This window comes from Castor canadensis, chromosome 3, assembly GCF_047511655.1.
Source record: "Castor canadensis chromosome 3, mCasCan1.hap1v2, whole genome shotgun sequence".
Lineage (NCBI taxonomy): Eukaryota > Metazoa > Chordata > Mammalia > Rodentia > Castoridae > Castor > Castor canadensis.
In genome coordinates, this window is record NC_133388.1 from 155,857,612 (window position 1) to 156,145,969 (window position 288,358).

The 288,358-nt window shown below is 37.8% G+C and overlaps 3 protein-coding genes, 1 non-coding gene and 3 pseudogenes across 8 annotated transcripts; 4 read left to right on the plus strand and 3 right to left on the minus strand.

Annotated features, from left to right (window-relative positions):
• Positions 1-29,227: 29,227 nt before the first annotated feature.
• Rad54b (RAD54 homolog B) lies at positions 29,228-119,488 on the minus strand. Of its 4 annotated transcripts, XM_074068853.1 has the most exons (16): positions 119,392-119,488; positions 115,151-115,301; positions 107,416-107,581; positions 66,142-66,336; positions 61,740-62,021; positions 56,701-56,863; positions 55,613-55,680; positions 53,181-53,419; positions 51,525-51,732; positions 47,682-47,821; positions 44,960-45,250; positions 40,408-40,583; positions 38,219-38,480; positions 36,573-36,639; positions 36,188-36,388; positions 29,232-31,082 (listed from the first exon to the last, which is right to left on the minus strand). In XM_074068853.1, the coding sequence occupies exons 2-16, from the start codon at positions 115,283-115,285 to the stop codon at positions 30,868-30,870; spliced, it is 2,808 nt and encodes a 935-aa protein (XP_073924954.1). In that variant the 5' UTR covers positions 115,286-115,301; positions 119,392-119,488; the 3' UTR covers positions 29,232-30,867. The 4 variants fall into 4 exon arrangements, with proteins under 4 accessions (XP_073924955.1, XP_073924956.1, XP_073924954.1 ...); XM_020151731.2 differs by lacking the exon at positions 55,613-55,680 and having other exon boundaries at positions 29,233-31,082; positions 53,181-53,406; XM_074068854.1 differs by lacking the exons at positions 107,416-107,581; positions 115,151-115,301; positions 119,392-119,488 and adding an exon at positions 83,459-83,595 and having other exon boundaries at positions 29,228-31,082.
• Positions 73,484-84,355, minus strand: Fsbp (fibrinogen silencer binding protein). Its single transcript, XM_020151730.2, has 2 exons — positions 83,459-84,355; positions 73,484-78,888 (listed from the first exon to the last, which is right to left on the minus strand). The coding sequence occupies exons 1-2, from the start codon at positions 83,830-83,832 to the stop codon at positions 78,363-78,365; spliced, it is 900 nt and encodes a 299-aa protein (XP_020007319.1). The 5' UTR covers positions 83,833-84,355; the 3' UTR covers positions 73,484-78,362.
• Positions 80,187-80,318, plus strand: LOC141422265 (small nucleolar RNA SNORA51). Its single transcript, XR_012446859.1, has one exon. It is a non-coding gene; the product is annotated as a small nucleolar RNA SNORA51 (small nucleolar RNA).
• LOC109674860 (small ribosomal subunit protein eS24-like) lies at positions 86,654-87,608 on the plus strand (annotated as a pseudogene).
• A 24,109-nt stretch (positions 119,489-143,597) lies between the features above and the next one.
• Positions 143,598-196,223, minus strand: Virma (vir like m6A methyltransferase associated). 2 transcript variants are annotated; one of them, XM_020156978.2, is made up of 24 exons: positions 196,066-196,223; positions 186,504-186,619; positions 183,734-183,820; positions 182,720-182,768; positions 181,110-181,278; positions 179,423-179,545; positions 177,955-178,227; positions 174,960-176,100; positions 168,750-169,241; positions 167,272-167,426; positions 166,671-166,753; positions 164,570-164,663; positions 163,883-164,427; positions 163,145-163,380; positions 162,465-162,717; positions 160,897-161,114; positions 157,646-157,778; positions 149,918-150,070; positions 149,311-149,471; positions 148,585-148,681; positions 146,968-147,134; positions 145,832-146,163; positions 144,590-144,733; positions 143,598-143,941 (listed from the first exon to the last, which is right to left on the minus strand). In XM_020156978.2, exons 1-24 carry the CDS (start codon positions 196,126-196,128, stop codon positions 143,787-143,789), a joined length of 5,439 nt encoding a protein of 1,812 aa, XP_020012567.2. In that variant the 5' UTR covers positions 196,129-196,223; the 3' UTR covers positions 143,598-143,786. The 2 variants fall into 2 exon arrangements, with proteins under 2 accessions (XP_020012567.2, XP_020012568.2); XM_020156979.2 differs by lacking the exon at positions 149,918-150,070.
• An 18,791-nt stretch (positions 196,224-215,014) lies between these two features.
• LOC141421957 (small nucleolar RNA U3) lies at positions 215,015-215,216 on the plus strand (annotated as a pseudogene).
• Positions 215,217-230,415: 15,199 nt separating this feature from the next.
• LOC109682004 (large ribosomal subunit protein eL21-like) lies at positions 230,416-230,894 on the plus strand (annotated as a pseudogene).
• The last annotated feature ends 57,464 nt before the right edge of the window (positions 230,895-288,358 follow it).

The window sequence follows — 288,358 nt, forward strand, 5'->3', positions numbered from 1 at the left end:
AAGCTATGAAGAAGACTAGAAAGTGAATGCACATGACCAGGGAAAGGTGCAGGCTCAGAAAAGATTTGAGACATTAAGTTTACAACTCAGGATGAGCTTTGGCACAGAGGTGACTTAAAACAATTTAAAAAAAAATAAATAACAAAATCCAGCACACCCTGGGAAAAGGGTTAAAATTTGATATCCAGAGTTACCACATTATTACATTCAGATGTCCAGTTTTCAATAAGAGCGCCAGCAGCAACAAAATCACAAGATACACAAGAAACAGGAAATTATTGTACAGAGGGGAAAAATCAACAGAAACTACCAAGAAATTACCTGATGGCAGAGCTACTAAGCAAAGACTTTAAAACAACTATGTCAAAGATGCTCAAAGAACAAAAGAAAGGCATGGAGAAAGTTGTGAAAATGATGTATGAACAAAATGGAGTATCAGTAAAAAGATAGAAAACCTTTTTTAAAAGATAGCAAAAAAGAAATGTTAGAGCAGGAAAGTATAACTGAAATTTTAGATTTTACTAGCTGTGGGTGTAGCTCAATGGTATAGTGTATGCTTAGCATGTATAAGGCCCTAGGTTCAATTCTCAATACCAAGAAAAAAAAAATCCACCAGAAAGATTTAAAGGCAGATTTGAGAAGGCAAAAATAGGAAGTCCTGAAAAATAGGACCATGGAAATGATCTAAGAAATAGAAAGAGAAAAGACTGAAGAAAAAGGAACAGAGCCTAAGGAACATGTTAGATATCATCAAGCAAGCTAACATGTGCATTATGGAATTTCAAGAAGGAGAAGAAAAACAGAAAGAGGGAGAGAGAATATTTGAAGGAACCATGGATGAAAACTTCCCAAATGAAAAAATAGAAATATCCAACAAGCCCCCAAATTCCAAGTAAGATGAACTCAAACAGACTTACACTGAGACATGTCATAGTCAGACTTTGAAAAAACAAAGAATCTTGAAAGCAAGAGAGAAGTGACTCACACATGCGAGAGCCACAAAAAGAATATCAATAGATACTTCTCATTGGAAATGAGCCAAAAGACCACAAATTTGTAAAAAAAAAAAAAAAAATTAAACAATGCAGCATAAGCAACTAGTGGGACAAAGAAGAAATTTCAAGAGAAATTTGAAAATATTTAAAGATGAATGAAATGTGAACACAACATACCATAATTTATGGCATGCAGTGTAAGCAGTGAAAGGGAGAAGTCTACAGCTATAAATCCTTGTATTGAAAAATAAGACCTCAAATCACCAACCTAACTTTACAACCTAAGAAACTAGAAGAAAAGAAAGAAACTAGAAGAAAGGAAAGAAATAGTAAATATTAGAGGTAAATGAAATACAGCAGAGAAAACTAAGAAAGGCAGTGGAATCAGAAGTTGGTTTTACAAAAAGATCAACAAAATAACAAATGGACTAAGGAGTGCAGGGGGAACTTAACTTACTAAAATAAGAATGAAATTGAGATGTTACTACTAATTCTACAGAAATGAAAAGACTATAAAGGAGCACTGTAAATTTTACTCTGATAAATTGAATTACCTAGAGGCAATGGACAAATTCCTAAAAATCAACACTTAACCAGACTAAGTCATAAAGAAATCGAAAACCTGAATAGACCTATAAAAAATAAGGCAAACAAAATCAGTAATATAAAATCTCTCAAAAGAACACTGCAATGGGCTTCAACATTCTAAGCAAGGGCATCTCTTCATTAAAAAGGAGTAAGGAAAGGCATAAGGCAAAAGGGCAAGGAGAGAAGGCAAGGAACAGCTTCACAGGTGAATTCTACTAAACATTTAAAGAAGAGCTAAGCCAATCCTTCTCAAACCTTAACCAAATACTGAAAAAGAAGGAACCCTTTCTAACTCAGACTGTGGGCCTGTATTACCCTGATGCTAAAACCAGATGAAGAACACAAGAAAACTGTATGATATAGGAGTTAGAGTGGGAGTTAGGAAACCTGACAGCTGACAACCATGGCTTGCATATTGATAAGAAATCACATCTTAGACTGCTTATGTTAACAAAATAGCTTGTGACATACAGCAGGGTCTTTCTGACCCACAACTCACAAAAATAACAGCCCCAGTCTGACCATCCCCTGCCCAACATATGGGAGGAATTAATGACACATAACCCAGTCTCCAGAAGTTGATGACACATAACCCAGTTTTCCAGGACTGACCACCACATCTACAGACCCCAATAAAAGCTTGAGGTCTTGGGACTTCCAGTGCAGTGCTCCTTCTGGATCCTGTCCACCCTCCTGTCTGGAGGGGGCTCTTCTGCTTTGCTTTCACTTTGCTTTACATTAATAAACCTGCTCCCACCCTAGTCTCCTCTGTGTACTCAAGGAGAGCCCAACTCAGGAGCAGGTGCTATTATTCTCCTCATATTCTGGTAGGCCTAGTTTATTCCTTATTGATATGGGGACCACCTTTTTAGTTTTGCTTCTCGTTCTGACTATTATCTTGTAAAAGTTGGACAACAGTGGAGATTTTCTCCTCCTCTCTCCTGTGTCTAGAAAGACCAGATAATTACTCATCAATTTGCCTTCTGTATACTAAACTATAATTACAGCGTTAACATGGACAGATTTGGGGCTCTTTGTGTGTTTTTTCTCCCTTCTGCCTTCTTCTTGCCTGGGCCAAGAATTCTTGCCTTGCTGCTCAAGGTCATTTGGGAGTTTTGATATCCTAACCAGCCCATGCTAGAATGTAACATTCTGTAACTCAGGCGTGTGGAAGACCAAGGGAAAAAAATAATGTAAAGGGAAATTTTAAAGGAAATCTAAGCAGCAGCAAATTCTACATAACTATGTCTGTGTGTGGACAGGTGATCTTTATTTGTCTTATTTTGTCAGAAATACCATTTAGCTTAAAAAATAAGGTAAAAAAAAAAGAATCAGCAAGCAGGAGATGAAGAAGTGCAAAAAATGTTATAAAGAAGGAGAATATTTCTTTTTTTTTATTTTATAATTCATATGTGCATACAAGGCTTGGGTCATTTCTCCCCCCTGCCCCCACCCCCTCCCTTACCACCCACTCTGCCCCCTCCCTCTCCCTCCCACCCCCTCAATACCCAGCAGAAACTATTTTGCCCTTATTCCTAATTTTGTTGTAGAGAGAGTATAAGCAATAATAGGAAGGAACAAGGGTTTTTGCTGCTTGAGATAAGGACAGCTATGCAGGCAGTTGACTCACATTAATTTCCTGTGCATGTGTGTTACCTTCTTTTTGATCTCACCTTTTCTCTAGTTCCTGGTCCCCTTTTCCTATTGGCCTCAGTTGCTTTTAAGGTATCTGCTTTAGTTTCTCTGCATTAAGGGCAACAAATGCTAGCTAATTTTTTAGGTGTCTTACCTATCCTCACCTCTCCCTTGTGTGCTCTCGCTTTTATCATGTGCTCAAAGTCCAATCCCATGGTTGTGTTTGCCCTTGATCTAATGTCCACATATGAGGGAGAACATACGATTTTTGGTCTTTTGGGCCAGGCTAACCTCACTCAGAATGATGTTCTCCAATTCCATCCATTTACCAGCGAATGATAACACTTTGTTCTTCTTCATGGCGGCATAAAATTCCATTGTGTATAGATACCACATTTTCTTAATCCATTCGTCGGTGCTGGGGCATCTTGGCTGTTTCCATAACTTGGCTATTGTGAATAGTGCTGCAATAAACATGGGTGTGCAGGTGCCTCTGGAGTAACCTGTGTCACAGTCTTTTGGGTATATCCCGAAAGACTGGATCAAATGGTAGATCAATGTCTAGTTTTTTAAGTAGTCTCCAAATTTTTTTCCAGAGTGGTTGTACTACTTTACATTCCCACCAACAGTGTATGAGGGTTCCTTTTTCCCCGCATCCTTGCCAACACCTGTTGTTGGTGGTGTTGCTGATGATGGCTATTCTAACAGGGGTGAGGTAGAATCTTAGCGTGGTTTTAATTTGCATTTCCTTTATTGCTAGAGATGGTGAGCATTTTTTTCATGTGTTTTTTGGCCATTTGAATTTCTTCTTTCTCTTCTGTTTAGTTCACTTGCCCATTTCTTTATTGGTTCATTAGTTTTGGGAGAATTTAGTTTTTTAAGTTCCCTATATATTCTGGTTATCAGTCCTTTGTCTGATGTATAGTTGGCAAATATTTTCTCCCACTCTGTGGGTGTTCTCTTCAGTTTAGAGACCATTTCTTTTGATGAACAGAGGCTTTTTAGCTTTATGAGGTCCCATTTATCTATGCTATCTCTTAGTTGCTGTGCTGCTGGGGTTTCGTTGAGAAAGTTCTTACCTATACCTACTAAGTCCAGAGTATTTCCTACTCTTTCCTGTATCAACTTTAGAGTTTGTGGTCTGATATTAAGATCGTTGATCCATTTTGAGTTAATCTTGGTATATGGTGATATACATGGATCTAGTTTCAGTTTTTTGCAGACTGCTAACCAGTTTTCCCAGCAGTTTTTGTTAAAGGATGCTTTTTCTCCATCGTATATTTTTAGCGCCTTTGTCAAAGACAAGTTGGTTATAGTTGTGTGGCTTCATATCTGGGTCCTCTGTTCTGTTCCACTGGGCTTCATGTCTGTTTTTGTGCCAGTACCATGCTGTTTTTATTGTTATTGCTTTGTAATATAGTTTGAAGTCAGGTATTGTGATACCTCCAGCATTGTTCTTTTGACTGAGTATTGCCTTGGCTATTTGTGGCCTCTTGTGTTTCCATATAAACTTAACGGTAGATTTTTCAATCTCTTTAATGAATGTCATTGGAATTTTGATAGGAATTGCATTAAACATGTAGATTACTTTTGGGAGTATAGACATTTTTACTATGTTGATTCTACCAATCCATGAGCATGGGAGATCTCTCCACTTTCTATAGTCTTCCTCAGTCTCTAAGAAGGAGAATATTTCTGTGAGAAAGGGTTATATATGTAAGTAAGGCTTTGTCCTAAAAGCAAAGGCTTGTTTCAACATGGAAACAGGCAGCTAAGAACAAAACCAGAAGGCTAAAAGCATGTCGGAAGGATTGTGAGGGTTCACAATGAGACATCCCGGGCCAAGAAAAAGTTAGTGAGAACCCATCTCAAAGAACAAGCCTGATATGGTGGTATACTTCTGTAATTCCAGCTACATGGGAGACAGAGGTAGGAGAGTCATGATCTGAGGCCAGCCTGGGCAAAAGCATGAAATCCTAGCTAAAAAATTACTAAAACAAAAAGGTCTGGGAGGCGTGACTCAAGTGGTAGGGCACTTGCCCTCAAGCACAAGGCCCTCAATTCAAACCTTAGTACTGCCAAAAGAAAGAAAGAAAACTATAGCACATTGCTGAAATTAAAGAGGATCTAAATAAACAGAAATGAATCCCATGTTCATGAATTAGAAGACTTAATATTGTTAAGATGAAAATACTACCCAAAGTGATCTACAGATGCAAAGCGATCACCATTAAAATCCAAATAATGCCAGGCACAGTAACTCAGGCCATTAATCCCAGCTACTCAGAGGAGGCAGAGATGAAGAGGATCATGGTTCGAGGTTAGCCCAGGCCTCAATCGACATGCCAAGAACGTAATGTGTGTCTGTGATCCCAGCTACATGGGAGGCCATAGAGAGGAGGATCGAGGCTCAAGGCCCCCACTGAGTCAAGCCCAGGACTATCCAAATCCCAATGACACTTTTGCAGAAACATAATAACCCATCCTAAATCTCAGAAGTCCCCAATGGCCAAAACAACCTCAAAAAGAGAACAAAGCTGGAAGACTCACAACTTCAGATTTCAAAGTTACTATAAAACCCACTAGTGGATGCAGTGGCTCATGTCATTTTATTTTTGGACTCTTTAATCTAGTCCACTGATCTCTCTATACTTTTGCCATTATCGCCCTATTTTGATTATCACAGCCTTGTGATAAAATTATTTTGGTGGTACTGGGGTTTGAACTCAGGGCCTTGCACTTAGTGCCCACCCACTTGAGCATGCCCCAGCCCTTTTTGCTTTAGTTATTTTTTCAAAAAGGGACTCACACTTTTGTTCAAGGCTGGCCTCAGGCTGCAATCTTCCTACCTTTGCCTCCAATGCAGTTGGAATTACAGATGTGTACCACCACACCTGGCTAATTTGCTGAGATGTGGGGGGGTCTCCTTAACTTTTTGCCTATGCTGGCTTCAAACCACAATCCTTCTGGTCTCCATCTCCTTAGTAGCTTGTAATACAGAAAGAAAGAGAGAGGAAGGAATCCAGGGATGATTAGCAATGTTTTCCTCTATATGAAGGAGACAACACATTTTCTAGAAACATAAAAGAAGACATGAATATATTCTCAGACTAATACCATGAATATACCACTTCTCTCAAAATCAATTGACAAAATAATTCTACAACTCGCCTATTAAAGTAATTGATAAAGAATAACCAATAAAGGGCTAGAAAAGAAGGGTCTACTGAAGAATTTGATCTAGTAAATAATAAATTTCACAAATCTATAGTAATTAAAATACTATTCAAGAACAGACAAATTAAGAGACATAATAAAAAGATCAGAAATAAGCCTATAGGATAGGTGACATTTCACATCCATGGGGAAAGAATGCAATATTTAAATGTTGTCAATTCAGTTGGGCAATCATTTTCCATAATTTGGATTCCTCACTCATTCCTCACACCAAAATCACTGAAGACAGAACCTGAACACATGAAAATAAGCATCTCTGAATGTCTATGTTTAACATGAAAAATCTATAATATCATGTCCTCAAACACTATATTGCAAATCATGAATGAATGAATGAGACATAGAATGTCTTACAAAAGAAAACAAAAGGCATCCTCTTGCATTTTACTATTTGTTTGATTCATTCATTATCAATTTAATCCACCTGTATTGAGCACTTGCCTGCAGCCGGCATCATCCAAGGCAGAGCAATGTGTTGGACAAGTCCTGGATGTCAGTCACAGTTCTGCTGAGAAATGGTTCCATCCAGGTCCAGCTTGCGGGCAGGTTGCTTTCACCTACAAGGCATTCAGCACCCTCTAAGCCTCAGTATTTGTTCCTTCCATTATCAGAGCCTAGCAGTGGTCCTCCGGCACTGTGCTAATAGAAGAGACTGATCTTCTATCTCACCTTCCTCAGCAACACAAGCCCTGCCCCACCCTGGAATCAGAACCCAGGCTCCAGGGTAGAGAAGCCTGTGGGCCTGAGGCACCCAGAGAGAAGGCAACAACCTCGTCAAAGTATCACTGCCAGGCCAGGGAACCTTCCACAGCCAGGCCTCCAAGGCACTGCTGGGAGTCAGGCAGCTGCAGCTGGTGACCAGAAACTGACACTGCCACAGTGGGAAATTTCTCTCTATGGGCACTTGCTCGGGCATAAACATAGCAACCAAATCGTATTTCCATGTTCTATTACTTATGGAATTAACATCATTTTTGTGTCTTCCAAGCCATTTGACAGTCAGAAAATCCTTTAATAATGTATATGGAGGACATCTGAAAAAATATTACTGGATGTCTCCCAAAATATTCGCAACAAAATCACAAATGGTTCATTCTTGGTTTGTTAAACTTATATTCATCTTATGAGAAAATCAGAAGTTAGTAACTAAGGTATTACTGATCTAAAAGATTTTTCCTCAAATTTTAAAAGGTTTTCTCACTGTTCATTTAATTAACAATTTAATACCTACCTACATCTAGCCATACAACCCATGGGGAGAAAAATAAGTGTAACACTCTGGCAACCTCAAATGGTGCATCAGTCGTATTGATAGTATAAATGATTTACCTATTTTTATAGCTATCATAATGGCAGCCTGTGGTTTGAAATCTTTTAAAAACAGGAGTCTGTGTGCCCTGAGACCTGTCTGGAATTCCTGATGAGATGCAGGACAACTGTGATCTGTTGCTGCCACCAGCAGGTCATTCTCAACAATATGGTATTTTCCCTTTTGCTTCTTTTTTTTTTTTTTTGCTTCCAACACCATCTACAGCTATACCTTGACCACCAAACTCTTTAACCAAGACAATTAATTAGATAAAGTAACAAATATCTTCCATGGATATTCTCAGTAGCTATTTTTTTTCTTTTCAAGATGAGCCTTTTTATCTTCTGTTCCTACATTTTTCTTCATAAGCCCCTAAATATTGCTTTCTTTTGAGATCATCTTCCTAGTAAATATATCCCAATATGAGAATAAATGATCCTGACATAAAAGGCACAGGTTCACAGCCCATTACACTGATGACTGGTACAAAACATTCCTTCAATTTTCTTTTACTTTGTGAATCTAAGCATGTTATACAAGCAAGTTCTAAAGCTACATTGACTTGTAATTAGATCCAGCTTCTATCATGAACTAGCATGGGAAGTATTTAGACTTTCTATACCTCAGTTTCCTTCCCTATAAAATAGGAGTAATAACAGTATCTAAGTTTAGGATTTTCAAGAGGAATAATGAAATAATGCATATTAAGATTTCAGCAAAATGTCTGGAAAATAGTTAACAATCAATGAATGATTCATTATTCTTATTACATGAAACTGCAAAATTTAAGTGACTTCCATACAATCAGAAGCCAGATCACAGGAGAGTTCTGACCAGAACCTCCAAAGGAGCTGATTCCAAGCCAAAGGCTTGGACCATCACATCACAAGAATGCTGACTTTCTATTTGTCTAATTAACATAAAGGCTCTGCCACAGCAATAAAAACAGCATGGTACTGGCACAAAAACAGATATGAAGACCAATGAGACAGAATAGAGGACCCAGATAAGAATCCACACAGCTACGCCCACTTAACTTTTTACAAAGGCGCCAAAAACATATGATGAGGAAAAGACAGCCTCTTCAACAAATGTTGCTGAGAAAACTGGATATATGCCTGAAGAAAACTGAAACTAGATCCATGTCTGTCACCCTGTACAAGAATCAACTCAAAGTTGATAAGGACCTTAATATCAGACCTGAAACCCTGAAGCTAGTATAGGAAAAAGCAGGGAATACACTGTAAACAGTAGATATAGACAAGGTATTCCTCAGTAGAACTCAAATGGCTCAGCAACTAAGAGAAAGGATGAACAAATGGGACTACATGAAATTAAAGAGCTTCTGTACAACAAAAGAAATGTTCTCTAAATTGAAGAGACCATCCACAGAATGGGAGAAAATCTTTGCTAGCTATACATCAGACAAGGACTGATAATCTGAATACACATGGAGCTCAAAAAAAACTAAACTCCCCCAAAATCAATGGCCCAATAAAGAAATGGGCAATTGAACTAAACAGAACTTTTTCAAAGGAAGAAGTCCAAATGGCTAAACAAACACATAAAAAAATGCTCAACCATTGCTGGCCATAAAGGAAATGCAAATCAAAACCACACTAAGGTTCCACCACACTCCTGTTAGAATAGTTACCGTCAAGAACACCACCACCAACAAATGTTGGAAAGGATGTGAGCATGCAAGCTAGTATAACCACTATGGAAAACAGTATGGAGTCTTCTTAAAAAACTAGAAATAGGTCTGCCATATGATCCAGCAATACCACTTGTAGGGTGTACCCAAAGGAATGTGAGTCTGCTTACAACAAAGACAACTGCACATCCATGTTTATTGCAGCATTATTCACAATAGCTAAGCTATGGAAATAGCCAAGGTGCCCCACTACCGATTAAGAAAATGTGATACATAATACACAATCGAATTTTAACCAGCCATAAGGAAGAATGAAATTTTGTCATTCGCAAGTAAATGGATGGAACTGGAGAACATCATCTTAAGTGAAGTTAGTCAGGCTCAGAAGGCCAAAAGCCATGTTCTCCCTCATAAGTGGAATATAGACCTAAAACAAGTGTAATAATATTATGGGATATGGGTTACACTAAGGGGAGGTAGCATATGGGAGAGATAGCGCAAGGGAAGGAAACTAAAAGCTTGAATGCGGTTGATGTCCTGACTGTACAGCAATGAAAATAGAAATCTTAAACTGGCTGGGGCCACCATGGGAAGGAGAATAGGGAGGACTAAAGAGGATTAGAGTAGATAAAGCAAATGGTGTTGTAATACAAATATACATGGAACTATCACAAGAAAATTCTCTGTGCAGCTGTCTTTATTTCAAACCAGCAAAAACATCAATTTTTTTTATCTTTTATGTTTTTTCTTCTACAGAAATAGAGAACAGGAGGGCAGAACAGGTTCTGCCAGGGTGGGAGGGAGCGGGGATTGGTACTAGTGGGAGGGGGAAGGTGGCAAGGAAAGGAGTAGGAGGGTGAATATTGTGCAAATAATGTATATACATGTACGTAAATGCAAAAATGATACCTGTGGAAATTTCCAGGAATCAGAGAAGGGGGGATGAAGGAGAGCAGTGGAGGGGATGAATTCAAATATGATTTATTTGATACATTTTAAGAACCTTTGCAAATGTAAATGTAAATGCCACAATGTACCACCAACCAGCACAACAATAAAGGAAAAAAATAATATAAAACAAAGGCTCTGGTTTCCTTGGGATGGGCACAAAATTGCTGTGAATATCATTTTTTAAAAGCAAGGTCCTTTTAAGCCCAGAATTATATAAATCATTACAGCCTGTATATCTCTCAACACCTAACAACTTTTTCCAGGTTGGCTGACAAAAGTGGTATTTTTATGGTGATTATTTCTCATAAGAAGCAAGTACATGAGATGTCTCTCTCAGCTCTGAAATTCCTTCTCTTTAAGAGCTTCAGAGAAGTAAAGCAGTTACCCATTACTTGTTTGTGTCAAGTGACAGCATTAAATATATTCACAGTCCAGCATAACCATGAGTGTCCTTCCCTAGTGCAGTGAGGAGAAATGATTTCTAGTCTAGGCTAAAGCACTAACCAAAACCACAGAACCTTCTGGCTTGAGATTGGTCGGGTCTAATTTCTCTGACATTTCACTGAGAAAGCTTCTGTGCAAAACAAGATAGGACACCATGAATTCCCATCCAGCCTTCTTGCTAAAGATTTCTGGATTCAAGAGCTGGGGAAGACCAGAAATGCCCAAGAAGGTCTACCTTGCTTACAGAGGGAGTGGAGTGTGTGTGCCTCAGTATCCACTCCACATAGGTACCTGCAAAATATTACCCTATTACAAGCTCAATGTGTCTCCCTTTCTATGTGAACAAGCAATCATCCTAGGCTTGTTGTCTCCTCCAGTGTTAAATCATATGTTAATAAGTTCATTGCCCACGACTGCCACCACCACCACATAAGGTAAATGAAGATAAGGAGTTGTAAAAAATCATAAGTTCATTGCTCAAATGTCTACAATGCTTTCTAAACAAAGGCTTTTTTACATTTCAGAGGTTATTAATTTCCTGAATGGAAATTAAATACTGGAGGTAAGTGAGTTCCAAAACTAGAGAGGGAATTTACAGGGTGTGCAATCCAAACTAACTTTATTATAGGGACACAAGGGTTTGACAAAGGTTCATTAGCAAATGGTAACAACTTTAATGATTTACCTCAATCCCATCTTAGTACACAGGAACCAAAGCCTTCTTAGTGTCCCTTATGCTTTTTAAGGCTCTAGTTCTACACAGTTAATGGTGGGACAAAATGAAAAGAAAACAAATGGCAGCAAAGCCTTCGGCACAGCACTGGTCCACTGCTGGATCCTGTAGTTATTTCCTAATTACCTTTAAAGGATATAACCACCCACCTACGAATTTCATCTCCAGTGACAGCTCCAGTTACATACAACAACATATATAACTGATCTCAAATGCCATTTTTAGAGTCTTTGCTACAAAAAGTACTCATGCAATGGCTTAGTCCTGTCCCTCAGTCCTCCTTGTTGACGTGGAACGGTGAGACACCATTGACACTCTTTTCTTCAATTCCCCAACAAGATGCTGAGCATCACTCTGGACCAGACCCCAGAACCCCATGGCAGAGACTGAGGCAAAAGCAAGCTTGGCATTTAAGAAACAGCAAGGGAGAGAATGGGAATGGAGCACAACTCATGAGAGGGAGAGGATAAGGGGGCCAAACCACATTGGGCCTGTACACATTGTAAGGATTTTGATTCAATCTCTGAGTTGGGGCAAAAAGGTAATAAATATTTTTCCCTTTGGTTAAAAGTTGGATACCTCAGCATTAGGTACCATGCATTCATCACCCTGGGCATTTGTCACTACTATAGACACCTGCAGGCACTTCAGGATTGAGCCAAAGGTTAGAGTGTTCCCTAGTGTGGTCTTATAAATAGGCCATGGCCTGGGATCTGAACAAAGACTTTGGCTCTCACATAATACAACACCTTCTTGCTTTCTTATTCTTGCCTACTCCCAATACCCAGCAACTTCTCATAAACCTTGGGACTGAACAGGACAGTGACCACTCTATAAGTCCCAGTTGGATTCCCTTGACTTTGTCAGAGCTGTGAGGGCTAAACTTAGCTTTGCCACTGAATGGAAGAGTATCCCAAGGGAGGAAAAGAAGACAAGATCATAATTCCCAGCAGCCTTGATGTCACCTTTTTGCTAACCCCTGAATTAGAAATTGATTTCCAAGGCTGACCCTGGGGGAAAATGTGGCTATTTTCCATCCTGACCCATGATGAGGCCTCATGATGAAACACCAGGCCTCTCCTCAATGGTTTCCTCCACTGGTAGAGGGACTGCATGAATGGAGATTAGAGCAGCCAGCAGAATATAATAAAGCTGACAGTGCCTGCTTTGCCAGTGATTGAATTTTAAAATATGAAAGTATTCTGAGGAGAAAGGTTAATGTGATTCCCTATTAGGATGGTTTTGCTTACAATAGAAATCAGTCATCACCGTGTTAATATTTCCAAAGTGCTGATATAAGCCACAGGCTATTAGCATTAGTGCTACTCTTATTATGACAGATTAAATAACAGTCATACAAATAATCATGCTCAGTCTAAAACTTGAAAACAAATTCAATGATGCCAAAAAAAACCAACAACAAACACCTTAGCCTACATACATACCAGCCTTCTTTGCAAAGAGGGCTCTTATACAAATTATTTACAGATTACTTTTTCAAAGTTTTTTGTGTGCCTCACTCCCTGCCATCCCCACCGAAGGATTCCCCACCGAAGGATTCTATACCCACTGATGCTCAACTATTGTGTTGACTCTTTCATGAAGAGGGTGCTCGGTGCTCTGCTTCCCAACCATTCCAATTTGTGTAATTCTTGGCCTCCCTTGGCTCCTTTATTCGCCTCCACCCTTGGTAGGAGGAGTGACTGATCTCAGTGGTAAATTTATCAAAAATAATGGGAATTGAGTGAAAGTGTGGTATGTAATTTTGAGAATGAGTTCTTAAAGTAAAGATTTATCATTCTGTTTTCTATTGACTAAAATGCAGATTTGATTGCTACATCCACCTGGGCAGAAGGTTGAAGTTGCAAAGTAAGGACTGAGACACAGCACAAAGTAGGAGCCTGAGATCCTGATGACTGTAAAATCACTACTTCAGCCTGGACTGCTCGCTCAGACTTTGGCCCGGTGCATGCCTGTAATCCCAGCACTTGGGAGGCTGAGGTAGAAGGATCATGAGTTCAAGGCCAGCCTGTGCTCCATAGTGAGACCCTGAAGAAAGGAAGGAAGGAAGGAAGGAAGGAAGGAAGGAAGGAAGGAAGGAAGGAAGGAAGGAACGAACGAACGAACGAACGAACGAAGGAACGAAGGAACGAACGAAGGAACGAAGGAAGCAGAAGAGCAGAGTGGCTCAAGGGGTAGAGCGCCTGCATAGCAATGAGGTTCTGAGCTCAAACACCAGAACCACCAAAAACATAAAATAAAACTCATTTTTAAGCTTCTGTATTTTTCGGTTCTCTGATCAAGGGGAAATCCAGAAACTTTGGGGAGACCAGCCCAGGAAAACTCTGAGGACATGCAGAGGAGTAAGTCCAAATAAAAGAGTGAAGTGATTGAGATTTAGAATGAACAAAAGGTAAATAAGAAGAAGAAAAGTTTGTACATCCAACCTAACAAGTCGATTTACATTTATACACTAAAATTTGTATTTAAATACATACAGTAGATCCACATTGATAAGTATAAATCATTAAGTGAGTTAATATTTACAAAGCACTTTAAGAAGTCCCCGGCACATAGTGAACACTGCATAGGTGCTATTAACGAATTAAAATGAATGGTGTGATGGTTAGGTTTGTGCAGGCTTGGCTAGCTTATGTGCCCACTTATTCGGCCAAACACAAGTCTAGTCGTTGCCGCAAACCTATTGCTTAAATGTGAGTAAACTTTACGATCAGTTGACTTTAAGTAAAGCAGACTACTTAAGGCCTCATACAATTAGTTGAAGGCCTTAAGAGTTCCCCCAAAGTTAAGTTAAGAGTTAAGAAGTTCCCCCAAAGAAGGAGTTCTGCCTCAAAATTGCAGGGTAGAAATTCTGCCTGAGTTTACAGCTTACAGGCTAGTCCTTCAGATGTTGAACTTACCAGACCCCACATTTGCTTAAATCAATCCATTAAAATAAATGAGAGAGAGAGAATCCTAATGCAAATGGAAAATTTTTAAAAGACTGTACTAGAAGCCACTGGAATTTCTCCTGACTGAAAGCCAGAATATGGGATGAGGGGAGAGGCTGGAAACCTTGCCTGCGTACTGTCCACATTCTTACCCTCCTCTCTGCACTGAGGAATGGCCTCTGCAGGACCCCCCATGTTAAGCCATCCTCCTTTCCTTGCTGCTGATTTACAGCAGAAAATGAGAAGACCATGATGGAAATGACTTACCCCAGCTCTGGGAGCAAAATGCTTATGGATACAGGAGTTCTTTTGAGGGTGATGAAAATGTTCTGGAATAAGACTGTGGTGGTAGCTGTACAACACAGTGAATGTACAATACCACTAAATTCTCCACTTTAAAATGGTTAATTTTATGATATATACATTTCACCTATTTTAATGGCAAATTTTATGTTATGTGAATTTTATTTCAACTGAAAAAATTGCAAACAAAAAAAAAGGAAAACTCTCCATCTCTGTCCTCCTGGGAATGAGCCTGCTTAAAGAAGATATGAGCTCCCCTGTATACTTTCATACTTAAAGCTTATCTGGGGAGGGCTGGGCATAAGAAGGTTTAGATTTGAGTGTAACTCATACATCTTGTGAGTTGACTGGCAATCTAAGCAGAACAGGTGATGCAATCAAATCAACTGCACCAATATTAGACTGTCATTTCTGTTGTTCTTTGCAAGACAAATAGCTATGTGTACCAACTATTTCCAAGATGAAAATCAACCACAAAGATGAGGGAAAAGGTGTTGGGCGCTGGTGGCTTACTCCTGTAATTGTAGCTACCTGGGAGGCTGAGATTGGAAGAATTGAGGTTCAAGGCCAGCCTGGGCAAATGGTTCACAAGACCACCATCTCCAAAATAACCAGAGCAAAATGAACAGTAGGTGCAGCTCAAGTGGTAAAGCACCTACTTTGCAAGCATGAAACCTAGTCCCACTAAAAAAAGAAAAAAGATGAGGGAAAAGATGTTGAGTTGGCTTCCAATACCACCCAGGCTATGTCCATAGTCTCTACCCCATCATATAAAATGGTTCACTCTTAAGATGAAGCTGGATGTTCACTTCCTCAGAGAAACCCTCCCAGAACCACACAGCCATTGTTAGGTGCTATTGCTCTTGGGATGTCAGAGTTGCCTGTGTATGTCCACTACAATGTAAATTTTGATGGAAAAGGCTTCTTGGCACCTAGTACAGCATCTATGACATAGAAAACGGTCAACAAATATTGTTGAATAAATGAGTGCAAAGTCTCAAGAAAATAGGATATATGGGGCTGGTAGAAGGGCCCAAGTGGTTGAGCACCTGCCTAGCAAGTATGAGACCCTGAGTTTAAACCAAAGTACCACAAAAATAGTATATACATATCACAATATCAACACTTCAGAAGACTTCCAAAGTTCACTGTCCTCTTATTCAGAAGGCTGGTAATTAACATCTGCTTTCATCTGTCTGGTGAAAGTTTATTTCTTGAACATAATATTCATATCTTAGGAAATTCACAATCGAGTCCAAAACCCAATTATTTAATGAATTTCCTTCAAAAGAGAACGTAATACCAACTGCATTGATCCTCTTTCCTTCTTATATTTAAATCTATCTTGAGAAGCTAGCATGGTGAAATCACATGGAGAAGACAGGATAGTGAACAGGAAAGAACTTTACATGTCAAGTTGAAAGGGAGTTGGGGGTGTTCAAGTTTCAGTTCTGTCACAGAATGATACTAAATACTTATTTCATGTCTCTAAACCTTCAATCTATGAAACAGAGATAACAGAGCATTTGCTCCTTCTAACTTCCAGCATTGTTGTGAGGAGCAAATCAGATAAAAACTTAAAAGAGCTAAGTGAATAAAAGTTATCAGTTATGTTTAAAGCACCCTATTTTTACATGTTCATTTTAGTCTGCTTCAGATAATTTTGATCTCGTCTTGAAGTATAACACTCATTTATTTCTACTATTATTTTATTATTGTATCTATATTATTTATGGCTATACTGCATATATAATAAAAACAGAGGTTTATAAGTACTAAATCTTTATTTTGTACCATTATATTATCTGGGGGACAGAAGCATTGAATTCATATTCCTATATGTTTTTAAAGAAATGCAGCAGTTATAAATTTGCTCTACTCAGATGCTGACCAATGGTATATATCTGTATTAGTCAGAGTTATTCAGAGAAATAGGACCAATATAAGATAGAGATATGGAGATAAATAGAGATAAAGAGAGAGATTTATATGGGAATTGCCCTACATGATTATGAAAGTTTAGAAATTCAACAATGTGTCATCTGTAAGCTAGAGAATCAGGAAGGCCAGTAATGTAATTCAGTCTGAGTCCAAAGACTTAAGAGCCAAGGGAGCTGATGCTATTAGTTCCAATCTGATTCTGAAAGCCTCAGGAGGCAGCAGGGTGAGGTGATTATATAAGGAGGGCAGAGCCCTCAGAAAGGTGAAATTAGTGTCCTTCTAAGAGTCTGGAGAGGAGGGTTAAGAAAAAGTAATGTAGATGGGTGAATTTGATAAAGATACATTATGTACATGTATATAAATATCACAGTGAAACACCTTTGTACAATTAATTTATACTAATAAAATATTTTATATAGATAAAATAAAAGAGGCTAGAGAGAAACTTCTTGCCTCTTCCACCAAACAGAGCTAGAAGGCACTACCTATGAACCAGAGAAGAGACCACTAAACAGTGAACTTGTCAGCATTTTAATGTTGAACTCCCAGTCTCCAGAACTGTAAGAAATAACTTTTGTTGTTTATTTATTTTAAAGCCACCCAGTGTATGGAATTTTGCTACAGCAGCCTGAACAGACTAAAATAAGGATGGTGGTTTAAGTCCCAGTCTGACTCTAAAGGCCCAAGAACCAAGGGTGCCAATGTCCAACATCAGGAGAAGATGGATATCCCAGCTCAAGCAGATGGCAAATCCATTCTTCTTGCCTTTGTTCTATTCAGGCCCTTAACAGATTGGATGATACTCACCCACATTGGAAAAGGTAGTCTTTACTCAGCTTACCAATTCAAATGCTGATCTCTGCCAGAAACATTTTCATAAACATATCCAAAAATTAATGTCTTACCAGTTATATGGGCATCCCTTAGCCCAGCCAAGTTGACATGGAAAATTAACCAGTATAACATCTTTCTTTTTCAAATAGATATGACTCAGATTTCCCCATTAAAGTTAGAGGGAAATTGAAATCCCAGTTACTTCAGAATATTCCTTTCCCTGCCTAGATTTATCAAAGAATCCTGCAGGCTCACATAATAACCATGCAAGAAGGTAGAGAACCCAGTGATTGCCTTCAAACCACAGGTTCAGACATGGAGGCCCTTGTATCCAGCTTCCACAGGAATCCTGTAGTCAGCCAATCTCAATATATGAACTCAAGAATTCATATCTCCAAACTTCTATAACCAGACCATCTTTCTGGGAAGCTGCTCTTGGAACCAACATTATTTTTGGCATTCAGCTTCTATTTCTACCCCCTCCTATATTTTACCCTATATTGTAAGGCATAAGTAGGCTAAAAACTTTTTTTTTTCAATTTCTCTTAACACTTGGAATCTAGATATGATTTAGCTTCTGCTTTCATGGAATTTATAAGATGAAAGAAAGGGAGAGATCATCCTTCTTTGTGTGACAGCAAGATTGATGGGTGAACTCCAGCCAATCAGATTCTCACATGGCCAGACTCTATGATCAACTAAGCAGTCACCAGTTTTGTGGATGTGCAGGCAGCTGTGGTATCAGCAACAGTTTTTTGAATTTTCCTGATGTGGTAGGCAGAATGATCCCCAAATGTGAATACCTGTGAAAAATGTTATGTTTCAGGCAAAAGGAACTTTGCAAACCTAACTAAGATTATGGTTTTTAATACAGGGATATTATCTAGGATTATTTGGGTGGGCCAAATCTAACCATGCAAGTGAGAACTTTCTTTGGCTGGAGGCAGGAACACGTGGCAGAGGGGAATAATCTAAGAGATGCAAGTTAGGAAGTTTCAAAGTGAAAGGGGCAATATAAGAAGGTATGCAGGTAGCCTTAAGCAGGGAGAAAGAGTCCCCAACTGACAGCAAGCAAGGAAACAGGCAACAGGCAAGGAAACAGTTATAAGCAACCCAATTCTGTGAATGGCCTGAATGCCCAAGAAAACAGATTCTAAGAGCCAGCACCTTGGTTTTTGCCTCATGAGACTTTAAGAAAAACCACCTGAGTTACACTATGCCCAAACTTTGGATTTACAAAAATTTGAGTCAAAATAAGTGGGGGTTGCATTAAGCTACTAAGTTTGTGGCAATTTGTTGTAGAAGCAACAAAAAGCTAACACGTCTGACATCCAGACAGTAGGAGCACTTTTCTGATTTGGGTGGGGGGTTGGGAGTGTAACTGATGCTCGGGATTGAGCCCAGGACCTTGAACATGGTAAGCATGTGCTCTGTCACTGAGCTACTCCCCAGCCCCCATTTTCTGATATCTAAGTCAGCATTGGAGACACCATGAAACCTAGCAGTAGCCCTTTGAGATCTACTTCAACCCTTCCAATGAAGGTCCTGTATTAAATCCCATTCTGGTTTCCATTTTATTCACTGAATTCTAACTGCTACAATGTAGTTCCAGCTCCTCTACATGTCCTTGAATACAAGTGATGTAGCAGGGAGGAGGACCAGAACAGAAACAGACAGGCTGTGTTCTGATAATAAAGCAGGGGAAAGGGATGGCATAGCAGAGAGATAAAACTTAAAAAATTAAAACATAAAGGTCACATAGCACTGGGGGAATGAAATAACCAAGGCCGAGAGGACTGAGGAAATGGTTCTTATACATGTGTGGCTGTCTGGCATTAAAGCCCTTCCAGACACAAAGTCATATATTTTTTAGACAGGGTCTTCTACTTAAATAGAGACAAAGTGACTATTTTTACTGGCTCTAAACATGTCCTTTGATACTTAAAGATGGTGGTTTTAACTTTTTTAAAATACTCATTTTCTTGGACATATATACTATAATATTGCTGCCATGGTAGTTCTACTCAGTTAAAAAAAAAAAGAAAGAAACCAAAATACACTGTCTGGGCAAAGAAATGGAATGTCCAACCACTAAAGCCTCATTGGAGAGGCCCTTTTATTGTTTTTTGTCTACTCCTACCACAGTCAAAGTAGCAGAGATTACTCCTTGGATCCATCACAGCCGAGTCAAGCCAGCTTCTGTCTAGTGGGAGTGCATCCCTGATCCGGCTTTACTGTGTAAGATCACTCTCCAGAACATCAGCATACTTTCTCAACAGAACGCCGCTCCTTGGGAGACAACAGGAGACCACAAACGACAGGATGACAGCCCTGCTCTAGTCACTCCGGAAGCTAACTAGTCTATGCACAGCAAAAGCTTAACACCAACAGACTGTTTTCCAGACCAGTTATTTTACTGTAATGCATTGTCACTCCTTGTCTGTACCTGTTGCTGTAGTACTCACCCTAGTCTTCACCATAGGTTTGGCAGAAACTGCCCACTCACTGGACTTACAGCAAAAACTTTTTATTAGCTCTCTTCTACCTCTTTTGGGCAGGATGCATAATTACTGTTTATTGTTACTGATGTGGTTTCCCTTCATGGCCCCAGAGCCCTAATTCTGTGACCTATGTATGCATACTACTTAGGCAGGAAATGTCACTAGGACTTTGCTTTTCCATATTTACTATTCTTGTGCAGGCTCTGTCATTGAGTCATGCACTTACAACCATATGGTAATCAGCATATCTGCTTCAACTCCATTTACTGCCCCCAAGAGCAATAGTTAGAGATCCAGAGCATCTGCAACCCTGGGAACCTCGTCAGGTGCACCCAGTTGTTTAACCCTGATGAACCAGTGTCAATGCTCTTTGATGCATATGCAGCCATATACCAAAGTGGATGGGGAGGTATAGGCTGTGGCTGTGGGGGCCTAGCTTGAGAAAGAGCCTATACATCAAACATTAAGTATATGTGCCAGGGAGACAACTCTTAGCCATGTGATGGTGTGTGTTCTTATTATTGTCCTTACTGGGGTTGTGTTTCATGGGCCACAGGGCAAAGGGCAAAATACACAGCCCTCCTTCACAAGGGGATAACTGCCCCTAACTGCAACCCTAGCACCTGTAACCCTGTAAATTTCACTATACTTAAGCCATCCAATTAGATACGGGGACATGTAATTAGTATAAGGATAAATGCAAAGGGCCTTGACCCTGGGACTCTGATGCACCTCAAATTACCCATAAGAGTTCCTCATACCAAGATTTTCACTCCTTTTTATGAGGAGATGAGGAGTGAATTTTCCATCTCTACCAAGGCTAAAAACTTGTTCCTCTCACTGGCTGAGTTTATAGCCCAGACACTGAATGTCACTTTGTGCTATGTATGTGGGGAAACCAACAGGGGAGATCATTGGCCTTGGGAAGCAAGGGAGCTGGACCCATGAGAGCCTTTTAATGAGACTGCTTTCCTAAAACACAAGAAAGGCATCTGGCTCCTAAAGACTTCCATCATTGGAAATTACTGTATCTCCCACCCAGAAGGCCAATTCTCCACCTTGGTGGGGGATTTAACTTGTTTAGGCTTACCATTTTGGGTGCTTCTCAGCCTCTGAGATGCTATGTCACATGTGCTGCCTTTGTCCCACATCACATGGTCTCATGAAACTCAGCCTCTTCTGAAATTACTACAAAAATCACTCACATCCTGTATACATGAAATTGTATCCCTTACAGGAAGATTTCAGATTGAGACAGAGATGGAGAGAAGGTTGCTTCCCACCTGTGCAACTCCATGGAGAACAGACGTCTGTCATTAAAATACCCTCCCATTCCAACATTGGGAGTTTCTTATCTGACCTAGTCCCAGCCTCCCTCTCCATTCTCATTTCTCTTTCTCCTCATCTTTACCTCTCAAATTATCTTCAGAAACACAAAAATTTTTCTCTCTGTTGCATTTTGACAGCAACAAATACCCAAGGACTTGAAAAATTCAAACAACTACTTTTCTTTGTGTTTTGAGACAGGATCTCACTACGTAGTCTTGACTATCCTAGAACTCAGGATCCTCCTACCTCAGCCTCTTGAGTGCTGGGACTACAGATGTACAACACCACACCTGATTTCACTCAAGTTTTAATAGGGTGTTCTACCAAATAGAAATTCTGATGCAATAAGATATTTTTCCATGTCACTGACCCATACCTTGCTACTCCATGTCCTTGTATGTTTCATAACTACTCTTGGACATATCATTAAACAGGTAAGAGAAACAAGTTTGTCTAGGATAAAACTAAAACTAACAATCTTACAGAGTTGCTAATGTATGCAAAGCACTTACCACTTGGAAAATAATTAGCACTTAACGTTATCAAATATTATCACTGTAATATCTAGTTATTTCCTCTCTTTTTCACCTGGTTAATGTCTCGGTCTCATGACTTTAAATAGCATCTAGACACTGAAAACTCCAAAACTCATCTCTGGCCTAAACCAATGCTTCTGAACTCAACTCACATATCAAAATGCTTCTTGGACATCTCCACTGGATATTTAATAGGCATAACAAACTTGACACAGTAAAAAAGGAACTTCTGATTTCCCTCTACTAGTCTCTGTGCCACAGCTCTCATCTCAGTAACTGGCAACTCCACTCTTCCATTAGCTCATGGCCTAGAACCTTGGAGTCATTCTTCATTTTTCTTTTTCTTATACCCTACATTCAGTCCACTCAGGAATCTTGTTGGCTCTGCCTTCCAAAATATCCAGAATCCAACCACTTCTTACTACTTCCATGGATATTGCCTAGCCTACACGACCATAGCACCCTGCCTAGATTATTACCAGTCTAAACTCACCCCCTTGTTTCTAACTCTATTCTAATCAGTCTGCTCTCACCATGGAGCAATCCATATCACGCTAATCCTTACCTCAGATCTCAGTGGCTTTCCATCTCCTTGGAGCAAAGCCCACATGATGGCCTCCAATGCCCTGTAACATTTCATTTCCCATTACCCTCACCTCTCTGACCTCATCCTACCACTCACAATGGCTTCCTGGCTGTTGCTCAAACATGACAAATCTCCTTGTCCTATCTTGAGGCCTTTGCATTGAGGTTTCCTGTCTATAATATTTTTCCTGATGAGTGCCATGGCTTTCAACCCCTTACTCTTTTCAGATTTCTGCACAAATCTACCCTAAATAAGTAGCAGCCTCAATCTCTACTTTAATATGTTATTCTGCTTATTTTTCTCCAGAGCATCCACCATCATCTACCATATGTGGATTGTTCTCTCTGCATGCTAGAATGAAAGTCCCACGAGGGCAGAAAAGTTGCTTATTTTATTACTACAATATACACAGCAGCACTTAGAACAGTATGTTATGTGTACTAGGTGCTCAAAAAATATCTGTGGTGTCATGAATAACTTTAATCATTCAATTGAAATTAAATTAAGCAAGAATTTCAAGATGGGGTGACCAAGATAAGAATTAAAAACAGTTTCTTGCATTTGTAAACTAGCAATGGTGGTCTTGAGTGGTAAGGCATGGAGACCAATGGCTTTGGGCTGACAGTGATGGGAAGTCTGAAAGGAGGCATTAAGAACTCCCTTCTGGCCAGGCTTGGTGTCACAGGCCTATAATCCTATCACTTGGGAGGCCAAGACAGGAAGACCATGAGTTTGAAGCCATCCTTTGCTGCTTAGTGAGTTCCAGGACAGCATGGGCTATACTTCAAAACAGTGTCTCAATGTCCCCCGCACCCCAGTCCCAAAAAATTGCTCCCTTCTGGAAATGGATAATGATGATTACATCATGAATTATGTTAGTCAGTTTTCCATTACTATAACAAATACCTGAGATAAATCAACTTATAAAGAAAAAACCATTTTGGCTCTCAATTTTAGAAGTTCCAGTCTATGATCAATTGCTCTCCTCTTGCTTTTGGAACTGTGGTGAGGCAGCACTCCATGACAGGTAGCATGTATATGGAACAAAGATGCTCACCCCATGGCCAGGCAATGAGAAAGATAAGTAAATAAAAGAAAGAAGATACTCAGAAGGTCCTAAACACCATCAAAAGCTACAGCAAGGTAGCAGGATATAAAATCAACAGAGAAAAATCATTAGCATTTCTATACACTAATAATGAACAAACTGAAAAAAAATATATGAAAACAATTCCATTTACAATAGCCTCAAAAAAAATCAACTACCTAGGTGTAAACCTAACAAAAGATGTGAACAACCTCTACAAGGAAAACTATAAACTTCTGAAGAAAGAGATTGAGGAAGACTATAAAAAGTGGAGAGATCTCCCATGCTCATGGATTGGTAGAATCAACATAGTAAAAATGTCTATACTCCCAATCTACATGTTTAATGCAATTCCTATCAAAATTCCAATGACATTCATTAAAGAGATTGAAAAAATCTACTGTTAAATTTATATGGAAACACAAGAGGCCACGAATAGCCAAGGCAATACTCAGTCAAAAGAACAATGCTGGAGGTATCACAATACCTGACTTCAAACTATATTACAAAGCAATAACAATAAAAACAGCATGGTACTGGCACAAAAACAGACATGAAGACCAGTGGAACAGAATAGAGGACACAGATATGAAGCCACACAACTATAACCAACTTGTCTTTGACAAAGGCGCTAAAAATATACGATGGAGAAAAAGCAGCCTTTTTTTTTTATTTATTTTTTTTCATTTTTCTTTTATTATTCATATGTGCATACAAGGCTTGGTTCATTTCTCCCCCCTGCCCCCACCCCCTCCCTTACCACCCACTCCGCCCCCTCCCGCTTCCCCCCCTCAATACCCAGCAGAAACTATTTTGCCCTTATCTCTAATTTTGTTGTAGAGAGAGTATAAGCAATAATAGGAAGGAACAAGGGGTTTTGCTGGTTGAGATAAGGATAGCTATACAGGGCATTGACTCACATTGATTTCCTGTGCGTGGGTGTTACCTTCTAGGTTAATTCTTTTTGATCTAACCTTTTCTCTAGTACCTGTTCCCCTTTTCCTATTGGCCTCAGTTGCTTTAAGGTATCTGCTTTAGTTTCTCTGCGTTAAGGGCAACAAATGCTAGCTAGTTTTTTAGGTGTCTTATCTATCCTCACCCCTCCCTTGTGTGCTCTTGCTTTTATCATGTGCTCATAGTCCAATCCCCTTGTTGTGTTTGCCCTTGATCTAATGTCCACATATGAGGGAGAACATACAATTTTTGGTTTTTTGGGCCAGGCTAACCTCACTCAGAATGATGTTATTCCATCCATTTACCAGCGAATAATAACATTTCATTCTTCTTCATGGCTGCATAAAATTCCATTGTGTATAGATACCACATTTTCTTAATCCATTCGTCAGTGCTGGGGCATCTTGGCTGTTTCCATAACTTGGCTATTGTGAATAGTGCCGCAATAAACATGGATGTGCAGGTGCCTCTGGAGTAACAGTCTTTTGGGTATATCCCCAAGAGTGGTATTGCTGGATCAAATGGTAGATCGATGTCTAGCTTTTTAAGTAGCCTCCAAATTTTTTTCCAGAGTGGTTGTACTAGTCTACATTCCCACCAACAGTGTAAGAGGGTTCCTTTTTCCCCGCATCCTCGCCAACACCTGTTGTTGGTGGTGTTGCTGATGATGGCTATTCTAACAGGGGTGAGGTGGAATCTTAGTGTGGTTTTAATTTGCATTTCCTTTATTGCTAGAGATGGTGAGCATTTTTTCATGTGTTTTCTGGCCATTTGAATTTTTCTTCTTTTGAGAAAGTTCTGTTTAGTTCACATGCCCATTTCTTTATTGGTTCATTAGTTTTGGGAGAATTTAGTTTTTTAAGTTCCCTGTATATTCTGGTTATCAGTCCTTTGTCTGATGTATAATTGGCAAATATTTTCTCCCACTCTGTGGGTGTTCTCTTCAGTTTAGAGACCATTTCTTTTGATGAACAGAAGCTGAAAAAGCAGCCTTTAACAAAAACTGCTGGGAAAACTGGTTAGCAGTCTGCAAAAAACTGAAACTAGATCCATGTATATCACCATATACCAAGATTAACTCAAAATGGATCAAGGATCTTAATATCAGACCACAAACTCTAAAGTTGATACAGGAAAGAGTAGGAAATACTCTGGAGTTAGTAGGTATAAGTAAGAACTTTCTCAATGAAACCCCAGCAGCACAGCAACTAAGAGATAGCATAGATAAATGGGACTTCATAAAACTAAAAAGCTTGTGTTCATCAAAAGAAATGGTCTCTAAACTGAAGAGAACACCCACAGAGTGGGAGAAAATATTTGCCAGCTACACATCAGACAAAGGACTGATAACCAGAATATACAGGGAACTTAAAAAACTAAATTCTCCCAAAACTAATGAACCAATAAAGAAATGGGCAAGTGAACTAAACAGAACTTTCTCAAAAGAAGAAATTCAAATGGCCAAAAAACACATGAAAAAATGCTCACCATCTCTAGCAATAAAGGAAATGCAAATTAAAACCACACTAAGATTCCACCTCACCCCTGTTAGAATAGCCATCATCAGCAACACCACCAACAACAGGTGTTGGCAAGGATGCGGGGAAAAAGGAACCCTCTTACACTGTTGGTGGGAATGTTAACTAGTACAACCACTCTGAAAATAAATTTGGAGGCTACTTAAAAAGCTAGACATTGCTCTACCATTTGATCCAACAATACCACTCTTGGGGATATACCCAAAAGACTGTGACACAGGTTACTCCAGAGGCACCTGCACACCCATGTTTATTGAGGCACTATTCACAATAGCCAAGTTATGGAAACAGCCAAGATGCCCCACCACTGACGAATGGATTAAGAAAATGTGGTATCTATACACAATGGAATTTTATGCAGCCATGAAGGAGAACGGAATGTTATCATTCGTTGGTAAATGGATGGAATTGGAGAACATCATTCTGAGTGAGGTTAGCCTGGCCCAAAAGACCAAAAATCGTATGTTCTCCCTCATATGTGGACATTAGATCAAGGGCAAACACAACCATGGGATTGGACTTTGAGCACATGATAAAAGTGAGAGCACACAAGGGTGGGGTGAGGATAGGTAAAACACCTAAAAAATTAGCTAGCATTTGTTGCCCTTAACGCAGAGAAACTAAAGCAGATACCTTAAAGCAACTGAGGCCAATAGGAAAAGGGGACCAGGAACTAGAGAAAAGGTGAGATCAAAAAGAATTAACCTAGAAGGTAACACCCACGCACAGGAAATCAATGTGAGTCAATGCCCTATACAGCTATCCTTATCTCAACCAGCAAAAACCCTTGTTCCTTCCTATTATTGCTTATACTCTCTCTACAACAAAACTAGAAATAAGGGCAAAATAGTTTCTGCTGGGTATTGAGGGGGTGGGGGGAGAGGGAGGGGGCGGAGTGGGTAGTAAGGGAGGGGGTGGGGGCAGAGGGGAGAAATGACCCAAGCCTTGTATGCACATATGAATAATAAAAGAAAAAAAAAATATATATATATATATATATTGAGTCTCTAGGAATTTGGTTATCATGCATACGTTGTAAAAACATGCCAAAGCAAATTAAAATAGAGATTAACCCAAAAAAAAAAAAAAAGAAATTAGCACTGTGCATTGAGCAATAGGACGTTTATTATTTCTGTAGGAATTGGTGGACCCTCATCCATCACAGGATCAAAGATGTATAGGTTTTAATGCCTTTGAAAGACTCCTTTGAGAAGAGAGCTCTAGGGCATCCTGCATACAACATGGCCACCTGGGGAAATGGGTGCCCAGGTTCAGATATCCAGACATTAAGCAGGTGCAGCCATGGTCCAAGGAGTCTGGCTACTGCTCCAGTTAGCGACAGACCTTGCTGTTGTCCATATGATGCTGGTTTTGCAGGTGTGCAGAATGCAAGAGTTGCAGAATTATGGAAGCTTCTACCCAGATTTCAAAGGAAGGTCTGGGAGTCAGGCAATGTATGACAAGGTCAGAGTCCCTGCAAGCAGCCCCTGTGAGGGTGATATGTCAGCTGTGAGGGTAAAGCCTCAGTGGAGATCCAGGATGTTGGAGATGCCAGGAATGCAAAGGAAAACCTTAGGCAACAAGTGGAGCCACCCCAAAAGAGAGGCATGGCCATAGGGGTGGGGCTGCCCAAGCCCACCCCCTGGATCACATCACACCTCCCTGACTCTGAATTCCAGTCATGAAACTACAGGATTTAATATTTTCCCTGCTGCGTTTAAGTCTTGCTTTGATCCCATTCCTCCTTTCCATGTCCTCATTCTGCCCTTTTAGAATAGGAACATTTGTGACATTGTATGTTGCAAGTATATAACCTTCATTGGATTTTATAGGGCTCACAGCTAAGAGATTGACTTGAGTCTCAATAAAGACTTTGAATTTAGACTTTTGAACAATGTTGAAACTATTAAGACTTTCTGAACTCTTGGAGATAGACTAAACGCATTTTTCACTATGAGATGGCCATGAGACTTTGGGGGTCAGAGGTAGAATGTTATGGTATAAGGAGATGTGGATTTAGGTGGCAAGAGGTGAACTTTTCATGGTTAATCTTGTCAACTTCATTGGATTGAGAAATACCCATGAGATCAGTAAAGTACATGGCTGGGGCTATCTGCGATGTTATTTCCAGAGAAGATTGGATAATGAGGGCTCTGACCCAATGAACAGATTAATCCCCTGATGAACTCATATGAAGGCATTATTGGGAGGTGGTGAAAAGCAGGAAGTGGGGCCTAGGTGGAGGAAGTAGGTCACTGGGGCCCATTCTTGGGGGCTTTACCTTGCCCTGGCCTCTTCTGTCTTTGCTCTCTCTGCTTCCAAGCTACCAGGATGTAAACAGCTTTCTCCATGATGACATCCCTGACACTTTGGTCTGAAATCTTGGAACCATGACCTAAAATAAATTCTTCATTCCTTGAAAATAATAATAATTAGAACAAGTGACAATTCTTTTGGGCATGATCTATCTTTTAAATGTGGTTGTCTTAACTATAACAGAATACCATATATTTAATGTTTAAATGACAGCAATGTATTTCTCACAGCTGTGGAAGCTGAGAGTCAAATAAAGGTATCATCAGAGCTGGTGTCTGGTGAGGGCATTCTTCCAGGTCTATAAATGGCTATGTTGTTGAATCCTCACAGGGGGTCACAATGGTTATATAAAGCAGACTTTAAAAAAGTTTTTCACAGCTGGGCGCCAGTGGCTCACACCTGTAATCTTAGCTACTCAGGAGGCAAAGAGCAGGAGGATCGTGGTTCGAAGCCAGCCCAGGAAAATAGCTCCCAAGACCCTGTCTTGAAAAAACCCTTCAGAAAAAAGGGCTGGAGGAGCAACTTAAGGTATAAACCCTGAGTTCAAACCCCAGTACTGCCAAAAAAAAAAAAAAAAAAAAGTTCTCATTATCAGGCTGGGGGCACAGCTCAAGTGGCAGAGCACCTGCCTAGCAAGTACAAGGCCTTGAGTTCGAACCCCAGTACTACCAAAATATTTTTTTTACATTTATCAGCTCAATGCATTAAATGGTTATTTGTCAAGTATTTACAACTTGATGCCATCCATTATAATTATTAAAAATGTTTTTCTTCAGTGATAATGAATAATGTCTTAGGTCAGTTTCCCCCATAAAACAGACTGAGGCAGATTTGCATGAAGGGAATTTACTGCAAAGCACTCTTAGAACGATATTTCTAGAGTGAAGGAAGCAGAAGCAGACTGAAGGAGCAGCTCAACTGGAATGAAGTCACAACTAAGGCCTTCTCTTGAGCATCTATGAGGCTGGAATAGTTCTTTAGAGTTGTCCCAAATTGAGTGAAGGGTGCTGGGCCTTCACCCTGGAATGACAAGTCACTAGATGCCAGCAAACCTGAAGAGGGAGTATAATTTGGGAGAGGCAGCCGTTTCAGCTGAGGGCTGTTCTTGGGGAAGTATTTGGCTGTGAGCAGGCAGCAGGCAACACTTCTGGCTGCTGGATAAACAAACAACATGGTCCTGAAGGAGTATTATGGGTAGCATACCTTAACATCCACTATAGTTAACACAGAGAACAAAACTACTTGTGCTTTCATTGCTGGCTTTAAAAAGTAAAAAAAGATGTTATGTCTAACAATAATAGAATATAAGATAGATACTAAGAGAAATTTTATACAGAGACTCAAACACAGAACCTTTACAAGGGGCCAAGAAACACCGTTTTAACTACTTCCCCACTGATGAATTTGATCCCAAACTTCCTGTTCATGAATCCTAGATGTGCAACCCACAGGCATAGCATTACATACCCAAAGAATTCATATTTGATGACATAATAAAGAACTTACATTTCATAACTGCATCTTCATTCAACACCTCAAGACAATATTCAATCTAAAAGAAAATTTCCTAAATGGAAGCGAAAGCTGACTACAGTAGGCCCCATTGGAAACTAAATGAGAATTCCTTTCTCTTCACATACTCCAGTCCTCCAAAGCTTTTTCTGTGCATTAAAACTTTTTTAACATAAAAATTACTCCAGACAATCCTCAAATAATGATGGCTGACCTTTATTTGGTATACAGTATTTGGTGGACATGGCTTTTTGCCCACATGTCAGCCTTCATGTGTCTGAGGTCCCAGACAAGGCACTAGAACTCTGAGTGTTCTAAAGCCCTCCATCTCCTGCCCCAGTTGATTAACTTCTCTCACTCAACCTGCCCTGCAGCAACTATGACACTTAAAATCTTCAGCATTTGCAGTCCTGGCCTCAGATTATTGTTCCCTTGAGCTAGAGTTTGAACTTCTCAAGCTTTCCAGTTGTCTGTGTTTAATATTCCTTATCAAGATTGGACTTCCCAAAGACAGAACCTAAGTATTTTACCTTTTTACATTCTTTATTAAAAATCCTCAATTGATACTTAATAAAAGTGTATTTATCAGAGAATTATTAACAAACAGCAATATGATAATAGAAGCACATCTTTAATGTTTCATTTTCAACATTTAAGAATACATACAAAGATGGGGAGGTGTGGCTCAGTGGTAGACCACTTGCCTAGCATTTGGAAGACCCTGGGTTCAATCTCCAGCATCATTAAAGAAAAGAATATATACAAAAAATTAAGGAACTCAAACCACTTTGATTATTGCATTAATATTGATATATTTTATAAGAAAATATACTATAGAAATTTAAATAATTCTATTAATTTTCAAAACTTAATTTAATTACTGTATTTTAAAGGGAGCAAGAAAATTTTTTGAAGTAATCTTCTTTCATTATATCAAGCAGTAGATGGATTGGTTATATTCTGAAAAAAGAATGACACATTATCTCTTATTCTTTTAAGAAAAGGATCTGTAAGATTTAAATTATCTCCAGAAAAATGTTTCCATTGTTTCAGCTGTGACATGGAAAGAGGTTTCAGGGAATCAGACTTCTGGTGATGTGGACCAAGTTGACAATGTCTAGAGATGGCAGACTTTTCCAAAGAATCATCTGAAATAAGTAAAACAATGAGAAAACCCTTAAGCCAACAAATATCCTACTATATAAAACACTTTTGGTTTTATGACAATGAATTCAGGTGATTTATTACATTTGATCACCTTTGCTCAAGTTAAAACACTTAGTTCATTCATTCTTTCCACAAATATTGGTAAATGGTTAGTTTACTACGTGTACTGAGGCCAAAGATGGTAAACAAGCACACACATGGTCGCTGAGCTCGACCACTTTATGGCCTAGTGAGAGATATACATTAAAAATAATAATCATACAAACAAATGTATTACAAGCTGGGCATGTATTCATGAAGAAAAACAAACATTCTAGTTGTTTGAGCTTTCTAGACTTCAAAACTGAAGACACTGGGGAACTACGTTACCAACTGTGGTAAGAGTATGAAGGAACAACATGGGATCATGAGCACATGTGAGAAGAGAAGCTGATCTGCAAGGTAAGTGGAAGGCTCTCTGAGGAAATGTTCTGCTAAGATCTTAAAGATTAGGAAGCAAGAGCTAGATAGGAACAGAGGTAAAGCATTCCAGGAAAAGTACCTAGAAGGCCATGAAAGGACCACAATATTGGCACCGCTGAAGAACTTACAGGTCCCTAACACAATTAGAGCTTAGACAGCAAAGGCAAAGAATAATACAAAAAGGAGACATTGAGGCCAGGAACAGGGATGCATGCCTGTAATCCCAGCCACACTGGAGGCATAGATCGAATGAGCTCAGGTCTGACACCAGCCGTGGACAAAAACATAAGACTCTATGTGAAAAATAGCTAAAGCAAAAAAAGAGCTGAAGGTATGGCTCAAGTAATAGAGCACCTGCTTGCTTACTAAGCATGAGGCCCTGAGTTCTAACTCCAGTACTGAGAAAAAAAGAAAAAAGAAGACGACACATTGAGTAATAATACAAGGTGAAGCAAGTATTCACGGATTATGAAACACAGGAATAGCAGGGACCAAATCCATTTTCCTTTCCTCCAGGGCACTCAGCCACATTTCCTAGTTTCCCTTAGAGCTATATGTTGCCACTCATTCTGGCCTGTGGAATGTGACTATGTCACTTCCAGGTCTGACATATAAAAAAATCCCCCATATGCACAATTTCCTATACTTTCTCTTCTCTCACTGCTGGCTGGCAAGGGATAGAAGAGCCCAAAGTGGAAGAAGGCTGGATTGCTAAATCACCCTATGGAAGCCTGTCCACTAAATGCCACAGTGACCTGTTACATGAGTGAGAAATATGTTTTTACTGTGGTAAGTGACTGTGATTTTTTTAGTTTCTTGTTAAAGCACTTAGCCTACCCTGAATAACCACTTTCAAGATTTTAGTATTTATCGTAAGAGCAACAGAAAGCTATTGAAGGTTTATTTTTTTAACCTTTTAATTATGGAAAATTTCAAATAAATACAAAAGTTGGCAGGATAGAAATAAAGAACCTGCATATACCTCTACCTTCAGTAACTATCAACTAATAGCCAGATTTTTAAATTTAGAACCCTCACCACTAGATATTTTCTACTTCCATATTCTGATATAAATATATAGTTTTTATCATTTCACCCATAAACATTTCACTCTGCATTTCTAAAAGATACTTTTTAAATTTTTGTCAAACCTAAAAAAAAAAAAAAATCCTCAAGTCATTTGTTAATATCATCAAAATGCTGCCAGTGTTCAAAATCATGAAGTGCCAAGAGATGGCAAGATTGCTTTAAAAATCTATAAGAGAACAGGGCAAAGCAGAGCACTCAAGTGGCTGAGACAGGAGGATCATGAGTTCACGGCCAGCTGGGCTACAAATCAAAACAAAATACTAAAAGATTGTAGACTAATACCTTCAAAATGCTGCACAAAAAAAAATTTTTTCTTAAAAGCTATACCCAAAGGAATGTGACTCAAGTTACTCCAGAGGCACTTGCACACCCATGTTTATTGCAGCGCTATTCACAATAACCAAGTTATGGAAACAGCCAAGATGCCCCACTACTGAAGAAGGGACTAAGAAAATGTGGTATTTATACACATGGAATTCTGCTCAGCCATGAAGAAAAATGAAATCTTATCATTCGCAAGTAAATGGATGGAACTGGAGAACATCATCCTGAGAGAGGTTAGCCAGCTCAGAAGACCAAAAATATTATGTTCTCCCTCATATGCGGACTTTAGATCTAGGGCAAAGGCAGCAATGTGGTTGGACTTGGGTCACATGATAAGGGGAGAGCACATACGGGAGGTATGGGGATAGGTAAGAAACCCAAAAAACATGATACTATTTGATGTCCTCAATGGAAAGGAACTAATGCAGAAACTTTAAAGCGACAGAGACCAATAGGAGAGGGGATCAGGAACTAGAGAAAAGGTCAGTTCGAGAAGAATCAACTTAGAATGTAATACATATGTACATGGAAGCAATGCTAGGAACCTCCCTGTATAGCTATCCTTATCTCAACTAGCAAAAATGCTTTGTCCTTCTTATTATTGTATATACTTTCTCTTCAACAAAATTAGAGATAAGGGCAAAATAGTTTCTGCCTGGAAGTGAGGGGGTGGGGGGGGGAGAGGGAGAGGGCAAGGGGGAAAAGGAAGCGGCGGGGGAAGGGGGGAGAAATGACCCAAACATTGTATGCACATATGAATTAACGGAAAAAAAAAAAAGCTATTATCCAAATTGAGCATTTAAGATAGACAGCATTAGAGAGAGTGTAAAAAAAATACACTTTAGGAATCAAAGATTAAGAAAGTTAGCAACTATCAGCCCTTGTTGAGAAAAAGAAAAGATGGAAATGAATCAAAATATATCAAAAAATGATTATAATAAACATTTTAGCTAAAAGGGGACATCAGATTATAAAAAGAGAAAATCTGGCTTTGCACTGTTGACAAGAAAAATACCTAAACATTAAGGACACAGAGACTTAATGTAAAAGAACAGAAAGTCACACCAAATACTAACAAGAAGAAAGCTAATGCAATATATTAAGACAAACTGAAAGCAATGGCATCAGGGATAAGCAATCATGAAATAAATAAACACAAAGAAGGAACAACATGGATAAAGCAAAATTTGACAGTATCAAGAAATTTTCAGTAACTCAGTCTTATCCTGTCAGATTTTAACAATCTTCAACAGCAAATATATTTTAATGAGATCATTAGTTTTCAAAATGAGCAAACAATATAAACACATGGTTCCCAGAAAGGAAATATGGTTCTTAAACACAGGAAATATACTAAAATTCACTCACAAATGAAAAACAAATTAAAACTATACCAATATACTATTTTCTTACTATAAGGTTGAGAAAACCCCCAATTTTATTTAACAACCCACTAAACTGGCAAGGTTTGGGGGAAATAAACATTCTAGTATATTTTGAGTGAAGTGTAAAGTGAAATAACTTCCAATAGAGGGCATTTTGGCACTATCTATCAAATTACAAATGTACTTATTTTATGACTCAGCAACACTAATAATTTACCTTATAGATATACTTGAACATATGGAAAAAGATGCATGAATAAAAGTATACACTGAATGAAAAGTACCTAATTATACATTTGTGGAAAATATAAAATATTTGGAACTGAATAATGACAAAACTGCATATAAAAATGGTGGGATTTTACCAGATGCCAGTGGCTTACACCTGTAACCCTAGCTACTTGGGAGGCTGAATTGGAAGGATTTCAGTTCAAAGCCAGCCCAGACAGAGTACATGAGATGCCATCTCCAAAATAAACAGAACAAAATGGACTGGAAGTGTGGCTTAAGCAGTAGAGCACCTGCTTTGTGAGCACAAAGCCCTGAGTTCAAACCCCAGTCCCACACCCTCCCCCCAAAAATTATCGGATTTAGCTTAGAAAAAAAACCTTAGTTTTAAATACCCATTCTACAATAGAAAACTGAAAATCATTAGGCTAAGTATTCAACTTAAAAAGTAGGAAAACATTATGTCATAAAAAAGGAGGGGAAGAAATAAAAGAATTATTAAAACAGAAAAAACATATAATAGGATCAAATGTTGCCTAATTTTACTAGCAAAATGACCATGGAGAGAAAACCTGAATACATTTATCTGAAGTTTAAAATCTAGCCCCTAAATATTTATGTATTTTATATGTTATATTTTATAATTAAAATATAATTCTATGATTATACATAATTGTAAGTTATTTCTAACACTTATAAATTTTAGAATATATACAATTTTCCAAAAAATATTTTATAGGCTTATATGAAACACAAATTCTTCCATATCAGTCGTTTTTGTTTTTTGGGTTTTTTTGGCAGTACTGAGGTTTGAATTCAAGGCCTCACTTTTCTAGGCAGGCACTCCTCTACAACTAAAGCCATGCCTACAGCCCTCCCTGTCAGTCTTATATAGTCTACTCCTTAAACATACCTCAATACAATTTACCAAGTGACTTTAAACCACTGGACACTTCTTGCTCACATCCCATTCCTCATCTCGTTCCTTTTTGAATAGTTAAGTACCTCAGAAAGTCTGACCCCATTATGAGTAAGTTCTATACAATACAAACAAATGGTAGGATTATTTTATCAAGTGTATGATTTTATTAAGTAGAAATAAAAGTTAGGGCTAGGAATGTTAGACCAGTTAGTTGATCACTTGCCAAGCACACACAAGGTCGTAGGTTGGATCCCCAGGTCAATATATGTGCGTGTTAGGGTATGGGTGCGTGTGTATGTTCAGACATATGTATAAAAAACATTTTTCTAGAGCTGGAGGTTCAAGCAGTAGAGCATTTGCCTAGCAAGTGTGAAGCTCTGATTCCAAACCCAAATACTGAAAAATAAAAATTCTAACTGTGAAACCATTATACCAGCTTTGAAAATTTTTCCTATATAATTTTTCACAACAGACTCAGAAAAAGAAACTAGATTGACAGACCAGGGTTCTACTGAATATTTTCTCACATATATATCTAACAGTTACCCTGTGAGCTAAAGAATAAACTAACATATGCCAATGGAAAATATTTTGAAGTTATTCTTTAAATATTTTCAACTGCTACAGAGAGATAAATTAATTTTTACTATAGTAACAAAATCAAAATACAACTAACCTGCGTGATCTATTTCTCCCGTACACTCACAGTCAAGCAGGTCATGAGTAACACAATGTGAACTTTCATGAAATGTGAATAAATTTTTAAGTTCCTCTACTGAAAACTGAATATGTTCAGATGCCTTGGTTAGGTCTACAACTGTCCCAGAAAGACCTTGCTTACTGATCTGCCTTTGATAGATCTTTTCTTCTATTGTACCTAAAGAGAAAACATTTATTAGATTTCCTTCATATCTTTATGTCTTATTTTTGTAGGATAAAACATGTTTATTAACATATTAGTTAACAAAATAATATATTCCTGACAATGAAGAACAGACTAACAAAAATATTTTTTAATTATTCAAAGGGTATACATTTTTGTCACATTGAAGGGTTATTACCTGTGGTGAGGAGTCTGTAAATATGGACAGGATATTTCTGACCATCTCTCCATACTCTAGACATAGCCTATAAAAAATAAGTGAAAATTTTGAGTACAATAGAAACTAAATGGCCCTTGCCATTTAAATAATTTATAGGAATGTATTTTAAGACAGAGAATTGTTAATTTCACTAACAGCTTCAAAAAACAAAGACCTAGTCATGCTCAAGCATGCCCCCACTTTATCTTTGTTCTGAGATAAAGAAAGGGAGGGTTGAGCACTCACAGAAGTACTGTAAGATAATGGCAAGGGGTGCCACACAGCACCTGCCTGGTAAGACTGCTAAATAGTTTATGCTAACAGATGATACAGATGAGGGCCTTGGGCCATGTGGTATAAACTTGATCTCTGGAGGGGTTAGAGACTAAGGTCAGTCTTGCTGGTGTTCTAGGCCTACAGGACTGACCCCCAACAAAATACTCTGGACACCAAAGCTTGAGTGAACTTCCCTGGTTGATAATACTCCATTGGTGTCATCACTCACTGATGCTAAGAATGAAGTATCATCCATACAATTCTGCTGGGAAGTAGAAATGGAAGCTTGGGCCTAGTCCCTCCTGAACTATGTCCTATGCACCTTTTTCCTTTGCTGATTTTAGTAACATAATAGTTATAATAATATAACACAATTGTGAGCAAAGCTGTTCTCCTTCTAGTGAATCATTAAACCTGAGGATTGTCTTGGGATCCCCTAGTGCAGACACCAACTGAGATACAAATCTAAACGTAGAAATCTCAAAATACATGAAAGTAGACTGTACACTGAAGTCAAAAAAAGGCTTTTCAAATAGTTCCCTAAATAATTTTATACCCTTATTATATCCTGCAAAAATTGATGACAGCATCCATGACACTTTGACTTTCTCTTCTGGTCATGTCTTTCCCAAAGGCTCAACTATACAGTCACTTCATCTCTGGAGACTTAATAGTTGATTTGTTTGTTTTTGGCAGTACTGGTGTTTGATCTTGGGGCCTCATGATTACAAGGCAGGCACTCTACCACTTGAACCACTCCACCAACCCAAGATTTGGATTTGAATCCTGGTTCTGGTTCTATAAGCTATAGGACCAAGAACAAGCTTCCATTTCTTCATTTGTAAAAGTAGGACTATTGGGCAAAAAGTTCACAAGACCCCATCCTGTGATGCCACTGCAGGTACATAGGAGTCTGAGATCAAGAGGATTCCAGGCCAGCCCAGGCAAAAAAGTTTGGGAGACTCCATCTCAATGGAAAAAAACTGAGTGTAGTGGTATGTACCTGTCATCCTAGTTACTGCAGGAAGTGTAAAATAGGAGGACCACAGGCTGAGCTGGCCTAGGTGTAAAGGGAGATCTTATCTCCAAAATAACTAGAGAAAAAAGGGTTGGAAGTGTGGCGCAAGTGATAGAGCACTTACCACAAAAATAATAATAATTATATATATGGCTACTAATATCCATATTTGAGAGATTGTAAAGATTAAATAGATGGTGGGTAGAAAGCACTTAGGAGAGTACCTGATACAAAATAGGAGCTCCATATACAACAGTTTTTATCCATAACTGTTACCATCTTTGTATTCCCAGCATTTGATAACATCTATTTAATGCATAAGTATTCCTACCTGGATATCAGTGGCTGGATTCCAGTCAATGTCATAGAGAATTAAGTGAGATCCTCCAATGAGGTTTAGTCCTATACCACCAGCTTTTGAACTTAACAAAAAAACAAAATCAGAAGAATATTTGCTATTGAAGCCATCCACAATGTGCTGCCTTTGAGAGATTGGTGTTTGCCCATCAAGTCTTACATAAGCATATCCATGGCGCTGGCATACTTCTTGTAAAATATTCAAGGTTTGTGTGTAGTTGGATACCAAAACCACCCTATCAATCAAAAAGAAAGATTTGTTACATAAAATTTAAGGCAATATTGGATTTTCTTAGTTAAAGGAAACTACCACAATACTATCACTGATATTTACAGAATATGTAACAATAACCTTATACAATTAACACATAAGTACTCCTTCACATTCAATTTTAAAGTCATTGTCTAAAGTTCCAGTTTTAAGATAGTAGAATAAAGACCTTGCCTTCATCTCTCTGAAGTCACCCTAAATAGAGCAAGAGAATGAGCAAAATATAAAAATGAACAAAAATATAAGCTCTACCTTTGATAAAACAAGGAGACATTTATATGTAAAAACATGAAGAAAAATAAAGCAGTAAGTGACCTACTTTAGGAGTACAAAGAAGGTAAAACCTAAGTGCCCAAAGAGGGAGACTCCAGTAAGAAACCAATGCAAGTTCATTCACATCTTACAATCTTGCTAAGGTACCTAAGGAGGAATATAGACTGGAGCAATTCATGAGTATTGGTAAATAGAGCCCAGGCCTGCCCCCATGAGACCAGCTGACTTTTCTTTTTCAAACAGAGTATTTATTCTCTGGAGAAAGAAACGTAGACCAAGAAGACAAGATACAGCGACAAATCAAAATGAAAGTCTAGATCCTGGGTAAGTCCCCCCTTTCCTGCCAATTCCCAGAACACCAGCAGCCAGGCAACCCTCTCACATCCAAGCCCAAGAAGAATCCTTCTATGAAAGACTTGAATGACCCAGAGAAAAGATTCAAGAATAACAAGTCCCCAAGTAAAAAAGAGCAGTTTGCTGACTGGTTATCCAATGAAAACCAGTAGTCAACAAATCCTGCATTTGCATACAGAGTGCTCAATTAATGTTTTACTGCCTTACCCTAAAGTAAGGACTCCAAGGACAACCACCTATTTGAGGTGAGCCTCAACATGAAAAGGAGAAACCACAACAAACAGGAAGGAAGAAACCTGAATGTCTTAAGTTATTTTCTTATCACTGTGACAAAATACTTGATCTAAACAACTTAAGGGAGGAAGGATTTATTTTGACTCACAGTTTCAGAGGCTTCAGTCCATGATCACTAGGATCTGTGTTTCTGGGCCTATCGTAGGCAGAACATCATGGCAGCAGGAGCATGTGGCAGAGACTAATTACCTCAGAGTGACCAAGAAACAGAGAGACCAGAAGATCCCAGTGACCAGATACCCCCCAAAGACCCACCCCCTGTGAGCTCTACTTCCTCCGGGTAGGCTCCGTCTCCTAAAGTTTCCAGCACCTCACACAATAGCACCACTAAGCTGGGGATGAAGCCTTCAATATTATTAGCCTTTGGGAAGGACACTTCATATCCAGACTATAACACTGAATAAAGCAGAGCCATGGAAGAAACAAAAGACAACTTTAAGCCAATAATCATGGGAAAAGTTCAGGATTGCAATGGCAAAATGATGAAGCTGGTTTTGGACATCTGAAGCTTGAAGTACAATAGGACATCAAAATAGATTTACATGCCCATTTCACAGAAATAAGTATGTAGAAATTAGAAGAAAAGGACTGAGCTGGGGATACAAACTTGGAATCAAATATATTATATGGATTATAGTAGAAAGTATAAGGAGCAGAGACCACCCAGGAAAGTAGTTAAGACTAGAAAAATGTGAACGAGAAAACCCTAAGGTGCAGCAACACTTAAGGGACAGTAAAAGAAGTAACAAGTTGAATGTTATATATCAAAAAACATCACTAGGTTTTTTAATTTTTACATATATTTAGTTTTTCTTAAATAAAAACTTACAAATTGTTACAAGCTAACAAAATACTGTGAGCTGACCAGGCCCCCCAAAAATGCTCTTTTTAATGTTTTCTTATTAAAGGAGGGAAGGGAGAGGTAAAATTCTATGAGCGCTTACAGGCAGTTTATTAAATTGATCTCTTACTTTTCAGTGGGACGAAGTTCGTGGATAACTGCTAAGAGCTTTGACAGCACCTGTAGTTTTCCTGACTCATTCTCAGTAAACAGGAGAGGGTTGTAATCAGCAGGGAACACATTTAGCAAGCCTTGGTACAGATTCCTTTCTCCATTTTCATCACCAGTTGAGCTACATTCTTTATCCTATTCAGAATGATGATTGTTAATACTGGTGTATTTTTTTTAATAAGGAGAAAAGATTGTGGGTAGGGAAGAGGAGAGTAGAGATTAATAGCTACCTGAAAAGTCCAAGTTAACTGTTAAGTAAATTTTTGTAGGTCACAATTTTATCATTTTTGCAAAAGGTAACATACAACCTACTGAGCAGTTCTAGTACAGTCTCCTAATGGCTGCTACCTTCACCCTCATTTCCCACAAAACTACGGGGGGGGTGGGAGAGGTCAGAGAAAGAAAAGAGAGGAAAATAAAGGGCAAACAGCAATGCAAAATCTGTCCTTCCAAAACCCTGGCATTTCCCATCATCAATATGTCTTTTCCTATTTTTATTCTCTCCCTCCCCCATCACTTTTTGCTTCTGATTCATGGGCTACATACATCTCCTAGGAGATTCCAAAACCAAGCCCAATAGTTTACTTCTGGGAGAAGTAACAATTTAACTGAGGAATGTATCTTTACAATACTATTTATTTATTTTACCAAATTTTTTTGGAGTGCTGGGGATTGAACACAGGGCCTCAAACTCCAAGCCCCTAGTTTGCTAATAGTTTTTTGGATAATTTTATTCCAAAGTGATTATCAGCACCTCTGAAATTCCTCCTCCCAAACTGCTAGTTAACATATGAAATACATAAATTGAAATTAGAGTTATTAATAGCCTTTTCTTTTTTTTAACTTTTTTGGCAGCACTAGGGTTTGAACTCAGGGCCGTACCCCAAGCCCTTTTTGTTTTAGTTTTATTTCTGATATAGTATCAAACTTCTTGCTGGGGGCTGGAAGCAATCCTCCTACTTCTGCCTCCTGTGTAGCTGGGATTGTAAGAGTGAAACACCATATCCGGGTTATTCTTTGAGATAAGGTCTCACTAACTGTTTTTTGCCTCAGAGGCCTCAAACTGTGATCCTCTTATCTCTGCCTCCCAAGTATCAGGGATTGCAGTCCTGTACCACCTCACCTGGCATCTTTTATTTTATTTATTTATTCTTTTGCACTGTACATTTCAGCTGTCACCCTGTTTAACTGAACACTAACTATGTATTTTTTGTACTTCCCTAACGTTTTCTTGCATGTTATATTCCCTCTTTAACAGTACAGGCAGTGAATCCTGTAGCCTAAGATGCAGGCACAAAGTACTAACTGCAATTTGGCTTATCAACAAAATATAGCAATACTTAAGTAAAATCACTTAATTTCACATTTGAAATTTGAAGATATTATATCACTGGGATATTTGGAGAAGTGATGGCTGCTAGCTGCTTTGGGTTAGGACTCTAAAATGCCCACTGACTTGGAAAGGTCAACAAAGAACCACCATTAAAGAACCAGAGGGTTTAGTCCACAGCTTTCACATTTTAAAATGTGAATATGAGGGGCTGAAAGTATAGCTCAAGTGGGAGAGCATTCATCTAGCATGTGCAAGACCCTAAGTTCAATACCCAGTACTACAAAAGAAAAAACTTGAATATGCTTAAGCCCTAAGGAATTAATAATTCAAACTAACCAAATTAAGAGACTAAATAAGTCAGAATTCAATGGGTTCTAGAAAATGTATCAACCTACAAATGAGTTGTACCTATTTAAATGAATTGGTCTGTGGATTCTGCCTGAAAAAAGATCCAGAGGGGAAGCAAAATCACTAGCAGGTTGTCTGGTGAATATTAAATCAGAGTACAAGGAAGATGGGTGATCTCAACATACAATTTCTTAAATAGGAATACATAATCAAAAGCTCAATATAAATCCTCATACCTGGGTCCTACCAGTGATTCTGGTCAGTTCATATGTGTTGAACATGATAATAATTAATAATAATAGTTAATTAATAATCGACTAATGTCAATACCTTTATTCTGTGGCAGTCTGATACATTACTTCCAATGAAACCCAATGCCCTTTGATTTTGAGTTATAATATAATTATTGGTTATATTCCATTCACATTTCCTGAGGAGAGACCCATTATTGATTAAACTTGGAAAACAACCTTATTTCAACAAGAATACATTTATTTTTTATAAATTGTTACCTAAAGTTTACTTATATATGTGGAATACCCTTTCCTAGAGACCCTCACTGCTTTTCTGGTAAGTCTCAGACTCTAAATGATGCCCCTCAGGTAAAGCTTGTAGAATCCTCTGCCTATTGCTAAGGGTCATATGGCAACAGTGGACAAACTCCGGAGCCCCAGCTGCTTTCTTCAAAAATGTGTGAGGATATTCTAAATTAACTAACACATTCTAAGCATCATAAAGTCTTCCTTTTATGGAAGAATTTTTGGCTTCTATTTTTGCTGGGCTTCATGCCCAAAAGGATTTAATTTTTACCATTGTATATAGAACCTGTTTCTTAAAAAGTTACTTAATAAACTGTTACAATCCTGCCTTCTGCAGTGACACAAAGCTGACTTCTCCTATGATAAGCTAAGTAAACAGAATCCATTTTAGGATAAACTTGGAGAATTCCATTTTTCAAAACATATAATTAATGACCTCAAGCTTAAAGTAGCAGCCACAGTTTTTTATTTTACTGCTTAATAAAAAAAGAATAAAAACTGTTCAGAGTGAGTTGGAAATGACAGGGTATTTAATGATTATAGTGCAGCTTCTGTGACAGGCATTCTGCTAGATTCTTTCTATAACTTCTCACCAAACTGCCACAATAACATTATTCTGAAGTTATTACTGTCTCTGCCTTCCAGATAAGAAAACTAATGCTAGACCAGATGCTGGTGGCTCACACCTGTAATCCTAGCTACTTAAGAGACAGACATCAGGAGGATGGATGGTTCGAAGCCAGCCTGGACAAACAGTTCACGAGACCTTATCTCGAAAATACCAAACACAAAACAGGGCTGGCAAAGTGCCTCAAGTGGTAGAGTGCCTGCCTAGCAAGCATGATGCTCTGAGTTCAAACCCTAGTACCGCCAAGAAAAGGAAGGAGAGAGGGGAGAAAGAAAACTAATGTTCAGAGATGTAACTTAAGAATGATTAATTTTGTCAATAATTAAATAAATAACAAGTAACACAGTGGGAATTGATAGCCAGTTCTAATTTCAAAATGGAAAATTCTCACCATACTCCAAACTGTCTTATGTTCATTCAACATCCAACAAGTCAGTCAGACTATGCAGTCATTAAAATCAAACTTACAGAAGGGATCTAATTTGGGAAAATGCTTACAATATACTTAGTGAAAAAAATAATAGGCTTTAAAATAGTGAGCCCAACAACATTAAAATTAAATTTTTCTAAATAAGATAATACATGCTTATTTCTGAGCCCCTATTTCTTCATCAAAAGATAGGGATGATTCCTCACACCTGTAATCCCAGCTACTTGGGAGACAAAGATAGAAGGAACGTGGTTTAAGGCTAGCCAGGACCAAAAAATTTAGTAAGGCCTTGTCTCAAAAGTGGTACACACTTGTAATCCCAGCTATGTGGGAGCCATAGGTAAGAGGATCACATTCTTAGGCTGGTCTGGGCAAAAGCATGAGACCCTATCTAAAAAGCAACCAAAGCAAAAAGGGCTGGGAGGCAAGGCTCAAGTGGTAGAGGCTTGTGTAGCCAGAGCAAAGCCTTGAGTCCAGAACACCAGTACCACAAAATCAATCAATCAATCAATAAAGAAAGAAAAATAGAGACGGAAGCTGAGCACAGTGGTACATGTCACTAATCCCAGCTACTCACCAGGCTGAGGCAGGATGTTAATTTATCCCAGGAGTTTTAGACCACCCTGGGTACAATAGTAAGACTCCCGTCCCTTAAAAATTAGGGATAATAGTATTAGCACTATTTCAGAGTTGTAGAAAGTAAATAAAACAAAACTAGAAAACAACTTAGTGTCTTTTACTACATGCCTATGGTGAATGCTTAGTAACAACTAATTTTTTCTGGCTGGAATGCTTACAATGACTTCTTTTCCTTTTTGTGATTTTCTAAATTTTCTAAATTGAGAAAAAATCATGTATTATTTTTATAATAAGGAAACAAATTATTTTAATGGTAAATTTGATATTTGTTAGCATCAAACAAAATGAACTCACTACATAACATAAACTAGGAAGGAAGACCATGGCAAAGTATTGGAGGAGGTCTCCACGGGCACGTGGCACAAACTCTCCACGGGGAAGCCTCAAGCTCCCAGCCCTAGTGCAGCAGCGGGACTCAGACACGCGCTGGAGAACAGGCAGAAGGCGAGAAGCTCTACGGTAGAGCCGTGTGGAGGGCTGCACAGCTTTAAAAACCCACAGATGCAACCCCATAGCCTAGCACATCTGCCTTCTTCAACTCGTCAGCCAGAGAACCCACATCTCATAGCCTAGCACTGCTTCATAACTACTTACCTTCACTGAGCTGAACAAAAGGCAGGGGTGATTGCACAGTTTTTTAAGAGCTCCTATACAGAGTAGATGAGCACTATTTTCCAACAGCCCCTGAAGGCAGAACCTGACAGCCTGAGAATTCAACAGCTTTTGATAAAGTTCAATCTGTAGAGCTCCTGGTCGGCAAAAGACTACAGTCTCTATTTTAGGTGGAAGGTATTTATTTATGACTTCCTGGGTTCGTCTAAGAATAAAAAGTCCAGTGAGGCAAGTAAGTTCAGCTGCTCTTCTCTCTCCTAACTTTTTTTCTTCCTATGGAAAAATACCAGACTTAGTGTTAAACACAAAAATACCTACAGGAAAAATGAATGTTAAGGGTTTTATAATAATAAACCATTTACTAATTGCTCTGTCAGGTTATTTTTGAACCAAAGAAACGAGAGCTTGTTTGGAGGTTACAGCAGGGGAGCGTAGCTACTTGTATACCCTTGACCAAAGAAAGGTCCTCCTCTATTGGGGATGGTCGTCCTCTTCCACCGAGCGCGCAGCTTCGGGAGGGACGCACATGGAGCGGTCAGGAAGGAAGGGGACACCCGCCTAGCCAGCCAGATCAGCCCAATCAACCCTGGCGATCAATGGGGTGACAGATGTCGCAGGAAGATCGGCCTCACATCCGAACCGAAGAAATGAAATACAAGTATGGGGACAGGAAAACCAAGCATGGGGCTGGGGAGATAGCTTAGCAGTAGAGTGCCTGCCTGGTTTAATTCCAGGCATTAGGGGAAAAAAATAGAAAAGAAAATCCAGACCCAACTGTAAACTTTTTAAGTGTCCAGTATAATTATTTAATTAAGTGAAGTCACTATCTCCTGATCATAGCTTCTTTGGTTATTGGCACCATGGAGAACCATTAGAAATCAAGTCTACAAATTAAATTATTCTGAAAATCAGCTTTTGTGTGAAGACTGTAATTCATCAGCAACGAACTGATAAAGCAAATTCTTGGACGCAAATATTTTAACATGTATTGAGCAAAAAAAACCTAAGCCTACAAGAAATTACTGGCACAGCTGGCAGAGTGGCTCAAGCAGTAGCAAGCACGAGGCCCTGAGTTCAAATCCCAGTATTGCAAAAGAAAAAAAAGAAATTACTGGGAAAAAACTGTATTGACTCTTTCAAAACCATTACATATTGTTCATTAAATAATATAACATTTTAAGTCAAAATACAGTATGAAGTGGAAATATTCTCTATGTAGAATCTCTGGAGAATACAAAACTTTACAGTGAAGCTTAAAACAAATCCCATTTTGTGTGTGTGCATGCAAGTATGTGTGTATGTGTGTGTATCAGAAATTTTCCTTCATGTTTTAAAAGAATGTTTATCTTTTTATTATGAAAGTAATAGATCAAATAATGCATATGCATATATGTAAACGCAGAAATGATACTTCTTGAAGCTATTCTAGGAATCAGGGGAAGGGATCAAAGACAGCAAGTGGAGGGAGTAAATTCAAGTATGATATATTTGATGCATTGTAACAACCTTTGTAAATGCTACAATGTACCCCACACAGCACAACAACAATAAAAAAATTTTATAGAAAAGAAAGTAATAGATCAAAAAAATGACAGAAACTACAAATCTGCAAAAATTAGAAATCTAAAATCAAATTTACCCAACTAGAAACAACCAACTTGTCAAGACTTTTGTATGTTTTCTAAGTCTTATTTCTCTCCATGAATATGCAAATATATTTAATGATTTACATTTATTTTTAACAAAAAGAGGATCTCAAACTATACAGCTTCCCGCAAACAAAGAACCAATCATTTTGGTTCACCAATGTGTTCCCCCAGTGTCTACTACTTAGCCTGTGGCCTGCTTACAATGTTTAATGTATGTGTTGGATCAATAAATGAATGGGATGTTATTTTTACATTTTCCATGCCGTTAAATATTACACAAACTATCATTGCAAATAATTCCTGAAAATGCTTAATGAGTTGATAAATTATCATTTTTTATTAATCCTGAGATAGAACATTTTTTCTTACTTTACCTTCTCTAAAATAGGCTGCTTTTTAAAAATCAATGTTTTCTTAGGATTGTAATTGATACTATATTTTCTTTAGTGATAGAGTGGCAAAATCGCCTATAATTAATAGATAGTATCTTAGATTCAATAAAATATAGTGTCTATACATAGACCATTTTCATATCTTCAGAAATGTTTTTTGTTAGCTTGCTTACAATCTTTTATCAGTACAACAAAATCTTTAAACAAACTGTATTACTTCTTTATAATAAATTCCTACAAACAGCATCATCATAAGACTGACACAATTTTAAGATTTTTGATACACATTGCCAAACTTTACTCAGGTTGTGTCAATTTACATTCCAACCAGCAGAGGACTCTCATCTACACTTGCTATTACTATGTAAATCCAACATCTAAAACAACAACAGAAAAGTACAAAAGTTATTTCCTGGTTATTTCAATTTATTTGTTTCAAAACCAGTAAGGTGTAACATTTTGATGTGCTTACTGGATTTTTATAATCTTTTTGAAGTGATTTTTTGTGAATTTTAGTAAGTCATGAGAAATGAAAAAACTGGGGGAAAAAGTCTACCTATTAATTAACTTCGTTCTAAACTAAAATAATACCCAAGTTATGGATAATTCTTATAGGCTTACTGTTTTTTTAAATAAAATCTTATTTATTAAAGTAAATTATACCTCAGAAGAAGAAGGTTCTCTTGACATAATGATCGGTTCTTCATATATTTTCCTATAAGATGACAAAGAGCCTAATATTCCTGGATTAACAAAATCAATTAATGCAAAAAACTCTTGTAGATCATTCTGAATTGGAGTACCTAAGAAGACATAAAAGTGACAAGAAGGACAAGGGGTTTTTTGTTCGTTTGTGGATTTTGTTTTGGTTTTTTGGTGGTACTAGTGTTTAAACTTAGGATTTTATTGAGCCACACCTCCAATCTGTTTTGGTCTGGTTATTTTGGAGATGGGGTCTGGTAAATTTTTGCCAGGGCTGGCCTCAAACCTCAATTCTCCTGATCTCAGCCTCCCAAATAGCTAGGATTACAGGTGTAAGCCATCGGCACCTGGCTGACAAGTTTACTTTAGAATCACAGGTCTTTATAAAAATTTGTACTCTCTTCCTTAAGAGGAATAAATATAAGCAAATTCCCTAAAACTGAGAAAGAGCAGCCAAATCAAGTTTAAAAATGTTTATAATCACATGAATTTTTATCTATTGTTTTAACAGTACAGCAAGTGAATGTAGGCTGTGGAGTCTGACTGCTTAGGTTCAAATCTTACCTGCATCACTTCCTCCCAGTTCTAAGCAAGTTACTTACACCAGTTTATTTTCTGCAAAATGGGGATTAAAAATAGTAGTTCCTTGGCCAGGCGCTATGGCTCACACCTATAATCCTAGCTACTCAGGAGGCAGAGATCAGGAGGACTGCAGTTGGAAGCCAGCCTGGGCAAATAGTTACGCTAGACCCTAGACCCTATCTCGAAAAAAATCTTTCACAAAAATGGGCTGGTGGAGTGGCTCAAGGTGTAGGCTCTGAGTTCAAGCTCCAGTACTGAAAAAAAAAAAAAAAAAAAAAGAGCAGTTTCTTGGGTTGTAAGAACCAAAATAGTCAATCTGTATAATACACTTAAAACAGTACCTATATCTTAGACTTCTAGCCTCAAGAACTGTGAGAAAATAAACTTCTTTTATTTAAGCTACCCAGAATGTGGTATTTTGTTATGACAGTCACAGCAGACTAACACGCCTCCCTCTGTCAGTTAATCTGAGTCCTAACCATTCTCTAGTCAATATTAATTGAATGTTTCCCACAGCACTGAGCTAGAATGCCAGGAAACAAAATCAAATTTCCTTTCATTTTATTCCTAGTTATCGATCATCTATCATGTATGCAGCACTATGCATACTCATATACAAACATGTACTTTCATAGTAAGGAAATAAATCACCTTGAGACAAAATGTTCTGCCATTATAAAAACAAAGAACTGGTTTGAGGACCTAGTTCAGTGGTGGAGAATTTAGTATGTGCAAGGCCCTGGGAACAATCCCTAGCACCCCAAAAAATAAATAAATAAGAGCAAAGAATTTATTCAGGCAATTCTAAGGACATAAAAACCAACTATGAGTACTTCTAAATTTAAAAGGCTAGTTAGTGCTAATTTTTATCTATATTCATAGCTCAGGAAGCAAAAGTGATGAGGACAAGAACACAGAAACGATCTAAGACTGACTAAGTAGGGATATAGGACAATGCTAAACCCTCAAATGAAACTATCTCATTAGGCAACATGAGGACCTTCCTTATGAATTAAGTATCAGAATCAATATTCCAGTGCGGAAATTAAGGGTTTTGTTTTGTTTTTGTTTTGCAGTGTTAAGGATTGAACCAGGATCTTATGCATCCTAGGCAAGCTCTCTACCACTGAACTATATCCCAGCCCCTGAAAAGATTAAATTTAATTTGGAATGGTAAATGAGTAGCTGCTTGTAATTAAGAATATTAATATAACTATCCATTCTTGTAAAGAAAGTTATCTGTCTTAAGCGAGGAAAGATTTTACTTTATAGCCGTGACTACTCTTTAAATAAGCAGTATGGACTCCTCCTTAAGGAGTAAGGACAAACAACCTCTGCTTTTCTCTTACAACACAATGCAATCAAACTCACCTAGGTCATTTTTTCCATTACTTTTCCAGTCCCAAGGATCTCACCATCAAAGGCTAATCAAAAAGTATGACTATATAGCTGGGCGTTGGTAGCTTACACATGTAATCCCAGCTACTTGGGAGACTGAGATAAGGAGAATCGTGGCTAAAGGCCAGCCCAGGCAAATAGTTCATGAGACACCCCCATCTCCAAAATAACCACAGCAAAATGTGCTGGATGTGTGGCTCAAGCGCAGGTGAGTGCCTGCTTTGCAAGTGAGAAGCCCTGAGTTCAAACCCAAGTCCTACAAAAAAAGAAAGTCTGACTGTACCTTTGGGAATTAAAATAAAGAATCCACTCAGATTGTCAAATAGTCAAAGGCATGAAAATCACCTAGATTAAGTTTTTGATTTCCCCAATTCCTTTTTTCATTTAGAAAGCATTTTATAAATACAAAATACTAGCTTTTCTATTCTCTGCTTTCCACATCACTAGTACAACATTTGTTGAGCATCTACTAAATCTTGGGGATAAAAGTAACTATGATGTTTGATCCTATCCTTTTTATCTTTTTAATCTTTAAGTGACACAGTTTCACTGTATTGCCCAGGCTGGCACATGTGATCCTTCTGCCTCATCCTCCAGAGTACTGGGATTACAGACATGAAATACCACATGCAGCTCAAAACTATTTTTTAAAGTACAGTTTTAAAAATCACTCTGGCAATGTTTAATATAGCCCTCCTACACAAATTGGACGTCAAATGACTGAATTACTTAAAGATGAATTCCCTCCTTACCCCATCTCAGTAAGAACAGAAAAAGGGGAGTCTTCTCTGTTGCTCTGGGGTATAATTCTACCCTAAAGATTTAAAAAAAGAAGGAACAAGTTTTGTTTACTTTCCTTCTCTCTTCTCATTTTAACTTCAGAGGACTTCTTTTATGTGTGCATAAAGGACACATGAAGGACAAAATTACACAAGAAATCATGATATAATTAAGAATAATCACACCCTGCCCATTCCTTCTATAAGGGTTGAAGATGGTAGAGAAATGGAGCCTTGGGTAGAAAATGAAGGGCTGTAAATATTAGTAATGAATATAGTTCCCCTCCTTCTTCTGCCAGAATGGCAAACCTGAAGAATGATCTAGGTGAGGTATGAGAGAAAAGCTATACTGTGCTACTCGACCTGACTCTAGGCTAGGCCTTAAGCTATAAAGGAGTGGATAGAAAAGGACTGTTGAATCTACACATGGTCCATCCCACCTTTCCAGACACACTGGGCCAGAAGCCTTGGCCAAAAGTAAGCCATACACATATAGCACTGATATATAAAAGTAACTGCCAAGGATGGAGGTGTGACTCAAGTGGTAGAGCACCTGCTTTGCAATGGGGAAGCCCTGGGTTTAAACTCCAGTCCCACTAAAACAAAAAACCTAATATTTATATTAAATATTTACAATGTGTCAGGTAATCCCAAACTTTACACAGATTAAACCTTTTACCACTCTATGAAGTAGACATATTATATCCCTATTTCACTGATAAGGAAATTGAAGAATTTCAATTTCAAACTTGCCCAAAGTTGCACAGCTCTAAATGTCAAACTCAGAAACCAAGCACAGGCAGTCTGGTCCAATCATCTATATTCACAATGATATACTATGATAACATTGTATTTATTCCTCAAAAACCCCAAAATCAGGGGTACAGAAAATCAACACAGGGATTGAAGATTCAGAATCTCCCAAGATTTATTTGCATGAATCCCATCCAATACCCCTAGTTCTTTGGACATCAAGCATCAGACTACAGGTCATATTTGTTCACTAGGCAAAAATTCCATATCTTCCCAAAAAATGAATACTAACCAGTTAGAATTACTCTTTTCTCACAAGAGAGGCTGATGAGGGCTGTAGTTGTCTTAATGGTACTGTTCTTCAAACGATGCCCCTCATCACAGATTAGAAGATCAAATTTTATATTCTTAATTTGATCCAGGGAACGAAGAAACATTTCATAACTGATGATAAGAACAGGATAAAATGTAGATTTGATGAATTCTTCAACTTTGTGGTCCTGAGAAAAAAGATAGCATCTTACAAACTATGAGCAGAAACTATGTAAAATCAACTTTAGGCAGTCTATTTCTGCAGTCACTTATCAAGCATTAGAACATGTTAACTTTTCCTGTCTTGGTCAGCTCAGGCTGTGATAACAAAATACCATATTAGGTAGCTTAAATAAAGAGACATTTATTTCTCACAGTCTGGAGGATGGGAATCCTAAGATCATAGTGCCAATGAGGGAGGGCCCAGTCACTAACCTGGTTTACTGCATTTTGCTTGACTCCATCTTGTTTCTTCTCCTTTCCTAGAATCTCTTGAATCCTTCTCCCTTAAAGTTACCTCAAATCCCAGGAACAACAGGCTTGATAGATGAGCCCTAAACTACCTTTTAAGCAATAGAGTCCTTCTTGGCACCAACAAAGCCCTGCATGGCTGATCCTGAGATAAAAGCTCAAGGAAAAGATCAACCAGACCAAGGAGACCTGGACAAATAATTTTTACTTTTGTTTCTCTTTCCTATATTACAGAGACTACTGTAAGCAATCTGAAGACAGATTTTACGTCATTATACTCTATCATCAGTGTGATGACACTGTAAGTAAAACTTCTTTCCTACCTTCATCTTGCCTAGTCTCTTTCATGGGCTTTCTGGGACAAGTGGCCAAGTCTAATCCACTGGGACTCCTTGGAGCTGGGGCTTTTACCCTAACTCCAGTAACATCAACACAATAGATTAGGGCCCTCTTTCTGGCTTGCAGAAGGAAGCCTTCTTAGAACTACGTCCTCACATTGGTGAAAAGAGGCAGCTCTGGTAATCTCTTCCTTTTCTTACAAGGGCACTACTCCCACTACAGGGCTCCACCTTTGTGACTTCATCTAGCCTAAACACCTCCCAAAGGCCCTGCCTCTGAAAACCATTATACGTGATTTCTGACTTATGATGGCTAACTTACAATTTTTTGACTTTAAAGTGGTACAAAAGGATACCCATCCAACCATTGTTGTCTCCTTTCAGTGTTTGATAAATCATGAGATACTCAACATTTTATTATAAAATAGGCTTTCTATTAGATGATTTTGCCAAACTTTAGGCTAATGTAAGTGTTCAGATCATGTTTAAGGCTGGCCTGAAATGTACTATAAATGCAGTAGATAGCCCAGGCTGACCTTGAACTCTGGATCCATCTGTATTGGACTCCCAAGTGCTGGCATTACAGGCATGCATCATCATGTCTGGCTGAACTTTCAAGTCATTATGTTTCATAACCCCTTCGCAAGTCAGTGAGCATTTGCATACTGAGAGATAGGGCTTCAACACATGGACCAAATATTCATTTCCACAATACAAAACCAAAATGTATGCCAAGACTTCATTTTTGTGCAAAGAGATTGGGGAATTACATATACTGCATCATAAAAAGTTAAAAACTGAAGGTTCAACTTTTAGAAGTCTCTTACCTGATCAACAGTAAATATCTTGATCCTTTCATTTCCTAGCCATTTTTTAAATTCTTTCCTCCAATTATTCACCAAGCTTCCAGGTGTGACAATAAGTGTCTTCTTTATTACTGGCTTGCCTCCATAGGGTCCCTGACACTGGAGGGTCCAGATGAGTGAAATACACTGCAATGTTTTCCCTAAACCCATTTCATCAGCAAGAATAGCTCCATATCTGCCGTTCATCCTGTGAGAAATAACTGTACTTTCTTTAATCATATTAGGAAAACATTTTATGCCCCTAACATCATCAAGAACCAGAAACTGATATTTTGTAATGACAGAGAAGACTTCATTCTAATTTATAACATATTCCATCTTTAATAACTAATTCTATTATATATTGCTAGCTAAATTACCAAAACATAAATCTGAAAGCAGAAAGCTAAATATAAATCATCTCTTACTGTTATATGTACATATTTGGTGACTAGAAATGAATGCCAATTTTTATATCTACATTTGGATAATTTAACTATAATTGGATTTCTCATCACAGTTGAGCAATTTTTACTAGTTTCAATATTAGATATCAACACAGCTTAAAGTATATGGTAACTTTACTCAGTAAGTTCTATTGAGCTGAATTTATTTAGAATTAATGAAATTGTTATGGAATATGAAGAATTTATCACTTCAACCAAAGTAATAATTCCTCAACCAAAATAGTTCCATATACTATAATTTAAAAAAAACAAACAAACAACAACAAAAAAACTATGTACTTGTAGTTGTTTCTTTTGTTTTGTTTTGTTTTCTGTTTTTTGCAGTAATGAAGTTTAAACTCAGGGCCTACATCTTAAGATACTCCACCAGCCATTTTTGTGAAAGGTTTTTTTAAGATAGGGTCTCAAGAACTATTTTGCCCAGGCTGGCTTCGAACCGTGATCCTTCGGATCTCTGCCTCCTGAGTAGCTAGGATTACATGAGTGAGCCACTGGTACCCAGCTTATGTACTTGTTCTAATTCACATAATTTAGTAAAAGTCTGTTATCCTAGAGACCTACTAAATTAATGCAATTTAAAATTAAATGTTATTAGGAATATTAGTAAGACCATGCATTTTTATACCATTTTATGTTTTTAAAGCCTTCATTTATCTACATTATATACATTAAAAAGCTACAAAGCCCAGGAGAATTAAGGATATTGGCAAAAATATAAGTATAGTTAGTTAATTGAATTCCTTATTAGTAGAAATAAGAACCAATAAGCAATTTTATATGTTTCCACTTTGAGGTATAGAGAAAAAAATTACAAACATAAAATATAGCCATTATATTGTCTTAGATAAACAATTGGTCAAAGCAGGCCAAATGTCAGTCAAATGAAGTATGCATAATAAATAGCAAAGGAAAAAAAAAATGCATCCTTCCATGGTAGGAAAGGCAGCAGGAAAGCCATAGAGAAGAGGCACCGTGTGTACAACTTTAAAGGGTAAACACTAGTTAGTCAGTTTAACATAGTCGAAGCTTGAACTGAGTTCCAAGAAGAGAAATATAAATATACAAAACTGGCAAGATAGGTAAAAGACAAAAAACAGGGTTACTTACCCTGAGAGTTCGGGCTGTACTTTATGTATCAGCACTTCCCAAATATCAGCCCTTCGTGATCACAATTTTTGCCATGTGCATAATACAATGTGACTAATTAAATCAATTCATATTTCTTTAAATCAATTTTTTTTGCAGTACTGGGCCTCCCATTTGGGCCACCCCACAGCCCTAAATCAATTCATTTTCAACTTAAATTTAACTGAAAATAAAATTCATAGAATTTCTAAGTATAATTTCACTATGAAAACAAATTTAACATGCTATTTTTTCTAACAGTTAATTTTCATTAACTAAATATACTACTATTAAAATTAAAAAACCAGTCTTGGCCAAGTGTTTGTGCTATAGTACAGATAAAATAATTTTTAAAGTTGCTAGGGTCACTGTAGGGTAATGATAGAAAAGATTAGGAATCAAACAATATTTAGCAGGCTAAAATAATTCTAGTCAAGCCTCTGGCTTGATTAGATTTGGAAGAGAAGAGAAGAAATCAGTCAGGCACCAGCAGCTCACGCCTGTAATCCTAGCTTCTTGGGAGGCTAAAAGCAGGAGGATCAAGGTTCAAAGCCAGAATGGACAAAAGTTTGTGAGACTCCCATCTCCAAAATAACCAGACCAAAACAGACTGGCTCGAGTTCCAAGAGGTGTGGCTCGAATGATAGAGCGCCTACTGTGTGAGTCCCTGCTCTGCAAGTGCAAATCCCTGAGTTCAAACCCCAGGCCCATCAAAAAACAAAAGAGAGAGAGAACATAAGATCTCCAAAAGGAAGAGGAGATTTGGGAACAGAACATGAGTCTATTCTAAAAGTTTCCAGGAGCTGGGCATGGTATGCATACCTGCAATCCCAACACTTGAGAGGCTGAGGCAATAGGATTGTGAGTTCAGGAGACAGTATTCCCTTAACCTGTTATCAATCAAGGGGTTCTTTAGAGTTAAGGAAATTTACAATTCCACCTGCCTTTAAATGACAAATTTAAAAACTAAGTGCCCATACATTTTTTTAAAAATCAAAAAAAAAAAGGAGGGAAGACTAGAAGCAAATATTCTAAGACATTAAAAGGAACATTTGTTTTTTTATCTTCTTTCTGCTTTGTGTGTGTGCATGTGTCTGTGTATCTGTGTGTGACTTATAAAATATCTTTTATAGATAATATTCCTATCTTAGAAAACTGAACTTAAAAGATGGAAGAGATTCTTTTTCTCCTGTTTTAGAAGTGGGGGTGAGATAGGACATTCCCAAAATTCTCATAAGCAAAATTAAAAGCTTCTTCTGTTTGCTACCATAACCCTTTATCAGACTAGCAGCAAGTTTTTATTACACAACATTAAGGTTTACAGTATTACATTTAGTCAAGCATTTTACAAGCTACTTAAGACCAGGAAGGACCATGACACTAGCACTGTCTGCCCACCTCCTAGCAGGCTATCTGGCACATAGCATCTATCTAGAACCACTGTTTTTTTCTTATTTTTTAACTCAAGGTCTTGCACTTGCTGAACAAGTGTTCTACTATTTGAGCCACACCTCCAGACCTTTTTGCTATTACTTGTTTTTCGGATAGAGTCACTCCCTTTTTGCCTGTGACGGGTCTCAGACCGTGATCCTACCTAACCCTCCCACATAGCTGGGATCAGAAACATGTGCCATTCATCCCTAGCTTGTTCTTTGAAATAGGGTCTCACTAACTTTTTGCCCCATCTGGCAAAAAGTATCAATCCTCCCATCTCCACCTCCCAAGCCACTGCACCCAGCTAGAACGACTTCTGGAAGAAATGCATACATTAAGCACCAGTCACTTTTCCTACCAACTAAATCTCATAGTGTACCCTTGAGACTCTTTCAGGATCTTCTTAGAAAACCATTGTTATGTTACAGGTTAAATCAAAGCTCAGATTAGACTAAGCAAATTATCTATTTTCCTACCTCATTCCCATTACACACTCATAAAGGAATATGATTCCTTCTTTCTGATGTGGTCGAAGGTGATGCACAAGATGAGGGTCTATCACTACATCCACAAGAGAGAAACAGTTCTTATTGAACATCCACTGATGATTCTTGTCTGGTCGTGGCATAACCAGTGAATCTTAAAAGCAAAACAAAAAAAAAAAAAGTAAAAGTATAACTATACATATAATTTCAGCTTGTCAGCAACTACATTATCTTGCTTTCACTACTCCTGAGACAGAACTGTTTGCCATGAGTTTTAGAAAAAAAAATATATATACATATACATATATATGAAACTTAGGCCAGGCATGGTAGTGCACACCTGCAAGTTCAGCACTCAGGAGGCAGAAGCAGGATGATAGCAAGTTCCAGGATGGTGTGAACTACATAGTGAAATCCTGTCTCCCAAAAAACCAGAGAAATTTGGTAACATTAATGCTAAACAATGATACAAAATTTAAAAAGAAACTCTCATTCCTCATTGTAAATTCCATGAAAAGAACTATAAAGAATCTTCCAAACTTCATATGCCCTAAAGTGCTTCAAAACCACTGAAACTCACTTTTATCTAAAAAAGGAATTCATTGAGTCATAACATTCAATAGAGTTCAGTATTCAGAGCAAAGAGAACTATTTCCACTTGAAAGCACAGGTGGGAAATTTGCCAGTATGCATTTGCCAATGTTCACATCTTCTCATTTTGAAAAGACTCCCCAAACTTAATATAAAGGCTGTCTTTATTTTCAGTCCTATACAGTCTAACAATAACCATTACTCTTATTAATCAGAACTGAGACAAAAATGACAAACTTTCCGTTGATTTAGCCATTACTATTTGCTTAAAATTAATTACTACACTCATGAATGTCAAATTCATGAACCTCTGCAAAGCAGCATGAAGTAACTATCAAATAATAATGTAATTCTTTAGAAATATGATAACATAATTTAAAAGATTTACTAAAGTATCACCAAAAAGACAAAATCAAATATAACTAGAAGGCAAGTTTTAATTGATAAATCTGAAGATAATAAACCTATGAAGAATATTTTGGGGGTATATTTGCATATTTACATGGTCAAAAACTGAACTCAATTCAAAAAGTAAACAAGAAGGAAAAAAGAGAAGGACAAGATGAGAAGCAGAGATTAAAAAAAAAAATAGGTTCCAGTAGCTTAAATAAATATCCATCAAGTAGAAATATGTAGTCATTTAAATAAGAGTTTGTTGTTTACCATTAGCAATTACACAAAGGCCAAGTTTCTGGAAATCTTCCTAAGTTTTTGAGTAACTGAAAAAAACAAAAAGTTTTATATTTGAAATCAATTTCTGTGAGGTAGGTATGAGGAAGTGAAAAAGAAAAATTTAGCCATTGGCCTTCCTATCCTGTAGCAAACCAAGAGTATACTCTTTGTGAATTTCTTACCAAAAGTTATTCCACTTAGTTTTTTCTTCCCTTTTAAAAAGGACAAGGAGACCTGTAATCCCAGCCTTACATGAGGTGGAGATGGGAGGATCCTGGTTCAAGGCCAACCAGGGAAGAAAATTAGAGAAACCCTATCTCAAAAAAATGAGCCAGGTTTGGAGATCTACATCTTGTAATTCCAGCAACTCAGGAGGCAGAGGTAGGAGGACCAAAGACCAAGGCCAACTCTCGGCAAAACAAATGGAACCCTACCTAAAAAATAAACTGAAGCAAAAAGGGCTGGGGAAATGGCTCAAATGGTACAGCAGCTGCCTAGCAAGTACAAGGCCCTGTGTTCAAGCCCCAAAATCACAAAAAAAAAAAAAAAAAAAGAGGGAAGAGGGGCTAGTATATGAAAATCATATACTGCTCAAGCAAGAAGAACCACAGTATATCAACAACAACAAAAACTATCATCTAACAAAAGATCCATTTTTTTTTTTTTAAGACAGGGGCTCTACATTGCCCAGGCTATCCTGGAAATCACTATGTAGACCAGTTTGGCCTCAAACTAACAATCCTCCTGCCTCAGCCTCCAGAGTATAGGGATTACAGGTATGAACCACAATGCCCAGCAGACTCATCTTAAGGATAAGGAAAAAAAAAAAAAAAGTCTAGAGAGAGGCATGACTCAAGTGATAGAATGCTTGCCTAGCAAGTAGTGAGATCAGTCCTCAGTATCACCAAAAATAAAAACAAAAACCTAAACAGCCACAATAATGGACCACTACTTTCAAATGTTACCTTCACAATGATGACGCACCATTTAATGTTAACAAAATCTCTCAGGCATTGATTTTATATGTAAAATCTAATTCTATCCTTGGTATGGTAAAGTAAATAAAAGAAAATAATCAACCATTTACATAAGCTACTTTCATATGTGCATATACAAATATACTCAGAAATACACACATAATACTTTTATACACATAAATATTTCTCACTCATTCGACAGATACTTACTGGACAGCAGACCGTGAGTGCTCAGGATGATAGAGTTCAGTGCTATACCTCGAATGCTTGATTCATTTTTTCCTCTAATGCCACCCAACTTCCACCAAAGAAATGCCTCCTTACAACAAATCTAAATTTTTCACTTCTCCACTTAAATTAAGTACATTATCTGCCTTTTTTGGCTTGGGAAAATTACTGCAACTTTACCTTGGTTTTTAGGCACTGTTTGCTTTTAGGGAGGTTTTTTTTGTTTTGTTTGTTTTGTTTTGTTTTGTTTTTCCACCAAATTATGGGCAGGGAAACACTCAGATCACAAAATAATATAAAACAATTGACAATAACTCAGGACTGACTGAGCTTTTCCACATCAACAGAGCTGCATAATAAGCAGGTGGGGATTTAAATTTTTTGTTTTTGAAATTTTTCATTTTTTTACTCTGCTTGGTCAAAACCATACTTAATAAATTAGGAGATAAGGTGAGTTTACCACACACACACACACACACACACACACACACACAGCACTCTAAATCTCACATTTTACACAAAACAGTAGTAAGATTAAAATGACTACCCGAAGAGGTCAAAGAACCAGTTAGTTCAGTGGCAAAACTATACTCCAACTCAGGTTTTTAAAGCACAGTGTTCTTTTCAGTTCCCCCAAAGGCCTCTAACTGTGTAAGAGGAAGACAAAGGGAAAGGAGAATAAATGGAAGGAGGGTTGTTAAAAGAGCTGGCAGGATAGACAAAGGTTTGAATGAAAGGAAGAATGTATGAGCATAAGCTTACTCGCCATATTTCAACTGAGTCTTCCGATGTAGAAGTAGAAATTTTTAATTGTGGGGTTTTCTCCCAATTATGATGTTGATTACTGAGTTTAGAAAAGTCAGCTCTCCTTTCTGGGCCTCACTTTTCTCACATGAGAAGGGAAAGGACTGATCTAAATGTCAAAGGTCCCTTTATCTCAAAACTTATGTTTCCATGGTAATTGGAACAGGGAAAAAATTGTAACTCCATATACTTTTTTTTTTTTTTTTTTTGAGACAGGGTCTCACTATATAGCCCAGGCAGGCCTCAAGCTGGTGATATTTCTGCTTCAGTCTCTGAGATTATATATGGGTATAAATGAGTTCTGTGACAATAGTTTTACCTCTAGGCCCAATGCATAAAAGGCAGTCAAGAAATTCACAAGTCTGCCAGGAATAGTGGCTCATACCTGTATTCTTAGTTACTTAGGAAGCAGAGATGGGGAGGATTGCAATTCAAAGCCAACCTGGGTAAAAAATTCATGAGACTCCATCTCAGCTAATAAAAAGTTGGGTTTAATGATGCATGCCTGTCATCCCAGCTATGCCAGAAACATGTGAGACCCTATTCAAAAAATAATAAAGCAAAAAGGATTGGGAGTGTGGTTTGATTGGTAGACTGCCTATCTACAAGGCCCTGAGAAGGCCTTCCTGAGAAGGAAGAAAGAGAGGAAGAAGGGGGGAAGAGGGGAAGTGGGGGAGGGAAGGAGGAAGGAAGGAAGTTAATTCAAATTCCAGGTATGGTGGTACATGTCTGTAATACCAGAACTCAGAAGGCTGAGGCAGGAGAATCTCAAGCTCAAGACCAGCCTGGGCTACACAGCAAGTCCTATTCTGGAAAAAAGAGAGGGAGAAAGAAGAAGCGGGGAGGGAGGGAGGGAGGAGGGGAGCGACAGGGAGGGAAGGGGGAAAAGGGAAGGAGAGGGAGGGAAGGAAGGAAGGAGGAGGGGAGAGGGAGGGAGGGAGGAGGAGAAGAAAGAAAAAGAACGGCTGAGCAAATAATCAAATAAAAGAATAATCAGAAACAGGATAGGCTTCATTTTGTAATGTGATCTTTTTAAATAAAATTCACCAATGTAAAAATTGATTAAATTGAACTTTCACAGGTTAAACTTTTCTTTTTTGTTTTTTTTTTTGTTTTGTTTTTTTTGATGGGACAGGGCTTCATGCCTGTAAAACAGGCACTCTATCACTTGAGTTACACCTCCAGTCCATTTTGCTCTGGTTATTTTGGAGATAGATAGGGTCTTGCAAACTATCTGTCTGGCCTGGCTTTGAACCTCAATCTTCCCCATCTCAGCCTCCCAAGCAGCTAGGACTACAGACATAAGCCCATTGCTCAGTTGGTAAAATTTTAATTCTTTGCATGACTTCTCACTGTTCAATATTTTAATACACTAATACATCTAATCAAAGCATATAATCTTCAAAAGTACAGTTATAATACTGATTCATAAATTTACTTATTTTTCTCTTGACTACAGAAGTCAGAATGCCAACAAAATTATGCTTATGCATATGAATGCCTCTATAATTTCTATAGTTTTCCTTCAGCACACATAGTATTTTGATTACTGTATTCTTAGGATTTTATATTGACATGTTAAATGATTCCCAAACTGTTGTTATTTTACTTTAACGTTATCTCTTATGTCAGATTGTTGTATCTGAAGAATATAACCTGCACTTGCAAATTTTAAAACAAAATTTAAACTTCAAATTCGCATACCAACAATCTTTTGACAGTAAAAACAGAATATTCAAATTATTTCTAAAATCTTACTTGGTGTATATGGGTCATGGCGTGGTTTACAACTTTGGAAATCATTCTGTCTATTTTCCTTGGAATTCAGTTTACAAACACTTTTGAAAGGTTTAGAAAAACACTTCCTGGCAGCCTGAGAAAAACTTGGGGTAGCAGGACTTCCTCTTCCAAGCTGAAAACACCTTCCACTGTTGAAGTCATCTGAAGAGATTACGCCCATGATTTCTATTTCTTTTCCACCAATCATCAGTGTCTGGCCCTCTTCTATCTTTTCAAACTCTCTGAATTTATATCCAATGCCTTTGAGAAAAAAAACAAATTAATTGAACTGACATTCTAAGATTATGTAATGATATCATAGTCACTTTCCCATGACTCTACAAAATGAAAACTATACTTTGCATGCAATTACCCTTGTATAACTCATTAGCCTGAAAGGAAACATAATTTATCATTTAGATAACTAAAAAAACAGAAGAAATAACAATACTGCTATAAAAATTAGCCACATTTTAGAGAAAGCAAGACTTTTTATTGAAAATATAGCCTATTGTACTCTATGATTTTGCCTTGTTTGGACTGAAAATATTAAGAAAATAGTTTGAAAAGCTATATGGACTCCCTGTTTTCTGTGAAGAAACTAGAGAAACACTACTAGTGTTTCTACTTAGAAACAGCTAGGAATGGGAAGGACAATTACAATAAAAGTGACTGCTACCACTAGTATGTACTGTTCCACATGAGATATCCAAGTTAAAATACAGTTGTGAGAAGAGGCAACTGCTATTCCAAGTTCCTTAATCTAAAAGTGAAAAGTTTTATGATACTAAGTTTGTTTGAATTACTATTAATCCAATGGGCATTTATTAAGTGTTGCCATGTGTAAGGTTGATGAAATATAAATATGAGTAAATCCACATGGTCTACTTAAAAATGAGCTCATTAACCAGATAGGTATAACTGTAGAGACTCCTATGCTTGCTATTAAATGCATCAAACTATCAAATGCATAGTTATTGTACCATTATAAATAATAATAAAACTCACATTTTAGAAAATATGACCCTTTTCAAGTAATTGAAAATTGCTACAGTTTTCCCTATCAGAACTGGCCAGAAATTTGTAATATGTGCCAATTTATTTTTTCTATATATATTTGGTAGGGGCAGAAATGAGGTTTGAATTCAGGGACTCACACTTACAAGGCAGGGGCTCTACTACTTGAGCCATGCCTCCAGTCCTTTTTGTTTTAGTTATTTTTCAAATAGGGCCTCATGTTTTTGCCTGGGTAAAACTGGATCCCACACTCCTATTTATGCCTCCAGTGTAGCTGGGATGACAGGCACATGACACCATGACTAAAGATTATTGACTGAGATGGGGTCTCGTAACTTTTGCCCTGGTCTGGCCTCAAACCTCAATCGTCCCTCAATGCACCTCGATGGTGCATCCATAATCCAAAAATCTGAAATCTGAAAAACTCCCAAACTCAAAACCTTTTGAGTGCCCACATGATGTTCAAAAAGTTTCAGATTGTGGAGCATTTTGGATTTTGGATTTTCAGATTGGGATATACAACCAATAAAGTCTTATACAAGTATTACACCAGTATTCCAAAATACAAAAAAACTCCAAAATCTGAAACACTTGTGGGTTCTCAAGCATTTCTAGTAAGGGATACTCAATCTGTGATTAGCTGATGTTCTTAAACACCAAAGACCCATCACTCCATTCTGACTCAGTACTAGTCTTGACCTTATAGAATCCAGTTACTGTTCAATCTCACTTTCACAAGGAAATGGAAAACAAGAATAATCTTTCAATTTTGGGATATTTTAAAAACTCAAATTCCTGAATCTCTCATTTCATTTTGATCCACAGTGATGACACAAATAGCTCTAAATCGCCAGAAAACTTTCATTACTTTTGTACTTTGTTTCCCACACTTGTTTTTTTCTGGCTGTCACGCCATGATGGTCACTGAGCCTGAATGACTTATCACAATTAGTAATTTTAGCACTCTAGCTATTGGTTTTCTTAAAAGTCTCTATACCTACAACAAATTTAGATCTTATATCCAATTATTTCAAAGAAAATCTACTTGGTTTTAGTCAGTCACAGAATTAATTCCAAAATGATACATTTCTTATGTTACAATCTGGACCCAAGTCTTATGTTTAGATGTTTTCTTTTTTTTCTTTTTTTTTTTTTTTGGTGGGACTGGGGTTTGAACTCAGAACTTCACGCTTACAAAGTAGGCACTCTATGGCTTAAGCCACACCTCCAGTACATTTTATTCTGGTTATTTTGCAAATGGAGTCTGGTTATTTTGCCTGGGCTGGCCCCCAATTGCAATCCTCCTGATTTCAGCTCTCAACAGGATTACAGGTATGCACCACCAGAACCCAGCTGTTTTCATTTGAAAACAAATATAATCCCCTTTATTGTTTTGTTTTGTTTTTCCCTTTATTGTTTAAACTGGTAGTTTTTGGTGCCTGGTGGGATCTTAGAATCATTTAGAAACTTAAATATACCTTTGCCCCTGTTCCTTTCCCTACTGGTCAAATAAATCAAAGTCTCAGAGGCCAGGACCCGGGCATCATCAGTTTTTAAAAGCACCTCAGGTGATTCTACTTGCATAGTAAGGGTAAAAACCCATCAGTTCAAGCATAATTTTCAAATTTTGTTTTGATATTTGCAACTGAAAGACCATTTTATTATAAACTACAAATACACAAGGCCATGTACACCATAGTTTATGCATAAGCTATTCCAGAGTCATTGAGAGAACTTTTACATCTCCAGCTGACTTGAAAATATAATTTCACTAAAGAAGAAATACCACTGCATGAACAAATTCCCTAAAAATGGAGCCCCAATCTATCTTAATCAACAACAAGAAGTGTGTTCTGCTTTTCTTTTTATATCCTCTAGTTGCTGAGCATAACATTGTATATATAGTAGTTGTTTCATATTTTAAAATAAATAAAACATTCTGCTGAAGATTGTTCAATTCAGTTTCGAAACTTACCACTCTGTCACTGCCCTTCACTCACATTTCTGGAACACTGAACTAGTCTGAATTCTCTCATACCTTTGCACCTTCACATATACTCTGTCCTCTTGCACACATCCCTTCCCCACCTTCACACATTACTTTAAACAGTAACTCCTATGAAGCTAACCCTAGCCTGTTAGGCTGACTTAAATGGTCCTTTGATGCTCCCATTGCACTCAGTAAAAATTTCATTGCCTTGTCCCCACTACACTATAAATTATGCTCATCTCTGAATGTTCTCCTAGTATAGTTGTTGGCATATAACAGTTCCTAAAATCTATAAACTATTTTAAGTGAATTAATGAACATATAGAACAGATTTTATAAATCAAAATTGAATAGAAGGGCCAGGTGTGGTGGCTCATACATGTAATCTTAGCTACTTCAGAGGCAGAGATCAGGAGGATCACAGTTTGAGGCCAGCCTGGGGAAAAAATTACTGAGACCCTATCTCAAAGAACAAGCTAGGCATGGTGGCATACACCTGTGATCCCAGCTACACAGGAGACAGGTAGGTCCAGGATCCCAACTGAAAGCTGGCATTGGGCAAAAATGAGAGACTCTCTCAGAAACTAAAGCCAAAAAAGGTTGGGGGTGGGTGGACATGGCTTAAGTGGTAAAGCACCTGCTTAGCAAGCGTGAGGCCCTGAATTCAAATCCAAGAACCACCAAAAAAATTTTAAATGAACAACAGAATACAATGCAAAAAAGTTATAATGTTATGAGAGCTAGAATACTAGGCCAGACTGGACTACATAAAAGGGTCCTGTCTCAAAAAAGGAAAAGAGAAAAACCCTATAGTGTTAAGCATTCTGAATTTATAGGCTAACTCATATTAGTACAATTTCTGCTGGCAACATTTTGTAATAAAAATAACGGTAACCTCCAATTTAGATGTGTTAATCTAGCTTGGGTCTAATCATTATCTCCTTTCTCTGTTTTTCACAATTTTACTGAGTAGCATTAAAATTTACTATCATTCAACTTCTGATAGCAACATCTTTTTAAATTTTAATCACTTTGTATTCTGAAAAAACAAACCAAACACAAACCAAGGCAATTGCTTAATCTCAGAAGAGTGCCAAAATAAATAAATGTATATACCTGGCTAACCATTTTTGGATAAAATGAAACTATAGCACAGAATTTGCCTCAATGAGCTAACACAGGTCATAAGATTCTCAGACTTACTGTTATGAAACACCTTTACGTCATTTATATCATACATAGTTGAGGCATGAAAATCAATTAAAGAATATCTTACTCTGTCCCTTTATAAAGCACAATTATATTTCAATTGTGTAACCAATGATAAATACAAATTTTTGATGAAATCAAAAATATTAGGTAATATTACAATACCTCTTCCAATGTCTTTGCCTTCCAAATCCTTTAATGTAAATGACATTCCTTTAACAACAAGAATAGCATCACCTTCCCACTTTTTGTGCTTTTTCTTTGAAGCCTTACACCAAACAACACTGAAGTATTTTACTAGGCTATCAGGTTTCTCTTCTTGTTCCTTGGACTCTGTTACTTCTTTAGAGGCAGAATGAACTAGAATAAAAAAACAAATAAAAATAAAAACCACAATATTAAACATGATTTTAATGTCTAAGTATCAAGGTCATTCAAACAAAAGTAAACAGGCACAAGAAAGTCAGACTGTATTAAGTAGTACAAGGCTGGGCACCAGTGATTCATGTCTGTAATCCTATCTACTCAGGAGGCAGAGATCAGGAGGATTGTGGTTTGAAGCCAGCTCTGGGCAAATAGTTCATGAGACCAATCTCAAAAATACCCAATACAAAAAGGGCTGACAGAGTGGCTCAAATGGTAGAGTGCTTGCCTAGCAAGCATGAAGCCCTGAGTTCAAACCCCAGTACTGCCAAAAAGAAAAAAGCAAAAAGATCAGAAAGAAATAAAAAATAAAATATAAAAAAAATATAAAATAAAAAATAAACAAAACTATTTGCATGACATGATTGTTTCCATAGAAATCCTTAGGAATACTAAAATTCTAATGATTAGCTCTAATAGAACAAATTTATCAGGGTCACAGGCTATAAGGTTCATAGGTAAAAATAAACTGTATTCTTAAATTCTTATAGATTAGAAAGAAATACTCAGAAAATGAAAGTTTTTAAATTCCATTCACAGAAGTTTCAAAAAAAAAAATCATGCATGTGGCTAGCTATTATGGTAGTACACACCTGTAATTCCAGCACTGGGGAGATGGAAGCAGGAGGATCACAAGTTCAAGGCCAGCCTGGATTACACAGCAAGACCCTGTCTCAACACACACACACACACACACACACACACACACACACACACAAAACATGAGGGGGCGTGGCTCAAATGGTAGCATGCCTGCCTAGCAACTATCAGGTCCTGAGTTCAAACTCCAGTACTACCAAAAAAAAAAAAGTTTTGTGCTTTGCAGGGTGCGAGTGATTCAAAGCCAGCGAGGTCAGACAGTTCATGAGACCCTATCTCAAAAATATCCAACACAAAATAGGGTTGGTGGAGTAGCTCAAGTGGTAGCATGCCTGCCTAGCAATCTGAGGTCCTGAGTTCAAACCCCAGTACTTTCAAAAAAAAAAAAAACAAACAAACAAAGCAAAAAACAACAGATCTTTCATACCTGCATATCTGGAACTTAAGTATTTACAAAGTGAGTCCTGACTATCTATAACCAATAAATTGTGCTGTGCCCCAAGGGTTTTTTTCCTGAGGAAACAGATGAGTCATTTCCAGTATGACTACATACTGTCTAAAATGCATATCCAAATGGACATTTACCAATCCCTGAAAAGATTCACTGCTGTGACCCTGAGCAGTAACCAAGATGCAAGACTTAAGTACAGATCCCCAGTTTCCTGACCTTCCTTTCATACTAAGTGTGCAGATAAAAGATAATTTTCAGTTACTTCTTTGTATATAGCAGTTTATAAAAAATGGTACAGAATGTTTACTCTCCTCTTTTTATGTATTAGATTACATTTCTGCATAAAATTCTATGGGAAGGAAGTTTCATAATTTAATTAGTCCCTACTATTGGACATTTTTCAGTTGTCATTATTATTCCCAATCCCGTGCACAGTTAGTTCTATTTCCTCAAAATAAAGCCCTAGAAATGAAACTACTGCTCCAATGGATTTAAAGATTTTCACACTCCTGATTTAAACTGCCAAATGTGTCTCAAAAAAAACACTGTACTTACAAAATTCCCACAAACCAAGAATGCTCAGTTCACTGTACCTACATCAGCACAGTATATCATCTATATCCGTTTTTGATTTTTAGTTAATATTTTCATACAGCAAAACCAGCTTTTCCTCTTAATGCACAGTTCTATGAATCTTAGCACATGTTCCGATTGATGTAACCACCACCACAATCAGGATATAGAATTCTTTCACCCCCAAATACTCCCTCAACTACATACTCACCCACCCAGAGCCCCCAGAAACTACTGACCTGTTTTCCACAGATACAGTTTTGTCTGAGAATGTCAAATGAATGGGATCATATAGCATACAAGCTTTTAAGACTGGTTTCTCCCACTCAGAATAATGTCATCAAGATCCATCCCAATTTGTCACCTATAGCAACAGTTTCTTTATCATTGTATGGAATTGAAAAGACAGTTGAGCTGATTCCAGCTTTTGCCTGTCATAAATAAGCTTTTATGAACTTTTTTGTGAGTATTCATGTTTACCAGTTTAATTGGTAAAAATGGTATCTCTTTAACATAATTAGAAATTTATTATTGGTAATGAGACATTTTTAAATATCTCATTTTCTCTTTACTTGACTCCTCTAATTTCATATTATTCTTAAAGAATATACCTGAAGTTAAACGAGAGAGAGAGAAAAGATTTTCATTTCTTTGAACTATTTTATTTTTTGCAGTACTAGGGTTTGAACTCAGGACCTTGTATGTGTAGGAAGGCACTCTACCACTTCACCCATGCCACTAGCCCTTTTTGCTGTAGCTATTTCTCAGGTAAGGTCTGGAGTTTTTGCATGGGACCAACCACAGAACACCATCCTCTTAACTATGCCTCCCAGTAACTGGGATCACAGGCACATACCATGCTCAGCTTATTCGTTGACATGTGGTCTCGATAACTTTTTTTGCCCTGACTAGTCTTGAACTTTGACCCTCCTGATCTGCACCCCAAGGAGCTGAAATTAGAAGTGAGCCATCACACCCAGCCTTCTTTAAACTGAATTTTTAATCTGATCAGAAAATCCTCAACATTCATTCTGCCAACATATTGTCCAAACAGTATAGCTCTCAATCACTACTTATTTCAAATTTTCACTTAAATGTTTTAAGTAGAAAATAGGCATAAAAGAGAAATTAGTAAGAAATTGTCAAAGTTAATGAAAAATTTAAAACTTAAATTTTAATTCATAAAATGCTACTAAAATATTTCTAAGTAGTATACAAGTCCATTTAATATCTTCCTTATAGGAGTTACTAAGATATTCAAGTAAGGAATGGTAATTTTAAGTTAAGTGCAGGTAATTTAAACACTCCTCCCTATTTTCTCACTGCCTCCTTCCTCCACAAAAAAAGAAAAATACATTTTGCCAACATGAAACATTTGTCAGGTTGAAATAAACCTACTCACTATCTAGAAATCCAAACACTGTACTATATATCAATTAATCAGCATGTTTTAATGAAAGAGTGAAACAAAACTTAAAAAAACAAAAATAAGAGAAAATGGGAAGTGAACAGGGGTAATTAGTGCATTGTTTTAGGCCAATATGAAGCTCTTAACTCTTTGATTTCCCACTTGAAAAACTCCATGTAAATCATGGAAAAGGATATTGCCCTTAAAGGATGGAAAGAAAAAAACAAACCAGAATAAGGACAATATGAAAATCAGTGCACAACCAGTCAGAACTTTACAGGCACAGCCTGTGCTTTCTGCACACCTAACTGGCATAGATTGTGCAAGCCCTGGAGAAAATGGATAAAAACCTCAACCACTTCACTTCTTTGCAGCGCACTCCAGATCCCTCCCTCCCTTCCTGTGGGAGCTTTCATTCTTTCCCTTAATAAACTTTCCTACCTCTAACAAGCACCCTTAACACCTACCTTCCCTCTTGTTAACCACCTAAGCCAGCAGGGTTGAGTGGAGGCTTTCTTTCATTCCTACACAAATCTCCCATAACATTTCAGGAAGAAACAAAATCACATGTATAGAGAAGCTTGGTTTATTTGGGTTTTCTTTGGGGAAGGGGTTTTTGTTTTTTGGAGAGGTGGGTTTGTTTATGGGGTTTGGGGTAGTACTGGTGTTTGAAATCAGGGTCTCTCACTTGCTAAGCTGGCACTTTACCACTTGAGCCACACCTCCAGCCCAAAAGAGTTTTAATACCAGAAAAAGTTGTATAGCCCCACTGTGTCTACTTCAAATAGTTAAACATCCATTACTGCCTCCATTTCTTCAAATTCCCATTCTTCAACTACTCTAATCTGACTTTCAGTATAGTCTTCCCCTAAAACTCCTTTGTTAAAGGCAGTTTTGTTACCTATCAATAAACCCACATTCTATTTTCTAGTTCTGAACAAAGTTCTCAAAAACACGAAACAGTGTTGATCATTTCCTCCTTGAAATACTGAACTGTTTTTGTAGCTTTTTAACACCCTTCAAATTTCCCTCCTCTTTGGCTGCTTCTTGGACATCTTTGCAGTTCAAACTTCTTTTTCCTACCTTTATTTATGGGAGCTCTTAAGAGCACTCTTCTATTCTCACTGTGTACATTAAATTAGTTAATTCATTCTTATGGCCTCGATACCATTCATATAGATTTTTTTTCCTCAAGACCACAGCTTCAGATCTTGCTACCTGTATATATAATTGTCTCCATAAATGTCCAGCAAACATCTCAAACTGGTCATGCTCACTTATCTTCTCTCCAAAAACTGCATCTCCTTAAAGATTTCCTGTGCCGTATCCTTGTTCAAGTTAGAAAATTGGAAATCATGCTTAACACTCTCCACTTTCTCAATCCCACAACCAATCAACCACATAATCCAGACACTTCTATCCCACACATGATTCTCAAAGCTATCACTGGTTGGAGTGGCTCAATCAAGTGGTAGAGCGCCTGCTTAGCAAGCTCAAGGCCCCTGACTTCGAGCCCCAGTACTAAAAAAAAAAAAAAAGTTATCTACTGTTTGCCTTCTCCATTGTCTCCCCTTACTTCCAACTACCTGACAAGGATTTCTAGCAGAATCTTCCCAACAGGTCTACTAAGCTACCTCTATTCTCTAAAAGTGCATGTCGCATTAAGTACAGCTACCTATTTTTCAATGTAAAACTGATCATGTATCCCTCTTGCTTACAATCCATTAATCTTGAAGAAAGCATGTTACTTACTGCCATAGAGCCTTTTACTTCTCCTCCTCCAACATTCTTAACTTTTACTCACCCCTGTATTGGTTAAATTTCCCTGATTGCCAAATTAGATCAAGTTTCTCTATTATCTCTTTTTTATCTCAACAATTAATTATCTGATAAATTATTTAATGTCAGCCTTCCTCACTGAACTACAGTTTGTTTGTAGAGGAACAGTCTGTTTTGATTTTGCTCAACATATTCCCAGACAATAAGTATTTTTCAAAACTGCCATTTTTGACTCTGGGTACATTTTGATAATACTTAATGAAGATAAAATTATCTTAACATTAGCTTTCAGCTGGGCACCAGCTGTAATCCCAGCTACTTGGAACGAGGCTGAGATCAGGAGGATTGCAGTTCAAGGTCAGCCCAGGCAAATAGTTCCTGAGACACCCCTCCTCCAAAATAGCCAGAGCAAAATGGACTGAAAGTGTGGCTCAAGTCGTAGAGTACCTGCTTTCCAGGTGTGAAGCCCTGAGTTCAAACCCCAGTCCCACCAAAAAAGAAAAACCCTACTAGAATTTTAAATATGCATTAACATGGACAGGAAATATAAATTTAAGATTGAAAGTTTTTATTACACTAAAAAATACAAATCTCACTGGGCGCTGGTGACTCACACCTGTAATCCTAACTACTCAAGAGGCAGAGATCAGAAGGATCAATTCAAAGCCAGCCTAGGCAAATAATCTGTGAGACCCTATCTCAAAAACATCCATCACAAAAAGAGCTGGTGGAGTGGCTCAAGGTGTAAGCCCTCAGTTCAAACCCCACTACTGAAAAAAAAAAATACAAATCTCTTCAAACTGATAATCATCTAGTTTTCTTTACCTAATAAAAAATTGTATGTAAAATAAGTACAAATATTATATTATGTAAAATAAACCCAGAAGATATTTCTTTGTATTAAAGATGATTCTCAGGGGCTGGCGGAGTGGCTCAAGTGATAGTGTCTGCCTAGCAAGCACAAGGCCCTGAGTTCAAACTCCAGTACCACCAAAAAAAATTTAAAAAGAATTTAAACGTATAAATTAAAATTATGAAATAACCATTGTATATGTCAATTTCATAAAGCGAGTATATTATTAAAAAAAAGATAAGTCAGATTGATATTTTAAGAACATGGTAGAGACTATACATTTCATCTTTTTATTTTTGTATGTGCAATACTGGGGGGGTTTGAACTCAGGGCCTTACACTACCAAGTGTAAGAGCAGGAGCTCTCATATTTCTTCAATATAACATGCCACAGTGTATATGCAATAAGTGCTAAAATGGAAAAAAATCAAAAAACTACAATATTCCCAGATATCTGTTATATGCTCAAGATTTTTAATTCATCTAAATATTAGAAGTTATTCATCAATTTCAATTCTGAAATTCCAATAATTGAACATGCAAAGCTTTATTTAAAAAAAAATTCACATGCTGTTGCTGATAAAGGGTAAAACTGTACAACCACTTTGCAAAAAGATCTGTAGTTTCTTAAAGGTTAAGTGTACGTGTTCCCTAACCTAGCATTCCATTCACAAAAAAACCTTGTATGAGAATATTAATAGAATCTTTGTACATAACAAAATCACTCAGAAATCTATCAAGAGAAAAAAACAGATAAACTGGTATATCTATAAACAGAATACTATTTAGCAATAAATAATATTTTGATAGTCAAAAATAAGTGAATATTAAAACATTAAGATAAGTAGAAACATATATTATGATTCCAATTACATGAAATTCCAGAAGAGACAAAACTTATCTAGGATTTTTCTTTTACTTTTTTTGGAGACAGAGTTCTCCCTATGTAGCCCAGGCTGGACTCATTATTTGTAATCCTCCAGCATCACTCTCCAAAGTGCTGGGATTTACAGGTTTGCACCCCCACACCCACAATCCCAGCACTCAGGAATCTGAGGCAGAAAGAGCACAAACTCAAGACTAGCCTGGGCTACCTAGAGAGACCATGTCTCATAAAAAAATCCAAAACAACAAAATAAACAAACAGCATTTACTTTTGTATTTGTTAAGTATGTACCCGTGTTTCATTTAATTATCATGTAAGTACTAACAATCAAATGTACCATCAAATATTTAATTTTGAGAATTTGTGGATCCTAGCATTTGAAAAAGGTAAATTATGATATTTAGGTATGGTATATTTGGTATCAATTATAATACAATCATGTAAATAAATTTCAATTACACCTCATCAAAAAATTTCGTCTCTATTTTACTGAGTTCTTTGTCTTATGGCAACAAAGAGTACACAAATCAGTATGTTATTTTATACTAAAAGGATATGTTTTAACAAGGCATTTATTTAACCACCATCATTAACAATACATTAAATACAATTTATTGCACTGAGATATTTAAACATGACTATTTAAAATGTGACATTACTCTACAAGAAGGCACATGGAAAAATAACTCATATTTTAAACATTTTTACATAAGTAAAGAAGGAACAGGATAGAGAAATTCAAAAAGGAAATAACACCAAGATGCTCCTTATACAAAAAGATAGGGATTTAATTTTAACATTTTAAGAAATCTTTTCTCAGGATGCCATTATACATCATATCTAATTTAGAAAACCATATTATAATAATAATGCCATGGCCATTTAAGCTTATATGGATAAGAGAAAGATAGGAAGCTAGCAAAAATAACCCATCTGCTATCTAAACTACTAATAATGAATGAAATAATCTTATGACTTAGCATATCTTTCAAATTTAAAATGCTTCTACAGAACCAAGTCTAAAAATAAAATCACTCTTCGCTGTTTCCCCCGACATTGTATTTTGTAGATAAAGCTATGGCCTCAAACAATTCTCTGTGGTATGCAGGATGATTGGAAGCGTCAGTGTATATTCCACTGGTGGCAGCAGAATTTCCTCCTCTATGTTCCCTGCAGTGAAACCTCTCCTCAGCCAAAACTGCTAATGAAGTTGGCAAGCAATCCCTAAACTCAAAAAGTCTCAGTATCAAAAAGAAAAACAAAGTTTTAGCTCAGAATTTCCACACGACATTCGGCAAAATAACAAACAGCTTTCAAAAGGATCAAAGAAGTAATTTGTTTTATTCAGGAATTTTCATAACAGTAAGTCCACCTTATTCGTGGATTACACATGGTTTTGACCAAGCATAGTCAAAACTGTCAACTGCAGTTCAGTTGACGCAGAGCTCAGTCAATCCTGTGTTACCATGGTTCTATTTCCCCTCCCTTAATTTTGTGAAAATCTGCCTCCAAAAAGCAAGGTAAAAGTTATGGTAATCCTCCAAAGTCAAAAAGGGCATATAATGTGCTTAATTTAAGTGATAAAGTAAAAACTTCAGCAGAAGTTGGGTGGTGGCATGGAAAAAATGAATCAAATATCCACAGTATTCGCAGTAAAGAACATGAAATAAGATCTCATTTTTAGTGAGCAGTTAATGTGTAAAACAGTAATTTTTTGTGATAGTAATGCAGCCTGCTCTGTGTAATTTCAAGTTAAGGATGCTCATACCTATTGTTTCTATGGTACAGGGAAATTTGAATAATTTTAGAGCACTGAACTCTGCACTGAGCATTTCCTCAATGTCAGTTTCTTAGAACCACAGACCCTCCAATACCAAAACGTACTATGATAATCATAGTTGCACAGAGGAGGCGATTAGAGAATGGAGCAGAATTAAACTTTTACAAATGAAAATTAAACAAGGCTGACTCAGAAAAACTGCTTCAGTAAATTCACTGAAATGAAAGTAAAAATACATAAAAATAAGGTTTCTTATTCTACACAGCCCCTAACTCCTAACAAACTGTGTCACAACACAACCAAAGAAATAGTAACCCTGAACAATGCCAGAGAAGAATATGATTGATTATAACAGGTAATACTTATGTTATTTTATGAACACCACGAAAAAAATTTTTTTTTCTTTTTCGGTGATACTAGGTTTGAACACAGGGCTTCACACTTGTTAGACAGGTGCTATACTCCAGCCCAAGGGAATTTTCAAAAACAATTTTGTACATAATTTTTATTTTCCACACTGATATTAGAACCAAACTATCAAAAAAGACTATGCTTACTTTTTTGAATGCAGAACTATTTTCTAGATACATTTCACAGAATTAATATCCCACAAACACACTTTGGAAAACTGATTTTGCTACAAAGTCACCACTCAAATTGAATATTCATTATTGACTTTGAGTTTAGCATGCTGAAATTATAATATGAATCACATTTCATACAGTAATTCACTTTTAATAATTTCAGAAAGTTAAAGCTTTCTTTTGTAAAGATGTATTTACTAGAACCAAATTATTAAAATATTACATGAAATAAGTTTCATTACACTCAAAGTTATAGCACAGATTAAAAGAGAAATTTGTCAAAAGGATATATCATATACTCTAAGACTTTTTATAATAAAAAATTTAACACTAATAGCAAGTACAATATGCATTTTAAATTCAATCAATGAAATTAAGTAATCAATAGACCAACATAATACCCATAAGAGTTCACTTTGTTAACTTTTTCTATTTCAATAGCCATAACCTAAATTTAATTTTCTCACTACAATGACTACTCCAAATGCTGTAACTTCCTAAATAAATCACAGCTCTAATCGTATCATCTCCACAATAAAGGAAAAAGCCTTCAATGGCATCCCATTGTACATTCAGGTTAAGTCTGACTCCTTAAAAATAGCATTTACTATAACTCATAATCTGACACCAACCAACATCCAAACTGATATCCTTCAGTTCACTTTCATCCTACTTCACTCTTCAACAACAATTTTTTAAGAATCTAGCATGATTTAAGCACCAAGCTCAGTTCTAAAATATTCTATTTCATTGGCTCTCAGAATTTAGCTAGCATCAGAATCTCTGTAGGACATATAATAAGAGACTGCCAGACCCTCCCCCAGAATTTCTGATTCAACTGGAACAGATTTACATTTCCAACAAGTTCTCAAGTGATGCTGCTGTGCAGGACTCACACTCAGAGAACCATTGCTCTAGTCCACCATCCACAAACTGGAAGCTCAGTGGCAGAATGAGACCTACTTCCATGTCGGTACCGGATTTTAAAGACATTTTTAACAATTTGCAAACATTTCGGAATTGGAAATTTTCACATAATCTGGCTTATTCCTGCACGTAAAATTTCTGCTCAAGCCAAACCAAAGCTACCCCAGTTAGTCTATGAAGATCTCTGTCCAGGTTACCACAGCCAAAACTGCTCTCCACCCTCTCACTTTAAGTCACCTAGCTGCACACCCTGATCCACTTCATCCCATCCTCTATGTCCTCAAAGGGCTTCAAACACCCCTTTCTCCCTAGTATTTCTGAAACTCCACCCACCCCATTCTAAAATCTTTCCTTAACAAAATTCCAGTAAAAATGGAAATTCTCCAAAACAGAAAAAAAATGAAAAATCCTTACACATATTAAAGATTTAACATACATTAAATATGTATGCTTTAAAAATAAAGGTCTTATTTCCAGATGCTAAAATAGCAGTATTTGCAGAAATCATGACTACAGATTATATTGTAAACTATAAACACATAAGCATGATTTTTTTGCTTTTATTCTCAGTAAAATTTTCAGTTTTTATTCTCATTTCCACTGTGAAAGAAACCTTTCCCAGAATAAAATACTTTAAATGAATTAAATATAAATTTTAAATCACACAGTCAAAATATATTACAGCTTCAGTAAGATATCTCATTTTGCTGGACAAAAAAGAGAAGAGGATAGGGTAATGGTACAATTCCCCTGATTACATAACCTAACAATCTTTAAAAGCAAGTTTACTTATACTATGCTAGGGATGGAACCCAGGCCCTGGCATGTCTAGGCAGGTACTCTACACTGAGCTATATCTCCAGCCCTAAGAGAAATTTTTTATGAAATAAATTTTAATTTTAAATCTGGAAATATTTTGGTGGATTTTTACTTCCATAGAATAGAGAATTAAAACTCACACACACAAAAAAAAAAACACTGAATAATGGTCCTTGCTCTGTCATAAATAGCTATGTTACCTCGAGTAAATCATTGAGTTCTCCCTAGACCTCAACTTTATCACCTCTAAACTGAAATATTTCCCAAATATCTTCCATTTCTAAAACAGAGGACTCAATTCCTTCAAAAGACAAAAACATAAAAAACCATATCAGATAGATAAGCTTGTTATTAGAATAGTTTCTAAATCAAACTGACTTTAAAACTTTTGACCCAGGCCTGGTGGCACAAGCCTGTAATCCTAGCACTCAAGAGGCTGAATCATGAGCACTGCCAAATTTGAGGCCCTTTATCAAAAAAACAAACAAAAAAAGAAACCATTGAAAAAAAAACCTTTATCACTTTTTCCAAAGTTCTAACAAAAAATGTCGAAAACTAAAAACCTTGAAAGAACACGTTTGTATACATATTTGTGTATATTTTAATAATCAAAATAAAAGGTCTTTATGAGGCCAAAAATTAAACATCTTAGAAAAAAATTGGGAGATGACAATTACTATGCCAACCAATCAGTAAGCTTTAATAACTAAAAAGAAAGTTTAATATTTAGAAAATTCTATCAAAGAAGAGAAAGTCAGACATGGTGATGCACACCTACAATCCCAGCACTTGGGAGGGTAAAACAGGAGGATCAAGAGTTGGAGGCCAGCCAGAGACACACAGAGAAATTCTGTCTCAAAAAAAAAAACTGGAAAAAAAAAAGCCACTCCTGGTAATCCCAGCTACTCAGAAAATAGGAGGCTAGAGGTTCAAGGCCAGCCTAAATAAAAAGTTAGCAAGACCCCCACATCTTTAACACACAAGACTAGCATGGTAGTACAATTTATAATCTCTATAATCCAGGAGGTGTAGGTAGGAAGATCTCAGTCCAAGGCCAGAACCCAGGCAAAATCAAGGCCCTATCTGAAAAATAACTAAAGCAAAACAAAGGGCCAGGAGTGTGGCTCAAGTGGGAGAGTGCTTGCCAAGCATGAGGCCCTGAGTTCAAATTCCAGTACCACCAAAAAAAGATATGGAGATAAAAAGAGAAAGAAAAAGAAAATCATGTCTAAAGATTTTTCCATAATAGAGATTAACATTTTTCAAAAACTGTGTTCTGCTCAGAATATTCCCAAATTAGTCATTTAATGACTATTATATTCAGGTAAATCATGCCGTAAGCGAATTGCTTTCAGCTTCTCCACTTCAATTTTTGCTCTTAGTAGCTCTTCCTCTAGCTGCTGCCTTCTTTTCAATCCATCCCTCTTCTCCTGAACATATAATCCAAAATTTTTTTGATTTTCTAAAATTATCTGATGCTCTTCTTTTAACATTTGCAGAATCTGGGGATCATACCCTAATAGTGACCTAATGTGTTCTTCACTCTCATGCCGAAAAAAATCATCTCTCCTTGGAACAGAAGATGGAGACGATGTCATTCTCATATCAACAGAGGAAAGTGATGGTGACAAAGATCTTTCCATTACATGTACTAATTCATGTTCTTCTCTTTGTTCTAAAGTATCACTGTGTGGAGGATTTGAAACCAGTGGAGGAGGTGGTTTAATGTCTTCTTCTTGCTTCACCTCCACTGTAATAGCAACAGGACGGTGATCCAACATCACCGGTAGTGAACTGGTGCCAGCTTGTGCAGCCTCATCCAAGTTTGCACTATAGCACATAAAAAAAGCATTATACAATGTAAACCAAATGAAAATAAGAGTATATTTATAGCATAATTTCATATTCTATATCCATTAAATTAAAAAGCTTTGAGCAGGTGTAGTAGTGCACAGCTGTAATCCCAGCACTCAGGTAGCTAAAGCAGGAAGATCTCAAGTTCCAGGATAGCCTAGGCAACACATTAAAATGTTGTGTCAAAAGAAAAAAACAGACAAATATATATGGAAAGCTTCAAAACTATACAGAAAATTATGAAACAAAAAAAGCTTAACCCTGGGAATAACAAATTAAAGTGACTAAAATGAGGATTTCAATAATATCCTATTTCATTTTCTTTTGTTTTGTGGTCCTGGAGATTGAACCCAGGGTCTAGAGCATGCTAGGCAAGATTTCTACTACTGAGCACATCCCTAGCCCTCTACCTTTAACTTTAAAATTAAGTTCTTCATAAGATAGAAAATTACAAGATTAATAAGGTAGATAAAAAAGAAAATCCACTCTTTATGCTCTCAAAGAGGCACCAATTGATCCTACAACTTTGAGGTTCTTAAATGGCTGTAATGGGTCATTTCATGTATTCTGGGCTTTGCTATTTCCATACCTTAGTCCTACACCTCCTGCCTCTGTTCTCTTGAATTGACCTAAAACCAATGAAGGCCTATGACTTTCAGGAAAACAGTGGAAAGCTATCTATAGGAGGTACTGATTTCTGCATTTGCCCAAACAAATAACAATAAAAATTTGGTGTGGTTTCAAGTATGACTAACTATCAGGGACTTATCCTACTTATACTGTTTCAGATCAGTAGCACTCCGCCTTTACCTGTCCTAAACCTGTAAGTCTTTGAACCATGGTCAAATGCCGTTCCTAAGAGCAAGAGTTTTTAATCCATCAGTGTATAACTAGCACCTAACATAAGACAGCACTGTACTTAGAACCTAGTGGATGTTCATTATATGTCAAATGATCAACTAAAATAATTTTAATGAAATGCTTTTAAAGAGCTAATACAGACATGCTGAAGGTTTATTAAACATAGTTAACTCCCATAAAACATGCATTCCTCATAGACACAACTATCATTTTAGCTTAATTCAAACTTTGGTATAATATTTACTTTGACAATGCACCTTGAAATTCTGGGTTTGTTTGTTTGTTTTTGGTTTGGGGTTATTTTGGCAGTACTGGAGTTTGAACTCAGGGCTTTGCATTTGCAAGGCAGGTGCCCTACCACTTAAGCCACAGTTCCAGTCCTGAATTGCTACTTTTTCAAAGTAATTTCATATGGCCTCCTGATGTTTACCACAGGCTGTGTTCTTACACTGACTGTACAGAAAGAGGAGACAAAGTAAACCTGTCCCATATACATCTCAGTCCTGGTCCTGTGCCTGGTCTTTATTGTGAATGGGAAGACATGGGGAAAAGACAGATAGATAGATTGACTGATTTTAAAAAACAGATAGTGCTTTATACTTAAGAGAAAATTTGACAATCAACGCTCTTCAAAATGGTCCTAGAGCCAGGCCCTAGTGGCTCACGCTTGTAATCCTAGCTACTCAGGAGGCAGAGATCAGGAAGATTGCAGTTCAAAACCAGCCCAGGGCAAACAGTTTGTGAGACCCTATCTCAAAAAAACCTATCACAAAAAAGGGCTGGTAGAGTGGTTCATGGTATAGTGCCTAAGTTCAAACTCCAGTACCACAATAAATAAATAAATAATTTCATGTATAACATGAAGTTATTAATTTATCATCTTGCTTCTTAAGATTTTTCTTAATTATGCTTCTGCCTAACTTAAAAATAAAAGTTATAGATGGGAACGAGAATATTAAAACACATGGAAATATGCTAACATTATTTAGAGGACATTTTATAAATGATAAGTATGGTCATTACTTACCATTTATTAACATATTTACTAGTAAATTATAAATAAGTATACTATTAATCATCTACGTGAGTGATTAAAATGCTGGAATGGTCCAAGCAGAATGTAATGAAAATTTTCACTCCCCACATGTTACTTACAAATGGCAAGACATGCTAGAAATATGAGATATTTGCCTAAGACACAAAAGAAACAACTCAATACATATAATATATAGTAAAAAAATCTATTTGTAGATTATATAAATTCTTTCAGTTTTGTTCTTTTAATTTTCATTTTATGGTTTCCAAAAGCAAAATAATGAACTGTATTGTAATTCAAATTAACAAGATTTGCTTCTATTAACATCACTACTGAAAACTGGAATGGAAAAGATCAAAATTACAGATGAAAATTAATTTTAAAAAACTTACATAATTACTTTTTCAAATTAGTATGCATAGCAGAGTATAAACAAAGACATTATACTCCTATGTAAGTTAAAAGTATGCTTGTATCTGGAATATTCCATTCCATTTTAATTAAAATGTTACAAGTAAAGCCTAAAGTAAAAAAACAAGTTTAGGGAAGGTCACAACAATGATAAACAGAGGACTTCTAAAATTTATGAATCTGATTTTAGAGGATCAAAGAGGTTACAAAAACCACAAAATATAATCTGATTAATAGAGAGAGGCAAAAATAATGACATAAATCAATGTGAATTTTAAAAATAAACTTACAAAACAGGTATATATTTTTAAATATGTTAAATAATACAAGCTATAATATTTCCTTATAAAGAGGGGAGAGTTTGGTGAGATTAAATTATATTTATGAAGAAACACAATTAAAATTATAGAATTATAAACAGAGATAATAAAGATGGAAGGTGATGTCACTGAATAAGCACATTAAATATAAAAATATATTAAAATAAGCTAGTGTAGCTAAAATGTCAGTATAGATACTAACAGGTAAAAACTTTATGTATTCTTCCCTTTAAAATCTAAAAAGTTGGTATTATTTAAAAGGTATAGAAAAATATAAATCAGTTAACTGATTTTGATAAAAGAAATGTTGGCGTCTCAAAAAGTTTTGTGTGTATATGAAGCATTTATATATACATACATGGTCAAAAAGTAAACAGATACGTAGTTATAGATGATTTCTCTTCTACACTCACTATACTTATAAAATATACAGCTAACTAAAACTACAGTTTCTTTGTGTTGTTTTGACATTATAAAAATCTAAATTTAATACTCAAAAGGCATACTGTTACACCTGTAATGCAAAAGCCATTTTTCTCTATGGTTAGAGGGTGGTAGAAATTGTAGATAAGTAGCACAGCATACAACAATTTTCTGTAGCAATTAATGGTCAGTCAACATATTAGAATCTCATCATTTGTCATCACAGTGAAAATTTTAACCAATAGTCCCAAGAATTAATCCACACTGTGTAACAATGACCTGCAATTCCCACTAGAGATACTTTTTTACTGTGCTATAAAGTAAAATGAAGCAATATATGACAAGAAGCTAGGCTCAAAAAAATTTTTCTAATAAATTGCCAAAATAACAGATCTGCTCAGCTAAAAAAGTTTTTCCTTCTATTTCTTTCCTAACTTCAAAGAGATTTCACAGGTAATCAGTAATTTTGCTTATGTAATGCCTCTCCTACCAGTAAGAAAGCACATTGTATAAAGCTTTGTTTGAAAGGCCCTTCAACTAACAAGGAGTCTACAGTTTGTTTAAATTACCCTAAGTGGTTCAGAAGAAGAATGTAGCTGCCATTTTATCTTTTGCAAAGGGTTAAAATGTGAGTTAGTAGCAAGGTAACAGTTTTGAAGTTTCCTAGGCAAATAGTTCCATACAGCACAAATTTAACCCTCAAGTTATTTTTTAACCCTGAAAGAACCCAGTTGCTCTATGGGTATATTAAAACTCATAGTTTGGTATCCTTGCAAAGTAGTATGAGAAAGTTTGCCCTTTTTTGTCTAACTCTAGATCAAAGTGAAACTAGACCATTAATAAATAAAAACAAAAACTTTTCATTTTATTAACTAATCTGAATCTCTTAATTAGGTATTAACTCCCTTTAGTTGTGTCTATTTTACCTATTTTAAATATTAGAAAAATAAATAAACCTGTGTTCATATATACAAAATCATGTCACTAACAAGTTGACTTAATTATTGACTTTAGTTCCACTTGTTAGTGTAATGCATATTGAATAAATGTATACAGTGACATTTCATAAAAAAGCAGTTTCCTTTTTCCTGGAACTGCTAACTTTATATAAATTTTATATGAAATTGAAAAATCCAATGAAATAATCTTAAATAAGAAAAAGGTATCTCTCAGAAGCAAATTAAATAATTGAATTTTGCAGTTTGAAAAGTTTATGAACTGAAGTCACAAATTTCATCTCATTTATTCTTCCCCAACCTTTACTTTTAGAAACTGTAAGAGGAGAGGACAAGACAGCAAAAAGTGGCTTAAATCAAATGCTGCAGAAAAATTCCTTATAGCCTCACTTTTCTTTTTTTAAGAAAGCAAAACAAAGACACTATTCAGTGCTCCCGTGGTGGGGATGCTTACTATGCATATCTCTACCACAACTAAGCCAAAGCCCAATAGATAGGAGGCGCCATAATTTTCCACAACAAAATAAAATAAAGCTTACCTTTGTATGTGGTTCCTGTCTCTTACCAGGCAAAAACTGGAAATCTGGGGAATCATCTCCATAACTTTCTTGGTTGGCTCAGAAATATTGCTTTTAAAATCTGATTGGGCCTCTTTTTGCTGCAATAGCTCCTGTTTGGCATATTCTTTGAGCCTTTTGTAAAGGGTGCGTAGGCCCTGCGCTGTTCGAGGAGGGCGGTCTACTCCAATTGCATTATAGTTAACTGCTATGATATCCCAACATCTATTCTTTTCCACTATTACTGAATGTTTATTAGTGTGTTCTTCGAGAATTTTCACATATGGCTTCACAAGCTTTAGCAAATCAAGCTTTTCAGATAAGGTAAAATTGGAAGATCTAGCCTTTCCTACCATTGTTCTTTTGAAATTCAGTAGGCAGCTTCTGAAACCACCATGCAGCCTTCAGCTCTGCTCAGCTCTTTTCACAAACAGAAAAAGATCAGGCTTAACTAGGCTAGCCTCATTTAGGCCCACGCCTACAGGGGAGGGTTTATTAAAATTCCTCCAGCTTAAGCTGACGCAGGTTCAGGAAATCTGCTTAAGCCAAGCCTGACCTACATAAAGCTTCTCACTGAAGAAGGCAGGAAGGCAAAAGCAAAACACACTTGTGTATAAAGAGAACAGCTCCAGATAGGATTTAATGCACAAAGGTCTAGAGATAAGCATGGAACACAGCTAAAAATTAGCTAATTTAGTGAGACTATCGAATTTCCTCACAGGCATGCCTGGCTGATAGACTGAAACTGCATTGCAGTATCACTTTAATAAAAACAAAAGAGGAACTGTTTTGTGCTATTTGTTTACAAATTCAGTAGACCGAAAACTAGAAGACATGAGTAGTGAGTGTAGTGATTTCTAACAGAGCTCTAATCACTGTTTCTGAGCTGGGTGTTCTCCCTTATAAAATTTGCATAATGCTGGTCCTGCTGTCAATCAGGAATTGCATATCCTCTAGCTAGTTAGGTTACACCCAGCTCAGACTCCACAGTAAAGTTAAGCTTCTCCTTCATTTTACAGTCTACAGGAGCACTTATTTTTTTTTTTATTTAAGAAGAAATTGTTGAACACTAAATCTTAAAACTGAATAAAAATTGTTTTTAAGGCAATGGCTTATTCTATCTATAATGTACGCAAATATACTAGCCTGCTTTATCATGTGTAAAAATCACTATTCACGATGAGAAATAGCATAATCATGTCTTAGCTAAGAGTGCACAAAACAAAATCACATTTGCTATTATAATGGAGTAGGGTTTTCTACTTAGCTATAATCACACGACCTGGACTATGAAAGGAAAGCCTAATTTTGCCATTTGTAAATCCTTCAGGTCCCGTATTTAATCTCAGTCTGAAAACATATTATAAATAATAATGTGAGCAAAGTAAACCTATATTCTCATGATATACATGTTTCTCCAAAGGTATCAAAACATACTTGAAGCTGGGTTTGGTAATACAAGTCTGTAATCCCAGCACTCAGAAGTCTGAGGCAAGAGGATGGCAAGTTCAAGGCCAGCCTGGGCTACTTAGAAAGACCCTATTTCAAAAAACCAATGACTAGGAATGAAACTCAGTGGTAGAGTCCCCAGGTACCCTACAACTGATGACTGGATCAAAATATTGTGGTATATATACACAATGGAGTATTACTCAGTCATAGGAATAATGACGTGGTTTGGAGGTAAATGGATGCTTAATGCTTACAAAGCAAGTACTCTGCCACTTCAGCCACAACTCCAGTTCATTTTGCTCTAGTTATTTTTGCAGATGGAGTCTGGAGAACTATTTGCCAGAAGTGGCTTCCAACAGTGATCCTCCTGATCTCAGTCCCCCAAAGTAGCTAGGATTACAGGTGTGAGTCGGGATTTTTTCTTAATGTGGCTAAAGAAAATGAGGGACTGAACTTTTAATTACATTGAATTTTGATTAATTCAAAAAAATTTTAAGCTAAAGCAACACATATTTCCACCTTAAACACGACTTTATTGTTTTGGTAGGATTACATTTTGCCTTAACGTTTTCATCGCATGATACTATAGCTTCTAATATTACTGACAAAGACTCCCTCCTTGATGGGCTCTGGTGGCTTATGTATGTAATCCTAGCTACTCAGAAGGGAGAGAGCAGAAGGATCACGGGTTTGAAGCCAACCTGGGCAAATAGTTTGCAAGACCCTATGTCAAAGAAACCCAACACAAAAAAGGGCTGGAGGAGTGATTCAAGGTGTAGGCCCTGAGCTCAAACCCCAGCACTGAAAAAAAAAAAAAAAAAAACCTCCCTCCTTGACCAAGCTTTAGTTAGGCTCTTCTGAGAATTCTTCTCAAGTAGAACTAGTCCTTGTCCTGTTTGGACTGTTGTAACTAGCAAGAATCCTGCTAAGCCAGTTTATTGAGAATTCCCCCACTCTTGCTTTCTAATCAAGCTTCTCATCCCTACCCTCCAACCTGATCAACCTAATCAAGTTCTTCACCCTCCTCCCATGAAATCTAATGAAGTTCTTCCTCCTACCCACCCTTGATATCTTACCAAGTACAACTGCTACATTTCCACGCACTAACCTACTGACCCTGCAACTTGGCTATAAGTCCAATTGTATTGGGATTTGAGTTCAATCACTTTCCCTTATTCCCATAGTCTTTGAATAAAGTCTTCCTTACCTGAAGCTAGGAGATGTAGCTCAGTGGTTGAGCCCATCAAGCACAAAACTCTGAGTTCGATTCCCCAACAACAGTAACAAAAAGTCTTTGCTACCAACTTAAACTTCCAGGTACAATTTGTCCTATGGTATCTCCAATGTAGTGGATCTTTAAAAAATTGACTCAGTTTGAAAGACTTTTTGTTCTATGCACACTGATGTAACATTGTAGAAGATTGATTTCAATATTTCATGTAGGCAGCACAAATTCATGATATCCTATATAAACTATAATTACTAATCTGAAACACTGTTTTAATTACATTACAATAAAATTATCTTTCTAGTTTAAAAAAATGGAATGGATAACTTTTTATTTTTTAAAGAAGATTGTGGGGCTCAGTGGTAGCTCGGTGGTAGTGTGCATGCTTACCAATTGCAAGACCCTGGATTCAATTCCCAGCACCAAAAAAATTAATAAATTTTTAAAAAAGAAGGCAGTTTTTGTCCTCCCTGGTTGACTGAGAATTAGCCACCATCATGAATCAAACAGTAACTATCCAGAGTACGAAGGTGATGACCAACCAACTACTTCAGAGGAAACAAATGGTCATCAGTGCCCATCACCCTGGGAAGGCAACAGTATCTAAGCAGAAACTCGGGAAAAACTAGCCAAAATGCACATAACCACACCAGATGTCATCAGAACACATTTTGATAATAGCAAGTCAACTAGCTTTGGCATCATTTATAATTCTTTGGGTCATGCAAAGAGAAGTTAACAAGACCCCACCTTCAGCCCCACTCCCACAGAAATGGAATGAGGGTGCAACAGTGGGGATTTAAAGGGAGGGTCCAGTCACTGACCTAGCTAACTCCATTTTGTTTTATTTCCTTCCTCTGAGTTATTCTGAGTCTTTCTCCTCTACAGCTACTTTGGATCCTAGGTAGGCTGACTGATGAACATCTTTTCAAAAGGACCACAACTCCCCCTAAGCAATAGAGACCTTCTTGGCACCAACATATCTCTGCATAGCTGATGCTGAGCTAATGGCCAGAGCCAGCCAGACCAAGACAACCTGAACTACTACTATGAAAACCCCCAATCCTTGTCTGTCTTTCTTTTCTTATATAACAGAAACTGCCATATGCACTTTGAAGACAGATTTTAGGTCATTAGACCTCTGTTCTTCATCATGTGATCACTACTAACAAAGCTCCTTGCCTGCTTTCACCACCACTCATCTCTATTTGGCTTTCTAGGAAGGTGGCAGAGCCCAATCCCATGGGACTCCCTGGAGCTGGACTTTTGCTCTAGCTCCAGTATCAAAATAAACACAAGTATAAACTTGCAAAACATGGTATATTTGAGAAGAAAAAGAACTCAAGAAAACAGCAAATGGAACACAAAAACAGGATGAAGAAAATCAGGGGAACTGCAAAGATGGTACTGGCAAAAAGCACAGGAATAAAGAATCTGTTAGCCACTAAGTAAGGCAGGCACCTTTAGAGGCAAACTCCTATATACCTTCAAAGTATCCTTTCCTTTTTTGTCATCTAAAACTTTTTGGAGAAAACTGCACTTGCCCAGAGGTATTCCTGTCTGCCATCTTTATGACACAAGCTGAGCATGTCCAAAAGTGTTCCTCTTGGCCAATATATCCTAACATGTGCTCCATGACCTTGAGCTAAGCATGACCAAAAATGTGTCTGTCATCCTTCCTTCTTGAACTATGGCTTTAAACTGAATGTATGCTCTGAAATGTACTCTTTAACTGAGCATGCTCAGAAATGAGCCTGCTCCTAATGTACTTTCTTATATGAATCCCCAGTCTTCCAATGTTAGGGAAGGGTATTGTTTTAGAAGTGACTCCTGTGTTATCCTTACCTACTGCAGGTAGTAAATATTTCTCCACTCATTTCTTGACTATGTTTGGTTTGGGCTTTGCACTTACCAAGATGTAGACACAATAACTTTATCTCTAGTGATTGCGTAAATTATTCACCAGAGATTAATAAACTGCAAAAACCTTTCTAAAAAAGAAGAAAAAGTAGGTATACTACTGATACAAAATTGCACATAGATGCGGAAGCTAGTCCTTCTACTGGAACAGTTTTAAAAAGAGAGGGAGACAGAAAGAAAATGGAATAAGGGACACCTCAAGTTTCATGATGATACCAAATGTAATTTGTTACAACATAATAACAAAAATAAGCTGCTTATTGTATAGAAAGTTTTAAAGCTAATAAACTGGGTGATATTGAGACATTATCAACAAATGTACTGTAAGTTTGATAAGACGTTTCCTCTCAAGATTCAACCAAGAATAGATGTGAATTTAATCATTTCAAATAAGAATTAAATATCCAGGAATATTTTTTAAATGATTTATATAAAACAAGATCTGAGCTTAGGGCTGGTAGAGTGGCTCAAGTGGTAGAATACCAGCCTAGTGTAAGGCCCTGAGTTTAAGCCTCAGGACTGCAAAAAAAAAAAAAAAAAATCCAAGGTTATACTTTTGGCCAGCTAGAAAACAGCTTGGTTTCCTGTATAAAAAAAGAAACTATTTTTAAGGGAGAGATGGGAAAAACACTACATTGATTATAAAATTTTTCTTTGAAGTTTGTCCATTCATCATTGATGGAAGAATTTATGTTTAAAGTGAACATTTTTATAATACAAATCAATAAGTAATATTACACATTTATCTAGCATGAGTCAACATACAGAAATTTTAAATTATAAGTATTATGCAAATTGTCTATTAAAAAAAAAGAAAGAAAGAAAAAGCCAGGCACAGTGGCTTATGCCTGTAATCCCAGCTACTTGGGAGTCAGCAATAGGTGGGGGATAAAGGCTTGAGGCCGGGCCAAAAAGTTAGGGAGATCCCATCTCAATAAATGAGCATAGTGGTTCATGCCTTTGATCCAGGTACATAGGAGGCCATATATATATATAGGAGGACTGAGGTCTGAGGCTAGCCCCAGGTAAAAACATAAGACCTTACTTAAAAATAACTAAAGCAAAAAAGGGTTGGGGGTAGGCTCAAGTGGCAGAGCACCTGCATAACAAGCTCGAGGCCATGAGTTCATTGGTACATTTACAGGCATTTTAAATTTACATCATACTCTTTGAATTCAATGTCATTAATAATAAGGTGACACAGAGTTAAAAATTCACTTAACTGATACAGACACACTTTTGAAGCTTCTGTGCTTTTGCTTCCAAGTCAAATCAACTCTAAAAAAAAGATGAACTAGGATGTAGCTCAATGATAAACCATGGGTAAAGCATGCACAAGGCTCTGGGATCATTCCCCAACAGACAGAGAGAGAGAGAGAGAGGGAAAGAAAAAGAGAGAGAGAGAGAGAGAGAGAGAGAGAGAAAGAGAGAGAGAGAGAGAGAGAATACAGAACCTCTGACTCTCAGTCTCTTTGGGAGGACAATCCTAACTGATAACTTCCATACTAGTGGACACAGGCTGGCAGAGTAGCTCAAGCAATAAGAGCACCTACCTTGAAAGTGTGAAGCCCTGAGTTCAAATCCCAGTGTCACCAAAAAAAATAATTGGTGAACTAGCAGACATGGCTGGCCTATTTGCATTTACATACCAACTATCTGAGTATGTTGGAGATGCTCTGTAACACTATAAACTGAATGGCTTATCTTATGAAGAACAGAGGTTAATTTCTCACAGTTCTAGAGGCTGGGAAGTCTAAGGATCAAGGTTCTGGTGTCCTCACAATGTAAAAGGAGCAAATGAGTTCTCTTGCACCTGTTTTACAAGGGGACTAATTCCATTCATTAGGCTTCTGCTCTCATGAACTAATCACTCCCAAAGGCCCTATATTGGGGATTAGAGTTTCAGCATATTAATTTGGTGAATGGGGGAACACAGTCAAATAACAGCAATCTTTCACTACTTTTCACATATCTGATACTTGAACTCCCACTGGCTCCCTTTCTCTACTCTCATTTGTGCAGAGGCCCAGTCACCTCTGCACAAATTGAAATGGAACTTAGCCCTACTGTCAGGGGATAAAATTTGTTTCACCACTAGTTATTTGAAGTTAACCAGTGAAAATAATCTGTTGTTACTAAATAAAATCTGTTTTCACCATTTAAACTAATGTCCAGTTCTATCTTTGATACTAATGAATAACAAACAATCTCTAGGTGGATATATAATGTATGATATCTTCATTTAAAGCACAGCAGTAAGAGCTTAGTTTTATTTGTAGTATACAGAGTTTTGCTGTGTAGCTCAAGCTGGCCTCAAACTCTTGATCCTTCTCTCTCAGCCTGCTGAGTGCTAGAATTACAGGCACATACTACAACACCCAGCAGATACATTAATCTTAATGAATTACATGAATCATTTTGAGGAAAATGTACTAATAGCTCTAACTTTAGAATCCATTTTAAACAAGTAAGACAGAATCATAAATAGACATGTAATAAAGCAAACACTGTAAAAATTTAATTGTAGACTTGAGGCAATGAGTATATGGGGTTCAACATAAAATTCTGTCAACTTGCAGATACTTTTAAAAATTATCATAATAATTTTACCACAAAGAAATGATAAATACTTGAGAAAATAGAGATAGATGTTCTAAATCTGATTTGTGCATCTCACAATGTACACCTTTTAAAACAACACTTGGTATCCCATAAATATAATTTTTATGTCAATTAAAAGCAAATTTTTTTGAGACAGGGTCACTATGAAGCCCAAACTCGCCTGTAACTCACGATTCTCCTGCCTCAGCCTGAGTGCTGGGATTATAGGCATGGCAACACCATACATGGCAAAATTTTTAAATTACCATAATAAAATGTTCAAAAATTACCCTTAAAAAGAAAATAAATGTAGCAGTTAATGTATTTTAAACTCTTTAACCACTAAAAATACATGAAGTTTGAACAAAGCTAAATTTTAAAATGAAACTTAATTAGATCTACTAAAATTAATAATAAAGATTTTTCCCATGAACTGGGGGGATGTGCTGGGGATCAAACCCAAAGAGGGGACTAGGGATCAAACCCAGGACCTCACACATGATAGGCAAGCACTCTACCACTAAGCTACATACCCAGCCCGCCATGAACTTTTTTTAGACAAAAAGATCACTGACTACTGCAACTATTTCTACATTTTAGAAAATACTAAAAAAAATGACACACACACAAGATAAGGATTATAAACCTTATTTATCTTCCTCTTTGCCCAGCTCTCTGGCAAGTAGATATGATTGAAATTCTGGTACTTTTCTTAGGAGGTACACAGGGCATCAAGGGTGAAAAAGGTAAACTGAGGCAAGGAAATATGTAAAGCAATACAAAGTACTGGCTACCACTTTAGGTCAAGCTACAAAAAGACACAGTTGACAAAACCCTTTGTCTTGGAATATCTGATTGACTACAAAAAAACAATACCTCAGAGTAGTCCACAGAGGAAAAAGAGAATTTTATCTGGAAAGTTCCCTGCTGTCTCCTGTTCCCAAGATCAAAGTTCACCGTACTAGGACAGAACAACACTGTACTTCCAGATTGTGTATATCTGGACTCCATTGCTGTTCAGGGTTCTACCACCAAGCATGTTGTACCAAGTTTCATTTAAGTTTGGAAGCAGTAGGAAGAGCCAGATACTCCCAGACTATGGTTCATCAGCCTGGCTGGGTGGTGGCCACCAATGAGTCTTGTCCATGGAATGAAAATATTTTGAGCTACAAGAGTCTGTCTCAAAAACTGGCTGACAGAAACCTAGCTTTTAACTAAATTTTAAATACTGAAAACACAGGTAAGCTACTCTTTTTGTTTCTTGGTTTTTGTTTTGTTTAGTTTTATTTTTCCTTGGGATACTGAGAATTAGATCCAGAGTCTCAGGATTTGGTGGGACTGGGGTTTAATCTCAAGGCTTCATGTTTACAAAGCAGGCACTATACCACTTGCAACACACCTCCAAGCTATATTTTTTTTTATGGCTACTCTTTTACTTAACCATTTTATCTGTATAGATAATGTAATTGTTGCTGAATATGTTTGGAAGCCAGGAAGCTTCCAAAGAAGACAGAAGATTGTATGTCATTGGCATACTTAGGAGTCTCAGAAACCAAAAGAGGATTCATGTTCACGGTGATAACCTAGGTCTGAGGATAGGAAACTTCATGGTTACAGAAGCGTGGCCCACTGTTAGCACAAACTTGAGAAATCTCATTTAGCGATTCAGAGTAAGAATCATCTAGCTGTCATCACAGGTTCAATCCCCAGCACAACAAGAACAAAAGGAAATTCTGTCATTTGCCACAACATAGATTAACGTGGAAGACATCATACCAACAGAAATAAGTCAGACATAGAAAAATACATAACCTCACCTTGAAAATGAAATCTTAAAAAAAAAGGGAGAGGGCCAAATATTTGAAGATAGAGAATAAGAAATAAAGTAGTTATGGAGGGAAAATGGAGAGATACATACATTCAAAGAATATAAAGTAGGATGAATGAATCTAGAGATCTAATGTACAACTTAAGCAATATGAGGACAATAGTTAATAAAACTATTGTATTGGGGATTTTTACTAAATAGACTTTAGCTTCTCTCATCATACACAAAAATATTAGCTATATGAGATGAATACTTTATTTTATTTGTTTTATTGTTTTATTATTCATATGTGCATACAAGGCTTGGGTCATTTCTCCCCCCTGCCCCCACCCCCGAGATGACTATTTTAATTTGCCTCATTATAGTAACCACTTTACTATCTACATATATTTCATATCATCCTGTGGCAAACCTCAAAAAAATTTTTTTTAATTTTTAACTGAGCCTTGAGCTGGGGGTATATTTAGCTCAGTGGAAGAACACTTGACTATTATGTGGGCTCAATCTCCAGCACCACAAAAAGAAAAAAAAAAAAATCAAGCCTTAATTTTGGATCTTATACCACCCACTCCCTACACATAAGCACAGAGAAACACAAAGGGAGAGATCTCTAAAACCCATGTTAAAAATTATTGCTCATTATGCATATCATCTATTGTTGCCTCTTTCCATGAGAGCCCCACCTCAAAAAAAAAAAAAGTGCTCTATATCTCTATACTAAAAAGAAAGTATTGACAATCCATTCTCTTGAAAATGGTCCTAGATAATATCTAAGTAGTTTCAAACATGGTGGGAAGGATGCATTAGAGTCAAAATTCAAATAACCAGTACTTTTTTTTTAACCAGACTGAATCCACAATAAAGATAAACTGATTCACTTCCATCCAAGACAAGAATTTAAGGAACAGACCAAGTATCTATATTTCCTCAAATCCCTTCTTTATCCTGAGAACTAAAGAAAGGAAATTCAATAATGTTTTTACAAGAGGCAGGGAGATACCTATCATGTTTCCATCTTTAGTCAACAGGCTACTAACATTAACCAGTAATCTGGATTGAAAACAACTCTATACATCCCCAAAATCATGAAATCTACTTATTCTCATAAAAAGAGCCTTAAAAGACAAAGGATAGGAACAAGGATAGGGGCGTGGCTCGTGTAGCAGAGCTCCTGACTAGCAAGCAAGAGGCCCTCAGTTCAAACATGTAAAAAAACAAAATGAATAAATAAAAGAAAGGGGCAAAAAAGACAAAGAATGGTCTCCTCAGTTCTTAATTTTTTATGGCAAACATTCTGTAGGGAAAAAGATGGCTAGAATTGGGTCAGAATATTCAATATCTGATTCCTTACAATTGTGTTTGAGCTTGTTATATAAGGAAATGAGTCATTATAAGAGAAAAAAAATATTCACCATCAACTGGTTGTGAATTTTTTTTTTGAAGGACGTATCACTTATTCCTATCTTTTTTTTTTTCATTTTTCTTTTATTATTCATATGTGCATACAAGGCTTGGTTCATTTCTCCCTCCTGCCCCCACCCCCTCCCTTACCACCCCTCCGCCCCCTCCATCTCCCCCCTCCTCAATACCCAGCAGAAACTATTTTGCCCTTTTTTTTTTTTCTTTTTTTTTTTTTTTCTTTTTTCTTTTATTATTCATATGTGCATACAAGGCTTGGTTTATTTCTCCCCCCTGCCCCCACCCCCTCCCTTACCACCCACTCCACCCCCTCCCGCTCCCCCCTCAATACCCAGCAGAAACTATTTTGCCCTTATCTCTAATTTTGTTGTAGAGAGAGTATAAGCAATAATGGGAAGGAACAAGGGTTTTTGCTGGTTGAGATAAGGATAGCTATACAGGGCATTGACTCACATTGATTTCCTGTGCGTGGGTGTTACCTTCTAGGTTAATTCTTTTTGATCTCACCTTTTCTCTAGTTCCTGTTCCCCTTTTCCTATTGGCCTCAGTTGCTTTAAGGTATCTGCTTTAGTTTCTCTGCGTTAAGGGCAACAAATGCTAGCTAGTTTTTTAGGTGTCTTACCTATCCTCACCCCTCCCTTGTGTGCTCTCGCTTTTATCATGTGCTCATAGTCCAATCCCCTTGTTGTGTTTGCCCTTGATCTAATGTCCACATATGAGGGAGAACATACGATTTTTGGTCTTTTGAGCCAGGCTAACCTCACTCAGAATGATGTTCTCCAATTCCATCCATTTACCAGCGAATGATAACATTTCGTTCTTCTTCATGGCTGCATAAAATTCCATTGTGTATAGATACCACATTTTCTTAATCCATTCGTCAGTGCTGGGGCATCTTGGCTGTTTCCATAACTTGGCTATTGTGAATAGTGCCGCAATAAACATGGATGTGCAGGTGCCTCTGGAGTAACAGTCTTTGGGTATATCCCCAAGAGTGGTATTGCTGGATCAAATGGTAGATTGATGTCCAGCTTTTAAAGTAGCCTCCAAATTTTTTTCCAGAGTGGCTGGACTAGTCTACATTCCCACCAACAGTGTAAGAGGGTTCCTTTTTCCCCGCATCCTCGCCAACACCTGTTGTTGGTGGTGTTGCTGATGATGGCTATTCTAACAGGGGTGAGGTGGAATCTTAGTGTGGTTTTAATTTGCATTTCCTTTATTGCTAGAGATGGTGAGCATTTTTTCATGTGTTTTCTGGCCATTTGAATTTCTTCTTTTGAGAAAGTTCTGTTTAGTTCACATGCCCATTTCTTTATTGGTTCATTAGTTTTGGGAGAATTTAGTTTTTTAAGCTCCCTATATATTCTGGTTATCAGTCCTTTGTCTGATGTATAGTTGGCAAATATTTTCTCCCACTCTGTGGGTGTTCTCTTCAGTTTAGAGACCATTTCTTTTGATGAACAGAAGCTTTTTAGTTTTATGAGGTCCCATTTATCTATGCTATCTCTTAGTTGCTGTGCTGCTGGGGTTTCATTGAGAAAGTCCTTACCTATACCTACTAACTCCAGAGTATTTCCTACTCTTTCTTGTATCAACTTAAGAGTTTGGGGTCTGATATTAAGATCCTTGATCCATTTTGAGTTAATCTTGGTATAGGGTGATATACATGGATCTAGTTTCAGTTTTTTGCAGACTGCTAACCAGTTTTCCCAGCAGTTTTTCTTGAAGAGGCTGCTATTTCTCCATCGTATATTTTTAGCTCCTTTGTCAAAGATAAGTTGCTTATAGTTGTGTGGCTTCATATCTGGGTCCTCTATTCTGTTCCACTGGTCTTCATGTCTGTTTTTGTGCCAGTACCATGCTGTTTTTATTGTTATTGCTTTGTAATATAGTTTGAAGTCAGGTATTGTGATACCTCCTGCATTGTTCTTTTGACTGAGTATTGCCTTGGCTATTCGTGGCCTCTTGTGTTTCCATATAAATTTCACAGATTTTTCAATCTCTTTAATGAATGTCATTGGAATTTTGATGGGAATTGCATTAAACATGTAGATTACTTTGGGGAGTATCGACATTTTTACTATGTTGATTCTACCAATCCATGAGCATGGGAGATCTCTCCACTTTCTATAGTCTTCCTCAATCTCTTTCTTCAGAAGTGTATAGTTTTCCTTGTAGAGGTCTTTCAGGTCTTTTGTTAGGTTTACACCTAGGTATTTGATTTTTTTTGAGGCTATTGTAAATGGAATTGTTTTCATACATTCTTTTTCCGTTTGCTCATTGTCAGTGTATAGAAATGCTAATGATTTTTCTATGTTGATTTTATATCCTGCTACCTTGCTATAGCTATTGATGATGTCTAGAAGCTTCTGAGTAGAGTTTTTTGGGTCTTTAAGGTATAGGATCATATCGTCTGCAAATAGGGATATTTTGACAGTTTCTTTACCTATTTGTATTCCTTTTATTCCTTCTTCTTGCCTAATTGCTCTGGCTAGGAATTCCAGTACTATGTTGAATAGGAGTGGAGATAGTGGGCATCCTTGTCTGGTTCCTGATTTTAGAGGGAACGGTTTCAGTTTTTCTCCGTTAAGTATAATGCTGGCTGTAGGTTTGTCATATATAGCTTTTATAATGTTGAGGAACTTTCCTTCTATTCCTAGTTTTCTTAGAGGTTTTATCATGAAATGATGTTGGATCTTATCAAAGGCTTTTTCTGCATCTATTGAGATGATCAAGTGGTTTTTGTCTTTGCTTCTGTTAATGTGGTTTATTACGTTTATTGATTTTCGTATGTTGAACCACCCCTGCATCCCTGGGATGAAGCCTACTTGGTCGTGGTGAATAATCTTTTTGATGTGTTGTTGAATTCGGTTTGCCATTATTTTGTTGAGGATTTTTGCGTCAATGTTCATTAAGGAGATTGGCCTATAGTTCTCCTTTTTGGAGGTGTCTTTGCCTGGTTTTGGGATAAGTGTAATACTGGCTTCATAAAATGTGTTTGGCAGTTTTCCTTCCCTTTCTATTTCGTGGAACAGTTTAAGGAGGGTTGGTATCAGTTCTTCTTTAAAGGTCTGATAGAATTCAGCAGAGAATCCATCAGGTCCTGGACTTTTCTTTTTGGGGAGACTCTTGATTGCTGCTTCAATTTCATTTTGTGTTATAGGTCTATTCAGGTGATTAATTTCCTCTTGGTTCAGTTTTGGATGATCATATGTATCTAGAAATCTGTCCATTTCTTTTAGATTTTCAAATTTATTTGAATATAGGTTCTCAAAGTAGTCTCTGATGATTTCCTGGACTTCCATGGTGTTTGTTGTTATCTCCCCTTTTGCATTCCTAATTCTACTAATTTGGGTTTTTTCTCTCCTCATTTTAGTCAGGTTTGCCAGGGGTCTATCGATCTTGTTTATTTTTTCAAAGAACCAACTTTTTGTTTCATTAATTCTTTGTATGGTTTTTTTGGTTTCTATTTCGTTGATTTCAGCTCTTATTTTTATTATTTCTCTCCTTCTATTTGTTTTGGGATTTGCTTGTTCTTGTTTTTCTAGGAGTTTGAGATATATCATTAGGTCATTGATTTGGGATCTTTCAATCTTTTTAATATATGCACTCATGGCTATAAACTTTCCTCTCAAGACTGCCTTAGCTGTGTCCCATAGGTTCCGGTAGGTTGTGTTTTCATTTTCATTGACTTCCAGGAACTTTTTAATTTCCTCTTTTATTGCATCGATGATCCATTCTTCATTAAGTAATGAGTTATTTAGTTTCCAGCTGTTTGCATGTTTTTTGTCTTTTGTTGTTGAGTTCTACTTTTACTGCATTGTGGTCAGATAGTATGCACGGTATTATTTCTATTTTCTTATATTTGCTGAGGCTTGCTTTGTGCCCTAGGATATGATCTATTTTGGAGAAGGTTCCATGGGCTGCTGAGAAGAATGTATATTGTGTAGAGGTTGGATGAAATGTTCTGTAGACATCTACTAGGTCCACTTGATCTATTGCATATTTTAGATCTTGGATTTATTTATTGAGTTTTTGTTTGGATGACCTACCTATTGATGATAATGGAGTGTTAAAGTCTCCCACACTGGTTGTGAATTTTTAAAAATGAGTTCTCATTCAAATGTCCCTTGAGGCTAAACTATAATATCGGTCTCTTTGAAGATGAATGACAACAACTATCAACTACCTAGTGAAACTGCAAATTTTGAAAAAGGCTAACATGAAAGGTCCTTTAAAAGACTTTATTTGAGTATCAAAAGATTTTAGGCCCTTGGGAAAACTTAAGAAATTCAAATATTTTGCAAAAATTAACCTTTTTATGATGGTGCTAAGAACTACATAAGCCTGGCATGGGTGGCTTATGGCATGGGTGCTATAATTCTAGCACTTCAGAGGTTGAGACAAGAGGATCACGAGTTCAAAGCCAGCCTGGGCTACATAAGGAGACCCTATCTCAAAAAAAAAGTTAGAAACTCATACATAAACAAAAGAACATTTATCATTACGCTATAATTTTTATGAAAAAAAAAGCATAATCTAAATTTTGTTCAAGTAACTCCTCTTGTATACTTGCAGTTCTGGGGACCAAACACAGAGCCTTACACATGCAAGACAAGTGATCTAACACTAAGCTACATACCCAGCCCTTCAAGTAACCAGTTCTTCAAGTAGCCAGTTTTTTTGTTTTTGTTTTTGCTTTGAGGTTTGAACTTGGGGCCTCATGATTGCTAGGCAGGCATTCTACCACTTGAACTACTCTACCAGCCCATTTTTGTGTTGGGTATTTTCAAGACAGGGTCTCACAAGCTATTTGCCCTAGCTGGCTTTGAACCATGAGCCTCCTGATCTCTGCCTCCTGAGTAGCCAGGATTACAGGTATGAACCACTGGCACCCAGCAAAGTAACCAGTTTTAATACAGATATAAAATCTCAATCAAACTACTTTTCTCATAAAAATACTTACTATTACTGGTTTGTGGATTTTTGTGGGGTTTGTTTGTTTTCTTGTTTCTTTTTTTTTTTTCTTTTTTTGAGATATGGTCTCACTATGGTAGCTCAGGCAAAAGTTGAAGTTGCAATCCTATCTCCATCTCCCAAGTACTGGGTCTACAGGCAGGCACCACCACCATGCTTTGCTTTATTAGAGTGGTTACATAAAAGAAAGTAGAATGTTTCTACTTTGTAGAATAAGTAAATATATTTAGGATAATATAATGGTAAATAAGTTTTCACTATCAAAAATGGGTCTACAGAGCTGGAGGAGTGGCTCAAGTGGTAGAGTTCTTGTCTGGTAAGCATGAGGTCCTGAGTTCAAATCCCATATTGTTAAAAAAAAAGGGGGGGCGATGAGGGGGTAGGGGTAAAGACTAGAAGGAATCTTGTGGTACTGAATTGGAGCTGAAGATATTAATATTAACTTATGGCTGGTTGGAGTATAGGAGTATTGGTTTTTGTTTGGTGGTGATGGAGAAAGAACCCAGGGCTTTGCACATGCTAATCACACACTCTACCACTGGGCTACACACCTAGCCTCAAACTCATGGTTTTTTAATATACATAAAGAAAAATAGATATCTATAAATATATTTATTTCTTAGCTTTGATTGCTGGAAAGCTAAAAGCAGTGATAGTACAATATCAGTGAGCACACCTAGTACCCCAATCTTAATTTTTAAATATCATTCACCACTCAAATGGAACTAGAGCCTTTGGCTGATTTCAAGAGCTAGAGCAAAGAAGACCTTGAGCCAGATAGTACATACAAAGTACTCAAAAATTTATGGGGATTGTCAAAAAAAAAGGAGTCTTTGTAATGATCCAAATTTGGCCAAATTCAAGGCACTCTAAACATCACAAAAATGATAATAACAGATTATATCTCAGTAAATAAAACAAACTTATGAATCCATAAAAATTACTAACTAAATGAGGTACAGAAATGTCTTCCCTACAACCAAATGCCTGCTGAGAAACATAGATGGAATTTTTAAAACTCAGGTTTTGACAATAATCACAGTAATAAATTTTAGGAAGCAATCAATACTTTCAGGAGTAGGGATGTAGCTCTGTGGCAAAGTGTTTGCCTAGCAAGCACAAGGCCCTGGTAAAAATAATTTTAAAGAGGAAAAAAAAAACCTGAAGCTAGGTGCCAGTAGCTCAGGCCTGTAATCCTTGCTACTCAGGAGGCAGAGATCAGGAGGATCAAGGTTTGAAGCCAGCTGAGGCAAATAGTTCTCAAGGCTCTATCTTGAAAAAAAAAACCCATCACAAAAAGGGCTGGTGCAGCGGCTCAAGGTATAGGCCCTCAGTTCAAACACTAATACCACAAAAAAAAAAAAAAAAAAAATGCAGGGGGTTGGGAGAGATGGGGGGTGGAGGGGAGGTGGCACAAACAATGTATACACAATGTAAGTAAATGTGAAAAACAATAAAATAAAAAAAGAAAAACAACCTGCAGACACCAATTTATTCAAATTAACCTCATATCAATAATAGGAAAAACTGGTATCACGTGCTTCTCAATTCAAAATTATTTCTAATTATCTTACCCAAAATGTATAAACTAAATCAAACCATGAAGAAATATCAAACAAATTCAAATTGAGGAACATTCTACAAATGCTTAACCTGTACTCTAAAAATGTTAAAGTCACAAAAGATATGTGTTGCAGTTTGGACATGAAGTGTCTCCCAAAAGGTTCATGTATTAAAGGCTTGGTCCCCAATTCAAGTAGTGTTCAGAGATGAGGTTTTGGGAAATGATTGGATCATGAGGGCTCTGACCTCATCAATGGATTAAGCCACTGAATAATTCACAATTTAGTAGACAAGTGGGAAGTGGCAGAAACTATGGAAGTGGGGCCTGATTAGAGGGAAGTGGGAAGTGGGGAGGGCATGTCTTTGAAGGGTATATCTCCTTCCCTCTCTCCCCCTCCCTCTTTCCTTTTCTCTCTCTCTCTCTCTCTCTCTCTCTCTCTCTCTCTCTCTCTCTGAAACCTCTGAAATTACGTACCTAAAGAAATCTTTCCTCCTGTCAGTTGTTTATTTCATGTATTTTGTCACAATAACAAAATGCAAACAATATGCAAAGATCAAGACATTACTCCAGACTGAAGAAGCCTACAGGCATGACAACTAAATACAAAATATAATCATTCATTTTTAAATATATTTTTGCCATAAGAACTTCTTAGTCCACTCAGGCTGCTGTAACAAAATACCACAAACTGGATAGCTTATAAATAATAGAAATTCATTTCCCATAGTTCTGGAGGCTGGAAGTTCAAGGCAATGATAGGTTCATTATCTGGTGAGGGCATGCTTTCTGGTTCATAGGAGCCATCATTTCCTGTGTCCTCACATGGTGGAAGAAGTAAGGCAGATCTCTGGGGCCTATTTTACAAGGGCTCTGCCTTCGGAACCTAATCATGTCCCAAAGGCCCTATCTCCTAAAATTTTCATATCAGATTAGTTTTCAACATCAGAACTCTGGCCAGACACCAGTGACTTATGCCTGTAATCCTACCTACTTGGGAGACTGAGGTCATGAGGACTGAGGTTTGAGGCCAGCAAATAATTCACAAGACCCCTCCCCCCATCTCCAAAATAACCAGAGCAAAATGAACTGCAGGTATGACTCAAAGTGATAGAGTGCCTGCTCTGCAAGTGCCAAGCCCTGAGTTCAAATCCCAATCCCATCAAAAACAAACAAGCAAAAAAAAAAAAAAAAAAGAATTCTAGGAGACACAAACATTCAGACCATGGCAGACCTAGGAGACACAAACATTCAGACCATGGCAGACAGACACCACTGGGACAAGTGGGGAAATATGAATGAGTTCTATAGATCAACTGATGGTAGTATTGTACCAATGTTAGTTTCCTGATTTTTGACAGCTATAATTTTTGTACTTTATCATGAAAGAGGTTGGCCTTGTTTAGGAAACACATACTGAAGAATTTAGGGTGATGAAGCATCATGTTAACAACTTACTCTTGACCGGCCAGGTGCCAGTGGCTCACATCTGTAATCCTAGCTACTTAGAAACAAAGATCAGGAGGATCTCAGTTCAAAGCCAGCTCAGACTGGTTGGCGAGACCCTTTCTCAAAAGAGAGTTAGCAGAGTGGCTCAGGTGGTAGATCACCTGCCTAGCAAACACAAACCCGAGTTCAAAACATGAGTGCCACAAAAAAGTCTAAACTAAAAATACAACAAAAATAACATTTTTAACTATTAGATTGTGAAATATCAAAAGTGTAAGTATATACTTATATACAGGTTGTCATAATAAGTAATACATGCATTGCTCAAGCATTCCTGGTAGAATATGAACCTGTACTAAACATCTGCAGAGGACAATTTATCATTACCAGAATGATAGCACACATAAGTCATCACCAGCATCCTACTCCAAGATATTACACATTAATATATTCATGTATATAATATATACATACTCATCTTAACTTTGTAATAAAAAAAGATTCCAAAGAACCTAAATATCCATTAATAAGGTATTGAGTACATTTAACAATTTCATACAATGGAATTAGCTTTTAAAAAGAATGAGTTAGCAGGGACTGGTGGTACATGTCCATAATCCCAGCAATGGAGAGGCTGAGGCAGGAGGATAGAGTTTGAAGACAGCCTATACTACATAGGGAGTTCAAGGTCATCCTGAGTACAGAGCAAGACCCTGTCTCAAAAAAAAAACAAGAGCTGGTGATATAGCGCAGCAGTAGAGTGCTTATCTAGCATGTTCAAGGCTCTGGATTCAATCACTAGCAATGAGGAGTGGGGGAGCAGTTAGTTCTAAATGTTCTGACAAAAAGAATTCAAAGATATATTATTATAGTAAAAATGCAATGTAGAAAACAATGCAACCAGTGTACCCTATGGGGAAAATATATGCACACAAATATGTTTCCAAATATGTAAAATACCCAAAGAAGAGACACAAAAAATTGGTAAGTGGTTGTCTCTGGGGAAAGACACCAGATGTTTAACGATTGGGAAAGGAGATTTTTTTTTTTACTGTACTTTTCATGACTTCTCAATTTTTTACCATATGCATACATAACCTATTGAAAGAAAAAAATCCGCAAGTGACTACATATTTAAATTACATATCCAGAATAGGCAAATCCATAGAGACAGAAAGCAGATTAGTGGTTGCCAGGGGCCTGAAAGACAGGAGGCAATGGACAGTACTTAATTGGTCTGAGTTTCCTTAGGGAGATAAAAATGTCCCAAAACTAGACAGAGGTAAAGGTTTCACAACATTGTAAATTTGCTAAATGCCAATGAATTGTACTCTTTAAAATAGTGGATTTTATACTATGTATATTTTATCACAATAAAAAAAAATCAGACACCTAATCTCTCCACCAGAGAAATTTTATCACTTTTTTTTTTTTTTTAAGCAGTACTGGGGTTTGAACTAGGGCCTCATGCTTGCTAGCCAAGTGCTCTTCAGGCACTTGAAACACTCCTTTTTTGTGTTGGATATTTTCAAGGTAGGATCTCGTGAACTATCTGCCTGGGCTGGTCTCAAACCAAGATCCTCCTGATCTCTGCCTCCTAAGTAGCTAGGATTATGGGCATGAGTCACCAGTGCCCAGCTCACTTTCTTTTTATATCTTTAAACTCTACTTCTGGGGGGGAAAAAGGGGACAGGTAGAGGAAGGTTGGACAATAGTACCAAAACACATAGAGAAGTAGTAAGTTCTAGTGTTCTATAGCACAGTAGGATAACTATAGATCACAATACCCTATCATATATTTTATGAATAACTACAAGGAGCTTGAAGGCTCCAAACACAAGGTAATGATGAGATAAAAACATAAATTACTCCTATTTGATCAGTACACACTGCATACATTTATTGAAATATCACACTGTACCCCATAAATATGTGTAATTGTTATGTTTTAATATAAACATTTTAATGCTTAAAGAAATGAAAATGTTAACTACCATGATTTTATCATTAGATACTGGCTACATATATTGAATTATCCATAGTACTCCATAGATTCATACAATTAAAGTGGTAAGTATTTTTTTAAAAAGAAACACATAAGCTGGGCACTGCAACTCATACCTATATTCCTATCTATCCAGGAGGTGGACAAAAAGATGATAGCAATCCAGGCTACCTTGGCAAAAACACAAGACCCTACCCAAAAAATAACTAAGGCAAAAGGGCTGGGGACATGGCTCAAGTAGTAGAGCTCCTACCTAGCAAGTGTGAGTCCCTGAATTAAGCCCCCAATACCAAGGAAAACAAAAAACAAAAACTAGAAAGTACAGCACTGAATATCCAAGAGATCTAAGGCCTCCTGTATTAATTTCCAAAAATGCTGTGGCAAAGTACCATAAACTGGGTGGCTTAATACAACAGAATTTGTTCTCTCACAGTATGGAAATCAGATATCCAAAATCAAGGTGTCAGCAAGGCCAGGATCTCCTTAAAGGTTCTAGGGGATAATCCTCTTTGCCTCTTTCTAGCTTCTGGTGGTTATCAGAAATCCATGATGTTCTTTCTCTAGTTTGCAGCATATTACTCCAATCTAAGCCTCTACTGTCACATAACCTTTTCCTCTGTGTGTGTATCTCTCTCACTCTCTCTCTACTCATAAAGACACAGTCATTGCATTTAGGATCCACCATAAACCAGTATGACTTTGCCTTAACATAATTACCTCTGCACAGACCTGATTTCCAAATAAGGTCATAGTCACAGGTATCAGGGTTTAGGACTTCATACCTTTTTGGGAAACACAATTCAACTCACTATGCTTTCCCTCTCCCAGGACTTGGTTTGCACAAGCCAAGGCTCAAAATATTGAGTTAGGTTGTTTGGAAAGAGAAGAAAAGGGCAGAAGTGGGCCTTTCTACTACAACCCCCAAAGAAAGCACATTCCCTATGGAAATGACTTTATTCTCACAAGGATATTATCTGCAAATGTATAGTTTTACAAAGAGACTTTAAGTACCCAGTTGAAAGGAGTGAAAATGTACTTATTGGAGTTCTTTCAGTTGAGAAAGAAACTGAACCTAAAATAGCTTATATAAAACTAGTATTACTAATAAATTAGATATTAAATATTATTAATATAATCTTGTTTGGCATAATAATGTACAATTTAAGAAATTAATGTGCATTTAAAAACTACATGTTGGAAGTAGATAGAAGTGAAGAGCATGCAACTTATTTTCAGACGATTCGGGGAGGGGGTTGGGGGAGGGAAAGGGACACGCAGAGAGAAGAAGATAAACAAGGCCTGAGGATGCAGTTCAGTGGTAGAGCACTAGTGTAGCATGCATGATGCCCTGGGTTAGATCCCCACCACCACAAAATACAGAGACAGAGCACAAATGAGGCAAAATGAGTAACTGCTAAATTCAGATTATTCTCTCAATCTTTCAAAATAAAAAGGTGATGTGGAGAAATAGGAACATATTATAACTGGGATATACAAGCTTGCACCTATCTTCAGAATGGATTAGATCTAGAATTAAAAGGATATCAAAAGGTGAATACCTATATATACTAAATGTCTCTCATCTCCATGCCTAAATGCTTTTCTACATACTACATCCCTCTCCAGCAATTCACCGTAGGGAACAAAACATTTCTCACAAAGCTCTTTTCCCCAATTTAACCTCTCCCTGAATAAGAGAGTATCAGGAGGTTGGCATACATTCCCTAGTCCAATGAATGGACTAAATCAGAGGAAGGATTAAGAGATTAAGGGCTCAGTAAATTAATTCTCTCTTCAATTTATCTTAACTCTTAACTCCCTTCTCATATTTAACAGGGATGAGAATGAAAAACTACTGTGGAACACAAATAAAACTCTAATCAATAACACAAGCTATCTTATATCCCAGAGTCTAAATATCATTCTTTAATAAAGAGATTAGCTACTATGATAGAAAAGAAGCAGGCATATATGGATCACTACCTGCCTCAGGCTTGACAGTGAAGAAGAAAGCCTGGGAAAACAGGATATTCGCTTAACAAGGATGGAAGGAAGAAGAAAAAGCCAATCAGTGAGACAGAGTAGCAGCTCCTGAGACAAACCCAGAGCTGTCCCTAAGGATCTTCCTAATTGATACCAGCTCCAAAGTCTCTCTGAATCTTATCCTGACACCAGTTACTCTTTCGAAATTTACAAGAAGCACATAAATGGCACTAGGATAATGGACAATTGGGAAATACAGAATTCCTTTCTGTTCCAATAAGAAAGGAACCCATTCATATGTAAATTTCATCATTAAATCACAAGTTGAAGAACCTCCTTCAAAAGAATGGGGCTGGTGGAGTGGCTCAAGTGGTAGAACAACTGCCTAGCAAGCATGAGGCCCTGAGTTCAAGTCCCAGTGCTGCCAAAAAAAAAAAAAAAAGAGGGTTAAGTGATTAAGGCATTTATTGACTTGCACTGGCATCATGAGGATGGTAGTTATTATTCTGCAGCCCAAGAAAGGGGACCACCTCTTGGAATCTATTCAATCAACCAAATTTGGAAAAACATAGTCTTTTTTTTTTTGTGCAGTACTAGGGTTTGAACTTGGGGCCTACATCTTGAGCCATTCCACCAGTCCTTTACTATGATGGGTTTTTTCAAGATAAGGTCTCTCAAACTATCTGCCCGGGCAGGCTTTGAACCGCAGTCCTCCTAATCTCTGCCTCCTAAGTAGCTAGGATTACAGGCATGAGCCACCAGTGCCTGGCTTGGAAAAATATAGTCTTAAGGATGCCTTTCAGAAGACCAAATAAACATCTATGAACCACCTTAAATATATTTTTTAATTACCTGTTTCTGGAACAGATACAAAAAGAACCATAATCATTATTTTAATGTAATTCAACAATGCAGGAATGGGACATATGTTAAAAGCTTGGTTTTCCTGTCATTATATACCTTAATAATTCAAATCTAATTAATTTGAAGTTACTTAACACTATAATAAATTAACAATTTACCCATTTCAAGTTTATCTCTTCAATTTTAGTAGTATTAGCATGTTTATCATAAAAAAATTAATTAAAAATTTAAATAATTAATTTTGGCACTTGAAGATCACATATGACCAGTAAGTTTCCTGTAAACAATCTTAAACATGTACCTATTGTAAAATACAAGATTTTAATTACATGGATCTGTAATTACATGGATCTGTAATTGAAAACCCAAAGGTTTTTGTTGTTTCTTTTTGGGTAGTGCTGGGCATCAAACCCAGGGCCTTGTGCTTGCCAGCCAAGTGCTATACCACTGAGCCATATCCCCAGTCTTTCAGTTACATGATAATTAATCCAGTCACTAAAGATAAATTATGATAACAAATGATATGAATTGCCAGCAAGCTAGTGGTATTATATCAACAATTATCAAATATTGATTCTTGAATAATCATTTGAAAAATAATGTAGTGTGGCTGGTTAAGTATAACCCTCAACAATAAAAAGCACAGTCTTACCTGCAAGAAGTGGGTCTAATGTCACTGCAGATGCTTCTAAACAATATTTACTGCTGTATTTATCCCCATGATTAATTTCACGAGTACTTCCTTCAGTAGGCAAAAGATTTGAACTGCATATTCCAGGATCATTTTGTGACTGGAGAAAGGCATTATTTGCAATACCCTAAAAGAAACAAATATATATGTTAAGCACAAATTATCTAACTTCCCATATTGTTATATAACAGACTCCTAATTTAAAATAAATTACTAGTTTCTATATATCTAAATCAAGAGTAACTATTTTAAAATAAATTAAAACTAATTTCTAGGGCTGGCAGAGTAGCTCAAGTGGTAAAGCACCTGCCTAGCAAGCATGAGGCCCTGAGTTCAAACCCCAGTATTGCTCCCAAAAACAAAAAATCTAATTTCTATTGCTTGTTTTTAAAACCAATTTAAATGATCCTATACCTTAAAGACCCAAAAAACTCTACTCAGAAGCTTCTAGACATCATCAATAGCTATAGCAAAGTAGCAGGATATAAAATCAACATAGAAAAATCATTAGCATTTCTATACACTAACAATGAGCAAACGGAAAAAGAATGTATGAAAACAATTCCATTTACAATAGCCTCAAAAAAAATCAAATACCTAGGTGTAAACCTAACAAAAGATGTGAAAGACCTCTACAAGGAAAACTATACACTTCTGAAGAAAGAGATTGAGGAAGACTATAGAAAGTGGAGAGATCTCCCATGCTCATGGATTGGTAGAATCAACATAGTAAAAATGTCGATACTCCCCAAAGTAATCTACATGTTTAATGCAATTCCCATCAAAATTCCAATGACATTCATTAAAGAGATTGAAAAATCTACTGTGAAATTTATATGGAAACACAAGAGGCCACGAATAGCCAAGGCAATACTCAGTCAAAAGAACAATGCAGGAGGTATCACAATACCTGACTTCAAACTATATTACAAAGCAATAACAATAAAAACAGCATGGTACTGGCACAAAAACAGACATGAAGACCAGTGGAACAGAATAGAGGATCCAGATATGAAGCCACACAACTATGAGCAACTTATCTTTGACAAAGGAGCTAAAAATATACGATGGAGAAATAGCAGCCTCTTCAACAAAAACTGCTGGGAAAACTGGTTAGCAGTCTGCAAAAAACTGAAACTAGATCCATGTATATCACCCTATACCAAGATTAACTCAAAATGGATCAAGGATCTTAATATCAGACCCCAAACTCTTAAGTTGATACAAGAAAGAGTAGGAAATACTCTGGAGTTAGTAGGTATAGGTAAAAACTTTCTCAATGAAACCCCAGCAGCACAGCAACTAAGAGATAGCATAGATAAATGGGACCTCATAAAACTAAAAAGCTTCTGTTCATCAAAAGAAATGGTCTCTAAACTGAAGAGAACACCCACAGAGTGGGAGAAAATATTTGCCAATTATACATCAGACAAAGGACTGATAACCAGAATATACAGGGAACTTAAAAAACTAAATTCTCCCAAAACTAATGAACCAATAAAGAAATGGGCATGTGAACTAAACAGAACTTTCTCAAAAGAAGAAATTCAAATGGCCAGAAAACACATGAAAAAATGCTCACCATCTCTAGCAATAAAGGAAATGCAAATTAAAACCACACTAAGATTCCACCTCACCCCTGTTAGAATAGCCATCATCAGCAACACCACCAACAACAGGTGTTGGCGAGGATGTGGGGAAAAAGGAACCCTTTTACACTGTTGGTGGGAATGTAGACTAGTACAACCACTCTGGAAAAAAATTTGGAGGCTACTTAAAAAGATGGACATCGATCTACCATTTGATCCAGCAATACCACTCTTGGGGATATACCCAAAAGACTGTTACTCCAGAGGCACCTGCACATCCATGTTTATTGCGGCACTATTCACAATAGCCAAGTTATGGAAACAGCCAAGATGTCCCAGCACTGACGAATGGATTAAGAAAATGTGGTATCTATACACAATGGAATTTTATGCAGCCATGAAGAAGAACGAAATGTTACCATTCGCTGGTAAATGGATGGAATTGGAGAACATCATTCTGAGTGAGGTTAGCCTGGCTCAAAAGACCAAAAATCGTATGTTCTCCCTCATATGTGGACATTAGATCAAGGGCAAACACAACAAGGGGATTGGACTATGAGCACATGATAAAAGCGAGAGCACACAAGGGAGGGGTGAGGATAGGTAAGGCACCTAAAAAACTAGCTAGCATTTGTTGCCCTTAACGCAGAGAAACTAAAGCAGATACCTTAAAGCAACTGAGGCCAATAGGAAAAGGGGACCAGGAACTAGAGAAAAGGTTAGATCAAAAAGAATTAACCTAGAAGGTAACACCCACACACAGGAAATCAATGTGAGTCAATGCCCTGTATAGCTATCCTTATCTCAACCAGCAAAACCCCTTGTTCCTTCCTATTATTGCTTATACTGTCTCTACAACAAAATTAGAGATAAGGGCAAAATAGTTTCTGCTGGGTATTGAGGGGGGGAGCGGGAGGGGGTGGAGTGGGTGGTAAGGGAGGGGGTGGGGGCAGGGGGGAGAAATGAACCAAGCCTTATATGCACATATGAATAATAAAAGAAAAATGAAAAAAAAAAAAAAAAAAAAAAAAATAAAACCAATTTAAATTATGTTATCAAAGCTGAAATATATGACAGAATAAAAAGTATGTTCATAATTACAGGGTATTTTAAACAACGTATCAATAGAGTTTTTAAACAAATCAAAAAATGCCATTCTCATGGAAAATGGTCTTTTTCTTGCTAAATTTCCCTACTAAAATCAACACATAAATACTAATTCTTTAGAAGCAATAATGATAATGTCACTCTGTTGGTTTTGCTTAACCAGCCCTATAGATGTACCAGAAGCAGAAGCAAGGATACAAGAATCTAGTGATATGCTCCCCAAGGAGCCCCAAGGTCCCCGTGCTAAGATTCACAGCAGGTATCAACATCAAGAGCTGGACAAACACTTCTACATGGACAGGAACCCCAACTATGAGGCTCAGGTGGCCTTGGTTGCCGGGCTCAACCAGAAAGAGCAAAATATGCTGCTGGGATTCATAAGGCTCCAGCTGGAACTCCAGCCAAGAGAGCAGAGGTTACTGGAGCAGCAAGGCCTGACAGAGACCACATGTCTAACAAGCACCTGGAAACATCCCTCAGGTCACAGGCTCACAGATGAGCCCCCTCCACCCAGCCCATGGGAGTTCTTGTCCACAAGGGAGTACAGCTTCTCACTCCCCTTCCAGGCCTGGGGGGTGGGCCAGGTGCTACACCTAGGAGGGCATCCTGGTTTCTGCTGTCAACCCTGGTCCAAGGCCCCTGTGCCTCCAAATCTTGACAGACACTGTGTCATCCCTGGGCTTCCAGAGACTCTTGGTCTCCCACCACAGCATCTGGGTGCCAAGATGGAGGTGGCACTGAAGATGAGAATGAATCAGGCCCAGGATGTTTCTGAGTCTATAAGGGGTTTATGCCTGAAGCACCCTAAAGGTCCTGTGGGAAAAGATCCAGGTGAGTCCACATGTGGGGTACTTTTTGCACTGTCTCCCCAACCTGATGGACTTGAGCATTTGCTGTCTTCCCTGAGCCAACACTGCTAAATGTCCCAGGTCCTGATTATGTAACAGGAGCATTTCTATAGGTCTCCAGACTAGGAGTAGAACTGCTGCTCATAAGTGTGTTTCCTTCAGCAGATGCTGCCAAAGAGCTTTCTGTGGGGCCCTACCTGTCCTCCCTGACACCAGGATTGTGAGGCTTTTTAACAATGGCTTGTCTGTTTTGTGCCTCTTTGTGGTTTTAATATTTATTTCCTTGATGACTGGCAGATTGGCCATTCTCTTGTGTTAGTTGAACATTAGAAATCTTCATGGCTTCTTTTCTTTTAATCCATTTTCTTCATCTGAATTTATTCTTCCATCCTCTTGAGAAAGTGCCTCAAACATTAAAAAATAAAGAGCCCTTTTATATTAATCATCTACTAAAAATTTACTGAAAAAAAATTTCTGGGATTTTCTTCAAAATAAGTGGGGAAGAACTACGAAGTAAGATTGGTCATAAATTATCAAGAGTTGAGGGCTGCACGCATGGCTCATGTGTTAGAGTGCCGTCCAGTTGCAGAGAATCAGAAATGGCAACATGAAGACTGAGATTCCATCTGCGGGCCTGTGGCTCACTACTGCAATCCTAGCTACCCAGGAGGCAAAGATTAGGAGGATTGCAGTTCGAAACCAGCCAGGGCAAATAGTTCACAGGACCTTATCTCAAAAAAACCCACCACAAAAAAAGGGCTGGTGGAATGGCTCAAGTGGTAAGAGGACCTGCCCAGCAACCATGAGGCTCTGAGTTCAAACCCCAGCACCACCAAAAAAATAAAAATAAAAGACTTGGATTCCATTGCTGGCCAGCTTCATGAGCCAAGGAGTGCAGGTGAAACTGGAAAAGGAAAGAAACAGATTCTTCCCTAAAACCTGAATGTTGTCCCGCTAAATCCTTGATCTTAGCCCAGTGAGATGTATTGTTCTTTTGACCTAAAGAGGTGTAAGATAATACACTTCTGTTGTCTTAAGCCACTAAATTTGTGGTAATTTGTTACAAGAGCAAGAGAAAACTGGTATTTCAGTAATAAGAATCAATTACTGGCACATGCTACAACATGGATGAGCTTTGAAAACATTATACTAAGGGAAAAAAAGGAGTTATAAAATGACACATGCTGTGTGATTCCATTTATAATGGTCACAACAGGAATCTAGAGACAAAAAGTACACTAGCAGTACCAATGCTGGAGGGTTTAGAGAAAAATGAAAAGTGAATGATAATGTGTATAAGGTTTCTTTTAGGAATCATGAAAGTTGGTTGCTCTAAAATTGATTGTGGTGATAGATGCACAACTCTGTAAATATATTAAAAAAGAAAAACTGACTTTTAGTAAGTAGATTTTATGTTACATAAATTAAATCTAAATATTTTTTTAAATTAAAAACCCTTATCTAAAAATGAAAACCTAGCCCAGCACCAGTGGCTCACGCCTGTAATCCTAGCTACTCAGGAGGCAAAGATCAGGAGGATCATGGTTTGAAGCTAGCCTAGGCAAATAGTTCCATGAGACCCTATCTCAAAAACCCTTCACAAAAAAAATAGGGCTGGTGGAGTGGCTCAAGGTGAAGGCCCTGAGTTCAAGTCCCAGTACAAAAAATAAATAAATAAATAAATAAAAATGAAAACATATGTTTTCTCCTTACAGTGTGCCAGAATTCTTACTTTGGTAAGTGTTAACAATACACTTGAAAGACTACAGCAATTTTTAGTTGATTTACTATTTGATCCAGCAATACCATTCTTCGGTATATACCCAAAAGACTGTGACACAGGTCACTCCAGAGGCACCTGCACACCCATGTTTATTGCAGCACTATTCATAATAGCCAAGTTATGGAAACAGCCAAGATGCCCCACTACTGATGAATGGATCAAGAAAATGTGGTATCTATACACAATGGAATTTTATGCAGCCATGAAGAAGAATGAAATGTTATCATTCGCTGGTAAATGGATGGAATTGGAGAACATCATTCTGAGTGAGGTTAGCCTGGCTCAAAAGACCAAAAATCGTATGTTCTCCCTCATATGCCAACATTAGATCAAGGGCAAACACAACAAAGGGATTGGACTTTGAGTACATGATAAAAGCGAGAGCACACAAGGGAGGGGTGAGGATAGGTAAGACACCTAAAAAGTTAGCTAGCATTTGTTGCCCTCAACGCAGAGAAACTAAAGCAGATACCTTAAAAGCAACTGAGGCCAACAGGAGAAGGGGACCAGGAACTAGAGAAAAGGTTAGATCAAGAAGAATTAACCTAGAAGGTAACTCACATGCACAGGAAATTAATGTGAGTCAACGCCCTGTATAGCTATCCTTATCTCAACTAGCAAAAACCCTTGTTCCTTCCTATTATGGCTTATGCTCTCTCTTCAACAAAATTAGAGATAAGGGCAAAATAATTTCTGCTGGGAATCGAGGGGATGGTGGGGAGAGGGAGGGGGCAGAGTGGGTGGTAAGGGAGTGGTTGGGGGCAGGGGGGGAGAAATGACCCAAGCATTGCATGCACATATGAATAATAAAACAATAAAAATTAAAAAAAAAAGGCTATAGCAATTTTCAAAATGTGGGGTAAAAGAAATTCACACAGACCAAAAATTAGTAGGTTTCTGTCGGGTACACATAGCTCATGCCTATAATCTAGTCACCTGGGTGGGTGAAATTGGGAGGATCAAGGTTCAAGGCTAGACAGGGCAAAAAGTTCTGAAGACCCCATCTCAACCAATAGCTGGGTGGGGTGACTCACGCCTAACATCCAAAGTTATGTGGGAGGCTGAGATCAGGAGATCACAGTTCCAGGCCAGCCAGGGTAAAAAAGTTTGTGAGACCTCATCTCATGGGAAAAAAAAAGCTGGGCATGGTAGTTCATACCTGTAATCCCAGTTACAGTGGAAAGAGTAAAACAGGAGATCAATGGTTCAGGATGCCCTCAACCAAAAGGGAGACCCTATCTCCAAAATAACCAGAGTAAAAAGGGCTGGAGGCTTGGCTCAAGTGATAGAGTACCTGCCTATCAAGTGTGAAGCCCTGAACTCAACCCCCAGTACCACCAGCAAGTAAATAAATAAAATAAATAAATAAATAAATAAAGATTACTGGACTAGTGATATAAATCATTATGTATTTTTCTCTTCAAATCACTTTACTGGGGATTACACACCTGTAATACAAGCACTGGGGAGGCTGAGGCAAGAGGATCATAAATTCAACACCAGCCAATAAATCTTAAAAACTAAGTAAATAAATCACCTTATCTAAAGTTTTCACTTAGTAATGTAGTAATTAAAAAGAATGCTAGCCAGGTACCAATGGCTCACACCTGCCATCCTTGCTACTCATGAGTCAGAGATAAGTAGGATGGCAGCTCAAAGTCAGCCCAAGCAAATAGTTAGCGAGACCCTATCTCAAAAATATCCATCACAAAAAAAAAGCTGGTAGAGTGGCTAAAGTGGTACAGCACCTGCCTAGCAAGAGTGAGGCCCTGACTTCAAACCCCAGTGCCAACAAAATAATAATAATAAACAAATAAATAATAAATAAAAAGAATACTGATTAGAATAATTTTATAAGAATCTCCACCCTCTCCCTCAAAGATATTTTTATTTACTGTTACCAAAAGTGTATTTTGTAGATTAAACTGCATGTCATTTCTTTTTTAAAAAATTATGTAATCATTACAAGTTTATGTAATTATAAACAAGTTCAACAGCTAGTAAGATTTTTGGTTTTCATAAAAAGAGGTGCTGTAAGGCTAATGGAGTAACAAGAGACTGCCTGCCTGAGTTCAGACCCCAGTACGACACACACACACACACACACACACACACACAAAAGAGCTATTGAAAAGAATTTAAGGTTTAATTGAATGGTATAAACTTAAGCATGTATTATATCAATAAACAGATAATAGATAATCACATTATGCTAAACCGATTTAGATAAAAATGCCAAATCTTAAAAGATTTTTTTAAGACTTTGTCAAAGATACTAAAAATTTCTATAGGCAGAAGGAATTGATATCTCTTTAAATGGCATTTTTTAAAAATTCGTGTTTCTCATATTATGATTCCCTTTTTTTCACCTGAAATAATTTTATATCTGGATTCCGTTTTGTAGTCTCTTCATTCAGACTTAAAGCACTTCTCCCTGGAGGCACGAATTTTGGTTTTTTGAAGGAATTCCCCTGGAACTGGCTTGGTGCTGCAGATCGTCTCATCTTCAGCAGCAATAATCTGAAAAAAACAGAAATCACCCAGGAGTATGATTAAAATCTACAAAATAAAATCAACTCAAACTGGGCACCATGGCACATGTCTGTAATCCCAGCCTTTGGGAGGTTGAGGCAGGAAGATCCAGAGTTCAAGGACAGACTGGGCTATTGTAGTAGGACCTTATCTCAAAATACAAAAAAAAAAAAAAGTTCATCATCACAACCATGATATATTTTAAAAAGAAAATAAGCCTTAAAAAACAAGTTGAACAGCTAGTAAGATTTTGTTTTTCATAATAAAGAGCTATTGAAAAGAATTTAGAATCTAAGTTGAATGGTATAAATTTGAACATGTTATTAAACAATAGATAATTATATCATCTTTAACCAATCTAAATAAAAATGTCAAAATCTAAGGGAACACAATTATTCACATACATATATCAAACATGTTGCTTTTTTCTATTTCACTAACCTGTAAGTAGCAATAATGTTTGTTTTCTGCACCATTCTAAAGCCAATACTAATCATGACAGACACATTATATTATATTCCCTAACAAAATTTTTAAATGAAAGTAATCTCGGAAGTTTAAAAGATATTTATAATTCAATTTGTTTTTACTACCCTTTTTCCTTTTAAAATAGTGGATTTTTTAAAATATTAATGAAGAAACTAGAATCAAGTTTTCTTTTCTTTTTTTTTTTTTTTGAGACAGGATATATGTAACCCAGGCTGGCCTCGAATTCTTGATTCTCCTGCCTCGGACTCCCAGATGCTAGGATTATAGGCTTGTATTACTATGCCTAGCTAACTTTTCTAACTTTTGCTCAACATTATTTCCATTAGAAGTGCATAGCAGATGGAATACAAGAACATTACATACAAATATCACTCCAATTAACTGCAATTTCCCAAACACTAGACAACCTATCACTACCAAAATTGTTTAACCCAGAAATGCCACTTTTGGCAATCTACCTTAAGAAATTCTCAAGAAAACCCTTAAAGAATTATGTATAAGAATAATCATGCTAGTGTTACTTATAGCAGAAATAAAAAAGGAAATCCATGTCCATAATGCAGTACTGGATAAATTATAGTACACCCTCCCATATAACAGAATATATTCTCTTCCTATGCCACTAAAATTCTGTAACTACAGCAGCTCCTCAAGGAGGCCATGTTCTCTTTTCCTCTAGGCCTTTGAACAATCGTTGTTCCCCTATATGGTATTGGGAATGCCACTTTACCCTTTATGACTCATAACTATGACGCTTTTTTTTTTTTTTAGTACTACAGTTTGAACTCAGAGCCTTCGGCTTGAGAAGTGGTTTTTGTGGTTCTCTACCACATACCCAGCCCTCTATGAGCACTCTTTATCCCCCAACTGCCTGAGTATAGACCCCTCTAAGGTGTGCACTAGCCAAGCATTTTTCATGCTGCAATTAAATTGCCACATTCTCTCCCCTAAACTGTAAACTCCAGAATGAAGTTTTATACAGGTTGAGCATGCCTAATCTGAAAATGCTCCAAATGAAATCAAAATACTCCAAAATCTGAAACTCTGAGCACAAACACAGCATTGTAAGTAGAAAATTTCACACAAGATCTACTGAAGCAGGTCATGGTCAAAATAGTTATACTAAAAATATTGTATAAAATTACCTTGAGGCTGTGTGTATATGTATATACACATACATATATATGGTGTATGTGAAATAAATTAATTTTGTGTTAAGACTTAGGATATAAGCTACGTGGCAGAGCATTTGTCTAGAATGGGTGAGGCCCTGAATTTGAGCCCCAGTATTTCAGAAAAAGAGAAAAAAAAAAAAAAAACTTGGGTCTCATCCCCAAGCTATTTTATTACATATATGAAAATATTCCAAAATTTGAAAAAAAAAAAAAAGCCAAAATTCAAAACACTTCTGGTCTCAGGCATTTTAGATAAGGAATATTCAACCTGTGTTCCATTTAACACCATATAACTAGTACTAAATATATAAAAGCAATTTGATATTGTTATATGAATGATACAGTGGAGGAAAAAAATGTACTTTAGAAGAATGTTTAATGACATGTTTTTTAAAGAACAAATGAAACAAGGCCGCCATAAAACATACTCAGTTTCATTTCAATTTTTCAAAAACAGGAAAAAAAATAGTATCTATGTGCTTTTAAAAGGTTAGAAAACAAAGCAGCATGAGGAAACTTTCTGCAATGATAAAAATAATCTATATCAGATTTCAGTATGGTTACAGGGGGATGTATATATCTGTGTATCAAAACTCATTAAAGTAGCTGGGCATATAGCTCAAGTGGTAGAGCACTTGCCTACAAAGCCCTGGATTCAATACCAACACTGCAAAAAAGTTTTTGTTCTTTAATTCAAAACAAAACCGAACTGTACAATGTAAATTATACTACTATAAAGTATATAAAACATATCTAATATAAAATTTTTTATAGACAGAAAAACACATGTTACAATGCTAACACTGATTATCTCTGGGTGTTAGAATGGCAATTTTTATTTTCTTCTGAGTTTTTTTTCACATTTCTGTTTTTTTTCTTGGTAGTACCGGGATTTGAACTCAGGGCAAGTGTTCTACCACTTGAGCCATGACCTTACACCATGTATTTTGAATTTACTATAATAAAAATGTCACCTTTGTAATAAAGTACCATTAAGTACTTTAACATATTTTGTTAAATCTAAAATGCCATCAATTATAAGGTGTACTTTTAAACTGCAGTTGATCACTGATAATTAGACATTTTCCAGTTTCTACATTAAAATAGTGAAATATCTCAAGTATGTAAGACTTTCATAGTTTAAGGGATTAAAATGGAGGTCACTCTACAGTTTCAGATCATGAAATGTAGTATGTCCTCTATATTAAGTCAGACTCAAAAGCCAATTTTGCACTGGCACCTTTTTAAAGAAACAACAGAGAAAATATAGTACCTAGAAACAGAAATTAAAGAAACACAGTGTAGTGCAGACTATGCTCTTTAGGAATGCTTAACTTTGGGCAAGGTGTTTTGTTGTTTAGTGTTTCTTTGTTTCATTTTAAAAAAGGTCTTGCTATGTAGTCCATACTAGCCTGGACTCTGTAAGTAGCCTAGGCTAGCATCAAACTCAAGATCTTCTGCCTCAACCTCCCAAGGGCTGTAATTACAGGTATGTACCATGTCACCCGACTGATGCTACAAGTTCAGATGTATATAACATCCACCTGCTTCAGTCTTCCCAAGTAAGATGACCAGGCTGACCACTAGAGCACAACAGACAGCCTTCCTCACCTACAGTGTAGTAATTAATCGCCCAGCTTTGAAGGTAAATGCCAGAATATAAACCTAGATTGGCATTCCTAGCATGGGATCTTGCACTGTTTGCTTAATCACTGTGTTTCCTCATCTATAAATGGGATCGCTTTAATTGCACTGACAGAACTGTTGGATTAAATGAAAAACTTAAAGAATGTAGAATAAAGGTTGACACACACAGTAAATACTCAATATCTGTAACCTACAATTATTTTGGGGTGCTTAATACATAGGTCCTATGAGCAGAGATCATAAAAGCCCGATGGGGAAGGAGAACAGTTGTATAGACAGGACAATGCCCACAATCTATGCCTTCCTTCGGGCAACCGTCTAACTTCTAGGAAGCAACAATATGTATTTTCTTAATTGCACCAATACCCAGCCACAGACTTCCCCTGCTGTCTCTACCTTTTGCCTTCCAGCTACATTAGGTAGTAATTATTTCACTTCATGTCTTAAGTTCTCCTTTGATATCGATATCTCGCTATCAAAATACCTGCCTACAAAATCTTCCACAAGGTAACGAAAAGTTGTTTAAAGGTCCTGTATTCCATTCCCAGCACCGCCAAAACAAGAAAAAAAATTTTTTATAAGAAAAAAAATTTAACCGCCCCTCGGGAGCCTCTCCACACGAACCACCGTCCGCCCTCACGGCCCTCCGGATCCTCCCGCCGCCTTCCTTCCCCTCAGAGCCCTGCTCCAGCGCCATTCCCCCACTTTGTCCAGTACGAGCCACCTGGCTGTCGCTACCTCCCTACCCTTCCCCTCCAGGGACGCACCCGCGAGAACCTGACAGAAATTGCGAGGCCAGGGAAGCAGCGGCCCAGGTGGACCAGAAACGCTTATCGCCAGAGATGATCAAAGCTCCCGCCTCCGCGCAGCCAATGGCAGGCCGGACACTGCGCATGCGCACCACCTCTCGTGTGCGGCACCTCCTCCAGCCAACTCTGATTGGACGACCTTTGCGCGTCACTGCGCATGTGCCTTGCTCTCCTCTGGAAATGCTTCCAAGTTTGATTCCGGTTTACAGTTCAATGTTTAAAATAATACTGGCTTGGACTGGTGGAGTGGCTCAAGTGGCAAAGCGTCTGCCTAACAAGTGCGAGGCTGTAAGTTCAAACCCCAGTACTGTCAAAAAAGGCTTGTTTCTTATAATCAGACAGCTGAGGCTAGACCTCACAGCCTATATGAGTAATAATTGTGGGAATCAACTAAAGTCAGGTCTTTTCTGTCAAAGGAATTAATGTATAACTGTCATTATGTAGATGCCAGCCAACCTCCCCGAATTGCTACGTACATGCTTTGTGAAACGTTGCTTGACGTCCTAATCTCAAACTGCTTGCTTACCTTTTTAAGGTTTCATTCCTTTGACTATGTCAACTCCTCTATGTTAGGGCAAATGTCAGCCGCCCACCCACCCACACCCACCCCAATCTACAGGGGACCTTGAGAAATCGCTCTCACTGAGCTGTATACCATGAGTAATCACTCTCATTGAGTTGTAAAATGTCACTGTGTCAGAAAACCTTGCCCTTATCCCAAACAATAGCTAATCACAAAGATTGTGAACCCAAACCCAGTTCAGGATGAGACAGACTTAACATGAGGGATAAAAACTGAGCAGATTCCCCCCACCCTCCACCCCAGTGTGCTCTGCATATCAGACTATGGTCTGTGGCTGCACCCTTCTGAAGAAGTAGAACTTTTCTTTTTGCCTTGCTGAGCAACTCTTGAGTGTTTCTTTGATTTCTGTTTGGGAACATAAGTAAGGATTCAGTGTGGAAGTGCGATAATAAAATTACGTGCATTACAGAGGTTATTAACAAGGCATTAATTTGGTGCTGCCCACAAGATTTTTCCAAGGTCTCGTTTAGTTCTGGGAATATAAAGATGAATAAGTGATTATTGGACTCTCAGAATAGGGGACCTCCTCTGGACTTGGAAAAGCATGAAAGGATTTTAATGAGGGAAGTGACATCATTCAATAAGCATTTACTGAGTAACTTTCACATGCTAGGAAGTGACACAGTCTGCCAACCCTGAGAAATGAGGAATTAGAAAGTATGTCTGAAAGGAGAGAGAGCAGTTAAAGGTCATTTGCTGAATTTTATCCAACAGTTCGACAAAAATTAAAAAGCTGAAAAAAGAGGTTTAATGAAGAAGTAAAATAATGAGAACTGTTACACTGCTGAGTTTAAGTGAGATGAGGTCATTTAAAAGAGTAATTTAATGGCATCTACTAAAAGGAAAAAATGTGCTTACTCTGGGAACTTTTTCCAGTCCTGAAGAGACACATCATAGGTTGAATTGTACTTCTGGGGCCAGGTGTACAAGAGTTGAAGTCTGGGTCCTGCCAAGGTAGAGCATCCTCATAAACCACACCACTCCCTTTTATGATCTGGGACACAAAAGAAGGGTGACTAGAAAAGAAGCCAGCCCTCACAGTGTCTGCAGCCTACCTAATGTCACCTAGGAAGTCCAGAAAACCTAAAACAGATTTGACTGGAGGTGGATTGGACATTCTTCTTCTGGATTTGCACATACTGTGCCCCCTCACTTCATCCAGAGCATTAGTCTATATTACCCTTGTCAAAGAAGCCTTACTTCATTGACCATTACTCTCTTCTCTCATACTCTCCTCCCTTACCCTGTTTTTTTCCACTTCCCAAAATACTTAGGTGTTTATTGTCTTTCTATTCCTCTCAGAAGAGAAACCATGTAAGCAGGATCTTTGCTTTGTTCCCTGTTGTACCCTTGTGCCTAGAAAAGCACCAGTCTTTAATAGAAGACATTCAGTACATACTTGTTGAATAAAGAGTTGTGTAACAGCTGGGTATGATGGCACACACTTGTAATCCAAGCACTTAGGAGTCAGAAGCAGAAGGATCTCCAGTTTGAGGCTAGCCTGAGTTCAAGAAAACAACAACAAAAGTTCTGTGAAAACCAACAGGGCTGAGCGACTTCTTTCTAGTAGAGGAAGGAGACTGACACCTGATTTTCACACACCAGGACCGGCATCAGAATCTTCTGAGGAATTTCCAACACAGATCACTGGATTTCACCAGAAGAGTTTTGGGTTCTGTAGGTCTGGCCCATACTGATAATTGCACTTTTAATGAGTTTCCACCGATACTAATGCTGCAGGCTCACAGACCACACTTAGAAACCACTATATTAGACTCAGGGTGGATGGTCTGGAAGGGGGTCTAGGGGTTGGTTGGGGAGGATAGGAGGTGATTATAACAGTTGTTGTCACTTGGGAGCCTGGCTGAGCTGCAGAAGAGTGGCAACAGTGGCCACTCAGGGAAGGAGTGAAAAGAAGAAACACTGGGGGTAGCCCTAAAGCCAGCTGTAACCTGGCATGACAGATGGGACTTGCTGGGCAAGAGGTGTCACCCATGCACAAAAGGGCCCTGCAGGTAGGACAGGCAGAAAGACTCCTCTTTCTCATGCATGCTGACCCACCAGACTTCCCTGTTCTTTGACCTCCATTTCTCTTGCATTTTGGCCATGTTTTTTTAGTTTTTATTTCTTTTGGTTTCCATATTTTTGGATCCATTAATGTTTTGTTTTTGTTTGTTCATTTTTGATCTGATGTCTTGTGGGTAAATGAGGATTTAATGAAACAATGGGATTGCGCCTATTTAAAAATTTCTTTTATTTTTATTAATAAGTACAGTCTTATGGAGCTAAGATAGTAGTAGAGTTCTTGCCTATCATGCATAGGTCCTGAGTTCCATCCTGCACAAGAAAAAAGAATTCCACTCTTAAGAGATCTCCAAGATGCATTGTGATATCTTGATACGGTGGCAAGTCCAAGCTCTTTGGAATGAGCCAAATTCTGAATCCAGTATGCTATGAGGATAAGAGATAACTTATATAAGCTCCATGTTGCAGAGCACCAGGCACACGAAGTGTGCTTAATAAATAACTACTGAGTTATTTAAGAAACCTGAGGTTTCCTTCCAGCCACAACTGAATTAGTTACTCTGTGTTTATCTTCAAAAAAACATTGGTGCTACAAGAAAAAAAGCTAGCTCTGTTCTGTGTTAAAATGTAGGTATTTGCACAAGACTTCCAGTTTTACTTATAAAAGTGGGGTGTTCCATTGGGTGAGCTTACATCATCTGCTTGAAGAGGACTTCTTCCTCTGGAACAGCTGGCCTTTTAACAAGAGGATACAGGAAAAAAGCAAGGGAGATGTAGACCTATTTCCACTTCATAAGTACTCTCTGCAGCTATAACTGAACACTTTTTTAATTTGTTTTTTTGGGGGGATGCTGTTTGGGGGAGTTGTTTTTTTGTATTTTTGGGGGGGTTAGTTTTGGTTTTTTGTGTGTGCTACTGGGGATTGAACCAAGGGCCTCCAGCTTGAGCCATACTCCCCAACCCTTTTGGGGTTGTTTTTGTTTTCTGAGATAGGGTCTGAGCTCACCTTGAATTCAAGCTCCTCCTGCCTCTGCCTCTCAAGTAGCTCAGATTACAGGTATGCCTCACTACACCTGGCTTAACTGTGGACACTTCAATAGATGCCTATCAAAATTTCTGTAAGTTTTGATGGTATTCTGAGATGTCTTTGAACTAAAATACAAGTTTCTTAAAATGGCACTAAAGAAATCCATAATCTGATCCCTCTCTAATCTTTCTAACCTCACCTTCTTTTTACCTCATGTTGGATGCCAGACCATCTTCAGATTCATTGATTTGCTAAAAGAACTCAGAATTCAGAAAAGCTGTTATACACTAGTCGTATCTACTACAGTAAGAGGACACACACTAAAATCAGCAAAGGAAAAATGTGCATAAGCAGAGACTAGGTGAGAGAAGGAGCAAGCTTCCAGGTGTCCTCTCCCAGTGGAGCTGTACATACAGTGCCCAGGAGCAATCTGTGACAATAATCCAAAGTAATGTCACCCAGCAAAGCTAACCTGAACCCTCCTGTGTTTCTCTTGGAGGTTGGAATCAAAGCACCCTCATGGCTGCTTTTAGCTTCCCAGTCTTCTCCAGCAAGATAAAGCAATGAAAGACACCTTAAGGCCTGCACCATAAATAACATTGTTACCTTATGCTAGCAAGGCCCAAGGCCCCAGATGTACAGAAACACTCTTGACAGGATGGATATTCCAAGGGCCTGGTGCCTCATGAATTGTCATGATAACTCTACCCTACCCTGCCTCTTTCATCTATGGCTCAGGATGCCATGGAGTGCATCAGCCACAGCATTCAACTGGGTGAAACAGAGAGCACCCAAGGCTCACTCCCTCTCACTGCCTGCCAAGGAAACTGCATTCAGGGAGTCTCGGTTTTCTCATCAGGCAACCACCACCACCTGAGCTTACCTTACAAAGTTGTCATTCAGATTTAAGAGGGAAAAAAGGAAATCCAAGGTGATGGCAAGACACTCAATAAAGTCACTACAGAGTTGGCCTTGTGTGAACTATGTTAGCCTTTCCCAGCGGAGATCTCACTTTCTAAGGATGGAGTTAAAGCAGCCACTCATCTAGCAAACGTAGGAGCAGATATCTTTCGGCTTACTTCCCTTTCGAATATGCATTCTTATACAAGTGCAAATGTCACGAAAGCTCTGTAAAATGAACCAACAGCATGGATAGGTATTCAGTTAGTCATTAGTTCTTTTTCCACACCCTCAATTCATTCTCTTTTCTGCCTTGCAAAAGCTATAAATCTGTATCCTGTGCAAAAGTTTACATTATAAAGGGGCATACTATTCAGCTTTTTTTAAAAAAATAAATTTAAAAAATAAAATTTAAAAAAATAAAAAGAAATTTATTTTTAATTGATACCTAAAAACACAAAAATTGTACATAGGAATGGGTAACTATCGGATGTTTTCACTCTTGAATACATTCTGTAATCAGGTTAAACGCATCTACCTGCTCAAACATGTGCCATTACGTTAAGGTGAGAACATTCAAATTTCTTCTACCTCAAACCCTACACCTTGAGCCACTCCACAGCCCTTTTTTGTGAAGGGTTTTTTCAAGATAGGATCTCATGAACTATTTGCCCGAGCTGGCTTTGAACTGCAATTTTCCTGATCTCTGCATCCTAAGTAGCTAGGATTACAGTGTGAGCACCAGCACCTGGCTTTTTCTGGCTTTTTGAGATGCAAGCACAGAAGTGCTATCTACAGTCCCTCTACCATACAATAGCACATTTAGAACTTCTTCTAGCTTTTAAATTCATGATGAAAGTTGCTGCAGGTGATAAAGTGTCAACAACATTTCTATCTACTGACCAGAGCTGTGAAAAGTTGTTAAGTACTAATAGCTGCATTTGTTTAGAAGGCAAACCTTAGGAATCAAGACACAAATTTCTGTCTTGTAAATGTTTTAACCAGTGCATTTGTTCAATCTATAATCTTCCTGATATTTGGTAGCCATCAACATGAGACAAGACCCTCTCCCTCAGCAAAAAGACAGGTCCAGACTCAAATGATTATGAGCAATGTTTAGCAATTAAATTTTTGGGTTTTGTTTTTTGTTCAGGTAGTTAGTTTTGGGGAAGAGGCTGTTTGTGTTTTTTGAGACAGGTCTTGCTATATTGCTCAAGCTGGCTTTGAATCCTGGGTGCAAGCAGTCCTCCTGTCTCAGCCTCTTTAGTAGCCGAGACTACAGGCTCATGCTATTACACCAACTTTAAGGGCTTTTTCTATATGTTTCCTTTTTCTTTTTCTTTTGTGGGACAGGGATTTGAACTCAAGGATTTGCACTTGCAAAGCAGGTGCTGTGCTTCAGCCATACCTCCAGTCCATTTTGCTCTGGTTATTTTGGAAATGGGATCTCAAAAACTGTTTGCCTGGGCTGGCCTCAAAATGTGATCCTTCCTATCCCAGCCTTCCAAGTAACTAGGATTACAAGTGTGAGCCACTGGCACCACTGGCACCTGGGGACTTTAAACACTTTTTAATTAGGGTATTTACATTGGTTCGCTAAAGAGATCATGCTATTTCACATTTCACAGACTATAGTGTAGTGTAAATATAACTTTTATTTGCACTGGGAAACTAAAACCTTTATAGGGGATTTATATCCTTTATAAAGTGCAACCCACATTATTGAGCTATTTGCTTTTTGGCAGTGGGCTGGAGCCAAACCCTCAGTAGCTTCCAAGGTATAATTTCTTCCTAGTGGTGACCGGTTAGCATTCAGTTTTTCAGGGTCCACTTCATCAGACACTGAATCTCCTGGTGCAAGGATATTTAAATACAGAGCGTTTTCTGAATTATTTGAGCCGGTCTGCATTTTCAAGAATAAGGCACACAATGTAAGAAAATTCTCTACCCTCTTGATTTTACTCTTAGTTAAGTCTTTTCCTTATTTTTAATAAAAAATAACCCAATCAGATACCCATTTCCAACAACCTATTGTCCCTGTTCTGTCACTTTCTTGGTGGGTGGGGGTTGAACTAAGGGCCTGCACCTTGAACCACTCCACGAACCCTTTTTGTGATGGGTATTTTCAAGATAGGGCCTCACAACCTATTTGCCTCAGCTGGCTTTGAACTTCAATCCCCCGATCTCTGTCTCCTGAGTAGCTAGGATTACAGGCATGAGCCAGTGCCCAGCCTTGTTCTGTCATCTTAAAATGCTTCATAAAAATTGATTATAAGCCTACAAATACATGTTGGCTTTTTTGAGACAGGGTGTCACAATGTAGCCCAGGCTGGCTGCATTAACTCTCTATCCTCCTGCCTCAGTCTCCTGAATGCTAGGATTATAGACATATAACACCACTCCTAGCTATATGCCAAATTTAGCTCAACAAATAATCCTGAACACCTGCCACCAGCTTCAGAGAGTTTTGAGAATTGATTCACTCTAACAAAATTAGCTGCCCACAATGACTGGAATGCCTTAGAATTCAAAATCTGCACTTCTTACAAATGCCCAAAAAACACATGAAAAAATGCTAACCATCCCTCACTATAAAGGAAACACAAATCAAAACCACACTAAGGGGAAGATTCCAACATGGTGACTAGAGGGAGGAAGCAGAAAGCGTGCTTCCTAAAGTAAAATCTTGGAGAGACACTGGAGATACACCTTACAGGAAAAACCACCAAGAAGAGGCAAAACTTTGACTCCTCCACACCCCCAGCCCGTGCATAGCATCCCCATTCCACATTAAACGGAGAAACCAGGAGGGCTCTTGCACCACCAGACAACAGCTCCAAGACTGGTTGGAAAGATGCAGACCACAAGGTGAGCTAAGCGGCACTCAGTACTTCCACAGACAACCCTGGGCCAGATCAGCATAGCCCCCTGGATAGACTGACTCCCACCCAGGGAAAAAAGAAAAAAAACTGAATAATAAGCAACAAAAACAAAAAAGACACGTAGCAAAGAGGGCAGGGCACCCTGAGTGCTAAAGAGGCGGGGAGGGGAAATCCCTCACAGAACTGTAAACAAACCAGCCGGAAAAGGCAGGAGCGGCGGCACCCGCCCAGCAACCAGGAGTGGGAAAGCTTGTAAAAGTGGCGGTGGGAAGAAAACTCCAAAGGAAAGAGTGGAAGGCCCACTTCCCATGTGAACTGTAAATAAACACAACGGCCTGAGAAAGCAGGTGCACTGTCACCTTCCCCAGTGTGCTTGGAAAAGGGAAAGCCTGCAACAGTGGCAGTCATGCCCAGGAGAACTCTAAGTAAACATAGCCTGCAGGACTAGGTGAGTATTAATCTCACTCCTGAGATCTGCAGAAATAAAGCCTCCAGCAACAGAAGGCTGACAGCAGCAGGCAGGTGAGCCACAGCCTCAGATAGCCATTCACAGAACTGTCTCCAGACTTTTTTTTTTCTCCCTTCCTTTGATGAGACAATAACAACCAAACTACACCTGCATGCTGAAAAACTTACTGAAACTGTATTGCATTTGAACTTGGGACATGTTGTGGTGTTTTTGTTTGTTTGTTTTGGTTTTGGTTTTTGGTTTTTTTCCCCTTTGATGAGTCAGACAATGACAAAACTTCTTCTGAGACACCATCTCCAGGATTGGAGGCTGAGGGACTAACACCAAAATTATTAACACTGAAACTTTATTGCATTTGAACTTGGAGATTTTTTTTTCAATCCTTTCTCTGTCTCTCTAATGCCTGTTTAGCTTACTGTTGATTAGTACACTATCTCTCCCTGTTTATATCTTTGAAAATTTTTGCTTGTTTGTTTTCCTTTTTTTACTTATTTGATTTTTGCCTTTTTCTTTACCTTCTTTGCTTTCCCTCTCCTCTCACCTTTCCATTCTAAATATCACCATTGTTATTATTACAACCTAGAAAATACTTAATTGCACACAGTACAAGGACAAAAACAACACCAAGAGCGATGACAGGAAGACAGAAAAAACAGGGAAACCAGTTTTCCACAGCAAAAAATTAGTACAGGAACCAGAGGGAAATGAAGAAAACAGATACTCAGATCCAGACTCCAACAAAATGAAGATAAACTATGCCAAAGAGCCCAATGAAGCCCACAAGAATAATCTGAAAGAAGAAATACTACAGGTACTCAATGAGAACTTTATAGAGATGATACTGGATATGGTCAACAAAAATGTACAGGAGGGACTCAAGAAATTCCAAGACAACAAAAATAGAGAATTTGAGAAAGCACAAGAAGAAATAAAAGAAACCATAGAGGCACTGTATAAATACCAGTGAAACAAAAAACATGATTAATAAAGAGATAAATGAACTCAGGACAAAAATAGACAACATTAAAGGGGAAAAGACTCAGGATATGGAAAACCTCAGAAAAAAGAACAAAACAATGCAAAACAAAATGGAAGGCCAACCCAGCAGAATAGAAATAACAGAAGACAGAATCTCAGAACTTGAAGATAAAATGGTAATTAAAGGAAAAACCAAAGAACTATTAGTTAGCAACTCAACCTGTGAAAAGAAAATGCAAGAACTCACTGACTACATCAAAAGACCAAACCTGAGAATCATGGGCATTGAAGGAGGAGAAGAGGTGCAAACAAAGGGAATGCATAATATATTCAACAAAATAATAACAGAAAATTTCCCAAATCTAGAGAAATCTATTCCCATACAGATGCAAGGCCTCCAGAACACCAACAGACCAGACCAAAATAGAACTACCCCATGGCATATTATCATTAAAACAACAAGTTCAGAGAACTGAGAAAGAATATTGAAGGCTGTAAGACAGAAAAAACAAATAACATACAAATGTAAACCCATCAAAATCACAGCAGACTTCTCAACAGAAACATTAAAAGCAAGAAGAGTGTGGGGTGAGATCTTCTGGGCAATGAATGAAAATAACTTCAACCCCAGGATACTCTACCCAGCAAAACTATCATTCAAAATAGATGGAGCAATAAAAGTCTTCCATGATAAACAGAAACTAAAACAATATGTGACCACAAAGCCACCACTACAAAAGATTCTTCAAGAGATTCTGCACACAGAAAGTGAAACCCAACTTAACCATGAAAGGGCAGGCAGCACCAAACTACAGGAAAAGAAAAAGCAAGAAAATAGAGAGTAACCTCAATTTAGGTACACACAATCAAATCTTCAAACAACTAAGACAACTAAATGACAGGAATTACCACATACCTATCAGTACTAACATTAACATTAATGTTAATGGACTTAATTCCCCCACCAAAAGGCACCATTTGACAAACTGGATTAAGAAGGAAGATCAAACAATTTGTTGCTTACAGGAGACCCATCTCACCGACAGCAATAAGCATGGGCTTAGGATGAAAGGCTGGAAGAAGATTTACCAAGCCAATGGCCCCCCAAAACAGGCAGGAGTAGCAATACTTATCTCTGACAAAGTAGACTTCAAACCTACATTGATCAAATAAGATAAAGAAGGACATTCCATACTAATAAAAGGAGAAATAGACCAAAAGGAAATAACAGTTATCAACCTATATGCACCCAATGTCATTGCACCCAATTTCATCAAACATACCATGAAGGACCTAAAAGCATATATTAACTCCAACACAGTGGTTATGGGAGACTTTAACACCCCATTATCATCAATAGATAGGTCATGCAAACAAAAAATCAATAATGAAATCCTAGATCTAAAATATACCATAGATCAAATGGACCTAGTTGATGTCTACAGAATATTTCATCCAACTTCTACACAATATACATTCTTCTCAGCAGCCCACAGAACCTTCTCCAAAATAGATCATATCCTAGGGCACAAAGCAAGCCTCAGCAAATATAAGAAAATAGAAATTATACCATGCATTCTATCTGATCACAATGCACTAAAACTTGAACTCAACAACAAAAATAAAGACAAAAAACATGCAAACAGCTGGAAACTGAATAACTCATTGCTTAATGAACAATGAGTCATTGATGAAATAAAAGAGGAAATTAAAAAGTTCCTGGAAGTCAATGAAAATGAAAACACAATGGGATTTCATAAAACTAAAAAGCTTCTGCTCAACAAAAGAAATGGTCTCTAAACTGAAGAGAACACCCACAGAGTGGGAGAAAATATTTATTTGGCAGTTACACATCAGAAAAAGGACTGATAACCAGAATATATAGGGAACTTAAAAAACTAAATTCTCCCAAAACTAATGAGCCAATAAAGAAATGGGCAAGTGAGCAGAACCTTCTCAAAAGAAGAAATTCAAATGGCCAAAACACACATGAAAAAATGCTTGCCATCTCTAACAATAAAGGAAATGCAAATTAAAACCACACTAAGATTCCACCTCACCCCTGTTAGAATAGCCATCATTAGCAGCACCACCACCAACAGGTGTTGGCGAAGATGCAGGGAAAAAGGAACCCTCTTACACTGCTGGTGGGAATGTAAACTAGCACAACCACTCTGGAAAAAAATTTGGAGGCTACTTAAAAAGCTAAACATTGATCTACCATATGATCCAGCAATACCACTCTTGGGGATATACCCAAAAGACTGTGACACAGGTTACTCCAGAGGCACCTGCACACCCATGTTTATTGCAGCACTATTCACAATAGCCAAGTTATGGAAACAGCCATGACACCCCACTACTGACGAATGGATCAAGAAAATGTGGTATCTATACACATTGGAATTTTATGCAGCCATGAAGAAGAACGAAATGTTATCAGTCGCTAGTAAACGGATGGAATTAGAGAACATCATTCTGCGTGAGGTTAGCCTGGCCCAAAAGACCAAAAACTGTATGTTCTCCCTCATATGCAGACATTAGATCAGGGGCAAACACAACAAGGGGATTGGACTTTGATCACAAGATAAAAGCGAGAGCACACAAGGGAGATAGGAGGATAGGTATGACACCTAAAAAACCAGATAGCATTTGTTGCCCTCAACGCAGAGAAACTAAAGCAGATACTTTAAAGCAACAAAGGCCAATAGGAGAAGGGGAGCAGGAACTGGAGAAAAGGTTAGATCAAAAAGAATTAACCTAGAAGGTAACACACATGCACAGGAAATCAATGCGAGTCAACTCCTTGGATAGCTATCCTTATCTCAACTAGCAAAAACCCTTGTTCCTTCCTATTATTGCTTACACTCTCTCTTCAACAAAATTAGAGATAAGGGCAAAATAGTTTCTGCCGGGTATCGAGGGGGTGGGGGGGAGAGCGAGGGGGCGGGGTGGGTGGTAAGGGAGTGGTTGGGGGCAGAGGGTATAAATGACCCAAACATTGTATGCACATATGAATAAAAAAAAGTGAAAAAAAAACTAAACATAAATCTGCCATATTATCCAGCAATACCACTCCTAGGGCTAGTCCCAAAGGAATGTGACTCGGGTTATTACAAAGGCACCTGCACACCCATGTCTATTGCGGCACTTTTTACAATAGTCAAGCTACGGAAACAGCCAAGATGTCCCACTACCAACAAACGTATTAAGAAAATGTGGTATTTATACACATGGAATTTTATTCAGCCACAAAGAAGAATGAAATTTTGTCATTTACAAGTAAATGGATCGAACTGGAGAACATCATCTTAAGCGGTGTTAGCCAGGCTCAGAAGTCCAAAAATCATATGTTCTCCCTCATGTGCAGATTATAGACCCAAAGCAAATGCAGTAATATTATTGGACATGGGCCACACACTAAAGGATCGATGTGCACAGAGGAATAGGGAAAGGGAAGGAAACCTAAAACTCCAATGTGGTTGATGTGCTCATTATAAAGGAGCAAATATAGTAATCTTAAACTGACAGAGGCCACTAGGGAAGGGGACCAGGAAGTAGTGAAGAGGTCTGGTAGAGATGAACCAATGTGGTTTGCAAAACACATGTGCATGGAAGCAGTGCTAGAAATCTCTCTGTATAGCTATCTTTATCTCAAACTAGCAAAAATACTATGTCTTTCTTATTATCTCTTATGTTTTCTCTTCAGCAAAATGGGAGAACAAAAGGGAAGAACAAGTTCTGCCTGGAGTGGGGGAGGTGGCCCAAACAATGTATACATGTGATGTGAATAAATGTAAAAATGATAAAATTAAAAAAAAATTTAAATCTGCACTTCTATTTACCATCTAGTTAGCCATAATTCTGACTATAAGAATGTGTCTTGGCCATTTTATGAAGCCAGTATTATACTTATCCCAAACCAGGCAAAGCACCTCCAAAAAGGAGAGCTATAGGCCAATCTCCTTAATGAACATTGACGCAAAAATCCTCAACAAAATAATGGCAAACCGAATTCAACAACACATCAAAAAGATTATTCACCACGACCAAGTAGGCTTCATCCCAGGGATGCAGGGGTGGTTCAACATACAAAAATCAATAAATGTAATAAACCACATTAACAGAAGCAAAGACAAAAACCACTTGATCATCTCAATAGATGCAGAAAAAGCCTTTGATAAGATCCAACATCATTTCATGATAAAACCTCTAAGAAAACTAGGAATAAAAGGAAAGTACCTCAACATTATAAAAGCTATATATGACAAACCTACAGCCAGCATTATACATAATGGAGAAAAACTGAAACCATTCCCTCTAATATCAGGAACCAGACAAGGATGCCCACTATCTCCACTCCTATTCAACATAGTACTGGAATTCCTAGCCAGAGCAATTAGGCAAGAAGAAGGAATAAAAGGAATACAAATAGGTAAAGAAACTGTCAAAATATCCCTATTTGCAGACGACATGATCCTATACCCTAAAGACCCAAAAAACTCTACTCAGAAGCTTCTAGATATCATCAATAGCTATAGCAAGGAAGCAGGATATAAAATCAACATAGAAAAATCATTAGCATTTCTATACACTAACAATGAGCAAACGGAAAAAGAATGTATGAAAACAATTCCATTTACAATAGCCTCAAAAAAAATCAAATACCTAGGTGTAAACCTAACAAAAGATATGAAAGACCTCTACAAGGAAAACTATACACTTCTGAAGAAAGAGATTGAGGAAGACTATAGAAAGTGGAGAGATCTCCCATGCTCATGGATTGGTAGAATCAACATAGTAAAAATGTTGATACTCCCAAAAGTAATCTACATGTTTAATGCAATTCCCATCAAAATTCCAATGACATTCATTAAAGAGATTGAAAAATCTACTGTGAAATTTATATGGAAACACAAGAGGCCACGAATAGCCAAGGCAATACTCAGTCAAAAGAACAATGCAGGAGGTATCACAATACCTGACTTCAAACTATATTACAAAGCAATAACAATAAAAACAGCATGGTACTGGCACAAAAACAGACATGAAGACCAGTGGAACAGAATAGCGGATCCAGATATGAAGCCACACAACTATGAGCAACTTATCTTTGACAAAGGAGCTAAAAATATACGATGGAGAAATAGCAGCCTCTTCAACAAAAACTGCTGGGAAAACTGGTTAGCAGTCTGCAAAAAACTGAAACTAGATCCATGTATATCACCCTATACCAAGATTAACTCAAAATGGATCAAGGATCTTAATATCAGACCACAAACTCTAAAGTTGATACAGGAAAGAGTAGGAAATACTCTGGAGTTAGTAGGTATAGGTAAGAACTTTCTCAACGAAACCCCAGCAGCACAGCAACTAAGAGATAGCATAGATAAATGGGACCTCATAAAGCTAAAAGGCTTCTGTTCATCAAAAGAAATGGTCTCTAAACTGAAGAGAACACCCACAGAGTGGGAGAAAATATTTGCCAACTATACATTAGACAAAGGACTGATAACCAGAATATACAGGGAACTTAAAAAACTAAATTTGGAGGCTACATAAAAAGCTAAACATTGATCTACCATTTGATCCAGCAATACCACTCTTGGGGATATACTCAAAAGACTGTGACACAGGTTACTCCAGAGGCACCTGCACACCCATGTTTATTGAGGCACTATTCACAATAGCCAAGTTATGGAAACAGCCAAGATGCCCCACCACTAACGAATGGATTAAGAAAATGTGGTATCTATACACAATGGAATTTTATGTGGCCATGAGGAAGAACGAAATGTTATCATTCACTGGTAAATGGATGGAATTGGAGAACATCATTCTGAGTGAGGTTAGCCTGGCCCAAAAGACCAAAAATCGTATGTTCTCCCTCATATGTGGACATTAGATCAAGGGCAAACACAACCATGGGATTGGACTTTGAGCACATGATAAAAGCAAGAGCACACAAGGGAGGGGTGAGGATAGGTAAGACACCTAAAAAACTAGCTAGCATTTGTTTCCCTTAACGCAGAGAAACTAAAGCAGATACCTTAAAAGCAACTGAGGCCAATAGGAAAAGGGGACCAGGAACTAGAGAAAATGTTAGATCAAAAAGAATTAACCTAGAAGGTAACACACATGCACAGGAAATCAATGTGAGTCAATGCCCTGTATAGCTATCCTTATCTCAACCAGCAAAAACCCTTGTTCCTTCCTATTACTGCTTATACTCTCTCTTCAACAAAATTAGAGATAAGGGCAAAATAGTTTCTGCTGGGTATTGAGGGGATGGGGGGGAGAAGGAGGGGGCGGAGTGGGTGGTAAGGGAGGGGGTGGGGGCAGGGGGGAGAAATGAACCAAGCCTTGTATGCACATACGAATAATAAAAGAAAAAAAAAAAGAATGTGTCTTGGCTAGTGGAGTGCTCTCCACTAGTACCAACAAAAAAAAAAATGTATCTTTAAACAGAGGGGTTGAACTTGTTCAAAGTAAACTGTACTTTAATATGTGTGTGCTAATTTTTAAAAAGCATGGATCTTTAACTCCTGCTTTGCAGCCCCACTCTCCTTGCCTATAGGGTGTGCATGCTGTTAATCTCTTCTCCATTTCTTCCTGGATAGCCCACTCCTAAATTCATGAAAAGTCTGCTTTGTCCCTCCATGTTTCAACAGGTATCTCCACCTTTCTACTACAATTATTAGGTAAACTGTCAGGGTTACAAAAGACGTTAACAATGTATTAGAAACTAGTTACCAGCAAGTAACAAAAAAGATGAATACCAAATCCCATTTGGTTTCTTTTAGAGATAATTACAAAAATCAGATTATATGCTTCCGGAAGAAAGTACTTTTGAATCACACATTATCATGTCCTCTGCATTACCAGGCACTTTGTGTCCAATATTTGTTGCTTTTTACACTTTTTTCTTGCAATAATGTTTGACTTACATAAAAATTAAAAAAAAGTATACAGAGTTCATGTATACCCTTCCTAAAGGTTTCTTTACTGTTAACAATTCATATAACCATGAATCAAAACCAGGATATTGGCTGAGCACAGTAGCTCACAGGTATAATCTCAGCTACTTGGGAGACATAAGAAAGAGGATCATAGCCTTGAGAACCTATCCAAAAAAATAAAGGAAAAAGGGCTGGAGGTGTGGTTCAAGTATAGAGTACTTGTTTAGGAAAAAAAAACAAACAAACGTGACAACATGAATAAATTGCTATTAACTAAATTACAGACCTTATGTGAATTTTGCTAGTTTTTTTTCCCTCGTACTCTATTTCTGGTCCAGGATTCAATCCAGAATCCCACAAAGCATTTAGCTGTCATGTCTCTGTGATCTCCTCCAATGTGTACCAACGCCTCAGTCTCCTTTGCCTTTTGTGACCTTGACATTTTTGATAAGTACTGCTGGTGCACATTATTCTTCAGAATGTCTCTTACTTTGGGTTTGTCTGGTGTTTCCTCCTGATTAGATTATGCATTTTGGGCAAGCAACCCCAAAAGTGAGACTGTGTTCTTCTCGGCATGTCACTTTACAGGATCCATGAAGTTGTGACATCTAATGCTAACCTTGGTTAGCTTGACTAAGGTAGTGTCTGCTGGGTTTCTTCATGTGAAGCTGCTGCTTCCCATTTGTAACTGATGTCTTTTCAAATGTTTTCTATTGATTTTGTTTTTTAAGACAGGATTTCACTATGTAGCCCATGACAGCCTCAAGCTCACAACTGTCCTTCCTCAGTCTCCCAAGTATGAGATTACGGGAGTGAATTATTTTACACAGGAGGGCATATTTTAAGGTGGTGTTAATATCCTGTTTCCCTCAGACTTTCACCCACTGATCTTTAGCATCTGTCAGTGAAATGGCCTTTTACAACTTTTACTGTGATGTTTGTCCACTGTGATTATATATTCCCTATTCCTCATACATTTATAATTCTGCTATAAGGAAGAGTTATCCCCTCCCTTCCCTCATTTATTTATCTATTCAATTCTCTATTTCAGTATGGATTCAAAGATATTTATTTCATTCTCTAAGTAATAATCCAACTTTACCATTATTTATTTTGTATCTCAAATTATTCAGTTTGGTCATTAGGAGCTCTGTATTACCCCATTTAGACTAATGGGTAAACTTAAAAACAACAGAAATTTATTTCTCACAGTTCTAGAAGATGACAAATTCATGGTCAAGACACCAGCAGATTCAGTGTCTCTTAAAGACCCCACTGTCATGACCTAATCAATCACCTGTCAAAAGATCTTAATACCATCACCTTGGGATTTCACCTTATGAAGCCTGGGTAGTCTGAGGGGAAAACACCAAACTTTTTTTTTTTTCCTATTCTTACACACCATTTGATACAACACTTCTGAAACCAGTTGTGTGACTACAGTGGAGATAGTAACAGCTGGATTATGGATATGTTTTGAAGACAGGTGCCAGATAGTGTGTGAAACTGGGTAGGTAAGGATGGCTATAAGGTTTTTGGCCTGAGAAACTGGAAGCATGGAGTTCCCACTTACTGAGAAGATGGCCAGAGGAACAGTTTCCATGGGATGAATATTAAAACCTCAGTTTGGATATGTCAAATCTGAAGCACTTACTGACACCCAGTGGAAATGTTGAGATGCAAATCTGGGGGTGGGAGGAGTGTCACAAAAAAAGAAGTTCTAGGTTGGAAATTTAGAGCATGTAGAGATGCTACTTAAAGCCATGAGACTAGGACTGTGAGCATAACTCAAGTGGTAGAGCACCTGCCTAGCCAGTGTGTAAGGCTCTGAGTTCAAACCCTAGTACCACAAATAATAATCATAATCACAATTATCATAATAATACCACGAGACTAAAAGAGTCCAAGGGACCAAACAGAGGTTAAAAAAATAAAAGTTTTTTAAACATTAACAAGTACTGATGATAAAAGTTTCTTGTTAACTTTTTTTTGAAAAAAAATTTAATTGAGCTAATTATGGCAGCTCAAGCCTGTAATCCCAGCTACTTGGGAGGAGGGATTGGGGAGATCATAGTTCATGGCCAGCCTGAAACCTGTCTCAAAAAACAAAACCAAAAACAAACAAAATGACTAGAACACTATGAAATTCCCAACACATAAAAATGACTAATGTTTGAAGAGATAGAAGTGCTTAGTACCCTAATTTGATGATTGTGCATTTTATGTATGTATCTATACCCATGCATACATATATGTATATATATGGATGGAATTGCCATAATGTGCCACACAAGATGTACAAATATGTCTCAACTTTTTGGGAGTACTGGGGCTTAAACTCAGAGTCATGCACTTGTGAGGCAGGTGTGCTCCACCCACTTTATAGTATATCACAGATTGCCTAACCAATAGTTACTCCACTGTTACAGAAAACCAGAACTAATTCTTCCTCTTCCCAGAATTCTTAATTTAGAATTGAAACATTAATTGGTTACTGGTAATGTTAGTTAACTGGTTAATCAACACCAACATCAGACGCGAGCAGTGAATGGAGAAAAAGAATTTGGGTGCCTCCTTTCAGTCTGATCGTTTCTCAGTTGTATGATCCCACTTCTCTTTTAGCCACTGCACTTATCAGTTCTGAACTGCTACTTACTATTATATGCTAAATATCTGTAAAGTATTTCTCTCCTGATTCACTCTCCTCCCCATCACATAGACTCTTAGTTCTAATCTGTACTTCAGAATGTATGTTTTTAAAAGGCCCCTGATAATTTCGTTTGTTCATATCAAATAGTAAGTTAATGACCACAAGACCAGTTCAATAGCTCTTTTCATTGCTAATTTTCTTACTTTTTCATCAAAACAAATTTCAGATTTAATTGTTTTGTGAGGGTAACGAGGGTTTTATTGGGGGCCTCAGGCCTTATTACGCAGGCAGGCACTCTACCACTTGATCTACTCTGCCATCCCCTTCAGAGAGAAAATTACTGAACAGCTTTTTAAAGTTTTACATGCTAATGGAGCAGTTTCAGGTAATATTTGCTTTATACAATTCTGACCCAGGTGATTTTTTTTTTTTTTATTTTGCAGCTCTGGGGTTTGACTCAGGGCCCTGTGCATTGCTAGGCAGGAGCTCTACCACTTGAGCCACTCCACCAGCCCTTTTATTTTATTTAACTTAAAGAGAATGATTCCAGAGAACCCTAAGTTGCTCAAGAGGGGCCAGATGAAATGCTTAGTCAGTCAACAGCACTTGTAGCATTCCAGGGTTACCAGGACATCAAACAACTTCTGTCCTAGAGCAAACACCTTCAAGCAGCTGCAGATTTAAGGGGAGCTACTAGGTCTGCTTTAGTTCAAAGTGTTACCAAGGATTCCCAAAGCCTCTCTTCAACAACCAAGAGCCTGGCACTGGGAGTAACATACAGCTTGCCAAGATAGTCTGTCAAGATTTATTAATTTGATAACATTTTGAGAATTTTCATTTGGCTATTTAAGTTTCGCCTTTTTCTTTAAGATGAAAGCCATGCAAAAAAATTAAGCATTTTCCCCAATTAATACCTGAAAAGTCTTCATTTAAAACCCAAGAATTTATATGACTAATACACTAACCAGAACAGAGTCATCAAAAATTCTTTGAGGATCTTAGAAAGCATGAAACAATGTGGCATTCTTAATAATGTCTTAGATATGAAGGAAGCAACAAGAATTTGGACACCTCCTTTTGAACACAACTATCAGAAATGGAATTCCAAAGCCATCTGTAGTTGAAAGTATGCAAGCACAACAACAAAAAAACTAGATTCTGGAGATACAGTCTAAGGCTAAAAGCAATTTGAGGAGGGGATAGGTTTGGTAGTTTTCAGCAGCCTCTCTGTTCTCCCCCAAATTGCAAAAACAAAACAAACAACAAAAAACGCCTTTTGCCTGATCTTTCTCGCTTCTTGATCAAGCCAACAGGTAGTAGCATTATGGATTCTTCTCACCTTACAACAAATTCTCACACCAATAAAATTGCCACCACAAAGGTTACATAATCTTCCAAGATGCCAAATCTAGGTGTCTATTCATCACCACCTTCTGTGATCCACTGGAGGATGGAGAACTACTGATCCCCCCACGCCTCAGGTCTCAAGCTTTTCCTCATTCTGCTACCAAGCCCTTGCTCTGCTCCTTTCCCAATAGTTCTCAGAAAAACTGCTAGATTTGCCTTTACATATAACTCCAAGGGTACTGTAGCATCTGACAAAGCTGTCTTCTGTCTGACCCCTTCATTTCCATTGCTACTGCCCTGCTGAGACGATCCTTCTCATTTAAGCCACTGAATCCAAAACTGGCTGATAATCCATCTCCTGAGAACTTTGTTGTATTTTTGGTACTTAGGATTGAACCCAGAACCTTTCACATCCTCTGCATTCCTACCATTGAGCTACATCCCAAGTCCTGAGGAGCTTTTTAAAAAATAGATTTTGAGACAGTGCAGCCCAGCAAGCCTCAAAATCCTCTTTCACCTCTTGAGTTCTGGGAAGACATGTTCATCACCACACCCAGCTCTTAATCTGCTATTTATTTATTTATTTAGTAGTGCTGGGGTTTGAACTCAGGGCCTCACACTTGCTAGACAGGCACTCTAGCACTTGAGTCACTCCACCAGTGCTGGGTTTTTTTGTGTGTGTTGGGTATTTTCAAGATAGGGTCTCACGAACTATTTGCCCTGGCTGGCTTCAAACTGTGATCCTCCTGATCTCTGCCTCCTCAGTAGCTAGGATTATAGGTATGAGCTACCAGCACCCAGCTAAATACCCAATTTTAACCCTCCCATTCCTAAAGTTGAAAATCATTGAAACAGATTATCTCAAACCTTAGGATGCTTCATACTTTAGCAGAGTCACTTGCAGTCCTTGTTAAAGCACCCAAGTTTCTTTTCCCAGGTGGTGCTGAGCTATTGGTCTGAGAACTGCTACGCATTAGAAATTACTGATAGAGGAGTAGGAGTGTGGCTCAAGTGGTAGAGCACCCGTCTAGCAAGTGTGAGGCCCTGAGTTCAAACCCCAGTACCACCAATATACCACTTACATGAAGTGCCCCAGACTGACATCCTCCCTAATGACCACATCAAAATTGTTTGGTAGAGTTGCAAATTAATTTTATAACCTTTATCAAGGCACTAACTTCTAACCTCAGAATAATTTAGCAACTACTCATATTAAGTATATATATTTTTCTAAGCAGTAGAGACTCATTCAAAATAATAATGCAAGCATGGCATGGTGGTAAAGTTCTGTAATCCCAACACTGGGGAGGCTAAAGCAGGTTTGAGGCCAGCCTGAGCTACATAAAGAGACCCTGTCTCAAAAAGCAAAATACAGTAATACTCTACATGTCCAAAAAATTCAAATACATTCCTTATTTAATCCATAAAATCCACCAAGACAGGCAGAGCAGGTTATTAGTATCAGAGGAGTGATTTAAAGTTACACAGCTAATAGGTGGTAGAGCTGGTTCTCAAACCCATGCTTTTTAGCCTCAAAGAATTTCTCTATTGTAGTGTCCTATCACAAATTTATTTTGCCTACTCAAAAGAAATAAACTTTTACAGGAATCCATTTTCTTTTCTTTTTAATACTGGGAATTAAACTCAGGACCTCATACTTGCTAGGCAAGCACTTTTATCACTTCAGTCACATACTCCATCTTTTTGCTTTTGTTTTTTAGATAGGGTCTTACACTTTTGCCCAGGCCGGCCTGGGACCTTGATCCTCCTACTTCTGACTCTGGAGACCCTATCTCAAAAGTACCCAATAGGAAAAGGGCTGGTGGTGTGGCTCAAGTGGTAGAACTCCTGCCTAGCAAGTGTGAGGCCCTGAGCAAAAAATCCCAGTGTCACCAAAAGAAAAGGCATACCCAGGAAGATGTCTATTATCTGAAAAACAACAAAAGCTAGGGATATAGTTCAGTGTACAGCACTTTCCCAGCATATTGTAGGTTCTGGGTTCAATCCAAGCACTGGAAAAAATGAAAGAAAAAGAAAATAAGTGTGCCAGTGATGTGGAGAAATTGGAACCCCTGTACACCACTGATGGTAATATAAAATGGTGTACCCACTGGAAAACAATAGGGTGATTCCTCAAAAATTAAAAGTAAACTAGGTACCATGGCTCACATCTGTAATCCCAGTTACTCAGAAGGTGGAGACAGGAAGGGTTGCAAGCTCATTACTCTTTTATCAGTTGTTATTTGTTACTTTCCAACCTCTGCTATTACTTGAGTTTGCATCACCTTCTCTGGATTATGAATTTAAGTAACTCTTATAAGATCTTACTCATTACTTCCTTAAAATTATTTATTTTTGAAGATATAAAGTCTTGCATATTGATCTAAATGTATACGACAATCTTCCCCAAGTTATCTATCTGGCTGACTTTTGAAATGACAAAACACAATGTTAGATTTTTGGAATTCTATTTCCATACAGTGAGTTAATTCTACTATAACACTTACCTTAAAAGTAGCTTCCTGCCTCCTCAGGAATTAGGAAATAGTCATCAGGTTTTAAATGCTATTCCTACCCAACTTGAGTCAAGCTCCTTAGCTTTCTAGGATAGTACCTCCTTTGCTGCATTGTCACAGACTGAGTGATACATGCGTGTAAGAGCTGACCAACAGGTTGGGTTCCTCCCTTTTCATTTATCTAAGACTTTGACTTACTTGAGACATTTCCTATTTGCCTGGCATTAATTTGTTATTACAATAATCATTTATTACCTTTGCTAACCTGCATTATTGGTTACTAACCTAAAAGACTTAAAAACAGCAGAAACAGTTCTTTGGTATTTTTCAGATTATGTTCAGTTTAATACTAAAAACAGAAAAATAAGAAACATGTTTTTCTTTTTTTTGTTGTACTGGGGCTTGAACTCAGGGCCTCACGCTTACTAGGCAGGTGCTCTACCACTTAAGCCACTCATCCAGCCCTTTTTTTGTGCTGGGAATTTTTGAGACAGTATCTCTCGAACTATTTCCCTAGGTCTGACTTCAAACTGTGAGCCTCCTGATCTCTACCTCCTGAATAGCTAAGAAGAAATGGGTTTTTCAGGTCTACTGTTTATGAAGATTTCTATTATAACACCAGAATCTTTACAGCTGAGCCTTTCTTTTTTCTTTTTTTCTGGTGGTACTGGGGTTTGAACTCCAGGCCCTCTAGGTACACGCTTTATTTACCACTTGAGCCATGCCTTCATCCCCAAGATTTTTATGAACATGTAGTGTGTGTGTCTGGGTGGTCTTATTTTTTGTGTTTTGCTTTGTTTTTGTAGAGCTACAGCTTTAACTCAGGGCCTGGAATATGCTAGGCAAAGCACTTCTATCACTGAGCTACAGCCCCAACCCTAGAGCTGTGTTAAAGCATTTTCCTAATGGAAAGACTTGCTATTCACACACAAACAATTCCACAAAACAGAGATCAATAAAAGGATGGAATGAGACTCATACACTTATTTTTTTGTTTAAGAGAACAAATTTTATGCCAGTTATATAGGCTCAGTGTGTTAAGACATACCTTGGGGAAAATATGGCTACTTTCACAAAGTTATAAGCTTTATTTCTGAATATAAAACCCAGCTTTTATTGGATGTTTCTGATTCCCAAAATAACAGTATTAAGATATGCCTCATTTTAGGCTTTAAATAATTGTATAATAAAATAGCATCAGTAGGTCCAAAGCTGAAATGCAAAGTTTGTATGTATTTCTTTCTAACAGAAAGGGGATAAGTATTTTGTTTCTTTTCGTGCAGCTATGATTTCCAAATTGTGTACCAGGACAACTTAGTAAATTAACCTAAGTCCACAGATTAGATTTCTGAGGAAACAGAAATATCTGTTGGACACCACACAGATTACTAATTCGAGGTAGCTTACATTTTCAACATTAGACAACATTATAGTCCTGTTGATGACAACATTACCTTTGTATAATTTTCAGCAGTCTGATGAAAAGTTCTGTGCAAGAAGAATAGTAGAGCAAGAAATGATACTAATTCCAAGGTTTGAAACATTGTGCAGTGTCCACAGTTATTAGTGGTGATGATGTAAATTCTTCTTAAGTTGCTTGGACCTAACTTTAATAAACAGAAGTATTAGGTCTTTCTTTTGGCCTAGGTATGCTATGAAAAAAATTACTGAGACACACTAAAGGGTGTCATGGGCTGAGAAAGTTTGGGAACATCTGTGGTATAAGCAAGAAAAATACAAAACAAGTCATTTAGTTTTTCTCTTTCTACCTAAAAATTTTCTAAATAAATAGTCATATAAAAAGGGGAAAAATATATACAAACATACATACAAAGTTTGGATTTTTATTGAAATCTTATGTTAGGTATCAAACAAAATCTGCTTTCTTCAGATAAAAATATTCTCTCAGATGCCTCCAGATATAACTACTAAGTCTAAATTGGTCCTTCAAAGTCTTTTTTTTTTTTTTGTCCTCATGATACGTTCATACACATTTAGTATGTTCCCAAAAGCATTTTTATCGTGTAAAGGACCGAACATGACGACCTCTTCCACTGCCTCCGCTCACAAACTTTCCTCTTGAGCCTCCACTGCCACTATTTGCACTCGCCCATGAAGGTCCGAGTCCCCCACGGCCTCTTGAAGCACGGTCCCGAGGACTTGGACGGTAGCCTACAAAAGAAAGAATACAGTTTTTAGTTCCACCATCCTTTCCTTTCTCATTACATAAATGCTAATCTATGACATAATGCTAATCTATGGCTCAAATCAAGAATTACTGTTATTTAAAGACTCATATAAAAGCTCTATGAATATGCTAAAGACTACTGAATTATCTACTTGAAGTAGGTAGACTATGACATATCTCAAATAAAACTGTCATTTTTAAAATGTTCATTTAAAACCAAAGCTACTTCTAAAGAGAATCTTGAACTTGATATAGTGATATTTTAGATATAAATAAAACAATTATTACTTACATGCATGACACTGCAAACAAAAATAGAATAAACTGTATGCAGACATCTTAGTTATTGAAATACTTTGTGGTTAAAAAGGTACCTTAGTGATTGGCTTTCATTTTTGAAATATAACACATCACCAAGAAATTTTTCAGATATACAAATAGTTCAGAATCTAAAAACTTGATTATTTTCACAGAAGATATACATTAGGCATTCATCCAGATATAAATTTGACTCTAGAATTATAAGTCAACATTCTAAAATACTCCTCTTGCTGAAAATGAGAGTATGTGACATTCAAAAAATTGAAAAGAAGGAATTCACTTCCCTTCTCTCAGCAGAAAAGGATGTATACCTGTAGAACTAAGAGGTCGCAATGGAGGAAGAGGGCCCCTATTAAAATTGCTCTGGCCTCCACGACTTTCATTATAATTTCCTCGAGGAGTATTCTGAGCACTCCAACTGGAGCCTCTTGCTCCCTCCCGACGACTGTAATTTCCTAAACACAAACAAAACAATCAAAATCTTTGTTTTTCAAAACCTCGACTATTTATCTTGTTTTTTCTTCTTCTTTTTTTGTTTTTGTTTTTGTTTTTGAGACAGGGTCTTGCTTTGCAACACACCCGGCAGGTTTCAAGCTTGTAATCCTCCAGCCTCTGCCTCCCAGGTGCTGGGATAATAGGCATGTGACACCACATCCAATCAACTTCAGAGTTGGATTAAGGAAGATCTGTCAGGCTTTTGTTAATCTTCAAAAGTAATGAAAGAGAAGCTGAAATTCTATAAATTGCATATATTAGTACTGATAGTATCACATGATGGTTAAGAGCAGAGAGGCTTTAGAGCCACACTAGCATAGTTTTAATACTGTTCCTGATCAGCTGAATGACAATTTTATTTACTGTAAAGAAGGGTACTGTCAGAACCTGCATTAGGGGGTTGATGAGATGGTACTACGTGTACTGCTTATAACAATTCCTAATATTCCTGTATTTGTGCTATTAATGTAAACTCCTATTTTCTCTTACACACACACACATACACACTCTCCTAAATCAGCAGCTATGAAAACATTATCAATTCACCAGTAAAGAATAATTTCTAAAACTGGACATGGTGGCATATGTTTGTTGTAATCCCAACACTCAGGAGACTGAGGCAGGAGGGCCAAGAATTCAAAGACAGTTTGGGCTGTGCAGCAAGATCCCACCTCTAAATAAATAAAATAAGAGAAGCAAGGGTGAACTACACAGAACAATCTTAAGGTAACTGGTGAGAAGTACAATTATGAAAATTATGTATGGATATTACTCAGGAAAATAAAATTTTCAATGTAAAAAAGAAAATAATTAGCAAAAATGTTTTTAAAACGCATCACTAAAAGTGCAATATATCAAAGGATAACTTAAAAAGGTTTGGTTTTTGTTGTTGTTGATTGTTTCCTATCCAACAGATTATAGAAAGTACCACTGTTTAAAGGCAGCTCAACTATAGGTACAAAAGTACTTTATCTGAATCTCCTTTATCTGAATGTGATTCAGTCACATTTTAATATTCCAATGTTCTAACCCATTAGAAAACACACATAAGTAGTTACCTTTTGAAGCAGGTGGTGTGAAAAACCTATTTTGACTATGAAAAGCACCCCGTCCTCCTCGATTTCCTGAAAACCCACCACGGGAAGAAATCTTCTGTGATACTTTGAGTGGTCGTTTTGGTGGAGGTATTCCATCTTGAGGGACCACCTCTTTACTTTCTGCTGCAACAAAGTCATCCACATGCATAGAAGGTGGTCTACTTGTGTTCTGTTTTCTCTGACGAAAAATATCATGGGGTCGTATGCCCTGTCCAAATCCTCCCCTGCCCCTTCCTCTTGGTGGTGGCACAACATGAGCTCGTTTGGCAGGTTCAATGTACTCAGATTTTCCACTATGAAAGCAAAAAGACTCCATGAAAAAATTCTCTTTTTCACATTTCCAGTAAAAATATAATAAATCAACCTGTAGCAATATTGAAAACTATAAATTTCATTGTTTTCTTATTCCAATTCTGCTAAATGTGCAAGTTTTATTACTTCTGGAATAAAACAAAAAATAGCTAAGAATAGTGCTCACATTTTACTGATATAACTAACAATTTTTAAAAATAGTCTTGGGGGGAGAAATGACCCAAATATTGTATGCACATATGAATAAGCGAAAAAAAAAAAAAAACAGTCCAGTCCACTTTGTTCAGACTTTCTAAACTCTCATAAAGAACAATATAGGAGTCAGGCACTGGTGGCTCACGCCCATAATCCTAACTACTCAAGAGGCAGAGATCAGGAGGGTCACAGTTCAAAGTCAACCCAGGCAAATAGTTCACAGACCCTATCTCGAAAAAAAAGGCCTTCACAAAAAAGGGCTGGTGGAGTGGCTCAAGGTGTAGGCCCTGAGTTCAAGCCCCAGAACCGCAACAACAAAAAAAGAACAATATGGGGGCTGGGATTAGCTTAGTGGTAGAGCACATGCCTAACAAGTACAATGCACAATGCCTTGGGTTCAATACTCAACAGAAGAGGGGAAGGGAGGGGAGGGGAGGAAATAATAATAAATGTACTAGGTATATTCTGGCCCTGGCTAAATTATTATCTTAAAAAAAAAATCCAAACAGTATTCATGATTCAAGTGCTATGTCAACTTCCTGTTAAAATAATTATGTGTCTATCTTAAAATACACTAAAATAACTTTTACCTTGACGTTATAAAAGTCTCATGCTTGTGCTTCCCAAGTTTGAATCCTTTAGTAGTCTTGGTTCTTCCTGGAGAGGATGGTTCTGACAAAAATGAGCGCTCTAATTCTGAGTGCAAATCAAAGTCACTACAGCATTTTTCAGAGAGCTCTATCAAGTCAACCTTTACCTGCAGTCATAAAAATGAAACAAAATACATTTTAAATGTAACTACTAGTGTAATATTTCACTACAGAAATTCTCATTACTTATAATAAATTATATTTAACTCTCATAGTAAATTAATTATAAATCTACCTTTCCTTCTTATCTTTTTCAGAAAGCAACATCATTGGTAGTTCACAACAACAAACTTTAGGAAATCAGCTATTTTTTTTTTTATGCTGGCATTCCTCCTCAAAGCAGGACTACAAGTCTAGAAGATTTTAGCTACCTAACAGGGAATTCAGGATGTTTCTATATAAATTAACACTGTAATATGACTAGAACTTTTCCAAAAGAATCTAAAAATAATAAACTCTGCCAGCTTTGTATCATCACCCATCTCTATTATAAAAAGATTCTGGGCCACAGATTCCCAAAAGTTCTATGCATTTACTGACATTCCAACCTAAATTTAATTTCAGGGAAACCAAAAATAAACTTATGTTCAAGTTTGTCATGCTTACAAGACCTAAAATTGTCTAAGCTGTGGTCACAAATATCATTGCAAGACAGTACTGGTTCAACTTAAAGTTATAAAAAGAACAACTTCTAGTTATTTAGACTGTACTGCCCAATAAGGTAGCCATTGGCCATGTATAACTATTTAAGTTTGAATTAAAATTAAATCTTAATGAAATTCAGTTCTTTAATCAATCACACTAGCCAAAATTCAATTGCTGAACAGACACAAAGGCTAGTGGCTACTATACAGAACAAGGCAGATTACGGGACATTTCCATCACTATATAAAGCACAGATCCAATGAATCACTGAACAATTTTTACTAAAAACAAATGAATTCTTTAATGTAATTTTAATTGAGTTTTATGTGACTTTTTAAAAAGGAAAAGCAGTTACTAAATACATACATGAAATCTTTAAATTACGTAAGATGTGGTTAAAATCATCTGCCCTAATATATCTCCAAGAAAAGAAAAACACTGCAGTAAATTTAAAAATCTTATAAAATCTTTAACTACTCTCTTATCCATTCAACATTAAGAGTACCAATTCCCATTCATGTTATAACAGACATATTCTTTACAAGTTCCCAAGCTGTAAGTAGATACCTTACCATTCCTTTCCTTAAATACAATGCAAGAACTGAACTGTTTTGTAGGATACCTTATTCTATAACCTACCAATATAAGAAAACAAAGTGCTCCAGAGTATTTATGCCAGAATGTAACTTTTCCCTTAAATCACAAATGAGAAAGAAGCAAAGCAAGCAGCATAAAAAACTAAGTTCTGGATGCCACTAAGTATATAACTGCCATAAAAGTACTGTTGTACTCATCCCCAACTGGACCTTAACAGTCATGTAATATGTAAGCTATTAGAATGCTAACAACACACAAGGAAACACAAAAGCCAGTAACTTTCTTCTAAATACTTAGCTAAAAAATGCTTTATACCAAGTCCAGATCTGTGTCAATCTCTTCAGCCTGAAATGGAGTAAACCACATGGACTTCAGCTGGTCATCCATAACATCAGACAGCACATATGCAGTCCTAGAGTAAGAAAAGTATTTGGTAAAAGGCAGAATTCCAAAATCAAGTATTTTTACTTGCATTCTAACTAAAATTTATGGAGGTATGATTAAAAATATTACCCTCTCAAGCATTACTAAAATTAGCACTTTAGAGACCCCAAAAAGCTATTCAAGAATCAGGTATCCTTAGGCTGGGGGTGTGGCTCAAGCTTGCACTGCATGCCTGAGGCTGAGTTCAATAAAACAGAGTCCTGGATGGCAAGTTTACTGCACTGTACCAACCTGTACAGAAACTGCCCAACTTTAAATTTTCTAACTATAGAGGCCAATTCTGCCACATTAGAAGATCATCAGGGCTATCGTGCTCCAGAAATTAAGAGATACATATCCTCTAAACCAGGGGTCAGTGAGCCTTGGCCTGTTCTGTGAGCCTGTTTTGTACAGCCTGAGTGCTAGGAATAGTCCATACAATTTCAAACAAAACATTACAGAAGAATGCTACAGAAGCTGTCAGTGGCCTGCAGAGCCTAGAGGAAAAAAAAAAAAAAAAAGTTTGCTTATCCTCTTTAGCCTTTTTGCTAACCCTCTTCAGCCTCCAGCCATTACATAAACAACATCTACTCAAACACAAAACATTGCTTATTTTACCTGTTGTTAAATAGATTCTGGAGAGATTCTGGTGCTGAAAGTACTGGTTCTACATCCTGGTCACTGAGAGGTAAGGGATCACCTGATGACTCCAGCATCTGCTTAAGTCCAACTACATTGTCCAGCAAAGAATCCAGATTGTCATCATCTTTTGAATGTTCCTAGACAAACAAAAAAAAGCAGAATGAGAAGATGCAAATAAAACTTAAACCCATGCTTATCATCTACTGACTCATTTCCAGAAAAATTATCAAAAAATTTGAAAAAAATCATCAAGAAATTACCAACTTAACATTAAGAATATTAAAATAAAACATCAAAAGCACTTGTCATTTTATTTCTAAACAATGGCAGCAGGGGACATCTTGCATCCAAAGAATCAACATTTCAAAAAGTACTGCCTTTGTTTACTCTGTAAGATTCATAAGTATAGTGGACTTCACTCCAATTATTAATCCAAAGAGTTATTTGAAACAGTATAAATACTCAGTTAAAGGTTCTATTATTTTAAAAAGGTCACTATGTGAAAAATTTGTACTACTTAAACTGAGAAAAAAATATGCCTCAGGAATGCTGTTTTTATTTTGTTTCTGTTTTTCTTTTTTACCAAAACAAGCTTCTCTAGTTCAAGGAACAAATTTTCTGGACTGTCTTCTTTGCTTTGTAGAAGCTGTTTTAACTCTGCAGCATTAATACTCATTGTCCGTGATGGATGAGCTCCCTCTACTTCCATGAGACCACTATCATCTCCACAACATCCCTGTAAATGTCACACACAAGTTAAATTTGAGAGCAGAGAAATTTGCAAAGATGCTTCTAAACTTAGTCAGATATTTAAGCCATTTGCTGCATCTTCCACTCAATGTTATGGTTTTACATGAATAAACAGCTAGTTTAAAGAAGGATTTAGTTAGCTGAAATAAGTTTTCTTTAATGAGACTCATAAAATAAATAGGTAACACATATATTCAGTTCACTGGCACCAAGATTTCTCAACAGAAAAATTCAGTGGCAAACACACTGGGACTTGTAGGATACATAACATTTTGATTGATGATCAGGAGCTGCAATGGCAAAGAACTGAAGGGACCTAAAGAGCTCTGCTTATAGGACTGTTCCCTAAAGGTTGATAAAGTTTATAAACTAAGAAATTATATACATCTTATAGAAATAAGTGTATTAACTAGATTACAAACTATCAAGGCATCTATATTGCTTCTTTTCACCCTCCTAGTTATTCCTACCACTTTCACCTAGAGATAACAAGTTGAATTTAATTGAATCAGAAATATAATGATTACTACTTTTAAAGCTCAGAGAAAATATACTAAAATAATTAAGTCAAAAAAGGGGAGGCACAGATAGAGTCAGTGGTGAATTCTATCAAGCATCTAAGGAAGGTATTATACCAATTCTCTTCAATCTCTTCCAGAAGACAGAAGCAGAAGGTATATTTAACTTGTTCTATGGGGCCAGCACTACCCTAATGCATCAAGCAACAATAATGAAATCTTTTTTTTTTTTTTGGTGGAACTAGGGTTTGAACTCAGGGCTTTCCACTTACAAAACAAGTACTCCATCCTTGAGCCATGCCTCTGACACACAATGAAAGTTTGATCAACAACATACAGACACAGAAGAGTCCCACAAAATGATAATGAAGCTAAAAAGTTCATGTGGCCCAGTAACCTCATAGCCATCACGAATGTTACAAACGCCTACAGTTTCAGAATAGTAACATGTCACACAGGTTCCCAGCCTAGAAGCAACAACCTGTATCATAAAGCCTAAGTATGCAGTGTGTTATATCATCTAGGCTTATGTAAGTACACACAATGATGAAATCATTTGACCGTATTTCTCAGAATGCATTCCTGTCATTAAGAGAGACATGACTTTACTAAAACCAGGCAAAGATACTACAAGAAAAGAAAACTATGGGTCAATGTAACTCATGAACACAGATGCAAAAGTCCACAAAAAACATTAATTAATCAAACCCAACAATGCCAGCAATGCATAAAAAGATCTATATATCAAGTGGGATTTACCACAGGGGTATGAAAAGATTGAGTCAACATTCTAAAATCAATTAATGTCTATCACATCATAAGGCTAAAGAAAAACCATTCAATCATATTAATAAATGTGGAAAAAACATTTAATAAAATCCAACTCCCATTCATGATAAACTCAGAAAACTAGAAATAAAGGGGAACTTCCTCAACTTGATAAAGAATATCTACAAAAAACCTACAGCTAAACACCATACTGAATGGTGAGAAACTATAAAGTTTTTTTTCTTTTTCTTTTTTTTTGGCAGTAATATGGTTTGTACTCAGAACTTCACCCTTACTAGGCAGGCACTCTACCTCTTTAGCCACACCTCCAGCCCAAAAAGCTTTCTCACCCAAATCAAGATCATGTTCCTTCTCCCTCTAGAAGTCCTAGATAATATGAAAAGATAGGGGAGGAAATAAAAGATAAACAGATTGGAAACAAAGAAATCAAAATATCTTTGAATCCTAATGTAAACTGTGTGCTCTAGGTGATAATTATGTCATGCAGTTTCAAGTATAACAAATGTATCACTGTGACTGAGCTCATCTACAGTGTCGGACGGACTTTGCACTTATGTGGAGGCAAGGGATTGTGAAAATTTTGTACTTTGTACTCAATTTAAAGGGGGTGAAGGATAAATGGAGACAATCAAAGAACAGTAGTTCTCAATTCAGAACTACTTCAGAGATAAATCTATGAAATTATTAAAATATTTTAAATAATCTAAAATTTTTTTCTGTCTCCATACTGCCTTTTTCATTATAAAACAGAAATAGGTTTGTTTGTTTTTTGCTGCTGGGGATAACCCTAGGTCCTCCTACATACTAGGCAAGCACTCTACCACTGAGCTATACCCTTGGTCCCCAGAAACAGTTTAAAAAAATATAAAATAACACTTAAATTCTAATACATTTAGTTGTAATTAAAGCAGTCTTAGAAAATCTAGAGTCAAATTTGGCATATTTTCAAGTTTTCTGTATATGTTATTATGAGAAGTAGTAACAAAGAATTTTTAAGATTTTTTTCTTTCTTTTTTTTGCAGTACTGGAGTTTGAACTCAGGGCCTCATGCTTCTAGTCAGTGCTCTTATCACTTGAGCCATGCCCCTACCCCAAGGAAAATTTTAAAACTATATAGAATTTAAGAAAATGGAAATACATAAAATTTGTACATGTTGTCATTTCAAATTTTGTTATTCATTTCTCAAACACTTCAACTATTAAATGGATCAAGACATTCTGCAAGCACTTTGGGATAAAGGTAGTCATGATCCATGACCTGAGCTAACAGAAAGGGGGTGGGGAATAATAAATAGGTAAATAAATGATCCACCAAAACAGAAATCCAAGCTACATACTATAAAGAGTACAGAAGGAAAAGTAATCACAAAAGACTTCATAAATTGGGATACATTAAAACAGCTTAACCAAAAGAGAAATAAATACCAACAAACTAAGGAGAAGCATAGCCAATAAAAGAAATAAAAGTAGATGAGACTCATGGACAATGGCATAGTACAAAATATTTTATAAAGGAGGGATGATTGCAAAGTAGCTTTTTGGACCGGATAGTGAATGGTCTTTAATGACATACTACGAAGTTTAGAATTTATCCTACAGACACCAAAGATTGTTATAGGGTGGAAGAACATAATCTGATATTCCCTTTAAGAAGATATGAACTCACAAAGAAGTAGTCAGAGTATATCAAAGAAGTAAATGTTTGGGAGGAAACTGGAGGGAAAAAAAATATAAAACTCTAAGAAAACAAAAACCTAAGAATTACTCTTTGTTTTATTTTGATTTTGAGACAGGGTCCTGCTATATATCCCAGGCTGGTCTTGATCCCAATTTTAATCCCACACTCCAGAGGTGAAGCAGGAGAATCTCAGGTTCAAGGCAAATGAGCTAAAGGCCAGTCTGGGCTATCTATTAAGACCCTCTGCCACAAAAAAATAAACAGATATAAATAAACTAAGTATCAGTTCTGGAGTGGAAAGCTCTACAAAAATGAAAAACTCACTAAAAGGCTCAACAGCATATATAAATGACAAAGAATGAATCAATGAACTTAAACATCCACTTTAACAAACAAAAAAAAGGCAGGGTGTGGAGGTGAATACCCAGCTACTCAGGGGACAGAAATGAGAAGGATGGAGGTTCCAGGCCAGCCTAGACAAAAAAAGTTAACAAGTCTCCATCTCAACGAATAAACTGGAGATGGTGCTGAACACCTGTAATCCTAAACATGCAGAGGCATAAATAGATTGATCGTAGTGCAGGCAGGCCTGGGCAAAAATGCAACCCTAACTGAAAATGGCTCAAGTAGTAGCCTACCAAGTGTGAGGCCTAGGGTTCAAAACTTAATACTGCTCCTCAAAAAAAAGAAAGAAGAGAAAGAAAAATGAATGACAAACCACAAACATAGCCTCAGAGACCTGTGGAACACCATTCGGATCATCATTCAATGTATGCATAATAAGAGTTCCAAAGAGTAGGAAAGAGAACACATGGGGCGTGGGAAGCAGCTCAGTGCTAGAGCACTTGCCTAGTAAAGACCCTGGGTTCCATTTCCAGCACCTCAAGAAAACAAAAAAAACAAAAACATTTAAAGACAGACATAGCAACACATGCCTATAGCACACGAGAAAGCCTAAGGCAGTAGGATCATAAGTTCAAGACCAGCCTGAGATACACAGAGAGACCATGTCTCAAAAAAACAGACAAAAAATCTGAATAATGGTTGAAACCTCCCCAAATATGATAAAACATATTAATTGATACATCCAAGAGGTTCAACAAAATCCAAATACAATAATCCTGAAGAGATCCACATTTGGACATATCATAATTGAACTGATAAAGAGCCAAAACCAAAAGAGAAGTGACACACATATAAAAGGAATCCTCAATAAGATCAGCAATTGCTTTCTCATCAGAACCCATGGAACCAAAATACAGTGGGAAAATATATTCCAAATGCTGAAAGCAAAAGATTATCAAACAAAATCTAACAAGTAGTAAAACTTTCCTTTGGAAAATGAGGAACAGAGGCTAGGAGTGGTGGTGCATGCCTGTAATCCCAGCACGCAAGAGATGGAGGCAGGAAAATCTTTTTTTGTTGTTTTCTTTTGGCAGTACTGGGGTCTGAACTCAAGGCTCAGACTTGCTAGGCAGGTGCTCTACCACTTGAGTCACACTCTAGCCCTTTTTGCATTGTATGTTCAAGATAAGGTCTCAGTAACTATTTTCCCAAGCTGGCTTTAAGCCCTGATTCTACTGATCTTTGCTTCCTGAGTAGCTAGGATTACAGGTGTGAGTCACCAGGGTCCAGCTTGGCATAAAGATCCTGAGTTTGAGGCCAGCTTGTGAAACCCTGACTAAGATTAACTATGAAGATAACAATAGGAAAATTGGCTACTATTTCAAGATTTCTATCTTGGAGGAAAGGGAAGATCAGTTGAATGAAAGTTAAGAGACATAAAAAATAAATCGAACTTATGAGGAAGACAATGAATTTGATTTTGGATAGTCAGAGATTTTATCCATTAGCTGAGGGCAAACAGAGATATAAAGACAGGTAAGGAAAAAGGAGTTAGGAAAAATATTACAACTGGATGGAGATCATATGTAAAAATGAACTGAGGCAAGGGTACATTTCCCTCTGATTTGGTAGAACAACTGCCTAACAAGCACAAGGCCCTGAGTTCAGACCCCAATACAGCCAAAAAAAAAGGAAGGAATCTAAGGGAAAGTGACTAAAAAGGTTTAGAAACTAATCTTGACCTTCTCAATGAAGGAGTTGAGAAAAGAAAATAGATTGAAGGATGAACAGAAGCAGTTCTGAGAGCTTAAATTGTAGATAAATGAACAAACAATATAGTTAGTGGTTTGGGTTTTTGTCTTGTTTTGTTTTCTTTGTAGGTACTGGGGTTTGAACACAGGGTCTGACGCTTGCTAGGCAAGCACTCTACCACTTAAGCCATGCCTCCAACCCTGATTAGTGTTTTGATAAGGAATTGTTGAACTGATAACACGCATAAGAAAATATGTCAAAATGTTTTGTTAACAACAACACTTAGGATCTAGTAAAATTAATAAGTAGTCTTCCATCAAGCAAAACTCCAAATTATCCTTAGGGGAGCTACAGTTTACTATTAAATATGCTAATCTTTCATTCACAAAGCATCTGATAAACATGACTTTAATCAACCAGCTCTATGATACAAACAATAATTGCCACAAAAATTAGCAAGACCATATCAACAAACATAACAATAAGCCAAGAAAGTCTTGCTAGATTAAACAACCTCAATATAAGTTACGTAAGAGAAAATGAACTGAATAGTAACTGTACATTTTTCTCACGAAATCCCATATTACATTTATTTGGTACCCTTGTACTAAACAGGTCTTTTAAAACAACCCCAAACAGGAATCTTAAATATATGTTGAAGCTGGCGTAATGGCTAAGTGGTAGAGTGCCCACCTAGCAAGCATGAGGCCCTGACTTTAAACCCTGGTGCTGCCAAAAAAAAAAAAAAAGTCATAGTATTTGCTGGGCACAAGTGGCTCACACCTGTAATCATGCCTGTAAGCTACTCAGAAGGCAGAGTTCAGGAGGATCTCAATTCAAAGTCAACCAAGGCAAATAGTTTGTGAGATACTATCTCAAAAAAAAAAAAAGAAAAAACCATCACAAAAAAGGGCTGATGGACTGGCCCAAGGTGGCGGCCCTGAGTACAAATGCCAGTACTGAAAAAAAAAAGTACCATCAAAAAAAAAATGTTGAAAAATTTTTAAACTAATTTTGAAGAACACATACTGACCCCCATGAAATGTACACACACACAAACATGTATTTCATAGGCAATACACTCAGGCAAAGATGGGTTGCGTTATAAGAAAATACCAAGGAACTCTTAATAATTCTCCTGAAGGAGCTAAACTCCATCAGAGGTGACATTTCTAACCTTATTTGACATCAAATACTATCTAAAGTCAGGCCTATCAATAGCTTCTGGAATTGGTTGCACAGTATACCATGATTTTGGAAATATTAATGAAAGAAATATTAATTAAATTTAAAATTTTAACAATAAGGATTTTAGAGAGAGTGAAATAATTCTTTTTTGACAGCATCCCATCTAGGCTGGCCTCAAACTCAGTACCCTCCTACCTCAGTCTTCTAAGTGCTGAGATTTCAGATATGTACCACCACACCTGGCTATGAAATAGTCTTTAATTCATATATATTATGGATCCAAGATATTCTAGTATAATAAACTTTATAGTCACCACAAAATCTTAACATCCAGACTGGAGGTATGGCTCAAGCAGTAGAACGCCTATGTGACCATGAAGCCCTGAATTCAAACTCTAGTCTCACCAAAGAAAAAAAAAAAAGTTGGTAGATATGGGCTGGCAGAGTGGCTCAAGTAGTAGAGCACCTACCTAGCAAGCGTGAGGCCCTGAGATCAAACCCCAGTGTCACTGAAAATAAAAATATCATTAATGTCCAAAACACAAATCAATATATGCTCAACTAAGTGACAATAAGAAAATATTTAAGAGACAACTGGGCATCAGTGGCTATACCTGTAATCCTAGCTACTTGGGAGGCAGAGACCAGGAGGATCATGGCCTGAAGCCAGCCCCAGGCAAAGAGTTCACAAGATCCTATCTTGAAAATACTCAAAACAAAAAAGGGCTGACAGTGGTTCAAGTGGCAGAGCACCTGCCTAGCAACTTAGAGGCTCTGAGTTCAAACCCCAGTACTGAAAAAAAAAAAAGAGAGAGAGACTGACAGAACCTGACTGAGTTACTCTAGCAAGGTAATTCTGTCAAGAATTATTTTAAAATGAAGGCATTACAGGTAGCATTTTTCTGTTGCAAAATAATAAGGTAGTCACAAATTAATACACCTCATAATTAAAGAAGATTTCAAAATACTCTACCTTTTAATCTCTATTAAAAAAAATAAATCCATCTGGGTATGGCAGCACACACCTGCAATCCTAGCACTTGGGAGGCTAAGGCAGAAGGACTAGAGAACCTGCTCTACATAGAGCTTAAAAACAGCCTGGCTACACAGTGAGACTTGTCTCAAAAAAAAAAAAAAAGAAAAGAAATTAGAAACCACTATTGATAATGTGATGAAGTCCGAAAAAGGCACTATTCTAAGTTCCAAGATGTTTCTGAACTAAAGTGATTCTTTTTTAATATATGAAAAAGTTTGCAAAAATAAAAAACCAAATACACACACACACACTTACCATGGTATCAGAGCTAAGAATTTGTCTCATAAATTCCAAAAATGAAGATGCAAGTTCTCCTGTATCCTTACTAAATGTGCTGACCACTCGTTTCAGTAAACTATGCAGAGCACTACTGTTTTTCCTTAAAGAACTACAAATAAAGAAATAAAGAGATGTTAAGAACTTTAAATAAAGAATCTGAGAAGATATTGTGTTAAAATACAAGCATATAAAACTTGATGAGAGCCAGGAGCTGGGGCCTTATACCTGTAATCCTAGCTACTAAGAAGGCAGACATCAGGAGGATTGTGGTTTGAAGCCAGCTAGGCAAATAGTTCACAAAATCCTATCTCAAAAATACCCACCACAAAAAAGTGCTGGCAGAGTGGCTCAAGTGGTAGAGTACCTGCCTAGCAAGCTGAAACCCTGAGTTCAAGCCCCAGTACTGCCAAAAAAATAAATAAGAAATGAACTTTCTAAATTCACACAAAATTTTTTCACTATTTAAACAAATGTAAAAAGTATTTTGGTGTGGGTGTACATAAACAATACAACAAAGAAGTATATATAATGACCTTTTAAAACTAAGCTTCAAGTTCTTGGTTTTTTGTTACATTTTGTTTTATTTTGGTTTTTTTTTTTGAGACAAGGTCCTGCTACAGAGCCCAGGCTCACCCTGAACTTGAAATTCTCTTGCTTCAACCTCCTGAGTGTGAAATTACAAGCATGCACCAACATGCCCTGTTAACTTCAAACTCTTATAGAAAAATCTCCTCTAAATAATAAACTTTTAAAATCTAGCACAAATAATTTGCCAGCAACCCCTCCACTACCCAGCCCCTCACCCCACCTCCTGCTTTTTGGGAGAAGGCGTAAGACTGGGCTTTGAACTCTGGGCTTCACAGTTGCAATGCAGGCACTCTACCACTTGAGCCATACCTCCAGTACATTTTGCTCTGATTATTTTTGAGATGGGGGGATCTCACAACTATTTACTTGATCTGGTCTCAGTCTCAAACCTCGATCCTTCTGATCTCAGCCTTCCAAGTAGCTAGGATTATAAGTGTGTGCCACCAACACCTGGCCCCAGCTCCCTATCTTTTTTTTCCTGGCAATAATTATTTTAATTTTTGTTTTATTTTTATGATGACAAGTAATTTTCAAATTTATTTCCTCTTTTTGTTTGCTAAAATACAAAGCTAAATCACTAACAGGTATAACCAAGACATTTCATCTCTCACTTACATACTCCCATCAGAGCCTCCTCCAATTCGCTGACCACTGACAAGGCTAGCAGTGTAGGAAGAAGACTTTCTTAGGTAGCACCATTGTGAGGCCCAGGGTAGAGTGAGGGAAGACCAAGGACAAGGGCCATTTCTCTGTCTCTATTCATTTACCTAGACCAGAGTGGGCAGGAGCCCCTAGGTCCCAACACCTGAGTCCTGAACTTAAAAGAGTGAAAATCCATCCCCCTAGGGAGGGAGTAGGAAGCCACCTACTCCTATTATTGCACTCCAAGTGAAAACCTGCCCTGCTTCCTATTTTCAAACATTTTATTACTTGAAGATTTCTCTAACAGAAGAGTGTTAGTACTATAATCAGAAATCCACCCAGAAAGCCTAACTTACATAATAACCTACAAATAATGATAACCATTCTGACACTGTAACAGCAAGAGGAAACTGAAGGTCTATAGCAGAGGTCAACAAACTTCTCTGTTAAGAGTCAGTTAATAGGCTGGACATGGTGGTACATATCTGTAATCCAAGCTACTCAGAAGGATCCTTGTCAGAGGCTGGTGTGAGACCTTTTCTCAAAAACAAACTAAAAGAAGAAAGACTGGAGGTGTGGCTCAAGTGGTAGAGCACTTGCCTAAGACCCTGAGTTCAATCCCCAGTATCACCAAAAAAAAAGAAGAAGAAGAAGAAAGAAAAAAGCCAGATGTTAAGCAATTTAGGCTTTGCAGGCTACACACAACTCAATAACTACAACTGAATACAACTGAGGTCTGTTGGTATTGTGAGAAAGAAGTTGTAGTCAACACATAAACCACATTTGCATTCTAATGATATTTTATTTATAAAAAGTGGCAGCATATTGGATTTGGTCTACAGGCCAGTTTGCCAACCCCAATATACAAAGGTTTCAGTATAACAAACAATCATAACATATATAGTCCTACTAAAATCATTCTATGCATTTACATAGTTCTTAGTTGATCAACACAATTTCAAGGGCAAATTATTATAATAATCAATTATGCCCTTTAAGATATAACGTAATTAGCCAAAATGGAAGTATGATATTAACACTAAACATACTGTATTTGTATTTGGAAAGTGAGTGGTTAGTTTCTGAGGTGCCTTCTTAAAACACTATGGTAAAGCAATACAAAAGGGGGAAAAATAAGACTCTCGCTCTTGAGAACTTTGTAATAAATGAAAATGCACAAAAGGAGTAAGACTAAAGAAAATACTATTAATGGAAAATGAACAGTTTCAAAATTGGACTAAATCAGTAATTAACTACTACATAAAACCTTAAGCAAGTGAGTTACACTTCCACGGTTTATCAAAAACTGCTGCCCTAGGGATGGAATGCTAGCTCAATGGTAGAGACCCTGGGTTCAATTCCTAGTACCAAAAAAGGTTAAAAAAAAAAACTGTGGCTCAATGCATATCTATTAGAAAGTCTATAATCAAAACCCCTGTAGTTCCAGTTACATGGAAGGTTATGGAATGAGAACTGCTTAACCCCAGGAGTTCAAGGCCAACCTAGGCAACATAGAAAGACCCTATTTAAAAAAAAAAAAAAAAAAAGATCAAAAATCCTGGCAATGCCAACTTCTGGTGAGGGTGAGGAACAACTGGAACTCCAATGCATTGCCGAAGGGAATGCAAAATGGTATATCCACTTTGGAAAATAATTTAAAGATTTTTTTTTAAATAAAGTTAAACATACATCTACCATATGACTCAATAATTCTACTGTGAGATATCCACCCAAAAGAAATAAAAACTCACGTTCACATAAAAACCTGTATGCTAAGGTATATACTTTACTCATAACCACTAGAAACCAGGAACAATTCAGACTGCTGAAATTACTAGTATGGCTAATGAATCCCTTCCATAAACAAAATTTTTCCCATGAAAAAAATCATACTTTCAACCTTCTATAATAGGTAGCAATTAGCTCATTTTGGTGGAGAGGGTGTGCAAGAGTAAAATATTAAATTTAAGAGGATATTAAATTAGACAAAGCCTTACCTTTTTAAGTGAAATAATCCATAATCATGCTCTGCAAGAAACATCATTGTTCTAACACATGTCAGTAAACAGCTGTAACTGCTCTCAGAGTTAGCTAATGTAGCCAGTAGACAGTCACAGATTGAGGCCATCAACTCTTTGTTTGGTAGAGAATTGGAGAGCTGCTCCAGTTCAGAAACAGAACCTTCGGAAGAGGTTGGCAAAATAAGTGCAATGTCCTATGGAGGAGGAAGGGAGCAGTGAAAAAAATATTTTCTAAATGATTATCATCACTTAGCACCGTTATTTCAGAAGTACACAGCAATTAATACTCAGCAATTATCTCATTAAAATATTGGTCCCACCCAAAATATATCAAGAGCAAATATATCAAGATTCAAATAAACAAAGAGCAAAGGGACTTGTTTTGCCTTTTTATAGAAGTCAATGTAAGAATACATACTTAAAGACATAAAGACTTAAAATATTTTACTTTAAAGGAATATCTTTAAAGGTACTCAGTATAGTTTCAATTTACAAGTAGTTCAATAAAAAGTATTTTCAGTACTAAAAATTTCAAATTACTATATTATTCATTCACTTGTAACATTCTTGGTTTATAAAAACCTATTCAGGGAAATAAGTTTTAATGAGTGTTGATGTTGGAATTTAAAGCACCATAAAAAGGGATGGACTTAAGCACAATCTTCCAATTAAATATTCCCCTCTACTTTGGGCAGACTGGTGTTTGAACTCAAGGCTTAGTACTTGTTAGACAGGTTCTCTACCACTTGAACTACATCCCCAGAGCCTTCTACTTTTAAATACTTAGAAAATTTGAGTTCTTTAATACTGAGTAAATTTGTGCTAATAACTATAAAAACTTCCACTATTCTTTTTATGGCAGCAAACTGGATTTTATAGGATCATACAGACATACTGTTTCATCACCTTTAATTACTTCAATAAACTATAAAGCAGTATTCAACTTGGTCTACAGCTACAAAATAGAAGCATGAATCAGAGGCAGATACAACAAAATGAGGCAGCTGTAGATGAGGTCTACTTGATAACCACAGCAAGGATACTTTATTGCTATTCAATATAGTCATGCAACCAACTGTGGAGTATTCAATAAATATCAAATGGATACTTTGAGATATAAGGACTTAAAATTGCTTTTGACCAGGTCCAAAATTACTTTATACCAGTCTACTTCTCCTTCTTCTTAAGTCACATAAAAATGTTCCTTATTAAGTCTTATATGTAATCAAACTAGATTTTTGTATAGCAACATGGGATTTTATTAAAAATATTCAGGGAAACCCAAGAAATACTAACCCAAAGAAAGCTACGAAGCACCAAATTATTTTACTGTTCCTTCATTTGTCAGATTTATTGTCCTAATCAACAGAAGTAATATAACATGGGTGAGAGCTCTTTGTTCACAGCTAAGATTTCTATCAAGAAAAGCTTTTAAAGTGCGCATGCATGCACGTGCACACCTGCACACACACACACACACACACACACACACACACACACACACACACACACACACACACACTTTGTAAAACAGCTATAAATACCTGGTCACAGAGAGACTGCAAAATGGATATGATGTATTCAACACACTGTTGATGAATAACACTGTCTCCAGGACACCTCACCAAAGCTAAAAGATCTTGGAATATTTCTGCGTATCTTTCATCACCTTTAATAGTTCCATTAATTAGATGCAAAATAGCTAATTTACAAGCTTTGTGTGAAGCCAGAGCATCAAGAAGAGCAAGTAACCTGGTGGTTTGGCTAGTATACTGTTTTTCTTTATCTTCTGAAGTGCTGAAATAAAATCAATATATTTAGTAAAAAATTTAACTTTAAAGGCACTATTTAATATTTATCTTTCAATTCAATATTTACATATCAACTTACATAAATTTTTATTTCATTCCTTGGATATAACGACAATTTTTTCTGGAATTTTATAATGACTCTCAAATTTTATAAATTCAGGTTTTTAATAATACATTTTCTTAAAATATTTCTTTATACTTCCAAAGCCCAAAATCAAGACCTTCAAGGTATCTTATACATAAAATGATAAAATAGCCTTTTAAATTAATTTATATATGTTCATTTATAACATATATGTGAATATTTATACATATATATATATATATCATTCTAAACCCTGATTCTAAATTTAAAAAGTGTATCTGTGCCAAGAATAACATAAAGACAAAATTTTTAGGCAAAATGAAGATACCTCTGCAAGTCCTCTACAATCAAATCCAACACAGTCCTCATAATCAGAAGTGCAGTTGGCGAGGCGAGGTCACACAATTGAACACAAATGCGCCGCAGCATATGTTGAATGGGCTGGCAGGTTGTGCCAGAGAAAGAGCGAACTATTTCTTGGAGCAACTTTGCTTGAACGTGAAGGTGCATGCTCCACAATTTTCGGGTGTTGAGTGCCACTGAGATATCATGTGGCTCTATAACCTGTTAAAAAAGTATAATGGATGTGTACGTAGATTTTTAATATTTATTTATAGTCACAAAAACTGTTCAGGAATAACTGTTATAAAACAGGCATCTTTACCACATGCTTTAAACATTTAGTTTTCTATTATATAATTGAACATTTATTTGAATTATAGTCTAAAAAATCTTATTGTCCTCAGGTTAGCAGTCAGATGAGCAGAGTCCATTGGTGAATCAACCTAGTTAATGGCAAATTCTAAAACATGATAAAGGGAGGGGGTGGAGCAAAGAATTTGAAATAACAGAAAAGTGTAAGTACAAGTATACATAACAGCATAATAAAACTCTCTTGAACAAAAATTTATTTAAAATGTTACCCTCATATTTCCTCAATGACCATCTTGCTTCAGTTTTATCTCACCCTCATTCATTTTGTCTTTTTTAACAAAATCATTGACTTTGTTAATTAAAAAGTGTTATTGCAGTCGCTTATAAGGTGCATGTTATATGGAAGTGATACCTGAGTTGTTTGCATGGGCAAAGGAAGAGGCAGCAGCTCTGAAAGGAGTATGAGTCCAGAAAAAAATCCTTCAGGAACCTTCAAAATTGAAGAGAGAACTTCTTTTAACATTAAAGACCAAGTATTATTGGCCAGAGTCTCTTCTGAGATTGTGAGTTTTTCATTAACTCCTTGTGTAAAAGTCAGTAAAATATCTATGATATCATTCTGAATTTTCTGTTCGTCACTATCCAAACGACCTGAGAGGGGGATAGAGCACAGGAGCATGTGTAAGGTAACAAGTGCCGAAGGAACACGCATATCCTTAAATTCAAAGGATCCACCTCTCAGGAGCTCCGTTAACATAGTTTTAAGAAGAGTGAGTGTGCAGCGAGCCATTGAAATAGTAGTCACTCTGTGAAGGGTAGTCCCCATGTTGACATGTAGCCTCCAAGGCTGAGTTAAAATACTGTTCAATTTTTGCAGAACCCGAATAAAGGTGTCCATTCCTTCAGCAGAAAAAAGCTGAATAACAGCAAGATTCCACTTCAGGTCTTTCTGTTGACCTGTGGATAGGGTAAGAGGAAGAAAAAATAAATACTAATTACTTATATGTTAATAATCAGTCAAGAATTTTAAGTGTATAGTAAATGCTGTTTAAACTAGGCTCAAATAATAGTACTTTTTAAACTGTGTTAGTCACATTACCTTCAACAGGAGGTGGTGGGCATGCCACATTACAGAGAACGCGTAAGGCAGTGGTAAGGCCAACTCCTTCTGCGGTCATCAAGTTGTCAATATTCTTTAAAAATAAGTGAAAAGAAACTTTAATTTCTTGGTGCCCGTCAGAATGAGAGAAAACATAAAAATATAAGCTTCCCATAGTACAGCACATGGTTACCATGTGCAAGGACCTACATTCCATTCCCAGCACCAAAAAAAAGAGAGAGAGATAGCTTTAAGTACATAAAGTATTTTATACTTTTAGTAAATTTAAAACATGAGCAAGGCCCTAGAGCCAAGACAGTTTATCAAAATTACTTATCTTTGCATATTTTGTACATGTGGTATTATGTAGGTAAAAAGAATTCTAAAGTATATATAATACATGGTGCCCTACCACTTGAGACATGCCCCCAGCCCCAAATATATTAAAAGGACTGACTAAACCAAAGGCAACATACAGAAATGTATGAGACTCTTTATATTAAGTGTTTAAAATAGCACCTTTCTATCCACTTTACACATCTTCTCTCTCAAAATGAAGCAATGACTGTATTGACCACAGGAACAATAAGTTCAAGCTAGTCTTGAACTTATGATTCATCTGCCTTTGCCTATCTAGTGGCTGGGATTACAGGCGTACACCACCATGTCAGGGTGCAATGACTATATTTAAAAAGTCCTGTGGATACTAAACCTCATTCAAAACTGAGGAAGTAACATGGCATGTTTCTGAATTACAAACCATACACTTTTAAAAATGTAGATAACAAGTACAGCGCATGGTTAGAGAAAAACAAGAAATGCAGTTGTCTATGTCCTCAGCACCTGCCCATGGTATGATTTATGACATAAAATAGTTACATTTACATTTTTGTAGCTTTCACAAGCTAGCATTTTATATGATTAAAATTCTTAGAACAAAAACATCCAAAAATGTTACTATTCCAAGTTCTAAGCTCCAGGAGAGAAACTTAAAAAATTTCTCTTTCATGTTTCCATGTTAGATCATCTCCTCTGATGCTTTTCTTGTAATTCTACAAACAACATAAGGCAGCAGAAAGCCACAAAGTGAAGCTTCAGTCTTGGAGCAACAGTTTTTAGTACATCTTAGGATGAGAGCTACTTATAATACTGCAAATAACAGGACAAAGATTTACATAAAAATCAAAACTTTTAACTACAGAATATAATCCAAATTTCTAGGACTAAGTTTTTTATTAAATACTTTTACTCAAGCCATTTATTTATCAAGATGCTTATTGGACAAACTGCTACTATTCACTCTACCATGCACAAGTATCCAAAACTCATGACCATCTACATTTAGAAGACATTAGTTACACTTATACTAAATGAAAGAAATCTGAACCAAAGAGTTAAAGATGCAGAAAAACATGAACCACAGCATAGGAGAGAAAAATTTCCTAAAATGCAGAGTGAAGACAGGGCCGGGACATTAGTGAAGAAAAGTCTGAAGCAGATAAATGCAAAGAAATAGTTCGCTGTTAGGTCAAATAGTAACAGATTAGACAATATACATAAATTACTTTAATAGCACACACTGCAATTCCAAAAACATCGTGTTTTCTCTCTCACACACAAATACACGGCGCATGTGCTAAATGAAAGAGGAAATAATTCGAAGTCTCTACTGTTCTTCTAGCTTAAAATTGTTACATATTTATGAGGGCCTTTATCCCATCTTCCTATGCTACACATTGGATCACCTAAGGAACAAAAAAAAAAGGCAACTTTCAAGATTAACAATGCAGTGATTTTTCCCACTAGGAATTTTTCAACAGCACTATTATGAATTCTATATTTTTATGGGATTTCAATTTTACAAATTATCCCAACTACAGATATTGATATCACTCCTATTTCAAATGAAAAATTAGGTGAGAACTTAGTAGCAGAAACCAATACAGTACACAGGATTGTGTGCATGTGTATTTATACACGTACACAAGTATATATCCATGTCAATCGTACCCCCACAGTCTAATAAATTAATCAAGGACACAAGTGATTTAGTGCATTATCACAGTTTCACAAAATCAAAGCACTTTTAAGTTTTACTTACCTGTTTAACATATTCAATTAGGTTTGGGATGCAGTTAATTTCAAATCTAAGGTTTTTCAGAGGTTCCAGCCACTTGCCAAGTTCTTAAAAAAAAAAAAAAAAAAATCTATATTTAAAAATAAAAGCCTTAACAACAAAGGAATCAAAGGTACATTTTTTTCCAAGAAAAACATTATTAGGTCTGCATTGATTTCAACATCTAAATTTCATAAACAGAAGAACTTGTGTTTAATTTTTTTTGTTTTTTTTTAGCTCAGGCTGCTGTTAAAACTCACAATCCTCCTGCCTCAGCCTCCCAAGTGCTGGGGTTACAGATTACAGGTTCGTGCCAATATGCCTGGCTCAACCCCTTCCATTTTGATTAAACACCAATTTTCCTGACTGTCCAAACAAAGGTATTTTCAAATCTTTACATTTGCATACTAAAACATTCTATGCAACCTTTAGTTTTATAAACTAACTTCATGAAAGGTAATTTCAAAAAGTTAAAAGGAGTATTACCAGGCAAATTATCAAAATACAATAAAGCACTAATTATAGATATTCAAAGGCTTTTCCCTTTACCCATCACAAGTGCTTAAAACAACTTCAAGTACTATACCTTGTAATTTAGCATTATTTTCATCTGCTTTACAAAGCTTCAAGAGAGATGCTGCATGTTGTTCTAGCATTTGAACATCACTGGAAGATTGAACCACCACCAAAATAAGTATACATGCATAATTATAAGCTACTGACTTCTTAGACTTGGAATCACTGAAACAAAATAAGGTTTTTAAATTTAGGATATGAAAACAACTTTTCAGGAATAATTTTAAGCATTTTCTTCTATTTGGTTTTAAAAAGAACAAGGAAATTTACAATGCGACATCACCTAACTTCTGTAAGATAAGAAATCACATTTTACAGTTCACATCCAATTCACCTAAAAACACTACTGACCAATACAGTCGTGGTATCTATGGAGTACTGATTCCAGGATCCCCCATAGGTACCAAAATCTATGGAGACTCAATTTCCTTGTATAAAATGGTACAGTATTTGCACATAAGCTGTGCACATCTTCCCATACACTTTAAATCATCTCTAGATTATTTATGATCTTAATACAATGTAAATGCTATGTAAATTGTTATATCATATTGTTGAGAGAATAATGACAAGAAAAGTCTGTGCATGCTCTGTACAGACATTCTTTTTCCAAATACTTTCAATTTATGGTTGCTTGAATCCATGGAAGCAGAACTCACAGGAGAGGGACAACTATATGTAAGAATAAAAGCACACACACTGCAATGGGAAGTAAAATTCTATTAAGAAATAAAAAAAGATGAACAGTGAAACATTAACAAGTATATTTTAGGAAGTATACTTCATTAGTCTCCTTTAAAATCTTCATCCAATTTGGGTAAATAGGAATAAATGTGGCTGTCTGCCATCATCACTCGGTCTTCCTTTCCAGAATCATTTAGAGCTAGGCACAGAAGACACTGCAATTTGCCTTTCAGAGGCCCCCAAAGGAGATTTGTCACACAAGCAGTTGCACCAGCTCCCCACTGTGGAGCAGTTATCTGGATTCTACTGCTTTGTATGCCATGAGCTAGGAAGAGAACTTGTCTCTCTTCTCACGCTAAAATCATCTGCCCTACTAGGCAGGCTCTTCAAAACCATTATCCTCAAACCGCCCCCCACCCGCAATCCAGTCAAATCAGTTCTGAAACCAGAGCACTATGAATGGTTTAGAAGGCAAGGGCAGCAAACAGTGAGAGAATGCTCACTGCTCTTAAGGTATTATTCCTGGACCTTAGGATTCCCTTCTACGCAATCAGCAGAGATACCAGTTGTGATCTTTTTCATAGGGAAACTGAAAGAAGCTAAAAAAAGATCCACTGTATTGCTTTATAGACACATCTGATATTTCAGAAATTTCTATCATTCTAATTCTTAATTAACAAGTTATATGTCAAGTCAAAAAATACAGGTTTGCTTTCAAAGAAACACCACTTTTGAAGAAACTAACCCATTAGTGATCTAGTTTTCTAACATAATTGAAATTTTAAGGAGTAAGCAGAAAATTACCCTAAGGCTTCTTTGGAATAGTACTCCATCAGAGTAATGAGACTTTGGAGATTTTTCTCAAGACTGAAAACATGGCCAACAGCTGATCTTCCAACAGGATTAAAAGTAATCAAATAAAGATTGTGAAGGGTTCCCAAGAGATCAGAATGGTCAGTTTCTTCACTGGCTGTACAACGCTGAAAATGGGTGAACAGTTCTGTAATACACTGTAATGTCTGAGTTGAGTCCTGTAGCCACAGGGCAAATGCATCATCAATAACACCATCAGACTGGAGACCTTCCTCTTCATCTTGATCGTAAAGGTGACAGAGAGCTCGGATCAACAAATTTGTTGCTTCATATTCTGACATAAAAAAAAGAAGACCCTTTTGTGACTGTGCAAGAAACTTTAAAACATCTTTAGTGGCTTGCAGCACACCAGGGTGGGCACTTGTTACTGGAATTGACAGAAGCAAGGTAACCAACTCCAAGAAGTGATGACTATGAAGATATCTGTAGAAAAATTAATTGATATAGGTCAAGTAAGTACAAAACATTCTTCATTTACTCAACATTCACTAGACAGGACAAAAGCAAAAAAATTTAATGGCCTTAACCCGTATCCTCACTTCTTTCACCACAAACTGCAATAATAATAAGAGTAGCAGCTCTTTCCTCCATTGGGCCAAATAAAGGTGAAAGTTCTGCAAGGTTTTCTCTTTCACATTCAACAGATGTTCACTAAGTAACTGTTGATAAGTTTTCTCTTTCCAGAGTTAATCCTGGCTAAATTCTGAGCCTTCTTTCTGAGCTACTTAACAAATATTTCTTTTTTACCACAGTTCTACTCTACTCATGGCATACTGATATAAGACAATTAGTGTATCTAAAAAGTATAGAAACTATAACAAATAGAATTGAGTTACTACAGATATGAATTCATATGTCAAGGGGAAAAACTTCAAATTATAAACTTCAGCATCTGAACAGCACTCTTATCAAATCTAGTAACTATTCTTCAGTATATATACATAGTTTTAGGGGCAAAAGTTTGAAATTTACACAGCCTTCCAAAGTAGACACAAATGGTACCGACAACCTTGACCATCAGTATTCTTATCTGTCCCTTCCTTCCTTGTAGGCCCTACCAGATTTTTCTTTATTTTTTGAAGGATAGGAATGAGTAATTTATTAGCAAAGCACAAGCTCACTTCCAGGTATGAGGCAGGCAAGACAGATAAAGCCCATCACCTGAAAAAAAGATAGTATACCTCAAAGGAGTAAGGCTGGTGGCTGAACAAGGACAAAGTCTGATTTAAAACTTTTCTTTCATTTGTTCTTTCTTTCTTTTTTGAGATGGGGGTCACACTGCATAATACAGACTAGCCTGAAACTCTCAATCTTCCTGCCTCAGCCTCCCAAGTGACAGGATTACATGCCCATCTAAACTCTCCTTTTTAAAATCAACTTTTTCTAGCAGAGAGTGTAGCTCAAGTGGTAGAGTGTTTGCTTGGCATGTACAAAGTCCTGGGTTCAATCTCTAATACTGCAATAAATAAACCAACTTTTCCAAAATGAAACTTAAAGATTTTAGAAGAAAAAACAAAAAGTAGGCCAGATGTGATGATGCATGCCTGTAATCCCAGCTACTCAGAAGACAGAGGTAGGAGGACAGCAAGCTCAAGGCCAACCTAGGCAAAGTTAGTGAGACCCCTACCTAAAAAACACAAAAATAAAAATAAGCCCAGTGGGCCACAGTGGGCACCAGGCACAGTGGGTCACACCTGTAATCCTAGTTACTTGAGAGGCAGAGACAGAAGAACAGTGGTTCAAGGCTAACTGAGGCCAAAAAAAAAAAAAAAGTTATTAAGACCCTGGCTCAAAGAACAAGCTTGGGACAGTAGTAAAGTCTAGCTAGTAGCTAGTAAGCCTAGCTACTCAGAAGGTGAAGGTAGAAGCTCTGAGGGAAGACCCCATCTGAAAAATAACTACAGCAAAAAGGGCTGGGGTATGGCTCAAATGATGGAGTACTTGCCTAGCATGCAGGAGGCCTTAGGTTCAATCCTCTATACCACCATAAAGGGTTTTTTCAAAATTTCAAAAATAGGGAAAAATTTATCAAGATAACTTTTAAACTATAAAAGAAGATTCAATGTTAGTTTGTTAAAATAATTTTGAGTTGGAAAAATTACCCTAATTTTTTAACGCTATAGAATAAAAGTTAAAGGAGAATATGATATATTATAAGAACTTCTGTAAAGTTTAATAATAATATGACAATAATAATATAATACAAAAGAATAAAAGTTATTTGAAAGTCTGACTGTTCACATTTTTAGTCACTGCACATGGTGATACAACAGTTTTCTTAAGCACCTGTCAGAATATTCCTAATAAAGTAGGATTTTTATTAAAAGCTAAAACTGATTCTTCAATCCTATTACTGCTTAAACTCAGGCTTCTATATGATATTTATGTCATGAAATTCATGATAATAAACACCCCAGCAGCTGCTTAATACAAACTCAAAGAGAATTCTCACAAAGACAAGATTCCAGAATTACTCTAAGTGCATCCTAATGACCTTGTGAACTATTTGGAAAAAAGTTGACACAACAAGCCTCAGACTGCTGAGCCCTACAAAGACTTACTTGCAAGGGGACCTAGGCCAGTATTTGGAAATGTGGATTTCAGGATAGTGCCCTTTCCCCAGCAAGTAAGAATAGCTCACTATGCCTAAGTTATTTCTGCAAACAATTTGATTTAGGCTGAGCACTTGTTCTCCTTCTGGGAGTACAAAAATCTGGTACATGATAGCCAGGGAGTTACTACGTGGCTATCTTCCAGTAACAAGCCTGGGTGCCAATTAGCCAGATCAATTCATACCATGTTGTACATGTATCAAAACATAACATTACATAACAATATTCAGTTATCATTTGTCAATTAAAATTAAATTTATATGTGGGCTAGGGATGCAGCTCAGTGGTATAGCATTTGTATAGCATGAGGACCTGGGTTCAATCCTCAGCACTAAAAAAAATAATAACTTTTTTAAAAAGACTGGATGCCAAGTTTCTAAAGAACAGACAGCATTTCATATATGTTGTCATGACATGTTGCTAGGGGAATTAAGCAGATCCTGTGACTTCAGATATACTGGAAGCTTATGACTAATTTCCCCAGATTTTGGCCCATACACCTTGTTTCTTTGCAGATTGTGTAAGTACAGTTGTACTTACTAAGTCCTGTTAGTCCTCCTAGAGAGGAGGAGCTCATATTAGGTACCCTCAAATAGCTCATGAGAGCCTTCCTATCACTTCAAACAAATCCTTCCAAAATGCAATCATTTTCCTTTCAAAATTCACTATTCCTAACTTACCAGTTCCCATTTGTACCTTGACTAGAAACCTCAAAACACTGCTAGCTCCTTCTCACAATCTCTTACCTACAAGGTCCCAGTGCCAAATCCTAGAAACTGCTTTCACAAACTCTCGATATTAGCACATTCAGTTTTCCATTTTTGGTAAGTTCCACTATATTAGGCCAAGTAGTTAATATCTAGACTCTTCAGTCTAGATTAATTACCTAATAACTCCAATTGCTTTTCCATCACAATATATGTTGCAACATAAAATTTTAGAACACTGCTTTAAGCAGATCTGCCACTCCAAAATATTCAAGATTCTCCTAATTGTAAAAATACAATCCAAGTTCCTTAGCACAAAATCCCAGGTCCTTTATTTCCTTCCTCTAGTCTGATACTCATACATATCTTCTCCTCCAGATATGGGGGCAAAAGAACATTTAAAAGGCAGTTAGTTGGGTGCCAGTGGCTCACGCCTGTAATCCTAGCTACTCAAGAGACATAGATCAGGAGGATTGCATTTCAAAGCCAATCCAAGCAAATAGTTCTTGAGACCCTATCTCGAAAAAACCCTTCACAAAAAAAGGGCTGGTGGAGTGGCTTGCTAAGCACCTCCTTAGCAAGTGTGAAGCCCTGAGTTCAAACTCCAGTATTGCCAAAAAAAAAAAGCAGTTAATTACTAGTCTCTCCTAAGTGACTTCAAGAATCATCTCTTTCCTTACTTACAGTCACTACCTTCAGTCACCCTCAGTGTATGAGTTTATCTACTATGTTGTTAAAAATTAAGTTTTCAGTAAGAAGTAAGTGCCTTTATCTCCAACACTACAAATGTATCTACTTTGCACAACCACAAGATTTCCTTTCTCCTGTCCAAGGCCAAAATCTTACACTTCTCTTCTTGACCTCATCTACCAAACCTTGTTCCAGGAGTTAATATCTCTTACTCCTGCACTAGAAACATCTCCCTCTTCACTGGGTTTTTTTGGTGGGTTTTTTTTTTGTTTTTTTTTTTTTGGTGGGGGAGGGCAGTTCTGGGGTTTGAATGCAGGGCCTTGTGTTTCGTCTACTACTTAAGTCATGCCCAGATTTTTATTTTAGTTATTTTTCAGATAGGGTCTCACACTTTTTGCCCCAACAGTCCTCCGACCAAAATGCTCCTATCTACCTTTCCCAGGCATACACTATTACAACAACTTGTTTACTGAGATGGGGGCCTCACTAACTTTTTGCCCAGGCTGGTCAATCTCCACCTCACAAATAGTTGGGATTATAGATTTGAAACACCATGCCTGACTTCCACTGATGTTTTAAATGAGTCATTCTTCCCAGCCCACAAATGTGCTCTCCCATTCCTGAAAAATAATCTTTTTAACCCCAGCATCCCATTTCTAACTTCCTCCCCTAGCCAAATATCTTAAAACAGTAACCTACTGTTTTCACATTCTCATTTTCCAGTGATCTTCATCCACTCTGCCAAAGTTCCAAATTGCAATCTATACTACAAAAGTCACTACACAAAATCCTGTCCTTATTTTCTAAACCTCTCAACTGTATTTGACACAAGCCATTCACTTCTTCCTGAAATTATTCTTTCTCAATTTTATACCATTATTCTCTCCTAGTTCTAGTTTATCCTCTAATCCTTCTAATACTGCTTCAGCTCCTACTCTGTCCACCATTTACATATTAGTGCTCTCCAAGGTTCCATCGTTGACTTCCCTGTGTCACTGACATTGACTATTCAGTCTTTGTGGGTGCCAGAATTCAGCCTGAAGTATTCACCTTGGGCCTTCTACTCTTCTTTCTTAGAACTTTCTCTAGAAGTTTTCACACCACAAGGAGGAGCATCTCAGAAGCATGGAGGAGTTAAAGTTTGTTTAGCCTGAGGAGGAAAGTGTTGGCAGACAAATGCCCCTGCCTAGTCAGTCAGTGGGATAAGTAGGAGACACATTTCAGCCAGCTCTTCAGAGGGCCCTCAGAGCCCCCATAATGCAAAGCAACAATAAGTTTACTAACACCTCCTTCACTGGCTTTTTTTGTCTCTTATCTTACTCTCCTCATGCATTTCTGTGTCCTAGAACAACCTCACACTAAGAACCTAAACCCAAGACTCTGACTCAAGTTATACTTCAGGATTACGAGGCCTAACAGCTGTAGCTAAACTCAGACAGATACAGGTACAGATTTCAAGGTAGACAAAAATTACCCCATTCCCTGATAAAATACATGGATCCAAATCAAGACAAAAACTAATCACAGAAATAAGTGATAAAATCATAAAAGTGCTTTTTCCATTTTTATATTAGTTAGAAAATTAATTATGGGGAAATGGCAAAAGACAAAGCAAAAATTAAAACAAAATTCTCCTGAATGTAATATGTACTCTGACATCCATCATTTTTTCAACATCCTTGCTAAACATAAAACAGGAGAATAAACATTTTTATCCTCTAAAAAAAAACATAAAAATTAAAACAATTTAAAAACCTACTGTATCAACTTACACTGTAATGGAATAGTAAAATACAAAGGATATCAACAGAAAAGCTCACTTCTCCCTATGCCATCCCTTTCTACCACCTTTCCAGAAGCAACTAAGCAGTTTCTCATTTATTTTTGCTTACAGACATGCTATACAAGCATTGTTCTTATTTATTATCTTTTTCTTATGTTCCCAATTCTGCTGTTAAGTGCTCACATGAATAAGCTCATTCCCAGTAACATACTGCTCAGTTTCAATACTATCAACTTTAAAATATCAAGTATCCTTACACAATTATACATTATATACCAACAGATAAAAACAAAATCATTACCTCCAGTGATCTGTGAAACCTATTTCCCAAAAGACACATACGTCTTACCTAAAGAGAACAGGGTATGGATCATCTCTTTCTGGAGGTCCAGTAATTCGTGCTATCGTTGGAAAAGACTTAACTGGAGGCTGGATCATTGTATGAGGTGCAGTTTCCATTAAATGAAAAACTTCTTCTAGGAGGTTAATAAGCTTTTCTATTTCCCCTTCGCTTATATTTGAGGATTCCAAAAGATCTATGTCCATAGAAGAGTCTACCTCATTTTCATAATCTGGGTTTGTTCTCTCAAGTCCAGCATCTGCGTCATTATCAGGTTCACTGTGGTTAGGAACCGATGACATCTTTTCTGCTAAATGGTCACCAAGTCTTTTAATCTCTGATAAGATTTCATAAAAATGGCATTTTTGAAGAATAGCTGAACCAGCAGTGACAACTCTCACAGTCTGATCCAGAAGTATGAGTTCCAGAAGTTTTTGATAGCCACTTTTTTCATTCTGCCTACCTCTTAAAAAAGCTTCCATTCCTTCTGTCATACTAATGACACTGTCCAAAGCTTTAAAAGCATTTAACTTAAGAGAAGATGAAACATGATCAGCAAATAGGAGCTCAAATAATACATTGATCACTCCTGCCTGGAGCAATCCTGTGATTCCTTGAGTCCCACATTCTGCTAATGAGGACACTAATTTGGTCCCAGCTTTCAGCTGTCGGACATTTAAGGCGATGGGTTGGCGAAAGGCTACTTGTAGATTTAAAGCTTGCAAAGTCCAGTCTACCAACTGGCCAAGGCAGTCTTGCTTTGTGTTTTTCAATTGCAAATAGCTTAACCCTTTTATTATTAAACTTGGAATTTCTTCTAGAGCTGTTACCCATTTTGCACCTCTATCTTCCCGGTATAAATCTAACAGTTCTATTAACTTCACTGAGGCTTCTATTGCCCCTGAATGCTCTTTATCTGGACCTTGATCCTTCATTCTACTGATTTCAACTTCAACAGTAGTCTTGTAGGGACAGCTGAAGTATAAGAGTGGTGCCAGTTCTCTGTCATATGGATCATATGTCATAGGAGGGACAGATGCTAGGTCTTCAGCAGTGTACTCAACATCAAAGTTTGGATATTTAAAGGTTTCCCGTTCCAAGTCAGCAATTCCGTCTTCATCACTGGAAATTTGTTCATAACCATCATCCCCTGAAAATAAGTACAAATAATATTTAAGTACTACATCATTGCTGCTTAGTGCATAAATTTTGATTCTCAAAAAACTGTTTATTTCATAGTATGTCAAACATTAAGAATTAATGATTTTCTCAATTAAAAAAACCTGTTTCCTCTCATATCAACAAATGCTAATGTTTCATAATTTCTAATAGAATAATTATGGACAAACTTTTTTAAAGCAAATTCTTCTATTTGATCTGTTTAGCTTTATAACTAACTACACTAGAGTATCTTTTCCTCATAGAAATAAAATTCAAAATGTCTCAAAGTAACAAAAATACCTCTCTCAGGAAGGAAGAAATTAAGTTTACCCTCTTGAGAGATTTTGTTTTTTGTTTTGTTTTGTTTTTTTGGCAGTACTGGGGTCTGAACTTAGGGCCTCACACTAGCTGAGCAGGAGCTCTACCTACCACTTGAGCTACTCCACCAGACCAAGAGATGGTTTTTAAGATGAAAAAAAATATGGTGTGCAAAGATTATTAAAGTTAAGTAAGAATTAATGCAGTAATTAAAGTTAAATATTTTCAGAAAAAAATTGTAGGTTCTTTTTCTATTTCATATTCTCGAATTTTAAACCTGTGTTTATACAACAGATTCCTAGGTCTGTCACATTCTTATAGAAAATTTGTTCATCTAAAATGCTCATTTTGCCAAAATAAAGCTTTCTTATCACTACATATGTGTACCTTTTTATTATATGTCAAACAGAACTGAAGAGAGAAAATTTATTTGTTTTACTTTTGAACACTCTATTACCTGGCAATAGTAAAATGGAGATGAGCAATAATGGCCCAAGAAAAGAAAAGAAAATGCTTCCAGAGAATTCCTGCAGCCCTCTCTTGACTAAACCTTAGCAATATACTCCCATCTGGAAAGATTAAGGCCTACAGAGGTCTGGCTCTGAGCTAAGACAGAGTGTCTTTTGGTATTTTTTATATGTCTAATATTATAAAGCAAATCAACCAGCCCCCTTCTCTCACCTTCTCTGCCAAGCTGTCCTGGGTGGATGAAATGTAACAACTATTTGCCAGTCACATACAATAAATTTTAAAAGAATTATTTGGTAATCTGGGAATGGAGAAAGTTAAGAAAAATATCACTCAATAACCTCATTATTTGTGTATGTTGTAAAAGGGTCCCTGTGATTCTGAAATGATCCTCACTACTGTTTTTTTAAAAAGGCAGATTAGCTGTCATTTTGCATAAATGCTTCAACATTACATACAAACAACTCAATCTCTCTTACTTATTGCTTTCAAATAAAATGTAATTAAAGGACTGCAACATACTGCCATATGCACTTGTGTAAATGAGAATGTTTTCCCCTGAATTTCTAAAAACAATATAACTTTTTGCTAAAACATCTAAGTGCCACAAGTTTAGGAATTATAACCAGTTTATACTACTACTACCACTTCTTACACGGAAAACACCTACGAAAATCCCTAATCATAATATAGTTTCTATATGACATGGCCAAGCCGATGGGATCAAGGAGCAACTCACATTGTAGCAAGTCAAACAGAATCTCTCTCCCAGGAAATTGGAAATGGGACTGAGACAGTCAGGTAGTTTAGGCAAGTTAGGTAAACAAAAGAGATTAGGGCTGTGGAGCAAGTAAACAAACTAGGTGACAGACAGACTAAAGTAGACACACAAAAGAGATGGAAACCTCATTTCTAGTAATGTCTTTAGACCTATGTATGTAACCCTTGAGTTTCTTGAAACCCGTTTATCTTTGCTATAAATTCTCTTGCAATGCTCAAAGCTACATCTAGTTAATTTCCAGTTCTTAAAGCCAAAATCCTCAATAATATAACCCACCTTCACCTTCTTCATCCTCTTCACCTTCTTCCTCTTCATCTTCCTCCTCCTCCTCAGGGATACTGTCTACTGTATGACGGTCATCCTCATCCTCATCCTCTTCTTCCTCTACATCCACATCATCATCATCATCTTCTCCTTCTTCTTGCTGTTCCTCTTCTACTTCTCCCTCATCAGAATACTGACCTTCAGGGGGAACAGAATTCCGATCAGGAGAAATGGGCTCAAAGTAATCTTCTCGATGAGGTGCATCCTCTTCCTTGTCACTAGATACTGAAAAAAATTGAGATTTAAGGCAGTTTATTTTAATGCTTTAAATAACATGAAGCATCATGATGATACTGTAGCTGCTCAATGACATATTGGATGATTTAGCTCATAAAATGTCATTTTACAAAAGTAGCAGAGGGGCTGGAGGTATGGCTCAAGTGGTAGAGAGCTTACATAGTAAGTGTGAGGCCTTGAGTTCAATCCCCAGTACCATAAAAAAAAATAAAATAAAAAGGCAGAATTATTTGCTTTAAAAAAATACTAGGAGTACACATTATTTAAAAAGAGTATATACAACATAATTTCATACAGTGAGAATAAAGCATACTATTTTATGTTCTAGATAAGCTAATCCTTTTCTTTTTAGTTACTAGGTACATATACAGATTTTGATCTCTTCTAGTACACACTGCTTACTTTTAACTGGTACTCATCCACACATACCATTATAGCACATCAACCCTTTGTAGTCAATGTATTGTTGGGGGCATGAGATGTGACTCAAGTGGTACGGCACTTGCCTAGCAAGCTTGAGGCCTTGAGTTCAAACTTCAGTACTGCCTCAGTACAAAAAAAGCACTGTTGATACACCTTCAAATTAATTAACTGATTTTGTAAGACATTCACTTGCCAACAGAAAAACAAAAGGTGGGTGAGGTTATGGATCGAGTGGTAGAGCACCTGCCTAGCAAGCCCAAGGCCCTGAGTCAAAACTCCTGAACTACCAAAAAGAAAAAAAGGAAATCCTAGACAGGATGAAAGAGAGGGAACATTCAAAAACATTTAATTACCAGCATCTAGTTTTAATGGTAGGGGGATATAGGAAATACATCAAAGTACATGTATGAAATGTCAGAATGAAACCCATTTCTGTACAACTAATATACACTAATAAAAAATTTGATTAAAACAAGCACTAGGCCAAGTGCCAGTGGCTCACACCTGTAATCCTAGCTACCTGAGAGGCTAAGATCAAGAGGATCAATGTTCAAGATCATCCTGGGCAAATACTTCCCAAGACCCCATCTCCAAAATAACTGAACAAAATGGACTGGAGATGTCACTCAAATGGCAGAATGCCCGCTATGCAAGCCTGAAGTCCTGAGTTCAAACTCCTGCCCCACCCAAAAAAAAAAAAAAAAAAAGCATTAACTTAACACTAATCAGTGAGGAAAACTCCATAGCACTGATTTTATACCTGGCAAAGGCATAGGATCATCTTCATCATCATCAGGTGGAGGGGGTCCTGGAGGAGTTCTAGGTCCTCGTGGCTGTGGTCTTGGAGGGCTTCCATTAAACTGACCTTCTTTCTCACCATCAGCTAGAGTTTTATTAGAGACAGGAAAAAAAACTTTCAGATTATTAAAGTGTAGTGAAATGAATACATGAAAAATGTTCTCCATCATTTGAATTTTTATCTTCAGAATTTACTAATAAAGCTGTATTAATTAAGATTTATCCATCCAAACAAATTTGAAATGCATTCCTGAGAAAAACCCCATTAACATAAGTATTCAGGAACATGTACCAAACTTTCTTTTTTGTTTTGGTTGTGCAGGAATTTGAACTCAGGACCTCATACTTGCTAAGTAGGCACTCTACCATTTGGGCCACTCAGCCAGCCCTGTTTTGTGTTGAATATTTTCAAGATAGGGTCTCATGAACTATTTGCTTCAAACTTCAATCCTCCTGATCTCTTGTCTCTCAAGTAGTTAGGATTCACAGGCATAAGCCACTGGTGCTGGGCTCTAACTGTTCTTCAATTTTCTTAGAACTGAAATGAATTTACTGATAAATAAATTTTGCTAAGACTCCAAAAAGGAATCTTAACAAAAATTCTATATTGGTAACGTCAGAATTCCTAACTTCCCACACACCAATATATAACATACACCTCTCTACAGCATAACCCTAAAAAAATAAAAACCTATTTTTGTGCAGGAAAATGTACACAAATGTGCAGCTTCTTTTGTAATAGGCAAAAATTGGAAGCTACTAAAATGTCCTTCAATACATGAAAGGTTAAATAAACTACAGTATGGGATGGGAGTATACTTTAGTAATAGAGCATGTGCTTTGCACGTACAAAACCCTGGGTTCGATCCCCAGTACCACACACACACACAAAGTCAGTAAACATAATAAAATTTTAGGAACAGTTACTATACTGTAAGGCACAAATATAAGTAAAAGATATTCTCTGCTCATAAAGAGCTTGCAATCTGGTGAAAAAGACAAATAAGCAAAGAAGGATTAAAGGAAAACGATAGTGAGCACAGTGGTACACAACTGTAATCCCAGATACTCAGGAGGCAGAGTCAGCCAGAGAAAGTTATAAAAAGGCCCTATCTGCCAATAGGAAAAGGTGAACTGGTACTAGAGAAAAGGTTAGATCAAAAAGAATTAACCTAGAAGGTAACACACACGCTCAGGAAATCAATGTGAGTCAATGCCCTGTATAGCTACCCTTATCTCAACCAGCAAGCATAAGCCACTTTGCCCAGCTTCATTAAAATATTTTAAATGGGAAATAAATCTCCTCAGGTGATTTGAAAAGATCTCTAGCGAGGGATGTAGTTCAGTGATAAAGTGCTTGCCTAGCATGCCCAAGCCCTAGATTTGATTCCCAGCATGAGAGGAGGGTGTTTTTTAAAATAAATGATAACAGATATAAAAATAAATAAAAAGCTCTCCAAGAAAGTACAGGTAGAATATAAAATGTAAGTACCTTAACATAAAAATAAATTCTTAAGGAAAGAATAGGAGACAGACATATCATGTCAAATCTCACACAAAGTTCAAAAGATAGAAAAGCTCTTTGAATTAGGTTTTCTTAGTACAATAGGGATAAGTTTCACTGGCGAAAACAAATTTAAAATTCTCACCATGTTTTGGATTCCTTTTCAAACTTGGCTGTGGCTGGGGAGGTGGAGGTGGAGGTGGAGGCGGAGGTGGAGAATCTCTGTCATGACTTATCACTCTATCCACTGATCCATATATTGCCAGTGTCAGGCAGTTGTACCAGCCTCTTAGCACCAGACCATCTGTATTCACCTGATTTTTACAGAAAAAAATTGTACAAATTAATATTTCACTATGCCATAAGTAAACTTAAGTCAAATTAGTTTATGGTTCAACTGAAGCCTTTAAAAGCATGCTGAAAATGCAAATGGTCAATTCACACAGAAACAAAGCTTTTCTATAGTTCTGCAGTTTCTGAAACTAAATCCAACATAAAACTACAACTTTCCAGTTCGATAGCTTATGTCAACTCCTGTTCAAAAGTGTGACTCACCTCAATCTCACTGAGTAACCTAGGCTAGGCTTTGAATTCCCAATCCTCCTGCCTCAGCTTTCCAAGTTCTGGGATACAGGCATGCACCACTATACCTGGCTAACGAATTGTTTTTGTAAAGAAATTTTCTCCTAAAAAAAAATCAAAGAGTGCCAATAGAATAAAAAATTACAACTTATGCTTTTCAGAGCTTATTTACATTAATCACCAGATCAATAACCATGAGAGGTAGTCAGAGCTAACATGATCATTGCCTTTCAATGATTAAGAAAACCAGAGTGTCAAAAAAGCAACCTGTATCAGAAGCCAAAACCCTTGATTTCTGTGCCCCTTCTGGGGGCACAATAAGGATGAAAGTAATTATTATTCTCCTTGCTAGGCTACACAGGAAAAATGAGGAAAGACTCAGAAGAAAAATCAAAGACTATGCTCAGCGATGGAAAACAACTCTTATCAGAAATCTAAATCCCACTGGAAGTAAGACAAACAGATAAGGAAGGTAACTTTTAATCTAAACAGGATACACAGAATTAAATACCATGCTCCAAAATCAAACAGCAAACTGAGATTTGCATTTCATATCTTCCATTAGATGCTTCTAGAATGACACTTGAAAAATAAAGCATACTACTGATACGAAAAACTATGAAATACGTATTTTGAAGAAATCTTAATTAAGCAGAGACCAGTGGCTGACACATGTAATCCTAGCTACTCAAGAGGCAGAGATCAGGAGAATCAAGGTTTGAAGCCAGCCCACACAAATAGTGTAAGAGATCAACACAAAAAAGGGGTTGGCAGAATGGCTCAAGTGATAAAGCACCTGCGTAGCAAGCGTAAAGTAGGTACTACAAAAAAAAAAAAAAAAAAAAAAAAAGGAAAGAAACTTTAATTAAGGCATAGTAGCATCTAATAATAATTTACCTGCCTCAATATTCTGAACTTCTGCACATACATGAAAAAAGGGAAGACAAAAATGCTGGCCTCTTGCAGACTCAAGCATAAAATCATGGATCGGAGGTCTTTAGACTCTTTAGAGAATGGCATTATAAAGTATAGCTTTATAGCTTCTGCATGCAAGAGGACACAGACGAGAAATGACAGAATTAGAAGCAAATTCTGCATCACTGATTTATCTGGATCAAAAACTTTGAAAGCGCAAATAACAGTGACAAGGTGAAAACTGACTTCCACAATTACCTTTGAGTTGGGTCTAAAGATGATAGAAGTATTCTCATCATATTCCAGGCTGCCAAAAGAGTAGGAATAAACATAGTCTCAAACACCAAACGTCACAAATTTTGACGAAGTCTTTCTAGATTCAAATATTTCAATACAAATGCTAGATTTTTGTTTAGATTTAATAAACCACAAAGTTTGGGCTTAATTACTGCCCCCCAGAACATCATGAAAGGAAGTATAAATCAAACTCATAAAGATTTTAATTGGTTTCTGGTTAAGTACAGACATCAGTTGTTTTTTAAAAGCCCCCAATTAATTCTAATATATAGCCCTAGCAGAGAACCACTCATGCTTGCTAGGCAGACAGGCCTAGCCACTTGGCTAGCCCTAACATCCAGTTTTAAAGTCTAGCATGTATTAAATAACAAAAAAGAGAGTATCTATTAACCAATCTCATGAAACTTGACCATGAAATTTTTCTTGTCTTTTTTTTATTAATGTCAGGGGTTTCATTGTGTATTTCGATAAATGTATATAATGTGCTTTCATTGTGACCATGGAATTTCAAATTTAACATCAGTGCAATATAAAAGGCACACACAAAATTTTAGCTTTCATTGCATTTATGTAGGCTTTTCAAGAATCAAAAAGCAGGGCTGAGATGTGGTTCATGTGGTAAAGCATCTGCCAAGCAAGTGTAAGGCCAAGTTCAAACCAAGTACCACCAAAAAAAAAACAAAGTGTTTTCAAAATTAGGTTTCTAACATATCATGTGACAGTACCATGTGTATATAAAATGCATGCATATTAAGCAAATGAAAGATGGCTAATGTTTCACATATTTAAATTTTTGTTTTATAAACTTAATATTGTCTTAGGAATTTGATATTTGTTTCCTATTGTCAGTTAATAAAGTTAAGCACTACATTCTTGGGTTTACCACCAGATACATCCTTTACTTCTATGAGAAGAATAAAAATTTTGCTTTCTAACTCATGAAGCTTTTGATGAAATTACCAAGCAGATACATACCTTCCCAACCTATCAAACACTGGAGCACTTGGTTTGCTTACATTGTTGAAGAATAAGTCTAACTGAAATGTGTGTGGAGATGTCTCCCTGTGAATAAAACATCAAAATGTCATCTTTGTAATAATTATTTCCTTTATTAAAACAAAAAAACACAGTACAAAGTTAAGAGCAATCTGAGAATTACTATACAAGTCTTAAGATTTAACAACAACAACAACAAAAACAATTGAAATGATCTTGGTGATTTTGATTAAAAATTTACTTTCAATAATACTTAAAGTGAACAGTTGGTTACTTGAGAATTGGATATAAATAAAATTTTGTTGAATCGTTAACTGCATATTTTATTGTTTAAATCTTAAGACTACCGTATACTACTTCTAGAATTGCTCTTGGTATTTACCTTAAACATTTAAAGAACAATCTTTTTTTTTTTTCCTGGCAATGCTAGGGTTTGAACTCAGGGCCTCACTGCTTGCTAGGCAATGCTCTACCACTTGAACCATGCCTCTTGCCCTTTCTGCTGTAGTTACTTTCAGATAGGGTCTAATATTTTTTGCCCAGGCTAGCCTGGACTGCTATCCTCCTACTTAGGCTTCCAGCACAGCTGGAATGACAAGCGCAAGCCACCACATACACCCAGATTTACTGTTAGATGGGGTCTCAGTAACAATTTTTTTTTCTCTTTTGCAGTACTGAGTAACTTTTTAACCAAGGTGGCCTCAAGTCTTGATCCTCCCAATCTCTGCCTCCAGAGTAGCTAGTATTACAGACATGAGACACTGCACCCAGCCCTAAACATTTAAAAATTTTAATGTTGGTGATATAGCTCAATGGTAGAGCACTAGTCTAAAACATGTAAGATGCCAGGCTCAATCCCCAGAACCACCAGAAAAGAAAAAGGTAATGTTTTTGCTTGTACAAAACTTTTTTTTTTCACTATGTAGCTCACAATGGCCTAGAACTCACTATGTAGCCCAGGCTGCCCTTGAACTCAAGATTCTCCTGCCCAGCCTCTTGAGTGCTGGGATTATAGGCCTGTATCATAAAACCCTGCTTAATTGCACTAAAGCTTAGAACTCATTTAAGTAACTAAAAAACTAACCTCCAGGAATTTTAATTTTACCTGTTTATTTCTGAGTTTTATAATGAAAAAAAATAACACTTGTAAAGTATTCTGCACAAGTATCTTTTAATCTTAAACATTACTTTCAACTTTGAGAAAACAGACTTCCTGAATCATGTATTTTGATTACTCCATTAATCCTTTGTTTTATTGTTCTGTAACATATCAACCATGTGTAAAGATGTTTTTGGTATTTTTTATATTTGGAGTTATTACAATATGAACAGCCATTCATCCTCAGCTAAGAAAAAGGAAGAGAAAGAAAAAGAACAGAGAAAATGTAAATACATTATGTAAATACATTTCTGCCACTGATGCTAATGGCAGAGACCTATTTTGCCTACTGTGGTAGCCAGCCTCCAAGATGGTCCCCAATGACCCCTGCTTCCTGGTATTCACACTCTATGTAGGGTATGTCCTCAACAGATTATGATTAAGAATAGCAGTGCATCACTTCCAATACTAATTAAAGAACATGCTGATTATGGCTTCTTTCTAGGCATGATCTCTCACTCTTAGATCACTCTCTCTGGAGGAAGCTATGTCATAACATGGGCAGGAAGGATCCAAATGGAGAGGATCTCCAGCCTCCTACAAACAGCCACATTAGTGAGTTTCCAAGAAAACTTTCCAGCTCCACTCAAATCTTCTGAAACTACAGCTCTGACCTGCAGGTCAGAGAACCTGAGCCAGCTAAAACACTGTCAGATATCTGATTCTTAGAAACAATGTATAAATGTTTACTATTTTAAGCAGCTAAAACTTGCTATAATTTGTTATAGATAGGAAACATAACTAACAGACCTTTCTTGACAAAAGCAGTATGAAAATACAGGGTAATTCATATCATTACCCTGTCTTTTCCATTCTATGAGCATCTCCCTTTATAGGAAAAGTGGGGAAACATATGGGAGGAAAACATGAGTTTTAATTTTCTTTTTTTTTTGTTGGTGGTATTGGGGTTTGAACTCAGGGCCTAGTGTTTGCTAGGCAGGCACTCTACCACTTGAGCCACATCTCCAGCCGAGTTTTAATTTTCTTAAACATGGAAAAACAGTATGAAGTTAACTATAATGATCCCTCATTATAAACATTAAATATTCTTATTGTTTTACTTTGTGTTTTAATTTTTGAATGGCACATCTGAAGATATTATATCTATTTCTATAAACATCCAACTATTTTTCACAATTAGAAAGAACCAAGCTTTTAACTTTGAATGTGTCCCATTACACTCACATGAAGTGGCAGATTTAACTTTTTATGTAATAGAAATTGAGTTATCCACAGCATCAATAAAATGAACACATAAGCTACAAATGCATGTTAGACTCCCAGTCCCCCCTCAAAAAAACACAACAGTAAAGTGTGATTAAAAAAAAAAAAGGATTTCTAAATATTCAAATTAATTCTTATTTATTTTAAAGGGAAAAGTCAAGTTAAAAAGACTTCATCCTGGGTTGGAAACATAGGTCAGTGGTAGAGTGCTTACCCAGCATGCATGAGACCCTGGGTTTGATCCCCAGCACTGAGATACTGAAATACACACACACACACACACACAAGCAGGCACACGTATGTATGCTCGCATGTTTCTGAGAATCTTTAGTGAAAAAAATAGTTTTACAAACAGAGTTGACTTACCCATATGCTCTGTTGTCAGGTAGACTGCTATGGGCTCTTACTCCTGGGGGTATGACTCGGACTTCATTGATATAAACCACACATGGAAAGCGAACCACATCTATATGAGAACTTTGCTTTAAAAAAGGGAGGGAGAAGACATACTGTAAGGAAAACATTTTTTCTTTTTTTTTTCTATTTTATCGTTTTTACATTTACTCTCATGTGTACACATTATTTGGGCCACCCCTGGCCCTTTCTGGGCAGAACCTGTTCCACCCTCTTGTTCTCCGATTTTGTTGAAGAGAAAACCTAAGAGATAATAAGAAAGAGAAAATATTCTTTTTCAATTCAAAATATACACAACTTTAATTTTTTTTCACTCAAATGTCACTAATAACCTTAAAATAAACTACAGGGCTGGGAATGTAACTCAGTGATAGAGCACTTGCCTAACATATACAAGGACCTGGGTTTGATTCTCAACACAGAAAAATAAATAAACTCCACATCATCAAATAAAAATGCAGTAAGTTTCTCAACTGGCATAAAATTTTGGGTAGTGCATTTACCTCTTGATCATGTTCTGCCTAGACCACTATAGATCCACCAAATTCCCTTATCTGAAACCTCTAGAGCCACTTGCCTTTCAAAATCCTGACCTTCTTGGTTTTTAAAAGGTAGTATTATGCAAATATTGCATATTACTTATGACCTCTAGTGGCTTCTGGGCAGTATCTTATAATCAAAAACAGAGTGGCTCAAGTGGAAGAGTATCTGTCTAGCAAGTGTGAGGCCCTGAGTTCAAGCCCCAGTACCACCAAAATATATTTCTACAGCCAGATGTATCAACATTCACACTAAATAACTGGATTGTATGAGCAAATGAACTCAGGGCAGATTTTTCTGCCATTTTTTCAATCTTTGAAATTACAGATAAGATTATAAATCTGTACTTAAATTAGCATACTTTGCTAAACTTAACTAACATCAAGGTATCAGAGACCTTCTCTCCCAAATTAAAAAATAATCCACAAACTAAGAGTTTATCATAATAAAAGAATGGATAGCAAATTACACTTAGTACATATTATCTCTATTATAACATTTGATGTAGAATAAAACAAATGCAGCTCTGTGACAGTAACAAAAGAGCATTTTCACATTGTTTCTGAACTATTTTACATCAACTTTTTCTAGCAATTCGGTCAACTAACATTTTGCCTAGTGTTCTAAGTTCACCACAAGAAGAATGCTTCACATTATTTACATTTAGAATGGCTGAGACTCTTTTCAAGCTGCAAAGATTATCAAGCTTATCAACAGACCAAAACAATGTGTTCAGGTTAATCTTCCCTGAAATAGGACAAAAAAATGATTTCATAATCTTGCATTTTAAGTTTGGAGATTATAATTAATATATAGGTACAGAATTTAAAAAATGGTAATGTTACTTAATCTCTCATAGGTATAAAATAAGCAGGATGAATGCAAAGTGAGGCTGACTGCTGTCCTTAAATACCTATTTTCCTCTTCTTCTAGAGAAGTTTTAGCTAAGCATGAGTGAATTAAAGGTCATTTCTCAGAAGCCAATGCAAACAGGTGATTACTGCATTCTCTGATCAAGATGCAAATGGAAATGAAGTAGGCAACTCTGGATCATGCCCTTAAAGATTCCTTTAAGGTTCAGACTTTCAGACCCACCTTCCACCTTTTCTTCCAATACTCTGTTGACTTTCCAGAACACAAAAGTTGTAATGAGCTATTATAGCCAATGCCCAAATGATGGCAGAGAGAAATACAGATGGAACCTCAAATCCCAACACTGCAGAGCTGCATATTAGCCCTAGATTATTTTCAAGATTATTTTTTAAAAGTTTAACACCAACTTAAATTTTTCTTTTTATTATAATTTTAACACATATTAATTGTACAAATTAATGGATTTCACTGAGATATTTATATACACGCATACATCATGTCACAAACTTTAAATAAGAATACCAAATACCAAAGTGGGTTTTTTTGCTGTTGTTTTCCTTTTTTTTTTTTTGAACTAGGGTTTGAATTCAGGGCTTCATGCTTGGGAGGCAGGCATTCTACTGCTTGAGCCACGCCCCAACCCTATTTTCAAGATTATTGAAAGAGAAAAATGCTATCTTATATGGAATCACTTTTAATTTAGCTTTTGTTACAGTAGCTGAACTGTAGCCTAATTATTATGACTATACCTTAGGTATTCAAAATACCTCAATAGGTTTATATAAAAAAAATAAGCATTTTGCCACACACTTTGGTGCTATACTTCCTTCCTGTAAAGAACTCTTCTAAAAACCCACTATATAGAAGTTCCTTGTCTCATACAATTATGAATTCTCATTTATATGTACAAAGAACACTTAGCACAAAAGTTTTTAAACTATATCCTCCTCTATCCTACCATCTATTAAAGAATGGTATTCATAGTAGTTAGGATATAATCACTGAACCTAAAAAAATGAATTTATGGATACAAAGACAGGCTCTTTTATAAGTAGAAGAGCTTCTGTATTGGATGCTATCACTTTTACTAAACACTTATTTCTAAATTTAATTAAATGTCTATTATGTTCCAATGCTAGCTTCTGAGGAAAGAAAGACAAAACATGTCTGCCATTAAGAAACAATTTGTTGTAGTAGACATATAAACTGCCACGATACAGAAGCACACACAATGCTGTGAAAACTCAGAGAGGTACTTACCTAGCTCAGATTATGAGCAAACATTTGCAGGGGAAGAAAAGGAGATTCAGGGAAGATTTCCCAAAAGAAGCACCTGGGCTAAGTCATAAGGGAAAACAAAAATTAGTAGAAGAGAGACAAGAGCTTCCTAGTCAAAGGGAGACAGCATGTACAGAAAGAAGGCAAATAAGAACTCGGAAGGTTCAAGAAACTGCAAGCATAGTTCACTAGAGCTAGAGGGCAAAGGGGAGAGGAAAATAGAACAGAGTGGCTGAGCACATCCAACAGAATTATAAGAAATAAGATTTTCATCCATAACCAGAAGACAACTCCAAAACTGTCCCTCTATCTAGGACCTCCCTCCTGAGCCCCTACATCCAATGGCCCACAAACTTGGCAAGTCCCAAACTGAGCTCTCCTATATTAGTGATGGTACCACTATCCACACAACGCCCAACACATTATCCTATTTGGCTTCTCATTCTCTCTCATCTAAATCATCTATCCATTCAAATACCAAGTCCTATTGATTAAATTTCTAAAAAGCCTCAAATCTGTGTATTTCCCTTGACTCCTGTTGTTCCTTTCTACATACTATACTGCTCCAATCTGATTGCACCAATAGAATCATAAAGGTTTTATGCTTCTTTTTTACTCCCCCCACCAACCCATTCTCCTACTGCAATGTGGTCTTTCTAGAATATAACTGCAACACTCCCCTTCTCTTTCCTGTAGCCAAACCAAAGTCCTATTGCTATAAACAAACTTGTTTGTCCTCTCCCTTTCCCTCTCCCCTCCCTCCCCCTTTTCCTCTTTTTCTCCTTTGGAGGTACTGAGGCTTGAACTCAGGACTCCACATTTGGTAGGCAGGCATTCTACAACTTAAACCATGCCTCCAGCCCACAAGCTTGGCCTCTGTATCACTTCAAACTTATATCCCTAACATACCATATGCATTTCCAACTTCATGCCTCATTTATGCTGTTCTCTCTGCTTAGAACCACCACTACCACCCATACCTTCTGTCCCAGCTCCCTTAGATGTTAACTTTCTCTTGAAAGTTAAGACAGAGAGCTGGGGGTGTAGCTCAAGTAGTGGAGCACTTGACTGGTTCAATCCCCAGCATAAAAGGAAGGAGATGAGAGAGGGGAGAGGGAAAACGAGAAGTGAAGCAAGGAGAGAGAGAAGAGAAAAACAACTGTAATTGCCTCCTTTTAACTCTCTCACTAGAGTATATGCTGCATTTGTTACCCTCAACACAGAGAAACTAAAGCAGATACTTTAAAGCAACTGAGGCCAATAGGAGAAGGGGAACAGGAACTAGAGAAAGGGTTAGTTCGAGAAGAATTAACTTAGAAGGTAACACACATGTACAGGAAATCAATGCGTGTCAACTCCCTGTATAGCTATCTTTATCTCAACTAGCAAAAACCCTTGGTCCTTCCTGTTATTGCTTATACTCTCTCTTCAACAAAATTAGAGATAAGGGCAGAATAGTTTCTGCCTGGTAAGCGTGGGGTAAGGGGGGTTAAGGAAGGGAGGGGGGAAGGTGAGGGGGGGAAGGGGAGAGAAATGACCCAAACATTATATGCACATATGAATAAAATAAAAATTTTAAAAAAAAGTATATGCTACAAGGTGACAAGAAGCAAGACTCGGTTTTACTGTATATTCACCATCTAGCATATTACTTAATGAATGAAGAAGTTTTAGCAGGCACTTAAAAGTGATTGAATTGTGTTTATTTCATAAAGTTAAATAAAAACCTAGAAAGACAGGTTGACAATGGGAAAACAAGGATGACTTGTATCAGGGAGTTAACAGGAATATGAAGAATAGACTGGTCACATTTTACAACTCTCAGCCCCATTTATCCACAGAAGTCATTGTGTTTAAAGATCACAGTATAGCGGACACCTATGGCTCACACCTGTAATCACAGCCACTCAGGAGACAGAGATGGGAGGATCACGGTTCAAAGCCAGCTCCAGCAAACAGTTCGAGAGACCCTATCTCAAAAAAAAGGGCTGGAAGAGTGGCTCAAAGTAAAAGCACCTGCCTACCAACCCTAGTGCCACCAAAAAAAAAAAAAAAAGGTGGAGGGGAATCACAGTGTAACTCCCTTCCCATGCTCTTCTATCCCTGTAACAACCTTCTCTTTCCACTCTCTCCCTTCACTATCTCATCTGTTCCTACCACTTCCATTATATCACTTGTGCAGATGAGCTTCAAATCCGTTTCCTAACAAGACTCTTAAATGAAGGACTTTCTAGCATCAACCACTCCTCCTAAAACTATATTTTAACCCAACATTTCCACTCTGAAAAGAAATAAAAGATGCATAAAGTAATCTAGCCTTACATTACTATTTGTAAAAAGTCAGAAACCTAAATGTGTGAAAATTTAGTATATATCACTTAAAGAAATATTATGCAGCCAATTAAAATGGGATTATACAGAAAGAAATAAACAGGATGTCTAGGGAACAGGGAAGAAAAAGACTTAGTTTTTACTGTATACCCTTTTTTACCTTTTGAATTTGTACCTGATATATGTGTTACCAAGTCAAAAAAATAAAGGAAACGTTTTTAAATGAAGCTTATTTTTAATTGTTATATAAGTGAATTGTACCTCATACATGCCATTACCTAGTCAAAAAAAAGAAACATTTTTAAATGAAGCTTATTTTTAATGTGGTATGAGTGAATTTCTTCACTTATGAAGATACACAATACAACATTAAGCGAAAAAAGTAACTACAAAACATTACGGTATTGGGAACAGTAATGTAGGTAGTGAGTATATACATTTACATTTATGCATAATCATATTCACTAGAAGATTTGGAAAATATTAATGTAAAGAAAGCTGTTGACCAGGTACAGTGGCTCACGCCTATAATCCTAGTTACTGAAGAGGCAGACATAGGGAGGATGACAGTTCAGAATGCGCCTGGCCAAAAAGTTAGTAAGAACTGCCCCCCAACCCCCATCTCAACTAATAGCCAGGCATGTTGGCACACACCTGTCATCCCCAACTATGCAGAGAAGCACAAGGAGGAGGATCACAGTCCAGGCCTGCAGGACATACAAGAGTGAGACCTTGGGCTAGACCTGCCTAGCAAGCACAAGGCCCTTAGTTCAACACCCAATACCACAAAAAACAACAACAAAAAAAATGCTGTTATTTACAACAATAAAATGCAAACTAAGTACAGATTATAATAGGTTTGAAGGAGAGTGAAAGGAAATTGGTTCACTCACTTCAATAGGAGTATCAATGGGATGGTGAGTGGCTCAAGAGGTTGAAGTACCAGTCTAGTAAGTATAAGGCCATAAGTTCAAACCCCAGTACTTCCAAAAATACATACATTATATATATATATATATATATATATATATATATATATATATATACAGAGAGAGAGAGAGAGAGAGAGAGAGAGAGAGAGAGAGAGAGAGGCTCTCAACTAATATTCTTGTTTACCAAATAATGTTGCTTAAATCTCATTTTAATTTTTTTTTTTTAGCAGTACTGAGGTTTGAACTCTGTGTTTTATGCTTGCTAGGCACTCTACCACTAGAGCCACACTTCCAGGCGCCCCTGATTTTAATTTAAAAAATTTTTCCAAGTATGTTAAATGAGTTATGAATATTAGAGTTTTATCTTGCTTTTTTTTGGTGGTGGCAGTGGTGGTGGTACTAGGGTTTGAACTTAGGGCCTGTACTTGCTAAGCAGGCTTTCTACCACTTTCCCAACCCATGCTTTGCAATCTTGATTTGCAATGTTAAGTATTTTATTCACATATTGGAACATTATTCCCTTATATCCAAATTGTCTATTAATAAGTTTAACTGCTTATCTCCTGATATCCGTGTATTTTTATAAATGTACAACTCTTTATGTGAAAAGGAGATTGTTAGCAAAATAAATAAATACAAAAAGAGAAAACACTATTAATGATAGATGAAACTAAGAAAGGTGGGATTATGAAAGCCTGTGCTTTTCTGTATTTTTCTACAATAAAATTTATATTTACTAAAATAACATTTATTTCATTTTTAAAAGAGTGGCATAGAAACCACAAACATAATCTGTAATTCATTTAGCACAAGTCAGACCTCTTATAAGGACTCCCCTTCTGAAACTTTAATAGAAATTTACCTTCTTTATCAGATTACAAATTCCTTTCAAAGCGAAAGCAACAGGTTTTTCCTTTGTTTTTACTTGTTCTGCTCCTCCTAGAGCAGTATTTTTCATAAACAACTGTTAAAGAGACTCCCAACTTCTACTGGGCATTTTCACTACAATCAGTTACTATACTGTCAAATCTGTATCAAAGATGTATCTTGCAAGTATCCCTTCCTATTTAGTCACACTGGGATATAGTGTAGCATACAGCACAGCACACAGCTTTAGAGCCAGGAAAATATACACTTATTGGTCAATCTTTTTTTTTTTTTTTTTGAGATAGGCTCTCACTATATAGCCCAGGCTGGCCTTGAATCTACTTTACCTCCAGTGCTAGGATTACAGGTTCATGCTACCACACATGTACCTGGAGGTTGGTCTATCTTTATCTAGCTATGCCACTTTAAGGAAGTCACCTAACCTCTCAAACTCAGTCAATCTACAAAATGATGGAAGGATCAGAGGTAATTTATTTAAACAACCAAAGCACTGTTCCTGCACAAAACAAGTATTCACTAAATGCTAACTAAGAAGTGTTAATTCTCACCTGCTAACTCAAGTTTTCATTATCTTACTATTTCTTCCTGATTTTGCCACCTGTTTTTCCTGAATTATTTTAGGTATTACTGATCAATTAACCTACCTAATGTAGCTTACTAATCACAATTAGTAACTTTACGCATTCAAAAACTAGCCATTTGAACAAAAAGTCTATACTCCCTCGTTGAACATTTAAGGAGCTCCATGATCTGGTTCTCCCCCTCATATGCCACTTCCCACTGCTACTTTGGGGTTACCCTAACAAGTGAACTGATTGCTCGAGTAGAATGGCCTCCTTTCCTAACTACAGTTGTGAAACATTTTTTGTTCCACCAAAAACCAAACTCGTATGCCAAATACTTGATGAAGTCTCTCCTAACACTCTCAAGAGTTATCTCTTTCTCTGAAACCACATTTATAACCACAGAGGTAGCTAAATAAATATTAACTGGAGAACTACTATGTCAGATATGGACAAGCATTTTGGAAACAAGATGAGAAACTCAAGGAATTCTTACTGTGCCTCTTTATGCAGTTATCACATTCTAACTTGAATCATAATTTTAGATACAAACTTGTTGAGAACAAAGGTTTCTCAAAAAAGTATTTATCTCCCATAAACCCCTACTCCTCCTTCAAGACTCAATTCAAATATGATCTCTACTAAATTTCCTAAATCACCTCGAGAAGGTCACTAACTGCCCCATCCTCTCATGTTCCTCAATATCTGTCTTTAGAATGAAGAAATAGACTAAATAATGAAGTAATGCCACTTTCTCTAAACTAATACTAATGCATCATATGCTTCTTTCTTCAAATTTTTAACTGTTCTCTACTCCTGTACAACGAGGCTTGTTCTGACGAAGCTTCTGTCACTATTTTAAGTTTTCTAAAGCCAGGTGGAATGATGTCAGAGAAATGTAGTAGTCACTGAACAAACTGTATTCTGACACACAAGAAATGTGAGGCCATGAATGAACTTGCTGTAATATATACTAATCCAAAGTTTCTCAGCTTTTGACTTTTACACACCTATAAATCATTCGTTACATTTAAAAATCAAAGTTACCAACCACTACCTCTAACACCACTATTTCATAAAAGAATATTTTAAACATTTTTTTCATTCAAACATTTATTGACATTTTCCTATCGTAGGGGCTGGAAATACAGCTGAGAACAAGAGACACTCTACCTTATCCTCATGGAGCATGATACAAAACACACTTCATAAAAAAAGAACTCATCTCCAAAGAAAGACTAGCTCTCTATATTGTTTGAGTTTACATGAAGGAGAAGAAATGTGAGGGTTGCTCTTTGATTACTATTACCATTATTTCTCTGTGGACTTCGTTAAAATTCATTTTAGGCCGGCTTTCGGAAACTTTTAGTTAACAAGCTATCTTCAATCAATGCAACAAAACCATTCACTAGTTCGGGTAGATTGCCCAAGTAGACTGCTGCACAACAACCCCCTCGTCACTCAAAGCGACAATATATCTGCTTTCGGACGACGTTTCTGACGGCAGTTTTGACTACGATTCCCCCAACTCTCTCTGCTTCACAAGCATCCTCCATGCCAAGGAGATGTAAGCATCATCGCAAATTCTAACGTGTGCAAGCTCCAAAAGTATTAAAGTTTCAGGACAAACTGGAGCGCGATACAGTCCTAAGCCGAAGGAGTGTCACGACTGAGCAACTTGAGTCGCGTTAGAACAGGGACCTAAGAGGAGGAATTTTAAAACTTCGTATGAGTCGGGAACTACGAAACAGGCGACAGCTGCTCAGACCCATGCACCACTGTCAAAGACCAGCGCCCAGCTCCCTCCCAAACAACTCCAGAGGTAAGCCAGACAACTCGATTCTTCTCGCGGTCCCAAGCTGACCGGACAAAATACAAATGAAAAGTGATGCCAGCAGAGCAGCCAACTCGAGCAAAGATGCAGGGAAAGCCGGGGGCTGCTGCCGCCCTCCTGCAGACGCGGGGCTCTCCCCGGGCTGGGGGTGGGGGTGTGTACGCGGGGAGCTGACGCGGCGATCGGCAGGAAGAACAGTCCAGGACGCCTAACGATGAGGGGGCAAGGGTCTCCAAGTCGAGGAGCAGTGTCGGAATCAATTCTCCAAGCCTTACCTCAGCGCTCGGGTGCTTAAAAGTATCTAAAAATAGCAGCTCCATGGACGAGTCCACCGCCATGTTTGCCGCGGGCAGGGGACGGGGGAGAACTTCCGGGGCAGCGCTCCAACTTCGGAGGCTTTAGGCTCAGGACAGGGAGAAACGACAGCACTTCCGGTGACCAGCGCGAGATGGGCGTCAGCCTCTACCTATCCCAGCGCGCCTTGCTGCCTGCAGTCGCTGACCCCGCCTTCTCCAGCGCGGCAAGGGCGCCCTCGGAACGTGGAGAGGGACTGAGCGGGGAAGACCACTGACTACGGGTCTCCCGCGGTCCAAACCCTGGTGTTCCACCGCGTTTCGGAGCCACGACGACCCCGGGGAGGCAGTGCTTGTAGCAGGCTTTGGAAGTGAGGAGGGGAAGGAGCGCTGCCAACTCAGGATGCATGACCCTCCAAAAAAGCAATAGATGCACTGAATGAATGTAAAAAGGAAGACATTGTTTTAAAAAGAAGAAACTGTTGCCTCAGGAAGTAAGACGGATTTCTTATCTGTGAAATGTGAGAATAGCTTAAGATGGTTTTGTACTCCCTATCAGGAGTCACTTCCTCTACCCAAATTACAGACAAAGCTTTTAAGGTTTTTGTTTTTGTTTTTGTTTTTTGGAAATCATCAGAAATAACAATATCTAACCTACAGGAGCATTGTGATGAGTAATTGAAATAAAATTCAAAGAATGGTATAACTGAAGCTTCACGAATGGTATGAAAAGGAGACAGTGAAACTAAGTCTGTGAAGTACTGGGGAGTATTAGAGAACTGGAAGTGTACACAGCAGGCGTGGTAGTCTAAATTCGCACAAGCCCTTAGGAAATAGCAAGGAAAATTATATATATCTCTCCCAGAGAAAATTCTTGCCCATGTGTTCAAATAAATACCTACAAATAACACATTTTGTTTTGTTTTTCTGTCGTGTTGGGAATCAAACCTAGCCTTGGAAATACTAGACAAGCGTGCCACTGAGCCCCACCCCTAGCCATTTTAGTTTGCTGAGATAGTTCAAAAAACGCTAAGTAGGGGGGCTGGGGTGGGACTCAAGTGGCAGAGCACTTGCAGACCAAGTAGGAGGTTGGAAGCTCAAGCCCCATGCCACCAAAAACAAAACAAAACACATTATAGGAGCATATGTATTGTAAAATGATAAAGAAATGCATTGGAATGATAAAATAAAAATTTCAAGTTAGTGAGTTGGAGGGATAGTAATGGAGGACAAAAGGTTTCAAATGGTTTAGGTTTAAAATTCTTTAGTAGTGGTTTCACAGGTGTGCCTTACATTATTGTTTGTACCTTTTGGTATGTCTGAAAGATTTAAAGTAAATTAATTTTTAAAATAAATCTCCCATCCACCCATTCCTCAGCCATCAGTTTCCTCTATTACCATACAGTTTATCCATTTTGCTATTAGTTTTTTCAGAGAACAAGTTCTTGCATTCATGTTTCTGGTATTTTTGTATGTTCTGATTATTTACTTTCTGTTTTTGAATTTCTTTAATTCTTTTCTTCTGGTTTCCTTAGGCTTATACAGTGTTCTCTTTCTAATTTCTACTGTTGATGCTTAATTTGTTTATATTCATATTTCTTATGTTGCTATGTGTACTTATGTATAGCAACTTTCCTCTCAGTTCCACTTTAATTATAACAAATGTAACATGCAGCACTTTTACTGTTATTCTTTACATAGTCTGATAGTCTTAGCTTTGATATCTTTTGACCTGAGAGTAGTGTGTGAAGCTTTTTTTGTACAGCAGATTTACAGAAAATTGAAAGACAGTAAAGTTCCCACTTAGCCCCTCTTTCCCCAAAGATTCTCCAGTTATTATCTTGCCATAACTTGGCACATGTATTACAATTGATGAACTAGTTTTGACATGTTATTATTAACTAAATCTATAATTTACATTACAGTTTACTTTTAGCATTGTATGGTTTTGACAAATGTAGAATGTCATGTATCCACCATTACAGTCTCATGCAGAATAGTTTATTGCCCTAAAAATTCCTGATCTCCACCTATTCGTCCCTCCCTCCTAGTAAAAGAGTCTTATCTTTTTATTGTTTCTACAGTTTGCCTTTTCCAGAATACCATATAGTTAGAATCATGTAATATGTACACATTTCAGACTGGCTTCTTTCACTAAGGAACATACATTGAAAGTTCCTCCATGTCTTTTCATGGCTTGATAATTCATTTATTTTTATTGATGAATGGTATTCTATTGTCCGAATATAATACAGTTTATTTATATATTCATTTTTTTGAAGGACATCATGTTTGTTTTCAGTTTGGAGCAATTATGAATTAAACTACCATAAACATTTATGTGCAGATTTTTGTGTGCACGTAAGTTTTCATCTTATTTAGCTAAATACTTAGGAGAACAATTTCTGTATCATATGATAAGACTGTTTAGCTTTGTAAAAAACTGTCAAACTGTCTTCTAAAGATTCTGTATCATTTTGCAGTGTGACCAGCAATGATTAAGAATTCCTGTTCTCTACATCCTCATCAGCATTTGGTGGTGTTAGTATTTTGGATTTTGGCCATTCTAATATGTGTGTAATGGTATCTCATTGTCTAAATTTGCAACTCTCTAATGACATATGACGTCCAACATCTTAACATATGTTTCTTTGCCATCCATATACCTTCTTTGCTGAAGGTCTTACCTTCTTTTTTAAAAATCAAAACTGACCATCTGTGCCCTGAATCAGACTTATGGGGACTATTTGCATTCATTGATATGGGTGAATGCTTGCTGTTACATTCAGTGATGTGGAGAACACAACTAGACATCAAGGAGAGCCCAGAATCCTCTTATAGTGAGTAGGACCCAAGTTCACTTCTCCTATCTTACTCTTTCCCCTTGTACTTACCATACCACCTGGGTGGTTTAACTATTCCCAACTGGATTGAATCCCTTAATACAGAGGCATTTCACATCTTTGTGCCTTCGCTTATATGGTGTCTTCTACCTTGAATATGACCCCCTCAAAACAGCTTTCCAAAAACCTACACATAGGGATGGCGAAATAGCACAGTGGTAGAGTGTTTGCCTAGCATGCTCAGAGCCCTGGGTTCAGTTCCCAGCACTGAAAATTAAGACTCATACGTATGTGAAAATACCCTAAGCTTGAATATGAATAGAGACAAATCTGTGTTTCAAAAGAATAATATAACACATTAAAGAGAAAAATAACTGATCCAAAAGCCTACACACACACACAGTTCAATAGCATCCAAAGAAACAAACTACCTGTATCAGTCAGCTTTCAGTTTCTGTGACAAAATACCTGAGATAATCAACTTATAAGAAGGAAAGATTCACTGTGGTTCCTGGTTTCAGAGGTTTCAGACCATTGTCACTTGGCCTCGTCCCCTTAGATCTGTGACCAAACATAATGGAGTGAGCACCATAGAGCAAAGCTGCTCATGTTATGGTGGCCAGAAAGGGAGGGCGGGGGGAGCCAATAAACTCTTCAAGGGCAAGCCCTTAAGTTGGAATGAACTACTTCCTCCAATTAGGCCCTACCTTCTAAAATTCCCACGGACTACAGGTGTGGCCTAAGTGGCAGAGTGCCTGCTTTGCAAGCACAAAGCCCTGGGTTCACCTATCTCAGTCACACCAAAGAAAGAAAGAAAGAAAGTTTCCACCATTTCCCACTAGCACCATCATCTGAGGACAAAGCTTTCAACAAATGAGCTTTGGGGGAACACTTAAGATCCAAAGCATAACAGTATCTAAGGGATAAATTTAACCAAAGAAGTGAAGATTTATACACTGAAAGCTATAAAATATTGCTGATAAAAAATAAAGATCTAAATAAATGAGAAGAAATTACATTCCTAGATTAGAAGACATAGTATATTAAGATGGCAATAACATCCAAAGTTATTTATAAATTCATTGCACTGCCTAACAAAATTCTAGAAATGGAAAAGCTGATCAAATTTATATAGAATTTCAAGGAGCCCACATAACTAAAAGAATCTTGAAAACAAAGAACAAATTTGGAAGACTCACATTTCCTGACATCGAAACTTACTACAAAGCTACAGTGACCAAAACTATGTGGTAACAGCATAAAGATCAGTATATGGTAGTCACCCTTATCCATAAAGGATGTCCTACGACCCTCAGTGCATGCCTGAAACCACAGATACTATTAAATCCCATATGTATTACGTACTTTTCCTATACATAAATGCACAAATTTAATGCCTTTTCCATCTTAAGTAAGCTTTTCTCTTGCATTATAACTGCAGTTTGAGGTACAACACAAACACTTCGCAATTTCATGGATAAAGGATTTCTTCTTACCATAGATCTTAGCAATCTCAGTAGACAATTTTTTTCTTTCCTAATTAAGTTGAGAACATTCATCTTTTCAGTTAAAGGAAGCAATTTATGGCTTCTTTTTGGCATGTTCAAATTGTCAGCATTACTACTTTTGTGTGCTGAGATCATTATTAAGTAAAATAAGGGTTACTTAACCACAGCACTGCAATACAGTGACAGTTGACAAGATAACCAAGATGCTATCAGTGGACTTACAGGGTGTGGATGTAGGTTAGTGGCAGAACAACATGCAATTTAAATCTTATGAATTTTTTATTTCTACAATTTTCCATATAATATCTTTGGACCATAGTTGACTAAATAAATGAAACCATGGAATAAGGGGAAGACTATTATATAGATCAATGGAATAGAATTAATAGTCCTGAAAGAAAACTTTATGTATATGGTGACTTGATTTTCAACAACAGTGCCAATCTCATTCAATGAGGAAAGAATTATCTCTTCAATAATGATGATGTAATAACTGAATATCCACATGCAAATGAGTGAAAACTAGATGCCTACATGCAAACATTGGACTATATACAAAAATCATACTATATACAAAAATTAACCCAAAATAGATCAAGAATCCAAATACAAGAGCTAAAACTATGCCAGGCATGGTGGTACACAGCTGTAATGCCACTACTAAGATGGTTGAGGCAAGGTCATAATTCAAGGCCAACCTGGGATACATACCAACACCTGTTTCAAAACAAAACAGAAAACTCTGAGAAGAAAGCATAGGGGTATATATCTCATGATGGGGTATTTGGCAATGTTAGCAATGAATTCTTAGATATGACACTAAAATCATACACACCAATAGAAAAAATAAGTTGGCCTTCATCAGCATTAAAAGTTTTATATTTGAGGTTGGGTACCAGTGACTCACATCTATAATCCTAGCTACTCAGGAGGTAGAGATCAGGAGGATCTCAGTTCCACATCCAGCCCTGGGCAAATAGTTCTCGAGACCCTATCTTGAAAAAAAATTTGTCACGAAAAAGGGCTAGTGAAGTGGATGGAGCTATAAGAGTGCCTGTCTAGCAAGTGTGAAGCTCTGAGTTCAAACCCCAGTGCTATAAAAAAGAAAAAAAAAGTTTTGTATTTGGTAGCTGTAGTTTGACTTAATAGAACCATTACTAAATCCGTAATTAAATGCACATTCTTGATACAAAAAAAAAAAGGTTTTGTGCATCAAATGACACTATAAAAAAAGAGCAAAGAAACAATTGCTAAGATTTGGATATTGTTCCCTACCAAGTTTTTGTTGAAATTTGGTTGCTTTTGCAGCAAAATTAGGAGATAAGACCTTTGGGAAATAGTAGGGCCGGGAGGGCACTGCCCTTATAAGTGAGATTAAGGCCTTATAAAAGGGATATTTCAACTCCCTTTTCCCTCTTTGCCCACCCACATTCTGACATGTGAAAACAAGGCCAGATGCTGGCATCTTAACCTTGGACTTCCCAGCCTCCACAACTGTGAGCCAATAAAATTCTGCTCATTATAAACTACTTAGTCTCAGGTATTCTGCTATGTAGCACAAATAGGCTAAGGCAAAAACCTACTGGATGGGAGAAAATATTTGCAAATATGCAACTGTTTAGGGTCTGCTGTCCAGATTATATAAAGAAATCCTACAACTCAACTCAAAAGGACAAACCATCCAATTTAAAAATGAGCAAGCCATGGGTTAGATCTCAGCATACATAAATTTTTAAAAAGTTAAGCACAGAATTACCTTATGATCCAACAATTCCACTACTAAATATATCATAAAAGAATTGAAAATAGGTACTCAAGCATATGTTCATACATACTCTACTGATAACAGCCAAAAATGCAAAGACAAATATCCATCTACTAATAAACAGATAAACAAAATGTGCCATAGACATGCTTCCTTCTGTTTCAATTGCTCCTTCTACCCTTCACTGGATTTGAGTCTCTCATTTGTGAGTACATAAGAGTATATTTCTCAGATTAAACTCTAGTACCCAACTAGCTTTTTGCACTTACTTATTTGCAGGTGTACGTGTAGCTCAGTGATAGAGCACTTGCCTAGCTGTGTGAGACTCTGGGTTCAATCCCCAACTATGAGTAAAAGAAAAAAAAAAGCAGGTCACTGTCCCCCTTCTTGCCTGTAAGCTTCTTCCGACTTGGTGAAAAATTCTTCACCAATACATTCCCAGTACCTGGAACATAGTAAACACTCAAAAATGGTTATTAGATGAATAAATTCATTTTCTCCTGTTTTGAATCTAATACAGAGTTATATAGTGCATATTTTACATATAGATTTACTATTCTTGTTCTTTTATTTTGTCTTGCTCATATTTTAAGCTTCCTCTGAGCAGTGCCCTATAACCAACCCATAGTATTACTGCTGTATTACAAACTACTATGCCTTTATTTCTCTGATTTTTGACACTTTACAGTGAAAAGAACACTTTAAGACAAATAAAAATTGTCTCTAATGTGAAAAGGCAACTTATGCAAATCTGAATACTTGCCAGGAGCAACTTGAGAAAAAGACAAAGATGATAGGAAAGAGCTAATCAGCCCCACAAGTCAGTGTTGCATTTATTTGGTAACAGTGAGCCCAGTGCCAAGGTGAAAGGCATTCCTACAAGTAACTGAGCAGAAGGAGAGTCTGAGGGAAATGCCAAGAATTTCAACATCTGCTAAGACCAAGTACATGGACAATTCTCTTGGAAAAGATCAACTGCTTTGAGAGTCTGGCACACTGCCAACTCCAAGACATCCTTCCACCATCAGGAATACAAAGTTTTCATGTCCTCCCTCTCTGAGCACAACCATCAAAAGTAACAGCTGTCACCTTTCTCTATGGCACTTGAGTGTGATTCTCTGCAGCCAAGGATTTGCTATGAAACTTCCAGATCATTCTTCAGTATGTGGTCTGGAATTATCTAACACTTAAGAAACATAGATTGTAAACTATTAAACATATAAGCTACCTTAAGATAAGCATACTCATTAGTGCCAATATTTCTGCAAAATTTAATGACACCAACTATTTACCAACTGTTTTTCCAGCTTTCTAAAGGCATAACATACCGCTCTGCGATCCTGGCCATTTTAAAGATGGGCAAACAGCAAAAACTCTGTGGTTCAGTTCCATCCTTGGAATCTCCACCTCCTAAGTAACCAGAATTACAGGTGTGAACCATCATGCCTGGCACATCTCTATCCTTCTAATGATGTTCTAGTCCTCTGTTTTGTTTTTGGATTTGGTTATTTGGGGAGTGTTTTTGACAACACTGGGGTTTGAACTAAAGGCCTCAATTTGATAGGCAAGCATTCTACCACTTCAGCCATGCCCCAGCACTTTCTGTTGTAGTTTTTCAGATAGAGTCTTGCTTCAGTTTTTGCCCAGAGTTGGCCTCAGACCACTATCCTCCTATCTAAGCCTCCCATGTTACTGGCATTACAAACACACACCACCATGTCCAGTTTGTTGGTTGAAATAGAGTCTTACTAATTTTTTGACCGTGGCTGACCTCAAACTACAACCCTCTGGCTGGCTGCCACCATATCTGGCCCTTATTCCTCTGTTTACAAATGCTCTTGTGTCTTCTTTTCAGTTCTCTATTCAGCCTTAAGGACTTGAGGAGATGTCCTTCACCACCCCACTCAATACAAGCACTAGGCTCCTGTAGGTTTTTACTGTATGCATACTTTATCACATAGCTTATTCCATATATGATAATTAACCTTTATCTAGAAACTAAACTCTTTGAAGGAAATGTACATCCTTCATTCCTACAGCATTTTCATGGATATACTTCCTTACCTAATAGTACCTGGACACAATAAATGCTCTCTCTATATTTGTTGAATGAGTAGATTAAATGAGATCTAGGATGATCAGTGACCCCATGGAAGCAGGATTACAGTTAGATAGTTTCTGAAGGCTAGACAAGAATGAGATGGCCAGAGGAGAGGGAAAAAAGTTCCAGATTGATATAACAATTTGAGCCAAGGAAGCAAGACCAGTATTTCAGAAAGTAGTTGAGTTGGAATAAGGGAGCTAAAAATGAAATAAGAGAGCTCAACTGAGATCCAGTGAGGGAAACTGACTTCTACAGTGGAATTTATCCTGTGACTTAGAGATTAAGTGTTAACCATTTTGAAAAGAAAATAAAACTACAGAAAAGATTTTTCAGGAAAATTATTCTTCCCATAGTATTTACAATTAACTGAAATAAAGGGAGACTAGAAATAAAGAAGTCATGAGGAAAGTTATTACAATAACTTAAATGAGGAGTTTAGTCTGGATCTGGATTTGGGACAGTATAAATGGAAAAGAAAGGAGTGGGAAAAAACACTGAAAAGAAAGAAGCAACAAAAATTTGGTAAAACAGTGGTCTCTAGTGACTCGTATGAGTTCCTGATTACTTGATGCTGTGAAATCTAGTTCATACCAATAGCAGAAATAAAGGGGTGACAAGATGATGAGTCAATAAATTCAGTTGTTTTAATAAGGTTTACTATTTTTTAATGAGACTTTCAAAAGTCATGTTGAAAATTTAGATCTCAGGCAAATGTTTTTTACAAGACTATAAAATTAAAATCTCATACAACACCAAGACCCAATTTCAATAGATGCTGCCACCTGCTGGGCAGTCCATTGGAGGAGAGAGGGGTAGTATATAGGCTCTTAATTGATAAACCTACAAGTTGAAAGTTACAGTTAGTGTTACACAGTTGTCTCAGTGTGAAGCATTTGGCAATGACAAGGGTTTCTTATTCTCTAATTACAGTCTCACTACCAGATCAAGGTGCCCTATAGACCTGCTATGAACTGGTCAAGCTTGATGCTTTATCACATTTTAATTAAAATTACTTAGTGAGTGGTTTTAAGATTTTCTTAGGCTAGCAGTTTCCTCTATAAAATTGAAATATCAATTTTTTGTTAGTTACTTTTATAAGTAAGTTGAAAGAAAGAATGGAGAAAAAACACATTGAAAAGCAAGTATACTCTTATTTGTACCTGGCGACTGGTTTGTTCTACAGATTAACTTCTTTAAAATTTTTCTTCAATACCATAACATTTTTATTTTTGCCCTGTTGTAATATGTTTTAAAGTCTAGTAGATTAATTCTACACTTAAATTAATATTGATAATACTGGACTTATACATACATCCGTAAAGTATTCATGCCTTTTGACCCAATACTTTCCATTTTGAACATTTAATCTGAGGAAGGAATCACAAAATAGTAAAACAGCTTGTTTAATAAAATATGTATGATATTATTAGTAATAACAAGAAATTTAAAATGATGTAAATCCACTGAAACGGTCATTGTAAACCATGCTATAATCATAAAATGAAATATTTTATAGCTATCAAAATGATTTCATGAATAATTTAGAATTACATGGGAAAGGTGTATTTTATTTGCTCAGAAAAAATGCATATATAATAGATCATAATGATATAAAACTAAATAAAATTTTAATAATCCATGCACATAAACAAGCATAAAGGGCTGAGGGTAGAGTCCATCAGTAGAGAACTTGCCTAGCATGTGGGAAACCCTAGGTTTGATCCCGGCACAAAAAGAAGGAAGGAGGAAGGAAGGAAGGAACCAAGGTGGAGGAGAGAGAGAGAAAGAGTGAAAAGGAAGGTAGGAAGGAAAGAAGGAAAGAAGGAAGGAAGGAAGGTCAGGAGAGAAGCAAAGAAGGAAAACCAGCATAGAAAAAAATATACGTATACCAAGTGTCAGGGTGGTTTCACTATGGTTGTCTTTTTACTTTTTTTTTCCTTGTGGCACTGGTGATGGAGCCCAGGGCTTGTTCATGCTAGGCAAGTCCTCTACTGGTAAGATATATCCCCAGCCCAGCACTTGTTTTTTTAAAACAGGTTTTTACTCTGTAGCTCAGGCTGGCCTTGAACTTCCTATATAGCTCAAGGTGGCCACAAATCCTTATCCTCTTGCCGCCACCTTCCAAGTACTGGGATTACAGTGGTACGCCATCACACCCAGCTTTTATATCCTAATTCACTCATTCTCCCTGGTAAATTACTAAAAACCCACACAGTATTGAAGGATACATATTCATTATTTACTCACTCTTTCCTCCTACCTAGCCACTCCTGGGAGCGGAGGGAAATTATGTATTGCTTTATATTTTTTTCTTACTAATTTATGGAATGTCTTCACCATTTCCCTATTTGATATTCCCAAGACCCCAACCTTTTGAATCTGAGTCAGGACATTAGGCATAAGTATGTGAGAAACTAAAGTGGTGTGGTTGGCCGTTTCATAATACAGGGGTTGCAGCATCACAGCACAGTTACGGTCTACATCCTAGATCTAGAACCACAAGCTGGGCTTTGAGCTCAGAGGATTAGAGACTATGGGTACCTGGTTTCCTCAGGAGTGATCACTGTGGAAAAGAGCCATTTCAATTGCACTAACAAATGACTGCTTACACACTAGACTTTAATGTCTTAATTTTTATTCAAACACAAATATTCAACTAGATCAGAACACACATATTCACTCATCATTACAGATGTTATAGAATCAAAGTTGTGGGGGCTAGGAATGGTTTCAGGATATGCCAAAGCCCAATCTAATCAAACTGAATGCCCTTTTCTGACCTTGGGATATAGTTAACATAGATGGTTGTATCTTCTTCAATGTTGAGAATACATTGTTCCTCCCTGAATCCTACATTTCAGGAAAGCAACCTCAGCTCATGCCTGTGATAATGCAAATGAGTAATTTTAATTTATTTATTTGTTTTAATTTTTTTGGTGGTACTTGGTTTGAACTCAGGGCTTCACACTTGCTAGGTGCTGCTCTACCTGCCTCCAACCTGGGAATGAGTCTCATTTGCTCTATTTTCCTTGCATAGCATTACAGTATCCTTGCCAGTGAGTATTAGGGTAGGAAGAAGCATAAATTACAAATAGGGAAATGAGACAGGTAGGGATTTAGCTGAGTGGGCTTCCTCTAAAGGTTTGTTACAGAAAATTATAAAACTCTTAGAAGCAAACACAGGGTGAAAGCTTTATGACATTGAATTTGGCTATGATATATTGGACATGACACCAAAAGTATGGGCAAAAACAAAAACATAGATATATTGAAGTACATCAAAATTTAAAACTTTGCTGGGTGTGGTACCTCAAGCCTGAAAATCTACTTGGGAGGTGGATATTAGAAGGATCATGGTTCCAGGCCAACCCAGGCAAAAAGTTCACAAGACCCCACGTCAACCAATAAAAAGCCAAGTGTGGTGGTGTGTGCCTGTCATCCCAGATACTTGGGAAGCATAAATAGGAGGATCACAGTCCAGACCGCCTCCAAGTATAAAATAAGACCCTATTTGAAAAATTACTAAAGCAAAAAGGGCTAGTGAAGTGACTCAAGTGATAGAGTACCTGCCTAGCAAATGCAAGGCCCTGAGTTCAAACTCCAATACCATAAAAAAAAATTTTAAACATCTATGCCTCAAGGACATATTCATGGTGTGAAAAGGCAACCCAATGAGTGCAAGACGATATTTGCAAATCATACATCTGATAAGAAGTTAAGACCCAGAATATGGAAAAAAATCCTAGAACTTGACAACAAACAATATAATTTTTAAGTAGACAGAAGAAAGAAAGCTAAATAAATGGAGACATATTCCTGGTTCATGGAAAGGAAGACTCAATATTGTGGAGATTTCAGTTTTTTCCAACTTGACGTATAGATCCAACACAATCACAATCAAAATCCCAGAAAGTTATCTTGTGGATATTGATGAATTGATTCTAAAATTTATATGGAAAGGCAATAAACCCAGAATAGACACCATAATATCGAAGGAGACCAAAGTCAGGAGACTGACACTATCAACTTCAGTAATCACTATAACTACAGTAATTAAGTCAGTGTGGTACTTGGTAAAAGAATAGGCAAACAGATTGATGGAACTAAATTGAGAGCCCAGAATTAGACCACATAAATACAGTAAATAGAGACAACCAATTTCTAACAAAGGAGCAAAGGCAACACAGTGAAGCAAGGATGATCTTTGCAACAAATGGTGCTAGAACAACTAGACATTCACATGCAAAAAAAGAAATCTAGACATAGATCTCACACCCTGAACAAAAAAAAAATTAGCTTAAAATGGATCATGGGCCTAAATATAAAACACATAAGTAAAAAACTCCTAGAAGATAATAAAGGAGAAAAATCTAGATAACCTTGGCTATGGTGATGACTTTTCAGATACAACACCAAAGGCTCAATCCATGAAAAAAATAAGTGATAAAGAAAGAATATTGAAGGATGTCAGAGAGAAAAAACAAATAACATACAAAGGTAAACCCATCAAAATCACAACAGAAACATTAAAAGCAAGAAGAGCTTGGAGTGAGGTATTCTGGGCACCAAATGAAAATAATTTCAACCCCAGGATACACTACCCAGCAAAACTATCATTCAAAATAGATGGAGCAATAAAAGTCTTCCATGATAAGCAGAAACTAAAATAATATGTGACCACAAAGCCACCACTACAAAAGATTTTTCAAGGGATTCTGCACACAAAAAGTGAAACCCAACATAACCATGAAAGAGCAGGCAGTACCAAACTACAGGAAAAGAAAAAGCAAGAAAGTAGAGAGTAACATTGATTTAGCTACACACAATCAAACCCTCAAACAACTAAGACAACTAAATGACAGGAATCACCACATACCTATCAATACTAACACTTAATGTTAATGGACTTAATTCCCCCATCAAAAAGCACCATTTGACAAACTGGATTAAAAAGGAAGATCCAACAATTTGTTGCTTACAGGAGACCTACCTCATTGATAGAAATAAGCATAGGCTTAGGATGAAAGGCTGGAAGAAGATTTACCAAGACAATGGCCCCCACAAACAGGGAGGAGTAGCAATACTTATCTCTGACAAAGTAGACTTCAAACCTACATTGATCAAACAAGATAAAGAAGGACATTCCATACAAATAAAAGGGGAAACAGACCAAAAGGAAATAACAATTATCAACCTATATGCACCCAATTTCATCAAACATACCCTGGAGACCTAAAAGCATATATTAACTAAAGTACAGTGGTAGTGGGAGACTTTAACACCCCACTATCATCAATAGATAGGTCCTTCAAACAAAAAATCAATAAAGAAATCCTACATCTAAAACATACCATAGATCAAATGGACCTAGTTGATGTCTACAGAATATTTCATCCAACTTCTACACAATATACATTCTTATCAGCAGCCCACGGAACCTTCTCCAAAATAGATCATGTCCTAGGGCACAAAGCAAGCCTCAGCAAATATAAGAAAATAGAAATTATATCATGCATTCTATCTGATCACAATGCACTAACACTAGAACTCAACAACAAAAATAAAGACAAAAAACATGCAAACAGCTGGAAACTGAATAGCTCATAGCTTAATGAACAATGGGTCATTGATGAAATAAAAGAGGAAATTAAAAGATTCCTGGAAGTAAATGAAAATGAAAACACAACCTACTGGAACTTATGGGACACAGCAAAGGCAGTCCTGAGAGGAAAGTTGATAGCCATGAGTGCATATATTAAAAAGACTGAAAAATCTCAAATCAATGACCTAATGATACATCTCAAACTCCTTGAAAAACAAGAACAAGCAAATCCCAAAACAAATAGGAGAGAAAAATAAAAATAAGAGCTGAAGTCAATGAAATAGAAACCAAAAGAGACCATACAAAGAATTAACGAAACAAAAAGCTGGTTCTTTGAAAAATAAACAATATCGACAGACCCCTGGCAAACCTGACTAAAATGAAGAGAGAAAAAACCCAAATCAGTAAAGTCAGGAATGCAAAAAGGGAGATAACAACAAACACCATGGAAGTCCAGGAAATCATCAGAGACTACTTTGAGAACCTATATTCAAATAAATTTGAAAATCTTGAAGAAATGGACAGATTTCTAGATACTTATGATCATCCAAAACTGAACCAAGAGGACAGTAATCACCTGACTAGATCTATAACATAAAATGAAATTGAAGCAGCAATCAAGAGTCTCCCAAAAAAGAAAAGTCCAGGACCTGATGGATTCTCTGCTGAATTCTATTAGATCTTTAAAGAAGAACTGATACCAACCCTCCTTAAACTGTTCCTTGAAATAGAAAGGGAAGGAAAATTGCCTAACACATTTTATGAAGCCAGTATTATACTTATCCCAAAACCAGGCAAAGACACCTCCAAAAAGGAGAACTATAGGCCAATCTCTTTAATGAACATTGATGTAAAAATCCTCAATGAAATAATGGCAAACCAAATTCAATAACACATCAAAAAGATTATTCACCACGACCAAGTAGGCTTCATCCCAGGAATGCAGGGGTGGTTCAACATACAAAAATCAATACACATAATAAACCACATTAATAGAAGCAAAGACAAAAACCACTTGATCATCTCAATAGATGCAGAAAAATCCTTTGATAAGATCCAACACCATTTCATGATAAAAGCTCTAAGAAAACTAGGAATAGAAGGAAAGTACCTCAACATTATAAAAGCTATATATGACAAACCCAAAGCCAGCATTATACTTGATGGTGAAGAACTGAAACCATTCCCTCTAAAATCAGGAATGAGACAAAGAAGCCCACTATCCCCACTCCTATTCAACATAGTACTGGAATTCCTAGCCAGAGCAATTAGGCAAGAAGAGGGAATAAAAGGAATACAAAAGGGTAAAGAAACTATTAAAATATCTCTATTTGCAGATGATATGATCCTATACCTTAAAGACCCAAAAAACTCTACTCAAAAGTTTCTAGACACCATCAACACCTATAACAAGGTAGCAGGATATAAAATCAACATAGAAAAATCATTAGCATTTCTATACACTAATAATGAACAAACTGAGAAAGAATATATGAAAACAATTCCATTTATAATAGCCTCAAAAAAAAAATCAAATACCTAGGAGTAAACTTAACAAAGGATGTGAATAACCTCTACAAGGAAAACTATAAACTCCTGAAGAAAGAGATTGAGGAAGATTATAGAAAGTGGAGAGATCACCCATGCTCATGGAGTGGTAGAATCAACATAGTAAAAATGTCTATACTCCCAAAAATAATCTACATGTTTAATGCAATTCCCATCAAAATCCCAATGACATTCATCAAAGAGATTGAAAAATCTACCGCTAAATTTATTTGGAAACACAAGAGGCCACGAATAGACAAGGCAATACTCAGCAAAAAGAACAATGCAGGAGGTATCACAATACCTGACTTGAAACTATATTACAAAGCAATAGCAATAAAAACAGCATGGTACTGGCACAAAAACAGACATGAAGACCAGTGGAACAGAACAGAGGACCCAGATATGAAGCCACAAAACTATAACCAACTTGTCTTTGACAAAGGAGCTAAAAATATACGATGGAGAAATAGCAGCCTCTTCAACAAAAACTGCTGGGAAAACTGGTTAGCAGTCTGCAAAAAACTGAAACTAGATCCATGTTTATCACCCTATACCAAGATTAACTCAAAATGGATCAAGGATCTTAATATCAAACCACAAACTCTAAAGTTGGTACAGGAAAGAGTAGGAAATACTTTGGAACTAATAGGTATAGGCAAGGACTTTCTCAATGGAACCCCAGCAGCTCAGCAACCAAGAGAGAGCATAGACAAATGGGACTACATAAAACTAAAAAGCTTCTGCTCAACAAAAGAAATGGTCTCTAAACTGAGGAGACCACCCACAGAGTGGGAGAAAATATTTGCCAGCTATACATCAGACAAAGGACTGATAACCAGAATATATAGGGAACTTAAAAACCTAAATTCTCCCAAAACTAGTGAACCAATAAAGAAATGGGCAAGTGAGCTAAACAGAACTTTCTCAAAAGAAGAAATTCAAATGGCCAAAAAACACATGCAAAAATGCGCACCATCTCTAGCAATAAAGGAAATGCAAATTAAAACCACACTAAGATTCCACCTCACTCCTGTTAGAAAAGCCATCATCAACAACACCACCAAGAACAAGTGTTGGCAAGAATGTAGGGGAAAAAAGGAACACTTTTACACTGCTGGTGGGAATGTAAACTAGTACAACCACTCTGGAAAAAAATTTGGAGGCTTCTTAAAAATCTCAATATAGATCTGCCATATGATCTAGCAATTCATTCTTGGGGATATACCCAAAAGACTGTGACACAGGTTACTCCAGAGGCATCTGCACACCTATGTTTATTGCAGCACTATTCACAATAGCCAAGTTATGGAAACAGCCAAGATGCCCCACTACTGACGAATGGATTAAGAAAATGTGGTATCTATACACAATGGAATTTTACTCAGACATGAAGAAGAATGAAATCTTATCATTTGCAGGTAAATGGATGGAACTGGAGAACATCATCCTGAGCAAGGTTAGCCAGGCCCAGAAGACCAAAAATCGTATGTTCTCCCTCATATGCAGACTTTAGATCAAGGGCAAACACAACAAGGAGATTGGACTTTGATCACATGATGAGGTGAGAGCACACAATCAGGTAAGAGGATAGACAAGAAACCCCCCCCCAAAAAAAAAACAAGATAGCATTTGATGTCCTCAATGCACATGAACTAATGCAGAAACTTTAAAGTGACAGAGACCAACAGGAGAAGGGGACCAGGAACTAGAAAAGCAAGTTAGTTTGAGAAGAATTAATTTAGAATGTAGCACACATGCACGGAAATCAACGCGAGTCAACTCCCTGTATAGCTATCCTTATCTCAACTAGCAAAAACCCTTGTTCCTTCCTATTATTGTTTATACTCTCTCTTCAACAAAATTAGAGATAAGGGCAAAATAGTTTCTGCCTGGTAGCAAGGGCACAGGAGGGGAGAGGGAGGAGGCGGGGTGTAAGGGATGGGTTGGGGGGAAGGGGGCAGAAATGACCCAAACATTGTATGCACATATGAATAAAAGAAATTTTTTTAAAAGTTTAAAAAAAATAAAAAATAAGTGATAAACTGGTGTTATGGACTGAATGTTTATGTCCCCCCACAATTTATATGATAAAATCTAATTCCTAATTTGATATTATTTGGAGGGGGCTTCAGGATATAATTACCAATAAGGGTAGAGCCCTCACAAATGGGACTAGATTCCTTTAAAGACCAGAGGGCTGGGCATACTTTCTCACACATGTAATCCCAGCTACTTGAAAGGCGAATATTGGGAGGACTGTGGTTCAAATCCAGCCTGGGAAAATGTCAGGAAGACCCTGTCTCCACCATTAAGTCAGGTGTGGTGGTACACACCTGTAATCCCAGCTACACTGGAGGCATAGTTAGGAGGATCTGGGTCTGAGGCTGACTCTGGGCAAAAAATGAAAGATTCTATCAAAAAGGACTTGAGAGCATGGCTCAAGTGGCACAGCACCTGCCTATCAAGTGTGAGGCCCTGAAATCAAATCCCAGTACCACAAGAAAGAAGAAAGCAGAGATACCTTGCTATCTCTCTGCCATACAAGGATACAATGAAAATTTAGCAGTCTGCCACATAGAAGAGGCCCTCACCAGACCTAACCTATGCTGACACTCTGGGCTTGAAATTCCAGCCTCCAGAACTGAGAAATAAGATTCTGTTGTTGGTGCACCGCTTAGCCTGTGGCACTTTGTTGCAACGTGAACTAAGACTTCATTAAAATTAAAATCTTCTGCTCTTCAAAAGACAATGTAAAGGAATGAGAAGTCAAACTACAGATGGGGTGGGGGGGAACATTTGATCAAGGACTATTATGTAAAATATTAAAAGAGCAAACGGCAAAACTCTCTCTCTCTCTCCCCACCTTCCCTCTCCCTCTCTTCTCCATCTCTCCTCTCCCTCTTTCTTTTCTCTCTTCTTCTTCTTCTTTCCACTCCTTCTTCCTCTCTCCTCTCCCTCTCCCTTTCCCTCCCTCTCTCCTTATTTTTTTGTGATGCTGCAGATGAAACCCAGGGCCTCATAGGCTAGGCAAGCACTCTACCACTGAGCTACCCATGCAGCCTGTAAGTGCTCTTAAAACTCAATGATTTAAAAAAAAACTTGATTTAAATATGGATAAGTAAATAAAATTCAAAATGGGCAAAGACCTAAACAAGACACCTCAATAAATGTGGGAATAAATGTGTATTCAACCTGGGAAATACACATAAGGAAAGATATCCAGTATCTTATATCATTAGTGAAACATAAATTTACAATTAGATACTATTATATACCTATTTAAATGGTCAAAATCCAAAATACTGACAATACCAAATTGTTGGCAAGGATGTGGAGAAACAGGAACTCTCACTCATTGCTGATGGGCACAAAAAATTGTACCGTCACTTTGGAAGACAGTTTGACAGTTTCTTACAAAATTAAACATCCTCTCACCACATGATCTGTTTCCCATTGTAGAAAGGAATGAAGACATCTTATGTGTCTCCCAGCAATGCTGTGGTCCTTTCTGACGTCAGACACTGAGGAAAAAGCTGTGTCTTTCAGATAGGAGCTGGAAAGCCCACACTTTCCCAGGGTTTGTTCCATAGTTTGTTACTAGAGACTCCTCTGAGTGAGGAGAGCATCAGAAACCATGGGGAGCAGGGTAGCATTCTGTTCTGACAGCGAAGCTGGAACTTGAGGTGGCTTCATTGCAGCCAACATTTGCCACAGATGATGCGTCTTCACCTTTTGGAGGGTAGAGAGTACATGGAGTGGAGGAAAAAGTCAGGAGCCTGAAACAGAGAGAGCAGTCCATGGTAATTAAGGTGGTTTTGCTGAATGAAGAGTCAAATGCCTAGAAATCAAAAGAAGTGAAAGGCAATATGGAATGAGAGAAAATATTTGCAATTCATACATCTGATAAAGGTTTACTATGCAAAAGATTTAAAGAATTATTGCAAATGAACAATAAAAAGACCACAGTTTAATTAAAACATGAGTCAAGGACTTGATAGAAGGTTCTCCAAAGAAGACATACAAATGGCCAATAGCCAACAAGCACATGAAAAGATGCTCAACATCATTGGTCATTAGAGAAATAAAAACCACGATGAAATGCCACTTCATACACATTAGGATGACTATAATTTTTTTAAATAAAAAATAAGCTGATGAAGATGTGGAGAAACTGTGACCCTCATACTCCATTGGTAGGGATGTAAAATGGGACTGTGGAGAACAATTTGGTGGTTCTGCAAAGAGTTAAATATAGGGCTGGGGTTGTACCTCAGTGGTAGAGCACTTGCCTACCATGCACAAAGCCCTGGCTCTGATCCCCAAAACCACACACATACACACACAGATACACAAAGTTAAATATGGATTTACCACATGACCTGTTAATTCTACTTTTAGGCATGTACTCAAAGAACCAAAAACAGATAATCAAATACTTATTCATTCATGTTCATAGCAGCATTAGTCACAATAGCTCAGAAGTGGAAATAACTCAAATGTCTATCACCAATGAGTGGATAAATAGTGATATACATACAAAGGAATACTACTCAGCCAAAAACAGTATCTTGTGCTGACATACGCTACAATGTAGCTGAACCTGTAAAACAGTGTGCTACGTGAAAGAAGTCGTACACAAAAGACCATATGCCATATTATTCCATTTATATTAAATGTCCAGAGTAGGTAAATCTATACCTATGGAAAGCTTATTGGCAGTTGACAGGAACTGAGGATGAGAGCGAGGGAGAGGAAGGAGAAGGGAATGAATACAAGGTCTTCTATTGGGGTGATGATGAGGTGGTAACTGGATAAAGTCGTGAGGACACTAAACACCACTGCAATGTTCACTTTAAAATGGTTACCATGATGAGGGCTGGGGATGTCGCTCAGTGGTGGAGTGTTTGCCTAGCATGCATGAGGCTCTGTGCATGAAGTTCTGGGTTTAATCCCTAGTACTAGGCTCTAGTACTAGAAAAAAAAAAGTTACTATGATGTTAAGTGAATTTTGTCTAAAAATCCAAAACCAACAAAATTCCTAGGAGGCCTACTCTGCATATGAAATAAAGATGGCTTCTTCATAGAGAGAAAAAGGAACAGCCAGATGACCTGGACAGATAGTCTTTGCAGCTAGAGTGAAAATAGCTCAAAGAGGCAAGCAGAATGGGACCAAGTTAGCTGGGCTGAAAACTGGAAACTTTTTTTGACTGTTTATAATGCTTCCAATTTCTGTATTTCCCACAGTTTTGAGTAAAATTATTTGGAAAGTTTAAAACTTAGATTATGAGCTTCTTTATTTTTTACCTTTTCTTTACTATGAACTTCTGGAAAGTCAAAGATTATCTTATATCTTTGAACTTTCTTCCCTGTGCATAGTTGGTTCTATAAATGAGTTGATGAAATTGAAGCAAGAATGTTTTGTTTGTTTGTTTTTCTTTAGACAAGGTCTTGCTATGTAGCTGAAGCTGGCCTTGAACTCACAGTCCTTCTTCCTCGGCCTTCTGAGTGTTAGAATTTACAGGTGTGCACCACCATGGCCACTCTGATTGGAGGTTTTGATCACACTTGTGCAGGAGCATAAAAATGGGAATAGCAGATTTCATGACAACAACTACAAAGCTCAAAGCAAAGTGAAACTTGTAGGAGGAGGGGAGTGGGTGTTCTTTCATGGCTGATTCAGTATTTATTTTTATTAAAGGTGGTAGAAGTCCCTTTTAGCATATGTTTTACTATGGTGAGCAAACTCTATCAATAGGAATTTTGTGGCCTGGAAGGATGGCTCATGCCTGTAATCCTAACTACTCAGGAGGCAGAGATCTGGAGGATCACAGTTGGAAGCCAGCAAAATAGTTTTTGAGACCCTATCTCAAAAAAAACCCATCACAAAAAAGGTCTGGTGGAGTGGCTCAAGGTATAGGCCCCTAAATTCAAACTCCAGTACCACAAAAAAAATTGTTATAAATAATAGAAACCCAAATTACATAGGCTTAAAAATAAAGAAAAGTGTTGGGTTGTTGATAAAATGTTCAGAGATCAGGCTGGCTCCAAGTTGAACAATGAAGTCCAGCATCTCACTGTATCTCTACTCTGACATCTTTGTTAATGTCTTCCTCATAATGCTGGCCTTTGAATTTCTTAGATGGTAGCCTGAAACTCCTTGCAGGACTTGCTTCTCATTCACATCCAGCAGCAAGAAGCAAGAACAGTTCTCCTACTAGCATTTCCGGGAAAAAAATCCAGTTGGACCTGCCCACCCAAACCAATCACTGTCACCTGTTGGACAGAGCACACTGAAAGACTCAGTTTAGGTAATAGGATCCATACTTGGAGTCAGGGTGGATTCAACTTCCCCTAAACCTTGGGAATACTAACATGGTGACCGAGAATTAGAGGAACAGGGAAGGCAAAAGTCCACTGTAGGGCTTGGCATGATGCATGTGTGAGCTGCAGGGTTCCATCCCCAGCACCCCAAAAATATCCACTGGAAACTCAAAATCACATTGTAAAACCCATCTTACTTTTGTGATATGAATCCTGCATAATATTTGTACTATGAATGCTCCCCAAAGAAAATGTTCTATAATTAGATAAATTTGGTAAATGCTTTTGGAATTTCCCTTTGTGCATAAGTTTATTGAAGGCTTTGAGAAATCCTTCAGAAAAGAAGCTGGGAATTCTGTTTAATCAACAGTTTTGCAAACATCTTCTCCTGAAGAAACCTCTACTTGAGTAATACTTGTTAACAACCATGAAACAATGGAACATGTTTGAGAAAAACTCTGTCCATGTAAAGTCTAATTCTTCAAACTTGGCTGGGTTTGGTGGCTACAAACTAGTTCATACTAAGAAACCAAGTCCATGAACAGAACTGGGAAGGACCCAGCAACCAGAACATTTGATGCCATTTTACAACTTTTTAACAACAGGTGATGTTATTTCACCTATTTCATCTGCCAAAGATTTCCACACCACATCTTTTGTCTTCTTTATGATACTGTGGCTAGACAGAAATGAATCAACATTAAATAAGTACCTCTGGGAAAGACACACTTAAGGATACTGTCTCAATGTCATTTTAGATGCAAAATCATGAGAGCTCTACAGGAGAATGGCACCAGACTTTCGAGGTTTACAGAAAATATTCCCTGTTAAATGTAGTTCCTGTTCCACTACTACCCTTCCTACTTCACAAAATGAAAAGGATGTACATGTGTCTTTGCAAATATCTTCTGAGAAAAAGTCACCTTTTTATTATGCTTTAAGTGCCATTTCCAAGCTTTCTCCCCAAACATCTATCTGATTTAGAGAGCACTAGAAAGGCAGGAGGGAAAAGGTCCCAAAGTGAATAATGTAAAAGAGAGATGTGAAAGCTATCATTCTTCATTAAAAAGCAGAAAAGTGAGCTGTGTGCCAGTGGCTCATGTCCATAATCCTAGCTACTCAGGAGGCAGAGATCAGGAGGATCATGGTTTGAAACCAGCCTGGGGCAATAGTTCAAGAAACCCTATCTTGAAAACACCCATCAAAAAAAAAGGGGGCTGATGGAGTGTCTCAAGGTGTAGGCTGTGAGTTCAAACTCCAGTACCAGAAAAAAAAAATGCAGAAGTGTGGGCCCAGATGAAATGCTCTTTGAATTTCCTGTGTAGGGTTGGATGGTATCAGACTCCCGGCATGATAGTGGCTAATAAACTAACCTGCTAAAGAGCCTTCTGTGGTTTTATATTCTGTTCCTGCTTTCACTCCCTGGCTTCCTTCCCATTTTGACACCTTGGTTTTTGGCTACATATTCATATAAAACTCCAACTCCACAGTAAACTATGGTTTCCATTCCAAGGCTTTTCAAAATATTTTACAAGTAGTTGTACTTCATGTACCTGCAAAGTATATAGTTTTACAGACAACAGCAGCTACATGTTTGCTAATTTCCGGCACTGGGTGTTACTTAGGTGATAGGCCATCTGGCTTTAGTTGCTTTTTAGCAATGATGACTGAAGCAATCCTTTAAAATCTATACTGTTATCTGCATCCCTGTGGCCCCGGGAAAAACAAAGCACAGTGTGGGAAGGATCAATAAATATTTGTGTAGTGAATTGTTATCAGTGCAGGCAGATTTTCCAATTATTTTATTTAACACCATATATACTCTTGCCTCATTTTGTATAATGTATTTAGGGAATTGTCTAGATGTCCAGTACGCATCAATAATCAGCACTAAAAAATGAAGTTCTATAGCCAAAGGATGGAGATTTCACTGGAATGCAGAAGAAAGAAACATTTAACTCAATTAATAAATATTATTTGAGCTGATTCCCTGTACAAGGAACTATATATTGGGCACTAGGGATATCTAGGGATATAAAGATGAATAAGACATATTCTCTGGCCTCATCAAGTTCAACCCTTCATCATCGTTCCATCAGATGGTTGCACCAGCATGTGGACTTGACCCCCCTCCTCCATTCCTGCCCCCTTTAAGTCAACCAGATCACAGCAGCATAGCAGACTATCTAAAATCAGAATCTAAGGTCTTCAGCATCATATCAAAGATGACCAACACACCTCCTTCCTCTCTTTCTCTCCTATCAGCCTTTGTCTCAACATTCTTTTCCAGTTACATTCAACTTTTGGGTTTTCTGTACATGTACCATATTTATATCTCTGAGTCTTGCTCATGGCCTGAGCCTAGGCTAGGCTTGCCTTTCTCAGGGTCTCCTTCCAACAAAATTTTATTTCTGCTTCAAAGTTCAGCTCACTTCACCTGAATTTGCTGAGTAATATAAGTTCTCCCATGTGACCAACATTACCTTTAATGTTGTACCTAGCACACCATACAAAAGCATCTGTATAGCCAGGTATCCTGGAGCACAACTGTAATGCTAGCACTCAGGAGGCTGAGACATGAGGATCATGAGTTCAAGGCCAGCCTGGGCTACATAGTGAGAGCCTATCTTGATTAATAAATAAATAAAATTAAAAGTGTCTGTGTGAATGTGTGCACCAGCTCCTCTGAGGGCAGAGGCTGCCCTGTTCATCTCTGCACTCCCAGCATCCACCACAGTCGATTGCCCATAGTCTATATCCTCAACTACTGTTGAGTGAATAAAATGAAACTAAATTGATTTTCTATAATAAAATTACTTCTTCTTTGAAGTTTACATTTGTTAAGTGAAATTAAATCTTGCTAGTACTTTTTATAGTAGCTAACGCAATCTACCAAATCCTAATGAAGAATCAAAACAATGAAGTATGACATACCATTACCTATGGATTTCTTTTGTTTACAAAAAATAAAATAAAAACAGAAGCTGGGCACCAGCAGCTCATGCCTATAATACTAGCTACTTGGGTTGCTGAGGTTGGGAAGTTCATGATTGGAGGCCAACCTGGCAAATAGCTCATGAGACCCCCATGTCCAAAATAACCAGAGCAAAATGGACTGAAGGTGTGGCTCAAGCAGTACAGCACCTGTTTTGCAAGCACGAAGCCCTGAGTTCACAAAAAAAAAGTCTCGTCAAAAAAAAAAAAAAGAAAGAAAGAAAATGTGGTACTTGTACACAATGGAATTTTACTCAATCATGAAAAAAATGTAATCTTATCATTTGCAGGTAAGTGGATGGAACTGGAAAACATCATTCTGAGCAATGAAAGTCAGGCTGAGAACAACAAAAATCATATGTTCTCCCTTATATGCGGACTTTAGATCTAGGGCAAATGCAGCAATGTTGTTAGACTTTGATCACAAGAAAAGGGGAAAGCACATACGTGAGATATAGGAATAGGTAGAAAACCAAAAACATGAAAGCATTTGATGTCCCCACTCCAGAGGAACTAATATAGAAACCATAAAATGATAGGTTATCATGAGCAGGGGATCAGGAACCAATGTAAAGATCAGTTAGAGTTGAATCAACATGGGTCATAACACATGGGTACATGAAAGCAATAGTAGGAATCTTTCTCTATAGCTACCCTTAACTCAACTAGGAAAAATGCTTTGTCTTTCTTATTATGCTTATGTCTTTTCTTCAACAAAATCAGTGATAAGGGCAGAACGGGACCTGCCTAAAACTGAAGGGGGGAGGGGTGGGGGTGGGGGAACAGGGTGGAGAAATGACCCAAACAATGGATGCACATGTGAATAAATGAACCAAAAAATAAATAAATAAAGATTGGGTCATGACTACTCCATGTTCAGAAATGGGATGAGAGCCCTCATTCAAGAGGATGCAGGGAGCTTGTTTTCTTCTTCCACCAGTTGAGGACACAGGAAGAAGGCACAATCTGTAAGAAACAGGTCCTCACCGGCCACTGAAACTGCCCATGCCTTGATCTTCGATTTTGCACCCTCCAGAACCTTGAGCAATAAATTCTGTCAGTTATAAATGACTTGGTCTAAGGTACTGTGTGATAGCAGGCAAATGAACTAAGCCACTCTCACTTCTCAGTCTTTGCATGGCCTGCCACTTTCATCTGGATGGTCCCTCCTCTTATCTTCCTGGAACTGTGACTGCCCTCTATGATTCACCTTACACGAGCCAACCTCTTTGAAACCTTCTGTGTCCTTTCCTCATCTTGTGTTTACACCACACTCTATGTTTCTCTATCACATGCCTCATCAGTCACTTTCCTTAGCACGTCAGGCTCCTCCGGAGTTGATTCTTATTGCTTGAAGCAAAAGTATCCTTACTGATGAGTCAACACCAATAGCCTCCTGCTATTGTAAATCTTGTATTCAAGGAGGGATATCAATATGATATTCAAATTCAGGGCTTGGATGCATCTGAGTGTAGCATGTTTGCCTAGATGAGCCCATGGGTTTGATCCCCAGCACCCCACACACACACACACACACACACACACACACACTTCAACTACTAGTATGTGGGTTTTGGGGGGGCTAACTTCCATTTATATCAGTTTGGAACAATGGATTGAAAATTGAACCATCAATTTAGAAAGTTTCTATTAGAAATATTGTGCTGAGTTCCTAAAACTAATAGAATATAGAAACACATAACACATTCCAAGATGGCGGCTAGAGGGAGGAAGCAGAAAGCGTGCCTCCTAAAGTAAAATCTTGAAAAGACACTGGAGACACACCTTACAGAAAAAACCACCGAGAAGAGGCAAAACTTTGACTCCTCCACACCCCCAGTCTCCACATAGCATCTCCACTTCACATTAAACGGAGAAACCAGGAGGGCTTCCACAACGCCGCCAGATGCCAGCACCCAGACGCCTTGGGAAGACGCGGAAAACAAGGTGAGCAAAGCAGCATGTGGTACTCCCACAGACAACCCTGGGCCAGAGCAGCATAGCCCCCTGGACAGACCAACCTCCACCCAGGGAAAAAAGGAAAAAAACCAAACTGAATAATAAGCAATAACAACAAAAAAGACACGTAGCAAAGAGGGCGAGGTGCCCTGAGCGCTGAAGAGGAGGGTAGGGGAGATCCCTCACAACAAGCCAGCTGGAGAAGGCAGGAGCAGTGGCACACGCCCAGTGACCAGGAGCAGGAAAGTTTGTAAAAGTGGTGGTGGGAGGAAAACTCCACAGGAGAGAGGGGGAAGACCCACCTCCCACATGAACTGTAAATAAACACGCAGGCCTGAGAAAGCGGATGCAGTGTCACCTCCGCCAGTGTGCTTGGAAAGGGGAAAGCTTGTAGCAGTGGCAGTCGTGCCCAGGAGAACTCTAAGTAAACAAAGGCTACAGGGCTAGGTGAGTGTTAAGTTCGCTCCTGAGATCTACATAAATAAAGCCTCCAGCAACAGCAGGCTGACAGCAGCAGGCAGGTGACCCACAGCCTCAGACAGCCATTCACAGACCTGTCTCCAGACTCTTTTTTTTCTCTCTTCCTTTGATGAGACAACAACCGAACTACACCTGCATGCTGAAAAACTTACTGAAACTACATTGCATTTGAACTTGGGACACTTTGGGGTGTCTTTTTTTGTTTTGTTTTGTGTTGTTTTATTTTGTTTGGTTTGGTTTGGTTTTTTTCCCCTTTGATGAGACAACCACAGAACTACTTCTGAGACACCAACTCCAGGATTGGAAGCTGAGGGACGAACAGGAAAATTATTAAGAATGTAACTTTATTGCATTTGACTTGGAGATTTATTTTTTACATTGTTTATTTATTTAATTTACTTTTTTAGTTTTCAATTCTCTCTCTGTCTCTCTAAAGCCTTTCAGCATACTGTTGCTTAGTACACTATCTCTCCCTATTTATATCTTTGAAACTTTTTTTTGTTTGTTGCTTTGTTTTGTTTTTCTACTTGTTTATTAGGTTTTCCCTTTTTCTTTAACTTCTTTGCTTTCCATCCCTTCTCACCCTTCCATTCTAAATATCACCATTGTTATTATTACAAGCTAGAAAATACTTAATTGCACACAAGACGGGGACAATAACAAAACCAAAGGCAATAATGGGAAGACAGAAAAAACAGGGAAAACAGATTCCCCACAGCAAAAAATTAGTACAGGAACCAGAGGGAAATGAAGAAAACAGATACTCAGATCCAGACTCCAACAAAATGAAGATAAACTATGCCAAAGAACCCAATGAAGCCCACAAGAATAACCTAAAAGAAGACATACTACAGGTACTCAATGAGAATTTTATACAGATGATACTGGATATGGTCAACAAAAATGTACAGGAGACATTCAAGAAATTCCAAGACAACAAAAATAGAGAATTTGAAAATGCACAAGAAGAAATAAAAGAAACCATAGAAGCACTGTATAAACACCAAAGTGAAACAAAGAACACAATTGATAAAGAGATAAATGAACTCAGGACAAAAATAGACAACATTAAAGAGGAAACGACCCAGGATATGGAAAACCTCAGATTTAAAGTCAACATAGAAAAATTATTAGCATATCTATACACTAATAATGAGCAAACTGAGAAAGAACATATGAAAACAATTCCATTTACAATAGCCTCAAAAAACCCCAAATACTTAGGTGTAAACTTAAAAAAGGATGTGAACGACCTCTACAAGGAAAACTATAAATGTTGATTTTATATCCTGCTACCTTCCTATAGCTATTGATGGTTTTTAGGAGCTTTTGAGTAGAGTTTTTTGGTTCTTTAAGGTATAGGATCATATCATCTGCAAATAGAGATATTTTGACAGTTTCTTTACCTATGTATTTTCCTTTTATTCCTTCTTCTTGCCTAATTGCTCTGGCTAGGAATTCCAGTACTATGTTGAATAGGAGTGAAGATAGTGGGCATCCTTGTCTAGTTCCTGATTTTAGAGAGAATGGCTTCAGTTTTTCACCATTAGGTATAATGCTGGCAGTAGTTTTGTCATATATAGCTTTTATAAAGTTGAGGTACTTTCCTTGTACTCCTAGTTTTCTTAGAGCTTTTACCATGAAATGTTGTTGGATCTTAACAAAGGCTTTTTCTGCATCTATTGAGATGATCAAGTGGTTTTTGTCTTTGCTTCTGTTAATGTGGTTTATTACATTTATTGATTTTCATATGTTGAACCACCCCTGCATTCCTGGGATGAAGCCTACTTGGTCGTGGTGAATAATCTTTTTGATATGTTGTTGAATTCGGTTTGCCATTATTTTGTTGAGGATTTTTGCGTCAATGTTCATTAAGGAGATTGGCCTATAGTTCTCCTTTTTGGAGGTGTCTTTGCCTGGTTTTGGGATAAGTGTAATACTGGCTTCATAAAATATGTTAGGTAGATTTCCTTCCCTTTCTATTTCATGGAACAGTTTAAGGAGGGTTGATATCAGTTTTTTTTTAAAGGTCTGATAGAATTCAGCAGAGAATCCATCAGGATCTGGACTTTTCTTTTGGGGAGACTCTTGATTGCTGCTTCAATTTCATTTTGTGTTATAGATGTATTCAGGTGATTAATATCCTCTTGGTTCATATGTATCTAGAAATCTGTCCATTTCTTCAAGATTTTCAAAATTATTTGACTATGGGTTCTCGAAGTAGTCTCTGAATATTTCCTGGACTTCAATGGTGTTTGTTGTTATCTCCCCTTTTGCATTCTTGATTCTACTAATTTGGGTTTTTTCTCTCCTCATTTTAGTCAGGTTTGCCAGGGGTCTGTTGATCTTGTTTATTTTTTCAAAGAACCAACTTTTTGTTTCATTAATTCTTTGTATGGTCTCTTTTGGTTTCTATTTCATTGATTTCAGCTCTTACTTTTATTATTTCTCTCCTTCTATTTGTTTTGGGATTTGCTCGTTCTTGTTTTTCTAGGAGTTTGAGATGTATCATTAGGTCATTGATTTGTAATCTTTCAGTCTTTTTAATGTACGCACTCATGGATATAAACTTTCCTCTCAGGAGACTGCCTTAGCTGTGTCCCATAGGTTCCGGTAGGTTGTGTTTTTATTTTCATTGACTTCTAGGAACTTTTTCATTTCCTCTTTTATGTCACCAATGACCCATTGTTCATTAAGCAATGTGTTATTCAGTTTCCAGCTGTTTGCATGTTTGTTGTCTTTACTGTTATTGTTGAGTTCTAGTTTTAGTGCATTGTAATCAGATAGTATGCAGGGTATAATTTCTGTTTTCTTATATTTGTTGAAGCTTGCTTTGTGCCCTAGGATATGATCTATTTTGGAGAAGGTTCCATGGGCTACTGAGAAGAATATATATTGTGCAGAATTGGATGAAATGTTCTGTAGACATCAAGTAGGTCCATTTGATCTATTGTATATTTTAGATCTTGGATTTCTTTATTGATTTTTTGTTTGGATGACCTATCTATTGATGATAATGGAGTGTTAAAGTCTCCCACAACCACTGTGCTGGAGTTAATATATGCTTTTAGGTCTCTAGGGTATGTTTGATGAAATTGGGTGCATTGACATTGGGTGCATATAGGTTGATAATTGTTATTTCCTTTTGGTCTGTTTCCCCTTTTATTAGTATGGAATGTCCTTCTTTATCTCGTTTGATCAATGTAGGTTTGAAATCTACTTTGTCAGAGATAAGTATTGCTACTCCTGCCTGTTTTCGGGGGCCATTGGCTTGGTAAATCTTCTTCCAGCCTTTCATCCTAAGCCTATGCTTATTTCTGTAGGTGAGATGGGTCTCCTGTAAGTAACAAATTGTTGGATCTTCCTTTCTTATCCATTTCATCAAATGGTGCCTTTTGATGGGTAAATTAAGTCCGTTAACATTAAGTGTTAGTACTGATAGGTATGTGGTGATTCCTGTCATTTAGTTGTTTTGGTTGTTTGAAGGTTTGATTGTGTGTCCCTAAGTTAAGGTTACTCTCTACTTTCTTGCTTTTTCTTTTCCTGTAGTTTGGTGCTGCCTGTCTTTTCATGGTTATGTTGGGTTTCACTTTCTGTGTGCAGAATCCCTTGAAGAATCTTTTGTAGTGGTGGCTTTGTGATCACATATTGTTTTAGTTTCTGCTTATCATGGAAGACTTTTATTGCTCCATCTATTTTTAATGATAGTTTTGCTTGTAGAGTATCCTAGGGTTGAAGTTATTTTCATTCAGTGCCCAGAAGATCTCTCCCCAAGCTCTTCTTGCTTTTAATGTTTCTGTTGAGAAGTCTGCTGTGATTTTGATGGGTTTACCTTTGTATGTTACTTGTTTTTTTCTCTGTTACAGCCTTCAATATTCTTTCCCTAGTTTCTGAACTTGTTGTTTTAATGATGATATGCCATGGGGTAGTTCTATTTTGATCTGGTCTGTTTGGTGTTCTGGAGGCCTCTTGCATTCGTATGGGACTATCTTTCTCTAGATTTGGGAAATTTTCCATTATTATTTTGTTGAATATATTATGCATTCCCTTTGCTTGCACCTCTTCTCCTTCTTCAGTGGCCATGATTCTCTGGTTTGGTCTTTTGATGGAGTCAGTGAGTTCTTGCATTTTCTTTTCACAGGTCTTGAGTTGTTTAACTAATAGTTGTTTGAGTTTTCCTTTAATTACCATTTCATCTTCAAGTTCTGAGATTCTGTCTTCTGTTTGTTCTATTCTGCTGGATTGGCCTTCCACTTTGTTTTGCAATTCTGTTTCATTCTTTTTTCTGAGGTTTTCCATATCCTGGGTCATTTCCTCTTTAATGTTGTCTATTTTTGTCCTGAGTTCATTTATCTCTTTATTAATCGTGTTCTTTGTTTCACTTTGGTGTTTATACAGTGCTCCTATGGTTTCCTTTATTTCTTCTTGTGCTTTTTCAAATTCTCTATTTTTGTTGTCTTGGAATTTCTTGAGTCTCTCCTGTACATTTTGGTTGACCATATCCAGTATCATCTCTATAAAAATCTCATTGAGTACCTGTAGTATGTCTTCTTTTAGATTATTCTTGTGGGCTTCGTTGGGTTCTTTGGCATAGTTTATCTTCATTTTGTTGGAGTCTGGATCTGAGTATCTGTTTTCTTCATTTCCCTCTGGTTCCTGTACTAATTTTTTTTGCTGTGGGGAATCTGTTTTCCCTGTTTTTTCTGTCTTCCCAGCATTGCCCTTGGTTTTGTTATTGTCCCTGTACTGTGTGCAATTAAGTATTTTCTAGCTTGTAATAATAGCACTGGTGATATTTACAATGGAAGGGTGAGAGGAGATGGAAAGCAAAGAAGTTAAAGGAAAAGGGAAAAAAAATAACCCAGAAGAAAAAAACAAAACAAAGTAACATTTTTTTATTTATGTAGATCTCAGGAGTGAGCTTCACACTCACCTGGCCCCACAGGCTTTGTTTATTCAGAGTTCTCCAGTGCCTGAGCCACTGCTACAAGCTTTCCCCTTTCCAAGCACTGGGAAAGGTGACACTGCACCCGCTTTCTCAGGCCTGTGTGCTTATTTACAGTTCACATAGGAAGTGGGTCTTCCCCCCTCTCCTGTGGAGTTTTCCTCCCACCACCACTTTTACAAGCTTTCCCACTCCTGGTTGCTGGGCATGTGCTGCTGCTCCTGCCTTCTCCGGCCAGCTTGTTTATTTACAGTTCCATGATGGATTTCCCTCCCCCCCTCTTCAGCACTCAGGGTGCCCCACCGTCTTTTCTACATGTCTTTTTTTTTGTTGTTGTTATTGCTTATTATTCAGTTTCTCTTTTTTTCCCTGGGTGGGGGTCGGTCTGTCCAGGGGGCTATGCTGATCTGGCCCAGGGTTGTCTGTGGGAGTATGGCATACCACTTAGCTCACATTGTGGTCCACGTCTTCCCAAGCCATCTGGGAACTGGCATCTGGCAGCCCAGGAGCCCTCCTGGTTTCTCCCTTTAATGTGAAGTGGAGATGCTCTGCACAGTCTGGAAGTGTGGAGGGGTCAAAGCATTGCCTCTTCTTGGTGGTTTTTCCTGTAAGGTGTCTCTCCAAGATTTTACTTTAGGAGGCACATTTTCTGCTTCCTCCCTCTAGCCACCATCTTGGAATTCCTCTTATTTCAATTTTTTAGATGGTACTGGAGGTTAAACTCAGGGTCTCGTGCTTCCTAGGCAGGCAGGCACTCTACTACTTGAGCTACAACCCCAGCCCTAAATGCATTTTTTTTCTATTTTCAGTCTTCAGATTAGGCATCCACAGATATAGAGGGTCAACTGTATGTTATGAAACCTTATAAAAAAGAAAAAGCTTTTTGGTTTTTTTTTGAGATGTGGTCACACTATGTTGCCCAGTTCCCCTGGAACTTCTTAGCTCAAAAGATGCTCCTGTCTCAGCCCATGGAGTAGCTGGGACTACATGTGCTCCACTGGGCCAGTTTGATTCACTTTTTCTTTTACTTTTTTTTTTTTTTTTGGCAGTACTGGAGTTTGAACTCAGAGCCTTGAACTTGCTAGTCAGATGCTCTACCACTTGAGCCATCTCCCCAGCCCTTGCATTCACTTTTTTTTTTTTTCTGGTACTGGGGTTTCAACTAGGTAGGTGCCTATGCCTTGAGCCACTCTACCGGCCCTTTTTTTGTGATGGGTTTTTTCAAGATATGGTCTCACAAAGTATTTGCCTGACTTTGAACCCATTGGAAAAAAGGACTGGTGGAGTGGCTCAAGTGGTAGAGCACCTACTTAGCAAGTGTGAAACCCTGAGTTCAAACCCCATGCTACAAAAAAGAAAAAATAAATTTTTTTAGTGACTAATCAAATTGCAATACTTGAGAAAAATAAATCTACCTCTTTTAAAACATATATTAAGCTTAATATAACATAATCTTTTTTAATTAAACCATTAGATAAGCCAGAACTTGACTTCATTTTAGGTAATTTTTATGTATTTTTTCTTATATTACTTTATCTGCATTAGGAAACATAGACTTTGAGCCAGAAACGTTCAGAATATCGAATCTTTTTAGAAATAGTCTGAAGTATTTGACAAATGTACTAAGTATGAAATTTTAGGCCAGGCACCAGTGGCTCATGCCTGTAATCCTAGCAACTTGGGTTGCTGAGAGCGGTGAACAGTTCAAGACCAGCCATGGCAAATAGTTAGCAAGACCCCCATCTCCAAAATAACCAGAGCAAAACAGACAGAAAGTGTGACTCAAGCAACAGAGCACTGCTTTGCGTGCTCAAAGCCCCAAATTCAAAGTCCAGTCACACCAAAAAAAAACAAAAATTCTAATTTACAGAAAGCACACTCCCTTCCTTTTGAATCCCTGTAACACTGCTGAGGCCAGGCTGAAACACTAAATTGCTGTAAGAAATGGCAGGAATATGATGTATTAGGAGCAAAAAGCCCAGGGAGAAACAGAGAGAATACAAGAGAGCATGTGGGTTGCATTATGATTTATCTAGCATATTTTACATCAGTTGACCATTTTAAGAAATCAAGAATTGAAACGACTGGAGCCAGGCATGGTGGTGCACAATTGCAATCCCAGCACACACACATGGGAAGCTAAGGCAGGAGAATTGAGAGTTCAAGGCCAGCCTGAGTTAAATAGTGAGATCCTTCCTCAAAAGAAAAAAAAAAGACAGCCTTTTCAGCTGGAACTGCCATCTTCCAGTAATTCACCAAAATGATGAACACAAAGGGAAAGAGGAAAGGAACCCAATATATGTTTTCTAGGCCTTTTAGGAAACATGGAGTGATCCCTTTAGGCCACTACACGTGAATCTACAAGAAGGGTGATGGAGCTACCAAGGGCATGGGTACTGTTCAAAAAGGAATGCGCCACAATGTTACCACGGCAGAACTGGAAGAGTCTACAGTGTTACCCAGCATGTGTTGGCATTGTCGTGAACAAGCAAGTTAAGAGCAAGAGTCTTGCCGAGAGAACTAATGTGTGTACTGATCATAGTAAGCAGTCTAAGAGCTGAGACAGCTTCCCAAAGCGTGTGAAGGAAAATGATCAGAAAAAAGAAGGAAGCCAAACAGAAAGGAACCTGGGTTCAGCTGAAATGCCAGCCTGCTCCTCCCAGAGAAGCACACTTTGAGAGAACCAGAGGAAAGGAGCCTGAGCTTCTGGAACCTATTCCCCATGAATTCATGGCATGAAGGATGTCAAAAAATAAGAGGCTCTAGACTGTTACAGAAAAAAAAAGAGACAATAGTCAACAGAACAGAAATATACACAATGAAAATTTTCCTATATTGACCTCTGTATGTGTATGACAGTATAAAAAATTAAAATAAAATAAATATTCTAGTACAAAAATGGGAGAAGTATAATTGTTTATTAAAAAGATCTTGTATCTACCTTCCAGTTTGGACTTTGATGTCTTGATTATACACTGATACAATATTTTGTGCAAATAATTGTTCAGTAGCTAATAAATGATTTTTAATAAAATCAGATTAACTGCAAAAGATACAATTTGAGCGATTACAAAATTATAACACTGACATAAGTTTGAATTTTCTTGATTCTTTTTTTACATTTAAAACATATGTTTAGCAATTACATGTCAATTGTAACAGTATTATTCAAATTTGGTCAAATAGTTCATGTATAAACTAAAACTTACATTTAACAAACCAAAATATCACAGCTGTAGTTTACATTATATTTTACTGTCTTAAATTTTAGACATAAATAAAAAGTTTGGGTGGTCATTCAGAATGGCAGGATGAATTAATTCAAATTCTGTTTCCAAGTCTCTACAATTACTATGCTATCTTTGTTTATATTGAATCTACTAGATATGTAATAGCACAGGACTGAAGAGATAAACTGTGCTCAAACTGAATCTGAATTATTCTGAGTCTTTATGAAATGATTCTTTTTTTTTTTTTTTTTTGCAGTGCTAGGAGTGGAACTCATGAATGGAACTTAGGGCCTTGCACCTGCCAGACAAGTGCTCTATCACTGAACTATATTCCCAGCATCCACCCCCTTTTTTTTGGTGGTACTGGAGTTTGAACTCAGGGCCTTGCACTTGCTAGACAGGCACTCTACCACTTGAGCCACTCCAACTGCCCTCCTGAACTCACTCTTGAGATGAATGCATATAGCTGAGTTTATGCGTGATAGTAGCTTACTCGAGTTCTCTCAATTAATTTCCATTTAGAATACCATGATTGGTGTTGGATTGTAGCTCAGTACTACAGTGTTTGCACAACATATCTGAGGTCCTGGGTTCAATCCCCAGCACTGATAAAATAAAACATAAAAAAATACTATTTTTTTTGGTTTGGTAGATACTGTGCTTATTAAAGGATAACAAAATGTGCAGAGTTGAAGCTCTGATGTTCTGAATATACTGCTTGGGTTCTTTTTTTTTTGTGGTACTGGGGTTTGAACTCAGGGCCTATACCTTGAGCCACTCCACCAGTCCTTTTTTGTGATAGTTTTTTTGGTATAGGGTCTCACGAACTATCTTGCCCAGGCTGGCTTTGAACTGCAATCCTCCTCCTCTCTGCCTCCTGAGTAGCTATAGGATTACAGGTGTTAGCCACTGGTGCCTGGCACTGCTGGGGTTCTTTAGACTGGATCTTATGCTAGAAATATATTTTAAGATTTTGGGGTGTCACAAAAGAGAGACAACACAACTCAGAAGTCAATAGGCAAGGCAAAATTTACTTCTGCAGAAGGGTGTACCAAACAAAGAGTCTGCTTAGCCAGCACACTGGGCAGGAAGTTCGCTCGGGTTTTATCTTTAACACAAGTCTGCCCCATCACCCTGATTGAATGGCCTTCAGGATCACAATCTTCATGATTGGCTAATTTAAAAAGAGGGCACCTGGGGCAAGTGACCTTGTGGCAGGGATAGCAAAGATTTACTTGAATAGTTGTCTTAAGCAGTTTTTGAAACAAGGGCACCTGGTGATAACAGGAACTTGCTCAGCTATGAAGAATAGCTCTTTGTTTAAAACAGGAATTTACAGGGTTAAGTGACATCTCACAAGGCACATAGGCAACAATTTGGGTAAGTTTAGCTGACATCTATGCAATGATAATTTACTATACGTTAACCCCTTTGACAAAAAAGACCTGACTTCAGTTGATTCTCAGATCTTAGCTAGCAGACTCAGAAATGTTTAAAAATTTATTATTGTTGTTCTTGTTGTTTTATTATTGTTGTACTGTGCACTGAATCCAGGGCCTTGTGCTTGCTAAGCAAGTGTTCTGTGATTAGCAATTCTTTATAACATAAAGCAACAAAAGAATTTTTCAAAGGAGAAGATTATTGTTTATGTTGAAAATCAGAACAAATTGTAGCCAATTTTATGTAGTCAATTGTTTGTAAACAGAAATATCAACAATAAAATTTTAATTTGTTTGCTGTTTACAAATTAAGCCTGCTCCTTACTATGAAGTCTTTACCAAAGATTAAAGAGAAGCAGTTGGGAAATAGATAGTACACATGGCTGGTGACTTGTGTTCAACAAAATCTCACAATAGCACTGCATGTATCTATCCAGCTCTTGCTCTGTCCCCTGTTGTAAACTCTGCCTTTGCCCCTGATGGAAGAGGTGGCTATAATCAAGAGGGCTACTCAGCTGGGGCAAGCTGAGCAGGACTTGTGGGAAAGGAAATGACTGTGGACTTGGTGTGATGTACTCCACAGAGGAGAGGGATGTTTGAGACTAAGTCCTGTTTCACAGAGCCAACCCTCCATTCACCCCTCCACTTCCACCCCCCTCCACTGTCTTTGTGACCTGATTTCTACATGTAGGGATGTGCACACATCACAGTTTGTCATTTTACCATGCCTCCAAGTCTCCCTTTTTGGAATTAAGGCATTTCAAGACATTTTAAATTGAGTGCAAGAATGAAAGGTGGGGTGGGGGGAGCCGGGCATCAGTGGCTGTCGCCTATAATCCTAGCTACTCAGGAGGCAGAGATTGGGAGAATCACAGTTCAAAGCCAGCCCAGGGAAATAGGTTGCAAGACCCTATCTTGAAAAACCCTTCACAGAAAAAGGGCTGATGGAGTGACTCGAGTGGTAGACTGCCAACCTAGCAAGCATGAGGCCCTGAGTTCAAGCCCCAGTATCACCAAATAGCTAACTAATCAACTAACTAAATACCTACATACATACATACATAAAAGCATAGACAACAAAACAGAAAGAAAAAAAGGACAAAAGTAAAAGATGAGAAGGAATAGTGGGGAAAGTACAGATTGAATACATTCCCATCAACTGGCAACACGAGAAGTGAATAAAGTGTCAGTAAAATCAAAGAAAAGCTCAACCAAGGATTTTATAAAAAGCTTCACTAGAAGTTGTGCACATGGAACATGGGAACTCTCAGTACTATTTTTGCAACTTTTCGTGTCAAGCTATTTCAAAATAAAAAGTAGAGCTAAAGGTGTGTGACTCAAATGGTAGAGCACTTGCCTAACAAGAGCAATACTCTGAGTTCAAACCCCAGTACCACCAATAAATAAATAAGTAAAAAGCATACACATACATAAGAAAAAAAATTATAGCTTAGAAAGAAGCTACATTGCAAAACTCCAGCCCACAGTGGACAAGGTCAAGGGCTGCCCAACCCACCACTCAGCCTTCTGGATCCACGTTGGACTCTTAACAAGACCTGAACAGGCTTTGCCTGCCCACTCTTTACCCTACATCATCTCCCATGCCCCGCAGGCCTCTCTGCATGGGCACAGCCTCTTATTCCCATTCCTACTGCCTTTAAGCCCTCCCTGTCCTCTGTGGGATAGAGATGTGCCTTGGGCCAGGTTCTGCTCCTTTATGGGATCTGACATTTTTTCCAGCTTTTTGCTGGAATATGTAATAAACCTGTTCTGCGACCGGAAAAAAAAAAAGAAAGAAACACTCCAGTATAGGCAATGTAACCTACAATCATATGAGTCAAGTTTATAGCTACTAACTGTTGTGTTCAATTACAAAAAGTAAATGTTTGTTATTATTACAAAGAATACATATTCTATTATACAGATCTTGTACCAACTACTATGCCATGTGTCAGGGATATGCAAATGAAAAGACAAGGTCAATATTCCTCAAGGAATTGATGGGTTAATGGAGAAATAGACACATATGATATGATATGATATGATATGATATGATATGATATGATAGAACAGAACGAAACCACTACTTCAAAGGAGATAGAGACAAATTTGTTGACATTGGTTCCTCATCTGTCAAATGCCCTTCCTGGCTGAAAATCATCATAAGCTCAACAACAGCCAGGGTCCCACTGCTTCTCTGGAGCACTGTCATTGCCTCCTGGGACTACAGTATGGACATGGGTTAAGCATCTGAAACTCTGACTCTTGAGGAAATGGCCAAAGTTACACAAGGTCAGGCAGAGTTTTTCAAGTAGCTACGGCAGAGTCAAGAGTCAAGTGGTGCTGGGTGTGGTGGTTCACACCTGGGACTGACCCAGGTGACCAGGAGGCCAAGGCTGGAGGATCTCAGGCTCAAGTTCAGCCTGGGCAACATAGTTAGATCCTGTCTCAAAAGAAAACAAAAAAGACTGGGGATGTAGCTCAGTGGTAGAGTGCTTGCCTAGCATGCCCAGGCCTGGGTTCAATACCCAGTACTGAAAAAATAAAAAAGGCAAGTGGCTCAGAGTGGAGTATCCAAGGACAGTGATTGGACAAGCCTAGTGATTGGAGCCCCGGGGCTATGGTCCCCAAATGATCATTCCTGTGGCAGGACCATAGTGAGACTTCTCTTGCTTGTTTTCCACCTGAGCCTGCCTCTCCAGCATTCTTGTATATTTTGTGAGACAACTCAGTAGAGTAACTACTTAGCAATAAAATAAAATGATCTAGGCCCAGATCATTTTATATGCCATTCTCCCTGCACTGGGGAGGCAGAGGTAGGAGGATCCAGAGTTCAGGCCAGTGGGGGGCTACATAGTGAGACTGTGCTGTGTAGAAATGAGCTACTCTTACATACAACGGTATGCTGGGAGAAAAAAAATTCAGAACAAAACAGAATATACTGTACTATTCCATTTATACAAAGTTTTAAAATAGGGAAACTATTTTAAACTATGCATACTGATAGAAATCACAACAGTGGCTACCGGGACAAAAGATTGGGATTGGGGGCAGGATGGGAACTTACTCCAATGGGAACTTGAGAAAGCTGAGTCCTTCCAGTAGGTAGATTTTATTGGATTAAATTATGCATTAAGGGTTTGTTTTGTTTTGTTTGTCTTGTGGTACTGGGGTTTGAATTGAGGGCCTTATACTTTCTGGGCAAGCACTCTATCATTTGAGTCATACTCTGAGCTGTAAGGTTTATTTTTTTTTTCTAAACTGGGAAAAGAAAACATAGAAGTTTTAACATGAGACATCTGGGAAAGAATATCTAATAATTTGAAAACATTGGTATGTTCCAAAGAGGGAAAGTAGGTGACTAGAGAAGATGTGTGTTGGCTGTACTCCCTTTTGCACCTTTTAAATATCTTAATTTAGATGAGTGTATTATCAACTAAAAATAAGTTCTACACACTTTATTGAACAGCTATTCTTTTTTTTTTTTCATTTTTCTTTTATTATTCATATGTGCATACAAGGCTTGGTTCATTTCTCCCCCCTACCCCCACCCCCTCCCTTACCACCCACTCCACCCCCTCCCGCTCCCCCCCCAACACCCAGAAGAAACTATTTTGCCCTTATCTCTAATTTTGTTGTAGAGAGAGTATAAGCAATAATAGGAAGGAACAAGGGGTTTTGCTGGTTGAGATAGGATAGCTATACAGGGCATTGACTCACATTGATTTCCTGTGCGTGGGTGTTACCTTCTAGGTTAATTCTTTTTGATCTAACCTTTTCTCTAGATCCTGGTCCCCTTTTCCTATTGACCTCAGTTGCTTTAAGGTATCTGCTTTAGTTTCTCTGCGTTAAGGGCAACAAATGCTAGCTAGTTTTTTAGGTGTCTTACCTATCCTCACCCCTCCCTTGTGTGCTCTCGCTTTTATCATGTGCTCATAGTCCAATCCCCTTGTTGTGTTTGCCCTTGATCTAATGTCCACATATGAGGGAGAACATACGATTTTTGGTCTTTTGAGCCAGGCTAACCTCACTCAGAATGATGTTCTCCAATTCCATCCATTTACCAGCGAATGATAACATTTCGTTCTTCTTCATGGCTGCATAAAATTCCATTGTGTATAGATACCACATTTTCTTAATCCACTCGTCAGTGCTGGGGCATCTTGGCTGTTTCCATAACTTGGCTATTGTGAATAGTGCTGCAATAAACATGGATGTGCAGGTGCCTCTGGAGTAACAGTCTTTTGGGTATATCCCCAAGAGTGGTATTGCTGGATCAAATGGTAGATTGATGTCCAGCTTTTTAAGTAGCCTCCAAATTTTTTTCCAGAGTGGTTGTACTAGTCTACATTCCCACCAACAGTGTAAGAGGGTTCCTTTTTCCCGCATCCTCGCCAACACCTGTTGTTGGTGGTGTTGCTGATGATGGCTATTCTAACAGGGGTGAGGTGGAATCTTAGTGTGGTTTTAATTTGCATTTCCTTTATTGCTAGAGATGGTGAGCATTTTTTCATGTGTTTTCTGGCCATTTGAATTTCTTCTTTTGAGAAAGTTCTGTTTAGTTCACATGCCCATTTCTTTATTGGTTCATTAGTTTTGGGGGAATTTAGTTTTTTAAGTTCCCTGTATATTCTGGTTATCAGTCCTTTGTCTGATGTATAATTGGCAAATATTTTCTCCCACTCTGTGGGTGTTCTCTTCAGTTTAGAGACCATTTCTTTTGTTGAGCAGAAGCTTTTTAGTTTTATGAGGTCCCATTTATCTATGCTGTCTCTTAGTTGCTGTGCTGCTGGGGTTTCATTGAGAAAGTTCTTACCTATACCTACTAACTCCAGAGTATTTCCTACTCTTTCTTGTATCAACTTAAGAGTTTGGGGTCTGATATTAAGATCCTTGATCCATTTTGAGTTAATCTTGGTATAGGGTGATATACATGGATCTAGTTTCAGTTTTTTGCAGACTGCTAACCAGTTTTCCCAGCAGTTTTTGTTGAAGAGGCTGCTATTTCTCCATCGTATATTTTTAGCTCCTTTGTCAAAGATAAGTTGCTCATAGTTGTGTGGCTTCATATCTGGATCCTCTATTCTGTTCCACTGGTCTTTATGTCTGTTTTTGTGCCAGTACCATGCTGTTTTTATTGTTATTGCTTTGTAATATAGTTTGAAGTCAGGTATTGTGATACCTCCTGCATTGTTCTTTTGACTGAGTATTGCCTTGGCTATTCGTGGCCTCTTGTGTTTCCATATAAATTTCACAGTAGATTTTTCAATCTCTTTAATGAATGTCATTGGAATTTTGATGGGAATTGCATTAAACATGTAGATTACTTTGGGGAGTATCGACATTTTTACTATGTTGATTCTACCAATCCATGAGCATGGGAGATCTCTCCACTTTCTATAGTCTTCCTCAATCTCTTTCTTCAGAAGTGTATAGTTTTCCTTGTAGAGGTCTTTCACATCTTTTGTTAGGTTTACACCTAGGTATTTGATTTTGTTTGAGGCTATTGTAAATGGAATTGTTTTCATACATTCTTTTTCCGTTTGCTCATTGTTAGTGTATAGAAATGCTAATGATTTTTCTATGTTGATTTTATATCCTGCTACCTTGCTATAGCTATTGATGATGTCTAGAAGCTTCTGAGTAGAGTTTTTTGGGTCTTTAAGGTATAGGATTATGTCGTCTGCAAATAGGGATATTTTGACAGTTTCTTTACCTATTTGTATTCCTTTTATTCCTTCTTCTTGCCTAATTGCTCTGGCTAGGAATTCCAGTACTATGTTGAATAGGAGTGGAGATAGTGGGCATCCTTGTCTGGTTCCTGATTTTAGAGGGAATGGTTTTAATTTTTCTCCATTAAGTATAATGCTGGCTGTAGGTTTGTCATATATAGCTTTTATAATGTTGAGGAACTTTCCTTCTATTCCTAGTTTTCTTAGAGCTTTTATCATGAAATGATGTTGGATCTTATCAAAGGCTTTTTCTGCATCTATTGAGATGATCAAGTGGTTTTTGTCTTTGCTTCTGTTAATGTGGTTTATTACGTTTATTGATTTTCGTATGTTGAACCACCCCTGCATCCCTGGGATGAAGCCTACCTGGTCATGGTGAATAATCTTTTTGATGTGTTGTTGAATTCGATTTGCCATTATTTTGTTGAGGATTTTTGCATCAATGTTCATTAAAGAGATTGGCCTATAGTTCTCCTTTTTGGAGGTGTCTTTGCCTGGTTTTGGGATAAGTGTAATACTGGCTTCATAAAATGTGTTTGGCAGTTTTCCTTCCCTTTCTATTTCATGGAACAGTTTAAGGAGGGTTGGTATCAGTTCTTCTTTAAAGGTCTGATAGATTTCAGCAGAGAATCCATCAGGTCCTGGACTTTTCTTTTTGGGGAGACTCTTGATTGCTGCTTCAATTTCATTTTGTGTTATAGTTCTATTCAGGTGATTAATTTCCTCTTGGTTCAGTTTTGGATGATCATATGTATCTAGAAATCTGTCCATTTCTTTTAGATTTTCAAATTTATTTGAATATAGGTTCTCAAAGTAGTCTCTGATGATTTCCTGGACTTCCATGGTGTTTGTTGTTATCTCCCCTTTTGCATTCCTAATTCTACTAATTTGGGTTTTTTCTCTCCTCATTTTACTCAGGTTTGCCAGGGGTCTATCGATCTTGTTTATTTTTTCAAAGAACCAACTTTTTGTTTCATTAATTCTTTGTATGGTTTTTTTGGTTTCTATTTCGTTGATTTCAGCTCTTATTTTTATTATTTCTCTCCTTCTATTTGTTTTGGGATTTGCTTGTTCTTGTTTTTCTAGGAGTTTGAGATATATCATTAGGTCATTGATTTGTAATCTTTCAGTCTTTTTATGCACTCATGGCTATAAACTTTCCTCTCAAGACTGCCTTAGCTGTGTCCCATAGGTTCCGGTAGGCTGTGTTTTCATTTTCATTGACTTCCAGGAACATTTTAATTTCCTCTTTTATTGCATTGATGATCCATTCTTCATTAAGTAATGAGTTATTTAGTTTCCAGCTGTTTGCATGTTTTTTGTCTTTACTTTTGTTGTTGAGTTCTACTTTTACTGCATTGTGGTCAGATAGTATGCATGGTATTATTTCTATTTTCTTATATTTGCTGAGGCTTGCTTTGTGCCCTAGGATATGATCTATTTTGGAGAAGGTTCCATGGGCTGCTGAGAAGAATGTATATTGTGTAGCGGTTGGATGAAATGTTCTGTAGACATCTACTAGGTCCACTTGATCTATTGCATATTTTAGATCTTGGATTTCTTTATGGAGTTTTTGTTTGGATGACCTATCTATTGATGATAATGGAGTGTTAAAGTCTCCCACAACCACTGTGTTGGCGTTTATATATGCTTTTAGGTCTTTCAGGGTATGTTTGATGAAATTGGGTGCGTTGACATTGGGTGCGTACAGATTGAATATTATTATTTCCTTTTGGTCTATTTCCCCTTTTATTAGTATGGAATGTCCTTCTTTATCTCGTTTGATCAATGTAGGTTTGAAGTCTACTTTGTCAGAGATAAGTATTGCTACTCCTGCTTGTTTTCGGGGGCCATTGGCTTGGTAAATCTTCTTCCAGCCTTTCATCCTAAGCATATGCTTATTTCTGTCGGTGAGATGAGTCTCCTGTAAGCAACAAATTGTTGGATCTTCTTTTTTAATCCATTTTGTCAAACGGTGTCTTTTGATGGGTGAATTAAGTCCATTAACATTAAGTGTTAGTACTGATAGGTATGTGGTGATTCCTGCCATTTAGTTATCTTAGTTGTTTGAAGGTTTGATTGTGTGTACCTAACTTGATGTTACTCTCTACTGTCTTGCTTTTTCTTATCCTGTGGTTTGGTGCTGCCTGCCTTTTCATGGTTAAGTTGGGTTTCACTTTCTGTGTGCAGGATCCCTTGCAGAATCTTTTGTAATGGTGGCTTTGTGGTCACATATTGTTTTAGTTTCTGCTTATCATGGAAGACTTTTATTGCTCCATCTATTTTGAATGATAGCTTTGCTGGGTAGAGTATCCTGGGGTTGAAGTTATTTTCATTCCCTGCCCGGAAGATCTCACCCCACGCTCTTCTTGCTTTTAATGTTTCTGTTGAGAAGTCTGCCGTGATTTTGATGGGTTTACCTTTGTATGTTACTTGTTTTTTCTCTCTTACAGCCTTCAATATTCTTTCCTTAGTTTCTGAACTTGTTGTTTTAATGATGATATGTCGTGGAGTAGTTCTATTTTGATCTGGTCTGTTTGGTGTCCTGGAGGCCTCTTGCATTTGTATGGGAATATCTTTCTCTAGATTTGGGAAATTTTCCGTTATTATTTTGTTGAATATATTACGCATTCCCTTCGCTTGCACCTCTTCTCCTTCTTTGATGCCCATGATTCTCAAGTTTGGTCTTTTGATGGAGTCAGTGAGTTCTTGCATTTTCTTTTCACAGGTCTTGAGTTGTTTAATTAATAGTTCTTCAGTTTTTCCTTTACCATTTCATCTTCAAGTTCTGAGATTCTGTCTTCTGTTGAACAGCTATTCTTATACCAAACTCTCTGTAGAACTGCTAAGGAAGTCAGGCCTGCCAGCACAGTACACTTGATTCCACTAGCATCACAAGAGCTCACTGGTGGGAGCAGGTGGTAGGGCACCAGTGGCATGGACCAAGCCTAGCCTCTGAAAGCAGTAGGGAGAGAGCTGGATGAGGGACTCTGCAGGTGGCAGAGATTTTGGCCCTAGTCAGGCCAGCCCTACTATGGAAACTAACAAGACTATACCAACCACATCATAAAACCTGTGAGACAAAAGAGTCCTGAGGACAGCAGCCCTGTCACTAGTCACAGCTTCATATAAGAAACAACACAGCATGATCATTGAGACTCTGACCCAGGAACTAAAGAAATACACACTGTGCATTGGTGGGGGCCTGAGAGATGGAGAACATCATATGTTAAGAAGGGAGAGTTTGAGGACTGGGGACTTGAGAGCCTGGACCCCAGAAGACATCACAGGAGCTGGTAGTCAGAACTTTAAGTCTACTTTCCTGAACTGGAGAAAAAGCTCAGGACACTGGGTGGCCCCTCTTCCACCAAGCTAAGCCTACAAACCAAGCAACAGTTACTGAATTAACCAGTTCAGACATAAGAAAAAAAAAAAAGTGAAACATCTGTGCTGGAGAATAAGAAAGTCCTGGCTGATGTTTGTCTTTGACTTTTTGATTTTTATTTATTGTTTATTTTGGGTATTTTTGTTCTCTCTCTCTCTCTCTCTCTCATTATCTTTTTAGCTCTGCTTTTTCTCTCTTCTTTTATTTTTACAGTCATTATCTGTGAGCCACAACACCGAACTTTTAATACTCAAAATGTTCTATTTGGTGGTAGTAGGGTTTGAACTCCGGTCTTTGCACTTGCAAAACAGGCCACACCTTCAGTCCATTTTGATATAGTTATTTTGAAGATGAGATCTCAAGAACTATTTGCCTGGGCTGTCCTTGAAATGCAGTCCTCCTGACCTCAGCTTCCCAAGTAGCTAGTATTACATGTATGAACAACCAACATCTGGCTAATATTCAGTCATTAACTATATCTTCTTCCTCCCTCTCCAATTGCCCTCCACCATCTTTACTTTCTTTCTGTCTACAATTAGAATAACTATCTCACTCATTTTTCTTCTTTCTCAATTCCCCTTTGTTGCCTTTATTTTTAACAGGTGGTTACATTGCCAAATTGTTTTTCTTCTTTGCTTGCTTGTTTTCATCTTTTCTCTTTTTCCTTTATCTCTTAATATAACTTTAGCTAGATCTTTTCTGCCTATCTCATTCCTCTTTCTCTTTAACCCCCTCTCTTAACCCTAGCTGTGTCTCCTACCAGCCTAATAATACCATTCAACTTGTACTGCTCATTAGCATGAGTTCAACAATCTTCTTTCCATTATTACCCTTATTAACTAAGGTCTTCCTAGTTCACAAAGTATTATCTTACTTCTTTATTTCTCTAAAGATGCTGGAGCAATGGCAGTGATTGTTGTTTCTTAGGGATTACTATATTCTTATGGTGGGTGTAGATCAACTGTAATTACTTCTGCAACTAAGCTTCCTCTTCCTGAGTGGAGTAGAAGACTAGATCAAGTGTCTTGAGCACTGTGGTCAAATGTTTCACTATTGAGCCATATCCCCCAGTCCAGTAATGAAAAAATAAACCACAACTCAGCCACTACTCAATCTTGCCTAAACATTGTGATTTTCAATTGAAAGGATACAGAAGACTAAAACAATTAATGAAAAATGTAGCCTCAATTGCATAAATCCCAGTGGATAAACACAACTAACAAAAAGCAAAGCAATGTTTCACCTATAAGTCAATAATTCCACAATAGTGAAGCAGATGAAATATCAAACAATGAAACCAAAACAACAATAAGAATGATCAATTAAATTAAAGAGGTCATGTATAACCACCTGGATGAACTCACACAGAATAAAATAAATGGCTGAATGAATTCAAAGAGAGTGCAAATGAACAGCTGAATGTAATAAGGAACACAATGCAGAATATGAAAGAGGAACTCAATAAAGATATAGAAAAACTAAAAAAATCATATTGAATGAAAAGTTCAATAATCCTGGACATGAAAAGTTCAATAATCCAAATTAAAGAAATAAATAAATAAACTCAGTTGAAAGCTTTGCTAATAGAATAGAACAAGTTGAAAATAGAATATCAGGAATTAAAGTAGAGACATTAAATCAATCAGACAAAGGCAAATAAAAGATACTAAAAACTATGAATGGAATATGCATGACTTTTGGGACACCATTAAAAGACGAAACCTTCAAATCATGTGTCTAGAAGGAGAAGCAGTGCAAGCTAAAGGCACAGATAACATATTCAATAAAATAATAACAGAAAACTTCCCCAATCTTGATAGAGACTACAAGTCAGTAATGAGACAAGGGTGACTGCTCTCCCCACTCTAATTCATTTTATAGTGGTGGAAAAGAAATAAAAGTGATTCAAAGCCAGGCACAGGTGGCTCATACTGGTAATCCTAGCAAGGCTGATAAGGATGCAGGGGAAAAGGAACCCTCATACACAGTTAGTTGGAATGTAAACCAGTGAAACCACTACAGAAACCAATAGAAAGTTCATTAAAAAACTAAAAATAGCTGGGCACTGGTGGCTAATGCCTATAATCCTAGCTAGTCAGGAGGCAGAGACAGGAATATCTCAGTGCAAAGCCAGTCACTGGAAATATTTCTAGAGACCCTATCTGAAAAAAGCCATCATAAAAAAGGTCTGGCAGAGTGGCTCAAGCAGTAGAGTGCCTGCCTAGCAAGTATGAGGACCTGAGCTCTAACCTCAGTGTGGCCAAAAATAAATAAATAAATTTATAAGTTTTAAATTGCATGTTATTCTACCACTGAGCTACATGACCCCTGTAACTTGCTTGATAGCATCTTGGTTATCATGTCAACTGTCACTGCATTGCAGTCTTTGTGGTTAAGTCATGTGGGGAGCAGATTATGAGAAGCCTATGAAAATTTGACATAAGCACAGTTGTGCTCAGTGATCTACAGGCTGAGTTTGGCCTGGCTCCAGCCACAGAAGGGAGTGCAAGCAAAATGCAGCACAGCTGCTTTGCCTAAGTTTTTTACATTCAGAGAGAGAGAAGGTTTCTTTTGTTACAATGTCATACCCCTCCCCAAGAACTGTTGCTCTACCTCCTTGTTTACCGCTATATATAAAAGACTCCCTGAAGAAGGACTGGGGAACTGGTTGAGGATTGGTTGAGGATTGGTTGAGGATTGATGGACTGGTTGAGGGGATTCATTGGTTGGCTGCTTGTGAGAAGCAGAAGCTATTGCTCAGGCAGCTTGAGAGGGGACTGCTGCTGAATAAGGTAGCTGCTGCTGCTGCTGCTGCTGGCTGTTGTGTATCTGCAAGTCTGAGCACCGAGACTTTAAAAGAGAACATGGGACAGTACAAGTCTAAGGAAAGGAACTTTAAAGAACAGAAAAAAAGAAAGACTTTCGAAGTAAGGTTTTAAAGAATAGAAAAGAAGGAAGGTTTTAAAGAATAGTGAGGAAGTAAGGCCTCAAAGAATAGAGAAGTAAAAGAAGAGAATAATAGAGAAAAGTAACAAGGCTGTTGTGTGTCTCCATCCTAGTGCCCAGCACGTGACCCCAACTTTCTGCATGTTTGTCTTCTATTGTTTGTCCTGTCTGTATCTCCAGTCATCCCCACTTAGGTTGGTAGAGCAAGAGCTCGTGAGAAAACTCTCTACAATTCTTAAACTACTTTTATAAAGTTAATGTGTAAAACTTGTTTAAAAAGTTATCCACAGTTCTAATCCCAACTAATTATCCTCTGCTTTAGGACTAAAAATTTATGGACAATAACTTGTTTCATTCTATCATGAGTATAATTTACATTTAACTCTTTTATAATTAGGTTTATTGACCCATGTGCTTTTGTAGATTGCTGTTATAAAAAAGATAGTTTGATTTAATTTTCTTCCTAAGTCTCTTATGGTATAAGATTTGCTAAGAGTTTTATTAAAAACAGTGTTACCTTAATTTGGGTCTTTAAAAAGTTTGTTTTAAGATACAAATTAAAGTCTTAAAGCTTATAAATTTATACATTTATGATTGGGTTGGGCATACTTTAAAGTTTGCCTACAGTGTTTTCAGAGGTCAAAATTTAAGGTACTAATGAATATTTTTAAAATGGGTTTCTGTTCTATTCAAATAAATGTCAGGGATTTTTGGCACTATTAGCTGACATAAAATTTTACTAGAACCAAACAAAAGTTCATGCTCCAGGTGGGACATGAAACCTTAAGTTTTTATTGGAGTCTTCTAAAAGACCTAGGATGTGATTTCTTACCAATATACAAACCATGTCTCTCAGTCATTGCATTTCCTAACTTTATGACTACTCCCTTATCTCTGTTTCTGTATCTAATCATTTGAGCCATTAATCTTGCTGGTTTATTATCTTTTTTAAAAAATATACTGTTGTCTGCTGACACTTTACAGCAATTAAGAGGTGTCAGTACATCCCCTAGGGGACAGACAATGACATTTAATTATGCCCAGTCTAAGTCACTTAATTTGGCCAAAAAGATCATATTAGCACTAACTTATGATCTGTTTGAAGTTTTACTCCCCCTCCTCTGTGGGACAAATTTGACTTTCTGGGAGAGGCTACTCCAGGATTCATGGAACAAAACTGCCAAATTGGCAAAATCTTCAGAGGTGTCTGTTCAGAGGAACAGTTTAAGAGGACAAAACCCCCGAGCAGTCAGCATCCCCCAACTTCTTAGAGGAACAAGTGCTGTTCGGCCACCAGAGACAGTTCAAAAGGACCACACAAATAAGGGGACTTCTCTAGATCTAGACAGAGTCAATTATGCCAGACCTCTAAAAGTAACCAAAGCTTTCCTCTAATATTTAAGGCTTCTAGTCTTCTGGCAAAAGGCAAACTCATGTCTTTGGCTAAGGCCTTCTGTTTAAGCAAAGGCAATGTAACTTTCAATGGTATCTAACTTCTGCTTAGGGATGCTATGAGTCTTCTTTCTGCACAGAACTGACATCTCTTGATGTTTACCCTCTAAATGGACTGGCACCTACCCCCTGGTATACCTGGTCCCTAATGTAGACATTGCCCCAAACAGTCAGTCCTTAACTACCCACTACAGTGGTAATCCAAACAGAGGGCCATCCAAGGGTTAAAAACAGCTACAGGTATAAATACCTATAGAAAAAGTAACCATAGGAGATTCCAAGATGGCAGATAGAGGGAGGAAGCAGAAAGTGTGCCTCCAATAGTGAAATCTTGGAGAGACGCTGAGGACACACCTTGCAGGCAAAACCACCAAGAAGAGGCAAAACTTTGACCACTCCACACCTCCAGCCAGCACAGAGAATCTCCGCTTCACATTAAATGGAGAAATGAGGAAGGCCCCTGAGCTGCCAGTCACCCACACCCAGATTGCTTGGGAAAACGCGGACAAGGTGAGCTAAGTGGTATGGGGTACTTCTACAGACAACCCTGGGCCAGAACAGCATAGCCCAACCCAGGGAAAAAAGAGAAACTGAGTAATAAGCAATAAGAACAATAAAGACACATAGCAAAGAGGGTGGGGCACACTGAGCACCGAAGAGGGGGAGAGGGAACTCCTTCCCGGAACTGTAAATAAACAAGCCGGGCCTGGCTGGAGAGGCTTCAGCAGGAGTGGGGGCACATGCCCAGCAACCAGGAGCAAGAAAGCTTGTGAGAGTGGCGGAAGGAGGAAAACTCTACAGGAGAGGGGGAAGACCCACTTCCCACTTGAGCTGTAAACAAACATGCCGGCTGGCAGGAGCAGCAGCATCACCCAGCAATCAGGTGCAGGAAAGCTTGTAAAAGCAGCAGTGGGAGGAAAACTCCACAGGAGAGGGGGGGAAGACCCACCTCCCACATGAACTGTAAATAAACAGGCAGGCCTGAGAAAGCGGGTGCAGTGCAACCTCCCCCAGTGTGCTTGGAAAGGGGAAAGCTTGTAGCAACAGCTCATGCACAGGAGAACTCTGAGTAAACAAAGCCTGCAGAGCCAGGTGAGTGCTAAGCACACCCCAGAGATCTGCATAAATAACGCCTACAGCAACAGCAGGATGACAGCAGCGGGCAGGCAAGCCATAGCCGCAGATAGCCACTCACAGACCTGTCTCCAGACTCTTTTTTTTCTCTCTCCCTACCTTGATGAGAAAACAACCAAACTACACCTACATGCTGAAAAACTTACTGAAACTGTATTGCATTTGAACTTGGGACACTTTGTGTGTTTTTGGTTTTTGGGTTTTTTTTTTTTTTGGTGCGGTTGTGTTCTACTTTATGTTTCCCCTTTTATGAGACAACTACAGAACAACATCTGAGGCATCATCTCCAGGATTGGAGGATGAGACAGACACCAAAATTACTAAGACTGAAACTTCATTGCATTTGAACTTGGAGGGTTTTTTTTTTTCTATTTTTCATTTTGTTTTATTTTATTTTATTTTAATATATATTTTTTCTCTTTCATTTACTTATTTTTTATTTTTACTCTTATCTTTATTCTTTTTATTTATTTTTTCTTTCAATTCTCTCTCTGTCTCTCTAATGCCTTTTCAGCTTACAGTTGATTAGTACACTGTCTCTCCCTGTTATACCTTTGAAACTTTTTTGATTCTTTCTTTTGTTTTTTTCATTCTACTTGATTACTTGTTCTTCCCTTTTCCTTTAACTTCTTTGCTTTCCATCCCCTGTCATCCTTCCATTCTAAATAACACTAGTGCTATTATTATAAGACAGAAAATACTTAATTGCACATAGTACAGGGACAATAACAACACCAAGGACAATGACGGGAAGACAGAAAAAACAGGGAAACAAGTTTCCTCACAGCAAAAAATTAGTACAGGAACCAGAGGGAAATGAAGAAAACAAATACTCAGATCCAGACTCCAACAAAATGAAGATAAACTATGTCAAAGAACCCAGTGAGGCCCACAAGAATAATTGAAAAGAAGACATGCTACAGGAACTCAATGAGAATTTTATAGAGATGATACTGGATATGGACAACAAAAATGTACAGGAGACACTCAAGAAATTCCAAGACAACAAAAATAGAGAATTTGAAAAAGCACAAGAAGAAATAAAAGAAACCATAGAAGCACTGTATAAACACCAAAGTGAAACAGAGAACATGATTAATAAAGAGATAAATGAACTCAGGACAAAAATAGACAATATTAAAGAGGAAAAGACTTTTATTATGGAAAACCTCAGAAAAAAAATGAAACAGAACTGTAAAAAAAAATGGAAGGCCAATCCAGCAGAATATAATAAACAGAAGACAGAATCTCAGAACTTGAAGATGAAGTGGTAAATAAAGAAAACCAGAAGAACTATTAATTCAACAACTCAAGACCTATGAAAAGAAAATGCAAGAACTCACCGACTAATCAAAAGACCAAACTTGAGAATCATGGGCATCAAAGAAGGAGAAGAGATGCAAGCAAAGGGAATGTAGAATATATTCAACAAAATAATAACAGAAAATCTCCCAAATCTAGAGAAAGCTATTCCCATACAGATGCAAGAGGCCTCCAGAACACCAAACAGACCAGATCAAAATAGAACTATCCCACAGCATATCATCATTAAAACAACAAGTTCAGAAACTAAGGAAAGAATATTGAAGGCTGTAACAGAGATAAAACAAGTAACATACAAAGGTAAACCCATCAAAATCACAGCAGACTTCTCAACAGAAACATTAAAAGCAAGAAGATCTTGGGGAGAGATGTTCTGGGCACTAAATGAAAATAACTTCAACCCCAGGATGCTCTACCCAGCAAAATTATCATTCAAAATAGATGGAGCAATAAAAGTCTTCCATGATAAGCAGAAACTACAACAATATGTGACCTAAAAACCACCACTACAAAAGATTCTTCAAGGGATTCTGCATACAGAAAGTGAAACCCAACTTAACCATGAAAAGACAGGCAGCAACAAACCACAGGAAAAGAAAAAGCAAGAAAGTAGAGAGTAACCTCAACTTGGGCACACACAATCAAACCTTCAAACAACTAAGACAACTAAATGACAGGAATCACAACATACCTATCAGTACTAACACTTAATGTTAACAGACTTAATTCACCCATCAAAAGGCATCGATTAACGAAATGGATTAAAAAGGAAGATCCAACAATTTGTTGCTTACAGGAGACCCATCTCACCAACAGAAATAAGCATAGGCTCAGGATGAAAGACTGGAAGAAGATTTACCACGTCAATGGCCCCCGAAAACAGGCAGGAGTAGCAATACTTATCCCTGACAAAGTAGACTTCAAACCTACATTGATCAAATGAGATAAAGAAGGATATTCCATACTAATAAAAGGGGAAATTAACCAAAAGGAAATAATAATTATCAACCTATATGCACCCAATGTCAACGCACCCAATTTCATCAAACATACCCTGAAAGACCTAAAAGCATATATAAACGCCAACACAGTGGTTGTGGGAGACTTTAACACATATTATCATTAATAGATAGGTCATCCAAACAAAAAAATCAATAAATAAATCCAATATCTAAAATATACAATAGATCAAATGGACCTACTTGGTGTCTACAGAGCACTTCATCCAACTTCTACACAATATACATTCTTCTCAGCAGCCCATGGAACCTCGTCCAAAATAGATCATATCCTAGGGCACAAAGCAAGCCTCAGCAAATATAAGAAAATAGAAATTATACCGTACATACTATCTGATCACAATGCAGTAAAAGTAGAATTCAACAACAAAAGTAAAGACAAAAAACATGCAAACAGCTGGAAACTAAATAACTCATTACTTAATGAACAATGGATCATTGATGAAATAAAAGACGAAATTAAAAAGTTCCTGGAAGTCAATGAAAATGAAAACACAACCTACTGGAGCATATGGGACACAGCAAAAGCAGTCCTGAGAGGAAAGTTTATAGCCATGAGTGCATATATTAAAAAGACTGAAAGATCTCAAATCAATAACCTAATAATACATCTCAAACTCCTACAAAAACAAGACTAAGCAAATCCCAAAACAAATAGGAGAGAAATAATAAAAATAAGAGCTGAAATCAATGAAATAGAAACTACCAAAAACATACAAAGAATTAATGAAACAAAAAGTTGGTTTTTTGAAAAAATAAACAAGATCAACAGACCCCTGGCAAACCTGACTAAAATGAGGAGAGAAAAAACCCAAATCAGTAAAATCAGGAATGCAAAAGGGGAGATAACAACAAACACCATGGGAGCCCAGGAAATCATCAGAGACTACTTTGAGAACCTATATTCAAATAAATTTGAAAATCTTAAAGAAATGGATTTCTAAATACATATGATCATCCAAAACTGAACCAAGAGGAAATTAATCACCTGAATAGATCTATAACACAAAATGAAATTGAAGCAGCAATCAAGAGTCTCCCCAGAAAGAAAAGTCCAGATCCTGATGGATTCTCTGAATTCTATCAGACCTTTAAAGAAGAACTGATACCAACCCTCCTTAAACTGTTCCACAAAACAGAAAGGGAAGGAAAACTGCACAACTCATTTTATGAAGCCAGTATTACACTTATCCCAAAACCAGGCAAAGACACCTCCAAAAAGGAGAACTATAGGCCAATCTCTTTAATGAACATTGATGCAAAAATCCTCAACAAAATAATGGCAAATCAAATTCAGCAACACATAAATATAAAATCAACATAGAAAAATCATTAGCATTTCTATACACTAATAATGAACAAACTGAAAAAGAATATATGAAAACAATTCCATTTACAATAGCCTCAAAAAAAATCAAATACCTAGGTGTAAACCTAACAAAAGTTGTGAATGACCTCTACAAGGAAAACTATACACTCTGAAGAAAGAGATTGAGGAAGACTATAGAAAGTGGAGAGATCTCCCATGCTCATGGATTGGTAGAATCAACATAGTAAAAATGTCGATACTCCCCAAAGTAATCTACATGTTTAATGCAATTCCCATCAAAATTCCAATGACATTCATTAAAGAGATTGAAAAATCTACTGTTAAATTTACATGGAAACACAAGAGGCCACGAATAGCCAAGGCAATACTCGGTCAAAAGAACAATGCTGGAGATATCACAATACCCAACTTCAAACTATATTACAAAGCGATAACAATAAAAACAGCATGGTACTGGCACAAAAACAGACATGAAGACCAGTGGAACAGAATAGAGGACCTGGATATGAAGCCACACAACTATAACCAACTTGTCTTTGACAAAGGTGCTAAAAATATACAATGGAGAAACAGCAGCCTCTTCAACAAAAACTGCTAGAAAAACTGGTTAGCAGTCTGCAAAAAACTGAAACTAGATCCATGTTTATCACCCTATACCAAGATTAACTCAAAATGGATCAAGGATCTTAATATCAGACCCCAAACTCTTAAGTTGATACAAGAAAGAGTAGGAAATACTCTGGAATTAGTAGGTATAGGCAAGAACTTTCTCAATGGAACCCTGGCAGCACAGCAACTAAGAGATAGCATAGATAAATGGGACCTCATAAAACTAAAAATCTTCTGCTCATCAAAAGAAATGGTCTCTAAACTGAAGAGAACACCCACAGAGTGGGAGAAAATATTTGTCAACTATACATCAGACAAAGGACTGATAACCAGAATGTACAGGGAACTTAAAAAACTAAATTATCCCAAAACTAATGAACCAATAAAGAAATGGGCACGTGAACTAAATAGAACTTTCTAAAAGAAGAAATTCAAATGGCCAGAAAACACATGAAAAAATGCTCACCATCTCTAGCAATAAAGGAAATGCAAATTAAAACCACACTATGATTCCACCTCACCCCTGTTAGAATAGCCATCATTAGCAATACCAGCAACAGGTGTTGGCAAGGATGCAGGAAAAAGGAACCCTCTTACACTGTTGGTGGGAATGTAAACTAGTACAACCACTCTGGAAAAAAATTTGGAGGCTACTTAAAAAGCTGGACATCGATCTACCATTTGATCCAGCAATACCACTCTTGAGGATACACCCAAAAGACTGTGACACAGGTTACTCCAGAGGCACCTGCACACCCATGTTTATTGCGGCACTATTCACAATAGCCAAGCTATGGAAACAGCCAAGATGCCCCACTACTGATGAATGGATTAAGAAAATGTGTTATCTATACACAATGGAATTTTATGCAGCCATGAAGAAGAATAAAATGTTATCATTTGCTGGTAGATGTATGGAATTGGAGAACATCATTCTGAGTGAGGTTAGCCTGGCCCAAAAGACCAAAAATCATATGTTCTCCCTCATATTCGGACATTAGATCAAGGGCAAACACAACAAGGGGATTGGACTTTGAGCACATGATATTAGCAAGTGCACACAAGGGAGGGGTGAGAATTGGTAAGACACCTAAAAAATTACCTAGCATTTGTTGCCCTTAACACAGAGAAACTAAAGCACATACCTTAAAAGCAACTGAGGCCAATAGGAAAAGGGGACCAGGAACTAGAGAAAAGGTGAGATCAAAAAGAATTAACCGAGAAGGTAACACACACGCATAGGAAATTAATGTGAGTCAACTCCCTGTATAGCTATCCTTATCTCAACCAGCAAAAACCCTTGTTCCTTCCTATTATTGCTTATACTCTCTCTTCAACAAAATTAGAAATAAGGGCAAAATAGTTTCTGCCAGGTATCGAGGGGGTGTGGGGGAGAGGAAGGGGGCAGAGTGGGTGGTAAGGGAGGGGGTGGGGGACCCAAGCCTTGTATGCACATATGAATAATAAAACAATAAAAAAAAAAAGTAACCATAATACTCTATGTCACTTAAAGTAGGTTCTTTATCCTTCCTGCTACACCTGGCAGGGCCCCTTCTGATGCTTCTTTCATTGTTAATGTTCGGGTCATGCCTTCTAAACCAGATTTATCTCTTCCAGAATAAAAGCCTTTAGGATCCAAATCATGAGGCAACAGAGCTATCAATCTCTGTAGATGAACAAGAGCTCCATGAGCAACCCAGATTTCCATAAAGAACCTTAATTGTGCTGAACAATAGCTCAAACACCTTGTGTCCAATGAGCTACAAGAAAAAGAAGAAAGACAATTTCCCTTTGTAGGTAGGTCTGCTGCCCCTTGCCAGCTTAAAGTAGATTCAAAAGAACAGAGAACTCCAGGCCCTCAGCAACCTCAAAAAGATTTTTTGGGATCTTGTCTCTCAGAGAGTATTTGAAGCAGGCTAAAATTAGCGAAAGTTTGGGACTCATAGAAACTTCATCTTACATCTCAGATTAGCCATGCTCTGGCTCAGGGATTACTCTCAACTGCCCTGGGAACCCCCACGTCCCTCCCCAGTCACTGATTATTGGATGGGAATCACCTGTATCCTCCCTTCCCAGAGATTAGTGTAATTTTTAAAAGCACCTGGAAAAGAGAAGCAAGCTCTCAGTCTCCAGATTCGACCTGGACTCCGCATGGTCCCTTTTGTATTTCTCTTCCCTAGCTTTTAATAAACTGCATTTACTCCCACGTGTCCTGTGATTGATTCTTCCCCACTGGACACAAAGAATTTGGTAGTCTTCTGATCACAGATATCACTGCACTGCCAACAAATATGTTGCCTTAAATGACAAAGGGGCTTTGCAGATGAGATTAAGGATTTAGAGATAGAGAGATTACTCTGGAGTATCCCAGTGTAATCACAAGAGTCCTCATAAGTGAAGGTGGGACAATGGAAGCTGAGACCAGAAAGAAAGTTGAAGGTGACAGGCTGCTGACAATGAACATAGAGGGAAACCAGCAATGGAATGCAATGCAAGTAACTTCTAGAAGACAGAAAAAGCAATGAAGCAGATTTCCAGAGGAAATACCTCCAACTCTGGTGATTGGTTTTAGACTTCTGGCTCCTAGATTTTTTTTTTCTTTTAGTGTTGGGCCTCAAACCCAGGACTTTGTTAATGCTAGACAAATGCTCTACCACTGCACTGTAAGGAAATATAGGCCCCAAAATGACCATGTGGAGAGGAGTGATCTGGCCAAGAGATTCTTTATTGCCAGGTGGGAGAGGGAGAGAGCAGAGAGAGCCAAGAGCTTAAATACCCCTCAGTGGGACTCAGCATGATCTGATTGGTTAGGATCTTGTGGTTCATGCTGATTGGAGGTTGGGGCAGAAGGAGGGTTCAAGCTAGACTTGAGGCAGGACTGTGACCCTGGAAAACAGAAGCTTAAGGGTGCAGAAAGAACTGAAACCCATTGGTGCCATTATTGCCAACATTCCTCCCTTTTTTGTTTGTTAAGGAAGGGGGACGTTGTGTTCGCTCTGGCTTCTTCAAGCTGGCAATGGGTGGCATAGGGGAAGGGAGGGTTAGTTGGCAAACAGTGTTGGGGTGCTGAGCCTCATGATGGCGTACACCTAGGCTCCAAAAATGAAGATTTCCTCTTCCCTGAAGTTGATGAAGGTCCCTTGTAGCCACAGGTCATAAAGAGTCTCGAGCCAATCCTCCGACCTCCACATGGTGGTATCAGCCAACTTTCCTCGCATTTTGGAGAGGTTGATATCCCTGGAGGTACAACTGGTTAAATTCGTGATTAGCAATAGCAGATGTGCAGTATGATACAAGGCAGGAAGCTTAAGAATAGGAGAGCAAGAACACAGGCATTAGCATGGGCATTGGCCAGGAGAACCACTGTGAAATGTTCTTCCCTAGACAATTTCAAGAGTCCTCCAATTCCCTCCTCCATTTTCTAATTGTTTCTTGAGAGGTGTAGCCATTGGGGAACCCATTGAGCTTGACAGCAGTGGGTGTCATGAGAATGACCAGATGAGGGCTGGTCCATCGAAGTCCCAATGGAGAGGGTAGAATATCCTTTTGGAGAACAAGATGCCCTGGTTTAACAGAAATTGTTATAGGGTAGGGCAGGATCTGGTTTGCATGCTCTCTGAGAAGTTCCCTGAGAAGGCAGGTAGTCAGCCAGAGGAGCAGAGTCTGTTGGAGGCAAGTTTTTCTAAGAGAAATGGGTGGCCATACATTATCTAAGACCCAAATAGGAATATTAGGAGGAGCATAAAAAGGTGTCTATTCAGGGACTACATACCTAGGGATCTAAATTCTTCAAAATCCTATAACTGCCAGGAAAGCTGTAAGCTGTCTTATGGTATGGGGGTTGGGAAATGGAAAATTGGGTTGATGCATTTATGACTCAGGGAGTGAGTCTGTCCCTTTAAGGCCACACCTAGGTAGGTGACCTGTGGGAGGCAGGGACTGTCAGGATTTAAATATAACACTCTTGGATAAAAGAGAGCTTTAGCTCATTATTTTATATAAATTAACACTTTGAACCTTTTAAATGTTTGTACCATATTTAGATAAAGTATAACATAACACTGTTACAAGGTGGTCATTTAAGACACATAAGCAAATATGTAAATGAACTCTGAATTAGTAGTACTTAAAGCTTGACAAGCTCAGCAGAAAACACAAATAATTTCTTTGATAAAATCTTTCTCTGTTATGGTTTTTTGTAGATGTTACTCAGAGCAGAACAATATTAAGATAACCTTGTTATTTCATAGACATAGAGGATTTGATTTTAGTTTGACATGACCCTAAAAATCTTTTAGGCAACTCTTAGATTATATTCAACTTTAACTTTATCACACATCGAAGTTTTTTATTATGCACTTTTAAAACTTACTTAGACCTTTATATAACATACTAAACCCTTTGATGGCTTGTTTTTATCCCTCCTATTTGAAACAATCTTTAGGATAAATTCCTTCTTTGCAAAATCCCTTCTCATCCAAAAAACCATTCCTTTTTCCTTTAACTTCTCAAAAAATATATTTATTCCCTATCTATATCCTTTCCAGTTGCTTACTTTGTAACTTGTATTTTAAAATTAACTTTTATAAGAATTTTAAATTTATTATAGGGGCTGGAGCAACTAATTAGTAGCCCTTAATGTTTTGGGGAATAGGCATAAGGCCTTATGTCCCTCAGGCTTGAGGGGATATTGTTTTGGATATGGAAACTGTGAGGGATTTTTGAGTTTTATTTGAATAGGGAGGGCCATCCTGGCTCACCCTACACTCATCTCATCAGTCCACACTGTGGAATCTGTTTGTTCCTGAAGGAGAGGGCAGCAGAGATAGCTGCCTGGGAGGAGGAGAATTTGAGCTTTTAATTGAGATAGTAAATCCTGTCCCAGCAGGGACACTGGAGTTTTAGGTACTATGAGGAAAGAGTGACAGAAGAGGAGGTCTCCCCAAGAGCAGGCCAGAGGCCAGGTAAACTAGCGCTCTAGGGGCTAGCCAGATTTGCCCCAAACGATAAATTTTGTCATTGGACCAGGGACCTGGAGAAAAAGGTAAAACAGAGAAACGGGCTCCACTGTCTAGGAGGAAAATGACCTTTTGTTTTCCTGCCACTATGGCTCCTCAACATTGATGCCAAGAAGTGGAGTGTGGCCAGGAGGCTTGCACCCATCAATCCATAGGAGGAGGCACCTCGCCTTCCGTCTGTAAGCAGGGGCACTTAGACCTCCAGTGGTTACCCTTGCAGAGGGCAGGGTCCCAGTTGGGGGCAGGGCTGTCTCCCAGGCTGTTCCCCCTTAAGCATTCTCTGCAGAAGTGCCCCTCCTGTCCACCATGGTAGCAAGTTCAGGATACAGGCCCCAGTTGGGTGGGGCCCTCTCTGAGAGCAGCAATGAGGCCATGGTGTCTCTTATCTTTTTCTCTCCTGTTAGTAACGTCCCGGACATACAGACATAGCCATAAATACAGACATGGCTAGCTGTATTGCTTGGTTCAGTGACTTTTCCCTTCAGCCACAGTCCCAATTTTTTACGAATATTGGGACTGTTAGAAATTTATCTTTGAGGAGAACCTCTCTCACCTGTGACTCTGAGTCCACCGTGGTATGCTTTCTGATAGGTTGTTGCTATAAAGTAAAGTTGTTATTTTACATTGACACCTGACACTCTGGAGAGCAAATCTCTGAACTGTTCTGGGCCTCAGTTTCCTCACTTGAGGAATGAAGGATCTGGTCTAGGTTAAACTATGTTTTTCCACTATGAGATGGCTGAAGTGACATTAATGCCACTTACCTTCTTTACCATTTTTTTTTTTTTAGTAATGCTGGGGAATTGAACCCAGGGCTTTGCACATGCTGGGCAGACATTCTCCCATAGAGCTACTTCCTCAGCCCCAAATATTATTTTTTTTTTTTTACTTTGGCTGTACTGGGCTTGAACTCAGGACTTTCTGCTTGTAAAGCGGCACTCTACTGCTTGAGCCATATAATCATTTCCAACCTGAGTGGCCTGGGCCAGAACCCATTGTTTTTCTGAGAGAAATTTGTATAGGGGACCTCAGTTTACTTTTTTTTTTTTTTACTTTTATAGGAAAGGTCTAATTGGAGTATGGTATTGTAATTTAAGGAGCCCTGTGAAGGCCACTTCTCTTGGTCACCCAAGGCATACTGAGGCTGACCTCAGTACAAAACTTCCAACATCTACCAGCCAGAAGACTGGAAGATGCAGGTCCCATCTAGAAAGAACAAGACGTTAGGATCCTGTCTTTTAGCTAACAGCAGGCAGCCTCTTTAATAAAGGCTACCTTTTTAACAAAGAAATCGTTTTTAGAGAAGGGCATTCAGAGGGCATTTCAGGCCAATAACAGTGCCATAAAGGACAACTAGTGTTAATATCTGGAGGGAAAAATTTATTCTGAGGCCAAAGGTGTAGAAAATTCTAAATGAGAAGTTTAGTGACCACAGTAATGTCTATTTAGTTATTTCTGGAACTATAACCTTGAACTAACAATTGACTTACAAGGGCTGGGTCTGATGCTCCAAGGTGTGAGGTGGGGCTAGGAGCAGGACTTGTGCAAGGTGCCACTCCCTCCACACACACCTGGGACAAATGACCCTGACTGCCTAGGCCTGATCCTGGGGCCTGTCACCCCTCCCTGCTTCCTGTGTACTCTGTTCGAGTTTATTCTAGGGGAAGTGGCGGCGGGCCACAGCCATTGCCACGTGTGGCTGGCGGCCCAGGATGTACTGGGTCCTCTATGGATTTTCTTAGCTATGGCAAGCATTTTTGCTGTGTCCAGAAGCTGGCATCCTGTGCACAGGTGTGCCTGTTTGCTTTCCCTCCTCCCCTTGTGGGGGCGGAGTTAGAGCATAAGCATGGCAGCTGCAGGCTTTTGCAAGTGCTTTTGTAAAGCAGCTGATTTAAAGTTACGTTAGACTGAGAGGACTGGCAAACTAGTTGGAATAGCTTAAGTCATAAGGTACCATGCTGCAAGTTTTTCATGGGAGGCAGGGTCCCAGTAAGCCCAGGGAGGGGAAGGCAGACAGAGACAGAGGACACGTGGGAGGAGATAGGTATGGTAAGCAGTGCAAGAAGTCTGTTTACATGGGGAAGGAGGAGGTTTAGAGAGGAATTGGCTGATTTAGAAACTGTTTTACAGGCTGATAGAATCTGCACAGGGGAACAGAAAGTACAGAGGGAGGGTTTGAAGTCAGACAGCCAGATTTAGATGGAGGTATGAAAAGGCTTGGACATAATGGAATCTCTCCCCATCATCCCGATTGCTCACAGTAGTTATATATCCCATAAAAGGTTGGGATTTAAAGACCCGAAAAGGGGCCAGTGGTTTTGGTTGTCTAAAGGATAAGTGGGCCAGATTTGAGTGCAAAAGCAGATCAAATTTTTGGTTTTATATCTGGGGTCAAACCCAAGGTGTCTAAATTATTGAGGAGGCATCTCAATGGGGAGTCAGATGGCAGAGGCACCCATTATGAGGGACCCAGTACCAGAATGGGAGAGGAGGATATTATGTACTGTGGAGCATCCTCGTGCAGCACAAATATCTGAGAAAACACAAAGCACACGTGACCCAGCTGTCACTGAGTTCAGGTGGTTTGCAGACCAGAGGCCGGCAGCTTGGATTACCTAGGCCTGGGTTTTGTAGGGTCCTGGACCCTGTAAAATCCAAACCCTGCAGAGAAGGGAATCCCTCTACCTTCTGAGTTGCCCAGAGATAGCCCAAAGCAGGGGAAGTGTTCTAAAACCCAGAGACACAGAAAGGAGAGACCGTAAAGGGAGCCCAAGAAGGGTAGGTGGACTCACTAAAGAATGTTCGGTGTTGGATGCAAGCGAAGGTGATCGGGAGGATGAGTCCTGGCCAGTCACATCCTCAGGGTGGTCATGGGGCGAGTCGGAATGGAGGTCCCACCAGGATTAGTGGGGAGCCTCCATCCAAGTCATGGCACCAAATGTAAGGAAATATAGGCTGCAAAATGACAATGTGGAGAGGAGTGATCTGGCCAAGAGATTCTTTACTGCTGGGTGGGAGAGGGAGAGAGCAGAGAGAGCCAAGAGAGGGAGAGAGAGAGAGGGGCAGGGGCTTAAATACCCCTCAGTGGGACTCAGCATGATCTGATTGGTTAGGATCTTGTGGTTCATGCTGATTGGAGGTTGGGGCAGAAGGAGGATTCAAGCTAGACTTGAGGCAGGACTGTGACCCTGGGAGGCAGGACCATGACCCTGGAAAGCAGAAGCTTAAGGGTGCAGTAAGAACTGAAACCTATTGGCACCATTATTGCCAACATGCACCACATATCCCCAGCCCAAATTTGAGATGTTTTAAGGCTCTAAATTTGTGACAATTTGTTACAGCACACATAGGAAATTGATTCAATCAACATTATCACCATATTCTCTCTATATTCCTAAGTAATTAACAATAAGCTTTTGTGAGCTGGTTTAAGCTGGTTCCAATCTTTCATAGCAATTAGATTAAGGATGGTTTATGAGGTCCAGGTGTGGTGGGGTATGCTATAATCCCAGCTATTCAGGGGGCATAGGTAGGAGAATCATGACCCAAGCCTGTCTCTGGCAAAAAGTACAGAACTGATCTGAAAAATAACAGCAAGATGGTCTAGGAGTGTGGCTCAAATGTTAGAGTGCTTATGAAAGCATAAAGCACTGAGTTCAAACTGCCAAGAAACAAAACAAAGCAAAATTCTTAACAAACAAACAACTCAAAAAGGATAGCCAATAATGACTTACCTGAGGGGCCAGTGTCCTATTTTTATATTGACTTCCTACCACTGGCATTAAGGTATCTTGTAAATAGAATGTTAGTAGGATATTTATTACTTTCTGACCTCCAAGATCTGTTTACAAGAAGTCAGCAAAGTCATTTACCAATATAGTGTAATATTTTACAGGAGGATGAGGTGCTCAAGGTTCCTGAAGGTCAAATTATTGCCAGAAATAGAGAATTAATCTAGCCACAAGTCAGAGGTGTGACAAGTATTATTTTCAATAGATGAAAGCAAATCATTTCTGATTTTTTTTAAATATTGGGATGGAAAAAAATAACATCGGCCAGATCAGCAGATGTATACCAGGCACTGGGATTTGTATGGATTTACTCTAGTAAGTATACCATATGTCAACTTGAATTGCAAGTATAGTCAAAAACTTCATGATAATTCACTGGAATTCTTCAGAACCCATTCTTGGACTGGAGGTGTGGTGCAAGCAGTTGAATGCCTGCTTTACAAGTGCAAAGCTCTGAGTTCAAACCCCAGTCCCACCAAAAAAAAAAAAAAACAAGAACAAAAACAAAACAAAACAAAAAAACCCCATTCTTGTTTTGTACCTGGCCCATTGAGATTTAGATGGAGGTGTAGGTATTACTTCCTGTGCCTTTTCCAATCATTAAAAATGTCATAAATTTCACCAGTTCTCTAGTGGAATGTGTGTCTTTTTTATTACTGTTAGAATACATTAATCATATGGGGGGGTTCATTGTGATACTGGTACAGGTGCACACAATGTACTTTGAGTAAGTATCACCTTCAGTATACTCCTTTAACCTCCTCCCTTTTCAAACAGGATGGAGTTTATTTCCTTGTGATTTACATATATAATGTATTTCTATGCTGTTCACCCCTCAGTACCCTCTCCTTCCCCCCACTAATTCCCCCAAGACAGACCCCCCTCTTATATTATCCCACTATTATTATATTATCATTATAATTATTTTAGGTATAGATTCCACATATGAGTAACTCCATGTCTCATTATTTTATCATTTTATATATAAATTCCACATATGAGCAAAAATAGGTGATTTTTGGCTTTTTGAGCTTGGCTTATTTTTGCTCAACATGATAATCTCCAATGTCGACCATTTTCCTGCAAATGACATCATTTTATTCTTCTTTATGGTTGAATAATACTCTGTTGTGTATACATTAACAGCAATGGTACAGTCTCTGATCAGAAGATTTCCAAATTCTTTGTGTCCCACGTGGAAGAATCCATGGCAGGACACGTGGATGTAATGGAGTTTAGTAAAAGTTAGGGAGAGACACCGGGTGCCAGTGGCTCAGCTTGTAATCCTAGCTACTCAGGAGGCAGAGATGAGGAGGGTTGAGTCTGAAGCCAGCCTAGGGAAATAGTTCATGAGACCCTATCTCAAAAATACCCATCACAAAAAAGGGCTGGTGGAGTGGCTCAAGGTGTAGGCCCTGAGTTCAAATACCAGTACTGCAAAAAGAAAAAAAAGAAGAATCTGGGAGCTCACTGTTTCTCCTTGCTGCCTTCATCACATGTTGGCAGCACTGTGGTGTCTGTGATCAGAAGACTTCCAAATTCTTTATGTACAGTGAGGAAGAATCCATCACAGAACACTTGGGTATAAATGGAGTATATTAAAAACTAGGGAAGGGAAATACAAAAGGGAGCATGGTGGGGAGAGGCCAGGTAGAATCTGCAGGCTGAGAGCTTGCTTCTCTTTTCCAGGTGCTTTTAAAACTTTCACTAATCTCTGGGCAGTGAGAAACCAGGTGATTCCCATTCAATAATCAATTAGTGGCACGTGGTTCCCAGGCCAGGTGAGCATGGTTAATCTGAGATGTAATATTAAGTTTCTATGACTCCAAAATTTACCCTAATTTTAGCCTGCCTCATATTGATGAATTCTGAGGATTAGATTGTGGAATTGTTTTGGGGGTGCATTCATCATTCAGGCTACCATTATAACCAGAGAAAATTCTTGGCATCCTACCCAAAAGCATTCGACAGCAATATGTCCTCCCTAGTTGGCATGGAAGAGAAAGCCTTCCATGTTAGTTGAGCCTTCCAATGCTCAACTAACAATGCAGCAGTTCAGTGGTAGAGCACTTGCCTAGCATGCACAAAAGCCCTGAGTTTGTTCTCCAGCTCCACAAATGAAACAAAGCAAAACCAAAACCGAATAAACTGAAGTAATGGTAATTTGATTCACTCAACACCTATTTATTTATTTATTTTTATTACTCATATGTGCATACAAGGCTTGGGTCATTTCTCCCCCCTGCCCCCACACCCTCCCTTACCACCCACTCCACCCCCTCCCTCTACCCCCACCCCCCAATACCCAGCAGAAACTATTTTGCCCTTATTTCTAATTTTGTTGTAGAGAGAGTATAAGCAATAATAGGAAGGAACAAGGGTTTTTGCTGGTTGAGATAAGGATAGCTATACAGGGCATTGACTCACATTGACTTCCTGTGCGTAGGTGTTACCTTCTAGGTTAATTCTTTTTTATCTCACCTCTTCTCTAGTTCCTGTTCCCCTTTTCCTATTGGCCTCGGTTGCTTTTAAGGTATGTGCTTTAGTTTCTCTGTGTTAAGGGCAACAAATGCTAGCTAATTTTTTAGGTGTCTTACCTATCCTCACCCCTCCCTTGTGTGCTCTCGCTTTTATCATGTGCTCAAAGTCCAATCCCCTTGTTGTGTTTGCCCTGATCTAATGTCCACATATGAGGGAGAACATATGATTTTTGGTCTTTTGGGCCAGGCTAACCTCACTCAGAATGATGTTCTCCAATTCCATCCATTTACCAGCGAATGATAACATTTTGTTCTTCTTCATGGCTGCATAAAATTCCATTGTGTAAAGATCGATAGACCCCTGGCAAACCTGACTAAAATGAGGAGAGAAAAAACCCAAATTAGTAGAATTAGGAATGCAAAAGGGGAGATAAACAACAAACACCATGGAAGTCCAGGAAATCATCAGAGACTACTTTGAGAACCTATATTCAAATAAATTTGAAAATCTAAAAGAAATGGACAGATTTCTAGATACATATGATCATCCAAAACTGAACCAAGAGGAAATTAATCACCTGAATAGACCTATAACACAAAATGAAATTGAAGCAGCAATCAAGAGTCTCCCCAAAAAGAAAAGTCCAGGACCTGATGGATTCTCTGCTGAATTCTATCAGACCTTTAAAGAAGAACTGATACCAACCCTCCTTAAATTGTTCCACGAAATAGAAAGGGAAGGAAAACTGCCAAACACATTTTATGAAGTCAGTATTACACTTATCCCAAAACCAGGCAAAGACACCTCCAAAAAGGAGAACTATAGGCCAATCTCCTTAATGAACATTGATGCAAAAATCCTCAACAAAATAATGGCAAACCAAATTCAACAACACATCAAAAAGATTATTCACCACGACCAAGTAGGCTTCATCCCAGGGATGCAGGGGTGGTTCAACATACGAAAATCAATAAACGTAATAAACCACATTAACAGAAGCAAAGACAAAAACCACTTGATCATCTCAATAGATGCAGAAAAAGCCTTTGATAAGATCCAACATCATTTCATGATAAAAGCTCTAAGAAAACTAGGAATAGAAGGAAAGTTCCTCAACATTATAAAAGCTATATATGACAAACCTACAGCCAGCATTATACTTAACGGAGAAAAACTGAAATCATTCCCTCTAAAATCAGGAACCAGACAAGGATACCCACTATCTCCACTCCTATTCAACATAGTACTGGAATTCCTAGCCAGAGCAATTAGGCAAGAAGAAGGAATAAAAGGAATACAAATCGGTAAAGAAACTGTCAAAATATCCCTGTTTGCAGACGACATGATCCTATACCTTAAAGACCCAAAAAACTCTACTCAGAAGCTTCTAGACATCATCAATAGCTATAGCAAGGTAGCAGGATATAAAATCAACATAGAAAAATCATTAGCATTTCTATACACTAACAATGAGCAAACTGAAAAAGAATGTATGAAAACAATTCCATTTACAATAGCCTCAAAAAAAAATCAAATACCTAGGTGTAAACCTAACAAAAGATGTGAAAAATCTCTACAAGGAAAACTATACACTTCTGAAGAAAGAGATTGAGGAAGACTATAGAAAGTGGAGAGATCTCCCATGCTCATGGATTGGTAGAATCAACATAGTAAAAATGTCGATACTCCCCAAAGTAATCTACATGTTTAATGCAATTCCCATCAAAATTCCAATGACATTCATTAAAGAGATTGAAAAATCTACTGTGAAATTTATATGGAAACACAAGAGGCCACGAATAGCCAAGGCAATACTCAGTCAAAAGAACAATGCAGGAGGTATCACAATACCTGACTTCAAACTATATTACAAAGCGATAACAATAAAAATAGCATGGTACTGGCACAAAAACAGACATGAAGACCAGTGGAACAGAATAGAGGACCCAGATATGAAGCCACACAACTATAAGCAACTTATCTTTGACAAAGGAGCTAAAAATATACGATGGAGAAATAGCAGCCTCTTCAACAAAAACTGCTGGGAAAACTGGTTAGCAGTCTGCAAAAAACTGAAACTAGATCCATGTATATCACCCTATACCAAGATTAACTCAAAATGGATCAAGGATCTTAATATCAGACCCCAAACTCTTAAGTTGATACAAGAAAGAGTAGGAAATACTCTGGAGTTAGTAGGTATAGGTAAGAACTTTCTCAATGAAACCCCAGCAGCACAGCAACTAAGAGATAGCATAGATAAATGGGACCTCATAAAACTAAAAAGCTTCTGTTCATCAAAAGAAATGGTCTCTAAACTGAAGAGAACACCCACAGAGTGGGAGAAAATATTTGCCAATTATACATCAGACAAAGGACTGATAACCAGAATATACAGGGAACTTAAAAAACTAAATTATCCCAAAACTAATGAACCAATAAAGAAATGGGCACGTGAACTAAAGAGAACTTTCTCAAAAGAAGAAATTCAAATGGCCAGAAAACACATGAAAAAATGCTCACCATCTCTAGCAATAAAGGAAATGCAAATTAAAACCACACTAAGATTCCACCTCACCCCTGTTAGAATAGCCATCATCAGCAACACCACCAACAACAGGTGTTGGCGAGGATGCGGGGAAAAAGGAACCCTCTTACACTGTTGGTGGGAATGTAGACTAGTACAACCACTCTGGAAAAAAATTTGGAGGCTACTTAAAAAGCTGGACATCGATCTACCATTTGATCCAGCAATACCACTCTTGGGGATATACCCAAAAGACTGTTACTCCAGAGGCACCTGCACATCCATGTTTATTGCGGCACTATTCACAATAGCCAAGTTATGGAAACAGCCAAGATGCCCCAGCACTGACGAATGGATTAAGAAAATGTGGTATCTATACATAATGGAATTTTATGCAGCCATGAAGAAGAACGAAATGTTATCATTCGCTGGTAAATGGATGGAATTGGAGAACATCATTCTGAGTGAGGTTAGCCTGGCTCAAAAAACCAAAAATCGTATGTTCTCCCTCATATGTAGACATTAGATCAAGGGCAAACACAACAAGGGGATTGGACTTTGAGTACATGATAAAAGGCTAGACTAACTGCATACTCATACCAACCTAACACATTGCTTCCTGGAAGACTGGGTACAGACTCTTTTGTAGGGCTTCATTTCTCCACAAGAACTGCAGGTGAGACTGCACTCACCTGTGGTCAATTCCTCCTTGTCTCAACAGGGCTACTGCCTAAAACACTCCTCTTGATGAGATTACCTTACAAAGAACACTGTCCTGCAAACCTTTGCTCTGATTCTTCTCCTCCCCAGGCCTCTAAGTTTTGGCACTTGAGTTTGATGAAGGCATTCCAACAGGATGTTTTTCTATGTAAGAAAGAAAAATCAGATTCATGTATTAGTTGAAATGAATCTAACATTCCAGACAAGCAGGTGTTTATTCTACCTTGAATTAGTATACCAGTGGGGTATTGTGATACATACCTATAATCCCAGCAGTCATGAGGCTGAGGCAGGAGGATTAGGAGTTCAAGGCCAGCCTGGGCTGCATACTGAGACCTTTTTTTGTTGTTGTTAACAGCACCACTGCAGTCTGTGATCAGAAGACTTCCAAATTCTTTGTGTCCCACTGCAAAGAATCCATTGGCAGGACGCATGGGTGTGAAGGGAGTTTATTAAAAGTTAGGAAAGTTGGGTGCTGGTGGCTCACACCTGTAATCCTTGCTACTCAGGAGGCAGAGATCAGAAGGATTGCAGCTCAAAGTCAGCCAGGGCAAATAGTTTGTGAGACCCTATCTCAAAAATACCTAACACAAAAAGGGTTGGTGGAGTGGTGTAAGGTGTAGGCCCTGAGTTCAAGCCCTGGTACTGACAAAAAAGAAAACTATATTAATTTAGAGAATTTTAATCGTAAGTCAGTTAAATAAAAAAAAAAAAAGTTAGGGAAGGGAAATACACAGGAGAGCATTGTGGGGCCCAGATGGAATCCGGAGGCAGAGAGAGCATGCTTTTCTTCTCCAGGTGCTTTTAAAACCTACAATAACCTATGGGCAGGGAGGAATCAGGTGATTTCCATCCAATAATCAGTGAGTGGGGAGGGGAATAGGGGTTCCCAGGGCAGGTAAGGGCAATCCTTGAGCCAGAGCATGGTCAATCTGAGATGTAAGATTAAGTTTCTATGAGTCCTGAACTTTCCCTGATTTTAGTCTGCCTCACTTTCTGCTTTCAAATTAAGATGCTGACATTATTCCCACTTTGGACAGAATTCTTTTTTTTTTTTTTTATTCCCCTGGGATTTGGACTCATGCTTGCTAGGCAGGCACTCTTCCACTTGATCACTTCGCCAGCCCTTTTTCATGTTGAGTACTTTCGAGATACAGTCTCTCGAACTACTTGCCATGGTTGGCTTGGAACCACGATCCTCCTGATCTCTGCCTCCTGAGTAGCTAGGATTACAGGCGTGAGCCACCAGCACCCAAGTTGGACAGAATTCTTGAAACAAAATAAAGCCTTAACGCTCTATTCTCTAATATATAAAGATCTTCTCATTTGGGTGACTATTTTAAAAGGGACATTAACAAAATCTTAACAAAAGTCAGAGTTGTCATTCTGCAAATTACTAAGTGACCTGACCCCATGTGGCCACTAGGAGGAGTCTGAACTGTGAGACTTTTATCAACAGAACCTCAGCAGCTTGGATCTTGGGTGCCTTCTTTGCCTTTGACCTGCTTGAAACCCAAATATGTACCTAAATTGCACAAGGCAGCCCAGTCCTACTTCCCTCAGATGGCATAATGCCTGGGAGATTTTCGCCAAAGTGGTTAAAAAGTCAGCATGACAAAGTGCTCTAAAGAAGAGTCCTGGGGATCCCAATTCTAACCAACTGTGCAGAGAAGGCCCAATAAGGCCTATGGGAAAAGACCAGAGTAAGCTCAACTTTTCACAGATATATGCTTCTGATACAATTCAAATAGATCATTCTCAAAAGTAACTGAAAAAAGAATTTAGGGATTCTTTCTGGGCTGGCAGAGTGGCTCAAGTAGTAGAGTGCCTGCCTAGCAAGTAAAAGGCCCTGAGTGCAAACTCTAGTACTAAAAAAGAAAAGAAAAGAAAAACCACCAAAAGAATTTAGGGACCCTGGACACTGAAAAGATATCATTGCCTCAGTCATGCTGCCAGCACACTAAAACCATGAAGGAAGAAGTGTAACAAGGTCCAAATGCTCCTCACCCATTTCAAGGCAAGGAATTGATAATCTCATATACATAAGTTCCAACCAAGAGTGCAGTTATTCTAGCACTTAGAGTTCATAAGTAAAGGTACAGAGACAGTATGTCCTTATAAGGAAGGCTAATGACAGGGAAAAATTGCCATGAGACTTTTTCTCAGTGCATTTCATGCTAAACTCCTCATCTCAGCCAATGCCATCCTTTGCAGTTGTAAGTTTCACCAAAGACAGGAAGTCTTGGGGGAATTCCACCCTTGATTCATAAAACATGAATATTGATCGCACCTCATACATGTAATTAAAATACCTGAGAGCTAGCTTAAGTGCATGCAGAGTGCCCATGTTGTATGACAAGACCTTGTCAATCAAACCTGCCAATCACCATTGCCCATACTGCAAAGAACACCCAGGTTTTTCTGCCATTTGCTCTCTCAATTTACAAAGGCCCTTTGAACAAAGACCAGTGAGCTTCTGTGTCATCTGGCCAGAGCCCACTGCTTTCTCTTGCAGTGCCTTCCTCTCACTATCACTTTCACCACATTTTTGGGTCTTTCGTAAATTCTTCTCTTGCAGGACACAAGTGCCTGACCACCCACTCAATAACACTTAGATAATGAGCACTCAAAATTCATGTGCAAGTACCTCTATTTCATTTCTCTATTGCTATATCTACTAAAAGAAATATATCCAGGGCTATCCAAAAATTGGAAGAGTCAATTTGAGTACTTCTCCAGTTTTGTTTATTTGTAAAGAAATTTTTTTTTCATTCTAGGGAATTAAACTCAGGACTTCACACCTGCTAAGCAACATCCTATCACCAGGCTACACCTCCAGCCCCTTTGCTTTTATCTTTAACTGTGTCTTATGAATTCTCTTATAATGCTCCAATGTAGAAATTAAATTTAAGCATGGAGCCCTTTATCAATAAATTCAGTTATTGCCATTTTTTTGTGCTGTGAAAAATTTGGTTCTCTGAGTCCAAAGGCGGTCCATCAAACTCTAGTTGTACAGAGTAGAATAAAATATATTTATTTCCTAAACAAGACTTTGCAAAGGTGGTTGCATCTTTTCCCATTCCTCATCTCACAGGATGAAACAGCTTCATTCATTTCCTGACTGGATTTCTTTTTCTGCTTAATTATGCCATATACCTGCTCTTGGCCTGATTTTCCTAAAGCACTTCTCCCAACCTCACTCACTTGTGTATTTATTCGGGAAATACTGCGAAGTCTGGCAGTACGTCTACTGCTGTCTTAATTTCATAGACAAGTTAGACATAAAGCAAAGAAGGCTATTTTTGAAGGTAAACACAGAGGAATATCAATATGAAAGCTTTCTTAGAATTAAAAAGTTCAGTGTGTAGTCAGGCGCTGGTGGCTCATGCCTGTAATCCTAGCTACTCAGGAGGCAGAGACCAGGAGGATCACAACTCAAAACCAGCCAGGGAAAATGGTTCAAAAGACCCTATCTCAAAAATACCCAACACAAAAGGGGCTGGTGGAGTTGGCTCAAGTGGTAGAGCTCCTGCCTAGCAAGTGTGAGACCCTAAGTTCAAACAACAGTGCCACCAAAAATAAATAAATAAAATAAAAATAATAAAAAATATAGTATAAACTTCCAGATACACATCTTTAATATATATCAATAGTAAGCACCATAATATACATGTTATATCCAAAGGCATTTAATTTTTAAAAATAATAATACATGATTATATGCAATTTTATCTCTACACTTACAAAACAAAAATAAGCATACTTTTGTTAATGCATAGCTCTTTTTCCCTGCTCCTGTTTCACAGTCAATACATTTGGTAAAGATCAGGAGAAAAGAGGAGCATGGTGGGACACTCCTGTAATCCCAGCACTTAAGAAGTTGAGACAGGAAAATCAAAAACCTGAGGCTAGACTGAGCTACTTAGGGAGACCCTGTCTTGAAAAAAAAAAAAAAAAGTGGAGAGTGAATCAAGGAATTTGAAATTTCTCAGTTTTTCTTATTAAGTAGGATTTGGGGACAGACGGTTTTTTTTTTTTTTTCTAGAGGTAGAGCCCAAGACTTCAGGCATGCTGTGCAAGTCCTGCTACATCCCAATCTAGACATCTGAACTTTTTAAAAACAAGCATGATCATTTACAAACATGTTCTACGTATGAGTAACATCGCATAACATAAGATGTGAAGGTAGAGGATATAAGGATGTGTACTGAAAGCTGTTGAAAATGGGGGGTGGGAGGTAAAGGGGTAAGGGAGAACAATGGAAGGGCTGGAATGGACCAAAGTAATGCACACCCACAGCGGGCATAGATTGAGACACATCTTCATACATCAACTAAAATATTAATAACCAAAGACAGGACTGTAAAACAGGCACAGTGGGGGGTGGTATTTGTGGGAGGGGAATAGTGAATGAAGGAGATTAAGGTGAGGGAATATGGTTGATGGACTTCATATACTTATATGAAATAGAACAAAGAAACCACTTGCAATTGCTTTAAGTGGGGTGAGAAGGGGGTTGATGGGAAGAGAGGATGGGGCAATGTAACTAATGTACAATGGAAGCCTATTCGGAATTGTCGCTATGAATCCCCCTTGCATAATGAATAAATTCTAATAAATAAAATAAAAGCCATAGAGATGAGTTTGATTCATAGTTAGACCTGGGAAATGGTGACATGGTCTGTTGAGTAGACATATGGAACTGAAACTTCCGGCCACCCCTTGAAAAATACCTTTTTTTGGCAGCACTGGGGTTTGAGCTTGGGGCTGGCTTCCAACCGTGATCCTCCTAATCTCTGCCTCGTGAGTAGCTAGAAGTACAGGTGTGAGCCACTGGCACCCAGCAAAAAATACCACTTTATGTACCCATCAGCGCATTCAGCAATGAATGTGGCTTGCAATTTCTCCAACACTTACTATTTTCCTTTTTTCTGTTTTTATGACAGTACTCTAATGGGTGTGAGAACCACCCACATTTTAGGTGTACTGTGTATCCTTAGCAAGCACACTACCAATAAACAATTACACTTGTTTGTTAAGATTTGTCACACTAATTAATATCTGACCTAGGGCATTTGAAATGCAAAGTCTGTTTGTTTACTTCCCCACCCTAGGACACCTCCCAAACACTTTACCTAGGAGAACAGGCATGGAGCTGGACTACCTTGGGAAAATAGGACAAGGACAAGTGAAGACAGGCCAAAAGCCACGTTCTTTCTCTCTTATGTGGGATCTAGACCTAATACAAATACAGCAATATTATAAAAAATGGGTCATGCTGAGGGAAGGTCACATAAAAGAGAAGAAGAGTAAAAAAGGGAAGTTAAGAAGGTGAATATGGTTGATGTACCCCCCTATACAAGAATGAATACAGAATTTTTTAACCTGTTGAGACCTCCATAAGAAGGGGACTAAAGTAGAAAGAATAAAAATACAGGAGATGAACCAAATTGGGTTATAATACATACATACAGAGAAATGTCACAAGAAAACTCCCTGTGTAGCTATTTTAAATAAGCAAAAATGTCATTTTTTTTTTTTTCCTTTTATAAAACTAGAGAACAGGAGGATGGAACAGGACCTATGGGGGGGGGCAGAGGGGGTTGGTACTAGCTGAAGGGGGGAGGAGGTGGGGAAAGGGTGTGGGAGGGTGAACATGGTGCAAATACTGTGTACACATGGATGTAAATGGAAAAATGAGACCTGTTGAAACTATTCCAGGAATTAGGGGAGGGAGGATAAAGGAAAATGGCGGAGAGGGTGAATTTAAGTATGATATATTATAAGAACCTTTGTAAACTCCATAATGTGCAATTAAAAAATAAAATAAAAATAAAAAGAGCCAGGGAGATGCTGGGGAGGGCAAACTCAGAGCACAGAAAAGTAAGCAAGGGAGAAAAAGGATGAAAGAGCTAACGGGTGGGAGCTAGGGACCAAAAATTCAAAGGAGAAGTATCACCAGCTGTCACTCATCCCAACAAGGAGCCTGCCACAAGAAAAGCCAGTTGGGCAGCTTAGAAGAAGAGGGTGAGGTCAAAGCTTTTGAGCATTAAGAGCCTATCTGGACCTGAACCTTTGACATTTTGATCTTTAATGGTTACTTCACTAATCCCTACTCTGTTTTAAGTCATTTCTGAAATTTACCTGGGCATTACACAATCATGAAATTATTCAGGTGTATGCAATGAAACTCCTTTCACTAACTTTTGAAAATGATTGGCTGGGTGTGTGTGCAAGCAGGATTGACCACACTTGCATGTTTCTTATGCCGTCCTATCCACAAAGCATTTTATGGATCAACAACATTCTTTAAATTTTAAGAAAAAAAATACTATTTCTTTTTCTTTTTCTTTTTTTTTTTAATCTAGAATTGTTAGATTTTTTTAGGAGCCTTCTAGGTGAACTCTAAAGAATTAACTTCAAGCCACACACTGATGGCTCATGCCTGTAATCCTAGCTACTCAGGAGGCAGAAATCAGGAGGATCACAGTTCGAAGCCAGCCTAGGCAAATAGTTCTCAAGACCCTATATCAAAAAACCCATCACAAAAATGGGCTGGTGGAGTAGCTCAAGGTGTAGGCTCTTAGTTTAAACTCCAGTACTGCAAAAAAAAAAGAATTAACTTCTACTGCAGATGTAGCTCAGTAGTAGAACACTTGCTTAACATGTGCAAGGCCCTGGCTTGGATCCCCAGCACCAGAAAAACAAACAAAAAAATAAAAATAAAACAATTAACTTCTATAAGTCAGGAGTAGTGCTTCACACCTGTAATCCCAGCATTCTGGAGGCTGAGGCAGGAGGATCACAAGTTTAAAGGAAACCTGGGTGACATAGTGAACCTGTTTCAAGAAAAAAATGGAAGAAGAAAGAATTAACATCTAAGTTCAATAAGTACACTTGAAAAATGGTATCTTATTCCATTTTTTTGTTGTTATTATTGCTAAAATTACCTTCTATTCCTAATGACAATTTTAAAATATTTTTCAGGAAGAATATTCTTCATGTGTGTGTGTGTTTGTATGTATTTTGGCAGTACTAAGATTTGAACTCGGAGCCTCACACTTGCTAGGCAGGCAAGCCATTCTCATCCTAAGCTTTGTGATCTGAAAAGAGACTCTTCCATTGTTATCACATTGGTGATTGAATCCAGGCCCTCAATCATGCTAGGCAGGTGCTCTACCACTGAGCTACATCTGCAGCCCATGAAAAGATTTAAAAAAACAAAAACAAACAGACAAGCAAACAAACAAAAAAAAACCCACTTTGGGCATATGTGAGGCCCTGGATTGGGTCCCCAGCACTACTTTTAAAAAGTTCTTATAAGGGGTAGGGGTATAGCTCAGTGGTAAGAGCAAGAGCTTAGAATGAGCAAGAGCCTGGGTTCAATCTCCAGCACCAAATAAATAAATAAATAAAAATAGCACTTGGCCCATGTCATGGCTAGGTGGTAGAGCACCTGCCTGGCAAGCGTGAAGTCCTGAGTTCAAACCCCACTAGCAAAAACACACACACACACATGAAAAATATTCTTCCTGAAAAATATTTTAAATTGTCTTGAAGGATTTTTGTTTGTTTTTGTCAGCACTGGGGTATGAATTCAGGGCCTCATGCTTGCTAGGCAGGTGCTCTTAGTGCACAGGCCTTTCTTGGTGATGGGCTTTTTCAAGACAGGGTCTTGTGAACTATTTGCCTGTGCTGGCCTTGAACCTCTTTGAAGATTTCTGTGTCCTTTCCTCATCTTGTGTTTACACCACACTCTATGTTTCTCCATCACATGCCTCATCAGTCACTTTCCTTAACACGTCGGGCTCCTCCGTAGTTGATTCTTATTACTTGAAGCAAAACTATCCTTACTGATGAGTCAACACCAATAGCCTCCTGCTATTGTAAACCTTGTATTCAAGGAGGGATATCAATATGATATTCAAATTCAGGGCTTGGATGCAGCTCAGTGTAGTATGCTTGCCTAGATGAGCCCATGGGTTTGATCCCCAGCACCACACACACACACACACACACACACACACACACACTTCAACTACTTGTATGTGGGTTTGGGAGGCTAACCTCCTGATCTCTGTGTCCTGAGTAGCTAGGATTACAGGTATGAGCCACTAGCGTCTGGGCTCGAAGTATTTTTTCTTGGAAAAATAAGTACTCTAAATGGAACTCTGATTCATTATGTTACTCTCATTGAACAATTTCATTTCTAGGCATGACTAACTGGAAGTCTTTGGAGACCTTCAGGGAAAACTTAGTGTACTCAGGGACATAACACAAGTGACTTAGTAAGACAAAGTGTCCTGAGTCAGCTTGGATGATACTGTCTATACTTAAAATGACACATAGGCAAAAGCAGGAATTTCAGGTACCAGGCAGGCGTTATCTCAGCTATTACTGTATGACATTTTGAGAACATTCATTTTATGTATAATCCACCATGTCTCTCGATTTCTGCTGAGGCTCCTTTACAACTAATTTGCATGTACCAGAGAATCAACCAAACACTGTGCACTGACACACTTTTGTGAATTCTAATTTGCAGGCATTGTGGGGGATGCAAATGAGGAAAAGCAGAATTTTGGATTTTAAAGAAGTGAATGCAGCCAGGAGCATTCTGGCTGGTCTGGGAGTATAGCTCAGTGGTAGAGCATTTACCTAACATGCGCAAGACAATGGATTCAACACCCAGCATCACAAAAATAAATTAATAATATAGAAGATGTATCTAGGCTACATGTAGACACTGTACCATTTTTTATAAGAGACTTGAGCATCTTCAGATTTTGGTATCTGCAACAGATCCTAGAACCAATCATCCATGGATACTGAGAAAGGTTTATACTCTCCTTGAAAAAGGTGTGTTTATTCCAAGAGTGATAGCTCACACTTATAATTCCAGCTACTAGGGAGGCAGACAGCAAGAGGATTGCTATTCATGGGCAGCCCAGGCAAAAAAGTTAGTGAATTGTATGCACATATGAATAAATGAATAAAAAACAAAAGTTAGTGAGATCCAAATTGGGCTTAGTGCTCACGTCTATAATCCCAACTGTAAAGGAAATGTAGGTAGAAGAATCTGGACTCAAAAGACCCTGAGTTCAAACTCCAGTACTGAAAAAAAATTAAAAACTGTGTGTGTGTACATACATGCATATATATTTGTATGTATGTTTCACCTTCTCTTATAATTAGTTATTTAAATGCCTGTCTCCAAACAGAAATAAGTAAATTCCTGAGGACAGAACTAAAACTGTCCAGGGGGCAGGTTTTGTTCTTCATGATCTCTCACAGTACAATAAATATCTGTTGAAATATATCAACAGAAGGACTACAAGTTATAAAATCATGTGTTTCTATACGCTATTAGTTTTAGGAACTCAGCACAAGATTTCCAATAGAAACTTTTTAAATTGATGGTTCAATTTTCAATCCATTGGTCCAAACTGATAAAAATGGAGGTTAGCCTCCCAAACCCACATACAAGTAGTTGAAGTGTGTGTGTGTGTGTGTGTGTGTGTGTGTGTGTGATGCTGGGGATCAAACCCATGGGCTCATCTAGGCAAGCATGCTATACTGAGCTGCATCCAAGCCCTGAATTTGAATATCATATTGATATCCCTCCTTGAATACAAAGTTTACAATAGCAGGAGGCTATTGGTGTTGACTCATCAGTAAGGATACTTTTGCTTCAAGCAGTAAGAATCAACTCCGGAGGAGCCTGACGTGCTAAGGAAAGTGACTGATGAGGCATGTGATAGAGAAACATAGAGTGTGGTGTAAACACAAGATGAGGAAAGGACACAGAAGATTTCAAAGAGATTGGCTTGTGTAAGGTGAATCATAGAGTGCAGTCACAGTTCCAGGAAGATAAGAGGAGGGACCATCCAGATGAAAGTGGCAGGCCATGCAAAGACTGAGAAGTGAGAGTGGCTTAGTTTATTTGCCTGCTATCACACAGTACCTTAGACCAAGTCATTTATAACTGACAGAATTTATTGCTCAAGGTTCTGGAGGGTGCAAAATCGAAGATCAAGGCATGGGCAGTTTCAGTGGCCGGTGAGGACCTGTTTCTTACAGATTGTGCCTTCTTCCTGTGTCCTCAACTGGTGGAAGAAGAAAACAAGCTCCCTCCATCCTCTCCAGTGAGGGCTCTAATCCCATTCCTGAAGGTGAAGTGATCACCAAAAAAAAGTGGTTACTTTTTTTCTTTTTTATGGGACTGAGGTTTGAACTCAGGGCTTTGCGCTTGTAAAGCAGGAGCTCTGCCACTTAAGCCATACCTTCAGTCCATTTTGGTCTGGTTATTTTGGAGTTGGGGGGGTCTCACAAACTATTTGCCCAGGATGGCCTCAAAGCATGATCCTCCTAATCTCAACCTCCCAAGTAGCTAGGATTATAGACATGAGCCACCGGCACAAATTAAATATCTTTGAGTGCTTTCTATGTGCTAGTACTGGGAACACTTTTGTCTTTGTAGCTACTAGGTATCCACTTTCCCTCCCAACATCATCTTATTTGCATTCCAGAAATTACATCATCCCCATTGGCCAATTCTGCTCTCATAGCTGGCAATGGACATAGCCAGGACATTTGGCTATTCCTTTCCTGAAGTTGCCCAGCCAAAGAGACAAACTGGATGAACGTCATCCAGTTTGCTTCAGTTACAAGACTACCTCCTCCACATCTTCTCTCTTTCTCTCTCTCTTTTCTCTCTCTCTCTCTCTCTCTCTCTCTCTCTCTCTCTCTCTCTCTCTCTCTCATAGACAACCCCAGTCTGTTCTTCCAGTCTGGCTCTCCACCCTTCCTGTTGACTATGAGCTGATGTTCTACTATAAATTCTTCTTGGTTTTTTTAATCACAATCAGTCTTCCATTGTTAGTAACAGAAGACTAACTAATACAAGCTAGTGTCCTTGTTAAGTAATGAGAATATACTAATTTTAAAAAATAAGGTTTTTATTCTAATAAGACTGATTTTCCAGAATGCAGAAGGATGAGTAGTAAGGATCATATAAACAAGAATTGAGTAATGTAAAACGGAGTCTAGCTCAGTGGCAGAGCAAGCACGAGGCCCTGGGTTCAATCCCCAGCACAAACAAACAAACAAAAAGATATGAGCAAAAGGAAGTAATGCTAAATCTTCCTGGGCTTCACAGAAGATGAAGCTTATACTCCATCTCCTGAGGAAGAAGTAGGAATTTGTAGATAAAGAAGTGTGGAATAGAAGCCAGGCTCACTCCTGTAATCCTAATGACTTGAGAAGTCAGCCCCAGGCAAATAGTGAGACCCTATCTTGAAAAAAAAAAAAAAACACAGAAAAGGTCTGGCAGAGCAAGTGTGAAGCCCTGAGTTCAAAGCCCAACACTGCCAAAATAAAAAAGAAAGACTATTGAGAATAGACTGAAGAAGAAAAGAGATAAAGAGGAAGAAGTATGAAGTTTAAGGAAAAAGTAGAGATGGAGAAGAAAAAGCATTAGACCAGAAGAAAAAAGGTTACAGAGACAAAAAATAAAGTTTAGATGAAAGATAGCTCAAATAAAGCATCAACTCAAAGACAGGTAGTAGACTGATTCAAAAGGTAACCCACAATTATAGACCTAAAACAAATGCAGTAATATTATTGGACATGTGTCACACACTAAGGGGAGAGCACATACAGGAGGAATAGGGCAAGGGAAGGAAACCTAAAACTTGAAAGTGTTTGATGTGCCCACTGTAGAGGAGCAAATAAAGTAAGCTTAAACTGGCAGAGGCCACTATGTAAAGGTGACCAGAAGGTAGTGAAGAGGTCTGGTAGAGATGAACCAATTCAGGTTGTAATATACGTGTGCATAGAAGCAATGCTAGGAATCTCTCTGTATAGCTATCTTTAATCTCAAACTAGCAAAAACGTTATGTCTTCCTTATTATCGCTTATGTTTTCTCTCCAAGAAAATTGGAGAAGAGGGCAGAACAGGTTCTGCCTGGAAGTGAGGGGGCTGGGAAGGGAAGGGAAGGAGGATAGGGTAGGGGGGAGAGATGGCCCAAACAACGTATACACATATGAATAAATGTATAAACAATAAAAAGGTAATCCACAGACTTGCTATCTATTGGCTTTGACTATGGGAAATTGAAGGGAAGGTAGAGAGGGCCTCAGACAAAGGACAAATCACCATGATATGGCACATATGGCAGGAGCAGGTTTGAGAAAAGATAATGTAGCACCTCCAGGAGGATATGCCTGCATGTCAAGTGTATAGCTCAGGAGATAGGGATATAGGAGTCATTGTGAGCCAGTAATTAAAGGCCTGGAAGTAGATGAAATTGCCTGGGAGAGTGCAATATGAGAAGGAGAGAAGAGGTCCCCAGTCAGAAGCTTGATGTGTTCCCAGTATCCAGAGATGCCCAAGGAACCACACCTCTCATTGTTCATGCCCTCGGGTCTGGGCTGAGCAGTGTCTTTATTTTGATTACCCTGGTGGTTACAGGACTACATACATGCAAAACCTCATCAAATTGTACACCTAAAAAGGTGTATTTTACAGTATGCCAATTTTACTTCAATAAACGTGACTTTGAAAAAGTAAAGAAGGGCTGGAGATATAGCTCAGTAGTAGATCATTTCCCTAGCAGGCATGAGGCCCTGGGTTTGATTTCTAGGCCCACAAAAATAATTTTTAAAAATTTAAATTAAAAAGAAGAGGAATAAAGCAAATGAGAAATTAAACGATATTTTCATTTGATTATTTCCAGTGTCTGTGAGAACCAGATTTTTGGTACATAGAAATAAGATACAGATGTAATATAGAACAGGCTATATTAAAACTTTATGGCCATGAATTTGAATTGAAAGTATCAGTATAACTAAAAAAGTATTTTATCAGGAAGGAAGGGAGGGAGGGAGGGAGGGAGAGAAGGAAGAAGGAAAGAGGAAGAAAGGGAGGAAAGGAGGGAGGGAAAGAAGGGAAGGAGGAAAGAGGGAGTGAGGAAGGGGAAAAAAGCATAAAAAGAAACAATGACCAAGCCAATAGCAATGAACATCTCTAACACTCAAATCGTGTTTTTGAAATGCCATTTTCCACTACAAGAAACCAAAGCTTCTTAGGGGGGAAAAAAAAAATCTGACTTAAAGACTAAAGCAGGAAATGCTATCAGCTTAAAAAATCATATCATGCCAGAAAGGGGGAACAAAATCTATCAAAAACTTGATAGAATCATGTTAAAAGGATTTGGGAGCTAATTTGAAGAGTCTGACACTGGTCAAAGATGAGACAATTTGAGTATCAGTAAAAATAAAACTATGTCTAAATCCATCTGTTCATAACGATGAAGAAAAATTCAGAAAAATTTTCTAAGAAAAATTCAGTCATCCTGGGAGGATGGTTGGAAATCAATTCTTTGTTTTGAAAACTGATAAATAAAGGAAAATATTCAAGAATTTTTCTTTTCTTTTCCATGAATATATGACTAAGTAGCCAAAACTTTTTATAGATGCATTCTAATAATGAAAAAGGAATGATAAAATTGGAATATCATCATTTCACAGCCCCTGATGATAAGCAACACAAAGACAGCCCATCTGACATTATGTAAATGAGGTACACACACACACACACACACACACACACACACACACACACACACACACACCCCCAGCACTGGGGATCAACACCCAGCCAGCTAGCCAAGCACTAAGCCACATCATCAGCCCACTATGCTCTTCTTTTTTTTTTTTTTCTTTGTTACATGTATCTGCTCTTTTTATTTATTTATTTATTTTCATTTTTCTTTTATTATTCATATGTGCATACAAGGCTTGGTTCATTTCTCCCCCCTGCCCCCACCCCCTCCCTTACCACCCACTCCGCCCCCTCCCACTCCCCCCTCAATACCCAGCAGAAACTATTTTGCCCTTATTTCTAATTTTGTTGTAGAGAGAGTATAAGCAATAATAGGAAGGAACAAGGGTTTTTGCTGGTTGAGATAAGGATAGCTATACGGGGAGTTGACTCACATTGATTTCCTGTGCATGTGTGTTACCTTCTAGGTTAATTCTTTTTGATCTAACCTTTTCTCTAGTTCCTGGTCCCCTTTTCCTATTGGCCTCAGTTGCTTTTAAGGTATCTGCTTTAGTTTCTCTGCGTTAAGGGCAACAAATGCTAGCTAGTTTTTTAGGTGTCTTACCTATCCTCACCCCTCCCTTGTGTGCTCTTGCTTTTATCATGTGCTCAAAGTCCAATCCCCTTGTTGTGTTTGCCCTTGATCTAATGTCCACATACCACTATGCTCTTCTTGATGAAGAAGACAAAACCTGCCAGGGAGATTTCCTCCCCCAGAAAATCAAACCTGAACCTGACAGAGAATCTAGACTCAACTATCAGTCTACAGGAAATACAGAAGGCAGAGAATAACAAACGACATGATAGGATTGCAATCAACAAAATCCTGACTCTGGGAAACTATGGGAGGAATGACCCAGTTTTTTCAGCAAATAAATTGCAAGGAGAAAAATGATGGGGAGGTATCTCTGAATTTAGAGACCTAAAATTTTCTTTCAAAAAACCCCTAAGACTATAGTGTAGTGCACTATACACTAGAGTGCACAGGTGGGTATTAAAACTGCAAGTAAAAGAAAGAATAAACATAAAAGTCAATGTTGGAGGAGTGGCTCAAGTGGTAGAGCACTTGCTTTGCAAGCACGAAGCCCTAAGTTCAAACCTGTCCCACCAAAAAAGTCAAGGGCAAAGAGGTAGGGATAGCTTAGTGGTAGAGCTTATGCTTGCCATGCTGTGAGTCCCTGAGTTTATCCCCAGCAATACCCCATCAAAAAAATAGAATAGGCAGGGTGCCCGGGGCTCATGCCTGTAATCCTATCTACTCAGGAAGCAAAGCAGAAGTCAGGAAGATCATGATTTGAAGCCAGCCCCAGGCAAAATAGTTCATGAGACCTTATCTCAAAAAAGAAAAAATTATGAAAAAAAGGGCGAAGCAGTGGTTCAAGGTGTAGGCCCTGAGTTCAAACCCCAGTACCTCAAAAAAAAGAGGATGGATAAACAACAAATTATGGTGTCCATATGATGAAACACCATTCAGCAATTTTAAAACTATTACATGCATCCACATTACTAAATCTCAAAAACCTGTCATATGAAGAAGAAAGATCCAAAAAAGTGCATATTGTGTAATTCCATTTACATGAAATTCAACATTAGACAAATCTAGTCTTTGAATTAGCTGTCAGAATAGTCGTTATGTCTAGAGGGCAAAAAATGTATGTTTCCCAAAAAGTTTTCTGCTTCTAAGTCCTTAGTTTCATTAATTTTTATTAAGAGAAAAAAAAACTAGTTTCTCCCCATTCTCACTAACTAAATGTTTACAGAATATCTCTGTTATTTACAGAATATCTCTGTTAATTTGAAGCACTACCAAATTCTTAATCCAGCCCTTGAATAACTCATCCATGTTGTGAACAGGGCTATGGAGAAAAGATTGGGAATATACATAGAGGGGAGAGGTGGAGGACTGTGGCTTGAATACAGGTAGATGTACCTTGTCTTCTCCGTGTGACAGAGAAGGCCAGGCAGGTCTCCTGAACTCCTTTGAGTTGACAGATGGTCCACCATTTAAATCCTTCCTGGAAGGGCAGCGACGATGGAGGGCCGTGCTAGAAAAAGGGAGTGTAGACTTTCCAATGAGAGGTCTGCATTTCCAGTTTCAGCTACTAGAGGGCAGAATTGTGGCACAAATAATAGTGAAATGTTTCCAGAAATGGAGAAGCTAAACGGCAAATTTGGCATCTAGCCAAATTCAAAAGAGGAAAAAAAAAAACAAAAAAAGGTACAGGCCAAAGAAGGTGCAGGAAACAAGGGCAAGGCAGAACTGGTAGGTGGAACCAGGGTGTGGACAGACCAGAAGCTACTGCTGAGCTGGCAGCAGACAACTGAAAACTGCTGGGACACAGAGTAAGAAGGGCTCAGCTGACCTCCCTATTCCCTGCCCTGGCATTGCCTCTGATGAGGAGACCCAAGGTGTGGCTACTGCAAACAAGAATCTAAGCCTGGGCACTCAAACATCTGTTCAGAAAGAGGAGGGGCGAGTCCACCCAGGGAAGAAAGTTTTACAAGGAACCTCCCAGGAAACTTGGAGAGGATCCAGAAGCAAGTACAGACAGAAAATGGGGGTGGCCTGTAAAAATTGAGGGATGACTTTTCTGGGGTGTGGTGAGGAAATTCTCCTCAGTCAGGAAACTGATGATGGAACTCTTACCAGCCTACTTTTCCCTGATCTTAAAACTCTGATCCCGGTAAAATCAATGCCCAAGAAAAATGGAATACTTATTAGTCATCTGTCCTATGGAGGTGAATTAGTGATTGATTAAAGCAATATTACCAGGTGCTGGTGACTCACACCTGTAATCCTAGATACTAAAAAGGTAGATAGAGATCAGAAGGCTCACAGTTCAAAGCAAGCTCAGGCAAATAGTTCAGGAGACCCTATGTTGAAAAAAACCCATCACAAAAATGGGCTGGCGGAGTGGTTCAAGTGGTAGAATGCATGCCTAGCAAGAGTACAGCCCTGAGTTCAAACCCCAGTGCTGCCAAAAAATGAAAAAAAGATATATTAATTGAGCACCAGCTTTGTAGAGATAGAGCTTGCATCCTAGCTCTATGTGGTCTATTTGGACCAGCAATAAACAAGTATATAAATAAAATTTTCAGGTCACAAGAGAGCAATGGATAAAATAAATCAGGTAAGGAAAATGAGAAAGTCTGGGCAGGTTTGGGGGGGAGCCCTCAGTTACATGCATTGGAAAAGTCTCTCTTAGGGATGGTACTCTAGCCGGGGGTAAGTGCTAAAGAGCTTAACGCAAAGATCTGTGGGAAAAACCTTGAAGGCAGAGGAAATAGCCTTGTTTTTTTGGTACTGGGATTTGAATTTAGGTCCTCTTGCTAATTAGGCAGTCAACCACTTGAGCCATGTGCCCCAACCCTTGTTTAGATTTTGTAGACTCTGAAATAAAGGACTGGATTCTATTCTATTGACAAAAAGACATTAAGGGGCTTTAACCAGGACGATGGTCTAAATTTCCTTTTTTTTTTTCAGTGCTGGGGATCAAGTTTAGGGTCTCAGGTATGTTAGGCAACTGCTTTTCACTGAGCTACACCCCCAACTCCTGAATTCACTTTTTTTTTTTCTTTCTTTTTTTTGCAGTATGGAGTTTGAACTCAGGGCCTATACCTTGTGCCACTCCACCAGTCCTTTTTTGAGATGCTTTTTTTCCAGATAGGGTCTCATGAACTATTTGCCCAGGCTGGCTTCAAACCACGATCTTCCTGATCTCTGCCTCCTGAGTAGGTAGGATTACAGGCGTAAACCAGCATGTGGAAGATCCTGAGTTTCATCCCAAGCACTGAAAAGAAGAAGAAGGAAAAAAAAAAAAAAGGGAACAGAGACCTATTAGGAGCTACAACAATAGTTTCAATGAAAGATGATATGGACAACAAGTAGCAGAGAGATGGTAAGACATTTTATAAGTGGGGGAGGGAAATAAGAGCAAGCATTGTTGATTGCTAGATGTTTTTCTCGAATAACTGCATGGATGGTGGTGAAGACAGCAGAACTAGACTAGAGGTACTGACGGGATGGGAGTAGGGATGAAGAGTTCTGTTTTGAGACTGGAGGCATGGCTCAAGTGGTAAAGCACCTGTCTAGCAAGTGCGAGGCCCTAAGTTCAAACCCTAGTACCACTGATGAAAAGAAAGAAAGGAGTTCTATATTGCATATGTGAAGAGATCCTAGTAGATACCAAAAGGAGATGTTAAGTAGGCAGCCCTGGAAGAAGGTGGAGGCAGAACTGTGAATGCTATTAGTGAATGGATAAGATTTAGACCATGTCTAAATTCGATCACCTAGGGACAGAGTGCACAGGCACAATGCTGTTGGACACCGGCCCTAGACAAGGGAGGGGAGAACGTGGAACCAGCAAAGGAGCTGAGAAGGAATTTAAGAGGTAGGAGAGTCTTAGCATCATGGAAATGGGATTTGAAAGTATTTAGGCCAAGAGAGTGTGGTCCAGTACATCAAATGCTACTGAGCTGTTGAATGAGATGAGAAAGAATAGTGATGATGGCCAGGACAAAGGTACTCCAGGACAGTGAGGAAATCAAAAATCCATCAAATTTGAAAATCCAGGGTTTAGGCTGGAAGTGTAACTCAGTAGTAGAGTGCAGCTTAACAAGCACAAAAGGCCTTGAGTTCTATCCCCAGCACTGAAGAAAAAGAAAAAGAAAGAAAACAGAAAAATGAAATTTAGGTTTCAATAAAAATGGATACTTTTTGAAAACAGAGCTAAAGGAGAGTGGATGCCCAGAGATGTCAGAAAAACTCCATCGGAGGCACCAAAGACAAATTGCAAATAGTGCTTCCCAACCTAGCTGACTCTCAGAAAAATCCACGGAACTTTTTTGGAAAATCCAAGCTTCCTGGTCCCATGCCAGATCTAATGAATTAGTGACAGAGAAACTGGAGTCTGTATTGGAATCCTCAGGCAGCTCTGATCTAGCGGAATTAGAGTAGAAAGTTGGGCAGGAATATTCCCACTCAAACAGGGTAAATATCTCCTCCTGGTTTGAGGAAGGAAAGGGACTAATAGGTAGAACTTTCAATGTTTACCTCTTCTAATTTTTTTTTCTTTAATCTTTAGAGCTTGCTATAATTTGTCTTCCAGTGAACTCAAGTAAAACATAAAATAAATATTTACAGGAAAACTCAGATACATTACATATGACTGTTGGTTAGACATACTGTTCTTTTTTTTTTTGTGGTACTGCAATTTGAACTCAGGGCCTCATACTTGCTAGGCAGGTGCTCTACCATTTGAGCCACTCCTCCAGCCCTGTTTGTGTTGCATATTTTCAAGACAGGGTCTGGAGAATTATTTGCCCTGGCTGGCCTCAAACCACAATCCTCCTGATCTCTGTCTCCTGAGTAGCTGGATTACAGGCGTGAGGCACCAGCGCCCTGCTGGACAAGCTGTTCTTTTTCATGCATATGGTGCTTGTGACTGTGACCATGCTCTTACATTACATGCATAGAATTAGAGAGGATTTTTTTTGTCAAGGAAATCCACTTTTTACTTCTTAGTGGAGATCACTGTTTTGTGCAATTTTGATCGTGTCTTGCATACTGCATGTAGATTTTCAGGTTCTCTACCATTGGAACAGGTTTGAAAATAATTGAAAACCGGAAACTTCATGATGTGCTAAACCCCCCTCCTCGGGTAAGCAGTTCCTTGAGGGAGCCCTGAAAGTCAAATCCCAGTCCCCTGGATGGAAATCCCAAAATGGGAGTAATTTCATATGTTTGAAAAAAGCATGAAAAACAAAAGAGGACATTATAATAACATTCTCCCTTCACAGTGCACAATACATTATGTTTGTTATCTCTTTTTTCCTTTTTTTTTTTAATTTTCTTTATGTTTATTACCTCATTTGATTTTGTCAGTCTTGAAAAAAAGATGAGCTGGGCACTGGTGGCTCACGCCTATAATCCTAGCTAATCAGGAGGCAGAAAGAGGAGGATGGAGGTTCCAGACCAGCCCAGGCAAATACGTCTTGAGATCCTATCTCAAAAATTCCCAACACAAAGAAGGGCTAGTGGAATAGCTCAAGTGGTAGATAAAGCACCTGCCTAACAAGTGTGAGGCCCTGAGTTCAAACTTCAGCACTGTAAGTTTCTTCAGGTGGAAAAGCATGAACTTCTAAGTGACTGGTTCACAGTCACAGAATTAAAAGAATGAATGGGCTCAGCAATGAGCAAACTATTGATACATACAGCAATTTGGATGACTCTCCATGGAATTATGCTGAATAGAAAAAGCCAATGCCAAAAGTTCACATACTCTATGTTGCTAGAAATGGAATAGTGGATGCCAGGGATGGATAAAATGGGAAGAGGTGGGGCAGGAAGGAGATGAGTATGGCTGTAGAGAAGAAACACAAAGGATATTTGTGCTAATGGAACTGTTCAGTATCTAGACTGATGAGCCTTCTTCCAGAGTAAAATTTATATCCCCCCTCTTTCTAACTCACTCAAAGTGCAATGAGTCAACTTGGACACACAAACACACCACACACACACATGAGTAAAGCTGGGGAAATCTGAATAATGTATTCTATCAATACCAACATTGGTATTATGATATTGTATTATACTTTTGCAGTATGTTACCATTGGGAAAACTAGACAAGGGGTACACTGGATTTCTTTGTAAAATTTCTTACTTCACATGGATCCATAATTATCTAAACAAAAATTTCCACTAAAATAATGAATGAATCAGGTTGCGTTTCCATCACTTTTTTTTTTTTTTTTTTTTTTTTGGTGGTACTGGGGTTTGAACTCAGGGTTTCCCACTTGCAAAGCAGGTGTTCTGCCACATCTCCAGTCCATTTTGCTCTGGTTATTTTGGAGATGGGGTCTTGCATACTATTTGCTGGAGCTGGCCTCAAATCTCAATTCTCTTGATCTTAGCTTCCTAAATAGCTAGGATTACAGGTGTGAGCTACTGGCACCTAACTAGGCACCTGGTTCTTGCCTGGGCATTACATACCATCCCTAAATGCAATGGAATCAGATATGATCTTGCTCTTACAACTCCAAGTTGATTCACTGCACTTCAAGTGATTTAGAAAGGGCTGTATATCTAAATTTTACTCTGAAAGATATAATTAAAGGCAATGAAATGGGCTCCCCAGAATCTGGTCCCAAGGGTTGCTCAGCTTTAAAGCTAGGAGAACCTAAACTCCACAATAAACATAGTGACACTTTTTTATTATTATTATTTCTGAGCCCACTGCTCTGATGCATAGCCCTTGAGTTTTTTCTGACTCTTGTGGGCTGGGCTATTGATGGGGAATAATACTCATGGTTTGGAAAGGAGAAAATAATAGTGCCTGAGATCTGCAGGGTGGGGCAACTGGGGGCGATGGCGGGAATGGTGATGTTATCCAAGTGCTAACAGGCTGGTCTCTGCCCAACAAGGCCAATGCAGGACGCTCACAGACTACATAGCCCTTCTCTGTCTGCTTTTCTTTTCCTGTCACATCCTTTTAGCTGCTTCTTTCTCCCCCCACCTTCTTTTCTGTCTCTCTTGATTTAATTTTTCTTCTTTTTGCTACATTTTCCTACTACGGCCTTATTTTAATTAATACCTAATTTTAAAGGATTAACAAAATAAAGCATGAAAGTCACCAAAGTCCAGAGGCCCACAAGTTGAAGATTAGTGCAGTTCTTGCTGGAAGGTTCCATGACCTCCATACAAGACTGCAATTCTGGTCCAGTGCCATCTCGCTGTGAAACAACTTCCTGTTGCAAGAGGGTTTTGTTGGAGGTAAGAAAACCTGACTGAGAGTTTGGACTCCTCCTCCAACTTGCCACTTGACCTAGAGCAGGTTGTTTCCTCACCTGTAAAACAAAAGGGTTGGATTCATAATTTCTGTCTAAAGTTCCTTTCAGTTTTGTTTGAATCTAGGGAAGAAAACTTTGTAGCCAGGAGTGGTAAAATGCTGACAAGAGGCTAGCTAATGTAGGTGGAGGATAACAATTTGGAGGGTCATTCATTCAGACCTTTCTTGGAGGCTGGGTGTTCTTCTAGAGCAGGAGGTGTAGAGCCATGTGGTCCAGAGGGTTATGATCAAAGCCTGTGCCATTAGCCCAAGGCGGTGCGGGCAACAGTGTAATTACACATAGACAAGACTGTAAGCATGGCCCACAAGGGGGTGGTTAATCAACAGAGGAGGAGAGATCTGACAGAATCAGGAGAGGAGGAGGGATTTGGCAGAATGATTGTCAAACCAGAAAAGGGAGGTGATTCATTTTATGCATCTAGGCAAAGGTGTGAATGGAGGTGACTCAAACAGTAGCAGAGAGAATAAAGAATTAGCCCTCGCTAGGGATTGAGTTGAAAAGAGAATCTGGAAATAGAATCAACAGTTGACAGTTGCTACTGTCAAGCTGATTTTACAGCAACAGCAACAACCAACTTTTAGGCTCCAACAGGTTAGGGTTAAAGTGGGAGAGAAG

Excerpts from the sequence above, each read along its gene's own strand:
- Fsbp (XM_020151730.2), bottom strand. The coding sequence starts at position 83,832 with ATGGTAGGAAAGGCTAGATCTTCCAATTTTACCTTATCTGAAAAGCTT. Across the intron at positions 78,889-83,458 it reads GACAGGAACCACATACAAAG|TGCAAACTTGGATGAGGCTG; the intron begins GTAAGCTTTATT and ends TATGTGCTATAG.
- Rad54b (XM_074068853.1), bottom strand. The coding sequence starts at position 115,285 with ATGAGACGATCTGCAGCACCAAGCCAGTTCCAGGGGAATTCCTTCAAA. Across the intron at positions 55,681-56,700 it reads GAGTGTGTAATGGGAATGAG|GTTAAGGGAATACTGTCTCC; the intron begins GTAGGAAAATAG and ends GATTGATAACAG. Across the intron at positions 45,251-47,681 it reads GAGAACCTTCTTCTTCTGAG|GAAGAAAAAAAGTTAGGAGA; the intron begins GTATAATTTACT and ends ATTTTTCCATAG.
- Virma (XM_020156978.2), bottom strand. The coding sequence starts at position 196,128 with ATGGCGGTGGACTCGTCCATGGAGCTGCTATTTTTAGATACTTTTAAG. Across the intron at positions 186,620-196,065 it reads TTAAGCACCCGAGCGCTGAG|CAAAGTTCTCATATAGATGT; the intron begins GTAAGGCTTGGA and ends CCTTTTTTAAAG. Across the intron at positions 179,546-181,109 it reads GAAAAGGAATCCAAAACATG|CTGATGGTGAGAAAGAAGGT; the intron begins GTGAGAATTTTA and ends ATAAAACTCTAG.